Raw genomic sequence first — 288,358 nt, forward strand, 5'->3', positions numbered from 1 at the left:
TCAGGTCTTACTACTTTTGTAGTCACTGCAAAGAATTCCATGTACTGAAGAGAGTTTAGAAGTTAGGAAGGCTTAGCTAATGCTAAAAGGTGTGTTGTGTCTACTGTCTTGATTGTTTGTTTTTTTCTCTTAGACCATGAGAAGCAACATGACACATACATTTGAAGTGCATTCCAGGTCTTTGGTGTCTCCAGGCACCATTTTGATTATGGAAGATGGATAGAGGATCGTTAAACAGCTATTATGGTCGTGTACAGTCTTAGGACAGCCCGGTAATGAGGTGCAGCGCAAGGGATTGATGGGTGTTTGGCTCCACAGTGTTTCAAGAGACCAGTGCTGCCCTAGTTTCGACCACTGGGACACCGCAAAACAGACAAACAATGAATCGGCATTGAGAACGGATCATCAGTTAGCCTGTATTTGTGATAGCATTCATGCAGAACACAGGTAAGGGTATAAACAATATGACATAGCCTCACCTCTACTGTATGTAAATTTAAGTGAAAAAAATGTGTTTGTGTCAGCTGTCTTGCCCAAGAAAGTTGTTTCAGATCTGAAAAGATGGATTGCTTTCCACAATATAGTCTTGTTACTTTGATCTAACTATACATCTGTCATTCTCAACATCGCATCTTTTCAAATCAATTTCAATACTTTTATTTTCAACTGTTGCTCTGACACACAACCACACTAAGCCCATGTGATGATACCGTGAGATATCGATCAAGACAGACATGTCTAGAGTAACCCCTGTTCGGCTTCCTGTGAAAGATGAGGCTAGTGATCTGCGTTTGCATAGAAGAGCTGCTGGCACGCAACCGGACAGATACAGGAGCGTTTGCAGTGGATGGTTCTCAATTATTATATTCTTAAAGGGATAGTTCACCAAAAAAAAGAAAATTCCGTCATTAATTACTCACCCTCATGTTGTTCCTAACCCGTAAGACCTTCGTTCATCTTTGGAACTTAAATTAATTTTGGATTTTTGATGAAATCCGAGAGTGTTCTAACCCTGCATACACTGTTAAAAATAAAGGTGCTTCACAATGTTAAAGAACCTTCTTCAGATTATAAAAAGGTAAGAAAGAGATGGGTTTTCAAAGAACCTCTGACACTGAATGGATCTTTGTGAAACCAAAAATGGTTCTTCTACGGCTTCGCTGTGTAGAAACTTTTAAAGCACCTTTATTTCTAAGAGTGTAGACAGCAACACAGCTGACACGTTCAAGACCCAGTAAGGTAGAAAGCTCTCGGATTTCATTAAAAATATCTTATTTTGTGTTCCGAAGATAAACAAAGGTCCAATAGCACATATAAATTCACAGTATTAAAACAGTAGGCAAAAACTCCCTGAATGAGCTACTGTTTTCGACAAGATTCTGAAGTGCACATCCAGCGGACACTTTACTATTAGGCCATGGGGAAGGATTTGTGAAGGGCAGTAAAGTGATGCAACTGACGCTGGTAGGTCATATGACAATGACAACGTGACGAATTGAGTACATCCAGATTACATTCATACTACACGCTCATTTTATACAAAACAATGTTAACGGTCTCAAAGAAATTACTTAAAATAAGTACCTACTCAGAGAGTATGCGATTGTGGATGCAGTCCCTAGTAGCCCCTTTAAATAAGCCCCTAAACATATTTAAAGAAGATATCGGATGTCCATTTTCCAAAAGTTGGTATTATTCTTTAGGGTCTTCATGAAATTCTTGGTTGTGTAAAACAACACCATTTTACCTTGTCAAAAACAGCTCTGTTCACAGTGAGCCGTTTCGGTGCATGACTCTTTAAATGATAATGAGCTACTGTTCACTCCACCTCTCTCTTACGATTTTTATGTATTCCGTGGCGCATTTCCATCAAAAACAAAATTAATCCACTGTGTCCTTAGTGACTCTAATGTCTGGAGAAAATGAAGATTCTTATGTTCACTTTCACATCCAACTACAAAACAGCTGCATTGCTTACAAGACATTGTTGTTGCTAAAACCGCTTGAGCATGGAGAAAATGGCAGACAGGGTACAAGTGGCTGAGGGTGGAAATATGATACCACTGGACAGTCTGTTAGCAGCCGTGGGCGGGGCTTGAGTAATATGATGTCATACTGCTCAGAAAATCAAAACAGCTTGATAATTGAGACCGTATAGGTTTTTTAGGGATTAAAAAAAAAAGCAGTGAATGGATTTTTATCATTGTATAGTGGTTGTGTCCACATACTGCCAAGATACATTTATATGCAAATGCCATGTAAAAGTGGATTTTGCATTCAATGTCCCCTTTAATTTCCATTATTTGATTCCCATACTAATTTGTTTCCTCGTTTTAATTTAGTTAGAATTAAAGCGAGAGAGCAAATTATGATATACGCCCCACATGAGGGAAATAAATGATAAAATGATCAAATATGGCCACGAATTAACAAATCATGGGGTTAATAAGTATTTGTGTTAATTTTTTCCACAATATTTTTTATTTATAATAATTTATATAGATGCAAGCAACATAAAAACTTTAATTACATTACAGTTACATTTTTTTGTAGTGCTCTTAAATATATACAATATGCTTTGTTGATTTTTATATTCTGTTTTTTATATATATATATATATATATATATGTGTGTGTGTGTGTATATATATATATATATATATATATATATATATTTTTTTTTTAATATTTTTTTTTTTACTTAAAACAGTGGTAGACGCATGAAATGGTGGGAAGTCTATTGTGAATGATTTCAAATTATTATTTAAATCTCACCTTCATGTTGGTCCAAACCTGTAAGACCTTCATTCATCTTTGGAATACAATTTTTTTTTTTTTTTTTTTTATGAAATCCAAGAGCTTTCTGGTCCTGCATAGAATGCAACTGATACGTTCAAGGCCCAGAAAGGTAGTAAGGACATTTTTAAAATAGTCCATGTGACATCAGTGTTTCAACCATAATTCTATGAAGCTACAAGATTATTTTTGTGCACAAAGGAAACAAAAATAACAACTTTATTCAACAATTTCTTTGACTAGCATTCACAAAAGTATCATGCGTGTGATGCTACTGAGGCAGAACGTCCATCTCCCTTAGGGCCTGTCCACACAAAGAGCTTTCCCTATCCAATCTTTTCTTGCCTCGTCCTTTTGTAAACATGGCGTCGTCTCAAGAAATATCTGCGTACACACGAAACCACTGAAACCGACTTAAAGCAATGTAGTCTACATGCCAGGCCAGTATGTAGCATTGTAATTCTGCCACAGAGATACACTAAAACAGAGAAGACCTTGCACGCTGTCTACAAACTCAACACAACAACAAGAAGACGAACATGGAACAATGCATTTATTACGCTATTTATTAATCTGTGTTAATGTTAGTTAATAAAAATACAGTAATTCATTGTTTGTTGTTGTTGCTGTACACACGAAAATGCAAGTGTGTAATTTTCATATTTATCCACTTTGGGACCCGGTTTCAAAAAAATAGCGGTTTCAGGCTCCCAAAATGCTGGATCCGTCTGGACGAAAAGCCAAAACGATACAAAAATTTTACGTATACAGCTAAACACATCTCTGTGTGGATGGGGCTATAGTTTAACATCTGTATATTTTGGTTCAAATAATTAAGACTGGGCAAAAAAATGTCAGTTATCCTCTCTGTCAAAAACTTCAGACATATTTACGAAGGCTGTTTTATGTACAGCTACAAAACAAAGAACTTTTTTGTTTTCTATGTGCACAAAAATTATTCTCGTAGCTCCATAAAGTTAAGGTTGAATCACTGATGGCAGATGGACTATTTTAACGATGACCTTACTACCTTTCTGGCCTTAAACGTGGTAGTTGCATTGCTGTCTATGCAAGTTCAGAAAGCTCTTGGATTTCATTAAAAATATCTTAATTTGTCTTCTGAAGATGAATGAAAATCTTACGGGTTTGGAACGACATGACGATGAGTAATTAATGACGGAATTTTCATTTTTAGATGAACGATCCTTTTAAGGCACTATATAGAAATGAGAATACAGACAACAAAAGTTTTTTTTTTTTAGATACCATCCATACATTTTATTAAAAAAATATGAAATATAGAAATGAAGATGGCAATTTAAATATAGTGAATTTCTGCTTATGAATTGTCAAATAGATCCTGATTTTCATGATCGATATGATCAGCATAACACATTTCGCATTTGCAATAATGGAAGCAGTCCGAATTGCACAAACCCATGCGCACAAGTAAGTCAGCAGGGATAAGCAGCACACTGTACCCTACACCCACTCACAGCCTCTGCTGATGACTGCCGTCATAGCAACAGATAGACATAACTACCCACCCTTACACACAGTCCTGTATAGAGCACAGCCTTACACACATACACATAGCTCCAGTCCCATGTGAAGCTAGACACATACTGAACGAAGAAAAGCATAATAACAGACAGCTAACACAACATACATCCATATAATTCAGTTTCAGAAGGCATTTCAGTATGAACATACAGTATGAAGCATGTCACACCGACTGCTCAATACTAACAATCCAAGCGATGCCAGATGACAGAATAAGTGTCTAAAAGGCCTACTGGAACACGGTGCGGCCCAGACCAGCGGTTGTGATTTCGACAGACAGAGTGACAAACATTTCAGGGAAGAGACTTTAGTGGGCTAACCACAGATGACTGACCACTTTTCTCTGGAAGCAGATGCTCGCTTCTCTCTTGGGCCACAGCTGAAAAGGGGAAAAAGAGGCAGGGAGGGAGTCAGCAGGGTTTTGAAACCCACTTTCACTTCCCAAAGCAAAAGGCTATTTCAATACAGCTGGTTCTACCCAGTGCTTTGTTTCCATGTGCCAGTTGATCACTTTTGCTGAGAGAGAGTTTAGGCTCAGTGTGTGTACAAGAGACTGTATCAGTTAAAAAAAAAGTCAAAAATTAAAGTTACTTATCACTTGTTTTTTATAAACCAGAGGAGAAGCACAACTAGGTATTGTATCTACATGACTAAAAAAAAAAACATTTAAAACCAGACTGGAATGCATTCTTGATTTACGAGCACAATTTTTGTTCTGGTGATGACCAATTTCCTATTAAAACAGGAAGTTTTGGTAGGACATATCGGGTCATCCTTTTTTAGCCAAATAGTGTTTAATTATATTTCAGCTATGAAACATCCCTGCAACGTACTGTCCATTCTAAATAGTATGTGAGATTAGAATAAGTGTGTCCTAAAGCATACTATTGAAAAGAATATGCCAAAATTTCCCGGATTGGCTAATGTTTTCAAAGTATGAATCTGTAATGGATGTCTACAAAGTATGGAGTTTAATGGCTGATATTTCCAACAACCCATTGTGCTTTGGAGGAGGATTTGGTTCAGAAATATAAACACTAATTAAAAGAACTACAAACATGGCAGTTGTTTGTGAGATGGACTGTTAAAGAATTCTGTCTTTAATTCCTCACTCTCATGTTGTTCCAAACCTGTAAAACCTTTGTTTATCTTTGGAACACAAATTAATATATTTTTAATGAAATCCAAGAGCTTTCTGACCCTGCATAGACAGCAACGCAACTACCACATTCAAGGCCCAGAAACGTAGTAAGGACATTGTTAAAATAGTCCATGTAACATCAGAAGTTCTACTGATTTTATTAAGTGTATACTTTCAAGTAATACATGATTTGGTAGTTGCTAGTTGGCGAGGGGAGGGGCATCTTCATTCTAGGGGGAATTTGATTGGATGAAAATCTGTGTAGTGCAGGATGAGTCATCAAAATGTTTTGTTTGTTTTCCTTTGTTTTGTACATATTTTTGTACTTTTTAGAGTGCACTCTAATAGAAAAAGCTAATAGAAAAACGCCACAAAACTTGATTAGATGAGGTCGAGCTGTCCTGCAATTTAATTGAGCAGAACCTTAGATCTCACTTTTCATGGAACATCAATGAGATGTGGATTTTTGTAAAAGAATTTGAAAGCTCTTTTCAACTATGACACACAACGGTTTGTACCTTCAGCACACTCCATGTTTATCTGTATGTTGTGTCTGACTCAGACACACAGCACTTGGAGTTACACAAATGCTCTCAGCCCTGCACAGAGCGTCCATGCTCACTGTTCACTCAAGGTCTCCTTGATCGCCCACTTTATTTCATGATCTGCAGTAGTAATTCTCTCTCTATTCACTTGGTTGAATACTCTAGGAATGTGTTGTTGGAACTCCCCTGAGCTGAGGATTCAGATTTTAAGGTTAATATTCATCTATTTGAGTTATTCTTTATATTTTACTAAACTGTCGTGTGTATGTGTGTGTGCCAATGAAAAATCACTAAGGAGATTTCTCATTTGTTCCAAATGCAAATTGAGACTTTTGATCTTAGGAGACTTTTTTGAAGTCACCAGTAATTCAGATTAATGTATTTTTCAGAGGTTGTTTCATCAGCTTGAACATTTCTTATCAAATTCTACTAATACCATCTAAAATAAGCTCTTTACTCTTACAGCATGTCAGCAACTGTCTTATTTGTTGGACCACTTTTATTTCTGCTAAGGCATTTTAAACGAGACATCAATACAACTGTCCTTTGGTCACGTCTCTATATGAAATTTAATTACACAGTAGCTGCTTTACAAATTTTGACCATCAAGATAGCTGCCATTTTCTTCTATTTAATGATCAAACTTTATCAGAAGCAAGTTACATTGCTTTAAAAGTCAGCACATACATTCTCTAGCAACTGTACCTATGGCCTTAGTGTTGCTAGCAGCCCCATGCGGTACTATTTGAGCTACAGGAAAGCTAATAGAATGATAATATAAATTAACAAGGGGTTTTATGCTGCCTTCACATGCTAGTTGAATTATCATAAATAAAAGTTCCCCAGTCGGAAATTGGACACGGATGGCCTCTCAGATTGTATTTACGACTGGGAAACGCAGAGATAATTTTCAGAGATAACATTTTAGAGTTGGATGGTGCATATAAACGTAACACATGGTAGAAGACAGAACTATAGCTGTAGTAACTGTCAAGTTATATTCATTTTTCTCACAACATCTAAATTTCCAATAACGTGTGAAGGCAGCATTAAATACATTCAAGAAAAACACTGATCTCTTTCCAGTTTTTAGAAAAATGGAGCTGCCATCTAAAGGGTGACTTTAAGAAGTTGGGTCAGTTGGAATAGTTCTCCCAAAAATTAAAATTACCCCATGATTTACTCACCCTCAAGCCATTCTAGGTGTATATGACTTTCTTCTTTCAGATTAATACAATCAGAGTTATATTAAAAATAGTCCTGGCTCTTCCAAGCTTTATAATTCAAGTCCAACAAAGTGCATCCATCCATCCATCATAAAAAGTACTCCACATGGATCTGGGGGGTTAATAAAGGCCTTCTGAAGTGAATCGATGCAAAAATATAAATATTTTAAACTTTATACCGTAATATCTAGCTTCTGCTAACTGTTGTATGCGTTCCAGTGGATGACTTAGGAGTAACATAAGCTCTGATGAGAACATGCCAGTCATATACACCTGGCTTGAGGGTTAGTAAATCTTGGGGTCATTTTTATTTTTAGGTGATCTATCCCTTTAAGGCTGCTTTGAACAGGCTTTGAGTCTCCTTCCAAATTGTTTTCACGTTATCAATCGGTCATATTGGTGGCACTAAATGTAAACAATGCCACTGAATCAAATGAAACTCATATATTTTGCTGATTATTGCTGCTGAAAATGGTCAATTATTGTCATGTTTTGGGTTGTACTAATCGGTCAGACTGGGAAAAACATTTGGAATACTACAGACTGCCAAAAGTTAACCAATCAAGGAGAAGAGTGCAAAAAAACTGTCTGAGGAACAAAAGGGGTTTGAGGTTGGCCAAACTGAACCAGGATTTCCAAAAAACTTGACAACATTTGTCTTGGTTCTTATCATTTCCGGTCAGGTAGGTGAAATATTAGGCTGATATCTTAATTAATACTGCTTGTACATATCTTTTCCACCTATTAACTTTAGTTTGTCAAAATATTGCACCCTTACCTGCTTCCACGTTTTATCCATGGTTTAGACAGCATAAATCAGCAGAACAATGTATTCAGTAGTATATTAACCGTGAGTATCGCCAGTATGGTTGCGCATCTAGGTTATACTAACCAAATCGTGACGTAAGTGCAAACCCTCTATGGTGCATAAAATCCTAAAATGCACCTAGTATCACAGGCGGCTCTGATGCTGCTTTTGTTTATTTGCTTTTCACACTGACATCGATTAAACTGTTAAAGATGTCAGAGTTGTTGTCCTCATTTGCATGCTCAACGTTTTAGGTTTGCTAATGGTGTCCGTAGCTCACATTGCCTGAATTCAACTCTCATTGAAAATGATGTCTGTTCACCGCAGTGTGAACACCCTTAAATCAAACACAGCACCAGAATAGACTTAAACGGTATATATTTTTAATATGTAGCCCTAGACCACAAAACCAGTCATAAGCAGCATGGGTATATTTGTAGTAATAGCCAAGAATACATTGTATGGGTCAAAATGATTGATTCTTCATGTTCCATGAAGATATTTTGTAAAATTCCTACCATGAATATATCAAAACTTAATTTTTGACTAATAATATGCATTGCTAAGAAGTTAATTTGAACTGTTTAAAAGCGGTTTTCTCAATATCTTGATTTTTTTTGCACCTTCAGATTTGAGACGTTCAAATAGTTGTATCTCTGCCAAATATTGTCCTATCCTAACAAACCATACATCATATTTATTCAGCTTTCAGATGATGTTTAAATCTTAATTTTAAAAAAGACACTAATGACTGGTTTTGAGGTCAAGGGTCACATATATTTAAATGTTCATGATTTAAATTTAAATTCGATATTTTATCTATTCGATATTTTTTTCTATTCATTATTTCACATCTAAAAAACATTATTCAAAACAAATACTTTTAACAAATGTAAATGCACAATAAATTCTGTTTAGCCCGGATACACTTAATACATTAAGTGTGTGTGTGTGTGTGTATATATATATATATATATATATATAAATAAAATTAAAAAAAAATCCTTAATTAAAAATAAAATAAATAAATAGCATGTAAACAGTAACCTCCAGGTCGAAAACTGGTTTCTGTGGGACACTCGTCTGCTTTGTGTTGATTTGGGCTATCTGAATGCGTGCACTTCCTGGATCTGGACTGTCCCACCGCGCATGGGACGCCGCTCAAACCCATCCATCCTACAGCCTCGTGGGTCAGTTAGTATGCCCCACATCTCACGTTACACGCATAATCCTGTCCTCCGCGTGGACAGGCTCGCTGAGCGTCGAGGCTCGAGCTCATTCTAACAGGTGGCGAGCGATTTCAGGTGGAGCAGCAGTTCATTCACTGAGCCGACCGGCGCGCCAGCTTCAACGAACGCTGAGAGGATCACTCGCTCCTCATTACAAGCAATTCGTGGCGTATTAACACAGTCTAATCGTCGTATTTAGGGTATTTAGGCGAAGGACCGATTGGTTTAATTAGCCTTCATCTTACAGGTGGGCGAAAGCCGTTTGTAGGACGGCCCCTCTTTCAGTTCCTCAACAGGAGACGCGGGACTGTCATTTGTTTGCCATCCTGTGGGACAGAAGAAACGGCTCCGTTAACAGGTGCGAGGATAGACCAATACACCGGCGTTAAGTCGTGTGTTTGTGCGGCACGGGATTTGAAGAATATTCTCATTTGTGTTCGCAGTAAATTAGGAGCTTCATCTATATATCTCGCATATCTTCGAAGCCTCTTTCGTTCCGGAGGAGGACCGACAAAGCCATGTCAGCCAAAAAACGGGTGGATTTAACGAGAAGGAGCCGAAGCCCCGCGGTGTCCGAGGCGGAGATGTTTGGGGATTTTCAGGAGTGGTGCCTCCGCACTTACGGGGACTCCGGAAAAACAAAGACCGTCACCCGGAGAAAATACAACAAAATTCTGCAGACCCTCTTACAGAGCGAAGACTCCGAGGGCGTCTATATCGAGAGTAACCACATCAACGCCAAATTTAAGTTCTGGGTGAAATCCAAAGGTTTCCAGGTGGGCAGCACTGACGGAAAGCCGAACGAGAACGGGGCAGCGGACAGACCGGTCCTGTATGTCCCCATCAAGGCAACGGTTAGTATTGGTGCTCTTTTTCCCGTCTGCTAATCAAGCGCGTAATAGTGCCCGATATTTGCCTATGCAAATTCTGAGCCACGCTCACAATGGTGCACATGTTTAAGCGTCTCGCAGCCGGTGAATCTCGTTCAGGGCTGTATATCTGTAGTTGAGCTCATGTCCCTCTCGGGTCTCTGGTAACCACTTGTTCGTGTGCCACTCCGCCCGGTATCCACGGGAACCGTGGCAGCTCTGCCACCCGATTGTCCGGAAGCTCTTTCTGTTATCACTATCAGTCACTGACAATGAACACCAGTTTCAGGATATTAGTGAAATGTAGAGTCAACGAATCAAATGTGCGTTTAAGACGGCATGCTATTTAAAAATAGACTATACATTAAAATGAACTTGAATACGCATATTTATGATTGTTTACCGTTTTTTAAATGTTTTTCAGTTTCTGAAAGGTACATTTTCTTGTGGGGCTTAATGAAAAAATAATCTCCAGAATTTGTCAAAAAAAATAAATAAATGCTGCTGTAAATAGTTTAACTTAATATTTATTATACTGTGTCAAACTTTATATTATTGTTAGTAGCTAGTAGTATTATAAATCAGCAGTGAAAAAATTATGTTTTTAAAAAGTCAGTGTAATAACCAGCATGCAGGAAGACATTTTTGTTGTCATGTGACAAGAAAACCAGACAACCGTTTTGACCCACATGAGTGCTTTTAAAAAGTATAATGTTCTTACCATTTTATGTAAAGGCCCATTTTGTTTGGGTCAAATGGAGTAATCCTGAGAAAAAAAATATTGATTATTGATACTTTTACCTTGACCTTTGAACTTGAGTAAACTCAAGTGTATTTAGTATATTTCATTTGATGGTTAAAGCAGTTGACATTATTAAAATAAAAAAAACTAAAAAAAAACTATTTGTAGAAATTGGTATAAATGTTTTTGACAAATGTAGGAAACCAGCATGAATGCAATAAGAATGAATGCAATAATAACATTTGCATGAACTTGTCACATGTATTTTAAAATTGTACATTTTTGTTTAGTAATTTTTAAAATGCCTCCTTTTTATTATTTCGGACAGTCTTGTGGTTCAGTGATCGACGTGTGTTTGTTAAGGGTTAGTTAGACACTCTCCTGGCAGTTTTTAACTGTTTTAAGTTGGCAGATTGGCGGGAATTTGTAAGAATTTGTCCAATCTCGTTTGAATGTTTTCGTCCAATCTGAAAAAACATGGAGTCAAGCAAAATGATATTTGCTTCAAACTTTTATATTTGCTTTTTTGCAACATTTGTGACACAGGACCACAAAACAAGTCATTAGGGTCATTTTTTTAAAGTAAAATTTATATGAAAGCTAAATAAATAAGCTTTCCATTGATGTATGGTTTGTAATAGGATAGAGCATGGTCGAGATACAACTATTTGAAAATCAGAAATCTGAGGGCGCCAAAAAAATCTAAATATTGAAAAATTTCACCTTTAAAGTTGTCCATATGAAGTTCTTAGCAATGCATATTACTAATCAAAAATTAAGTTTTGATATATTTACAAAATATCTGCTTGGAACATGATCTTTACTTAAAATCCAAATGATTTTTCGCATAAACAAAAAAATGAAAAATGGATCATTTTGACCCATACAATATATTTTAAGCTATTGCTACAAATATACCCGTGCTACTTAGACTGGTTTTGTGGTCCAGGGTCACATTTATATATAGAGACCTGTTTTACAAAAAAGATCTTGTCTTTTATAAGAATGACTTGTAGAACCTGTGCTTGCGTTATCTTTTCAAAATGATTAATCTTCATAATGTCTTTTTCTGAGCTGAAGAGTTCAGGTTTCTGAGCCGTTGACTTTATTATAATAATTGACTAAACCCAAACACACCTGCCGATTTGGTTCACCTGTGAAGCTTAGAGAGACAATATGGCAGTGTGTGGCATTATTGGTAAAAAGGCAAGTTAGAAATGTGTGTTTGTATGAGAGCAATAGGGAGAGATAGAGAGGCAGAGACGAGGTGAGCAGGTTAGCTCTCAACGGAACAAATGGAATAATGAGGAGCCCAGATGAAGATTCATCTTATGACCGTTTCACTGATAAAGGAAAGGAAACTGGTATGATGGAAAAGTTAAGATGGATGCACCCTCCGCGCTCTGTGTACCCTCATAATGAAGAGGCTGCCCCAGATTTGTCCTATTCAAATACTATTTTCGCTCACTCTCGCTTGCTTTGGGTATGTGTGTGTTCTGCTTTCCTTGAGACATACCTCCCATTCAGTTCACTCAGGGGGGCTAATTGACGGGAATAGGAAAAACGGAGAGAAAGTGATTCCCTCACCATTCGATTAGCGATGTAGGGCCTGTGTTGCAATGTGCACCGGTAACACAAGATCCTGATTACGGAATCTTTTACTTGTAATACAAAAGTAAATCTTGTCAGAGGTCACGTAATGACTTAGAGATTCCCTTCACTGAATTTTAAAGGAATGATTTAACCCAGAATGAAAATGTGGTCATTGTTTACTTACATTCATGTTGTTCCATACCCATACGCTGTTGTTTCTTTACTTTCTGAAGCAATGTTATGCGGCTGTTTTCAATTTTCCATTTGTAGCTTGCAATGACCAAGACAAAAACACCCCTAAAGTAGGCTATTTAAAATATTCTCAAACCTAATGTAGGGTCCTGTAAAATCCATTTTATTTTTTCTAAATTCTATTTTTTTTAATCTATTTTAATATTTTTTGCATCCTGTTTTTTCCGTTTTAGTTATTCTAGACTTTTATTTGTTAGATTTTAAATATTAATCAAAAAGCATGTCTCTTCATGCTTAACTTACACAATTTAACAGCTATTTATTAAAAATGTGAGAAAAATGACATTTTAAGGCACTATGAAATACGATTTAGGTTTTTGTTTTTCAAATTCAGTTTAAAAAACATTCTGTGCTTTCCATGAAAATTTCCGGATTCCATTTTAATGGCCTCATCAAATTTAATAATCAAAAACATCTCTAATCAATTGGGTTTTATTAAATATCGTTATGTTATGTTATGTTATGTTATGTTATGTTATGTTATTATTAAATTTATTTATTTGATTTGATTAGATTTTTTTTCCAAAATGCTGTGTTGTGTATTTACATTTTCTGGTAAATATTCCTTTAAAATAATGTTTACTTCAAGCTACTAGTCAATAACTTTAGATTTAATCGTCCCAAATTTGGCAAAGTCCACGACATTCTGTGTTATACAGTAAAATCCATTTTTATGACTAGATTCCATGATTCGGTTTGTGTTTTCGGCATTGTGGAAATCAAAGGACCTTACTTATGGTTTCCATATTAATTTTGAACATAAATGCAGATTATTAGTGAAAGTTAAAAAATCTTTAATTTTAAGTGTTTTTCACAGAAAACTACATTAAGGCATGTGACAGCATTCATGGACCAATATTGTTATTGTTAACTAAAACTATTAATAATTTTTAGTAAAAAAAAATAAATCTTTAAAGAAATATAAATACTAGATGAGAAACTTCTCCTTTAAAAGCTTAATTTAAAAATGTTGCTTTGGCAATAAACTGAAATAAGTAAGTTGAAATATTAAAATGGCTAAAACTAAAATAAGTAAGAAAATAAGTAAATGAATCTAAACAAAAATTTAAAAAATAAATAAAACTAACTAACTTAAACTTAAAATTAAACTAAAATTAAAATATATAAAAAATATATAAAATAAAATATATAAAATATAAAAAATGTAAAATATATAAAAAACTTAAACTAAACTTAAATTAAAATATAAAAATAAAACCAAATTTAGAATATGAATAAATACTGTAATAGTATGTCAATAATAACACTGACACAAACTACTTTCACAATGCTTTTATGGTGCTTTTTGGTGGTTTTTATGGTGCTTTTTTTTGTCCTTCTTGAAATTTCACAGCCCAAGCGGCTGTAAATTGTTGAGATAAAGAAGAGTTGCTTCAGAAATTCCTACAAAAGTTCTACTTTTGTGTTCCTTAGAAAAAAAAAGCAACAGCACAGGGGTTTGAAACAATGTGAGGGTGAGTAAATAATGATAAATGTTACATTTTGGGTGTAAACTATCACTTTAACATTTTTTTGTTCACCTTACTGTATGTAAAATACCTTATTTTATGTAAAAAACGAAATACAGTCCTGGATTGTAATGTTTACCTCTCATTTGTGTGCTTGTGTGTAGTAGTAGTTTTGACGCTAGAGTGGATTGATCCACAGCTCAGTCTGAAGATAATGATCAGTCTGTCGTTATGACTGACAAACTGTTTTCTCTCAGACACTTACTGCATTACTCATCAAAACATGCTGCTTAAAATAGTGTGAATACAGCAGACATCATTCACACATGTAAAGGGGTCATCTGACTCGCCTTAAATGACCTGTAGCATTACTTTGTAATGTATGAAAAGTGAAGGAGAGTTACTTGAGGATGGCGCTCATGGGGTTGAATGCGTAAGACGAGAAGAATAAAAGATGGAGGGAATTTTTTTCACACCAGCTCAAGACAGAAACATGACAATGAGATGGAGCAAGGGAAAGCATGGGGGATTTCAGGAGAGGGAGAAAGAAGAAATGATGTCGAGAGAGGGAGAAAGAGGTGGCTGGAGGAAACAGTCACACAGCCATCACATGCAGTTGACACCAGCGTCTGTGGACACTATTAATAGCCCCTAACGTTCCTCTCTTTCCTCCCCTTTCTCTCTCTCTCTTTCTCTCTTTCTCAGAGCACACTGAGCAACTGTTGCAGAAGAACGCTGTTCTCTCTTTGGCTTATTTTGTCCTAAAGCTTCTTTTATTTTGTGGGGTGGGGTAGGAGAAGGAGGTGAGAATCTCAAGAGAAGATACTATAAAACCGTCAAATACTTTGACTCTAAATGTATTTTGGACAATTCAAACTGATTCAAACTTCATTTCATTTTGGTAATCAGAATTCGCTTGTTACATTGTATTAGGGTGACCATAATTGAGTTTTCAAAAAAGAGGATGAAGGACGGGGGTGTTGGAGTATTAGTTTTGGTATCAAAATATGTCATTTCCATACCAAGGCTACATATTTTACAGTCAGCGTTATGCAGATTGATCATAAACCCAGCTAAAAAGCTTCCTACCACACCATGAAAAGGCTAAAAAAGCAGCAATGACGGGCCCAAGCCCACGGTGCCACAAATGTGTTAAATGTATCCCGTTTCCCAAAGATATATTGTGCATTCATATTCATCAGACAACAATTAGCGACTTTAGCATTTCAGTCAAATGAAATTTATGCAATATTTCTAACTTCTATCCCACCGGAGAAAATCAACTCGCCACAACAGTTTAAAATCAGCCCAATTTCGTGGAAAAAACCTACATCTAACATGAGCTGCATCCAAATCAATGTTAATACTTTGTGTATTAATAGTGACTCTGTGATGCGTTAAAATTATATTCAATGTTAGAGCGTTGAGGGGGATGGGATTAAGAAAACAGTCCCGCCAAGGCTTTAATACAAAAACGCATTCAATGAATGGCGACTCTAGAAAGCAAAAGCCGAATCCCAGACATTTTGGTTGATTTAGGAATCCCAGTCAAACACGAAGAGGACATGTCCGGGGAAAAGAGGACGTATGGTCAGCCCAATTGTATGCTTTTGATTCATCAAAAAAGGGCCTGTTCACTTTAAATTTTGTCATCTGCCACCTTAAATGTTCAACTTTTTAAACTTGGGTGGATTCTGATTGGCTGTCAGTGTTTTTATTGTTCTTCAGCTGGAAAAGTTCTGAAAGTGATTCCTGTGTCATTGTGTTAGCTGTGTTGTGGACTTAGAAAATTGGGCTTCACTTGTTATTTTGTATGATTTTGATTCACTAAAAAGAACCAGTTCATAGGAGTCATTTGTGCACAATTCATATATATTAGAAGCGTTGAATATAGCCTGTGATGACTTGATAGAAAAATGTTCTTGCATTAAAAACTTTTTGTTGAAAAATCATAATAGTCAATATCTTTGGGAATTGGAATACACTTGATACTTTGTGTATTTTTGATTCACTAAAAACAACTGTCTCATAAGATTAATTAGTTCATGAATCGAGCTATACTGTACCTGTCATGCTGAATGTTTTTGATTCAGTAATTTAGGAAATTGTAGGCATTTTTTTTTTGATTCAATAAAAAACAAGCTTGTAGAATGAATCAGACTGCTAAAGTTTGTGCATGTTGCCTGTGAGTATTCGATAGAAAGATTATTCTTGCTATTTTTGCGGTACACTGCAGTTTGTTGCATCGTATTCAGAAATGACTGCAATACTTTAGAGTTATCATTATAGTTATCATTCTTGGTGTGAACAGCACTTAAAAGTAATTCACTTAGGGACTTGGGCTACACTTGTCATGCTGTATGATTTGAGTCATTTGAGCACAAATCATAGACTGCTGTAGACTATGATGACTCAATAATAAAATGTTCTTGTATGAATTTTTTTTAAATATATTTTGTTGAAGAATCATAAGGGTCAGTATCTTTGGGAATCCGGATATTCTTGATACATTGTATATTTTTGATTCACTTAAAACAACTCTGATATGAGTAATTTGTTTATGAATTGGGCTACATTTGTCATCCTGAATGTGTTTGATTCATTAGTTTAGGAAATCTTAGGCTCTTTTTTATTCACCAAAATAATGAGCCCATAGAACGAATCAGACTACTAAAGTTTGTGAATGTAGATGGAAAGATGATTCTTGCTATTATCGCTGTTATATATATATTTCATGCAGTTTTTTAATGAAGTTTTTTATTATGAAGGGAAAACAAAATCCAAACCCACATGGCCCTGTGTGAAAAAGTGTTTGCCCCCTAAACTTAATAACTGGTTGGGCCACCCTTAGCAGCAACAACTGCAATCAAGCGTTTGCGATAACTTGCAATGAGTCTGTTACAGCACTGTGCAGGAATTTTGGCCCATTCATCTTGGCAGAATTGTTGTAATTCAGCCACATTGGAGAGTTTTCGAGCATGAACCACCTTTTTAAGGTCATGCCACAGCATCTCAATAGGATTCAGATCAGGACTTTGACTAGGCCACTCCAAAGTCTTCATTTTGTTTTTCTTCAGCCATTCAGAGGTGGATTTGCTGGTGTGTTTTGGATCGTTGTCCTGCTGCAGAAATCAAGTTCGCTTCAGCTTGAGGTCACAAACAGATGGCCAGACATTGTCCTTCAGGATTTTTTGGTAGACAGCAGAATTCATGATTCCATTATCACAGCAAGTCTTCCAGGTCCAGAAGCAGCAACAAGGCCCAGACCATCACACTACCACCACCAGATTTTACTGTTGGTATGATGTTCTTTTTCTGAAATACTGTGTTACTTTTACGCCAGATGTAATTGGACACACACCTTCTAAAAATTTCAACTTTTGTCTTGTCAGTCCACAGAGTATTTCCCAAAAGTCTTGGGGATCATCAAGATGTGTTCTGGCAAAACTGAGGCAAGCCTTTATGTTCTTTTTGCTCAGCAGCGGATTTCATCTTGGAACTCTGCCATTCAGGCCATTTTTGCCCAGTTTGATTTACTAAAAAGAACCAACTCATATGAGTCATTTGTGCACAAATCGTACTATATTAGATGCATTGTATGTTTGTTTTTGCTTAGCCTGTGATGACTATTTATTCATTAATTATCTAGGAATTTACAGGAAATCATTATGGGCTAATTTTGGGCTAAACGCTATATGGTTTTGATTCACTAAAAAGAACAAGCTCATAGAACAAATCTCTCTACTAGAGTTTGTGCATGTAGCCTGTGAGGACTCGATAGAAAGAAGATTCTTTTTTTACGATACACTGCAGTTTATTGCATCATATTCAATAAAAACTGCAAACACACTTTCACTAACTCAAATATGTGTAAAATATAGCTCACTCTGTCCTCAGATGTATGTGTATGCATGTAGTCTAGCTCTTACTCTGCCTAAGTGAGCATCTCAACTGGGACAGCCTGTTTTATCAGTCCATTCATCTCAGTGCCCTAGAGGAGCCCCAAACGCTGAGCTAAATTATTCTGTATTACTGAAAGCCCCTCCCTCGGCACACACTGGGTGGGAGTGTTTGATGGCTGTTTGTGTTTGTGGTCAGCCATGTGCAGGTGTAGAGAAGAGAATGTGCTTGCAATCGTTGACATTATCATGGGCTATACCCCAACAGTTGGAGTAGAAGCTGTTTTTGCAGTGTTTGTCTGGACAGTCACTGAGCTGTGACGTGTTTGTTATTTCCAATTAGGGACGGGCATTTTTAGTCCTTTTTTTGTGCCATGAGCATCTCAAGAACCTTCTGTTCTTTTCCATTCAGTTGCGCTCTGTCTACCTGTTTTGAAAATAAAATCTGTGTCCTATTTTTTTAAAAAAAAAGTTCATATTAACAGTACAATAACACTAATGTTAACAGATACAAATTTAAATTTTAATAATTTTTTTTTAGCAAATTTTGATCTTATTATTAACTAAGGTTAATAAATGCTACAGTCAAGCCCGAAATTATTCATACCCCCGGCAAATTCTGACTTTAAGTTACTTTTATTCAACCAGCAAGTTTTTTTTTTTTTGATTAGAAATGACACAGACGTCACCCAGAAGATAATAAGACAATGTACAAGAGGCATCATTGTGGAAAAAAGTATTACTCATCTTTTATTTACATTTGAACAAAAAGTGGCATGTCCAAAATTATTCATACTCTTCTCAATAATCAATAGAAAAGTCTTTATTAGCTATTACAGCAATCAAACGCTTCCTATAATTGCTGACCAGCTTTTTGCATGTCTCCACTGGTATTTTTGCCCATTCATCTTTAGCGATGAGCTCCAACTCTTTCAGGTTGGAGGGTCTCCTTGCCATCACCCTGATCTTTAGCTCCCTCCACAGATTCTCAGTTGGATTTAAGTCAGGACTCTGGCTGGGCCACTGCAAAACATTAATGTTTTTGTCTGCTAACCATTTCTTCACCACTTTTGCTGTGTGTTTTGGGTTGTTGTCGTGCTGAAACGTCCACTGGTGCCCAAGGCCAAGTTTCTCTGACAGTGGGGATGGTGTTCTTAGGGTTGAAGGCTTTTCCTTTTTTACGCCAAATGAATGCTACATCATTGTGGCCAAACAATTCAGTTTTTGTTTCATCTGACCATAAAACAGAAGACCAGACGTCCTCTTCTTTGACCAGATGAGCATTTTGTGTGCCTTATCTGGAGAAGTGATGTCCTCCTTGGTCTGCGTCCGTGGAACCCAGCGGTGTGCAGCGTCCTTTGGACTGTCTTCCTTGAGATGTTGCCACCAGCAGAGCCCAGATTCAGCAGAATGGCCTTGGTGGTGATTCTTTTTTAACTCTCTCACTATCCTCCTGGCCAGCACAGGTGTCACCTTTGGCTTCCTACCATGTCCTCTGGGATTTTTCACAGTGCGGAACGTCTTGTATTTTTTAATAATAATTTGCACTGTAGCCACTGGAACTTCAAAACATTTAGATATGGTCTTATAGCCCTTTCCTGACTTGTGAGCAGCCACAATGTGCAGCCGCAGGTCCTCAGTAAGCTCCTTTGTCTTAACCATAACTGTCCACAAACCAACAGTAGAGAGCTTCTGTTTTTCACCTGTTGAGTTGATTAAAACAGCTGTTCCCAATAAAAAAGGGTAATTAGGATGCTTTAGAACAGCTTGGACTATTTGGAATGGTATAGAACTTTGAATTTTCCCATAGACTGTGACAGTTTGCAAAGGGTATGAATAATTTTGGACATGCCACTTTTTGTTCAAATGTAAATGTAAATTTTTTTTTCACAATGATGCCTCTTGTACATCGTCTTACTATCTTTTGGGAGAAGCCTGTGTCATTTCCGGTCAAAAAGACCTCAGAATTTGCCTGGGGTATCAATAATTTCGGGCTTGACTGTATATAAAAATGGTTTATGTTAACTAATATTGTTAATGTTAATAAATTAGACATTATTGTAAAGTGCCACGAAAGTTTTATATATTGTTCCCTTTGTGTGTGTATGTGTTTAATACTGTTGATATAGTGTATCACTTTCATTGCTGTAAATGCATGTGCCCTCTGTGCACTATTTTCTTGATGCCACCGGGGTGGCGGTGGCACCAGGCGCTTGGGCCCGTCATTGCTGCTTGCAGCTATATGCTTATTTTTATTTTTTATTTTTTTACTTTTTATTGCAGTTCTTTATTGAAACAGAGTTTTAAAAGTCACAAATTGTTGTCTGATCGGGATACATTTGTGGCACCGGTGGGCTTGTGCCCGTCATTGCTGCTTTTTTAGACTTTTTATGGCAGTTCTCTGTTTAAACAGTTTTGAAAGTCACAATTTATGTATTAGTATTATTTATTGTAATTTTTAGTAATTTACTTATGTGCTTTTGTCACATTTCTGCTTGGCTTTAGTACTTTTTTGTTGGTCATTAAGTTTTTTTAAAATCCAAAATTAAAAAAAAATTAACTTAATATCAGTTAACAAAAATAGTTTTAGTTAACAATAACAACCCTGATCACTATTAAATGTATTCTTTAACACATTCATTCTATTAATTCATACTATATATGATACTTTTGTGATGCCTAAATTCACTTGTAATATCTACAATTATTAATTTTAGTTTTGTTTTAAATTTATTTAGAGAAAATAGTGTATAAATGTTATTATGGCATTTATCACTTATGAGCCATATTGTGAAAAAAATTATCTGCTTTTCTCATTGGCCCAAAAAATCTAGGAAATTGACTTCAAGGCACTTTTATGTAAATATGACCACGTCATGTGAGAAAGAGCACTTGAATTGATCTGCTAATTTGACAAACTTTAGTGTCTTTGTCAAAAATAAAGCAAACTTCATCTTTCTTTTTCAATGCACCTCTTTCTCTTTCATGTGGCCACCAAAGATGAGCTACCTCACAACACCCCCTGCCCCCCAGTCGCTGTTACCTGGGGCTCAAATATCTCTTACACACACTCTCAAACATACACACAAAAAGCAGGTGTAGGGGAGCAGCTGGTAAGATTAGTGCCTGCGTGTGTGTGTTGGTTGGTTTAGGTGTTGTATAAGGACAATGATCTGAGTGGTTAATCATTCAGAGCAAGTAAAGAGCAAGAGTTTGTCACATCCTCTGATGGCTCATCAAGGGCTCTCGGCTTATTCGGCTTCGCAACAATGAGAGAACCAGAGAAAACATCTCTCTCTCTCGCCGTCCTCTCCTCTTTCCCTCAGATTACCACTGGCGCACACACGCGGCGGTCCTGACCCCCCTCTGCTAGTTGAGCAGCTGTAGATGTAGCTCCAGCGGTAATTGTGGTAGTGAGTGTTCAGGCTAACAGGAGCAGAGGAAGCGGGAGGGAAGGAGGGGGATGAGAGGAGAGGAGAGGGCAGAAGCTGATAAAAAGACAAATGCATTGGAACAGAGAGTGTTGTTCTGCTGCAGAAGGGGCCATATGCATGTTTGCAGGGCAGCTAGTGGTCAGTGTGTTCTCTAGCGTACACACACAATGTCCTCTTCTCTGCGGGACTTCATTAAGAGCTCCTACAGGTAACAGAATGTTGCACAATACAGCAAACTATATGAAGAAAATCTCATTGGTGTTTGCTTACATAAAGCAAGCCGCTGAGATGTTAGGGCATTGGTAGAGCTTGCTGTGCTGTTTCTAAAATGTTTGGGGTGGCTGCTAGGGGGTTTTGGGTAGTAATGTGCAAAAGCTGTCATCGGGGCAGTACATTTTAAAAAGTGTACCTTTGTACCTTATGTACCTCTCAAGGGCGCATATTTGTACCTTAAAGCAGGGGTCCCCAAACTAAGGCCCGGGGGCCGAATGCGGCCCGCCCCCACATTTGGACCGGCCCTCTGGACAATGCCAGAGACATATTTTGAAAATGTAATTTTAAATATGTTTTACTTATATCATGTCGGTATTTGATAATAAAGGTTGGCTTTCAAACTAAAATTTCCCTTAGTTATTAAAATAGCCTAATTATTTGTTAAATTCACCAACAGAATGGTACATTCAACGTAATGTGTCATCGCGATCGAACAGGTGATGCGCGAGCCAGCTAGAAAAATCAGAGCGATGACAAAATGACTCAATAGCATTTGAGGTGAAACTAGCACTGCTTGTGGGACAAGTGCAAAAGCAAGACTTCACTCATCTCCCAGTTACCTAAAGTTTTTCAGCTGAGAACCATTTGAAAAGCCTGTGGAAGCTCAGGCGGAATTTGACGTGTGATTCAAAAAACACAATGGACCAACAGCAGCAGATGACATTGCACCCCGAATCATCACAGACTGTGGAAACTTAACACTGGACTTCAAGCGACTTGAGCTATGAGCTTCTCCACCCTTCTTCCAGACTCTAGGACCTTGATTTCCAAATGAAATACAAAACTTGCTCTCATCTGAAAAGAAGACTTTGGACCACTGGGCAACAGTCCGTTTATTCTTCTCCTTAGCCCAGATGCCTCTGATGTTGTCTGTGGTTCAGGAGTGGCTTAACAAGAGGAATACGACAACTGTAGCCAAATTCTTTGATGTGTCTGTGTGTGGTGGCTCTTGATGCCTTGACCCCAGCCTCAGTCCATTCCTTGTGAAGTTCACCCAAATTCTTGAATCAGTTTTGCTTGACAAGCCTGTCAAGGCTGCGGTTCTCTCGGTTGGTTGTGCATCTTTTTCTTCCACACTCAACTTTCTGTTAACATGCTTGGATGCAGCACTCTGTGAACAGCCAGCTTCTTTGGCAATCAATGTTTGTGGCTTACTCTCCTTGTGAAGGGTGTCAATGATTGCCTTCTAGACAACTGTCAGATCAGTAGTCTTCCCCATGATTGTGTAGAATAGTGAACCAAACTGAGAGACCATTTTGAAGGCTCAGGAAACCTTTGCAGGTGTTTTGAGTTGATTAGCTGATTGGCATGTCACCATATTCTAATTTGTTGAGATAGCGAATTGGTGGGTTTTTGTTAAATGTGAGCCAAACCATCACAATTAAAAGAACCAAAGACTTAAACTACTTCACTCTGCGTGCATTAAATTTATTTAATACACAAGTTTCACAATTTGAGTTGAATTACTGAAATAAATGAACTTTTCTAACTGAAATAAATGAACTTTTCTGACATTCTAATTTACTGAGAAGCACCTGTATATCTTTTGAAAAGAAATGATAATTTGTCTGTCTGGTGCATAAAAAATAATAAACTATTCTAGCATTAAAAGGTATAATAAATACAGGTAAAATCATAATAATAATAATAATAATAATATAATAATAATAGTAGTCAGTCCAGCTGCCAACCAACTCGGCCCCCCACTAAACAAAAGAAAATTATGTGGCCCGCTCAGAAAAAAGTTTGGGGACCCCTGCCTTAAAGGTACATATTTGTATGCTTTAAGAGGGCATCACCCCAGTGACACATTTGTACTGGTTTAGCTTGGTCTTGAACTGGTTATAAGCTGGTCCTGAGCAGGAGCTAGTTAGGTAGGTAGGTAGCTAGCTAGGATCAGCTTAAACCAGCTCATGACATCTAAGGACCAGCTTAAACCAGCTCAACTCAGCTACCATTCATCAAAACACACCTAACCAGCAGATGCTGTTTTTTTTCAACAGGGTGTGCTTACTGGCACAATCAAAAGTCTTTGTGACCACGTTTACATTTCATTCAAAAAGGGAAAAAATGGTGGTAGAGTTTTGCTGTGGTGTTTTGGGTGTTTGCTTGGGGGTTGCTAGGATGTTTTTGGCAGTTGTAGTTTCTTGCTTCTTAAATGGATAGTTTACCCAAAAATGAAAATTGATTATTTTTCATTTTCTTTTGTCTGCTGAACACAAAAGAAGATACTCTGAAAAATGTTGAGAGCATAACAATGCTCTACCAATGCTCTTGCATCAAGCAAAGCGACTATTTGCATCGTGTTACTCTTTCTAGATTACTTGCAGAATTTCTTAGCTTATTGACTTGCGTGTCATGTGAGTTCATCCAAAAATTAAAATTCATTTCAAATTAATTTTTGAAAATCATTTACTGATCCTCCAGTTCTTCTAAAACTGTGCGAGTTTCTTTCTTCTGTTGAACACAAAATGGTATTTTGAAGAAATTGGTAATCAGAGAGTTATAAGCAGCCATTGACTTTCTATGGATTACCAATATCATTTAATATCATCTTTAAAATATCATTTTATTTAATCTCATCTTCCACGCAGGTTGAAAAACTGAACTTTTAATGGGAAATTCACATGACGTGTTGTCGCTCAATAAGCGAAGAAATCTTGTGAGTAATCTAGAGCGAGTCACACAATGCAAATATTCACTTCGATTGATGCTAGGGCATTGGTAGACCATTGTTATGCCTTTTCCGAGGTGTTTTGGGTGGTTGCTAAGGTGCTTTGAGTAAATGCTTACTTACACAGTCAAAAAAGCCCACCACTAATGGTGTGTCCACATCAGAATTTAATTATTTGCGCCAGTAGATTACATGCAAAGTTAATGCAATGATGCAAATAGACGTGAATTTGTAGCAGATGATGCGATTTTTCGTGAAATTGCGATATACGCCTCAAACGCATCTTACGTGCATGTTGAAAAATCACTTCGGCTTGAGCAGAAAATTAACATGACGCATTTTCGCACAAGCCAGTCAGCGAAGAGCTTATTGACACATCCAGTTGTATCAAACATTTTTTTTTATTGTTTTCATGTTTTTGTTTGCGGTATGACGTGAAAAACAGTAATCTAGAGCGAGTAACGTAATGCAAATATTTAGATTACATTACAAAGTCAATGCAACAATGCGAATAGATGCAAATCCAAAATTTTCGACATGCGTGGAAGATGCGATTAAGGAGCATTTGCAAGTGCAAATGCGCCAATTGCATCTTCTGCGCATGTTTAAAAATTTCAGCTCAAGACAGAAAATTTGCATTGCACGTTTTTGCCGGTTTGTCCGGTTTTATCAGAAAATGTTTTTTATATAGTTTTTATTTGCACGAATGACGTGGAAAACATCCTGTAAGTAATCTAGAGCGAGTTACGCGTTGCAAATGTGGAAACAATGGTGTGTTCACACCAGAATTTAATTGTGCGAGTAGATTACATACAAAGTCAATGCAGCGACGTGATAGACGCAAATTCAAAATGTTCAACGTTTGGAAGATGTGCTTGAGGCACATATTGCGCGCTCAGTGCAAACGCGGCAATCGTGAATGTTGAAAAAATTTAACTTGAGCCAGAAAAGTCAATCAGTGAAGAGTTTATTGACATGTCCAATTGTATCATAAAATGTTTTTTATTGTTTTTTTGTTTTTATTTGCATGAATGACGTGAACAACATCCTGCGAGTAATCTAGCGTGAGTAACACAATGCAAATATTCGCTTTAGTGTGGAAACAATGGTATGCGCAGACCAGAATTAAATTATTTGTGGGAGTAGTTTACATGCAAAGTAAATGCAGGGACGTGATAGACACAAATTATTATTTTTTTTAACGTGTGGAAGATGCAATTGAGGCGTTTATTGCGCGCTCACTGCAAGCACGGCAATCTTGTCTTCCACGCATGTTAGAAAAATTACAACTTGAGCCAGAAATTCGCATGACGTGTTTTCGCACAAGCCAATCAGCAAAGAGCTTATTGACACATCCAGTTGTATCAGAAAATGTTTTTCATTGTTTTTCTGGTTTTTATTTACGGGTATGACACAAAAAACATCCTACGTGTAATCTAGAACAAGTAACACAATGCAAATATTCGCTTTTTACCATGCGGAAACCGCAATTGAGATGCATATCACGCTTTCGCTGCAAATGCGGCAATCGCGTCTTCTGCGCATGTTGAAAAATTTCAGCTTAAGCCGTGAATTTTCATGGTGCATTGTCATGCAAGCCAATCAGCAAAGAGTTTATTGTCCAGTTGTATCAAAAAATTGAGGAGAGCATGTGCAATGTTTTTATTCACGTGATGCAAAAAAAAAAACATCCCATGAGTAATCTAGAGTGAGTAACACAATGTTAATATTTGTTTCTCCTTTAATTTGCACACACCTTATTACTACGTTTACTGAGTACATTTACATGCCTTAAAACTATTCACTTAATGCTAGGGTGTTGTTGGTGGGTGGCTATGTAGTTGCTAGGGTGTTTTATAGCAGTGTGTTTTTATGTAGTTGTTTATACACAGTGTCCTATCAGTCGATAAGATGCTATAGCTTGGAATAGCATTGCTATGCAGTTAATAAAGTGTGTATTGTGTGTTGCCAGGCTGTTTCTAAGTTGCTTTGGTTGGTTATGAGGGCGTTCCCCAAAAAAACAGCTAAACCCATAAGCTGGTTGGCTGGTCTTAGCTGTTTAAGTTAGGAGTCTCAAAGCTATGACCAACCTGACCAGCTAAAGAAGTAGTCAAAACAAGTCAAAAACAAAAACAAGTCTGCAAACCAGCTATGACCAGCATTAGCTTTAGCATGCACCTCTAATAAACTGATCTCACGACATTGGCACTGAGGATGTGTGTGAAATGAGAGATTAGAAGAGAGCACTGCGTCACACTCTATCATAGTGGAACTAATTGATTTTAATAAAGTCGGTGCGAAACTACTTTTGATACCTGCAAATAGAGTGACTGGTCCTGAATATTCATGGGCTATTCACAAGGTTCATCTCTAAGGCGCCTTCAGACAAAACCACACCTTTCATTCGGAGGACGGCCTATAATTTGGCCTCCCCAGGAGGCCAGCCGTATCTGTGGCCGTAGATTCACTTGTGCAGCCGTGAGGACAGATACGAGACCGAGAGAATGATTATTTATGAATTAGAGAAAAGAGGAAGTGTCGTTCCACCACCCTGAAAGTCTAACAGAAACACACACACAGCTGCAGGGAGCTAATGACAGGCCAAAATGATTAGTTTCATTTATCACCCGTGAACAGAGAAATGAAATAAGTCTAATTTTCCTGTTAACTAGAAGGAGATTAATATTATGCGACTGAAACTACTGGAGGTACCGAGTTCAGAAATAACTGATGCAGTGATAATGTAGAGAACAGAGAACAATGTGTACGCTCCTAGTGACCAATCTTCAGTGGACAAGCATTGTGAGTTTTTCAATGCTGATGTTGCAGATATGTACAAAGCGGAGGACAATAAAATTGAAGTTGACTAAGCTGAAGGGTGTACTTTTGGTTTAGACATTAAATAACCAATTTCCACCTCAGAAAAAAAGGTAATTGTGAGATAAAGTTTAAAATAAAAAAATAACACCACACTGTGAGATCACAGCATCACACTGTAGGAAATAAATTAGCAATTTTATATCTCAGAGTGTGACATTTTGTCCCATAAAATAGCTTTATTTATTATATAGGAAGATATAAAGTCACATCTCTGTCTCACTAAGAGCAGGCAGGAAGAGTTATTTTTATGGTTCTGATTGGTGACATAATTAAAGATGACATAATTACTATTTAAAAAGATAGTTCACCTAAAAATGAAAATTCTGTCATTAATTACTCACCCTCATGTCGTTCCAAACCCGTAAGACCTTTGTTCCTATTCAGGACACACAAAGATATTTTTGAAGAAATCAACGCAACTGACACGTTCAAGGCCCAGAAAGGTAGCAAGGACATTGTTAAATAGTCCTTGCGACATCAGTGGTTCAACGTTAATGTTATAAAGCTACTTTTCTATGCTTATTACCTATTTGTGCCTTGAATTTGATGGTCTTATGGGTTTGTAATGACATAAGGCTGAGCAACTAGTGACAGTTTTCATTTTTGGGTGAACTATCCCTTTAATCAACAGTCATTTAGCCAATGCTAGTACTCTACCACAGCTTAAATGCTGGCTGCTTATCTGGCCTGGTTTCTTATTCACAGCTGCATCACTGCTGAGAACGCAAGAGCTAACAGAATCCAAGCAGTCACTCATCTTCATTTCCACCGTCAGCATCTCACTGCGTCTGCACACTGTAGTGACTGCAGGACAGCCTGTGAGGTGAGTGGCTGCGTATTCTGGTCTCCCTGCATTCTTGCGGTTGCCATGGTGAAGAGTCTCGGTGCTCTAGAGCAGGATAAATTAACAATGTTTTAATTGGCTCCGGGCTCTGAGTTACAGTGCGCCTTATCGCTACACTGTCATTTGCAGTGCATTATCATTCGCTCTGCATATGCATTCACTCAGGTGTGCATCTTTGAGGCCCCTATAAATCCTAATGGAGCAGTGTAACCCCAAATGTGTGTCCAGTCTTATTTCCAACACACACACATGCAGCTCGTGCTCTGAGAATTAATACGGCTAAAAGATACAATGTCAGTGCATTGAACAAACTAATCACACACTTTACCTGGAAAAATAGGGCATAAGGAGAGAAAAGAAAGTTGAGGGTGTATAGGTGAAAAGTCTAACTTGATCTAATGACGAAAATGTACCTGTGGGAACTTTTACGCAAGACCATAAATACGTACTGCCATGTACATGCGTTTTGTCACATATTCAATGTGAATTGTCAAGTGGCGCTAAAAGAGTGTTAATTTTTTTTTCCCCCGAAACAGATGAACGTACATATTGTACGTTTTATGTGACGTTGGTTTTGTTTGTGTCACCGCAGTTCTAACTTGAAATGTTCATTGAGTGGCGCTTTAAAATAACATACCATCTGCACTACACCTAAACCTACTAGACACTATGAACAAAAGCAAAGTGACGTAAAAACGCAATCGTAAACATGCCATTTTAACTTGTTTTTTGATCTCTCATCTTTCAGCTCTTTTATCGTGAGTCATGTTTTTCACAGGATTCGTACCCAATGATTCCGCATCCTAAGTCCAATTCCATGCAGGCTGAGCTACTGACCAAGCTTGTTACGTCTGGAAAGCGAAACATATGGAGCTGTAATCATAACTGTGTATGAAAACGATTACTAGTGCTTGCTGTTTTACTGCTTCTAGTGTTCATTTCTGTTGGAAACCGCAGTGATATATACTTAATGGTACGTATTTCGTGTCTTGTGAAAATGTTCCCACAGGTACGTTTTCATCATGAGGTCAGGTAGAGTTTGAAAGCAACTTCTGTGTTCGCTTTAATTTATATTGGACTTCAAACTTGAAAAAGCAAAGAGCATTCTTCTTTGCTTGCTCCTTTACGAAATGTGATGTTGCCAATTCATTCTGCATCGGGAAGCTTCAAAGCACCAACACTTAAATGCTCATCAGAGGTCAAAAGGTCCTTTGTCCTCATTTTGTTGCACTAGTTGGCCAATATCATGTCAAAACATGGCAACAGACAGCGCTCCATCTCTGTATAATATTGCACTATTGACAATGGACTTGTCTTGCTAATGTGAACAAGGCAGCATCCTGAATGATATTTGAGTGACACAAATATCAACACAAATAGCAAAAACACAGAAATATAAAAAACATTTTTTTTTTATCTATTAACAAATACTAATCCTAAAATCTGTTGACTTATATTTAATTTAATTATTTCTATTTTTTTTTTTTAAATAAAACTGACAGAACTCATACACTACTGTTCAAAACTTTGGGGTTGGTATCAAATAATAGAGTAAAAACTAAAATTGTGAAATATTATTACAATTTAAAGTAACTGTTTTCTATTTAAATATATTTTAAAATGTAATTTATTCCTGTGATGACAGCTGTATTTTCAGTATCATCACTCCAGTCTCTAGTGTCACATGATCCTTCAGAAATCATTCTAAGGGTGACGTCACATGTGCCTTTGTATGGTGAAATACTGCAGGCAAAATGCTGTTATCTCAATAGAAATCCACCAGTTTGTAACTTCTCATGAGGAACATGTGAGGCAAACTATTTCCCAAAGCAGATTCAAGTTTGTTGCACTTTGCACTCTCCTTAGGATGAATCACTTGTTGTATTCCCCAATTGTAAGTCGCTTTGGATAAAAGCGTCTGCTAAATGAATAAATGTAAATGTAAATGTAAAAGTTTTATTTCTTTGAAAGAAAAATCTTACTGACCTTACACTTTTCAATGGTAGGTTTGACGTTAGTCTGCTAGGCTACTGCTGTGATGCTCTAATAAGTATATCAAAGCAGAACACAAACATTGTGTAAAATAGTACACTTTTAAGACTTACGTTTTATTTTTATTGATTCTTTTCAACAAAATATAGTAAATTTACAAAATTAAATTTGCTACAATGCATTCTCGGATTACTTTCTCACTAAAGGATGCTGCCTTAAAATTTCCCTAAAAGAAAGTATCTTAGGCTACATAATTAAAAGGATAGCTCACCCAGAAATTAAAATTCAGTCATTAATTACTCATCCTCATGTCGTTCCAAACCTGTAAGACTTTTGTTTATCTTTTAAACACAAATTAAGATATTTTTGATGAAATCCGAAAGCTTTCTGACCCTCTGTAGACAGTAATGCAACTGACATGTTCAATGCCCAGAAAATACGATAAAATACGTCATGTGTCAATGCATCATGGTATTTTGGTGAACGCACGTTGAAGACTGACAAGGAACAGAAGGACTTGTTGAATTGTTGAAAGTCGATATTTTTGTTTTCTTTTCATAAAATCAAGGTTGAATCACTGTGTTGGATCAGAAAGCTCTCGAATTTAATAAAAAAAATCTTATTAAAGAGTAGTTCACTTTCAGAGCAAACATTTACAAACAAAGAACTCACCCCCTGAGTGATGTTCATGTCTTTCTTTCTTCAGTTGTAAAGAAATTATGTTTTCTGAGGAAAGCATTTCAGGATTTCTCTTCATAAAATGGATATGTATGGTACCGCTAGTTTGAACTTCCAAAATGCATCTCAAATGCGGCTTCAAATGGCTTTCAAAGGGTTTTATCTAGCGAAACAATCGATTATTTTCTAAAAAAAGATTACAATTTATATCATTTTTAATGTTCAAGCTCTGCATGAACTCTGTGTATTCCTGTTGATGACAGTTAGGGTATGTTGAAAAACTCCCATCTCATTTTCTCCTCCAACTCCTCCAATGAAATCATCCTACATCACTGTTTTACCTTTTTTTGAGAAGGGCGTTTGATCGTCTTTGCATGTTCGCTTTGTAAACACTGAGTCGGTACTTCTGCAGCTATTTAGGACGATTTTTAAGTAGGAGGAGAAAATGAGATGGGAGTTTTTTGACATACTCTAACTGTCATAAACAGGAATACACACAGTTCACGCAGAGCTAGACCAAGAAGAGTATTTGCGGTTAAAAAGTATATCAACTGTATTTTTTTTTTAGAAAATAACCAGTCGTTTTGCTAGATAAAACTCTTCTTCCTTGGCTGGGATCATTTAGAGCTCTTTGAAGCTGCATTTAAACTGCATTTTGGAAGTTCAAACTTAAGGGCATTATATATATGGAGAGAAATCCTGAAAAGTTTTCCTCAAAAAAAACAAAAAACAAAATCTTCACGACTGAAGAAAGAAAGATATATACATCTTACATGACAAGGGAGTGAGTACATTATCTGTAAAAAATTTAGTTCTGAAAGTTAGCTACTCCTTTAATTTCTAATATTTGTGTTTCGAAGATGAACAAAGGTCTTACAGGTTTGGAACGACATGAGGGTGAGTAATTAATGACAGAATTTTCTTTTTTTTTTTCAAGTTGGCTACTTTTTGGAACAGTTTTCATGTCAGGAGCTTGCCAACGATGCCTTAAAAAGCACTGCCTCTTTGGGACGCTCAAGGTTTTGGAACAAGTAAATGTGTGCGATATTTCCCTCTTGCTCTCTTGTTAGTCTTGTGAACACACACAGACTCCATCATTTAGCCATCAGTTTGTTTATCTACGCAGACGTTTGCCAAGATTAGCCCATAAACTGTGACCGCCTGTCACAATTAGCACTAACCCAGTCAAATTCATTTCACTCCCACTCGATCTGTCCATCTCTCAGCGACAGATAAAACCCACTTCACGCCCCCTGTGTCGCACATTCCCTCTCATTTCCATTTTTTTTTGTTCTGTTTTGTAGTAAAAACATTGAAACGTCCTTAAAACCTATAGATTTACTTGAGAAGCAGTTCTGTCCTCTGGATATGCGCCAATACATAAAGCACTCGTCCTGGAGAGGGTACAAACCCGTTGTTGAAAATTAGGACAGACAGATCGAGCCAGGCCCCCCGTCTGCTGTCTTTCAGTACCGTAAATGTTTGTGTCACCATCAGCAAGTTTTCCGCCCTGGATTCGCCATGCCGAGCTCGGCATGTTGCGCAGGTGTGTGGGTTCTTTGCGAATTTCTGCAGTTTTGTCATTATTGTTTGTTTGGACGTCTGTATGTCGGTGGGGGGTCGGTGTCTGTCTCTTCCTTTTGGCTGAGCACACATGTCTGAAGGGCTTCTCCCCTCCACTGAACTCTTCCAGCATCCCTCCATCCCTTGTTTCCAGAGAGGCGGAGACGTGGGGGAGCTGCCGTCGCCGCCGTTGTTGCCGCTCCTGCTCCGACCCAGCTTGTCTCCTAGCAACAGGGCTGTTTGGTCCGGGACCTGGGAGTGGAAGCAAGAGAGAAACAGAGTAGCAGAAAGGAGAGAGTGTTGAGGGAGAGATTAAAAGCGAAAGAGGGAAAGCTGTAATTATCCGGTGCTGCTGGAAGGAACAAGGGCCTGGAAGAGCAAAGGAGAGAGGGAGAAAGACAGTGAGGTTCTGGGTTAGAGGTGCTGGTGTTCGTGGAGGGGGGTATGTTAGAAATTAAGGGAATGGGGGAGGTAGAAAAGTATGAGGATTTAAAAACAGCACAAGCATCCGCTTATAGAGGTGGAGGTGGAGTGAAGGAATAATTCCCCTAGCTCATTTTTGTTCATCTGCTCATTTCGGGCAGTTTTTCACTGTGTTGGAAATGGTGCCCTCCTGCCCGATCTGTTAATGAAAACTGAGTAATGTTCTAGCTAAAAAAAAGTGCACCAAAACAGCACTCAAATCATTCAAATGTTAAACCTGCCTAACAATATGAAAGTGGGCCTTTTTAATGCATTATGGGGTAATATTTTTTATAAATATACATATTTTAAAGTTTGCATGAACTGAAAATGCACCCTAAATTCACCCTATCTATATTTTTAAATGCATGACATTGATCCCAGCATGAATTATTTATTTATGCATATCTTTTTATTTGTTTATTAATTTATTTTTAATCGATTTATTAATTTATCTATTTATTTCTATTTATTTAATGCATGACATTGATCTCAGCATGAATAATTCATTCATGCATATTTTTTTATTTATTTTTTGGCCTTGTAATTATTAATTAGAATATCATAACTCAATCTTCCAGTGAAACAATAAACTTCTCTCTGGTGACGTATGACAGAGTTCTCCAATCATTTAGTCCGCTAAACCTCTGCCCCGTCTTTACAATCGTCCATGAACTCCCATTCAGATCCGCCTCCATCTAATCAACAAGCAAAGGATTGAATCAAGTTCCTACCCTACCTTTTTTAATATTCTGTTTCACTTGGATGTACCTCACAACATGGAAGAAATTATCTGTAGCTACTATCATTTCGACAGTGTGCTCACATTAGCGAAATTTAAGCAAAACAGGTCATTGTCTATGGAAGCCATCACTGAAAAAACAAAAGAAGGTAATTGAGACTTCTTATCTTGCAATTCCGCCTTTTTTTCTCAGAATTGCATGATATAAACTTGTAATTGCGAGTTCTAAAGTCAGAATTGCAGGATTTAAACTCATGATTCTGACTTTTAACTTAGAAATGTGTGATATAAACTTGAATTGTGAGTCAGAATTGTGAGATATAAATTCATGATTACGACTTTTTCTCAGAATTACATGATATAAACTTGCAATTGCGAGTTCTAAAGTCAGAATTGCAAGATATAAACTCATGATTCTGACTTTTATCTTAGAAATGTGTGATATAAACTTGAATTGTGAGTTATAAAGTCAGAATTGCAAGATATAAACTCATGATTATGACTTTTTTTCAGAATTGCGTGATATAAACTTGCAATTGTGAGTTCTAAAGTCCGAATTCCAGGATATAAACTTACGATTATGACTTTTTTTCAGAATTGCGAGATATAAACTCACAATTATGACTTTTTCTTAGAATTGGAACGATTCGAGCGCGGTTTTCTGTTCCTCTTTTATATGAAAAGCCAAGTCTAACTCGTACATTGTAGCGGCCAAAGCCGTTTAAAACAACTGGTGTTCATCTGTAGCCATCTTTCAATGTTTACTAAATGATTCCGGACGTCGCAGCGCTATCGTCATCAGCTTAGCTCGCCTCTGGCCCGCCTACATCAGATACACCGATTTGATTGGTTCCCAGAACTGCTTACGTAAAGCAGTAACGTGCATCATTGCTCGATGCCAGAGTGTCTTGCAGAGAAAATTCAAATTGTGCTCTCGCGAGACCTCTGGATTTCCAGGGTGCCTCATTCATGTAGTTTTGGTGAAATAAGAAATTGTCACAAATCCCATTCCAAGTTAACATCTGGCAAATTTGGCTTGCATCTACAAAAAAACAAAAGAATTTACACCTAAAATACTGTTTGAAATACTGAGTTTGACTGCACACACTCCCTTTTAATGTCAGAAACAAAATGCATTTTCTTGTTTTTGGACTCTGTCAGAAGCAAATCTTTGATAACAACAGTGTATTTATTGGTGAAGAAAAAAAAACGAATTTACTACCATATCACTCCATACAGATACCATTTTTGTTCTTCCAACCAAACGCTGCACAGAATTGTAAAGGATCCATTCATGCTGCCTTAGAAAAACCACCAGATTAAGGCATCTCAGTAGACATTACACAAACCTAAATTTGCAGTACTCATGATTCACTAGGTTTTAAACACAGCCCTTATGCCTTAATTTTTGTTCCAATACAACTGCATTTGATTTATATCCGTGAATGTGATGCCATGTTGCAGTGGCACAGAGAAAATGCTAATATTGGGCTGTGAGCGTGTGTGCAGGACAGCCTGCTTTTACCCTCTCAGGGTTCGGTGACTTTGACCCCGTGCAGGCATTGGGGGAAGGGGGATCCTTCTCTGTCCTGTCCTCAATGCCTTGAGGTGCGCCCTGTGTATAAGTACGGGCATGTGCGAGTATGTGCGCGAGTGTCCTGTCTGCTGCGCCTGAAGGTGCTGCACTGACCCCCTCCCTCCCGTGTCCCACATCGGCGCGTGTGGTTGGGCTGCTGCTGTCACACGCACTATCGTCCCAGGCCGCTGATGTGCCCCACAACGCTGGGAAAAGGGGGGTTGGGGGGTTGAAGGCCGGGCGGCATCATGCTACAGCAGCATGAATCTCTAACACACACACACTTTGGCAGAGCCTGGCACACGTGTCCTATCTCCTGAAGTTAATGTAGTGGAGTGGAATCCAGCAGTAAACATGTGTGAGCGCATGTCACATTACTGCAGCGGCTCGTGTTCGTGTCAGAACGCACTCTTAGTTTCGTGTTTAGCGTAGAACTATTCTTATACCGTAACAAGATGATTTGCAAGTTATCATTAATGCAAAAATGATGGGAGTCAGTGAGACGCCGCTTTGGTGATATACACCCTTGCTGCCATGGTAACCCTGTGGCCCTGTACCGGGTGGTGAAGGGGTCTGAGTGGGGGATGTGGTGGAGGCGAAGAGCATCACTGCATGTGACGCGGCCGATGAAAGGAATAGAAAATGTGGATGGTGATTTGAGTTAACTGGTCCAACTTTGACTTGGAGGTTCTGTGGGTGTCACATGACCCTGCTGCCCCACACACCTACCCAAGAGGCCAACAGCGGTTACCGTGGTAACGAGGCTGGCCCTCCAATGGGAGCTGGATCCCCAAAGTAACATTTACTGCTTTTAACCTGATGCAGGACGGAACAAATAGAATGTGTGAAATATGTTTCTCATTCATTTCAAAGGGATAGTTCACCCAAAAATGAAAATTCACCTTTAATAAAGACCTTTAATAATCTTTGGAAGACAATTTAAGACATTTTTGATGAAATCTAAGACACTACATATATAGCATAGACAGTGTTGTGGTTTTTGTTCTCTTTGCGCACAAAAAATATTCTCGTAGCTTCATAACATTACGGTTATCACATGGACTATACTACCTTTTTGGGCCTTACATGTGGTAGTTGTGTTGGTGTCTATGCAGGGTCAAAAAGCTCTCAGATTTCATCAAAAATGTTCATCTTTGTGTTCCAAAGATGAAGGTTTTTGCAAGTCTCTGCAGCTCACCAAGCCTGCATTTATTTGATTTTGAAGTACAGCCAATTTTTGAGACATTTTTACTATTTAAAATAACTGTTTTCTATTTGAATATATTTTAAAATGTTATTTATTCCTGTGATTCAAATGCTGAAGTTTGAGCATCATTACTCCAGTCACATGATCCTTCAGAAATCATTCTAATATTCTGATTTGCTGCTCAATTTTTTTTATATTATGTTGAAAACAGCCGAGTAGAATTTTTTCAGGATTCTTTGATGATTAGAAAGTTCAGAAGAACAGCATTTATCTGAAATAAAATAATTTGTAACATTATAAATGTCTTTGTTATACAGTGCCTTGCAAAAGTATTTATACCCCTTCATCTTTTTCACATTTTGTTTTGTTGCAGCATTGTTAAACTGCTTTAATTTACTATTTTTCCATATCCACCTACATCTCATACACTATAATGACAAAGCACAAAACAGGTTTGTAACAACTTTGCAAATTTATTAGAAATAAAAAACTGAAAAGATCCCATTGCATAAGTATTCATACCCTTTTCTGGGACACTCGAAATTTAGCTCAGGAGCATTCATATTGCTTCTAGATGTTACTACACTTCAAGTGGAGTTAAATTGTGGCAAATTCATTTGAATGAGTATGATTTAGAAAGGCACACACCTCTCAGAAAAGGTCTAACAGCTGAAAATGCTTATCAGAGCCAAAACCAAGTCCTGAGGTCAAGATAACTGCCTGTAGAGCTCAGTGACAGACTTGCGTTAAGGCAATGATTTAGGGGAAAAAAAAGAGTTCAGAAAAAAATCTGCTGCACTGAAGGTTCACAGAAGCATGTAGCATCCATTATCCATTATGGAAGACGACTGGAACAACTAGGACTCTAGAAAATGTCTGCCAGCCCCCATCCAAGCTGACAGAGCTTGAGAGGTGAAAAGGTGAGGCAAAGAATGGCAGATAATTGCCAAATGCAGATGTACAAAGCTTGTCACATCATACCCAAAAAGGCTGTAAAGGTGCTTCAACTATGTACTGAGTTAAGGGTATGAATACTTACGCAGTGTACTTATTTCAGTGTTTTATTTTTAATAAATTTGTAAAATTTGCAGATCTGGTTTTTGCTTTGTCATTATTACGGTGTATGGAGTGTAAATTGATGTGGGGAAAAACTAATTTAAAGCAGTTTAACATAATGCTGCAACAAAACAAAATGTGAAAAAATGAAGGGGTATGAATACTTTTGCAAGGCACTGTAACCTCTGATCAATTTAAAGCATCCTTGCTAAATGAAATTATAATTAATTATTATTAATTTCTATAATTTATTTCTCAAAAAAAAAAAAAAAAAAAAAAAAAAAAAACGATAATACCTTAGAATTCTTTGAGGTACCTTTTAAGTACCAAAGCATATTAATAGGATAATCAAACAGTATCATAATAGTATCAGTATCAGATGATACCATTAAACCATGGTCCTGCCATAGTACTTTATTTTAAGTAATGTTTCAAATCAAAAATCAATGAAAAAATGCAATAATACAGAAAATATGTTTCTAGATGTTTGTGTTGTGGTTATTTTGAGAGTATTATGTCCGCCATCTCCCATTATCAGACTCTGTACCCTTGAAGGAAAACATTTAGTCTCTCCAGCGCTGCTCCTCTTATGGGAGACATGAGATTCACCCCAGAATTCCTCTTTCACCTCTTAAAAGTTCCTCCGAGAATCGGAGACTTGTAGTTTCTTTGTACTGCAGAGTTGTTTTAGCTAGCCTTATTATAAACCCATTTTGTTGTTGCCTTATGAGTTATTTGTATTTACCCTTATTTAATTTATTGTGTTTATTTTTGTTATTTATTTCTATTTTTTTTTTTTCAGTTTCTGTTCAAGACGGAAGTATTCCTTTGCCAGGCTGTCATTGAAAATAAAAATAATAATAAAAATGTTCTTATTTTCATGATGAAGTAGAGACAGATTTTTTTCTCCCATATTGTGATGCACAGCCAGATTAGCTTGGTTTATTACTTGGTTCTAGGGAAAATCTCACGATACGATAATATCTCGATATGAGGTCCACAATAGGATATTTATTGCAATACAAAAACTAGACTTAGAAAAAAATGAAAATTTTGTACACTTTAAAGTTCAATTAACCTATCTAATGCACTTTTAGAGTTCAAAATTAAAATCTCCAACCCATGTTCTTAACTAAGAAAAAAGTCAGTGAATTGACTTGTACCTGAACTTTAAAGGGGTCATTGGATGCAAAACTCACTTTTACATGTTGTTTGAACATTAAATTGTGTTGGCAGTTTGTGTACACAACCACCCTACAATGATGAAAATCCAAGAAGTGAGTATAAGGATTTTTTATGCATCTTTGCAAATGGCCTTTCTTAATAATGTGCTTGTTGGCAAGTTTCACCGCTAAACGCGGCTAAATGCGGCTAAATGCGGCTAAAGCAAACATTGCGGCTCGCCATCCCACGGCAGAGAATAGCTTGCTCTAAAAAGGGCTGATTTTGACAAGGTAAAAAAGTGTTTTTTACATTACTATTAAGAAATTTTAACCAAAGTATGTTACAGACTTCTTATTAAAGGAGTAGTTCACTTTCAGAACAAAAATGTACAGATAATGTACTCACTCCCTTGTCATCCAAGATGTTCATGTCTTTCTTTCTTTAGTCATAAATAAATTGTTTTTTGAGGAAAATATTTCAGGATTTCTCTCCATATAATTGACTTCTATGGTGCCCCCGAGATCGAACTTCCAAAATGCAGTTTAAATGCAGCTTCAAAAGGCTCTAAGCGATCCCAGCCGAGGAAGAATGGTCTTATCTAGCGAAATGATTGGTTATTTTCTAAAAATATTTACAATTTATATACTTTTTAATCTCTACACAGAGTACACACAGAGCTAGACAAGATGAGCATTTGAGGTTAAAAAGTATATCAATTGTAATTTTTTTTTTAGAAAACAACCAATTGTTTCGCTAGATAAGACCCTTCTTTCCTCGGCTGTGATCGTTTAGAGCCCTTTGAAGCTGCATTTTGGAAGTTCAAATTCGGGGGCACCATAGAAGTCCATTATATGGAGAGAAATCCTGAAATTTTTCCTCAAAAAACATAATTTCCTTACGACTGAAGAAAGAAAGACATGAACATCTTGGATGACAAGGGGGTGAGAACATTATCTGTAAATTCTTGGTTCTGGAAGTGAACTTCTCCTTTAAGACCCTAAAGAACCATATCAACTTGGCCATCCGATGACCCCTTTAAAGGGGAATCATCCCTCTTTTTATGTGTGCTACACTGTCACAGTCTAAATTACAATTACACTGGTTTTTCAGAAGCCAAACATTTCAGAATATAATAATGATAATAATGATGATGATAACAAAATTTTTCTATTATTATTATTATTCCTATGACAGTAATGGCCATATATTGCACTGTAAAATAAATGAAAATAAATATTTCATATATTATTTTTGCTTTACACTACAGTAGTGAAATTACAAAACTTTTTTCGTAATTTCTACACTTAAAAGAGTGGACTGCAGTAATGTTACCGATTTAAACCGCTAACTGTCAGCAATTCATGCTGAAAATAAAGCATAACTGGTGGCTGTTGTGTTCCCAAATGTGCGCTAAACTCACAGCACATGCAATAAACGAGTTCACTGCATTCACTGTGAACTGAGACGTTCCGAGGTGCAGAAAACACCAGATCACGAGCTGATCGCCTGAATGAAGTGTATGCTTTGCTTTGAAATGTGCAGCAAAAACAGACTTGATGAAGGGATTAAGTTATATTGTGCTTTCGGTTTTAGTTTGTATGACCGATACTGTGCCAATGCATAATTGCCCAAAACACATCTTTAAAGACCTTTAATATTAGAATAAGAAGTTTAAATATATTTTAAAAACTACACATTTTGCCCAGAAGATCTATCGTTTCATATTGTCATGTGACCATGATGATATCGAGACAGTTTAGCTATCACGATACCACGATATTGATAATACCGTTACATCCCTACCTGGTTCTGTACATTAAATGTTGATTGGATCTTTAAGTTTAAGCGGATTAGTCCAGAGAAGTCCGGCATACGTTACAAGAGATCATCCAAAACTTTATAAAAACACTTGTTTAAATATTCAAAAAAATATATATTTTTTTAACTACATAAAAAAAAAAAAATGTCAGTGTTATTTTTCCAAATCCGTAAGACCTTCGTTCATCTTTGGAAACTGAATTAAGGCGTTTTTGATGAAATCCAAAAGCTTTCTGACCCTGCATAGACAGCCATGCAACTACCACGTTCAAGACCCAGAAAGTTATTAAGGACATTGATAAAGTTGATCTGTTTTTCAGTGTGTGGATGGAGGCTCTGGGCTGGAGAGCTCCTCTCTTAAGCGGGTCGCTGTGGTGGAGGACTTCTATGACATCATCTATGCCATGCACGTGGAGATCAGCTCCGACCCGGCCAAAGCACCCAAACACGCCGGACAGAAGAAAACGTATAAAGCGGTGAGTAAAGCAAGGAGCTTCTTTCTGATAGTCTCATGTTTATGGACTCATATAGTTTCGATTTAATACCCCGTGTGGCCCTTTTTGACCGCCTTTATCTGCCTGTCACCTAAAGTGTCCCTTCCTCTGTCAGCTTGATTTATTTGCTCTGTGATTCTTATGAACAGAAGCGAGCGGCTCCTGCTGTGTGTTGTCCTGGTGTGATTTGTAGCAGAGATTCGCTGGCCTCTATGAATTTTGGGTGAATCAGACAGAATACACAATATTACCTAATAAATGAAAGCTGGAGGCTATGTAGCACTCTTTGGTTCTTTCTTTTTTCTTTTATTTCTGCAATCTCATTCTGTGTGTTTTTTTTGTGTGTACCTTTTTATCTTTCTGCATTTATTTTCTTTCCTTTTTTTCTTTCTTTTTGCATTTATGTGTATTTTCTTTCTTTCTTTCTTTCTTTCTTTCTTTCTTGATACATTTCTTTCTTAATGCATTTCTGCATTTTCTTTTTCTTTCTTTCTTTGAATTTTTCTTTATGCATTTCTGCATTTTTTTATTCTTTCTTTTTTCTTTCTTTCTGCTTTCTTTCTTTCTTTCTTTCTTTCTTTCTTTCTTTCTTTCTTTCTTTCTTTCTTTCTTTCTTTCTTTCTTTCTTTCTTTCTTTCTTTCATTCCTTCTTTCATTCTTTCTTTTCTTTTTTCTTTCTTTCTTTCTGCTTTTTTCGTTCTCTTTCTTTCTTTCTTTCTTTCTTTCTTTCTTTCTTTCTTGCTTTCTTCTTTTTTCCTTTTTTGCATTTTTTCTTTATTTATTTCTTTGCATTTTTTCTTTATGCTTTTACCTTCTGCATTTCTGCTTTTCTTTCTTTTCTTTTGCATTTTTTCTTTATGCATTTTTTCTTTCTTTCTACATTTTTTTTCTTTCTGTCTTTGTGCATTTCTGAATATGTTTGTTTCTTTCTTTTTGCATTTTTTCTTTTTTCTTTCTTTCTTTTTTCTTTCTGTATTTCTTTATTTCTTTCTGTCTTTCTTTCTTTTTTCTTTTTTCTTTTTTTCTTTTTTCTTTCTGTCTTTCTTTTTTTCTTTTTTCTTTTTTATGCATTTCTATCTTTCTGCTTTTCTTTTTTGTTCTTTTTTTCTTTCTTTCTTTTTTGCATTTTTCTTTATGCATTTCTGCATATTTTCTTTCTTTCTTTCTTTCTTTCTTTCTTTCTTTCTTTATTTCTTTCCTTATGCTTTTCTTTACCTTCTGCATTTCTGCTTTTCTTTTTTTCTTTCTTTCTAATTTTTTTCTTTCTATCTTCGTGCATTTTTTGAATATGTTTGTTTCTTTCTTTCTGCATTTTTTTCTTTCTTTCTTTCTTTCTTTCTTTCTTTCTTTCTTTCTTTCTTTCTTTCTTTATGCATTTCTGTCCTACTGCATTTCTGCTTTCCTTTTTCTTTCTTTCTTTCTTTCTTTCTTTCTTTCTTTCTTTCTTTCTTTCTTTCTTTCTTTCTTTCTTTCTTTCTTTCTTTCTTTCTTTCTTCCTTTCTTTCTTTCCTTCTGCATTCTGCTTTTCTTTCTTTATGCATTTCTGAATTTTTGTTTCTTTCTTTCTTTCTTAAGCTTTACTGTATTACTACTTTTTCATTTTTGTTTTTCTTATGTTTTTTTTTGCATTTTATTTCTGTTTCTTTCTCAAATTTTTGGCCTTATTTATCCATTTTCTTTAATGTTTACACTTTCTTTCTGTCTTTCCTTCTACGTTTCTTGTGTTCTCTGCATTGTTGTAGGCAGAGATGAGGATCAGTTCATATTTATAAGATATATTTAGGTCTGCGGTGAACATCTTTAGAACTCTGTATCACACATGTGCTGTCATGGAAACATAGGAAGTGAGAGTGACATGGGCTGCTCTCACCTGGTCTGGTGGCTATGCTGAGGTCCACAGGTCCAGTGCTGCTGCCCTCTTTTGGACAGCTACAAAAGTACATGTTTGCTCTCACGTGCATTTACAGTTGGTATCTTTTATACACAAGGTATTGCCAATAAATGCGTAAATGATTTTGTTTTTGGTTTTGTTAAATTAATAGCGTCAGTTATACACACACATATTGTGTCCTCTACACTGTTTCTTGTTCTTCTCATGCTTGACAGCTGTGGGTCTATGAGGGCAGGGCAGAGCAGAGCTTTTCCCTGGGCATCAGGATTTGTGTGCCTACTCCTCTTAGGATCTCCTGGCAGAATCAGGGTGCTGGAAAGGCGAAAGCTCAGGTTTTCTGGCTCTTGTATCACTGCTGCGGTGGGGTTTGTGTGTTTAGTTCAGCTTCTGCCTTCGTAATGCACACGCGTACATGCTATACCCTCCAGCTGTGGTTCCATGGCCGCCCATGCTTGTTTGTTAGAGCCTCATGGGAGATTAGAGAGACACGAGGGACTTTCAATGTGGGGGTGTACTTTCTCTATTTCTTTGTCCGGTTTCATGGCAGAAAGGTGGAGGAGGGAGAAACTAAACCCATGAGAAAAAAAGAGCTTAAATGCAAAAAATAAAAAATACAAAATGTATAAGGGAAAACTTTACATTTTTAAAGAGAGCTGATAATGAAAGAAATCTACTGTGATTAAAAATAGTTAATGGTGTTTCACTTTCAAATGATGCACTGTTCTCCAACTTGATTTGAATCTCAATGTGTATGTGTGTGACAAATGTTTTGACAAGGACAATTATGAGTTCTCTCACACAATAAATTATTCTATCCTTCATATAGACATACAGTAGAAAGTGAGAGGGAGGTGTGTGTTTGTGTGTTTGTGTTTAAGAGAGAAGGTCAGCTCTTTGAATGTAAAGATATCAGTATGATAGTCCCACAGGGATTATTAATCCTGGACTTGATGACAGTATTCTAATAAAACATCTAAGAGTTCACAACCTGTCTGCAAAGTGCAAACTAATCATCTCTTCTGTTTGCTGTTACTGCCTCACTACAGCTCTCTGCTAAGAATGGAAATAAATCAACATAGGCTCTTTGGAAATACGAGCCTCTATATACATTTCTCCAAACCTGAAAAAAATGTACCTATATGTACAAATCACTGCAGTTTTCAGTTGAAATTAACAATAGAGACAGTAAAACTCTGACAACTTGTGTTCCTATTCACACAAAGTATGATTTACACACAAGTTTTGATTAATACATTTTCACACAATTACGACTGCAGTATATAATATTAGTTACATACAGCTTCATGTGCATGAGATTCAGTAGGTTTGCTCGGTACCTCATGCGATACAGTGTTGCACATTTGAGTGATGAAGAGCTCCGGTATGAACCCAGAGAAACTATGGTTCAACAAAACAGCTCAAATCCACATAAGCAAGTTAATATAGCAAGGCTGCAACAACAAATGCGTTTTTATATCACTATTGCAATTGTTAACACTATTGGGTAGGTTTAGGGTTGAGTTTGGTTTAGGGGATATTTCCAACACAATAGAGCATTAACCTTTAGCGACACTCCCCGGGATACTTGAATTCTGATTAGCTGCAATAGGTATCTCAAGCAGCGTAATAAAAACGCAGCAATACAGGCCTGTTTCAACGTGATAAAAAAAACGTGCCACGGTCATGTATTGAACATGTGTTTTAGCACCACAAAGTGGACATTTCACATTGAAACTATTGCACAACATGCAGTAAGTTGCGTAATTACAATGTTGCAGAAATTTGTAGACACACGTATTTCCAATGAGCCTGGGTTGTAAATTCACATAAATCAGTAATTAATTATAAAGTTAAAATAACCAGTATGACACTTACGTGTTTTATTCACCAAAATTACATCACCAGTCATTGTTTCACAAATTATCTAAACTTTACAGCCAATCCTGTTGGAATGAATAAATGAATGAATGAATGAATGAATGAAGACTATGCATAAGTAAGAAAAAATGACTAATGGTGATTATTTGAGCACTTCCTTTGTAAAAGTAAATAGGGTAAATTCCGTGTCAAATCAACCAAATTTCAAAAAGGGGAAAAGATAGACATGTATAGTGATGAAAGCCCAAATATTATATGTCATGGATAAATATTCACTGAGTAATCCACTGTTTTGTAGAGGGAGGTCAAAATGGCAATTTTCACCTTAGATTCAGATACAAGTTTCAGGCGAATAAAAATGACTTCAGAAAGATAGCAGCATCATTATCTTATTTTTACACTGAGATTGGTAGTTCTATTAGTAAAATCTATTGACGTTAGCAATCCTTGTTGCATTCAATTTTTTTTTTTTTTTTACTTTTTAAGGGGAAGTCATTTTTACCCCCCTGTAACTTGACTCTGAATCTAAGGTGAACATTTTCATTTTGACCTCCCTATACAAAATAGTGGATTAATCAGTAAATGTTCATCAGTGACATGTAATATTTTGGCTTCCGTCACTATACATGTCTGTCTATCTTCAGAATAAATATTAGCAAACTCAAAAATTTGAGCCAGGGACCTCTGGTTGAGTTGACATGGAATGACCCTATAAAGTCTCAAAAATAAAATAAAATAAATAAATGCATAATAATTTGTAATATTATTTTACATTTTAACATTTTACGTAATAACAGCTAAATGATTACTTGTGTGTGTCCCCAGCAGAACTAATTGAAATGAATAAATACATAAATGAATAAACATTTTTCATAAATTAAAAAGAAAAGAATTACGTTTTTAATGTTTTCGGTAATAGCAGCTAAATAAGTACTTGTCCAATTCAAATACCCCAAAATGGAAAGAATAAATAATGAATATAAAAATGATTAATTAGGAGTAAATGAATCAATAAATCAATTAATATTTAACCATAAACTTTAAAAATTTAAGATTTTTGAAGGGATAGTTCACCCCAAAATGAAAATTACCCCATGATTTACTCACCCTCAAGCCATCCTAGGTGTATATGACTTTCTTTTTTCAGAAGAATGCAACTGGAGTTATAATAAAAAATGTTTGGGCTCTGGTTCTTCCAAGCTTTATAATGGCAGTGAATGGGTGTTGGGATTTTGAAGTCCAATAAAGTGCATCCATCCATCATAAAAAGTACTCCACACAGCTCCGGGGGTTAGTAAAAGCCTTCTGAAGTGAATTGATGCATTTGTGTAAGAAAAATATCCTTATTTAAAACTTTATAAAGCTTCCGCTAACTGTCATACGTGCGTTCATGAGAGAGTGGCATTCCAGTAAATGACGTAGTACGTAGACATAGCATAAGCTCCAGGGAGAAGTGACAAACGCGGAAGCACAGTGGAGAGAGCAAAACAAAACACCGGTCATAAATTAGAAGTACAAAATGTCGGAGGATTTCAATATAAGCCTAAAGGAGACTGGTTTTCCTTTGCAGTAAACAAAACTTGGTTCTCACGAGACTAGTACATTCTCACCAAAGCTTATACACCTTATACTTACGACAGTTAGTGGAAGCTAGAGATTACGGTTTATAAAGTTTTAAATATGGACATTTTTCTTACACAAATGCATCAGTTCGCTTCAGAAGACCTTTTTATGATGGATGGATGCACTTTATTGAACTTTAAAATATCAACACCCATTCACTGCCATTATAAAGTTTGGAAGAGCCAGGACATTTTTCATATAACTCTGACTGTATTTGTCTGAAAGAAGAAAGTCATATACACCTAGGATAGCTTGTGGATGAATTCTACCTTTAACATATCAAGTATTAGCAGCTGCACAAGATTACTTGTGCACACCCCATGTTCAAAGAAAAGATAGATAAATAGTCCAATGGATTTATCCTCTTTCTGTCTTTTTAATTCTTGATATCATTTCTTATCTGAAAACATCTGACCATATATTAAAAGAGTAGTTTACTACTTGAACAAAAATTTACAGATAATGTACTCACCCACTTGTTATCCAAGATGTTCATGTCTTTCTTTCATCAGTCGTTAAGAAATTGTTTTTTGAGGAAAACTTTTCAGGATTTCTCTCCATATAATGGACTTCTATGGTGCCCCCAAGTTTGAACCTCCAAAATGGAGTTAAAAAGCAGCTTCAAAGGGCTCTAAACAATCCCAGCCGAGGAAGAAGGGTCTTATCTAGCTAAACGATGAGTTATTTAAAAAAAAAGACAATTTCTAAACTTTTTAACCTCAAATGCTCGTCTAGTCTAGCTCTGCGTCAACTCTATGTATTCTGGTTCATGACAGTGAGGGTATGTCATCTCATTTTCTCCTCCAACTTCAAAATCGTCCTACATCGCTGTTTTACCTTTTTTTGTAAAGATTTTTTGACCTTCTTTGCATGTTCACTTTGTAAACACTGGGTCAGTACTTCTGCAGCAATGTAAGAAAATGAGATGACATACCCTAACTGTCATGAACCGGAATACACAGCGTTCACACAGAGCTAGACAAGACAAGTGTTTGAAGTTAAAAAGTATATAAATTGTTTTTTTGTTTCTTTTTAAATAACCAATCGTTTTGTTAGATAAGACTCCTGAGATCATTTAGAGCCCTTTGAAGCTGCATTTAAACAGCATTTTGGAAGTTCAAACTCGGGGACACCATAGAAGTCCATTATATGGAGAGACATCCTAAAATGTTTTCCACAAAAAACTAAATTTCTTTACGACTAAAGAAAGAAAGATATGAACATCTTGGATGACAAGGGGGTGAGTACATTATCTGTAAATGTTTGTTCTGGAAGTGAACTACTCCTTTAAGCACAAAAGCTCTAACACTCAGAGTTTGGGTTTAAAGCATCAATGAGTCTAATAGATCCCAAAGTGTTGTTTAATACGATGTGTGTTTGTATTTCAGATCGCGGAGACGTATGCATTCCTGCCCAGAGAGGCGGTGACCCGTTTCCTGATGAGCTGTGGAGAATGTCAGAAGAGGATGCACATCAGCCCCAGCGGTGCAGAGTTCAAAGGTATGACAAAACCACACACCAGGATTACTTTTAAGGCTTTAGGTATTAACTCCAAAAGCAGTTTGCGAACATCTCATTGACTCTGCTTCCAGAGTCAACAAACTAAAAACTATTCTCATTCTCATTCTCATTCTCATATATTTATACAGTACGTATTCAAACCCATAATGCTTCATTGGATAACTCATTGTCTCATTGTTAAGAAAACCCCCTCTCGTCCCTTTTGTCCCCTGCCCACCCTGTAACGAGCTCCCCCCGTTGCGCCAGCCTGAAGCTAATGAAACCCCCTCGGGCCACACCTCCTCCCACACACACACACACACACACACGCACACACACACACTCGTCCCGACACCCTCTGATTAGGCTGCAGTCACGAGTGTCCTGCTAGCCTCCCTACACACTGCAATTAGCCCAATTACAGGCCTTTTAACAAAGAAAATGCTTCTGAAACCAGATTATTTCTACAGAGAGAGAGAGAGGAATTGTGGGTGGAATCCATTGGGGAGGGGAATTGATTGGGAAAATTTTACTAGGACGTTTTTTTGTTGTTTTGGTGAAACGGCAATCCCTGTTAGTCCGACCCCAGCAGTGCAGAAGCACTGCCCTCAAACATCCCGCTCGCTGAGATAAACAGATAAACACCTCCCAGGCCTGAACTGTCAAAGCGTTGTGTCAACGTTGGGCTTAGGTTGGGTGTTGCTCATAAAGAGAGCAGCTAATTGGCTTCTTGCCCATGGGGGTGCGCAGACCTCCCCCCCTCCAGCCGTCCGAATGAAAGTTCAGTGCTGAATTATTCAGAGTAATTAATTACTGTACACTCGCTCTGTCTTTAATTGACAGTCAGGCTGTGGTTGATATCGGCTCTTTTATCCACATATCTGCTGTTGCTGCCGTGCGGCTTAATGCGCAATTTATATATAGATGCAGAAGAAGTGATATTAGTAGCACATGTTGAGGATGTGGTAAAATCATGTCAACATAGCTTTTTTTCCTAACTCTCTCTTCAGCTGACAGATGCACAGCGTAATGGCTAAATATAAGCTAATTATTGTTTTTCATTTACCTCAACGTCCTCCTGCTAGTTCTTTGATTAAAATAATGTTTTAAAGGAGAATATTTCAATTTCAGTATCATTTTAGATGTATTATTGAGTTTTATCAGTTTGAGTGTGGATGCTGTGTGTCTGTAAGGCGATGACTCTGGGAAGCGTGTAAGATCCAAACGCAAGCTTTATTGCAGATCGTAGTCAAGACAAGCAGGGTCGAACACCAGCAAACAGTAATATCCAGGGCAAGACAAAAGCGTAATCCAGTAATACAGGCGTGGGTCAGAATCCAGGTGAGCAGTCCAAAGTAGCAAAACAAACAAAACAATGAAGCTAGGCAAAACTATGGCTAAGAAACAAAACTATGGCAATGAAAACAAAACTATGACCGTGAAAATAACAAGACAAGGCAATGAAACAAGATAAACGCTTGGTAGAGTCCGCAATAGCAAAACAATACTTCGCCATGTGAGTGTGTGTGAAGCTGGCTTTTATGGAGGACAAACAGGAAGATACCAACGAGGCAGCAGAGGGAGCAGCAACAGTCAGAGAGTAAGGGCTCCCTCTGCTGGCCTGGCGTTACAGATCCCCCCCTCTAGGAGCGACTCCTGGCGCTCCAAAACGACAGTCCATAAGTCCAGGAGGGTGGTAGAGCAGGGGGTGGGACGGTGGGCCAGGTCCATGAAGGGGAACAGTATCAGAGACAGGGCTAGGCGCGTAGAGCAGGGACAGACAGTGAAGCACTGGAGGACCTGGGCCGTGGAGCAGTGACAGACAGTGAGGTAATGGAGGACCTGGGCCGTGGAACAGTGACAGATAGTGAGGTAATGGAGGATCTGGGGCATGTAGCAATGGCAGACCTGGATCATGGAGCGGAGGTGGGCCTGGACCGTGAAACAGTGGCAGACAGTGGAAACTTGGAGGTCCTAGGCAATGGAGCAATGGCAGGCCTAGATCGTGGAGCAGAGGTGGGCCTGGATCAAGGAGCAATGGCAGACAGAGAAGTTTTGACGGAGCTGGCACAGCAGGAGGCCTAGGCGGCGCAGGCAGAACAGGAAGCCATGGAGGAGCAGGTAGAGCAGGAAGCTTTGGCGTTGCAGGCAGAGCAGGAAGCCATAGCGGTGCAGGCAGAGCAGGAAGCCATGGCGGAGCCGGCAGAGCGGGAAGCCTTGGCGGAGCCGGTAGAGCGTGAGACCTTGGCGGAGCCGGCAGAGCGTGAGACCTTGGCGGAGCCGGCAGAGCGTGAAGCCTTGGCGGAGCAGGCAGAGCGTGAAGCCTTGGCGGTGCAGGCAGAGCGTGAAACCCTGGCGGAGCAGGCAGAGCGTGAAGTCCTGGCGGAGCAGGCAGAGCGTGAAGCCTTGGCGGAGCAGGCAGAGCGTGAAGGCTTGGCGGAGCAGGCAGAGCAGGAGGCCTTGGCGGTGCAGGCAGAGCGTGAAGTCCTGGCGGAGCAGGCAGAGCGTGAAGCCTTGGCGGAGCAGGCAGAGCAGGAGGCCTTGGCGGAGCAGGCAGAGCGTGAAGCCCTGGCGTAGCAGGCAGAGCGTGAAGCCTTGGCGGAGCAGGCAGAGCGTGAAGCCTTGGCGGAGCAGGCAGAGCAGGGAATTCCGCTATGGACGCCGCCTCCATAAGAGGCATTGGCGCAGCGGACACGTGGATAGACTCGTGGGCAGACGAGGCCTCTGGAGCAGACTTGTGGACAGACTCATGGACAGATGAGGCCTCTGTGGTGCAGTGTGCAGCCCACACACTTAAAATAGCAATGGCCATCACAGGCAGTGCGGTGGTTAATGGGATGCCCACTGGGCTGGAAGGTGTGAGACTTGGAAGCGTCAGTTCTGCGTGGCTTGGGATGCCTGTAGCCCGCACTGACATTAGAGGAGGGTCCTTGAATCAAGACATGGCGAGGCTCTGGCAGATCAGACGTGACATGGCGAGGCTCTGGCAGATCAGACGAGACATGGCGAGGCTCTGGCAGGTCGGACGAGACATGGTGTGGCTCTGGCTGGTCAGACGAGACATGGTGTGGCTCTGACAGATCAGACGAGACATGGCGTGGCTCTGGCAGGTCGGGCGAGACGTGACTTGACTCTGGACGCTCGGGCGAGACGTGACTTGGCTCTGGACGCTCGGGAGAGACGTGACTTGGCTCTGGACGCTCGGGAGAGACGTGACTTGGCTCTGGACGCTCGGGCAAGACGTGACTTGGCTCTGGACGCTCGGGCGAGACGTGACTTGGCTCTGGACGCTCGGGCGAGACGTGACTTGGCTCTGGAATAACAGCAGTAATTAGGCTTGGTTCAAGAAGATCTGCTGTAACTTGGCTTGGTTCATGAAAATCAACTGTGGCTTGGCTTGGCTCATGGACAACAGCAGCAACTTGACTTGGCTCATGGAGATCTGCTGTAACTTGGCTTGGTTCATGAAAATCAACTGTGGCTTGGCTTGGCTCATGGACAACAGCAGCAACTTGACTTGGCTCATGGAGATCTGCTGTAACTTGGCTTGACTCATGGAGGACAGCTGTATCTTGGCTTGACTCGTGGGGCACAGCTGTGACTTGGCTTGACACATGGGGAACAACAGCTGTATCTTGGCTTGACTCGTGGAGAACAACAGCTGTATCTTGGCTTGACTCGTGAAGAACAACAGCTGTATCTTGACTTGACTCGTGGAGAACAACAGCTGTATCTTGGCTTGACTCGTGGAGAACAACAGCTGTATCTTGGCTTGACTCGTGGAGAACAACAGCTGTATCTTGGCTTGACTCGTGGAGAACAACAGCTGTATCTTGACTTGACTTTGGAGGAACAGTAGCTGTGACGGGACTTAACATGACAGGAACAGCAGCTGTAACGTGACTTGACTTGACAGGAACAGCAGCTGTGGCGTGACTTGTCGTTGGCAGGTCAGGAGAGACGTGACTTGACTGAGGAACCTCATCTGGAAGGGCAGCCATGATAGATGCAGACTCTGGAGCAGGAGACATGATGTGAACAGGCTGTAGCTTGACTGAAGTGGCATAAGCTGGTGCTGGCTTGGCTGATGTGAGTTTAGGGAGACCAGTTGCACGTGCAGACATCAGCGGCGTATCTCTCACGCTGGATATCAGACTGTGATGATTAGATGTGATGTTAGCGAAAGCTGACTTGGTGGCTGGGGGGTAAGCAGACGCTGGCTTGGCTGATGCTGTGACATAAAGTGGCCGTGGCTTGACAGACTTGGCGTGATCTGATTCTGGAGCAGCAGACTTGATGTGGGCTGGTTCTGACATCAGGATCGTGGCTTGGCGTGGGACTGGCATGGTGGCCATCTTGGGTGCAGGCTGTGGCGTGGCGGCCATCTTGGGTGCAGGCTGTGGCGTGGCGGCCATCTTGGGTGCAGGCTGTGGCGTGGCGGCCATCTTGGCGACAGGCTCTGGCGTGGCGGCCATCTTGTGAACAGACTCTGGAATGACGGCCATCTTGTGAAGTGGCTCTGGAAGGGCGGCCATCTTGCAAACAGGCTGTGGGATGGCAGGCATGGCGTGAGCAGGCCCTGGAACGGCAGGCATTGCGTGAGCAGGCCCTGGAACGGCAGGCATGGCGTGAGCAGGCCCTGGAACGGCAGGCTTGGCGTGAGCAGGCCCTGGAACGGCAGGCATGGCGTGAGCAGGCCCTGGAACGGCAGGCTTGGCGTGAGCAGGCCCTGGAACGGCAGGCTTGGCGTGAGCAGGCCCTGGAACGGCAGGCTTGGCGTGAGCAGGCCCTGGAGCGGCAGGCTTGGCGTGAGCAGGCCCTGGAGCGGCAGGCTTGGCGTGAGCAGGCCCTGGAGCGGCAGGCTTGGCGTGAGCAGGCCCTGGAGCGGCAGGCTTGGCGTGAGCAGGCCCTGGAGCGGCAGGCTTGGCGTGAGCAGGCCCTGGAGCGGCAGGCTTGGCGTGAGCAGGCCCTGGAGCGGCAGGCTTGGCGTGAGCAGGCCCTGGAGCGGCAGGCTTGGCGTGAGCAGGCCCTGGAGCGGCAGGCTTGGCGTGAGCAGGCCCTGGAGCGGCAGGCTTGGCGTGAGCAGGCCCTGGAGCGGCAGACATGACGTGAGCAGGCTTTGAAGCGGCAGACATGACGTGAGCAGGCTTTGAAGCAGCAGACATGACGTGAGCAGGCTTTGAAGCAGCAGACATGACGTGAGCAGGCCTTGAAGCAGCAGACATGACGTGAGCAGGCCTTGAAGCAGCAGACATGACGTGAGCAGGCCCTGAAGCAGCAGACATGACGTGAGCAGGCCCTGAAGCAGCAGACGTGATACGAGCAGGCTTTGAAACAGTAGGCATGACATGAGCAGGCTTTGGTGTGACTTGAGCAGACTTTGAAGCAGCAGACATGACGTGAGCAGGCCTTGAAGCAGCAGACATGACAGAAAAATTGGGAGATACTGGGGGATAGCAGGGTTCCTCATTAACAATCCCCACAGTAAATGGTGAACCAGCTAGCAGCAAAGCATAGTCAATATACTGCTCTAAAGTCCAGTGAATTTTCCCCCCAGGTAACTGGGAGCGAATGGGTTCGTTTAACCCTTGACGAAAAATGTCCTTAAGTGCAACGTCATTAAATGCCAACAAATAACACAGTCCGCAAAAGTCCTGAACGTAATCTTCAATAGAGCGGTTACCTTGGCGGAGGCGGAAGAGGCGTGATGCTGCATCCATGGTGATCTGTGTTCAAAAGCCGCTGGATCTTTGGGTGGGCGAAGTATTTCTGTAAGGCGATGACTCTGGGAAGCGTGTAAGATCCAAACGCAAGCTTTATTGCAGATCGTAGTCAAGACAAGCAGGGTCGAACACCAGCAAACAGTAATATCCAGGGCAAGACAAAAGCGTAATCCAGTAATACAGGCGTGGGTCAGAATCCAGGTGAGCAGTCCAAAGTAGCAAAACAAACAAAACAATGAAGCTAGGCAAAACTATGGCTAAGAAACAAAACTATGGCAATGAAAACAAAACTATGACCGTGAAAATAACAAGACAAGGCAATGAAACAAGATAAACGCTTGGTAGAGTCCGCAATAGCAAAACAATACTTCGCCATGTGAGTGTGTGTGAAGCTGGCTTTTATGGAGGACAAACAGGAAGATACCAACGAGGCAGCAGAGGGAGCAGCAACAGTCAGAGAGTAAGGGCTCCCTCTGCTGGCCTGGCGTTACAGTGTCTAGCAGTCCCTTAAGAATAAGAAGTGCACTTCTTTGTATTGAATTTACTTTTACTTAAAAAATTATTAAAAATGTACTGCAGGTAATATAATGTTATTTTAGGTCATACTTCCTTCGTTCATCTTCAGAACACAAATTAAGATATTTTTGATGAAATCTGCGCTTTCTGACCCTGCATTGACATCAATGCAACTACGAAGTTCTTCTCTTATGTATCATTCTTCTATGCGTGTTCTTCACACCATGGTACTGTTAATTAATGTTGAAATAAACCTTTTTTTTCATCAAAGTATATATTAAATCATTGTTTTTTTTATAATCTTTTGTCATTCTTTAATGAAGTATGCTTATTTTGATATGTTGACTAACATACTAAAGCACATTCAAAGTGCTTAATTATAATTATTAACTGTAGTGTTAATTTATATTCAATTTTAAAGATTATTTATTGTACAAATTGTAATTTTATTTACAAATGATTACAAATATATTTAAAATGTGTGACGTACAAGTTTCAATTGAAATTACATTAAAGTTACTATGTTTTACCATGCTTCAAAGACAGCAGAAGCCTGCATTTATATAATTCAAAGTACAGAAAAAAACTATACAGTTTTGAAATATTTTAACTATTTAAAATAACTGTTTTCTGTTTGAATATATTTTAAAATGTAATTTATTCCTGTGATTTCAAAGCTGATTTTTTTGGCATCATTCCAGTCATATAAATCCTTCTATAATTTTATATTATTAGGGGCCAAGCACCGAAGGTGCGAAGGCACCTATTGTATCCGTTAGAATTCTTATTATTATTATTATTCCGCCGCAAGTCTATGGCAGCCCATAGAACCGCTTGCGGGAAAGTTGTATAATTTGGCACACTGATAGAGGACCGTCCCAACATTAACCATAGCAAGTTTGGAGTCTCTAACTCAAACTCTCTAGCGCCACCACTTGTCCAAACTTTCACTTTCTTTTTGCTAATAACTTTTGAACCGTAAGCCACAAAATCAAAATTCCAATTTTCCCTGAATCCTTGGGTCTTGCCGAGTCGAATGAACACCACATTTCAAAAATCCTAAGGTTTAGTTTTTTTTCTATAATTTTTTGATTATAAAACATACTTTTTCGAACTCGTCCTAGACGGTTTGTCTGATTTTCACCAAAATTGGCTCAGATCATCTTCAGACGATGCAGGCAAAAAGTTATGGAATTCAAGTTGATTGGACAAACCGTTCTCGAATAACGCGCTAATTAATTCTATGAAAAACGCGCAAAAATGGATGTGAGGCCATATCTTGGCAATGCTTTGGAGTATTGAGTCCAAACTTGGTGTGTGTTATAACAAGCATGACCTGAGGCTACCTGCTGTGTTTCGTCACAGTGCCACCTAGTGGTCAGAAGATATGAAAAATGGCTATTTTTGATTATAACTTCTCAGTGGTTTGACCAAAAATCTCGAAACTCGTCCCGTTAGATTAGGAGGAGCATGCCGAGTCGAACCATATCCAATTTTCCCATGTCAGCCATTTTGTGTGTCGGCCATTTTGAATTTAGATTTAAAATGCTGTATCTTGAGAACGGATTAACGTATCGTTTCGACAATAATTACAAAAATGTTCGGCACCATGCCCTGAATGTACATACCAATTTTGGGGCCAGCGCCACCTTGTGGTCAAAAGTTATAACGAAATTTCGAAAAATGCTAATAACTTCTGAAAAAAATGGCTTATTGTAATAAAAGTGATCTCAAAATATTCCTTGGGTCAGACCGAGAACATTGATACCCATTATGCCAAAATTGGCCTAACTTCCTGTTCGCCATTTTGATGAATGTAGAAAACCTACTTTTTCGAACTCCTCCTAGACCGTTAGTCGGATTTTCACCAAATTTGACTCGGATCATCTTCAGACCATGCTGACAAAAAGTTATGGATTTCGTGTCGATATTCGAAACCGTTTTCATTTAACGCATCAACGAATTTGCAGGTAAGATGCCAAAGCGAATCAGAAGCTGTATCTCTGCAAAGCTTTGAGATATTTGCACCAAATTTGGTATGTGGCATTAACACCTCACACTGATGACACCACATCAATTTGGTAGCAGCGCCACCTATTGGTCAAGAGTAATGAAGCATTCATTAACTATAAGTTTTAAAATGAACAAAAATGCTAATAACTGTAGATAGCATGAGCCTATTGTAATAAAACTGGTCTCAAAATATTCCTTGGGTCATGCCGACAACATAGATACCAATTATGAAACAGTTGGCCAAACTCCCTGTCCGCCATTTTGATTTATGTTGAAAACCTACTTTTTCGAACTAGTCCTAGACCGTTCGTCCGATTTTCACCAAAATCGAGTCAGATCATCTTCAGACTGTCCTGACAAAAAGTTATGGATTTCATGATGATAGATGAAACCGTTTTCGTATAGCGCCTCTATAAATTTAAGGCTTGATGTGAAAATGACTCTAAGGCTATATCTTTGGAAAATTTTGACATAATGGCACCAAACTTTGTGTGCACGTTTGTCACCTCACACTAAACACACCACATGGATTTGAGAACAGCGCCACCTGTTGGTCAAACGTAATAAGCATTAAATCATATCAGTAGGCGTTCTACACCATTTTTCTGTAATTTTCACTAAAATCCTCTTAAAATTGCTTCCTTTTCGTTATTGTTGCAGTTGGTCTGCTGTTCCTGCCATCCTTAGCGCCTCATTTTCCGCTTTAAGTGCTTGGCCCCGTAATTGCTGCTTTCAGCTATATTTATTAGGGGCCAAGCACCGAAGGTGCGGAGGCACCTATTGTTTTCGTTAGAATTAGGGGCCAAGCACCGAAAGGTGCGATGGCACCTATTGTATCCGTTAGTGTTATTAGGGGCCAAGCACCGAAGGTGCGAAGGCACCTATTGTATCCGTTAGAATTCTTATTATTATTAGGGGCCAAGCACCGAAGGTGCGAAGGCACCTATTGTATCCGTTAGAATTCTTATTATTATTATTAGGGGCCAAGCACCGAAGGTGCGAAGGCACCTATTGTATCCGTTAGGATTCTTATTATTATTATTCTTCCGCCGCAAGTCTATGGCAGCCCATAGAACCGCTTGCGGGAAAGTTGTATAATTTGGCACACTGATAGTGGACCGTCCCAACATTAACCATAGCAAGTTTGGAGTCTCTATCTCAAACTCTCTAGCGCCACCACTTGTCCAAACTTTCACTTTCTTTTTGCTAATAACTTTTGAACCGTAAGCCATAAAATCAAAATTCTAATTTTCCCTGAATCCTTGGGTCATGCCGAGTCGAATGAACACCAAATTTCAAAAATCGTAAGGATTAGTTTTTTTTCTATAATTTTTTGTTTATAAAACCTACTTTTTCGAACTCGTCCTAGACGGTTTGTCTGATTTTCACCAAACTTGGCTCAGATCATCTTCAGACCATGCAGGCAAAAAGTTATGGAATTCAAGTTGATTGGACAAACCGCTCTCAAATAACGTGCTAATTAATTCTACAAAAAGCGTTCAAAAATGGAATTGAGGCCATATCTCCGCAACGCTTTGGAGTATTGAGACCAATCTTGGTGTGTGTTATAACAAGCATGACCTGAGGCTACCTGCAGTGTTTCGTCACAGTGCCACCTAGTGGTCAGGAGATATGAAAAATGGCTATTTTTGCTTATAACTTCTCAGTGGTTTGACCAAACATCTCAAAACTAGTCTTGTTAGATTCGGAGGAGCATGCCGAGTCGAACCATATCCAATTTTCCCAAGTCAGCCATTTTGGGTTTCGGCCATTTTGAATTTAGCTTTAAAATGCTGTATCTTGAGAACGGATTAATGTATCGTTTCGACAATAATTACAAAAATGTTCGGCACCATGCCCTGAATGTACATACAAATTTTGGGGCCAGCGCCACCTTGTGGTCAAAAGTTATAACGAAATTTCGAAAAATGCTAATAACTTCTGAGAAAAATGGCTTATTGTAATAAAAGTGATCTCAAAATATTCCTTGGGTCAGGCCGAGAACATTGATACCAATTATGCCAAAATTGGCCTAACTTCCTGTTCGCCATTTTGATGAATGTAGAAAACCTACTTTTTCGAACTCGTCCTAGACCGTTAGTCGGATTTACACCAAATTTGACTCGGATCATCTTCAGACCATGCTGACAAAAAGTTATGGATTTCGTGTCGATATTCGAAACCGTTTTCATTTAACACATCAACGAATTTGCAGGTAAGATGCCAAAGCGCATCGGAAGCTGTATCTCTGCAAAGCTTTGAGATATTTGCACCAAATTTGGTATGTGGCATTACCACCTCACACTGATGACACCACATCAATTTGGTAGCAGCGCCACCTATTGGTCAAGAGTAATGAAGCATTCATTAACCATTAGTTTTAAAATGAACAAAAATGCTAATAACTGTAGATAGCATTAGCCTATTGTAATGAAACTGGTCTCAAAATATTCCTTGGGTCATGCCGACAACATAGATACCAATTATGCCACAGTTGGCCAAACTCCCTGTCCGCCATTTTGATTTATGTTGAAAACCTACTTTTTCGAACTAGTCCTAGACCGTTCTTCCGATTTTCACCAAAATCGAGTCATATCATCTTCAGACTGTGCTGACAAAATGTTATTGATTTCATGTTGATAGTTGAAACCGTTTTCGTACAGCACCTCTATTAATTGTAGGCTTGTTGTGAAAATGACTCTAAGGCTATATCTTTGGAAAATTTTGACATAATGACACCAAACTTTGTGTGAACGTTTGTCATCTCACACTAAACACACCACATCGATTTGATAACAGCGCCACCTGTTGGTCAAACCTAATAAGCCATCGAATCATATCAGTAGGCGTTCTACATCATTTTTCTGTCGTTTTGACTAAAATCATCCTAAAATGGCTTCTTTTTACTTCTTGTTGCAGTTGGTCTGCTGTTCCTGCCATCCTTCGCTCCTCATTTTCCGCTTTGAGTGCTTGGCCCCGTAATTGCTGCTTGCAGCTATATTTATTGTTGTTATTATTATTATTATTATTATTATTATTACTACGTTGAAAACAGCTGGGTACAATCTTTTCAGAAGAACTGAAAGAATAGAAAGTTCAGAAGAGCAGCATTTATCTGAAATGGAAATCTTTTTTAACATTACAAATGTCTTTATCATCACGTTTAATCAATTTATTATCAATTTTATCCAGCTTTTGAATGATATAGTGTCCCAGGTGAAAAAGAATTATATTAAAAATATACTTTATTAATGTGTACTAAAGTATATTTTCTACATTGTGTACTATTTTCGTCAAATCCAAGTATAGTTAAGTGTATTCAATTATGTATTAACTTCAACTTAACATCTACTTGACTACACTTCTAGTGTAAATAGTATACTAAAATGGAACAACTTTTTTTAGACTTCAAGCGCACTAAAATACACTAATGAAAATCAAGATTCATGAGCAATTAAGCACATTTACAGTACAATTGCATTGTATCGCCATTCTAATGGAAATACACTTAAAAAGGCATTGCAGTGCAAATATAGTTGTGTTTAAGTACATTTTGTGCATACTGCTATCATACTTATAATTACTATAAACATCAAGATTCATGAGCAATTAAGCACACTTACAGTACAATTGCATTGTATCGCCATTCTAATGGAAATACACTTAAAAAGGCATTGCAGTGCAAATATAGTTGTGTTTAAGTACAGTTTGTGCATACTGCTATCATACTTCTAATTACTATAAACTGTTAATTTAGTATGCCTCTGTAATATTTCAAGTAATCTACAAATGCACTTCCTAACTATATTTAGTGCTTTATACACTTATTTAAGAGTGTACTGTAAGTGTACAGAAGTCACACTTCTAATGAAGTGAGATCATAGTACAGTTTAAAAAAGTATACTAACAATTAATTTCCAAAAAATATACTTTCCATAAGTACAGTAAATTGCCACTCTATGTCAAATTTTAATACACTTTAAAAAAATAAACTTCTAGACAATTTAAAATACATTAACAACAAAGTACACTTTCAAAAAGTAGATTAAAAAATAATTTGATTACTGGTAAATTAGTATACTTACTTTTTGGACTCTTAAGTTGAACTTAATTACATATTTTTTGAAGTATACTTTTAAAAAGTACATATTAAATACTCTTTAAATAAAGCCCAATAAGTAGAAGCATACTTGTTTTATACTTCATGTACTTCGTTCATATTTATAATACACTAAAGTATACTACTTTTTTACCTGGGGTATAATGTTACAAAAGGTTTTTATTTGAGATAAATGCTGATTTTGGATCTTTCTATTCATCAAAGAATCCTGAAAAAATGCACTCAACTGTTTAAATATTGATATTGATAATAATAATAATAATAATAATAATAATAATAATAATAATAATAATAATAATAATAATAATAATAATAATACTGTTCCTTGAGCAGCAAATCAGAATATTACAATGATTTCTGAAGGAATATGTGACACTAAGGCCTGATGCTGAAAATTTAGCTTTGATCACAGGAATACATTTTATTAAAAAATACATTAAAATAGAAAACAGTTATTTTAAATAGTACAACTATTTCAAAATATTACTGATTTTGCTGTATTTTGATTCAAATAAATGCAGGCTTGGTAAGCAGAAGATACTTTTTTAAAAATCTTACTGTTCAAAAACTTTTGACAGGTAGTGTAAAGATGTTTGAAGTCTTACTTAAAGGGATAGTTCACACAAAAATGAAAATTCTGTCATTAATTACTCACCCTCATGTTGATCCAAACTTGTAAGACCTTCATTCATCTTCATAACACAAATTAAGATATTTTTGATGAAATTTTGAGAGCTTTCTGACCCTGCATAGACAGCAATGCAACTGACACAACTTCATTTTTAGGTGAGCTATCCCTTTAAGAAGGTCAAAATTCACTCTAAAGTTGAACTAACTGCATTGAACAAACTTTAACTATAATACATTTTCATTTAACTATATTATATTCTTTTAGTAAGCAGTAATTTTAAAAGTATGCTCCATATCTTTTTCATAAAGGGTGGCGCTAACTGTTAGCTTCAGTAATAGATTGTTTGTGTGTGTTTTTTCAATCTCAGGTGAAAAACTCCTTCATCAGTGTAATAAACCTGTCTTTTTAGCAGCCTGACAAAACCGGAAAACATCTGAAATCGTTTTGGTCTTTAACCATTATTATGTTGGTTTTAGCGGTGTTTATCTAGTTTATGAAGACCCCCCCCCCCCTTTTTTTTTAGTTTGTTGTGGTAGATCCATGTGAAATGAGAAAATGAAGGTGATCAATACACAGCACACAGCTCATCCATTACTCTGTGTGTATGTGTGCGTGAGATTATCAGCAGGTAATGGCCTGCTTCATGGCTCTTTTAACTCAAAACTGATAAAATCCATAAATGCGAAGGCCGTTATATGACTAAAAAAGGTTTCACATTTACAAAGCCTGAAGAAAACTGTTAGGAATTCCTTATGTCTTAGACCTTCTTCAGGAACCACATCAGTACACTTAAAGGGATAGTTCAACCAAAAATTTAAATTCTGTCATTAATTACTCACCCTCATGTCGTTCCAAACCCGTAAGACCATTCACCTTGGTATTTTTGATGAAATCCAAGAGCTTTCTGACCCTCCAGTGATGCAACTGAAACTTTCAAGTCTTAGAAAGGTAGTACGGACATTGTTAATATAGTCCATGTCACATCAGTGGTTCAACCTTAATGTTATCAAGCTACAAGCATTTTTTGTTCACAAAGAAAACCAAAATAGCAACAATTTCTTCTCTATTTTAATAATGTCCTTATTACCTTTCTGAGACTTGAACGTGCTGTCTATGCAGGGCCAGAAAGCTCTCGGATTTCATGAAAAATATCTTAATTTGTGTTCACACGCTGAATTAAGGTCTTACGGGTTTAAAACAACAAGAGGGTGAGTAATTAATGATGTTCTGGGTGCACCATCTCTTTAAAATTGTGTGTATATGTGTGCATAAACACAACACAGCTATGCACACAGACGCTAAACAAATCAGGCATAATTACTGTCAACGTCAGAAACATTACCATCATGATCTTCACACAAATATTCACTGTGGTTTTTCACACAAATCACAGGACATCATTACAGTGGCTTTGGATGCAAATATAACAGCTGTGGGCAGAGAATGGATTTAAATTTCTACACATTCCCCTATGCATATTAATGTAATTTGCATATGGGTTTTTTTTATAATTAGGCCTTTGTTTGCCATTGTTAATCTGAGGCAGAAGTGTGCCTGATGAAAACACTGGGGCAGATACTGCCCTCTAGTGACAGTGTAGAGAAATAACATTTACTGTACTTGGACACTCTTTATACTGTATGAATCTCGGGTAGAACAACGGAACTGTTCACTTTCCCTGTCGTGATGATTATATGTGACCCTGGACCACAAAATCAGACTTAAGTAGCACAGGTATATTTGTAGCAATAGCCAAAAATATATTGTATGGGTCAAAATTATCATAAAGATAATGTTCCATGAAGATATTTTGTAAATTTCCTACCATAAATATATATAAAAATGTATTTTTATTAGAAATATCCATTGCTAAGAACTTCATTTGGACAACTTTAAAGACGATTTTCTCAGTATTTTTATTTTTTTGCACCCTCAGATTCCAGATTTTCAAATAGTAGTATCTCGGCCAAATATTATCCTATCCTAACAAACCATACATCAATGGAAAGCCTATTTACTCAGTATGTATAAATCTTAATGTAAAAAAAATTGACACTTATGACTGGTTTTGTGGTCTAGGGTGAGGGTCACAATTTTGTATGGCCTAACTGTTAAATCTCTCATGCTTTTTCAGAGAATAACCAACCAACTTCTCTGGCTCCCGAGCTCATAGACTACAACATGCCCCTCACGACAACCTACTTGAAACAGAAGAAACTACAGTGCATGAACAACAACGAACAGGTACTGCAGTCTAATATCTCTACATGTTTACTGACCGACATACATTCAGCGTGTAAACAGCCGAGTTGCATTTCAGTCCATCCAGATGGCACAGAAACCATTGTGGGTGTTACTGACAGGAGGTGTTTTACTTCAGTTTGCATTTATTTATTTTTATTAGAAGGTAAAGAAATGTCACTTTTCACTATTTTCTAGCCCTGAGCTATGTATTTCTGGCTCTGTCAGAATGTTCTTATGATATACAATAACATGAACTCTGGCACATAGGCCACCTGTGGGTGGATGTGAGTTTGTGTTGTGTAGTATTTAGCAGGAATGGCGGTTAGTTCTGTTCTAATTAACAAGTGTTCAGAGCAGCTGGCTAATTAGCTGAGGTGTGAGAAAACTGGTGAAGTGCCAATCTGAAGAAGAAAGGTGAAGCGTTCTTACGGTCACGTACACTGCAGTTTGTACACACACTGAAATGTATTCAACTCAGCGTTTGCTCTGTATACACTTGCCTGCAGTCATCATTGTTCGTCTAAAGGCTTGTTCAAGGACAATAAGTCTAACTAGGTAAAGCTTTAAAAATCACTCTAATACAGAAGTCATGCTGGATTTCTAGATTGCAGTATTGCAAATTTTGATTCTATTTTTCTGTTTTTGTGATTCCGAATGCAAGACATGAAATGCTGCAGTGCGATTTCATTATTATAGAATCTACCTCTGCACTGGGGTTGTTTGCATTCTATACTGTGAAATTCTTCCAGGAGCCTTTTATATAAAATGTCCTCATATGAATGCTCATGATGCTCAGGAATCTATGTTTTGAATCCTGTATACATTCTGTGTGATGGGGTTCGATTAGAGAAAATTGTAGGGAGCAGACAGGAAGTGGGTGTTAAATGTCCTACCGCAGTTTTGGTCTCTTTGGGTGGGGCTTGATAGGAGAAGCAGGCTGATGATGAGCTGAAAGTGCAAGAGGCACTGGCAATAAAAATATGGTGCAGTTCTGTATCCGTTTTTTAAGCATATGGCTTGTTTTTGGTTGTGATAACTATTAGATTTTAGATTATATAACATAACATTAACATACTGTAGACAGCAATGAAGCTTGCTTTAAATGGTATCTTGTCATTTAAATTGGGGATTTGGGCCTGTTCTACTTCAAAGGTTGACCTTCTCAACCATGTCCAACAATTAAAATGGTAAAACCTTTATTATTTTGACTTGGTTTGGTTTTATAAATAATTAAATCATGCGAAATTATGCAAAATATATACTACCAGTCAAAAGTTTTTGAACAGTAAGATTTTTAATGTTTTTATCACCAAGCCTGCATTTATTTGATCTAAAATACAGCAAAAGCAGTAATTTTGTAAAATGTTTTTTTCTTTTTAAAATACCTGCTTTCAATATGAATATATTTTAACATGTAATTTATTTATGCTGTTTATACAATATGCTGTTTAAGAAACATTTTTTATTATTATTAAAAAATATTTAAAAAAGTATTTTTTTTTTAATTCAACTCAGCAAATCAGTATATTAGAATGGTTTCTGAAGGATCATATGATTGGAGTAATGATGCTAAAAATCCAGCTGTGAAATCACAGGAATAAATTACATTTCAAAATTTATTCAAAGAGAAAACAGTTATTTTAAATAGTAAAAATGTTTACATTTTTAATTTGGATTAAATAAATGCAGGCTTGGTGAGTACTCACCAATATATATATATATATATATATATATATATATATATATTGGTAGTATAAGTTTATAAATAACTTCAAGTGACAATTACAATAACTACAACACATTTAGTCCCAAACTTAACTAGCCTATACCAAGTTCCAGCTTATATAGGCTAAATTTGCATTTAATTTTTTATTTTATTTTAATGTTTCAAAAATCATCAAAGATCAGGGTTTTAAATAACAACATTTAAGCATTTTTAGAATAAAAATATATAAATCACAATATTAACTGTAAAAGTTAAAAATGTCATTCAAAAATGTGGTTGGTAAGATTTTTTTTAACGTTTCTAGAGGAAAGTCTTTTTTATGCTCACCAATGCTTCATTTATTTGATCAAAACTACAGTAAATACAATCAAATTGTGAAATATTTCTACAATTTAAAAAAATATGTTTTCTATTTTAGTATATTTTAAAATGCAATTTATTCCTGTGATGGCAAAGCTGAATTTTCAGCATCATTACTCCAGTCTTCAGTGTCACATGATCCTTCAGAAATCATTTTAATATTCTGATTTGCTGCTCAGTAAACATTTCTTATTATTATCAATGTTGAAAACAGTTGTGCTGCTTAATATTTCTGTGGAAACCATGATTCATGTTTTTGATAAATAGAATGTTTAAGAGAAAAGCAATTATTTAACATTTTAAATCAAATTTTGATCAATTTAAATAAAGGTATTCATCTCTTTAAAATAAATAATTCCAAAAAATGAGTAGTGTAAAATTAAACATTTCATATAACAAAAATTGAAGGTTTAAGCTGGGAATGTTCCTTTGAAGGTTAAGATCCACCTTTCATTGTTAAAAGTCCCATTTTGTTTTACCCTATTTGCAGAAGGCAGATGAAAAAAGGCCAAGTCAGAAATGGAGACTAAGTGCTGAGATACAGGCAAGGCAAAAGAAAAGAGAGAGAATTGCGCAAATAGGCAGAATAATTAACAAAGAGGCCCACGGATGAGCATCGGAGTGAGAGCAGAGGAGCAGAGGATGTGGCGAGGAGGCTGGTCGGCCCTGCAGGACGCGTGTGTCCAGCTCAATTCAATAAAGAAGGAAATTAGCAGCATCCTTCCTGCAGGCTGCAGACTCCCGGCTCTCAGAGGGGGGATGGAGGAGATTAAGGAGAGGGGGAATGTTCATTATCGTTTATGGCCCTTTTTTTCCCATTTGCTGTATCTCCTCTTCAGGAAACTCATTTCATTCTCTCTCCTCCTTTAGCTCTCTCTCTCTCTCCCTCTCTCTCTCTGAGGAAAGGTGTGAGATTCTCAAATATTGTAACAAATTAGGCCTACTGTAGTCACATAGAAAACAGGTGATAGATTTAATCTATCTACTGCGCATTCTTACAGGCATTAAATGCACAATCAGTGTTTTCTAAAGAAATAGCTGTAAGTGTTAAATGTATTTTGTCCATTGTCACAATGAAAAATGAACAGTGTCACAACTAAATTTAATATGGCAGAGGTGCCAAGTCTACCAGTGTGAGTGATTGTGAATGTGTCATTTGTTCTTATAAAAGCTGTATTGTGCCGTTTTGTCTGTAGGTGGCAGATTTACCAAACAATTCATTCTGCTAAGTAACAACCCAACCAGCTGAACAAAGTTGCTTTGTAATCTTTTATTCCAGATCCAAAAGCCTCAAGGATATTTATGCTACACATTATGTGACAGATTATGTTATTCTATTTTGTGCTGCTTTTGATTTCATACAATTACCACTTAATGGAAATGATCATTAAACATGCATTTGTGTTTTATAAAAGACATACTGTACAATCACCATTTGTAAAAGTTTGTCTTAAAAGACAATGACTCACATTGTCGTCTTGCATTGATGTTGTTAATTTATTTCCTAAAGTCAATCTAAATATAACATGGACTTTTGCTTCTAAACACAAGTATGTGCAGCTTGCATTATGAACCAGAATTGTATTTTCCGATTCCTTTGAATGTATGTGCTTCTCCTGAGGGCTCCATTAGTGACTCATAAATCAAAGTGTGTGTATGTGTATGTTCATGCACTTAGATGTTCACTGGGTAATTGAGACAATATCAGGATGGAGAGTTTAGTGTATTGATGTATTGGAACAGAAAAAAACTAGGCTGATTCCTTACAATAAGTCTTTAAGACGGTTGAATCTAATATTATTTTGCATTGTTTTGCAAATTAAAAAGTGATTTGGTCTTGCTTTAGCAAACGGATTAGGCCTACACCAATATGGATTTCTAGAACAAATGTTGCATTTACAGTAGGGGAAGATGGAGGCAGAAAGGGGGGGGGATGTGAACTGCTCTAAAGTGGTTTTGGTGATTCTGTACCTCACTGTACACAATACTTATAGCAGGGGCGTGACGTCAGCGCGCGCGGCCCCGCCTCCATCTTCAGGGCTGGTTGCTGGAGAGAGTCGCGACCGCTGCAATATTGTTGCAATATTAAACGGATAGAGAGTGGAGAGGACAGGGGCTCTGCTACGAGGGGGGATCTTAGAAGAATATTAAAAACAAATTGCGTCCACCAGTGAAGGTAAGGATTCAATTAGGCTGGCATGAATTCATTATCTCAAACAGCAGGTTATTATAGATTTCCCCTCAGCAGAAAACGGCGTGTTTTGAGTAACGTTAGTGCTGCAAAGAGCGTCTGCGAAGGTCGTTATGTTTATTTGTTTTTCTAGTTAGGAGTTATAACTAAATGTGTAGGATATTTAAAGTTAAACAGTTAAAACGACGTTGTCGTTGTTTACTGTGGCGTTTAACCTGTACAAACGCGGCGCGTTTGCCAGTCAAGTTGAACAGTGTATTGGTGACAAAACGAAGTCGTGTTATTTAAACGTAGGCTAACGCGAAACCTTGGCAACATGATAGCGTCCATTTAGATTGTTATCATCAGTCAGCATTTCTTCCTGAAGTATTCAAGCCGTGGCTGTCATACGTTGATAAATATGCGCTTTACACGCTTGATGTATTATTGATAACGCGTGCATGCTGACAGCAGCGTGTTATTACTTTTTTCGTTCAGTTAGTTTGTTTGTTCGTTTATTTAGCAGCGTGAGAGTAAACACATCGCTGAAATATGTGCAGAACTGTCAATTGGGTTTATTTAAGGTCCTCTGCTTGTTAATAACGTGTGTTATGATGCATATAAGATCTGTATACAGAAAAAAACAAATCAATTTAGATGCAAATAACATTTGAAATAAGCAACAGAAATGTGTAGGTGTGGAAATGTATATGAGACCTAGGAGGTGAGGTTTGGAGTGGTTTGATTAATCAGTGTGGCCCTCAAACTGTGTTTGAACATGTTTTAAGATCATGACATTATTTGGGGTATATGAAAATATGAATTATAGAGTTATGAATTGATGATATGGTATGACAAGAGTCATGTGTTCCTGGACCACATAACCAGTCATAAATAGCACGGGAATGTTTGTAGTTATAGCCACCAATACATTGTATGGGTCAAAATGATATATATATATTTATTTTTTTTTTAATGTCAAAATCATTAGGATAATAAGATCATGTTCCATGAAGATATTTTGTAGATTTTTATTAAAACTTTATTTTTGATTTGTAATATGGACAACTTTAATGGTGACTTACGTTAATGTTTAGATTTTTTTGCACCCTCAGATTTCAGATTTTCAAATAGTTGTATCTCAGGCAAATTTTGTCCTATCCTAACAAACCATACATCAATGGAAAGCTTATTTATTCATTTATTATGACAGTTTTTTTAGTCCAGGGTCACATATTTGGCCAGCATATGTGAAGACATGCATGATTGAAGTATATCAAGTATATAGTCAAGCTAAAAAAAAAAAAATATTTAAAATGCATTTATTTTATACTAAGTAAAGCTCAAGTCTGTTAACATATTTACTGACATATCGCTCAAACTTACTGATATAAAAATTGTAATTATTTGGAGTACTACTTGTGCACAATGCACATTTCTTAATATTAAGCCTAAAATATGTTTTAATGTCACTATTGATGAGGATAGTATGATTTTTAAATAATATCAGTCTTTAAATGCAAAATATTTAAGGTATAACCACAGTCAAATATACTTAAGTATATCTTTAGTTGAACTTCATCTGTACTTTCGCATAATTAAAGTGCGTTAAGTACAAAATTAGTTGTTCCAATTTAGCAGACTGTAAATATGCCAGTTTAGTGTACTTAAAGAACACCTGCATGGTGTTTTTATTAAGTGCATAATATGTAAATGTATTTGTAGTATACTTAGCATGAAATTAATGTATTTTAAATAAGAATTTATGGTAACACTTTATTTCATGGTTTCTTAACTAGTTGCTTATTAGCATGCATATTAATAGAATATTAGCTATTTATTAGTACTAATGAAGCACATATTAATGCATCATTCCACATGACCTTATTCTACATCCCTAATCCTACCCAATACCTAAACTTAACAACTACCTAACTAAATATTAATAAGCAGCAAATTAGGAATTTATTAAGGAAAAAGTCATAGTTAATAGTGAAGGAGTGTTCCCTATTCTAAAGTGTTACCGAATTTATTTTCTCTAGTGTATTAAATCTAGAGTATAAAATTGGGATAAATTAATCAATATTTTAAACATGACTTTTGCTGAGTGATGATAAATGTAAATTTATTTATGTAACATTTTTTTTCCCCTAGAATGATTTTGTATCATTTTTATTATTATTTTTTTTTATATTATGTGCTTACAATATGTGCTGTTGTGGCAGGATATTATTAAATAATTATTTTATAACTATTTTTATTTCATAGCTATATATATTTTTAAAAGTGTCTAGTACGTGCCTTGAAACATTTTGTTGTGGGTTTTATTCAGATCTGGCAAAGCTGGTTCTGCAGGCTATCGATACTGTCCGTTGCATGTAGGCCTGAAATCAGAGAACAGCATACATACAAATCTCACAAAGTGCTTTTTGTATCATTAAGATAAATACGTTTCAGAGATTGCTGCATTTGCTTTCGTAGCTCTAGTGTTTCGATGTCCCTTTTGGGTTTGTATTGCCACTTGTTATTGGCTCTCCACTTAGATGACACTTAGCTCTAGTCAGCATTAAAGTCAAAGTAAAAGGTATTTATTTCTTTAATAAACATTCACCCCCTATTGTGCAAAATTATGAAAAAAAAAAATGTTATTGCAAAGGAAAAAAGTGTGTATGAATTATTTTTGTGCAATTAATAGACAACTCAGCAGTTATTCCAGAGTTGTTTCTGTCTTTATTGCTCTTCTGTGCCTCCGGCAGGTGGTTTTGTAGACTGATGTGGGCGTCTAAGAAGCGAAAAAATGTGACACTGAGTCAAATGCCAAAATTCACATTTATTCCTCCATCTTTTTAACATTTTCTAATCCTCGTCTTGTGACTCTCTGCTTCTTGTTCCACATCACATTTTTAGCAATGACACACTACCCCATTTTTTCCTATATAAACCGAGTCGCACGTTTCATGTGGCTTATCACGCCTCTTTCTGTTTTTTAAGTTTAATGGCTATGCAAATTAAAAGCAGAGAGAGTTGACGAAGGGTTAAAGGCTTTAAAACTGCCTTTATCATCCTCTGCCTTCTGCCAGAGCTTCACGAGGATAAACCCTACCAAAATAAAATCACTTTTTCTGACCCCCACGTCAGTCTGTCCAGCAGAAGGGAAGCTCCATGAGCCATAATCCCTCCCTAAGGCCAAGCTGTTCGGGCCGTGAGGATCTCCCTCGCTCCTTCACTCCCTCCCCCTCGTGCACTAGCCATTTAAACAGTCGAACTCATCCTCTCCCGTCCCTTTTTTTTTTCGCTCCCTTCCGCTGTTTCTCTCCCCCTCTGTCCTTTCTCAGCCCTGGTTCTCTGAATCTATTGTTCTTTGTATTGTCCCTGTGGTATTCCTACAGTACGACTCTCTCTTTGCTCCTTCATTCTCTGAGAGGGCCTGTACCATCCTCTGCTCTTCTCCAGCCATTACAAGATGCATCAAAATTCCCATCTGGAGCCTTGAGATGCGTCTCTTTCTCAGCGCCTCTGTTTCAGTGTCCCATGGGTCTGTACGGCCACTTGTTCTAGCTTCGCCGCAGATGGGACGTGCCGTATCATAAAGTCAACATGAAATTAAATTTGACACTATTTACTTATCTAATAAGCATTCTTAATAAGCAAATGCTTGTCTTTGGAATTGTAAAATCACCATTTAATTTTTTTTCTTTTTGCGAAGAAAATAATACTTTTATTCAGACTTTTATAATGTTACAGAAGATTTTATTGTATTTTTTTCAAATAAATGCTTTTCCTTTAAACTTTCTGTAAAAATTAAGCAGCAAAAACTGTTTTCAACATTAATAATAAGAAGAAATGTTTTTTGGGCTCTAGACCAGCATATTAGAATGATTTCTTAGGGATCATGTGTATAATATTTTTAACTGTAATGTTATTTACTATAATATATTGTGACTCAAAAACATAAAAAAAACATACTTACCCCAAGTTTTTTTTTAACATAGTATACGTAGTGACAGTTTTTCACTTTTTTTCGAATCAATACCTGATGGACAAATCATATTCTATCCTAATTATTTGTTCTTTTGGAATATCCTGTTTCAAAAATGTGTCATATAGGAATAAAATCCGTTAAAAATAATATGTTTTGTAGCTATTTGAGGTTTGTGAGACTTTTTTAAATGATTGCAATATTATTTTAGTATTGTACACTACCAGTCAGAAGTTTTTGAACAGTAAGATGTTTAATGTTTTTTAAAGAAGTACTATTGTAAGTATTTTTAATATTTCAATATTAGTAATATTGTAAATATTTTTACTGTTTAATATTGTAATATTAGTAACATTGTAAAAATGTGTACTATTTAAAATAATTCTATTTTAATATTTTTTCAAATGTCATTCATTCCTGTGATCAAAGCTACATTTTCAGCATCATTACTCCAGTTTGCATTGTCACATGATCCTCCAGAAAGCATTTTAATATGCTGATTTGCTGTTCAAGAAACATTTTTATTATTATCAATATTTAATTTTTTTCCCCAGGATTTTTTGATGAATAGAAAGATCCAAAGATCAGCATTCATCTGAAATAAAAAGCTTTTGTAACATTATACACTATAGCATTCAATAGCTTAGAGTCAGTGTTTTAAGAAATTATAGAAATTAATACTTTTATTTAGCAAGGATGCTTTAAATTAGTGATGATAAGTGATGATAACGACATTTATAATGTTACAAAAGATTTCTATTTCAGATAAATGTGGTTCTTCTGAACTTTCTATTGATCAAAGAAACCTGAAAAAAATTCTATGCAGCTGTTTTTAACATAATAATAACAATAAATGTTTTTTGAGCAGCAAATCAGAATATTAGAATGATTTCTGAAGCATATTGGAACTGGAGTATGATGCTAAAAATTCAGCTTTCAAACCACAGGAATAAATTACATTTTAAAATAAAATTTCCACTTTTTTTGGAAATAGGCTCATTCTCCAGCTCCCCCCGAGTTAATAAGTTGAGTTTTACCGTTTTGAAATCCATTCAGCCGTTCTCCTGTTCTGGCGATATCACTTTTAGCATAGCTTACCATAGATCATTGAATCCTATTAGACCAATAGCATCACGTTCAAAAATGACCAACGAGTTTCGATATTTGTCCTATTTAAAACTTGACTCTTCTTTAGTTATATTGTGTACTAAGACCGGTGGAAATGCAAAGCTTCAATTTTCTAGGCTGATAAGATTAGGAACTACTCTCCCATTCCGGCGTAATAGTCAAGGAAGTTTGCTGCCGTAATATGGCCGAAGCGGGAGCAGTAATACCACGCAGCACATGTGCAAATGCTAAACTAGCTGGGAACTCATTTCTGATAATACTCCGCCTGCTTCGGCCATATTACGGCAGCAAACTTCCTTGACTATTACGCCAGAATGGAAGTGTAGTTCCTAATCTTATCAGCCTAGAAACTCGCAGCTTTGCATTTCCACCGGTCTTAGTACACGATATAACTACAGAAGAGTCAACAACAAATATGGAAACTCGTTGGTCATTTTTGAACGCGATGCTACTGGTCTAATAGGATTCAATGATCTATGCTAAGCTATGCTAAAAGTGATATCGCCAGAACAGGAGAACGGCTGAATGGATTTCAAAACGGTAAAACTCAACTTATTAACTCTGGGGGAGTTGGAGAATGAGCCTATTTCTAAAAAAAGTGGAGTGTTCCTTTGAAATAGAAAGCTGTTATTTTAAATAAAGTATTTCAAAATTGTACTGTTTTTGCTGTACTTTGGATTAAATAAATGTAGGCTTGGTGTGCAGAAGAGCCTTCTTTAAAAACATTAAACATCTTACTGTTCAAAAACTTCTGATTGGTAGTGTATATACTATTATAGCATTTAGATATTGAATTAGTTTTCAAAAAACATTTTTATTTAGATTTAATGTACTTAATTTTAGTATTTTAATTGCTAAAACAGCACTTTGAATATTTGTTTACATTTTTGTGTTTTTCAGTTTACATTTTTCATCTAATTCCTGATGGACAAATCATGTCCTGTCCTAATTTTTTGTTCTTTTGGAATATCTTATCTCAGAAGTATTCTTTATTACAGGAATAGAATGTGTTGCAAATGACGTTTCGTATCAAATTAAAAGCATCTTCATATTTTCTCAAGGCTGTTTTTGATTCGTCTCATCATTACGATAGCCCAAGTAGCCGCAGCTGGTTTGAGCTTAATTATTTCTGAGCGTCTCTGTGCATCTGTGCCACTGAGCAATCTATTGTCATTACATCCAAGTGCCCAAACGCAGTATGTTTTTGTTTGCAATGTTATTGTTGTTCTTTTAGAGCCCATGTGAGCATCGTGCTAACCAGTGAGATGCCCTTCTGATGATGGGTCCCCCACCGTGTAATTTCCTGTCTTTTCACGGCTCGTTTCCTCTTGGGCAACGTGTGCTTAGACTTGAGGGGGGAATCTAGGATGTGACATCCAGGCTCCCCAGTGCCCTCTCCGCCGTTCTGCACTTTTCTGGTGCTTCACTGTATGTAAGACTCATTCAGCAGAACGTCAGGCCTCCCTGCAGAGCTGTCTGTGCTTTACCGTTACTTACCTAAAGTATAAAAGTGGACCTTAGGGTGACTTCCCTGCTGAAAAGAACACTTTCAGAATTGACAGATTGACATCTACATTCTAGCACTGATGTAGATGTATCAGGGCTTGGCAAAATTTCACATTCGAAATCCAGCCATTTTGATAGGAATCTGCAGTTTTACTTGAAGGTAAAACATTTCACAATGGATTCGAGTTGGTCACACAAATTTGCGCTGACCAACAGAAAGCTGATTGGTTTAAAAGTGACTTAAGTGTGAGCTGTGCTTTATGCATCGCTACACTATTGACAATAGACAGTGGACTTTTTTGTCAGCAAAATTTCATTGAGATTTCACCAATGTGGCTGCACCTTTACTCTGACTGAGTTTCCTGCACTTCTGCATCTACAGCACCAAAGCTCTCGAAATGATGCTTTAGATGATTTTTAAGCTTGCAGTCTGAATTGAATTTGATGAGAATGCAATTTCTCTATACTGAAAAATGCTACAGTAAAAAAATTGCAGTGTTTGCGCAGCATATATGTGGCAAAAAACATATGTGACCAGCGTAGTCCAGTTTGAAGACGAATGATTCGTGAGCTGGTCCTTTTAATGAATTGGTCAAAGTGATTCAGAGATGAATCACTGTCAAACTCATCAGTCTAAAGCCACTTAATCACTCGGTGAATCAGTCTGAACAGTTACCAAATTAACATCTGATGCACTCACTGAACCGGTCACTATTCTCGATCATATCTAACTTAAAATCATGTAATGTTGTAGCTGTTTGAGGTTTACATGAATGCAGTGTTATTGTAGTATACTATTATAGCATTTATATTTTGAATGAGTTTTTATTTTAGTTTTGATTTAATCATTTTAAAATTATAGATCTTGCCTTTTTTAACATTTCTATTTAGCTTGAATTTATTTTTAGTACTTTAGCTTTTAATATTTCAATTGCCAAGGCAACATTTAAAATACATTTTTCATCTGACAATTATATTTTATTTTATTTCAACTCAAATAACCAAAATAATTTAATACTGCTAGTTTTAGTTAGTATAAAGTAACAACACTGAATTAATGACTCTTATAATAATGTGTAGTTAAAGATACACTTAGGAAAAATGTAGTAAAAGTGTGTGGTTATGATCAATGGTACTGTACTTTAAAATTTAAAGTTTACTTAAAGTTTACTAAAAAAAGTTTTTTTTAGCATTTTTGTTTAAAATATATATTTATATTAGGGCTGTTAAATCGATTAATCGTGACTAATCACATCCAATATACTCTATATTCTGTACTCTGTATTTTATATGTATACATGACCATAACTATTTTATAGACAACTATATTACATATTACATATAACATAACTGCATTAACTATATTATAAACAACACTACCATTCAGTTTTTTATATGTAAGTTAGAGCGTCAAATTAATTATTTGCGATTAATCGCATCCAAAATAAAAATTTGTGTTTACATAATATATGTGTGTACTGTCTATATATAAGTGCACACACTTGTATATAAAAATAAGGAACGGCACAGTTGTGTATAATATGGTTAATATACTTTTGTCGTTAATACTTTATAGTTGTCTATAACATAATTATGGTCATGTATTATACATATGTGACCATGGACTATAAAACCAGTCATAAGGGTCACATAATTTTAACATTTTAATTTATACATAATCTGAAAGCTGAATAAATAAGCTTTCCATTGATTTATGCTGTTTGGATATTGGCAATATTTGGATACAGCGATTTGAAATCTGGAATCTGAGGGTGCAAACAAATCCAAATATTGAAAAAATCACCTTTAAAGTTCTAAATGAAGTTCTTAGCAATACATATTACTATTTAAAAATTAAGTTTAAGTATTTGTGGTAGGAATTTACTAAATATCTTCATGAAACATAATATTGACCTTAATATCCTAATGATAATTTTGACCCTACAATGCACAATGTATTTTTGACTATTCCTACAAATATACCCGTGCTACTTAAGACTGGTTTTGTGGTCCAGGGTCACATAAAAATATACATAGTACACACATATTTTATGTGGACACAAACTTTTATTTTGGATGCGATTAATCGCGATTAATCGATTTGACAGCCCCACCATTTAAAAACAAAGTATGGTACAGTTGTCTATAATATAGTAAGGGTCATATTTTACATACATATAAATATAGAACACATGTATTTTATGTGGACACAAACTTTTATTTCCGATGCGATTAATCATGACTAATCGATCTGACAACCCTTACTTACAAACAAAGTTTGGTAAAGTTGTCTATAATATAGTTATTATCATGTATTTGATAATTCATCAGAAGCACTAATAAATATAAATTGAATCGTAATTAAAATTTTAAAATTCCTTACAGTTCCTTTTTTTTTACCAGCAATGCTGGTCTTTTCAGCAAAGTTTCTGGATTTTTAATCTGTGCTTTATTTGTGGGTTCGTATGTGGAGCAGGGAGAGGGGTTAATCGTGGAGATAGATTTGTGACTGACTGGATTAGAGGAGAATAGCAGTAGTGGGACCTACAGTAATCCATGTGTCTGTTGAACACTGGGTTTGACCTCATGAGGCTTTGTGTGTCATCTGCTTCTGAATTCTGTTGGGTTGCTGCTTGCTCCCTACAAATCAGCCTGTAGAATGGGAAATCTTGATCATCGTCCTTTTTTCTTCCCTATCACTAATGTTTAATCTAAACGAGTTGGTCTTCCTGTTGCAGTCTTCATTCTCGTGCCGAGCCTTGTGTACCTGACAGACTACATTGATCATGCCCCTTTTGTTCGTGCGTCCAGAAAGGCTAGGACACTGCAGACAGAGATGACAGGATCAGTAGCAGAGGTCGTTTAGAGACAATAGCGTTCGGCTGCAGAAGCCGCATTGGAAGACATCAATTGGTCACTGCATACTGAGATCACTTGCAGAGGTCACAAACTGCACGGCTATGCCAGCCGTCTCTGCTGACCTGGATAAAGCCATTGCTCCATGGTGTATCTTACAGGAAGTGAGGTCATCTCGGATATCAGCGTTGTTCGAGTGACATTTTTTTGCAGCGTAATCTGGTTTATATATATGCTCCATTTCTATACAGTCCTGATGGTCAGTTTATCAGAGCGAGAGGACATCAGGACATCTGTGTGAGCGCATTCTTATTTCACTTCACAGACCTGAGATTCTATGTGCTGGTTCTTGACAGATATTTTCCACTCATAAAAGACGATAAAACGAGCCTTTAATGTCAACATTTGTCAAGAAATGACTCCCTTTAAAATTCCAGCAGGGCTGCCTGTCACACAGAGAAAAACACTACTATGTCAAAGGAAAAAAAAAGAAAAGAGTATGTTTTGTTTTATCTCAGCAGGAGCAAGTATCAAAGTCTTACGTGCTTCACAGGAATATAAAAAAAGCCAGAATGTTTATTTAATGGCTCTACTGGCGTTCCGCTCTAAAAAAAAAAAAAAAAAAACACACTCTATCTGACTGTAATCTCAGAGAAGAGCTCGAACCTGTTTAGGAATTGCACTAGTAGAATATCAGTTAAGCAAGTATCTATCAGCACAACAGCTGAGATGTTTTTTTTCTAAAAAATGATTTGACAATGTGACAAAAATGTCCCATGTGTTTCATTTAGCAATGCTGCAGGGAGCAATCATGCCTCCTGCAGAGAGGGGGAAGAGATCACGTGTTTGATTCAGGAAGCAGAGCAGGTACAGTAACCCCCATAAACTATTGATTTAAAGCTGCGGTTTTATCATAGATGCAGTGGACCACTCTGGGCATTCGGTTTTCGAGGTTTTCGCCGCCAGCGCAGAAGTGAAGTAGTGAACTATGGCTAATTTATCCTGCCAATGAGGCACATGGATGTCATGGCTTTCCAAAAAAGATATATTTTAATGGCTTTAATTAGCATGCTGTCTCAATAATATTGAGACAGAAATCAGAAAACTTTAGAGATGCGTGCATTTTGTTACATTCTTTTGAGCTCTATCTGTTTGGAATACGTGAGCATGTCTAATTTAAAGTTAAATGGGTGATTTTACTGTGGTTCAAATTCAAAATATCTCTTTCAAGTGTAGAAATTCGGAAAGAAGTATTGTAATTTCCCTACTGTAGTGTAGCAAAAATACTAATATATATAATATATAATAATATTGACTTTTATTTATTTTACAGTGCAATTGCTTTACAATATATGTATGTATGTATAATTATCAAATTACTGTCATAGGAATAACAAAAATATATATCGTTTTTATGATTATATTCTAATTTGTTTGGCTTCTAAAACACCAGTGTGAATATAAATTAGACCATAACTAAAAATAGGGTTGAGTTTCTTTTAAAGTTCAGGTACAAGTCAATTCACTGACTTTTTTTCTGACTTAAGTTTTCTTAAAAACATGGATTGGAGCTCTTAATTTTGAACTCTTGAAAGTGCAATAGACAAAAGAATTTTATTTGTTTTCGAAGTCTTTATTTGTCTTTTTTTAAAACATTGCAATAAATCGTACTGTGGACTTCATATCGCGATATTATTGGTTTGTGAGATTTTGATATTGTTACATCACCACCTAAGACATATAATCGAGGTCAGATGAACCTAATATTAGTCTAATTTTACAACCACTATCTTTTTTAATTTAAAGTATTTAACTTAACTTTTATTTGGTGAAGATGCATTAAATTGATTGAAAGTGACAGTATAGACATTTATAATGTTACAAAAGTTTTCTATTTCAAATAAGTACTATTTTAAAACAGACCCTAAACTTTTGAACAGAAGTGTGCGTGTCTATCATAAAAAATATAAGAATGAGCTCTCAGTTAGTTTTTATTTCAGCAAATTTCATGCATAGTGTGTTGTTGAAGGAATAGTTCACACAAAAATGAAAGTTCTGTCATTAATTAAAACTCGTAAGACCTTCGTTCATCTTCTAAACACAAATGAAGATATATTAGGCCCAAGTTAGTAAGGACATCGCTAAAATAGTCCATATGACATCAGTGGTTCAACCTTAATTTTATGAAGCTTTGAGAATACTTTTTTTGCAGAAAGAAAACAAAAATAACTATTTTATTATAGTAATTTAGTCTTTGACGCGCAAACAAAAATCGCTCTTAACTTGTGTTCTGAAGATGAACGAAGGTCTTACAGGTTTGGAACGACATAAGGGTGAGTAATTAATGTCATAATTTTCATTTTTGGGTGAACTATCCCTTTAAACATTGAGCACACTCTAACTCTTTATAAATGACTGGCTACAAATCTGCTTATTCTGACAAAGTCCACTTTCAGAGCAGCTAAAGTCGTAATCTGAACATTTCTAAGAGAGAAAATAGATTTGTGTGTAGCTGTATGATGATTTAAAGGCTTACAGTTGACTGAGCAACCACAAACTACAGGATTTGATAAGCAGCTTCAAGTAGTCATTGAGAATGCAGGTGCCATTATATTCATGCTGGTCAGGAACAACAATACTGTATTTCTAAGGTTACAAACAGAAAAGCGTGTGTGGTGTCCTCAAAAAAGTGGCCTTGATCTAGAAACTAGGTTCACTTTTTCTACACATCATCTTGCAGGCTGGTACTTACTGTGAAAAACGTTATATAGCTTTCATGGTGCTCATTATACCATGCAGTTCTTCAAGATTCATGTTTTGCCCGTTACATTGGTTTGTTAAGAAACGTGATTTTTAATAGAAGCCCTTGCGGTTGAAAGGCTCATAAAGTGGAGCTTTAGATGAAAGGTCTTTTTATGTTGTGGTGTAACATTAAAGATGACCTTTTTTCCTGGAATTTTTTGTTGTTATCCTTTCTAAGAAACTTTTGATACCGTCCATTTCAGGTTGACTTGATGTCGGTTGTCATGTTTGTAAGTGAATGGGTGTGATCAGCAGGGAACAGCTGGAAATGCACAGCTATAGATGGAAGATGCATGAAATTTAATTTTCTATAAAGTTTTTCATCCTCCTAATGACTTTGTACTAGAGATCGACCGATATGGGTTTTTCTATAACCGATGCCGATGTTTAGAGGTGAGGGTCAGCCGATGGCCGATACGTACTGCCGATTTTTTGGGTGATTTTTATGGCCGATATCTTGAAGTTCTCCCCTTTATTTGCATGCTAAAATGTCCCACTAATAATAAGTGGATGCACATCATTTCTAAACTTAACATCATGAACAATGAACACAATGAACCATCTTTCGGATCTTGATTTTGTGCACTGCACAGTATTATTATAAAAGATTTAACCAAATTTAACCAAACAAATCAAACTGACCAAGTATTAAATATATAAAACAGATAATATAAAAACTGTCAATCATTTACATTAAAGTTTAAAATTAATCTCAGCTCTTAAACTTTTATGTTTTAAATATAAAACTTTGAATACAGAAAATTTAAATGATTTATATAACTGAGAGGACCTGCCAGCAGTGGCGGCAAGACACTGATTTAATTACTGAATCATATCATTCATTTGATTCGTTCGAACAGTTGATTCATTCCTGAATAAAGCAAGTGACTCTCTTTAAGAATGGAAAATTGAATCATTTCACTAGATTCGTTTAAATACGCACGTTCATTCATAAACGAAACACCGCTGTTTAAATGGAGATGCACAGCGGCTCAGTTGTGACTTGTTTCAGAATACTTTTGGCGACAAAAGAGAGCAAAATCTTACTTTTGACGATGAAATAAATCAAAAACAGGCAATAGTGTAATCTGCCTGCCACCCACCCGCACCTATATTATTTCTCTGATTTAGCAAACCGCACGCGATCTTCCTATTACAATTATTCTAATTCTTAGTTTTGCATGATAATATGATGAATGGGTGGTTCATTTTAACAGCTGATCTTTACATCGCTGCACACTTATTTAGGCTTAATCACTCGTGCTTTTAAGCCAAATCCATGCTGAAAAAATAACGTTTACTGACATCTGGACGTGACCATAGTTATAAACTCGCAGTATCTGAGGTGACAGAGAGGACGGTCGCATCAGGTGCAACGGTCGTGACCACATAACTCAGGTTCAGATGTTAGAAAATGTAGTTAATGTTTACATCATTATTGATTTATCTCATCCACGCGCGACCCACCCACAAGTAATTAGAATGCATTTTTTTATTACCAGACCCGCGGATATAACCACCATCCATGCATCACTGTCGGAGTATCACAACGCTGCATTGTTTGTGAGAGCCGCCGCCTTCTCCACCCCATGCACAGAGTTCTCCGACTCGGATACAGGAAAAATAAAACAGAACTTATAACACTGGGGCTAATATGTTAGCAAACAAGCTGCTGATCGTTTTCGACTACAGTCCTTAAACTTAACTGCAAGTAAGCAAACCTTTAACCAGTCGTAGCATTATACCAGTTCCTGACGGTCCTATGATTTTCTTTCACTAAGTGAAAGCAACACTTCATAGTTTACTAGTAATATATAGTACATATATGGCCATGGGACTTTGAAATATCAACTCAACTCAACTCAAAGTTTATTTATAAAGCACTTTCAAAACCATAGAAATGGACCAAAGTGCTGCACAAAAATAATTATAAACTATAAAACAACATACAACAAACAAACCAGCGCAATCATTACAAAAGTATAAATCGTACAGCAAGCTCACTCACATTAACAGACCCATTCAGACACCAAAAGCCTGATGAAAAAAAATAAGTCTTTAAGTTCTTTTTAAAAGTGTCCATAGATGATGAAGCCTTTATAAATAGCGGCAAGGCATTCCAAAGTTTGGGAGCAGCGACTGAAAAAGCACGGTCACCACTCCGCCTTAAGCGAGACCGTGGTACAGATATCAGAATTTAAGCCTTACCTTTATCTCTCAGAAATGTTTTTGAATCTTACAAAAGTTTTGGCTTGGGGTCCTTCACAGTAGCGTTCCACCGCACCAATAACACGGGGCTGCCGGCAGACGTGCCTGACTTTAAATCGGCACTACTAAACACGGATATCGGCCGATGCCGATATATTAAATAATGGCAAATATCGGCCCGATATATCGGCCGGATGATATATCGGCCGACCTCTACTTTGTACTGATGTCTGTGCTTGTGCTCATGGTTAATTAATCTGGAACGCCTACTGATAAATGTTCACATCATTTAGTCATATATTGTTTGTTTGTTTGTTGTGATGTACTGTGAGTGGGTAGTTGACAATTTTTAAATGACCTTTTTTAATATTAATAATATTTTTTAATCTTTAAAAAGTTAAAATGGTTAAAATGTATAGAAGTGTATGGTTAAAATGTCATATTTGAGATATTATTATACTTTTTTTAGCATTTTCAGAGGAAAATATTTTCTATGTACTACATAAAGAAATAATAAAATATTATATATATAATTCAATTCAATTAAAGTTTATTTGTATAGCGCTTTTCACAATACAAATCGTTGCAAAGCAGCTGTACAAAAAATGTAGGCTACTACAATATATTTAGTAGCTTATTAGTGGTGACTACTGTATGTTAAGTCGATGTACATATGGTATAAATATTAAAAAAAAAGTAATGGTGTAATCAAAAACAGATGATGAACACTAATAGTAATGATTATGTATATATACAATATAATTATATTATAATTTATAAGTTCTGCTCACCAAGTCTGCATTTATTTGATCCAAAGTACAGCAAAAACAGTAACATTTTTAAATATATTTATTATTTAAAATAACTAATTTATTTCTGTGATCAAAGCTAATTTTTCATCATCATTACTTTAGTCTTCAGTGTCACATGGTCCTACAGAAATCATTCTAATATGCTGATTCGCTGTTCAAGAAACAATTTTTATTATTATCATTATTATCAATATTTAAAAAAAAGTATAGTAACTTTCTATTCATCAAAGAATAGAAAACATTCTGCTCAGCTGTTTGCAACATAATCTGAAAGATCATGTGACTGGAGTAATGATGCTAAAATTCAGCTTTGAAATCACAGCAATAAATTATATTTTAAAATATATTCAAATAGAAAGCAGTTATTTTAAATAGTAAATATATTTCAAAATTTTGCTGTTTTTGCTGTACTTCGGATCAAATAAATGCAGGCTTGGTGAGCAGAAGAGACTTCTTTTAAAAATGTATGTAAATGTATATAACACACTGCATTAAATTAAGCTAAATGTTGCAAAAAAAGGTAATAATGGGTTTAAGTTAAGATTTATGTTGTTTTAAGTTCAATTAAAAGTTATAGTATTATACAAATTTTACTGTAAGTTTAGGGCTGGGCGATTAATCGAAAAGTAATCGAAATCGACATTCAGAACCTATAATCGATCAAATTTTTCCGGGTCAATTATTTCAATTACTTTCCCTTTAAAAACACTACTGCGTGTGGAGTCACGTGACCCCGCTCCGTTACGTTGCGTTATTCCGCTGACATGCCGATGGAGAGCTTAAACGGTATTTATACAGTAAAAAGTATTTACAGGATATACAACAGTAATTTTATTTAGAAGAGATACTGCTTATTTTCTACTTTTAATATTTATTATTATTTTATAAATTTATTTTGTTTCCAAAAGTGCAAGTTATTTATTTTCACTAATTTAAGAAAAATGTGACTTTTCATTTTAAGCAATGTGTGCTTTAATTTCAGTTGTTCAACACTGATGTTCAATAAATAATCATACATAGTAGATAGTGTGTGCACCCTTCATTCAAAAATGTCTCACTTGTAATATGTGTGCATATTTACTGTACAAAACTTGTCAGTGAACTATGAGGGCAAAAAATAAATATTATTTAAATATAATTTTATTAATAAATAAAATAATCGTTCATTAATCGTAATCGGGTTAAAATGTTCAATTAATCGAGATTTTGATTTTAGGCCAAATCGCCAAGCCCTATGTAAGTTTGAATATGTTGAATATAAATATCCTTTTAACAGAGGCATCAGTGTTAGTATTGGTATCAATGATGCTTGCGTTTATTCATAGTACTTAGTAAAATATTTAAAATATACCATCTTTATGTTGTTTATACATACATTTGGAGATTAAATGTGAAAATATATTGATGATAACAAATTTTAATTCTATAAAAATTAGTGATTTAGTATTTTTTCTAATTATGTCAAATTTTAAAGGAAATCTAAATATAAGTAAAAATTAAATATAATTTAATTAAAGAAATAAAACAGTGCACAAGTCATATGCAATAGTTTCATGATATTTGTGTGTCTTTTTCTAAAGCTTGACGGCGCTCATTCCCTTTCATTATATTAAAAGGAGTGTGCAGATATTCTTTTTGCGCTCCACAGAACAAAGGAAGTGATTTAGCCAAACAACATGATATAACATTAAAGAAATGACACACTTCACCTTTAAATCTCATGCAGACTGATAGATGAGTGATGCTTCAGAGAGAGACGGGGTCTTGTGTCTTTCCTCTTTTTGGCTTTTGTTCAGGGCCGTGTGTAGAATAATGGGCAGGGGTGGTAACCGAGCGTCCAGATTTGGTTTCGCTGCTCTTCAGAGAGGAAAAGGGGGCAACGGCAGGCAGAAATAGCTCCCCTCCCCTCGCCTCTGGATCAATGAAGGTCCAGTCAGAATCATTGATCATAGCCCGTCTTCATGTAACAGAATGCTTTATGTTTTTTAGCCTGTGGCTGACACTGGGGTGTAATATCACAAACAGACACTGATATCAAACTGTCTGTTTGTCCTTCCAGCCATTCGATCACATCCGCACACACACTTCTTTTTTCAAAATCTAGCCTTTCCTTAATGGCATGCTTTGGATGAGCGCTCACCGAGTGCGTTACGCCATGATTATGTATGGATACCTTGTGTGTCAGTGCTGCTATTTTCCCTTTTCATGGCCGGTTTTCCTACTCGATCAATATTCTGCAGTGTAAGCTCACGGTCTGCAAGATGTTAATCCTCATTGGACCTCACAATGTGTGTTTTTGTGTGTGTTTGAGGGCAAATGGATCTCTGTATGTAAGTGTACAGTCTTGCATGCCATAGTAGAGTAACAGCACTCTTATCAATACACTCACCTTTCTGTGTTGAAATGATACAGTGTGCTTCCTTAGAAAGCTATTGATCTCGGCGGACGGAGGGAAGACGGTCAAAGACAGAAAGCTCATGTAACATGCTCAGACATCTGTTAGACGTGAGAAATAAAGGCTGTGATGTGACGGACAGCTGTCAGTGTTTCCTCCGAGGGCCCAGATAGATCCTCTGACCTTGTGTGTGGTGGATGTGTGAGAATTTGGCTCCTGAGCTCTGAATGTGCTGTTATGATTTGAGTTGCTTTTTGTGATTAACACTTCCTTTTGCTACCTTAATGTGAAGTAGCATTTGAAAAACATTTTGCACTGGTAATATTAGGACTAGGCGATAAAACGATTATGATAATTATCGCGATTTAATTTTTTTCTATAAACGGAACACAGCTAGCTTACTAGAGCAGATACGTTTACTCGCTGATCATTTTCAGTCACATGACTACATTGAGGACGAAGGAAAAATGGTGCATTAAGAGCTGGGGATGAAGACTTTTTGAATTTGAAGATCAAGGTAAATTTACCGTATTTTGTCTTCTGGGAAACATCAGTATCTTCTGTAGCTTCTAAAGGGCAGTACTAAATGAAAAATACATGATATCATATGATATTATATTTAAAAAATATGATATTTAGGCAAAATAAGAAAAATGTGCACATCTTCATTCTGTTCAAAAATTTTCACCCCCTGGCTCCTAATGCATAGTTTTTCCTTCTGAAGCAACAGTGAGCGTTTGAACCTTCTGTAATATTGCAAATGAGTCCCTCAGTTGTCCTCAGTGTTAAAAGATGGATCTCAAAATCATACAGTGATTGTTGGAAAGGGTTCACATACATAAAAATGCTGAAAAACCAAAGAATTTGTGGGGATTTTTCTGAAAAACAGTGGACAGTGTTCAGGACAAACAAGGGACTCATGAACAACTATCACTAAACAAACAATAAACAAACAGCTGTGGATCATTCAGGTAACAACACAGTATTAAGAATCAAGTGTATGTAAACTTTTGGAACAGGGTTATTTTTTATAATTTCAACTAGTATTTTCTCTTGTGGATTCTATGTAAATGTCTTTTATGTCAAATATTTTATTCAGGTCAGCACTAAATCCAAAATAACATGCATTTTGTATGATCCCTCTTATTTTAGTAAAATAATTAACATTTTGCAGATTTTGCAAGGTGTATGTAAACTTTTGACCTCAACTGTAATTACAGTATTTTTTGTGATTAAGCTATAGTGTTTGTGCTAAATGTATTTATTGTTTTCATACAAATACCTAGAAACCATACAGTTACATTTTTACCATGGTATTTTGACGTGCTTTATGTGTGGTTTTAACTGTGGCTGTCGTGATCTAAATGTATACTACTATGGAAGACCAATGGTTAATTTTAATGAATTTCAAACAGACAGGATAATTAAATTTCACCATATAAAAAATAAAATTAATTTTACAGATGTTACTGTTTTTAATAATGAACATAAATGTACACAAACCTGTTTCATTATTTGAAATAATATTACTTGATAAAACATGCAGAAATGAATTCATTTTTCTGTTGAGATATGTATTTTGTTAAGTGTAAGAATTCAAAAATGTGAAGTGTTTGTCTTGTTTGTACCATAATGAGTAGTTTAAAACCACAATTACCACCTGGTTCCTATAACTTTCATTTAGGAGCAAAAAATCTGCCTTTAAACTGGAAAGAAATCAAAAATTGATATGAACATTTTATTTTTATTTATTTATTATTTTTTGAATATCCCTAGCTCCGCCTTTGTGCTAACTGTGCTAAATATTTTTAATGCTGTTAAACTGAAAAAATATAATCAACTTCATTTACATACTAATCTTGACAGCAATTAAAAATGTAAAAGTTAAAAAGTGAAAGTGATAAAAGTGAATAATAATAATAATAATAATAATAATAATTATTATTATTATTATTATTGTAAGACAACACAGAAGATTTTGTCTAATAGTGCATGTGTTTTTAGATAAGTTCTTCTTAAAGTGTTTCTTTCTTTTTAAAGTGCATACATTTCTCTCCAGACTAAAAATCTTTTTTTCTCTGTCTCTAAATCAGTTTTAGTATTGCAGGTCTTGATCAGTTTCCATGGCAGCGCATATATATATATGTATATATATATATATATATATATATATATATATATATAGATAGATAGATGTTTTGCATTCCTTCCTTTATTTATTTATTTATTTTTAAGTCTTTAAATTTATGTCTTTTTGCATTTGAAGTCATGTTGCTGCCCTTGCCTTGCTAAACATGGGTAGAAAGAGAGACGGAAGATGGAAAAACTAATTGCAGATTGAATAAGACGAGACACACAACTATCAGTCGTTCCAGCCGTACTTGCAAAACAATCACACAGTCACAAAATCAATCATTCATGCTCAGGAAATACCTAGACAGTCTCACTCTTCGGTTGAAGCTACGTTCGCTTTTTCCCCTTTGCTGAAAGATTCAATATAGAAAAGGTACTATGAAAGTCCAAACTCAGTTATATTGATATTTAAAGAGAAGTTCACTTGCAGGACAAAGATTTAGAGATAATTTATTCACCTCGTTGTTATCCAAAATGTTAATGTCTGTCTTTCTTCAGTCGTAAAGAAATTGTTTTTTTAGGAAAACATTTAAGAATTTGTCTCCATATAGTGGACTTCTATGGAGCTTGCTAGTTTGAACTTCCAAAATACAGTTTAAATGCAGTTTCAAAGCCCTCTAAATGATCTCAGCTGAGGAAGAAGCGTCTTATCTAGCAAAACAATCAGTTATTTTCAAAAAAAAAATTGACAATTTATATACTTTTTAACCTCAAATGCTCATCTTTTCTAGCTCTGCGTGTACTCTTTGTATTCTGGTTCAATGCAGTTTCCTTCAATCTCATTTTCTCCTCCAACTTCAAAATCATCCTACATCGTTGTTTTACCTTTTTTTTTGTAAAGGGCTTTTGATCTTCTTTGCACGTTTACTTTGTAAACACTTACGATCTTGGGATGGAGGACGATTTTGAAGTTGAAGGAGAAAATGAGATTTTTTTAACCTACCCTACCTGTATTGAACCGGAATAAACAGTATGCGCAGAGCTAGACAAAACGTATATAAATTGTCAATTTTTTTTGGAAAATAACAGATTGTTTTGCTAGATTAGACCCTTCTTCCTCGACTGGGATCATTTAGAGCCTTTTGAAGCTGCAAATAAACTGCATTTTGGAATATTTGGAGTTTAAAATCCTGAAATGTTTTCCTCGAAAAAACACAATTTCTTCACGACTATTTTTTGTTGTTTATAGCCTACTGTAGATTGTTTAAAAATGCAGTGGTTGCCTCTAATTTAAATGGCTATACCTATAATAGAGAAAACAAACATCTTGTTCATGTACTCATATTTTCATTCATTCTTGTCCCTTGCTTAAGGTGTAAAATAAATATACAAAAAAGGCTTTCAGAATTAGCCCATTTGCTTGTAAAACATCTGCAATCAGAATCGACCATGAAGAATCAAGATCGGCGCATTACTAAAAAGAAATTAGGTGCTACTAAAATTTTTTTGGTGCTCCTAACTTTTTGAAGTTGGGAGCACCGGTGCTACCAAGTAAAAAAAGTTAATTTCGAGCCCTGAGTTTCATTGATTTTTACACTATCTATGATGCAAAAGCCATTTATCAAGTTAATTGTTTTGGGCTTGCCAACATAAACCCAAGAGTTACATTTCCACAGCATTGAGCTTCGCACAAGGACACGGCCAGCTAATACAAAAAGGAAAGGTTGAGAGTACAGGAAGGGTTGGCTATCTAACTGGATTAGCTTTAAATGGCCCTAGTACCAAAAAGCCCAGACTAGAAGCTCCTCAGTCCAGGCAGAAGGGGCCAATCCCTTTACAAAAGCTTTTTTTTTTTACAAGCTCAGGAGAGCAAATGTTGCCCTAGTGTTCTCATGCATGCTTGAAACTCTCTCCGAGAAAGACATTCATTTGTATTCATATTTTAGTGCCTCGGTGCTTGACAAAACAGCACGCCGTGCCTCTGAAGGTAGGCATCAATCATTGAAGGTACGTTAGGCCTGTGCGCATGTGTATTTACGTGACGTGAGGAAACCATACATTAATATGCCATCTGTTTTTTTGTTCCCCCCCAAGACCATTCAGCGAACTTCAGACCTGAAGGCAGAAGAACGCCCAGGTAGTCCTACTCCCCTCGGCATTTGCTCCTGAAGTTAATGATTTTTTAAAGACTTTACCCCCTTCACGTCTTAATTTAGACAATTTACAGCTCGGTATACAGCGAGGCGGCTAACCTCACTAATAAAGTCACTCTACAAATGTCCGCACTCCTGGCTCGGAGGTTCAAGTCGTGCGAACATAAATCAGTTAAAGCGATAAAAGGCTCCTTTCATTCTCACCCAAAAGCGTATTATTATGAAAGCAAAGTTAATCAACTAAATGAAAACGCGAGACAGGACAAAGGTAACGCCCAGCCCTGACTGAGAAGAGACCGTCTCACAAGGACGTCTGCTCTTTGTGTTTTGCGAACGCACACACTGCTCTCAGACAAAAGAAGCCCTGAAACACACGCTTAGCCCACAGAGCCACTCAGACCCTCCGCAAATGAAAGAACCCAGGTGATTGGACTCGTTTCTATCTGTTATTCTCATTAAAGACACGGATGAGCCGGGATGTTTCGTGAAGGGGGAAAATGCCAGGCTGTCCCTGCTCTCTTTATCTGCATAGGCAGCAATTTGTCAGAGAGAGAGAGAGAGAGCAGAATGTCACCTGCATGCAGATGAGCGTAGACCATAAGCATGATCATTAATAAACAATAAAAACTAATAAAAGACCATCAGAATTGAGCCGTAGGGGTGCAGCGAGATGGAGTCAGAGAGGTTCGGCCGCTGATGACCTGCATTGTTCTAAATTGGATTAGCTGTGCGGCGCTGATCGCGGGCTTGAAGCGGTTAAATGCGATTTTATACGATTATAATTGAAAAGGAGTTAAATGTCAGATTAATAGAGGCCGCTGTTTGATGTCCTATTGGAGGATGATTAAGGAGGTGGTGGATTGTCAGTTCTGTGAGTTGAGCATTGGAATGAAAATGCGGCAGAATACATTACACAGGGTTTGGGGGGTGGGACCTCCTACAGTAAGTGTGATCCTCTTTGTTGTCTACCTGATGGTTTTAGCTACAGCGCGTGTACTTGTGACCTTTAAAGGGTGTCTTTGACCCATTCCTCTGCTGTCTGGTCCTGTCAGCTGACCCTGCTGACTTATGCTGACCCCTGGGCATCGTTCGTGATCTCTGGGGGCTTATTTATACACAAACATGTATCCGATTGCTGGTTTTGTATGATGTATTATTTATACGTTGATTGTTGAAGTCAGTGTAGGGCTTAACTGTAAGAATGACCTGTTGGCTGGGGTCAGTGTGAAAGAGATTCTGGCAAGTCAACAACGCTAACAACCACTTGAAAAAGAACAATCACTTGCCATTTCGGGACATGGAAATCTGAAAAATGGCTTAAAATTTTAAAATGTGCTTTTCTGTGATGCAAATTGTACTGATTTGTCACTAACATACTGTTATATGACTGGACAACATAGATGATGAACAAAATTAAAAGATGATTTGTGTAAGTCTTGAAAGCAACCATAAAAATGCATTGAAAATTACCAATCTGTAATATTTTGCTTCTTATGTTATCATTTTCCAAAATAGTTTATTACGGTATGGCTATAACCTGTTGTAAATAGATAATTTTGTAAAAATAAGAAAATAATTCAAATAAATAAATCGAAAAATACATTAATACAATTTTTTGGTTATAAATATGTTATCTTTTTTTTATCGTTTTATGAAGCTATGGCTATGTAACTTGTTGCATAGGTTTATTTTGTAAAAAATATTTTAATAATTATAAATTAAAGGTAAAATTGTATAAAACAGGGTAAATGATAATAATAATAGTTAAATTATTTCTAGCAAATGAAATTTACATTGATACAATGTTTTTTTTGTAGAAAAAAAAGTTATGTAAAGTTTTTTTTGGAGGAATCAATAATATTTTGCATCTCATGTTATAATTTCTCAAATGAATTTATCTATATCTTGTTGCAAATATTTATTTTTTTAATAAAAGTAATTTTAATTAATTATAAATTAAGCACAATAAATACATTATTTCTAGCAATTGAAAAATACATTGATACATTTTTTGAGGAAAATCGTAATTAATTTTTAAAAATAATAATTATAAATAAATTAATAATAATAATAATAAATAGCAGTTGTTGTTGTTGTTGTTGTTGTTGTTATTATTATTATTATTTCTAGCAAATTAATAATGCATTGATACAATTTTTGGTGGATTTTTTTTTTTTGAAGAATTAGTAATATTTTGCATCTCATGTTATCATTTTCCAAATAAATGTGTCTGTAACTTGTTGCAAATATTTCTTTTGTAAAAATAAATAAATAATTTTAAATAAATAAATACATTGTCTAGCTATTGAAAAATACGTTGACACCTTTTTTTGAAGAAGAAGAATCAGTAATATGTTTGTATGTTATCATTTTCCAAATGAATTTACGAAGATATGGCTATAAATTGTTGCAAATGTTTATTTTGTAAACATAATCCTAATTAATAATAAATTAATAATTATAAATTAAAGATAATTTAGTAAAAAAGTAAATAAATTAATTAAATTATTTTTATTAAAAATATATTGATAATATTTTGGTGGAAAAATGTAATTTTTTTCTCTTTTTTTTTAAGAATCAGTAATATTTTGCATCTCATTTTATCATTTTCCAAACGAACTTATGAAGCTATGGCTATAACTAGTTGCAAATGAAATTCATTAATTTAGTAAAAAATTAAGCAAACAAATGAATTAATAATAATAATAATAATAATAATAATAATAATAATTGTAGCAAATTAAAAATACATTGATACAATTTATTTGTAAAAAAAAAAATGTTTTGTAAAAAATTTTTTTGGAAGAATCAGTAATATTTCCATCTCATGTTATCATTTTCCAAATGAATATTTATGAAGCTATGGATATAATTTATTGCAAACGTTTATTTTGTAAAGATAATTTTAATTCACTATAAATTAAAAATTGTAAATTAAAGATAATTTTGTAATAAAAAATACATAAATACATTGAAATTGCATTGCATTGAAATAATTGTAAAAAGAGTTGGTTGTGCCCACTAAGCCTGCATTTATTTGATCAAAAATACAGTAAATATTAATATTATAATATATATTATTATATATTATACTTATTATAGTATATATTAGCCTTTTTTGGAAACAGTGATTTTTTTTTAAAGTTAAAAAAGCATTTATTTGAAATACAAATATTTTTTGTATACAAGTTTTCACTGTCACATTTAAACAATTAAATGTGTCCTTGCTGAATAAGTGTACTAAATATAATAACTTGATTAAAAAAAATCCTATTGACCCCAAACTTTTGAATAAATTGATTATGTCCAAACAGGTTACCCTAAAATTTTAATCCCAAACAGGTAGTCTTGTCCTGAATTTACCAATGCACATTAAACTGGATTAGAAAAACATATAAAACTCCTTTTAGGGAGCGGCGGGAGCGGCAGGAAAAAAGTGGGTGGAAGACTTTCTCCCATCAATAACGCACTGTCAAATTTGCATGTAAAGCGGCTTAACCAATCCGAGCTGGCGCTGGGCTGGTGGTGGGAGGTATTGTGTGATTGGCAGCTCTGGGGGGGAATGCGTCTGTTTAAACAGAGGTCGTGCCGTGCGCCGGGGTGGCAGGGTTTCGCTTCAACAACAGGCATGAGCAGATGGGTCCTTACCCGCTGTCCCTGGGGCAGCTTTTACTTTCGCCTGCCTAATAAATCATCCTCTTCCATCCAGCACATTATGCACAGGTATTTCATTGCTTTACAAAAGCAGCACAGCATGTACAGCCGATCGAGCCCGTTTGAGATGATCATGTTGATAATGAACACATGTTCCAGACTGTAACTACCGAACAGAACCACTTGAGCGCTTGAGATTATTTCGAGACATTCATTTGAGGATATAAGTTGTTATGTGATTAAAACGGGATGATGGCTGTCCTCCAGAGGTGGAAGGGCTCGGCATGATTCTATCAAACTGAACGGGTTTCTGAAATTGAGGAGCAATTTAATAAGTCAAGGGAACGAATTAAGTTTAATAGCTGTCATTATATAGTCATTATGTTTACAATAATACATTTGGGTCATTTGAGATGATAATTTTTTTTTCTTTTTGGAAAAAAAGAATTTCTGAATAGGAGAAGTTTAGCCTTGGTTCTCTCTGAAAGACTGTTTTGAATGCTTTTCTATGAATTTTCCATTCCATTAACATTACGAATGTACTTGAAGTGTCATCCAAACTTGAGGAAATGATGTTGTCAAATGTGGCGAAAAACAGAATGCTGTGATTTATTTGATTCACATATTTATACAGGCATCCTCGCCACTGACTCAATGCTGTTGCGAGTTTAATATATTGAATGGAGAAAATGGATTTATTCAGGAAAACAATCATTCATTTGAAGAGACTTGTTATGAAACAGGACAAATTGCACATGTAGACGGAACAAATTAATAATTTTCAGAAACGGAACATTCGAATGGGGAGAAAATAAATTATTTATTTGAGATGTTGAGCTGTTTTTGACTGTTCACCAGGGATGTGTTTATTTGATTAATATTTTATTCATTTGAAAATACTGTAAAACAGTAATCATGTGAAATATTATTGCAATTTAAAAATAAGTTTTCTCTATTTAAATAAATTGGAATTTTTTCCTCTGATGCAAAGCTGAATTTTAAGCATCATTACTCCAATCTTTAGTGTCACATGATCCTTCAGAAATCATTCTAATATGCTAATTTGCTGCTGAAGAAACATTTCCTATTATTATAAATGTTGAAAACAGTTGCTGATTAATATTTTTGGTGGAAACACCATGTTAAACTGCTTTTAATGACTCTTTCCCACTTCAATCTACACTCCATACACCATAATGGCAAAGCAAAAACAAGTTTTTAACATCTTTGCAAATTTAATTATTAATAATAAAAAATGTAAATGATACCACTGCAAAAGTATTCATACCCTTATCTGGGACAGTTAACATTTAAAATCAGGCGCATTCATATCGCTTATAATGTTACTACACTTTGAGTGAAGTTAACCTGTGAAAAAAAAAAAATCAATTGAATGGGTATGATTTGGAAAGGCACGCATGTCTTAATAAAATGTCTATCAGCTGAAAATGCATATCAGAGCAAAAACCAAGCCCTGAGGTAAAAACAAAAAAACTTCCTGTAGAGCTCAGAAACAGGATTGCATCAAGCCACACATCTGGGAAATAGTTTAGAAAAAATTCTGCTGCATTGAAGATTCACAGAAGCATGTAGTCTTTGTTACCCTTAATGGAAGAAGTTTGAAACAACCAGGACTCTTTCTAGAGCTGGCCTCCTGGCCAAACTGAGCGATTGATGGAGAAGGGCTTTGGTTAGAGTGGTGACCAAGATCCTGATGGTCACTCTAGCTCCATGATCATATGTGCAGATGGGAGAAACTTACAGAAGGACAAACATACCTGCAACACTCCACCAATCTGGGCTTTATGGCAGTATGGCCAAACTCAATTCTCTCCTCAGTGAAGACACATGAATTTGCAAAAAAGCATCTAAAGGAACCTCAGACTGTGAGAAACAAGATTCTTTGGTCTGATGAACCTCAATTCCAAGCATCATGTTTGGAGGAAACCACACTCTGCTCATCACCTGTAGAGTAGCATCACAAAAGTAAAGTGTGCTGGTAGCAGCCTCATGCTGTGGGTCTGTTTTTCGGCGGCAGGGACTGAAGGACTTGTCAGAGTAGAAGAACAGCTCAGTGCACCAAAATATTGAGATAGCCTTATTGAAAACACAGTCCAGAGCATTCAGAACCTCAGACTGGGCAGAGGGTTCAGGTTCCAAGAGGACAATGACCCTAAGCACACAGCAAGAGTGGCTTATAGACAACTCTGTGAATGGCCCAGCCACAGCCCAGGCTTGAACCCAATCAAATATTTTTGGAGAAACCTGAAAATGTGCATCTGTGCCCAAATCTGCCCATCCAACCTGACAGAGCTTGAGAGGTGAAGAGGTGAGGAGTAGAATGGCAGATAATTGCCAGATGCTGATATGCAAAGCTTGTCGCACTATACGAAATCTGAGGCTGTAAAGGTGCTTCAGCTAAGCACTGAGTTAAGGGTATGAATACTTATGCAATGTACTTATTTTAGTTTTTTTTTTTTTTTTTAACTAACGTATGAAGTTGTGACAGTTATGTTTTTGCTTTGTCATTATGGTGTATGGAATGTAGATCGTGGAAAGAAAGTAATTTAAAACAGTTTAACATAAGGCAGCAACATGAAAGGAACTGTATATTTTTTCTAACAATGTAAATGTCTTTAATGGTAGAAACGGTCCATACTTTTGAACAGTATTATGTGTTTATTTGCTAAACTAGGGTTTAGACAGTCTGGTCCACTGAAAGAATGTTTCACTGCTGGTTGATTATTTTCTTAATTTAAACAACCTTTCATAACCTTGTTTTTTACTTTTAATTCATGTCCATGATAGGAATAGTATGAATGCTGTTCATCACAGTAGTTCAATGTCTGCTTTATGAATATCGTTTCATTTGAGATGCATACCTTTGAAAATGTTTCACAGACGTTATTTGTGTTTAGACATTTCAAAGCATGTTTATCAGCAGGTGAATCATGTATTTATGTATCTTTATATACAACAGTGCAAGCTATTATTCACACATGTGAATCAAATATTAGCTGATAAATATTTCTTTAATTAAAAAATTATTCATGTTCATTGACTTTCAAAGCAGTCACAAAGGCAAAAATCCTTAGTGCCTTGATTGAATCAGATTTTAGAGCAGTCAGAATGAGAATTATTCAGTTTTTGACCATTTTTAGTAGAATAGATATACTTAAGTTGTATGCTGTACTCTCTTTTTTAGCACTTCTGCACTGTGCTTTGGGGCCCAGTTGTAATCTTGGTGGTCCCGCCAGGCTGCGCGCGTGTGTGTGTGTGTGTGTGTGTGTGTGTGTGTGTGTGTGTGTGTGTGTGTGTGTGTATGAGTGATGCTGTCACTCAGCAGGGGGTGACTGCTCTCTCTGACAGCCCTCCTCATGGGCCTGTTTGCCTGCCAACATCATGGCCCAATCTGACTTTCACATCTATTCTAGTTTTGCGCACACGCACAGACGTGGCGCCGATATGAGCGATCCTGCCTCAGCTGTCGGACTGACATCTCTCTGGCTCTCTCTCCGCAGGATGACTGTTCAGTGAGTAGTGAGGAGTTTGATATGAGTGACCCCACATGGATATCAGCTGAACGTCACGCCGCACTGTCTGACCTGAACCACCCCTCCAGCGCAGATAGGATGCACAGCCCGCAAAACACACACAAGGAAGAGGACGGTAAGAGACACTGTATGCTCATCTGCGCCTTAATAGGGGGTTTGAACCTGCTGATTACTCTAGAGCCTCAAATGAAATGCATGTGCGCATGCCTTCAGCACCAAAAGTCGTTTCCTTAATCAGTGTTTTTCTCTTGTTTTCCGGTAATCAAATCTAAACATCCAAACACGATTTTTCTTTGCCACTAAAGGCAGGATGTTCAGACTTGATTTCAAAGAATAGAGCTTGAATTAAAGGAGTAGGTTAACTAAAATGAATAGGGTTCAAGGAAAAATCATAAATAAAAGGAAAATTCTTTATTTATAAAAGCATAAATCTAGTTATATAAAAAGTTGCAATAAGAAAAATACTGTGATAATACAATGAAAAAGCTATACTTATATCCCTGTCTATATAGCTTTATACACTACTGTTCGTAGGTTTGAGGTCAGTACAATTTTTCTTTTTTTTTGAAAGATGTCTCTTGCATTTGGAAACAAAAAAGGTAATTGCTACTTTTTATCTCACAATTCTGACTTTTTTTCTCGCAATTGCAAGTTTACAGCTTAATATTTTTTTTTTTCAGAAATGCGTGATACAAACTAAAATAGCTCGCAGTTCTGAGAAATGAAGTCAGATTTGTGAAATAAAAACTTGCGATTCTGAGATATAAACTCACAATTCTGACTTTTTCTGAGAATTATAAGTTTATATCACACAATTCTGACTTTATCAAGCAATTCTGAGGAAAAAAGTGAGAATTGCGATTTTATATCTCACAATTCTGAGATACAAACTCGCAATTCTGAGAAATTAAGTCGCAATTCTGAGAATTTAGGTCAGAATTATGAGATAAAAACCTGCAATTCTGAGAAATAAAGTCATAATTGCAAGATATAAACTCACAATTCTGACTTTTTTTCAGAATTTCGAGTTTGTCACGCAATTCTCAGTTTCAATGTAACGTGATCCTTCCGAAATCATTCTAATATGCTGATTTGGAGCATTAAAACGTTGTATTACCAATGTTAAAAACAGTTGTGCTGCTTAATATTTTTGTGGAAAGCGTGATGCTTTTTAATGAACCTTTTATGAATAGAAAGTTTAAAAGAACTAAAATAGAAATCTTTTTTTAACAATATAAAAGTCTTCACTGTCACTTTTGATCAAATTTAATGCATCCCTTCTGAGTTCATTTCTTTCATACTGATCAAAAAAATCATACTGATCCCAAGTTGTTGAAAGAAAATTCAAAATGAAAAATAATAACATGTATATTTCATATACACAAAATATTTTCATAGAGATAAGGATGAAAATAAGGCAAAATACTGATGGCAGTGGTGTTGAGTGTGTGTGAGTAGATGAAGCATGTTCTTTTACACACACGTTGTTTGAGAGCAGTGGAATGGGCAGAATGAAGCGAGAAGAGATGTAGCTATCGATTGTGATCGAGTGGCCTCCTCCCTGCTGCTTTCAAGGAAAGAGAAGGATCTGGACAAAGAGAAAAATTTATAGACAGATGAAGATGAGATAAGGAGGAAAAGAGCGATGGAAAGAGAGCTCTAAAGATGTAGAGTGGTGTGGATCTGTTTTTGGATGGTTAAAGGAAAGCATTAATTCTAAATAAATAGTTACAGCTAAATAAATAATAAAATTGTTTAATAATCATCATTTACTCACATTCATATAATTTCAAACCTGTATTCTCTTCCATGGAAAACACAATAGGTATTCTGGAGACTGTGCTGGTCTTTGTTAAAAGGGGACAGGACCTTTATTATTGACTGAAAATAACACATTCATGAGAGAAGTAGCGATCTCTGTTAGATTTATGAAGATTTTTTCTTTTAAATCAGATCTTTTCAACATATCAGTTAATTTGCTTCACAAAACCATTCTGGATGATTAATGTATAAATCAGACTGATCACAGAGTCAATTCGACTCAATTTGGTCTGTTTCTCACCTAGAGTTATCGTATGACTTCAGAAAAGTTGTGTGAGACATGAATTTCTATAAGAGGCATTTGCTTCGTTTGAAGCACAAAAGCTTCAGTTGCAATTGAGCCTGAATAAATTAAGACTTTACATTTCTGAATGAGCTGCTGGGAGGTCAGAGGAAGCTTCTCCAGGACTTTAAAGTCCGTAGTTCCTCGCTGCTTTCTCTAGCAGCTTCTCTGTCTGTGGGTGACATTAGCGACCCAGAGAGCTCTGCATTTAGATAATGATGAGAAAGCGGAGAGTGTTCTTTCCCTTCCTCCCTCTCTCTTCATCTATGCTAGAAGTGTAGCTGTAATCTTTCTGCATTGAAGGCAATCTGAAATCTTCAATGCTGAAAGCTGCTTTTGAAAAACATATATACATACAGGTTTCTTTTCAGATGCTTCTAATATATAGGCTGCATACAGATATGGAGACACACACCCACAGATGCAAACACTCGGTAAAAATAATAAGCTACTGAATCACAAACTCGTGTCCCATAGTGACTATTATCCCAGCACCCACCTTTTCTAGCTCTTTCAGCCATGACAAGTGAAGTCTGTGGATCAATGAAAGCTTATCAGAAATACATTGGTTTGAAACAGGATTTGACACACCCTGTTTTTGTAGTAGAATTATACTGTTGTTCTTAAAGGGATAGTTCACCCAAAAATGAAAATTGTCATCAGTTACTCATACATAGGGCTGTCATGATTCCTCGATTCAGTTCAAATACTCTATTTTTAAAAATATTTTTTGTTGAGTGACCGGCAAAATACCAGAAGTAGCGCATTCCTCGGACAAGAAACCATGAAACGCATTATTAGATGGCTTTCCAAGGCTGCATGATATATTAAACCCATTTAAAAATCATAAATAAGCATAATGCTGTTGTGAATTTACAAATGCTCCAATTCAATTAAAGTAAATGCTGGTGCGCATTAACTTTTATCATTTACATGTGTGGAGCATTTGGGTTTATTATAACATTCATCTGGGAATGCAACGTGCGCCATTTTATCAGATTTGTAAGGTAAATCATTTTGTTCACATTTTCATTTAAGTTTTTCATACTGCTACCTTATGTTAAACTGCTTAAATTACTTTTCTCCACATCAATCTACAGTCCATACACCATAATGGCAAAGCAAAAAACAGGTTTTTAACATCTTTGCAAATTTATTAAAAAAAAAAAAACTGAAATGATTCCATTGCATAAGTATTCACACTCTTATCTGGGACAGTTGAAATTTAGCTCAGGAGCATTCATATTGCTTGTAGATGTTACTACACTTCGAGTAAAGCCAATTTTAATCAAATTTGTAAAGGTAAATAATTTATAACTATACCCAGAAACAGGAGAATACATCAGTATTTTTCTTAATATACTAACTGTTCTTCACGATTTTAAAATAAAAGTTTAAACCCTCTCTTTGAGTTCACACGTTTCAAGAAACGTCAGTGGCTGTAACATTTCTGTCCTAAAGAATAGCCAAACATTGTAAAAACAATCATCAGGGTGTTAATACCCTCTGCAGGCATTTGTTATAATGTGTAATGTACGTTAACTTTGTTGTTTATAGTATGTCATGTATTTTCACAGTTTTGTTTAGTAAAACCATATCATTACTTGCTTCTGATACTTTATTTGAACATATTATTATTGCTTCATTGCTATTATATGTGTATTTTAAGTCATTTTAAAGACTATTGTTTACTTATGTCTATTTTTATTACTACAAAAGATTAATTAAAATAATATGATTACTCAATTAATCGTCAAAAATAATTGTTAGTAACAGACCTACTCATTATTTACCCTCATGTCGTTCCAAACCTGTATGACTTCATTTTTTTCTTTGGAACACAAAAAAAAAAAAAATATATATATTGAAGAATATTTTTGTCCAGTTGACTTTTATTGTATGGTTATTTTTCACAATATCTTCTTTTGTGATCTGCAGAAGAATGAAGGTCATCAGGTTTGGAACAACATGATGGAATTTCACTTTTTGGATGAAATATAATAGATAAAATTATTCAATAACTTTTTACAATAGCCAAGGTTTATTTGTATAGCACTTTTCCAACACATTGTTCAGTTTCATTTTAAATAAATTAGTTTAGGCTTGGTGTTTGTAATAAATGTTGTTTATAACAAATGCCACTATAATTGTTTTTTTAATTCCTGTTCTGTTCTGAATGCCATTCAATTAAATGAATTGTTGTGGAGTGAGGAGAACGAAAATACATGATGATAGAATTTATAATGTTTTAAAATAATTCAATTAAATGCCAAGTTCTGTCATGAAAGTCTGGATGGCGCAACTCTGGTCATTAATGCAAACTGGTGCTGTTGATTGATGTTGCATATCTGGCAATGAGCTTGCTTCTTTACTCTTAAGTGGCTGGTTAGCATTCACTAGAGCATTTCGCAGAGTGCTTTTTAGAACTCCTCTGAAACCCTCCACCTCCCCAGCTCCACCTGTATAGATCTCCTATGGGTTATTATATATGCTGCTTGTGCAGCAGCAGTATTTCCTAAATACTTACAGCAGCGTATCACCATATGTATTGGCAGTAGCAAGTTCCTGTTCTTGCTTTGCAGCAGCAATCATTTATAAAAACAGCAATTTAGAAGGAGCATTTTATAAGTAGATTGTATAAGACTGTAGAATACTGTATAGCTTCTTGCAACAGCCTTGGCACAAACTTTTAAGGATCTCCATAATTTCAAACTGTAGCTAATTTAGTTCTAAAAAGTATAATTTGAATGCAATGTAAGCTGCTTTGGATAAATGAGTTCACAAACTGCATAAATGTAAAAGTTTAGGCCATGCGTGGGCACAGCACTCTCTGAGGGCCATCAGCTGAGAAAGACCCCCTGAACCCCTCTATCAGCAGGACTCTGACAAGAATGTATAGAGACGATGATGATGATGATGATGATGATGATGGACGAAGGGAGATGGAAAAAGAGATAAAGGAAAAAAAAAAAAGGGAGGTCAGGTAATCAAGACAGCTCACTCTGACTGATTAGAGTTGCTCTTGAAAGTGAAATGTTCGGCCACAAAGAACAACCTTCGTCACTTCAAAGTGATTTCAGATTGCCTGAACATGAGGAGACACGGTCAAATGTGATCTTATGTATTTGCAGGAAGTTTCTTCTAGGTGTAGTCGTCTCTATTTTTTCCTTGTACCCATTTGACCTCTTGTAAAAGTTAATCAGTGCCTAAATGCACAACTACTCTTGCTGTTAAACTCAACCCAACTTGGTGGTAAAGTGAAATTTTTCCATTTTACATTCAGATGTTAGTCTAGTGGCTGAAAGAAGACTTTCCTCAGGATGTTCATACAGAAAATGCCATAATCTGCTGGTATAACTTGTGTGAGTGTGTGTATAGGTGTTTCACGTTTGGGTTGTGTGTGATATGAAGTGTCAGTCTTGACACTGTGACCGTGGCCTTGACACCGTGACCTCACAGTGCAAGAGCCCGAGACCAGAGAGGAAAAAGAGAGAAAGAGAAGATAGTTGCGGGGAGGGGGGGGGGGTGGTTGAGGTGTACATTAGGAACTGCAGGATAGAGAGAATTTACTTAACACCTCAGTATGAGGGACAAACACACATGTAGTGCTAAACATGCTGCTTGAGATAATGGAGCACAGAGCAGTGGAGCCATGTTTTCCGAACAGATGCTGTCAAGGTCACAGTCTGCCCCAAAGCAACACACTACCCCTGTACATCACTGCACCCTGTGATTGGCCTGGGAAGGTTCATCAGATCCCTGCTGTGGTGCATAATAAAGCCGAGCCACTGCATTATACCTGCACTTTACTACTGCGTTAGAGCCCTGCAGCAGTGAATTGTATGCCTTTACTAGTATTTAATAAATGTGAACAAGTGATTCATATCCTTACCTAGCTAGTGTGCATTAAAAAGGCATTATTAGTCAGAGCTAAAGCCTCTTGGTTAGTGCAAATGCACCTGTGGGAAATGCAATTGCAGTTCAATTTAACTTGTATTTTAAATTTATTTAAATTGTATCCATCCATCCATCCATCCATCCATCCATCCATCCATCCATCCATCCATCCATCCATCCATCCATCCATCCATCCATCCATCCATCCATCCATCCATCCATCCATCCATCCATCCATCCATCCATCCATCCATCCATCCATCCATCCATCCATCCATCCATCCATTACATTTTTCTACATCAGTCTACACTCCAAACACAATAATGACAAAGCAAAAAAAAACTTGTTTTTAACATCTTTGCAAATTTACTAAAAAATTAAAAACTTGATTACATTGCATAAGTATTCATACCCTTATCTCGTTCCCTTATATCCTAAAAGACTTGAGGCTATAAAGGTGCTTCAACTAAGTACTGAGTATGAATACTTATGCAGTGTACTTGTTTTAGTTTTTTTTTTTTATATTTTAAATAAATTAATGAAGTTGTGACAGTTCTGTTTTTTCTTTGTCATTATGGTGTATGAATTGTAGATTGATGTGGGGGAAACAAAAGCAATTTAAAACTGTTCAACATAAGGCTGCAACATAATAAAGACCTTATAATAAGACCTTCGTTCATCTTCAAAACACAAAGTAAGGTATTTTTAATGAAATCTGAGAGCTTTCTGACCCTGCATAGACAGCAACACAACTAAAATGTTAAAGGCCCAGAAAGGTAGTAAGAACATCGATAAAATAGTCCATGTGACATCAGTGGTTTAACTTTAATTTTATGAATCTATGAGAATAATTTTTGTGTGCAAAGAAAGCAAAAATACCACTGTCATACTCTCGTGAACGCGTGCTGAAGACTGAAACGGAAGAGAAGAAATTGTTGAATAAAGTCGTTATTTTGTTTTCTTTGCACACAAGAAGTATTCTTGTAGCTACGTGAATTTAAGGTTGAACCACTGATGTCACATGGAACAATTTTTTGAAGTCCTTACTACCTTTCTGGGCCTTGAATGTGTCAGTTGCGTTGATGTCTATGCAGGGCCAGAAATCTTTCGGTTTTATTAAAAAGTATCTTAATTTGTGTTTTGAAGATGAACGGTCTTATGGGTTTGGATCAACAAGAGGGTAAATAATTAATGAGAGAATGGTTGAACTATCCCTTTAATATACTCACTCATTTACTAAAAAGTGTCAAAAATGAAAAATACACATTCGTAATTTGTACATCAATTAATTTTTTTTGTGTGTTTTAATGCATAATCAGGTCATAGTGCATCTTTGCCTGTAGTGACAGGTTTCTTGGATGTCATCAGAGGATCTGGTCATAAGCTGAAGCTCAGGAGAGCTAAAGCTTGAGTGATTCAGACCTGCTATTAGAGCTCCGATGGATTTAAATGACCTTTGTCATTACATGGGTGGATTTGTTTCAGCCCCGGTGGCAAAGTAACCCAAAGGACAAACGCAACCGCAGCCCCAGAGCCTGTGCCGAGTGTGTGAGGCAGGGAAAGTAGGCCATGTGAAAATGACAGTGTGACTTTGACGGCTTTCCCTCTGGAGGCTAGTGATAGAGGTCAAGTGTAAAAATAAATAATTAGATAAGCGTGTAAAGCTCCTACTTTTATTTAATGCTCAGCAAAAGGTGTGATTATCCTGGGGGCTTTTAGACATGGATATCACAATATTGCACTTGTAGCCAACACTTAACCAGCACTCAGTGGGCCATGTTGACGCTATCAGCTTTGAACACAACTATTTCCATCATTTGACCAATTTGTCTATGTGTATATTTGTTGGATCAAAAATAGTTTGTGGAAATAAAGATTTGTGAAGAAAACATTCCAGAATTTTTCTCCATATAGTGCACGTCAATGGTGATCAATGGGTTGAAGGTGCAAATTGCAGTTTCAATACAGCTTCAACACGAGCCCAGCTGATCTGTCATTTTCTAAATAAAAATTTCTATACTTTTTAATCACAAATGCTCATCTCGCACTAGCTCGACTTCACACATTACTTAATTAAATTGGAAAGGTCACGCGTGACGTAGGCGGAAGTACCAAACCAGTGTTTACAAAGTGAATGTGCAAAGAAAATCAAATGCCCTTTTCAAAAAAAAGGTAAAACAACAATGTCAGACTATTTTGAAGTTGGAGAAGAAAATGAGATTTAGTTTTTTTTCGCCCTACCCTACCTTTTTGAACCAGAGTACACAGACGAAGAACTAACTGTACCTGACCTTTCCTCCGTGATTACGTAAGTCGTAGACGTGCTTCGCAGAGCTAGTGCAAGACAAGCTTTTTTAGTTAAAAAGTATATACATTTAGATTTTTTTAGAAAATGACCTATCGTTTCGTTAGATAAGACCTATATTCCTCAGCTGGGTTCGTGTAGAGCCCTTTAAAGCTGCACTGAAGTCCACAATATTGGGGAAAATCCTGGAAGGTTTTCCACAAAACCTTCATTTCTTTTCGACTTAAAGAAGTAGTTCACTTTCAGAACAAAAATTTACAGATAATGTACTCACCCCCTTGTCATCCAAGATGTTCATGTCTTACTTTCTTCAGTCGTATAGAAATGGTGTTTTTTGAAGAAAACATTTCAGGATTTCTCTCCATATAATGGACTTCTATGGTGCCTCCGAGTTTGAACTTTCAAAATGCAGCTTTAAATTGCTCTAAATGATCCCAGCCGAGGAAGAAGGGTCATATCTAGCGAAACAATCGGTTACTTTCTATTTACAACTTATATACTTTTTAATCTTAAACGCTTGTCTTGCCGAGCTAGACAAGATGAGCATTTGAGGTTAAAAAGTATATAAATTGTCTTCAAACTCGGGGGCACCATAGAAGTCCATTATATGGAGACAAATCCTGAAATGTTTTACTCAAAAAACGTAATTTCCATATGAATGAAGAAAGAAAGCATGAACCTCTTGGATGGCATGGGGTGAGTAAATGATCAGGAAATTTTTTTACCAAAAAGTTGCCATGTTGGTTGCGGAGTAAATGTTTGTGTGTTTGTGGCTGCACTGGAATGCGTGTCAACAGAAGATGTAGAACATCAGACACGCGCTCTCACACATACAATACACACACATCGGCAGATCTGTCAGAGTTAAATGCTGTATCGCCCCTCTCTTTACCTCTTCTCTTTTAGACTAACCTCCCTTCATCATCACAGCTCCTGTCACCTCCTCTCCTCTCCTCGTCTCTTCTTTTCACACCAGTGCTCTCTGTGTTCATAGTATCTCTCTTCCCGTCCTTCAGACAGCAGACGTCTGTGATCTGCTCTGAACTGTCTTAGTGTTTACAGACAGACAGTTCAAAGATGCCCAACAACAACCTCAGCAGCAGCAGGTACGGTCATCAAAAGCAGAACAAGTAGTTGATCCATGTTTTCCAGCAGGAAACTCTGGAAATCTGAAGCCCTCCATCAGAGTTGCCACTCCCTCACTCAGAGTCCTTTGTGTTCGGTCGGTTCTGCGGTTCAGACCCAAAAGGACAATCTGAAAAGAGACTAGCTGGGTGAGGGGGTGGAATTGCTCTTAGGTTTGGACCAAGCAGTCCAATCGAGTGTGAAAACAGCCTTACAGCGCACTGTGTGTGACTCAGACAAGCAGCAGGCTGAAACATGACAGTGGAAGCTTCACAGAAATAAGTGTTATGGACGTCTAGTTGCTTTGTGAGAGGCGACGGTGATTATGTGCATGTGGGACTAAATTTCCAAAGAGCTCTTTTCTATAGAGCGCAACAGAGACTGCCCATTTTCAGCAGCCTTGGGTCTGGAAGGATTTTTGCCATTCATTCCCTCAGTGGGAGTTTTAAAAAGTACCTTTATAAAAGTTCTTTAATAAAAAGCTTTAGATTTGAAACCAACAAAACCAGCTTTAACATGAACAACTTTTTTCTTTTATTTAGAGAAAGTTTTAATTTATTTTTTACAAACTTATGTATGGGTCAAAGACAAAAAAGGGTTTAAGCATTAAAACAATAAGTGTAATACTGCTTTAAATTGTTGCTGTTTTTCCCAAAAATATTTACAATTTTTCAGTTTAATTTAATTGCATTTTTGCTTTTCTGAGCAAAAAATAAATATCATACATTTTTCCCTAAATGTCATTCAGTGTAACAAGCATATTTAATCAATTCAAAAATCAATTCATGACACATTAGAATATAAATTACTTTCACTCCAAATACGAATTAGTTATAATTCTACATTTTTTTATTTGCTACTATCCTAGGTTTTGCCCACTTGTTAGTAAGAATTTTTACTCATTTAAAACGCCTTAAAATTGAATATGCTTCATTATTATTTTATATATTTTTTTTAATATGTTCAAGTCAGAATAAGCACGTTGTTTACATTTCTTACGTAAATATTGTGTTACGCTGAATGACGACATTATTTCAACCAAATTTTGACATTTTATTTTCCAAAAACTTATTTGAAACCTTACATTTAATGTGCTTTCTATGGACATAAAATCACTTTTGTATGTAATTTCTTTTGACGTGGACATGTCCTAACATCTTTGACCTGTATACATTTTTAAAAATGTAAAAAAATCTGTAAGAAAAAAATATTTTAACAAAAATTGTTGCTTGATAGTCACTAGTTTAAAACTGTTATTTTAGTATTATTTATGTACTACTACTATATTTTGAACAATCATTTCTTTTATATTTTCAGCTTTTATTCTGTTTAGTTTTAAGTCTTTTTAGTACTTTTTTGTTGTGCTTAAACCTAAACTTCTAATATTTATATTTTAAGTTACTGTAATTGTTTAATAGTTTTAGTCTTAGTTAACTATAACAACAATTCTGAAAATATTAAAGGGTTAATTCACCCAAAAATGAAAATTACCCCATGATTTACTTGCCCTCAAATTATCCTAGCTGTATATGACTTTCTTTATTCAGACAGAGACAATCTGAGTTATATTAAAAAATGTCCTGACTTTACCAAGCTTTATAATGGCAGTGAACGGGTGTTGAGATTTAGAAGTTCAAAAAAGTGCATCCATCCATCATAAAAAGTGTTCCACACAGCTCCAGGGAGTTAATAAATGCCTTCCGAAGCAAATCGATGTGTTTGCGTAAGAAAAATATCCTTATTTCAAACTTTTTTTAGGTTTCAAAATCTCAACAGCCATTCACTGCCATTATAAAGCTGGGAGGAGACATTTTTTAATATAACTCCGATTGTATTCGTCTGAAAGAAGAAATTCATTTTTACAGTCAACATGGCTATCACAAGGTAACATTCACACAATCATAGCATGACCTCCTGAAACTATAATAAAGCTGCGTTGTGTCTGTCAGCCAGGTTGACGGCAGTATGCGGCTGCGTTTGAATGACAGGCAGGAGAGGAGAGGTTCATTAATGCTGTCAGGTCATTCTCTGGTTTCAGCAGGTCGCCGATTCCTATCTGATTCAAGCGTCCAATCCGGGCGGCTATGGACAGATATCCCACCCATACTGAAGAGTGCAGCTATTTCCATTAAACCAGCCTGTCAGTCTTTCGACATACCATGTATATAGATAGGCAGACGAGAAGTCATTTGAAACAGACGGTCGTCCTCGTCGACTTCTGAGGATTGAAAAGATGACTGTGTCCCCCCAACATGAGCCTCCAAGGCAATAAAGAGACTGTGTGGGAGAGACCAAGGGCGATAATCACATGATCACCTAATGGAAATGTTATTAAAAATGCAAGGCCATTAACATATGACATTTCCCAGTGTGTGTTCTATTTGATTATGAGTATGTTTGCAGAGTTAATCTGGAGGACCCGGAGCAAGATAGCAAGGCACGAAGGGGAGAAATAGGGCTGATAAAATCTGAAGGCCTCTTCAGATGAAACATATGAAAGAAAGGGAGCACGAAGAACGGACCAGTGTTCTCCTCCCCCCCTTTTACGCACATGATCAGGCATCCCCCTCTCCTATAATGACTGCACATGGGGGTAGTGGCTGATAAAGATGCATTTGAAGATAAAAAGATGAAGGGAATCTGAAAATGTCCAGAAGATCCCTCCCTTTTCTGTCAAGGTAAATATATACTCTTAAAAGAGTATAAATGTCCCCCCGGGACTTGTGTCAAGACTGTGTTGGAATTGCACACTACCAGTACTTACTCATACCAGTAGTATGTATACTGTATGGAGTATGGGAATTTATAATGTAGAATTACTAACTGACCTACTATTGTACATTTTACTAAAGGACATAGCGCTGAAACCCTATTGTAATTGTTAGAATGGCCAAGGATCAGCATTTTCAACTTAAAACTGATTGTGCAGACCAAACGGTAAGTCATAGAGACATGAAACTTGGAGGGATGGTAGTAGGGCTGCACAATTAATCGCACGATGTTGTGAGGTGCGTTTAGTCAATGAAGCCGGTAATTTGATTAGTAGTAAATCTCCATCACGTGCGTTCAGCTGGAGCGGCAAGTAATACACAGAGACGTAAATCACTGACAAGCAATGCCAAATCGCGCTCAAAATCGCATTCGATTTTGTGCGCGATTTGGCATTGCTTGTCAGTGATTTACGGCGGGGTGTTTGAATTGCCGCTCCACATGAACGCACGTGATGGAGATTTACTACTAATCAAAGTACTGGCTTCATTGACTAAACGCACCTCACAACATCGTGCGATTAATCGTGCAGCCCTAAATGGTAGTACTCACACTGCCAACAAAGTCACCAAGGCTTGCCCCAATCGGCTTGATGGGGGCGCTACAGCAATCAAAAGTTCGAAATCATGCATAATTCCTACACTGTCAGTTGCAGACTCAAGTGTCTTATGTCATTTTCATGTGAAATTTTAGATTTTTCGAAAAACGTACTTTTGCAACCTAGTCCTGGGTTTTTCACCCGATTGGAACCAAACCAGTGCAGGAAGATTCTCAAGAGAGTGAATATCAGTAATTATCAAAAAAAACAAAAAAACCTTTCGACTCACTGTCACAAATGGATGCCAAAACCTTCGAAAGGGGCAGGGCCACTTTTAGTAAAATGCCTATAACTCCTGAACGAAATGTTCAGTATCTTCGCCGTCCTTCGCCGAACTTTGCCGTCCTATCAACGTGAAAATCGCTGTGTACAGTCTTGGTCCAAAGTGCCACAAGTCTCTATAAGGACATTTGCTTATCTCAAAAAAGAAAAACATGGCCACAATTGGCCAATGAAGTTTGAGCAGTTAGTTAAACTATTTAATAATCAAATTTTCTATAAATTTGTACCTGTTTTGTATTACGCTGAATTACACCGTAGACGAGCATGTTGTAAAATGAATGGATGGATGATTCAGCTGCGGTCGCCATCTTCTGGTGAGACACAGGAATCTTGCACTCTTACAGTGCATTATGGGTTATCTCTAGCCATTGAGTGTACCTTGGTTGTATACTTGTTTTGCGGTGCATTGTGGGATTGAATGAGTGCACTTGAGAACGTCCAATATAGTTTAAAAAACCACTAAAAATGGCTGTCCCCTATAGGGGGCGATTTTGGATAAACGGAGGCTGATCGGAACGAAACTCAGTGGACCTGTTTGACTCACAGCCCCAAAGGTCTGTGAGGATTTGAAAGAAATCTGGGGGCCCACTGGGGGGCAATATCACATTTTTCAAAAGGCATAAACAATTCTACATTGCATAGTTTTTGTACATACATGAAATATTTGTATCATATGAAAAAACTCATTCTGTGTTCATTCATTCTGGACAACTTTGCCTCTAGAACCGCTGTTATCAATCAAATCATTAAAATTGTTAAATGATTGAGAAGATGTAAAAAAAACTACTTTTGCAAACTAGTCCTATTTTTTTTTTTTTTTTTGCACAATCTGAAAAAATAAAATAAAAAATTGCAGTACAATTCTCTGGACTCTCTAGGTCAATAATTATCAAAAATGTTGAAATGTACCCTTTGGGAAGCTATAATGGGGTTGTTTATTAAAGGGGCCTGTCCAAATTTACCTAAAATCCTATAAAGCCTAAAGGAAAACTTCACAAAACCTGGTGAATCCATGCGACAGGTGATTCTAAACAAGCACGCAAGTACAGGAACTTGCTACTGACAGTACATACACTGATATGCTGCTGTGAGTATTTAAGACATAGTGCTGCTGCACAAATAGGATATCTAATAACCCATAGTAGATCTATACAGGTGGAGCTGGGGAGGTGGAGGGTTTCAGAGGAACTCTGAAAGCGTGCTGCAAAATGCGCTATTAAATGCTAACCAGCCATAAATGTAAAGGAGCAAGCTTATTGGCTGCGTTTGCAAACATGAACCAATAAGCTTGTGCAAAGTAGTTTAACACTGTGAATATTATCAATTTGCATTAACGACCCATCAGTCTGCGCCATCTAGAGTTTCGTGACCTTGGTATTTATTTTACCTGTACACTTTATGTTGGAAACTGGTATTTGTTTTTATATTATTTTAATTTATTATCATAATCATAAACACACATTGCTTTGTAAATAGTTGTTACACTTGGTTATTCTTCTAGTTATTTACCTACAGCGGCTAATGAATCTAACGAAGAAAACCGCTTACTTACTACGTTGCATAGATTATACTGAGGTGTTTGCAGTAGACAGTGTGCTAGTATTTCAGTCTTGGCCTGTGTGTGCCATCTGTGTGTGTGTTGGGGTGCTTTACTGAAGGCCTCATTTGCTGAGAGAGAGGACGCTTTCCACTGAGCCAAGGCCAGAGGTTGCTTAATTATTAACTGCCACCCCTCAACGCCACCCTCAAATAACAAGGGTTTGAATTAATTATTACACTTATAGGTTTGTGCCCATGACCGACGGCTAACAATGTGTTTTGTTTGCAGGAACGACAGCCTGCTGTGATTTTAGCACATGTGCATGTTCGTTATCTCTGGGCAATTAAATCGTAGACTCCTGATCATAAGGTTACTTTACTTTTAATGAGTTGTCTCTGTGTGCGCTGTGGACTCTTGGAAACAATCAGAGAGGCGCACTTCACCACGCACAAAACGCAAGCCGCCTGTTCCAGCACGTTTCAAGCCTTATTGTGAGGGCTATGTGAAAGAAAGAGTGTTTGTGTAATACCCTCTCGCAGGGGCTGTGCACCTCTCCCTGATTGTTTTATGGGGAGAGGGTAGGGTGCATTTCAGAGAAGACGTGTAAAGGTTGCTCCATAAATCTCCAAAACGCCCCTGAAATTTGGACCCGGTGCTATCAGCGCCTTCTGCTTTTACTGGAGGGTGAATAAAACACCCTATTGGAGGAAGGAGATAAGATAAACTATTGTAAAAGGGGCACTCTGCCGTGCCTGTTTGCTCTTCTAAATTTAAAGCAGGTGTGTTCATGGCACCTAGTGACCTTGGTTCGATTGGCACTCTGCAGAGAATGGGTGACAAACATGGGTGTGACCTCAAGAGAGAATGAGTAATGTAACCCTTGCCTTAAAGAAACAGTTCACCCAAAAATGAACATTCTGGTATTATTTACTCACCCACATGTAGCTCCAAACATGTTTGACTTTCTTTCTTCCATAGAACACTAAAGAATAAATATTGCAGAATGTCCACAGCGCTGTTTTTCGTTGTGGGTGGTGTAACTTTCGAGGACCGAAAAGGACAAAACAGCACTTTTTAAACAAAAAAGGGACACAACTCATGCATATTCCAAATGTATTTCAAATCCTAATTTCTTTATTTTATTTTTTTATTTTATTTAATAAATGAAGAAAGGGTTGTAAGACCAGTGACAACTTTTTTTTTTCACAGAGCTATAATTAATTTTCTGAGCTATCATCTGTGGGTTTCAGTAGTATAGTATAGTTGTATATAGATGAGAACCAGCTTAGTAGTTTCTCTCACCTTTTTTATTTTAGATATTTGTTTAAATTGATAAATCAAGGGTCAAGCATTGTATAGAATTAAGTTGGCTTGAGAAAATCGTTCTATAAACATGCTATAGGCTAATAATGCTAGAAACAAGGTAGCATCATGATGACAACATGCTTATCACGTTAGCAACATGCTAATCATGCTAGCAACATGGTAACAATATGTTAGTCAACCTAAAAACATGTTGATCATGCTAAAACATGCTAGCAACATGTTAAATCATTTTAGCAATGTGCTAAATCATGCTAACAATAACTAAGCGACACTACCAGTCAAAAGTTTTTGAACAGCAAGATTTTTTTATTTTTTTTAAAGAAGTCTCTTCTGTTCACCAAGCCTGCATTTATTTGATTAAAGTACAGCAAAAACAGTACAATTTTGAAATATTTTTACTATTCAGAATTTTCTATCTGAATGTATTTTAAAATGTAATGTATTCCTGTGATTTCAAAGCTAATATTCTGATTTGCTGCTCAAAAAACATTTATGATTATTATTATTATGATGAAAACAGCTACGTAGAATTTTTTCAGGTTTCTTTGATGAATAGAAAGTTCTGAAGAATAGCATTTATCTGAAATAGAAATGTTTTGTAACATTATAAATGTCTTAATCATCACTTTTAATCATTTTTAAAGCATTCTCGCTAAAATAAGTGTTCATTCTATAATTTTTCAAAATAATAATATTTTAAAAATTATACTGACTTCAAGCTTTTGAATGGTAGTGTATAACGTTACAAAAGCTGAACTTTGAATTATATTCATCAAAGAATCATGAAAAGAATCCAGATTTTTTACAAGTATATTCAAATAGAAAACTGTTATTTTAAATTGTAAAAACATTTACATTTTTTATTGTACTTTGGATCAAATAAATGCAGGCTTGGTGAGCAAACATTAAAAATCTTTTACTGGTAGTGTATCTATCTAAAATTTCAAACTTCAAGCTTTTACAATTGCTTCAAACTTTCAGACTTGGCTTTCTCAAGCCAACTTCAAAGTTTGTTCTCAAACTTTAATCATCTAGTTTATAAAATTACTTCTTTTCTTTTGCCTATTTTGCATGTTCGTTATAGGTTAAGCTAATGGTTAACTCAAGAAAATGCTCAAAAATGACCAAGGGCTCATGAGTCTTAATAATAGTCAAAACAGAATACATGTGAATGCCACAATAATACAAAATTGGGAAAAAATTGAAATTGGTCTTTTTTTTTTTACCTCAGAAAAGAACAAGAGGACAAGAGGAAGAGAACAAAGGGTTTATCAAATTCAAACAACTAACAATATTTACACAATGTAGAGTAAGAAAAATCCATATTATTTAAAAACTGTTTTATATGCTAATTCCTGATTTGTGAAGACCTGTCATCTGAAAGGTCAAGGGACATGTTTGCCACAATATTTTGAGAATGATACAGCCCCAGTCACCTTTATAAAAAAAAAAAGAGCACCATTGGAATTCTTCAATAAATCATATTTTGTGTTCCATGGGAGACAGTATTATCATTTTTGGCTGAACTTTTCCTTTAATATGTGGGCTTTTGGAAAAATAGCTGGCCGTATTAAGAGGCAAATAAGCTTAAAAATAAAACAGTGTTGACCTTTGGCACATTTTCTGTTAATATCAGTGTGATGTAGCTCTAGAGAAGGACCCATTAGAAAGAGTCGTGAAAGGCACAGATGTGAGATTGAGGGATAGAGGAAAGGCGGGATAACATGGGATCACCCGGTGACCCAGCTGTTGGTCACAAACAGATGTGAGTTTAGCACAGATGTTGAAAGGGTTGTTAGAAGTAAGTCCCACCACTCCCATCCCAACCGGTCTGGAGGATCAGCCGTATGGGTCTGTACATTATTACTCGGCCTCTCTGTATCTCTTCTTCACTGCTACTGAAAACCCTCTTATTAATGTTAATGAGGCCTGCGCCAAGGCTTTTACACTTTTAACCCTCATCCGGTTCAATCAGTAATCTCATGGACTCTTAGCAAGGGTGACTGATCTCATATTGTACAGAATGCATAAAACCACAAAAAGTATTCTCGTAGCTTCAAAAATACTAATGTCACATTGACTGTTTTAATGATGTCCTTACTACCTTTCTGGGCCTCAAACTTGGTAGTTACGTTGATGTCTATGCAGGGTCAGAAAGCTGTCGGATTTCATCAAAAATATCTTAATTTGTCTTCCGAAGATGAAGGTCTTACAGGTTTGGAATGACATGAGGCTGCAACATACAACGACTAATGTCGGGTGAAATCCTTTTTTAGATAACCATCCGATGTAATACCTCGTCATATATCTGTTGTAACAGCAAACCTATTAGTCATACAGGATTAAACTGTAGTCTGTAGGTAAACTTACACCACATACGCTGTGCGCTGATACGCTTCAGTCAATAGCAATCATCAGGATCCTTTCCTCTTTGCCAGAGAACTTCCTGTTTTTTCCGTAAGAAGTGCTGCATAAGTACTGATATCTTAGACCCTCTTTCTCAGCACTGGGAGACTCGCGCATTAGCGCAAGTGGGTTTGTGTGTAATTCTGCCCCCTACCCGCTGAGATGATTGGACGTTGTGTGGTGCTGAAGGGAAATTAGATCAGATAATGCTTTCCTACAATTTTGTGTCTGACCCACAACCGAGCCACACACACACACACACACACACACACACACACACGTGCAGCGACACCTGTAGATTTCATCCAATCAATGACATGAGCCATTTATATTCAACATGAGCTACCAATTAAAATTCCTTTCATTAAATAAGTTCATGTTTCCACTTTAACAGCTCCCTAGTTTATCTTTCAATGAAGACTTGCATCAGCGGATGCACCTGATAAACCGTCAGCCATGCGGTTTCCGCAATGTTTCATTTGTAACGATTTGTGACATCTCCTGCCCCGAGCAAAGAAGAAAAAACACTTGACTATCTTGAACGTCTCCACTGATCTTGGATGATCAAAGCTAATGTTGAGATAGATGTACTTACCTGAATTAAAGCTGCTGTACTAGCATAATTAACTACATTAAAGCTAGTCATCAATGATATGGCAGTTACAATAGCAAGTCTTTGTTAGTCTCCTCTAGCGGTAGACGCACAGGGATTGTCCTCTTAAACCAACAGTGGGGGCTTAGCCTCAGAAACTAAATTGCCTAATGGTATTAGCACTAATTATAAAACTGCTACTAAATTTACCACGGCTGAATGGAACAGCGTTAGTCTTCTAAACTGAATTTTCATTATCATCGCTTCAGCTTCAAGAAATTATTCCTATATGCTGATTTGCTCCTCGAAAAACATTGAGAACGCGTAACTCAGCATAGCCTGTATCCAATTGTCCTGTTTTTGAGGTTAACAGTAGATGCACTTTGCAGCGTTGTCTGAAGACACAAAGCCGTCCAGTAAAAGCACAAGGTCTCTGTAAACAGCAGCTCTCTGTTTATTGCTCTGTAGACTTTTCTGTCCCTGACAATGTGAGGCCATTTTCATTTTCACCTTCACTGTTCCCCTCCCTTTCTCCCCTCTGTCCTGATTCCTCCACAGTTTATCTCCCAAGCAGCCTTGAAGACGAGGTCGGTTGGAACGTGTGTGTCTGTGTCTGTGTTTTAGGGTTATGACTTGGTTTAATCCCCATCACACACAGATATCATTCTTAAAGGCGGCATCGGATGCGAAATTCACTTTTACGTAGTGTGTGCATATAAAAGTCTTAGCACCCTATAATGAAAAAAATCCATTGACATTTTTTTATCATCCCCAAAAAACCTAAACGGTCTCAATTATCAAGCCATTTTGATTTCCCCCCACCCACAACTGCTGATAGACTGTCCCGTATTACCATTTTCCACTACCTTAGCCAGTTGTATGCTGTCTGCTGTTTTCTCCATTCTTGAGCAGCTGTAGTGACAAAAATGTCTTGTAAGCAATGCAGGTGTTTTGGAGTTGGATGTAAAAATGAACATAACAGCCTTCATTTTTTCCTGACATCAGAATCACTGAGGACACAGTGGATTAGTTTTATTTTTGATTGTAATGCGTCACTGAATACACAAATAAACAAATAAGAGCGAACAGTAGCTCATTATCATTTAAAGAGACGTGCACTGAAACGGCTCACTGTAAACAGAGCTGTTTCTGACATAGTAAAAAGGGTGTTCTTTCACACGGCCATTGAGGATTTATACCAAAGTATTTTGCAGACATTTCATGATAACCCTAAAGAAACCAACTTGTGAGAAATGGGTACCCTTTAAAGGGGTCATCGGATGCCCATTTTCCACAAGTTCATATGATTCTTTAGGGTCTTAATGAAAAGTCTCTAACATACTTTGGTTAAAAATTCTCAAAAGAAGTGTAAAATAAACACCCTTTTACCTTGTCAAAATCAGCTCTGCAAAAAATCAACTCATTTTATCGCATGGGCCCTTTAAATGCAAATGAGCTCTGCTCACCCCGCCCCTCTCTGCTGAAGGATTACGAGCTGTAATGTTTACTTTAGCCACATTTAGCCACGTTTAGCCACGTTTATCGGTGAACTTGCAAACAAGCACATTATAAAGAAAGGCCATTTGCAAAGATGCATAAAAACCCCTTATACTCACTTCTGCTGTGTGTGAAGCTGCATCACGAATGATTCACACAAACATAGATGCATATGTAGATCGGGATCTACGCTTTTTCTTTTAAAAAAGCAAAAGTAACGTTGTCCTCTGTGTCTTCAGCGGCTCAGATGTCAGTAGTAAATGACTACTGCTTTGTTCATTATTACATCCAACAACAGAACACCTCAATCGCTCAATTAGAGTCTTCCTCTGCGCCTGAGTCGAAACAATGGCGATTAGAGTCTTACTGTTTTAGTTCGGTGAGGGCGGGTCTAAGGTAAAGCGCTCATGTCAATCAACTGTGTTTCGTCACAACGACAAGAAGCTGAGAATGACCTGATTTTAAAAAGGGGATATTACATTTAAAGATTAAAAAAATACCACTGGGTGGATTTTTATCATTGTAGGTTGGTTGTGTACACAAACTGCCAACACACATTAATGTTCAAACAACATAAAAGTTAGTTTTGCATCTGATGACCCATTTATTATACGTCTGTGTCAGCTTTATACCATTACATACTGTCATACCTGTAACTCGAAGCTAATTTAGTTTATTCCTACTGTATATAGAGGGCTGTAATCAGAGATTGAGGGGGTCTCCTGACAGATGATCAATATGGTGTTTTCATTGGGTGATTCATAAACATTCTATTAGCCAATAAAGTGAAAATTGTAGTTTTGTACAAATTCACATAAAGCAGTAAGTACTTAATTAAACATTACTAGAAAATAAGCTGATTTATTGCTCTCCTGCATTGTAAGAGTTTAGACAATGTTGTGTGTGCAAAACATATAACAACTCTTTCAATGTCAAGTAGACACAGGAGATGAATAAAGACGTGCAAAACTAAAATGTTTTTAAAAATGACTAGATGGTTTTATACACACATATCCTTTCGTATTTTGCCTGCTATTCTCTACAGACATTTCTTTTCTTCACTCTTAAAGATGAGTTCACTCCAGAATTAAAGTTTTCTGATTGTTTACTCACCCCCATGTCATCCAAGATGTTCATGTCTTCCTTCCTTCAGTCGAAAAGAAATTAAGGTTTTTGAGGGAAAACATTCCAGGATTTTTCTCAATGATACAATGATAAAATACCAGTGGTATTTTTTTTATCTTTAAAAGTAATATCCCCTTTTTAAAATCAGGTCATTCTCAGCTTCTTGTCGGTGTGACGAAACACGGTTGATTGACATGAGCGCCTTACCTTAGACCCGCCCTCACCGAGCTGAAACGATCGCCATTGTTTCGACTCAGGTACAGAGGAAGACTCTAATTGAGCGATTGAGGTGTTCTGTTGTTGGATGTAATAATGAACATAGCAGTAGTCATTAGAGGTCGACCGATATTGGTTTTTACCGATACCGATAGCTAGATTGGACCACACTGGCCGATACCGATTAATTAACCGATAGTTTTTGAAAATAGATACTGAACAGCAACTAAAATACTGCTCTGCTAGTTTTAAAAAAGTAATAAACCATACTTTGTAAATTAATAAAAATATTAATTTTAATTATATATTGATCATTAAAGTTATTTCATAGTTCATTAATGTTAACAAAATAACACCCTAACAAGGAATAACACTTCTATTCTACAGCTTTCATCAATCTTAGTTGATGTTACAAATGGGCTCATTGTAAAGTGTTATTTCATATTAACAGTAGGGGTGGAAATCTTTACGTTTCAACAATATATAAAATTGCAGTTTCTATGCTTTTTGTTTGTTTATATTTGGAATCTCTGTATGTTAGTACTGCCTTATTAAAATTAAGATTCAATTTAATTACGATTTTCAATAACAACTAAATATAACCATGCATCACATTCTCAGTTTTCAATATTACTGCGCATGGCTACATTTTTATATACATTTTATATAATTTATTTTTGAGCAAAATTTACTTTATTTTTTATTATATAAGCAGGCTACTTTTAAACCAATTACTTATTTAAAATAAGTGTTCAAGTATCCAAAAGTTAACAGACAATAGTTATTTTTTCCTTTCGTTTGATTATTACTGATGAGATCATTGACAGTGGCCGCTTTAACAGGCTGCATTCAAACGAATGCACAGATCTATTTCGATATATCAGATGCCCTGCTCTGAAAACATAACTGACTGTTTGTACATCAGTTTCGTATAAAAGTATTCGAAATGGCAAGTGCATTTAACCGCATCTGCAATCGAGCTTTTTAGGACGAACACAAATTGCAAGTGAAAGTCTGTCAGTGCGCGAGTTTTGTGCATCTAATATACTGCATTACAAACGGCAGAAATGAAGGCACATGTAAAGTAAAAAACTGCGGGTGGAAGCACGCACTGTCAAGCAATGCACACGAGTCTCACAGTGCAAATTCTGTGCAATGAAGCCAGCCGCGTTTCAGGCGCTCACGCGTGCCATATGCGGGGAAAAACACAAGCTCCTTGAAGAGAGGGTTGCGATGCATTGGATGCAGCGCTGCGTTGCGCGGACAACTCGCAGGTAGGCTAACACACACAGGATGCGTCGTGTAGTTCAAGCAGAAATCTAAAACAGTTTATTTAATCACCAAATGGGCAAATGTTTACTTCAAGAATGATTAAAAAAGCGGCAAAGATTAGTTTAAACAACAGATCAAACTGAAAGAGAAAGTACGATCTATATTGTTGTAGCCATTTAAGAAAATGTGTTATCTGTTTTACATTTATGTTTAAATATTATTTGTTTGTGTTTTGTTTCAGTTTAATCTGTTAATTACGAAAGAAGTGTGTGTAATTTGTAAATGTCATAAAGGACGTGGTATGAATTGGACGGCAATACGCCGGGAGAATTGGAGAGGGTCAGACACAATTGTTGACCACTTCCACTTCCACTTCCATTTGTGGAAAATCCCTTTTTAAACGAATTTCGTTTTGTATAATTTTTATCTTAATTTTGAATACATATTTTTGTTGATCAGTTATTAAAATCAAGTAAGAACAAAGAAAATTGCATTGTGAAATAAAGTGCGTAACAAGATGCAAACCTACCATGCTTCCGCGGCCTGAAGAAAAGGCTAAAACATAAATTATAGCTCTATATGAAGCATACAGACTTTATTAGAGCTACAGAAATACGAATTTATCACTTAAATGCACAATCTTCCAGCAGGGTCAAGCCTTTATAAACATTACATATCTGTCCCAAATTGTTGTTAATGTAAAACTGTGAACGGCGCGCTGTGGCGCAGCAGGCTTCTGTAGGCTGAATGAACACGGTTTGCTTTCTCACATCAAGTCTTTAAATCTGCAATTTTGCTGGCTACAAATATGACCAACTGGATATAAATCAATGCAAATATATGGTAACAATCCTGAAATTTAACATTGGTGTCTGACTTAACCTCTCATACTCTATGACAGCGGAGCGGAGCGTGAGCCACTTCAGCAAAGAACGCAATCCGGAAAAACTATCGGCATGGATTTTTGCCGATAACCGATAGTTCAGCCAATCAACTATCGGTGCCGATTAATCGGCAAAACCGATACATCGGTCGACCTCTAGTAGTCATTTACTCCCGACATCTGAGCCGCTTAAGAGGCAGAGGACGTTACCTTCATTTTTACATATGCATCTATGTTTGTGTGAATCATTCGTAATGCAGCTTCACCCACAGCAGAAGTATAAGGGGTTTTATGCATCTTTGCAAGTGGCCTTTCTTAAAGGAACACTCCACTTTTTTTGGAAATAGGCTCATTCTCAGTCGTTCTCCTGTTCTGGCGATATCACTTTTAGCATAGCTTAGCATAGATCATTGAATCCTATTACACCAATAGCATCACGTTCAAAAATGACCAACAAGTTTCCATATTTGTCCTATTTAAAACTTGACTCTTCTGTAGTTATATCGTGTACTAAGACCGGCGGAAAATGTAAAGCTGCGATTTTCTAGGCCGATAAGATTAGGAACTACGCTTCCATTCCGGCGTAATAGTCAAGGAAGTTTGCTGCCGTAACATGGCCGAAGCAGGCGCAGTAATATCACACAGCACATGTGCAAATGCTAACCTAGCTGGAAACTAATTTCAGGCGCTGTGTGATATTACTCCGCCTGCTGCGTCCATGTTACGGCAGCAAACTTCCTTGACTATTACGCCGGAATGCGAGTGTAGTTCCATCTTATCGGCCTAGAAAATCGCAGCTTTACATTTTCCGCCGGCATTAGTAGACAATATAACTACAGAAGAGTCAAGTTTTAAATAGGACAACTATCGAAACTCGTTGGTCATTTTTGAACTTGATGCTATTGGTCTAATAATAGGATTCAATGATCTATGCTAAGCTATGCTAAAAGTGATATCGCCAGAACAGGAAAACGGCTGAATGGATTTCAAAACGGTAAAACTCAACTTATTAACTCGGGGGGAGTTGGAGAATGAGCCTATTTCCAAAAAAAGTGGAGTGTTCCTTTAATAATGTGCTTGTTGGCAAGTTTCACCGATAAACGCAGATAAATGCAGCTAAACGTGGCTGAAGTAAACATTACAGCTAGTAATCTCTCAGCAGAGAGGGGTGGGGCATGCGGAGCTCATTTGCATTTAAATGGCCTTGCAATAAAATGAGCTGATATTTTGCAGAGCTGATTTTGACAAGGTAAAAGGGTGTTTTTTACACGACTATTGAGAATTTTTAACCAAAGTATATTAGAGACTTTTCATTAAGAACCTAAAGAATCATATGAACTTGTGGAAAATGGGCATCCGATGACCCCTTTAAATTGTTGTTTTTTAATAAATTTTTTTTGAAAAACAAGACAAAACTGTAAAAAGCACATGTTGGCTATTTCATTTATGCAATGGTAAAAAAAAAATCGGCAAAATACATGGGGAAAAACATGAAAAACTGTCTTTTGGCCCAGTGTTCAATTTTGTTCAGCTTAGGCCAAGAATTTTTATTTCGGTGCATCCCTAGGTAAAAGGTCAGAGATGTGAGACAAAAAGTCACAATTCTTTATATATATATGTATGTATGTATGTATGTATGTATGTAAATTATGTGGTGGAAATAAGCTACCAAACAGTAAAGAACCTCTGTTTTTAAATGTCAGTCATTTTTAATGTAACCAGAAATGTAGCAAAACTGACATAGGGAATAATCATGGTGGCACCCAATAGTTGTTCAGGAAACTTGTGAATAGTTTAGATAGATGGTTTACATCCTAGTTGCGCAGTCAAGTCCAAATAAAGGGCTCCTATTTGTGTTCTCTTCTGTCCACCCAGCAGCACACCTCCTCCTCCTTGTCCTCTTCTCCTGATTTCGTCTCCTCCCCCATCAGCATCCCAGTGATGCGGCATTGCCCCATCAGCACGCCCACCCGACGATGGTGCCAATACCACTCACACACAAAGCATCCCGGCACTCTGACCAGCCTGCCTCATTTCTTTTGTCTATCCATCAAAGATATGTGGCTCAAATTTTTGGTGTCTATAAAACACAGTTCTGTTCTCATTGTATCCACTTTTGCACCTGTATTCAATTTTGGTTTATTCCCATAATGCACCTGTTCCGCACGCAATCGGCCCACTATGTAAATCGGCAGCATGGTAATTTCCTGCAGTCTGAATCAGCCGTGTCTGGACTCAAATTAAAGATGCATATGGAATGTCCTTTAGAAATGCATCTGGAGACGCAACCGTCTGCATCATTCTGCCCACTCACCGCGGCGAGTCAGACTGGGGCGTTCTCAGCCGACAGGCAGCGGTCTGGAGGGAGGGAGGCGCAGCATATGGAGGTATGGAGGAGTGTTTGTACGCCAAACAAAGAAAATGAAAAACTGTTTTCCACATTGGTGCACAGGCTCCAACCTGAGCAAAAGACAAAGACTGAAAGGAGGTGTGTGTGCGTGTGTGTGTCTTAAGACTCTAAAGGCGAGTCCTTGGTTTGGGCGACGTTGTCTAGCACTGCCTCGGGCTGGAGCAGGATAGTGTTACAGATAGAAAACAAAGGTCGCATACTCAAACTTTTCTTCGGTTCAGCCTTTACTGGCTGTTTTGTGTAGATAGGTTGTCGATAAGCCGCAGCACCTGTGTGAATGTAAATGAGACTGTTGTCTAATAGAATCCAGAGGCCTTGACTGGCTGTCACAGGTCATAAAGACTTCATAATGACTGCTGGATTGCGGCGGGCTGCAGTAAAGGTGCTATCAGTGTGTTGTTGCTAATGGGCCGCGTGGACCCAAAATAACCACGCTGCGCTGTTCCCACATCACTTCTGTTCTGACTCTCAATCACACGCTGAATAACAAAACGTCTCTTTATGCAGACCACCCCCCCCCACACACACTGAGAATATTCAGTCTACAGAACTGCTGTGTTTACTCACTCTGTCTTTATGCATTTCTGATTTCTTCTTTCTGAATTTCTTTAGTTCAGCATTTCTTTCTATATTTCTTTCTTTTTTCTGCAATTTTTTCTACATTTCTTTTTCTTTTATCACTTTATTTCTACCTTTTTTTCTGCATTTCTTTCTGCTTCCTTATTTTCAAAATTTCTTTAGTTCTGCATTTCTTTTTGCTTTCTTTCTAAATTTCTTTATTTCTCTCTGCATTTTTCTTTATTGCTTTCATTCTGAATTTCTTTCTGCATATTTCTGAATTTCATTATTTTTCCCTGCATTTCTTTTTACATTTATTAATTTCTTTATCACTTTCTTTCTGCATTTTGTTCAGCTTTTTTCATTTTCCTTTCTGAATTTCTTTCTTATGAATTTCATTATTTTCATTTTTTAGCACTGCATTTCTTTCTGCTTCATTCTTTTTGAATTGTTTTAGTTTTGTTATTTTTTCTGTATTTCTTTGTAAATGTCTTTATTTCTCTAATGCATCACTTTCCTATTGCATTTCATTCCAGGTTTTTCTTTGTTTCAGAATTTCTGCATTTCTAATTTTCTTTCTCAAATTCTTCCTTAATTTTTTTCTGCCTTTCTTTTTTATGCATTTCTTAATTTCTTTAGATCGGCACTTCTTCGTTCTGTAGTTCTTTTTTCTGAATTGTTTAGTTCTGTATTTCTTTCTACATTTATGATTTTTTTTTCTGCAGAAAGAATTTTAGAAAAAAACAATTCAGAAAGAAATTTAGGAAGAAATGCAGAAAATAAGATACAGAAAGAAACGTGAAAAAGAAATGTCTGAATTTCTCTTTTTATGAAATTCTTTCTTTTTGAATTTCTTAAGTTCTGCATTTCTTTCTTTCTGCATTTTTGTATTTTTTTGTAATTTCAAAATTTCAAATTTCTTTCTTTCTGCATCCTTTTTTTTTGCATTTCTTCCTAAATTTCTTTTGACTTTTTTCTTGTATCTTTCATCCTGCATTTCTTCCTAATTTCTTTCAGAATTTCTTACTTTCTGCACGTCTATCTGCATTTCAATCTATATTTATTTCTGCATTTTTCTTGCCTTCTGGGTTTCTTTTTACAGCTCTTTCTGTTTGCATTTTTTCAGCCTGAATGATATAAATGATATTTATATTTTGGAGGTTAGGCTATCACTTTTTGTACCAATTAGCTGAAAAGCTGAAACATTTCCCTAGCCTTAAGGACCAGATGATCAGAGAAACTTAGGGTTGCACTGTATTGACCTGGGGGAGCAAGTTAAGCATCTTAACCTTTTTTCTGTCTACAAAAATATACTTTTGCTTTAAGACAGTCATGATTGTTATCAAAATAGAAGCACAGTGGTGGCTTTTTTATAGTGGGGATTTAAGGCATAATCTTTTTCACCTCCATGTGTCTGCAGACAGTGTTTCTGCACACACACACACCCTACCCATCCTCCTCCATTGCAATCCATTAAAATGAAAGAGGCTGTTAGTCATTAAGAAAAAGGGAGAGGAGAAGAGGCTTTGTGTCATATGGGTCCAAATAAAAGGCTGCTACCTCTGTCTGACTGTGCCTCCTCCTCCTCCGCTCTCTATATCCTCTCCTCCCCCCATCACCATCTCTGGGATGCGTACTGACCCATCAGCATCCAACACAGACTCTAAACAGGAACTCAGGACAGCGTGGCTTGCTCTGGACTCTGCTTCAGCGGTATGCAGTCATTCTGCCACTTCAAAAGATGTTGTGCATGTCTGTGCATGTAACCTTAGTTGTGAAAACCCGAGAATTTGAAATAATTTGTCAAGTACATGATTGCGGTAATTAGGATTCCACTGGAAGCTTGTCGATGTCACGGCCGGGTCTTCGTCAGGCACGCACTGTTTGTTCCTCGCGCCGCAGGCTATAATAAAAGCGAGTGTGAGTGCGCGTGCTCGCGGGGCGGATGGAGTGGGTGACACGGGGTGAGAGAAAAGGTGGAACTTGCCACTCCCACTCCTACGTATTCGCCGGTTTAATCGCTTCTTAGACTCGCAAAGACGAGAGGAGCCACAGGCTGTGTCTGCACTCTCATGTGACCTCCGAGTTATGTGGGCTGCTCTGACTGCAACTCATCCACAGCTACTGGCAAACACACACAGTTGTGTGAATTTTAACAGGTTAAGCCGGTGAGTGTGCGCACGGGGACGTCTTTCTGACGTGACATTTAACGAGCGTGCAAAGTAGTCGCTGAGGTAGCTAAAGTGCTTCTCCCAAGTGTGCATTTTCCTCCATTTCTGGCAGCACTGCTTTGGTCTCATTAGGGCTGTCGTGATTATGAAATTTTGTCTAATGATTAATTGTCATAAAGATAATTGCACTTAATAATATGTTTTGTTAATGTCACTTAAAGTATAAACTTAAAGGAGAAGTTCACTTCCAGAACCAAGAATTTACAGATAATTAACTCACCACTTTGTCATCCAAGATGTTCATGTCTTTCTTTCTTCAGTTGTAAAAAAAATAAAATAGTTTTTTGAAGAAAACATTTCAGGATTTCTCTCAATATAGTGGACTTCTATGGTGCCCCCGAGTTTGAACTTCCTAAAGGTAGTTTAAATGGAAGAAAGGTCTTATCTAGTGAAACGATCGGTTATTATCTAAAAAAAATGACAATTTCTATACTTTTTAACCTCAAATGCTTGTCTTGTCTAGCTCTGCGTTTCAAGACAGTTAGGGTATGTCGAAAAAACTCCTATCTCATTTTCTCCTCTAACTGCAAAATCAAAAAGTGAATGTGCAACGAAGATAAAACACCCTTTACAAAAAAAAAAAAGGTAAAACAGCGATGTAGGATGATTTTGAAGTTGAAGGAGAAATTGAGATGGGAGTTTTTCTGTCTTGAACCAGAATACACAGAGTTTACGCAAAGCTAGACAAGACGAGCATTTACATTTAAAAGGCATATAAATTGTCATATTTTTTTAAAATAACCAATTGTTTCGCTAGATAAGACCTGTCTTTCTCGGCTGGGAACGTTTAGAGCCTTTTGAAGCTGCATTTAAACTGCATTTTGAAAGTTCAAACTCACAGGCACCATAGAAGTCCACTTTATGGACAGAAATCCTGAAATGTTTTCCTCAAGAAACATAATTTCTTTATGACTGAAGAAAGAAAGACATAAACATCTTGGATGACAAGGGGGTGATGACAAGGTGTACATTATCTACATTTTTGTTCTAAAAGTGAACTTCTATGAAGTTTCAATATTCATTTATTTGTGTTGTGATGTTATATTGTTATATTTTGCAGTATTTTTAAAGAAAGAAATACTTTAAATATTTAACGAGGATGCATTAAATTGACTTCTGAAGGATCATGTGACATTGAAGACTGGAGCAATGGCTTCTAAAAATTCAGAATTGTCACTGTAGGAATAAATTACATTTTAAATATATATTCAAATAGAAAACAGTTTTAAATTGTAATAATATTTCACAATTGTACTGTTTAACTGTATTTTAGATAAAATAAATGCAGCCTTGGTGAGCATAAAGACTTTTAGAAACATCAAACAATTTTACACACACATTTGATAGTATAGTAGATAGTATATTGTACTATATACAAATATTTAATATTTCATATAATATTTTATATATTCTATATTATTTTATAATGAATTATAATAATATAATTATACACTGCAGTTAAAAAGTTTGGGATGTTTTTTTTTAAAGAAGTCTCTTGTACTCACCAAGGCTGTGTTTATTTGATCAAAAATACTGAAAAATCTGTAAAATTGTGAAATATTATTACAATTTAAAACAACTATTTTTTTTATTTTAATGTACCTTAAAATGTAATTTATTCCTGTGATGCAAAGCAGAATTTTCAGCATCATTACTCCAGTCTTTAGTGTCACATGATTCATAATATAAATGTTGGGAACACGTGTGCTACTCAATATTTTTTTGGAAGCAATGATACGTTTTTAAGATTCTTTGATAATTAAAGTTAAAAAGAACTGAATTTATTCAAAAAAACAATAACAATAACAATGTAACAACGTATGTCTTTACTATCACTATCACTTGTCAACTTAACAGATCATTACTAAATAAAAAAAAATAATTTCTTTCAAAAAAAGAAAAGAAAATCTTGAACAGTAATATATATTGTTACAAAACATTTCTGTTTTTTTTGTTTTTTGTTTTTTACTTTTTAATGCTGATTTAATGTTACTTTTTTAATGCTGTTACTTTTTATCCATCAAAGAATCCTGAAAAAAGTATCACAGGTTGCAAAAATTTTTTAACTGTTTCCAACATTGATAACATTGAAGACTGAAGTAATAATGCTGAAAATGCAGCTTTGTATCACAGGAATCAATTCTTTTTTTAAATATATTAAAATAGAAAACTGTTTTATGCAATAATATTTCACAATATTACAAATTTTTTCTGTATTTTTGATCAAATAAATGCCTTGATGAGCATGAAAAACATTAAAAATCATACTGATCCCAAACTTTTAAACATTAGTGTATATGAAAACGACAGTATAATTATTAGTGTTAAAATAAAGTAAGACCAAAGCACTTGTGTATACTTGCATGAATGTGACGTGAAGGTTGCTGAGTCCACTTCACAATGTGTATTTCATGGCATTTCTATATCAACTTGAGACTAAAAGCTATATGTAGTAGGAGTTGAAAATGCACAGCATGTGTGGTTATTTCAGATGATCACAATCGGATCAAACAATCGTCGTAAGCATCTTATAAGAGCTCAGGAAGGGGGGAACAGAGGTGCAGAGACAAGAGAGGTTTCTTTATGGCTCTCTGTTGGCATGTGGGAGGCTGTGCTGGGGGGAGCAGCTCTCACCCTTTCAAGGCCACAGAGAGAGACAGATAGAGATGGAGGGAGGGGAGTTAGAGTACTATAATACACTACAGCAGCTCAACATGCCTACATTACCCAAGGAGAGGATGTGGAAAGGACAGTCGGGGATGGAGCAGGAGAAAAAGAGGGTTGTAGGTCATGTGGCTTGATTTGGAAGGAGGGAAGAGGGGAATAGAGGAGAGAGATAATGAGAGATGATTCAGTAGATGGGCGATCAGAGTAACTAGAAAGGAGAGGACAGCATTTAGCTCTGAGGGATTGCGTGTGTCTGTGTGTGCACTTAAAATCCTGGATCTCAATTGAAGACGTTTAAAAAACTCTAATACATGTTTATTAAGCATCAAAATCAGATTATCAAATTAGATAATTTCTGAAAGATCATGTGACACTAAAGACTGGAGTAATGATTTAGCTTTTTTAAATTTTAAAAATATTAAAATAGAAAACTTTTAAATTGTAATACTATTTTACAAAATTACTATTTTACTCTATTTTTGATCAAATAAATGCAGCCTTGGTGAGCGTAAGAGACTTCTTTCAACTTCTTTCATATTTTCATTTCGTCAATATAGTATTAGCTGATGTGCCTAAGAGAGAGAGTGATCCTGCAGTGCGTAATGAGACGGAGAGGTTGAATATTAAACATGATGAGAATTCTAATGGGGAACAGCCGCAGAATGCCAGTGACCCAGATTAAGATCACCTTTCTGCTAAATCTTTTATGAGGAACAAAAATGGGAGCAAATTTAATTTACAATAGAGACAGAGGAGGGATGACCAGAGATGCCAGTGCTGCTGTGGAGGACATTGTAGGATGCTTATCAGTGAATTGGATGTTTTGTGAGCCCATGTTTGTTTGTGAAGTATGCTTAATTTGTCATTTAATTTGTGGATTATGAGGTCCCACAACTATGTTAGTAAGACATCTGACCGCTTTTGTAGGGTCACGGACGACAAGTGTAGAAGAATATGCTTGACGAATAAAACAGCTCAATACAGAATCAATACAGTATTGCTGTCCACACTGTAAGTTTGTTGGACACTTACGGATGAAGCAATTTGGTTGTGTTGCTACCAAATTGTGTAGATTGGGAAATATGTAGGCAAAGCATCAGAGTGGTGTTATCTTTCTTAATAATGCAAAATGCTTAATTAGTGCTAAATTAATATACCAGTCAAAAGTTTTTGAACAGTAAGATTTTTTATGTTTTTTTTAAAGAAGTCTGTTTTGCTTACCAAGCCTGCGTTTATTTAAATTACAGCAAAAACAGTAAAATTTTGAATCATTTTTACTATTTAATTTTACTATTTAACTGTTTTTTATTTGAATATAATGTCACATGATCCTTCAGAAATCATTCTAATATGCTGATTTGCTGTTCAAGAAACATTTATTATTATTATCAATATTTGAGTAAATTTGAGTAAATCGACAGTTGATAAATAGAAAGATCCTCAAAGAAACCTGAAAAAATCTACTTAACTGTATTCAACATAATAATAATAATTTTTGAGCAGCAAATCAGAATATTAGAATGATTTCTGAATCACAGGAATAAATTACATTTTAAAATATATTCAAATAGAAAACAGTAATTTTTAAATAGTAAAAAAATTGTGAAAATATTTTTCAAAATTCTACTGTTTTTGCTGTACTTTGAATCAAATAAATGCAGACTTGGTAAACAGAAGAGACTTCTGTTTAAAAATCTTACTGTTCAAAAACTGTTCTTTTGACTGGTAGTGTAAATATTAATATATGCACAAAAAATATTTGATTAAATAGTACATTTTTGTTTTTGCAGTGAAATTGAGCTATTACATTTTTATAAAAAAATTTACAAATATTTTAATAAAATGTATTACAAATTTCTTTTATCTGATTTTCTGCACTGAAAATCAAATCCACAGACAACAATCCACAGTTTTTGTTTGTTTTTGTTTTTGTTTTTTTTCTATTTTGATGATGATGATGATGATGATGATAAAATTGTTGATTTCCTGAAATCATGCAAACCCTATGGATTATGCACCATTCAAAATTGAAATAAGAATGTTTTTGAAATTTCAAATTCAGGAATTGAATTGTTTCGAATTTGAGTTTGTATATGATGCAAAATCAAAGAAAACAGAATTAAAATGAATTGTAAGTAAAAAAATTTATAAATGCAATAAATGGAAGCGTTATCCAGACATATTTTGATAGATGGCATGAAAAAGCTAAATCATTTTGGAATCAGACTTCATGTTTGCAAAAATGCTCGAATTTGTTTACGATTACTATAAAAAATGATTGTGATTTTAATGGTAAAAGACTGTAAAAATGCTATGGTAAAAACCTATTAATTGGTTAACAGTAAATTCCCCTTTATACAGTGAGAAACTGTAAAGAACATTTTATGTAATTTTATAGTAAAGTACAATTTATATATATACATTTGGTGATTTTGGTGGTTTTGGTGATTATCAGTGTATTATAATCTGTATTAAACAGACTTCAGTACTTCAGTAGGTTGGTATATTAACATTGTATCATTTAATAAAATACTGTTTTTATATGTAAATTTGGTAACACTTTACAATAAGGTTCATTAGTTAAACATTAGTTAATGTATTAACTAACATGAACTAACCATGAGCAATACATTAGTTACTGTATTTACTAATCTTCATTAACATTAGTTAACGGAAATACAGTTGTTCATTGTTTGTTCATGTTAGTTCACGCTGCATTAACTAATGTTAACAAGATTTTAATAATGTATTAGTAAATGTTGAAATTAACATTAACAAAGATTAATAAATGCTGTATAAGTGCAGTTCATTATTAGTTCATGTTAACTAATGTGGTTAACTAATGTTAACTAATGAACCTTATTGTAAAATGTTACCGTAAATTTAATTTAAATCTGTAAAAACTAAACTGTTGCTTCCATATTTTTTACTGTAAAATTCTGGCAACTACAGCTGCCATTTTACCCTTTTTTATACAGTTTTATTTACTTGAAGAGTTGATGCAGCTTTTCATTGCAGTATCAAAAAAGAATATGGAGACATTTTGATGTGATACCAATGAAAGGCTAGAAACCTCCCTGTTCAAATTATTGATTTAATGATGCTTCATTTTCTGATAAAATGGCTGCCAGATCAATTGCAGCCCTGTTTATAATCTGTGGGATATGTTTCGGGTTGGCAGGATTGATGGCGTGGTGTGAGGATTGAGTCACATTATCTTCATGTTGCTGGATTAACACGGTCTGTAGTAATCCTGGGATTACATAGTAAAGTGAGATATCATAGTAAGACCACTCATGTCTTTAACTCGCTGATGGAACAGAACAGAATCGTGTCTCACTGCAGGAACCACTTGTTCTCAAGCGAACATCTCAGCACAGCTGGATCTGTCTCACTGATGCAGTCAGATCATTAACAACAGCCATACAGATTTCTTCACATCTGTTTCAGACCTGGTGGTAATTGCAAGCCTCACTAACCAACCGTCTCCTTTGAAGTTCTGGATGAACATGGCATGGACTTGCTCCTCTAAAGCAGAGATTTCCAAACTTTCTTGTCAGTTAAACACCTTAGACTTAAATATAGTTGATTTAATGAATAGCTTTTCATCAAACCCCTACAGTTCCTTCACAAACCCCCATTCGGGAAACCCTGCTGTAGATTGGTGGTCTAGTAGGTTGTCTCCTATATTTGTCCAGGCTATGTGGTCCACTAAGAAGGTCAGTTCTCCAGAACCTTGCTAGGAAAGCACAGGCATGACCGCAGATAGAAATGTTTTAACAGAGAGCATCAAACAGCTTATGAGCTTTGACTGTGTTATTTTACTTCAGATAGATTAAATTCCAGTCAGTCTTTCACCTACGCTTTGTGTCAAGGTCTACGTCTGGCACCTGTTTTGATTAAGTTGGACTTGTTCGAGACTCCCCAACTTCTCAAACATGTGGGCCGGTGTCAGTGTGTGTGTGTGTGTGTGTGTGTGTGTGTGTGTGTGTGTGTGTGTGTGTGTGTGTGTGTGTGTGTGTGTGAACTTAAGATGGGTTTAGTCAAGATTACGCAGCTCTCAGACGGAGGAATGATTGGCAAATGTAGCACGCATTAACAGAAAAAGCAAGAATACTCTCCAGGTGCTGACAGATCAAGGCCATTATTACAGCTCAGAAAATGCCAGACTACTGCTCACACCAAGCTGCTTGTTTTTTTTTTTATTTAGTGCTGCCATACTAACAGCCTTACATGAACTGCTGAAGGAACGCCTCATGTATTACACACAATAAAAGGGGAAAAGCTGGTGAAAATTGACATTTGGGATGTGTTTTACAGCATTTAAACTAGGAGACAAGGCTTGTTTACAAGTGATCAACAAACAAAGATTCCAAAAAAAAGATAACTGTTACAGTTAATAGTGTTGTCTGTTACTGACAGTTTGCTAATCTGATTTTTAGATCATTTTAGGTACTTTACCTGCCCCTTAATCAGAACATAAAAAACAGATAAAACAAGTTACAAAAATACAGTAGTATTGTGAAACATTGTTACCATTTGAAATATATTGACCTGACCTGAATAAGATATTTTATATAAAAGGCATTTATATACAAGAGAAATAATAATTACATTTATAAAAATGACTCCATTCGAAAGTTTACATACACTTGATTCTTAATACTGTGTTGTTACCTGAATGATCCACAGCTGTTTTTTTTTTTTTTTTTTTTTGATAGTTGTTATAGTCCATTGTTTGTCCTGAACAGCTGTCCTTCAGAAAAGTCCTTCAGGTCCCACAAATTCTTTAGTTTTCCAGCATGTTTGTGTATTTGAACCCTTTCCAATAATGACTGTATGATTTTGAGATCCATCTTTTCACACTGAGGGACTCAGCCGGGGGGTGGAAACTTTTGAATTTGAAGATGAGGGTAAATTTAACTTATTTTGTCTTATGGGAAACATGTAAGTATCTTCTGTAGCTTCTGAAGGCCAGTACTAAATAAAAAAAAGAAGAAGATATTTAAGCAAAATAAGAAAAAATGTACACATCTTTGTTTGGTTCAAAAGTTTTCACCCCCTAGCTTTTAAAGCATTATTTTTCCTTCTGAAGCATCAGTGAGCATTTGAACCTTCTGTAATGGTTGTACATGAGTCCCTCAGTTGTCCTGAATGTGAAAAGATGGATCTCAAAATCATATAGTCATCGTTGGAAAGGGTTCAAATACACAAAAATACTGAAAAGCCAAAGAATTTGTGGAACCTGAAGGACTTTTCTGAAGAACAGCTGGCAGTTTAACTGTTCAAGACAAACGAGGGACTTATGAACAACTATAACAAAACAAAAAAAAAACACAGCTGTGGATCATTCAGGTAAAACACACAGTATTAAGAATCAAGTGTATGTAAACCTTTGAACGGAGTCATTTTTTTAATGAATTTAACTATTATTTTCTCTTGTGGACTATATGTAAATGTATTTAATGTGAAATATCTTATTCAGGTCAGTACTAAATAAAAATAACACGTATTTTGTATGATCCCTCTTAGTTTGGTAAAATAATTAATATTTTCCTGATTCTGCAAGATGTATGTAAACTTTTGACTTTTCAGCACCAGTCACATGATTCTTCAGAAATCATTGTAATATGGTGGTTTGCTGCTCAAGAAATATTTCTGTTGCAATTTTTTTTTGTGGAAACTTGATTTTTGGATGAAAAAGAATGTTTAAAAGAACATTTATTTGAAATAGAAATCTGTAACAAATATCACTTACTGTGTAATCAATTTAATAACCCCTGACTTTTGACATATGTTTGACGTTTGTTAAAGTTTAACACTGTTACAATGAAGATTTAGTTTGTCTCTGTCATATGGTTTGATTCTAGCTTGGTCAGTTTCTCATCTGCTGTCTTGTTACATGTAAATCGGATGATGTTTAGGTGCTCATAAATGACGATTGAGTGGACAACACGGTAACATGAATGTGTTACAGCCATCTTAAAGGGATAGTTCACCCAAAAATGAAAATTTGATGTTTATCTGCTTACCCCCAGGGCATCCAAGATGTAGGTGACTTTGTTTCCTCAGAAAAACACAAACAAAGATTTTTAACGAAAACTGGTGCAGTCTGTCAGCCATATAGTGGATGTGGATGGGCACCAAACCTTTAAAAGTAAACAAAAACATGCACAGACAAATCCAAATTACACTCTGCGGCTCGTGACGATACATTGATGTCTTAAGACACGAAACAATCATATTTTGCGAGAAACTGAACAATATTTAAATCATTTTTACCTTTGATACACAGCCACGTCCATCTGTCCTGAGCACGAGCAGGAGATGGACGTGGCTGTGTATCAAAGGTAAAAAATTATATAAATACTGTTCAGTTTCTCACAAAAACGGATCGTTTCGTGTCTTAGGACATCAATGTATCGTTACGAGTCACATGGTGTAATTTGGATTTGTCTGTGCATGTTTTTGTTTACTTTTTACCATTATTTGGCTGGCAGACTGCACCGGGTTTCGTTAAAAATCTTTGTTTGTGGTCTGCTGAAGAAACAAAGTCACCTACATCTTGGATGCCCTGGGGGTAAGCAGATAAACATCAAATTTTCATTTTTGGGTGAACTATCCCTTTAAGATGCTAATGGACCCTTACGGTCCTCCAGTGTATGTAGAGAGAAAGAGAACAAGAAGAACAGGAGAATATGAAAGAGGACAGATAAAGGGGGAGATCTTGAATAGACTGCTGAGTCACACACTTAAGAAGCATAAACCGCATGAAACCTGACCCTCACACACTCGCAATCAACCTTCATCACTAATATGCCAGTGTGTGTGTCTTCGGATCCACGATTCGCAGTTGATTCAGCATTGTTCGTTAAAGAGAAGATGACTGAATTTATGATTATCAGTGGCTGATCTATAGTAGAATTGTCTGTCAGTGGGCTTTCTGCCTTTGCTCTTTCTCTCTGTAATCCTCTGTGCTGGAACGTGGTGGAGAGTAGAGGGGAGGGGTTAATATGTTTTGACATAGGCATGTGACTGCCCACCGTAAATGAGGACTTGCTGCCCGCGGCCACACTCCCACTCCATCCCACTGTGTAATTAAATTTTAAATTTTTGTAAGCTACAAAACAGTGTATAGTCAGAGATCACACTGTATTGCACATTTAAAGAGACATACTCTTGCAGGAGCGTCTGTTCAGAGAGACGGTCAGGGTCAGTGTAGGATTCCAGTAAACTGCTGTTTAGCATTTTAAACAGATACATTTCCACACGCATGACAGAACGGAGCAGAACTGAATTACAAGAGAAACTGAGCACAGTGAAGACATTTACATTCTTCCTGTCTATTATTAGCACATATTAGCAGTTTTGTTAGTTGATATTATTTATACGTACAGTAAACACACGCGTTTATATATCTTTGTGTGTGTGTGTGTGTGTGTGTGTGTGTGTGTATATGTGCATATGCTGTATAAAATCATTTAAAGGTCCCATATCGTACACATTTCTGGAGGTTTATTTTATTTGTTGATGTCCTTAAGAATATATATTTGCGGTATAAGTGCCAAAATCCATCTCAATATATTTTTACAGCTCCTTTTTTAGGAGCTCTGTCAAAAACAGGTCGATTTTGGCCCATCTAATTAATATTCATGAGCATCTCTTCTGATTGGCCTGTTGTTTTCTGAGTGACGCACAACCAGGCTAATCACAGGTAACTACGGTCATGTATATGCTGTAAGCGTAAGCGAGCTCAGAGCAATAGAGAGAGCTGATACTCAACAGGATATTTTAGAATGATCATTAATGTTTTTTCTTTTACAAACACCGAATGCAGTAGGCTACATAACTGTTGCTTTAGTAAAGCCCCTTTCACAATGCGCGCTGATTCTGGAAAATTACGGGAACTGTGTGAACCAAAGCCAGAACCTAAAGGCAGTGTTGTAGTAATGATGCACGTTATCAAGCGACTCTTCACAACGAAAAATAACATTACGTGCAAAGTGGAATGAAGCGGCGATCAGGCAGAGCCAGCTCCTCACTATCAGCGCTGAAGCACAGTTTGTTCAGGTTAGTTTCAGTTTAGTGAAACGTACGCGTCGCATTACATCTCACATCCAAACGTCACATGTCATTATGGTTTGTGTATAAAGCAAGCACAGATTCCGGAAAACAACTGTGAATGAACCAAATTAAACAATTCCGGAACAAATCGTGGGACACATTATCCGTGTATTTACCGGAATCGCTGTGTGAAAGAGGCTAAAGTTGACGTGCCGCTGGTCTCTTATATTAACGTTGTTCTGAAGCCTGTGTAATGATCGTAGCTTGACATCTATCGACTGAACAGGGTTTTCTCAACTTGTTTTCCTGTTGTTGTTGCTCAATGGAATGGATGCGTTGTTGTCTGGGGGTTTGACAAAAGGAGGGTGGGACGTTGGTTTGTGACTGAAGGCGGTGACTTGAGTCGATCGGACGTCACATCGTTACGGAAGTCACAGCTGCTCGTGAAAATGAACAGCTACTTTAAGCAGGCTGTGTGCAGTTTACTGTGGATTGACTGTTTTGAAACTCATATGGTAGTTAGATAGCCCCTAGACCTTAGTTATCATGAAAAAAGCCAGGAAATTTTGATTTTGACGATATGGGACCTTTAATGTATTTAGATTTCAATAATTTAGGGCTGCAAACAATCGCAATGAATCACATTCAACGTATACGTTTGTTTACATACTATATGTGTGCACTGTGTATATTTATTATGTATATATAAATACACACACATATGTGTATATTTGAAAACATATTTGTATGTAAAAATATGTGACCCTGGACCACAAAACCAGTCATAAGTAGTACAATTTGCAGCAATAGCCTACAATACATTGTATTGGTCAATATGATCTATTTTTCTTTTATGCCAAAAATCATTAGGATATTAAGTAAAGATTATATTCCATGAAAATATTTTGTAAATTTCTTACTGTAAATATATCGAAACTTAATTATTGATTTAGTCATTTTTGATTAATAATATTGGACAACTTTATAGGTGATTTTCTAAATTTTTAAAGCACCCTCAGATTCTAGATTTTCGTACAGTTCTCAGTCAAATATTTATTCAGGTTTCAGATGGTGTATACATCTCAATTAAAAAAAATCGACCCTTCTGTCTTGTTTTGTGGTCCAGGGTCACTTATTTACTCTTTTATATAATTTATATTATATATAAATCTAAATATTTTATGTATGTGTGTTTCATATGTACATAATATGCACAGTACCCACACATATAATATGTAAACATAAACTTTTATTATGAATGTGATTAATCGGTTTGCAGCTTTAAAATAATTCTATAAATAAATCTATAAACAGATATAATTTAAATAGAATTCTACAGTATATAATGTAAATATTAATGCTGTCAATCGATTAAAATAACTCACATTTTTTCTGAAATTAATTGCAATTAATCAAGATTAATCCCACTTAACATTAATGTTTTAAATATACTTAATTATATTGCAATAATTTCAGATTCAATCTTCTAATTAATGTAGAAACAACATAAAGACAGTATATTTTTAATATCCGTTAAATATTTTTTATGACTGAAGGCGACACTAAATACTAAATAAAATATGGATTAATAAAGCTACAAAAGTTATTGATTTCCTCTTTTTTTCTTTTGTTCTTTGATTGACAGACATCACATCAGGTGGATTATTATCTTATTTGGCTGCTATTACTTTAAAGGAACACTCCACTTTTTTTGGAAATAGGCTCATTCTCCAACTCCCCCTGAGTTAATAAGTTGAGTTTTACCGTTTTGAAATCCATTCAGCTGTTCTCCTGTTCTGGCGATATCACTTTTAGCATAGCTTAGCATAGATCATTGAATCCTAATTAGACCAATAGCATCGTATTTAAAAATGACCAATGAGTGACCTATTTAAAACTTGACTCTTCTGCAGTTATATCGTGTACTAAGACCAGCGAAAAATGCAAAGCTGCGATTTCCTAGGCCAATAAGATTAGGAACTACACTTCTATTCCGGTGTAATAGTCAAGGAAGTTTGCTGCCATAACATGGCCGAAGCAGGCGCAGTAATACCACGCAGCACAACGTGACCAACTGCATCCACAGGGAGCGTTCCTCGTTGGAAGTTACCTAGCTGGGAACTAATTTCAGGTGCTGCGTGATATTACTCCGCCTGCTTCGGCCATGTTATGGCAGCAAACTTCTTTGACTATTACACCGGAATGGGAGTGTAGTTCCTAATCTTATCGGCCTAGAAAATCTTTACATTTTCTGCCAGTCTTGGTACACGATATAACTGCAGAAGAGTCAAGTTTTAAATAGGACAAATGCCGAAACTCAGTGGTTATTTTTGAACGCGATGCTATTGGTCTAATAGGATTCAATGATCTATGCTAAGCTATGCTAAAAGTGATATCGCCAGAACAAGAGAACAGCTGAATGGATTTCAAAACGGGGGGGGGGGGATGAGCCTATTTCCACAAAAAGTTGAGTGTTCCTTTAAGAGTTGCCGCTGCTTAACATGATGCCGATCTATATCTATATTGTGTAATATATGACTATTTAAGTATTACATTTATGCTCATTCAATTATTTGTTAAATAATATAATAAATTTGTTAACATTTTATTTTGGTATTTGGTGGAAATTTATGGGGACATAATGACACCAGTATTGAGAGGTGATGCAGAGTTGTTCACGGCATGTTAAACAACAACAACAGATTTGCTATCTGCTGACAGGAAAGGTATTTGTGCTTGTTCTTACACACCACCCCCCTCCATGCTCTGTCTCTGCATCACATCTTTTTGGTTTCGGCTTGTCTCTTTTTCTTGCACATTCTCCTGTCCTCCCCCAAGTTTCAGTATTGCATGTTACAGCTGTCTCTTTGTCCATGTCCACACATGTGCTAAGATGCAATAATTCAATCTCCCCCCTGCACTTCCAATATTCCTCTGTTCTCCCTTAAGACCACAGCAGGAGGAAGATGGTTCCTTTAACACTGCAAATGTTCCCTGTACCCTCCCCCCACCCCTCCGCCAGCACCCTCTCTTCCTCTCAGAGTGGTGCATTGCTAAATACCCCCATCTCTTGCCTTCTTTACTCTCCACTTTCCTCTTCTCTCTTATGCCCGCATGTCATCTGCTCTTTCTCTATCCATTTGTCTTCTTCATTCTGGCCCAGCGCCAGGACGTGCACCTGCATTCACAGACACAAACGCAAGGTGCGGATGGTCCGCAGGTTTCCTATTGTGTCAGCTCAACTTGAGTTGGTGAACGTGCTTGTGTATATTTGTAGGTTAAGCATGTCAGTGTGTTAATATGTATAGGGCTTCCCACCAAAAGCTATTTCAGAGCAAATTCGACCCACGTTTAGTATTGGAAATCATTGCTTGTTTTGAGTAGCACTACAGACTTGCAAATGAGGATGCGTGTGACGAGAGAAAGAGAGAGCAAGTAGAGGTTAGTAGCACCTTGTTTTCTTACTAAATTCCTCCTGTCTCTGGAATACAATATTCGTTTGCTGTGAAGTGTGACTTTGTGAAGTAAGCTGCTCAACCTGTTGTACATCTGCTCTCCCTTGTGTATGTCTAAAATAGATGAACACTTGCACAATGCAGAACTGCAAAGAACTGTGGGTAATGACCAGGGGTGTAGGAATGATATGAAAAGTCGGGGCACGTTATAAAACCTTATCAGCTTGGCTCATGAATATTAATTAGTTGATATAAGGTCCAGCAAGTAACAACATATTATCTGAAAAACAGATAAGTGGGCACTAGCCATTTCAGCCAGTTGTGTTTGCTAGTTTGATCCTTGCTGAATGCTGATGTAAATAGTGTGCTTTTGTTTGGTCTTAAAGGGATAGTTAACCCAATGAAAATTTTATCTTTAATTACTCACCCTCATGTTGCTCCAAATCCATAAGATCTTTGTTCATGTTTGGAACACAAATTAAGATATTTTTGATGAAATCCAAGAGCTTTCTGACCCTGCATAGACCACAACGCAACTACCACGTTCAAGGCCCAGAAAGGTAGTAACGGTAACATTAAAATAGTCCATGAGACATCTAGTGCTGTCAAACGATTAATTGCAATTAATCACATGCAGAATAAATATGCAATTATTTATACAGAAATATATGTAATGTATAAACATAACATTTTATTAAATATATACATGCATGTGTGTGTATTTATATATACATGATAGATATATATATACTGATATGATATATATATATATATATATATATATATATATATATATATACACACACAGTACGCGGATATGATTAATTGTGATTAATCGCTGGCTCAACCTTTAATTTTATGAAGCTACAAGAATACTTCTAGTGTGCCAATAAAGCAAAAATAATGACTCTGTAATGAATATCGTGAACACATGTCAAAAACTGACATGGAAGAGAAGAAATTGTTGAATTAAGTCGTTATTTTTGTTTGCGTGAAAACGTATTATGTCTATTCCATCTGTATCATCTCATCTCATCGAGGGTTTTACACATGTGCAGTAAGGCAAATTTAATGTTTTTCGATGTTTCAGTATGGATGAGAAACTTTTGGAAAATGCTTAAAAACGCTAATGTGGACAGAGTGCATTTAAAAAAAAAAAAAATTCTATTTCAAATGTATCCAGATTAATGTAGACATAGCCTTGGATTAAACCACTTAAATCACATGGATCTTTTTGGTCGCCTGAACAAAAATCTCTCAGGTTACTTAAAAGTATCTTAGTCTTTTGAAGGTTAACTAAAGTCTTATAGGTTTGAAATGACATGAGGCTGAGTCAGTTATGACAGAACTGACATTTCTGGATGAACTATCTCTTTAAGTCCTCCGTCAAATTTTCTAATTTCCAGTGTCAAGATTATAACAGCCGTTGTCACCATTGCATTTTTAGCTTCGCTTGCCAGTCCATGCGTGCCGCAAAGAACAGACTGAGATCCACATGTAGCTTTGGACAAATGACAGCAGAACAGACAAACAGTGGGTTGATTCTGGCACATTACACTGTCTGTTGTTCTGTTTTTATGTGTGTGCGCGCACACTTTATGACTACTATTAGCAAGGCTACAGAGGTACACTGTACTGAGCTGAACAAGGGAGGAATGGTTCTTCACGGCGTGTAATTTTGTCATTCCTTCAATCTCATGATAGACCCTCCTCTCCCCCCACCGTCCTTTCCTCCATCCCCCTCTCTCTCCATCTCTGCTGTCCTCCATACTCTGCTAAATGCTCTATTTGTTTCTGCCCTCAGCACAGTCATAACTATTCAGAGCAGAAAAATGGCTGCACACGCTAAAGAAACATACCCTGACACTTTTCAGTTAGCTGTCTCTCTCCTCCACACCTCCATATATCTCGCTCATCCCCTTTCTCTCGCTCTCATTGTACCAATATGGCACTCACGAAAGAAGGAAAGAGGGGAACAAACTGTGACAGAGAGAAAGTCACCGCCTTGGGCACTCTCTGTCTTTATTTCTCTTATTCCATCTCTCTTTCTATCTATCTCTGTCCCTTCCCCCTACCCTGATTTTTTTCCTGGGGAATTGGGTGAAAGGCCGATGGAAAGGCCGGGCAGTGCTTTCACAGGCCTGTCTACTCGCATCCTATTACCAGCTGAACTGCTGCCCAGATTCAGCATCTCAGCTGACCGCAGCTCTACTGTACCTCTAGCCTGACCTCCTCTCATTTATAATGCGGCTCATGCCAGCCGCTCAGACCGCAGTGTGATTTTTCTGTAGCACTTGTGACTTGAAAAGGCATGAAGGTATTAAAGTCAAAATGAAATGAAAGTAGCAGCAGATCCTTTTATCATATTGTGACGTACATCTGAGTGTAACGGATTATTCAAAAAGAATAAAATGTTGGGTGGGGACTTGGTTCTTGGTTACTGATTGGATTTTGAGATCAAACAATGTGCAAATCCAGTGTCGAACTGGGCCTTGTTAATAAAACGTTCATCAACAAACACACTTGCAATACTCCGTTTCTGCCCTGGAAAAAAAAAACTGCATCATCCACTGTTAACGTAATGCTGGGTTCTTCTGGAAGCGGAGTAAGGTTATCTTTGCCTTACAACCAAAACCACACTTCTTTAGAGACATTCTTCCCGAATAAGTCTTGTGGAGCCGAATGAAGAGCATTAATGGGCGAGCTCTTGCTCTGGTCGGCTTTCGGTAGAAATGCCCATACAAGGAGTTCCACCCTTCAGGACCTCATGAAGAGCCATGATCAAAAAACAAAAAACAAAACTATTAACCAAAAATGCATTGTATGGGTCTACTGTAAATGATTGATTTTACTTTTTGCCAAAATTCATTAGGATATTAAGTGAAGATCATGTTCCATGAAGGTATTATGTAAGTGTCCTACTAAAAATATAAATTTGGACAAATTTAAAGGTGATTTTCTCAGTATTTTGATTTTTTTCACCCTCAGATTCCAGATTTTCAAATAGTTGTATCTTGGTCAAATGTTGTCCTATCCTAACAAACCATACATCAATGGAAAGCTTATTTATTCAAATTTCAAGTGACCCTTATGACTGGTTTTGTGGTCCAGGGTCACATTTGAATTGAATTTGAAATTTAGGAATTTGACACAAAATATGATGAATACAAATTGACCCTATAAAGGTGAAAATGCCCTTAAAAAGGTAAAAAATCAATTGAAACTTATATTGGAAAAGTTAATTTCTGTTACTGCTGCAAACTAAACACTGCACAGAATTTGAAGAATATCAAAAGCTTTGGGAGTCAGCTGTCCACAGCAATAACCAGCGCAATAACATGCTCAGCAAAAATATTGTCTAATTATCGTTATTGACAAAATTCCAGAAAATATTAAGATATATTTCTTTGTCATTATTGCACACCCCTACGTTCAGTATATAGAGCTGTAATCATAAATGTGTACAAAAAAGATTACAAGTGCTCGCACTTTTACTGCCTCTAGAGTTCATTTTATCAAGCAAGCTTGTTACATTCGGAAAGCGAAATATATGTAAATGCTGTAATAACTGTGCGATAACAATTACAAGCGTTCACTCTTTTGCCTCCTCTAGTGTTAATTTCTTTTGGAAACTGCAGTGATATGTACTTATTGCATTTACATCATGAGATGAGGTAGCATAAAACTGTAAAAATGTAAGTGTAATAAAAGAAGTGTAAATGGTTCACAAAACTATAGTTTTGCTAATTTTTGCATGAAATAGCGTGCACACAGAAACACAGTAACTACAGCATAAGTATTGAAGGACTGTAGTGTCTGAGCTCTTGGGTCTGCTGTATTGAGGTTTTACAGACAAACAGAACAGCCCACTTATAACAACGCAGAAAACTCTCTGCTCAAAAGAAGCACCAGCAGTCCTAGGAGAGAGACGAGGAGGAGAGGAAGGGGGAGGGAAGCAGAGATTAATAAATGACTTTTCTTTATTAAATGTGAAAGGGGGTTTTGAGCCCCTCTCTAATTATCTCTGCTCAGTTCGGAGCCCAAACTGGGGAATTTCAGCCGGGCCCATTAAATCTACCTGATTACCGTCTCTCATCAGCTGTGCCATTAGGATTTACACACTGAGTGTGTTAGGGGCATAGTTAAAACTTCTTAAAATCAAATCCTGCATTCCTAGTGTAGCTGTGTGCATGCTTAACTATGAATGAAAACTCTCTCATCATTTTCTCACCCTCATGTTTTTCCAGACCTTTCTTCAGTGAAACACAAAAGGTGAATTTCTGGAGAATATTCTGGCCACTCATTTCAGTATATTTAAAGGAGAAGTTCACTTCTCTATAATGGACTTCAATGGTGCCCGCAAGTTGACGATTGGTTATTTTCTAAAAATACGATTGGTTATTTTCTAAAAAAATTACACTTTTTAACCACAAATGCTCGTCTTGTCTAGCGATGTGCATGCATAGTCTGTGTACTCCGGTTCATGACAGTTAGGCTATGTTGAAAAACTCCCATTTCGTTTTCTCTTCCAACTTCAAAATCGCCCTACATCGCTGTTTTACACATTCACTTTGTAGACACTGGATGATTTTCAACATGCACATTACAGAGCTGAGATAATGTGCATTTGAGGTTAAAAAGTAAATAAATTATAATTTAAAAAAAACCCTGATAGTTTCGCTAGGTAAGACCCTTCTTCCTCGGCTGGGATCATTTAGAGCCCTTTGAAGCTGCATTTAAACTGCATTTTGGAGGTTCAAACTCGTAGGAACCATAGAAGTCCACTATATGTAGAACATTCCTGAAATAGTTTCCTCAAGAAACATAATTTCTTTACGACTGAAGAAAGAAAGACATGAACACCTTGGATGACAAGGGAGTGGGTAAATTATCTGTAAAGTTTTGTTCTGGAAGTGAACTTCTCCTTTAAGGTGAATTGAGACTGTGATTATCAAGCTCCATACCCAAGAAAGCTACATTATACAGTGGATCTCAAAATTTTTTTGACTCAAAGGTCATTTTTTATCATACTTTCATGGTGCTTTTGCGTCCTTTTTGAGGCTCAAAATCTCCATTCATTCTTTGAAAATTGTTCAACGGAAAATAGCATCCAAATTTCTCTTTTAGGTTCCACATGAAAAAAGGAAGTCATACAGGTCTGTAATGAAATGAGGGATAGGAAATGATGACAATTTTAATTTTTCAGAGAAGGATCCCTTTAAATTTCTGTATCACAAAACCCAGAGGATTTGAGAAGTCCATCATGTGTGAACGTTTCTGAGCACATGCTGAGTCTTGCGCAGGGATGCTGCTCTTCCCAGGTGTCTGGAGTGAAGATTATCTGCTGTGTCAGGGGCACCAAGACAGTAAAGGACAAACCCAATAAGATAAACCTCTTTCTCTTTCTTTTTTCTTTCTTTCCTCCACCTTCTGTCATTCCAGCGCAGACTTGCTTTTACCTCCATCTGTCTGTCTCTCTCGCCTCTCTGCATCTTCATTCTGTGTCTTTGCACATTCCCACCCATTACAAATCCTCCCTTCTTCATCTCTCACTCTGCTGACCCATTCTTCGCTCTCTTTTGGGTAGGGGACAGCTGTCACTGCTACAATGCTGGGGGTTTCGGTGGGGGGGGGGGGGGGGGGTTGTTGCTATTGGCAATGCCAGGCCTTGTGCCGGCATGGGGAGCAGCTCGTGCCACGTCTTAGCAGGATAATCCATTGTAATCCCGCAGAGGGGAGTCCGACACACATACGCGTCCGCGCACACACTCCCTGCAGGGCGGCTGGGGAAGTAGAAGTGAAAGAATTAGCATCTGTTACTGCTTGTGCTCAGGTCAGCTCCGCTGAGGTTTGAAAAAAAAAAAAACCCAGGCTGACAGAAGCTACCGGGCCTGGCATTAAAAAAAACACCCACCTCATGCACGGTAAGTGAAACGGTGCAGTATGATCAGTCTGACTGTTCCTCTCAGGTTCTTGTACTGTCTTATGAGTCATGTACAGTATGTATGTACATGACTGTATATACAAGATGAACAGCAAACAATGTCGCCATTATGATTGGAACTCTGGATTTTTTTTAAAAAGATAAATAACTGCTGGCAAGACACGGTAATAAAAGTTATCTGTCTATGCAGTACAAAGGCAATTTTTTATTTTAAATCGATGCTACATGACAGAAACAGAATCATCAGATTCATTTACAAATACTGATATTGTAACTTATAAGCTGCACTTATAGCCTGAGTTTCCAAGTTGATTCACCATTTATTCACCATCATGTTTAGTTCCAATTGTGCAATTTAGTTTTGTGTACTGTTGATGAAGAGCACCCATAAAGCTTGGCAGAAAGTACCAAGTTAGCTGTTTTATGAGGTGACGGGCTCATAAAAACATTCCCATCATTCCCTGACTAGATAATAGATCAAATATAAAGATAATACACCAATTACACACCTACAGTGTGGGAAAAAATTATTTGATCCTCTGCTGATTTTGTACGTTTACCCACTGATAAAGAAATGATCAGTCTATAATTTCAATGGTAGGTTTATTTGAACAGTAAGAGACAGAGTGACAACAAAAAAAAAATCCAGAAAAAAACACTTTTTCAAAAAGTTATAAATTGATTTGCATTTTAATGAGTGAAATAAGTATTTGACCCCTTCGCAAAACATGACTTAGTACTTGGTGGCAAAACCCTTGTTGGCAATCACAGAGCTCAGACGTTTCTTGTAGTTGGCCACCAGGTTTGCACACATCTCAGGAGGGATTTTGTCCCACTCCTATTTGCAGATCCTCTCCAAGTCATAAAGGTTTCGAGGCTGATGTTTGGCAGCTCGAACCTTCAGCTCTCTTTTCAGTGGGATTAAGAGACTGGCTAGGCCACTCCAGGACCTTAATGTGCTTCTTCTTGAGCCACTCCTTTGTTGCCTTGGCCATGTGTTTTGGGTCATTGTCATGCTGGAATACCCATCCACAACCCATTTTCAATGGTTCTCACCCAAGATTTGATAGTATATGGCTCCGTCCATTGTCCCTTTGATGCAGTGCAGTTGTCCTGTCCCCTTAGCAGAAAAACACCCCCAAAGCATAATGTTTCCACCTCCATGTTTGACAGTGGGGATGGTGTTCTTGGGGTCATAGGCAGCATTCATTCTCCTCCAAATATGGCGAGTTGAGTTGATGCCAAAGAGCTCGATTTTGGTCTCATCTGACCACAACATTATTGGCAAACTTCAGACGGGCCTGTACATGTGCTTTCTTGAGCAGGGGAAAAAATGTGAAAATCTCGATAACAGACCTAAGAGAATAGTACAAAATAATAAAAAGGGCAGTTCGTGACCCCTTAAATGCACATCATAATTATGACTTCTGAACATCTAAGTATACATTTCCAGTAAAAACACCTGCTGTGTTTCTGCTAACTTAAATCCATCTCTTCAGAAAAGAACAAGTGCCTGAACAGTATGAACTCCAAAGTGTGGTTTTACCTGAGCAGAAAGTTGCATTCGTGAGTTTTAGCCTTTACATTGTGGTCATATCACTATAACATCCATAATATATACACTCTTAATTGCACTTGTTTCTTATATGCTGGTATGCTGGTATGCATATGCATGCACATTCAGTATATTATTTAGAAAAGCAGACATTCTTATGCCTGAATATATACATGCATAAGTGTGCGCGGGTGTAAAGGGCTCTGTTCTTTGTCTCTGTGTGTGTGTGTGTGTGTGTGTGTGTGTGTGTGTGTGTGTGTGTGTGTGTGTGTGTGTGTGTGTGTGTGTGAATGAAACAGTGTATTATTTGTTTGTGGGAAATGGAATCCAAGTCACGCCATGTGTAGTCTCATGGTCTCATAAATTGACCGTTGAGGGAGACATTTGTGTATTTGTTTGTGAATGCATTTTGATTTGTTAAAATACAGTGACACTAAAAAGGTCTTGGACGTTAAAAAAAAAAAAAACATGAGCCTGTGCATTTTACCATGTGTGTTGAACATGTGTAAGTGTTTGCATGGTGTGAGTTTTGGCATGCTCATGCATGCACACGTATATGTGCATGTGTGAAGGCCTATATGGTTAAGTAGTATTTTTATCTCTGTGATTCATGCTTTAGTTGTTTTGATGTTGTAGGATTGAGCTGATTGAATGATGAACTAGATTTTCGTGTGGAGCTACAGGCTATGCTGCGTACATGACATAGTTTAATTTAATTTATTGGCCCATTGCTACATTAAAGAAACAATTCCTTTAATTAATGCCATGCTTTATCAGTAGCGTTTATTTAAATCAATGTTCTCAGACCGGACTACAATGAAAACATTGATTTATACTGGCTCCTGTAAAATATGAAATCGCTGTTGTAGATTAAATCATATTGATTAAAATGTTTGTGCATAATCCAGAGAAGGATCAGTGTTTGGGCCAAGTAAAGTTTGATGTATGGTTCATTTTAATTAACAAGTTATTACAAACAGTGTAGAGAAGTGCGCATTTCTTGGATTTGATAAGAAGGAGACTTGAGCTCGCTGTTTTGAGTGGCCAATCAGCTTTTCTAATGCCCACGGAGAACTGAAAAATCAACATAATTGAATATACTGTACAAGCTCTGTTCCAAAACATGCATGCAGCTCAATTAGACAGCATCCTAACTGAATACAGTTGAGGTCAAAAGTTTACATACACCTTGGAGAATCTGCAAAATGTAAAATATTTTACCAAAATAAGAGGGATCATACAAAATGTATGTTATGTTTTATTTAGTACTGAATTGAATAAGATATTTCACATAAAAGATGTTCAAAAGTTTACATACGCTTGATTCTTAATACTGTGTTGTTACCTGAATGTTTTGTTCAGTGATAGTTGTTCATGAGTCCCTTGTTTGTCCTGAACAGTTAAACTGCCCGCTGTTCTTCAGAAAAATCAGTATTTGAACCCTTTCCAAAAATGACTGTATAATTGTGGGACCTGAAGGATTTTTCTGAAGAACAGCGGACAGTTTAACTGTTCAGGACAAATAAGGGACTCATGAACTACTATCGCTAAACAAAAAAAAAAAAAAAAAACACAGCTGTGGATCATTCAGGTAACAGCACAGTATTATGAATCAAGTGTATGTAAACTTTTGAACAGGGTCATTTTTATAAATTTGACTATTATTTTCTCTTGTGGACTATATGTAAACATCTTCTATGTGAAATATCTTATTCAGGTCAGTACTAAATAGAAAATAACATGCATTTTGTATGATCTCTCTTATTTTAGTAAAATAAGTAACATTTTGCAGATTCTGTAAGGTGTATGTATACTTTTGACCTTAACTGTATAGTGTTGTAAGGATTTAGTTTTAAACCATTTTCACTCAGACATTCCTAGTAAACTTTGCAAATATTTTCAAAGAAGTAGCAGGTACATGTAAAATTACACAAAAAATGTTGAAGTACAAAGACTACAATAGTATTTTTGTTATAGAGCATGATGTGAGCATTTTGGGATTGCTACCTTACAGTTTGGTGTAACATTGTTGCTTCTGCCTTGACCTGTGAAGCCTTAAAATACGTCTTGGTAGACACTTCTCATTTAATTTTGGAACACAGCCATAGTGCGTGCGTATAAATGAATCCCAGAGCGGGAGAGTATTGGTTATGTGCGTCTGTGGTTTTGTGTACATCCGTGTTAAGGAAGTATTTTATGATGAGTTTGTTGGCAGCTGGTGGCTGATGCAGCACTCTGCTCTTCCCGCCTGCCCTCTGCCCCCCACACCCCAGGGGAATCATGGGTAAAGCATTGATTGACTGTCTGTGGACCATCCTCACAACCTGACAGCAACTCAACGAGCCTGGTTTCAATCAGCATGTTTGTGCGAGTGCCCTTGTGCCTGTTAGACCCTTGCCCTCTTAAACACACACACACTCCAGTGTTGTCCTGTCCTCAGTGTGCTAAATGCCCCAATGAATCACTGTGACATTCAGAGCAGCTGGACCGCACTGTCTCTTTCACTTCCAGTATCCCAGCTCCTGTGTGTGTGTGTGTGTGTGTGTGTGTGTGTGTGTGTGTGTGTGTGTGTGTGTGTGTGTGTGTGTGTGTGTGTGTGTTTTTTTTTTGTTTTGTTTTTTTAAGAAGAGCCAAGAGGAGAGGAGGGGTGGTGCAAGCAGACAGGGTGGGTCTCTATTGTGCAGAAGTGAGAGAAAGAGGTCGGGATGGGGGTGGAAAAAGGAGTGAATTTTCCTCCTTTGCACTAGTTGTACCTTTAGATATAATATGTGACCTTGGACCACAAAACCAGTCTTAAGCATGGGTATATTTGTAGCAATAGACAAAAATACACTGTATGGGTCAAAATGATCAATTTTTCTTTTATGCCAAAAATCATTAGGATATTAAGTAAAGATCATGCTCCATGAAGATATTTTGTACATTTTCTACTGTAAATATATCAAAACTTAATTTTTGATTTGTAATATGCATTACTAAGAACTTCACTTGGACAACTTTAAAGGAGATTTTCTCAATATTTAGATCTTTTGCACCCTCAGATTCTAGATTTTCAACCATACATCAATGAAAAGCTTATTTATTCGTGTATAAATCTCAATTTCATAAACTTTACCCTAATGACTGGTTTTGTGGTCCAGGGTCACATATATAAAAATATGTATAAAGAAATGTGTTCGCAAATCAATCTGAATGAACAATATAATGGCGTTAACGGGAAGAGTAATAAAAAAGTGAATAAACAACTCTCACACTTTGATATAACAATTTTGTTACATCAAAATAAGACTTAAAATGGCATGAAAACATGATCTGTGGGAGTTTTTAACGAGTAATTAGCATGGTGAAATTCAAAGTAAATCTCTGCATCTGTGACCAATATTTACAAAAATATTGATTAAAATTTTTTCAAAAACTGTTGAAAGTGAACTATTAAAAAGAAAAGCTAAACATAAGTCCACAAATAAAATATATTTTTAAATTGTTACTGCATCGAGTTACTATTTTAGAATAAATGTAAAATGCTTAAAAACACTAACTTGATCAGATTAGTACTTGACTACAATAAATAGAATATTGATTACATTGTTAATGTAAAAATATAATATGTTACTTCAGCTGTTAGACAGTTTACACTGTGAAAATCTCAGAAAAGTTGCACAGGTGTGTGATTTGTCGATCAAGCACCCATCGACCAGTGCTGGTCTGAAAAAAATGCGGGACGAGGAGAGAAACTCTGTAAGAAATGTGTGTGTTAGGTTTGCAGTGAATAAGATTCTGTTAGTCTGCAGTGGGGGGAGTTGACTGACAGGCTCAGGCTTATCGGAGAAGCTCACTAATTGGAGGTCATCCGCATGAATTAAAAAAACAGTCAATTACTGCGCAAGAAAAGAGCCGAGCATCTCTCATTCCCTCCTGCTTGCTGCCACCCTATTTAGATGCCTTGTACATATATGTGGGGGGGTTCAAAAAGCAAACCATCTGTCTTCTCAGCCAATCAGCACACCGAGTGCACCCCTTGATGAAATGTTTGTGTTATGGTGACTCCTCACAGGCCCTGCTGTGTAGACTGGATCATTACGCCTGATTGGTCGTTACTGAGATTCTGAGACAGGAAGCACAGCGGTGCTATCGACTGTTGTGCCTGCACCCCTCTGCGTGTCTGTATGTGTCACATGCAAACACACACACCTGATAGAGTAATTGCGGGAATAAACATGGCGACAATGACTCGACCCACTGTCCCCCCCCCCTCATTTTTATACAGTATTAATGTAGTTACCAATGAATAGAAGTAGAATGATTCTAAAGTAGCCTCACCTTTAACAATTGCATTTGTAGGATGGATAGAATTTGAGTATAAAATCAAGATGGATGCATGTTCAGATGCAGTCAGCTTGTCTGCATGGCTTTTACTCTGGATGATTAAAAGGGGAACTCTCTCTGCAGGAGTGAACTGGACCTGGGCCAGTTGAGTGACATGAGCCAGGGCTAATCATATTTCATGCTTGTCATGCGGTTAAGAGGTTTTATTGGTTGTCATTATTCGCATCAAATGAGAAAGGAGAGCTTCAGGAAGCTGCCACCTGCTTTCGGGGATTCATGTTGCGTTAAAGAGGTTATCAAACTCCCTTCCACTGGCCTTGCTAAAGCACAAGGGTCTGTGTGTATGTTTGTCTGAGCTGGTCTGAATGCTACTCTACTATGATAAAGCAGCTCCTGTCAGTCCAGTTATCTCAGAGATTAATTCTGTGTGGACACGGCCCACAGCTAATGCTCTGTAGTGACACTGGGCAGTTGACTTCTTTTCATTTTGAGCAATATTTTTCCTATATTCGTCCTTTTGTACTTAATTATCAGGGGTTTTACATCTGGTCTACCAATGAATACATTGTTTGCATAAGTTACTAAACTCATACGTTTTGAACATTGATAACATGGAAATATGGTAGGCATGTGACCATTTAGACTTTACATAAATAGAATGACCTGATCTCATGACGAAAACACGTCCAAGTACATATCACTGCAGTTTTTAACAAAAATGAACACTAGAGGCGGTAAAACAGTGAGCACTTGTAATCGTTTTCGTACACGGTTATGATCACAGCTCCATATGTTTCACTTTCCAAACGCAACATACTTGCTCCATAGCTCAGCCGGCACGGAATTGGACTTAAAATGCGGAATCCTTGGGTACAAATCCCGTGAAAAACATAATTCACGGTGAAGGAGATGAAAGAGAGATCAATGAGAGATAGATGAGAGAACAAGCTAAAATGGCATGCTTGCAATTGCGTTTTTATGTCACATTCACTTTTGTTCATACTATTTGGGTAGGTTTAGGTGTAGTGCAGATGGTACTGACACAAGTCAGAACTGCGGTGACACGAACAAAACCAACATTACATAAAACATACCATATGTACATTCATCTGTTCCATGGGGGAAAAAACGAACACCCTTTTAACGCTACTCAGTGGACATTTCACATCAAATATGTCACTAAGTTTTTAATGAGATCAGGTTGTATTAATAACATTTTTAGTATTAATATTACTGGGTCAGCAAGGTATTTTTTTAAAAGAAATTAATACTTTTATTCAGCAAGGATGCATTACATTAATCTAAAAGTGACAGTAAAGACATAATGTTACAAAATATTTCTATTTCAAATAAATACTGTTCTTTTGAAATACTTACTCACCAGAGAATCCTGGAAAAAATCAGTTTCAGGGTTTGTACAACATGCCTAAAGTGCTTGAATTTGACTTTTTGAAATTTAAAGGAACTGTATGTAGGATTGTGGCCAAAACTGGTACTGCAATCACTTTCAAAATATTGTCCCCCTCCCCCCTGACTCGAGGTTGCCAGCTAAGCTGCAGGATCCGTTTTCAGCCGTCTCCATCTTTCAAAGGCATCTCCTATACAAATCCTTGATTTATTTCGGACTTTGTCATGACGTATTTCGGATTCATAACGAGGTCTTTTAGGTTTCGTAACGTTATACATGTTTTATCCGACACGTTCGTAGCTGCAGCTGTAACTAGAGCAGAGCTGGCAACCCGGATCACGAAACTCTACTGACTTCGTGATTGGTAGACAGCTGGAGGGTGGAGCCTCAGACCAAAACACAAAATGACAACAATAACATCAGTTGTGGGCTGCAACTCTCACTTTTAAATGACAATATCCTGGCCGGACCACTGTTGTCAGTGATATAAGTATTTGAAATGAACATGATTTCTTAATGTCTAGTGACATGTCAGGGCCATTTTATGATTAACTGAAATAAATTTCTTACATACAGTTCCTTTAAAGCCTGGAAACACCTTGAGAATAGCAATCCTGATTTGAGTCCTGATTTGAAATGAGGGCTCGCAAATCATTATTCAGATCGGGACATCAAAGCGTGGGTCACAAATCACTTGATTTAGATCAGAACTTCGGTGTGGGTTCACAAATCATTTGTTTCATATTAGGTTTTCGGAGCGATTTTGCAAATCTTTTTTTTTTTCAGATATTTTTTTTTTTCTTAACCCATACAAAACATCAAACCATTAAGGCAGTACAGTTCTAAAAACAAAACAAAGAAAAAAGAAAGAAAGTATACACAAATACAAGTCCCTTAAGAAAATTAACCGTGGTTTTACTTTAGTAGTAATACTTTGCGTGTGTTTCACTTTATTTTTACCATTTTTATTAGTATATTTTTAGAATTTGAAATAGAGGACATAAGTGAGCTCTGAAGTGAGATTGAAGTCCTTGAAATTCAAAAAAAGTAGTGCCTGATTCAAGTCCTTGGAAGTCCTGGAATTTCATTTTACAGTATCTGTACGAACCCTGCAGTTTTTACAGTTAAGCAGCATAACTGTTTTCAACATTGATCATGAAAAGAAATTATTCTTGAGCATCAAATCAGCATGATTTCTGAAGGATTATGTGACACTGAAGACTGGAGTAATGATGAAAATTCAGGTTTGCGCCACAGGAATAAATTACATTTGACAATATATTAAAATAGAAAACAGTTATTTTAAATTGTAATAGAATTTCACAGTTTTACTTATTTTTTTTATCAAATACAGATCATATGAGACGTATTATTTTATACGTCTCATATGATCTGTATTTGATAAAAAATAAGTATTTATTGTATCATTTAAAAATGATTAATTAAAATATCTCAATTTACTCACAATTGAAAAGCATGTCAAAAAGTGAATATTGGAGCCTGTGTGCACATATCATAGCTAACTGCCAAGGTAACTACCAACCATTTGCAAGCTGGTCGAAACGTAACCGAGAGAAACGCAGCACCACTTCGGCCCAGTATCTGCACTTCAAAAGCCTGACTGCTGCAGCCGTTTCCTGAGCAGAGGCAAGCAAATAGTGTATTCAGCACATCACGGCGCATAAGAGACACATCCACTGCAGCGCGCACGCTCACACATTTTATGGACGTTACACTGGGAGCTCTCTCATCTGTCATTCAAACACCTTTCCTGAAAGACCAGTGAAGGAGGGAATGGCAAGAAAAACTGTAAGAGTGTGTGTGCGAACGCTTTAGAGCTTTTTAGCAGAGCTGGCAGGCATTAGTCCGGCCTTCCTCTCCCTGCATGAATACTCTTTATACTCCAATAAATATGCGGCTGTCTCTGCCACGCTCCCGCATTCGATGTCTCTTTTTCTGCCTTTCTCTCACTCTCGGGCTTATTCTTCCATCCCTCTTTCTTTCTGCCCCTCTCCCTTTCCTTAACACCCAGCTTTCTTTTATCTTCCTCCCTCTCACATCCTCTCATCCAGTGTCCTCCTCTGGTAATTTCACCATCCCCCCATCCTTTTCTCCCTTCCTCCATCGATGTTCAGTGCCCCTGACTCTGACCTGCTTCCCACTGCCCTCGTCCCCTAACTCACTCCGCATCAACCCCTCCCTCTTATCATCCAATCTCCATCCCTTCTTCTCCAACCGGCCTGTGCCCTCTACTCTACATCCAATCCATTCTGTCCTCTCTCTTTTTTATCTTAATATGAAGTCCACGATATATTTATTGCAATATTTGAAAAAATAAGACAATTGAAGACTTGGACATTTTTTTTTTTTTACATTTTAAAGTAAATAATTCTATCTAATGCACTTTGAGAGTTCAAAATTAAGAGCTCTAACTTATGTTCTTAAGAAAACATAAGTCAGAAAAAAGTCAGTGAATTGACTTTTGAACTTGACATGAACATTAAAGGAGACTCAATCCTATTTTTATTTGTGGTATACCGTCTGAGTCTAAATTACATTCACACTGGTGTTTTAGGAAGCCAAACAATTTTAGAATATAATAATAATAATTTTTTGTTATTGTTATTCCATTTGATAGTAACAGCCATATATTGTAAAACAGTTGCACTGTAAAATAAATGAAAATGAATATTTCATAGGTATGATATTTTGCTTTACAGTAGGGAAATTACAGTACTTCTTTCCTAATTTCTACACTTGAAAGATATATTTTGATTTTGACATTTAATGAGCAGTTAATTTTTTGCACTTAAGATTTTATTTTGACGGAAAAGACAGTAGAGCTCTTATTATGATGGAAGACTCCAGCTTCATTGAAAACAGGCTTACAAAAATGACTAGTTAAATGCTGTAATCATCTGCCATGAAAATAAAGCATAACTGGTGGCCATTGCATTTCCAAATGTACAGTAAACTCACAGTTAGAGATCAACCGATATATCAATTTACCGATATTTTGTTCTGATATTTAAGCATTTTACAGTATGAAAGTAGCCCAATTCCGTGGGAAAACTGCGGACTTGGCAACACTGTCCAGCACGGCCACCTCAAGTGACTTTTAAAAAGATTCACTTGTTTAAAATATTTACTATATAACCATTATTTCGCTAATACATATCTAAATAAATACAACTCTATGGAAATTATTTAATATGTCCACGAAAGATCGCAGTTTAAGTATAGTTCTGTGTAAATGCATAGACAAACAGCGCTTTGTCAGAATCTATTACAACAAAAACATTAGTAATTCTGATATAATATACCAGTTGAAAATGCAATAAAATACAACATTTTGTTATATTCCAATATTGCAGAAAATAATATTCAGTGAATTAACATTATCCAGTGAATTTATCTTCACTCTTTATATTAAACAGCTTATAAACCTACTAAAACTGTAGTTTAAAATAAAGTTGGTATGACTTCTGTTCTTTATTTATTTTCTCCATTTGAAAACTTTGGACATTCTACATTTATTTGCAGCTGATGCTTTTTATAAATAAACCGTTATTGTTGTAAGATGAAAATTAAATTTAACATGAAAGATTACTAATTTTTAACACTTTTTTTAAGATGACTGAGAGGAGGAAAAATCAAAGTGAGGTATGGACTAACGTCACTCAGTCATTTATTTACTTTATAACAGTAAATAAATATCGGTTCTGCATATCGGTTATCGGGCACATAAACATGCAAATAATGGGTATTGGTTCTAGAAAATGAATATCAGTCGATCACTACTCACAGTACATGCAATAAACGAGTTGACTGCATTTACTGTGAACTGAGCCGTTCTGAGGTGTGGAAACCACCGGATCATGAGCTGATCGTCTGAACGAAGCGTGCACTTCGCTTTGAAACGTGCAGCGAAAACAGACTTGATAAAAGGATTAAGCCATACTGTGCTTTTGGTTTTAGTTAGGATACTGTGCCATAGCATCATGGTCCAAAACACAACTTTAAAGACCTTTTATGTTAGGAAATTTTTTTTTTAAATCTACACTTTTTGCCCATTTCATATCATCATGTGACCATGATAATATCAAGACAGTTTTGCTATCGCGATACCACGAAATTGATAATACCATTACATTCCTACTTACTAAAGATGCAGAAATTACATGCTGCGCCTTTAAGAATGATCAAACTGTATGCTGTTGGAACAGTATGGTGTGTTGCCTCTTGCAAAACTAATTTTTCGCTGTGTTTCTGTATGTTTTCAGATGATTCATCTTCTGAAAGTGGTAGTGGCAATGGGATTCGCACACTGACTCCTCCCTCGGTTGGTGCAGCCGGTGTGAGTGACAGTACGGGGACAGGACCTGCATCAGGCTCGTACGCTGAGGTCAACGGCAACGGAAACGGTACCGCGGCACCCCTCGACTTCAGCACAACTTCCTCGTCCTCATCCTCAGAGGACCAGCAACCAGTCAACCTCACAGAAAGACTGAGTCAGGCCCTGCCTAGTGCTGCCGCCATGCTGGCGACCTTTAACCCTGAGCATGCAGAGGAGCTGCGCAGAAAATACCCCAAATCCTCAGAGCTACGCCTTGACCGAGACATCCGGGACTATAATAACAAGGTATATATTTTAATTTAAGACCATAAAAATGTTGAACGCTAATTAGTTAGACAAGTACATGACTTTTTAACATTGTTAATTACTAATCTAACTTGCTACAGTTACTGTCTTTTCCTTCACCCGTGTGCACAAGAGATTCATTTGTTTTGAGCATACAGTGCGAGTTGAACCCACAGTCGCAAAGGCGCTCAATCAAACCTCATTCATTCAGTTCGCTAGGAGCGTTTTTCATTCAGACAGATGCAGAGAGGTTGTGAACAATATGCCGAGCAAGGCTCCTGTCTGAATAGAAACTTTCATTTCATTCCTCTTTTCCATGGTCAGCCTCTGTTGCTTCCCCTCTCCTTTTTAATTGTATTGTCTTTGTGAAAAGAAGAGCGCAAAACTATCTTTCAAACGAATGGATTCACGATCTCAAATACAGCCCAAGACTCTCTGTACCGAGAATGTCTGAATAACACCGTTAGACCTTGAAGACGTGGTTTTCATCAGCCGAAGCGCCATCGGTGGCCATGAATGGCCTTATTGGTAGACATCATCTTTTTGATACATCTTTCAGTCCGTGTCCTCCTTTGAAAGTCTTTTCTGATCGTCAATACGCTTTAGCTGACAGAAGACTTACCTTGGTTTCTTTGTGTGTGTTTTGCAGTCTCCTCAATACAGTTCAGGCAGCTATGATTCAATAAAGATTGAGATGTGTCCTGAAGATCTGACTGTTGGTCGGTCTCAGGCGGCTGACGATGACGACGATGACCATGATGACCACGACGATAGCGATAAGATCAATGATGTAGAAGGAGTGGATCCAGAGAGGTTGAAGGCTTTTAATGTGAGTATAAGAGCATTCAACTTGTGATTTTCTGCTCCATAAAAAGAGCTGAAAACCATGTGGTCATGCATGGCTTTTCATTTCTAAGTCAAACTAGAATTTCTCAATGCATGTTTTATTAGTTCATTTCACGCCAAATGCTTAGTCGATGTTATTCATTTCTTTTTCTAGATGTTTGTGCGTCTCTTTGTGGATGAGAATCTGGACCGTATGGTGCCAATCTCTAAACAGCCTAAAGAGAAGATCCAGGCCATTATTGAATCCTGCAGCCGTCAGTTCCCGGAGTTCCAGGAACGTGCTCGCAAACGCATCCGTACCTACCTCAAATCCTGCCGTCGCATGAAGAAAAACGGCATGGAGGTATGCGCTGTCACATTGAGCTGCCTCTTCAGTTTTTTTGTAGTGGTTAGATGACTTATATTGCCCCCTGGTGGTCAACACAGTACAGATACTGACAAATGCAGTTGTTTAGTGCAAAGGCAAGCAAAAATCCTTATTAAAATTTATATTCATGAGTTGCAGTTTTAATAAATTAACCACACCCAACATTAGAATGACTGTAAGTGTAAATAAAATTTTTAAAGTTGAAATTCAAAGAAAGGAACAGAATTTGTCTTAAACACTTTTGCTACAATCAGAAATAATTACATAATTAATTTAGACTTATTTTGTAAATGTATTCGTCGATATGCAGATTAATATTTTTCATATTAGACATTTCTGTACATTTCTGTAAATTAAGTTTAAAACTGTCAAAACTATTAGCACAGATTTGAATGTTTTTTGACAAGACAAAATGTCCACAGTTTTCACATAACTTAAAAAAAAATATATATATATATATATATCTACTTTGTTTAGCAAGGACAGAGTAAATTGACAGTAAAGACATATCTGTTTTCACGGCTTTTCTTTTGAACTTGAAAAAAATGATCACAGTTTCCACAAAAATATTAAGCACTACAACTGCTTTCTACATTGATAACAATTAAAAATGTTTCTTAAACATCAAATCAGCATATTAGAATGATTTCTGAAGGATCATGTGAAAGACTGGAGTAATGATGCTGAAAATTCAGCTTTGACATCACAGGAATTTATTACATTTTATAATACATTCAAATAGAAAGCAGTCATTTAAATAATATTTGACAATGTTACATTTTTGATTGAATAAATGGAGCCTGTGAGAGCATAAGAGAGCAGAAGAACTTTGTTCAAAAACAAAAAAAAATTGAATGGTAGTGCATAACATATTTTGCACATAAAATGAGATTCTGAGAAATGAATGAAGTGTTCTTTCACCATGACCCATAAAAGTAGTTCATAATAGTTAATATATTAAATGTACTGTGTGTGTATTAGCAGACTCGACCCACACCACCCCACCTGACCTCAGCCATGGCTGAGAACATTTTAGCAGCCGCCTGTGAGAGTGAATCACGCAAGGCTGCCAAAAGAATGCGCATGGATGTCTACCAGGCACACGTAAGTAGCATATGATGCTATACAAGTGTATATGATGCATGTGAAACTTAGAGATGTCTTGGTTTCAGTTTGGTATCAGTGATTTTAAAACCAAGGTAGCCAGATACATTTGTCTCTTTTTCTCTCAGGATGAGCCCATATCTCTGGATAAGGCAGTCTCTCGTGAGCCGGTCTCGCTGACCCACTCTGCGTACTCCCTTGCTGCCTCAGCCTACTCCCAGGACCAGCTATACATCAATGGAGGCCTCAACTACAGCTATCGTGGTTATGGCGGACTGTGTGCCAGCATGCAACACCCCGTGTCACTGACAACAGCTACCGCCCAGACCAACGGTGAGAGAGGAAGCTGGCAGCTTTAACTAGATGCTTACTCACACATATGTCTTACCTGTGAAATAATACAGGATATAAGCAAAGTTACCATTAAAATGTGACAGAAACTAAGTAGTTTAGAATATAGGGGCCACTAGGGGGCCATAGGTAAACTTTCAAGGGGGCTGCAGGATAACTTAAAATGAGTTACAGTATTATTATCAATGCAATTTATAATGTATTAAAGCATTCTAGGATTTTACATACAATCAAGCTATAAACTGAAATCATATTGCTTTCTTCCTCTCAGTAACTATTGTGTTTATTAAAGATGAAAGAATGTACTGTTCTTGACTATCACAAAATGAATTATAGTTGCTTAATTTACCTATATTGACATTCCCATTTTCTATTAATAATATATTATATTATAATTAATAAATTATATGTATATTTCTCTTAATGTCATATTATGTAGGGGGTTGTTAAATATTGTGTTGGACAGCCTTCGAGTCAAAACCACTGTCTTAAAGGGATTAATTACTCACCCTTGTTTTGTTCCAAACTTGAAAGGCCTTTGTTCATCTTCAGAACACAAATTATTTTTGATAAAAGATATTTTTGATTAAATCCAAGAGCTTTATGGCCCTGCATAGACAGACAGCAACACAACTGACACATTTAAGGCCAAGAAAGGTAGTAAAATAGTCCATGTAACATCTGTGGTTCAACTGTAAGTTTATGAAGCTATGAGAATACTTTTTGTGCACAAAGAAAACAAAATAATGACTTTATTAAACTATTTTCATTTTTGGGTGAATAATCCCTTTAAAATAATGTCTAAGTAGGCAGCTAACTAGGTTTTTTGACAGATCTATTTGGGCTGGGTAATGATGAATATTTTAAAATTCTGTTTTATTTAATTTTATTTAATTAATTTGGACATATTTCATATACAGGAAGCTTTTAAACTTGGTAAACAAATTAATTTTAAAATGTAACAACCAGGCCCAAATTATGCAGTACAGCTACTATAAAATTAATATATATTAATTAATGCAACCAAAACCTGCTGAAAAAAAATGCTTAAAGGATTAGTTCACTTCCAGAGCAAACATTTACAGATTATTTACTCACCTCACTGTCATCCCAGATGTTAATGTATTTTTTTCTTCAGTTGTAAAGAAATTCAGGAATTATCCCCATATAGTGAACTAGCAGAGCTAGACAAGATGAGCATTTGAGGTTAAACAGTACACTATATTGCCAAAAGTATTGAGACACCTCATTCTAATGAACATTCTAATGCCATTTCTTTATAATGGCAATGGACGGGTGTTTCTCTTCAACCATCCAAAACAAGTCCAATAAAGTGCATCCATCCATAATAAAAAAGTGTCTCACATAGCTCGGGGGAGTGAATAAAGGCCTCCTGTAGCGAATCAATGCGTTTTTGTAAGAAAAATAAACATATTTAAATCTTTTGTTCTGGAATTGAACTACTCCTTCATGTAAACTTAAAATAAATTTCTTATGTATAACTGTTTTAAAAAATTTTTTAAAATTATACAAAAACTATAAACCAACACTTTGGTTAAAAATTCCCTTGAATACATTTTCTGTAAATCGGTCGTAAAGCTGTTCTGATGTCAACTTTTGAATTATTGAAAATTTCTTATTTTAAAAATGTTAGCCTGGCTTTTCTTCAGCTGGCTAAAAACACTTTGGTGGACACACTAAATAATTGAAAATGTATTGTTAGTCAGAATTGTTGTTGTTTTGCATTTGTGCAATATACTGAAACCAAACCTGAAAAGGGCGTCAAGAATATTCCACTGCGTTCCTGGACACGTAATTTGCGTAGTTGTAATTCATAAACCGGGATTATGCTAATTGTGAATGAGTGTGCAGGCGTGCCCTATCAAATCTGATGTTTATGAAGCTTTGGGAATCCGAAGGAGAGTTTTTGGAAGGGTCTGTTTTATGTTCAAATAACTCTGACTTTACTCATATGTTTACGTAATATATAATATATAATATATAATTACGTAATATATATAAGTTTCATGAATGAGGCCCAGAGAGTTTGTAGAAAAATCTTTTTGAATGATTCATTAAAAAGGACTGACTCTTAAAGGGTTAGTCCACCTAAAAGGCAAAATCAGCCCATTATTTACTCACCCTCAAGGCATCCTAGGTGTATATGACTTTCAGACGAATGCAATCGGAGTTACATAAAAAATGTGTGACTCTTTCAAGCTTTATAATGGCAGTGGGCGGGTGTTTCTCTTCAACAGTCCAAACAAGTCTAATAAAGTGCATCCATCCATAATAAAAAAGTGCCTCACATGGCTCCGGGGGTTGAATAAAGGCCTCCTGTAGCGAATCGATGCATTTTTGTAAGAAAAATATCCATATTTAAATCTTTAAAAAAAATCAATTTCCTAACAGTTGTACACGGAAGCCACTCCGGACGAATGACATATGACGTTGGTGTTGCGCCGCTCAAAAATGATGAACACAGATACACAGTGGATAGTACAAGTACAAGTACAAGTACAAAACGAGAATTTGTCTAAGGAAAATGTCTGAGGATTTCGATAGAAGCCAATAGAAGGCTGGTTTTCTTTTGCTAAAGTAAGGAAACTTTAAACAAACCTGTAAATTACAAATGTTGGTTTTCGTGAGACTCACATGCGCATACGCAACTTCCTATGTCATCTGCCCAGAGCTGCTTCCGTGTACAACCATGTACAACCATTAGCGCAAACTAGATTAAAGTGACTATTACATTTAAATATGAATGTTTTTCTTACAAAAACACATCAATTCACTACAGGAGGCCTTTATTCACCTCCTGGAGCTGTGTGAGGCACTTTTTACATTATGGATGGATGCACTTTATTGGACTTGTTTTGGTCTATTAAAGAGAAACACCCATCCATTGCCATTATAATGCTTGAAAGAGACATTTTTTATGTAACTCCGATTGCGTTCGTCTGAAAGTCGTATACACCTAGGATGCCTTGAGGGTGAGTAAATAATGGGCTGAATTTGTTTTTGAATTTGAACTATCCCTTTAAGACTCGTTTGTCCACGAATCAAGCTGTACTGTGTTTCTGAGTAACTAAAAAGAACCAGTTTATGAGAGTAGATTTCTGAAGTATTGGACTACACTGGTCATGTTGTATGTGATTGCATGCAGCCCACAAGAGTGTTCCACCACGTTTTTTTTACCGTGTCTGTGTACTCAGTTGTGTTTATGTCTCTAATTATATATTTTTCCTTTCCATTCAGGTCCTACTGATCTCAGTATGAAGTCCCTGGCCTCAAATTCGTCCTCGTCAAGCTCCAGCAGTCTCGGCAGGAACGGAGGAGGAGGCGGGGCTTCGGCTCAGCTCAGCCATACAGAAGTGGCGGCAGTGCGTCAGCTGATCGCAGGATACCGCGAGTCTGCGGCCTTCCTGCTGCGATCGGCAGATGAGCTGGAGAACCTCATACTACAACAGAACTGAACCGATTTTCAACACTCCCTCCATCTAAAAACATACCCTCTCCCTCTGGACTGTGTCCCTCACATGATCATCAGTCACCACAGAAAACCATATGGCTCTCAAACATATTAAAAGAGAGAAAACTCAGCTTCATCAAGCTTTTGCTGTCATATCACTTTGCGAACGGCCGCGAGATGAAGAGGACAAATGTGGAGATGAGTCTCTGAAGGACACTGCAGCGCTGAAGCGGACGGTTCGATGCGTCCTCCTGCATTTCATGCCTTCTCCGCGGCCTCCCTCTGTTTAACCGCCATCGGTTTCCCCGCCGAGAGCCATCGATTTCTGATTTTCTTTGTTTTTAGCTACTTCAAAGGAGGAATTACGGCACGGCCAATCCTCCAGACGGCACTAACTAAATGAAGACACTTTTGATTTGGAGGCGTAATGGAAAGAGAGAAGATAAAAAGAGCAAGAAGAAAACTAAGAGACCTTTGTATTTGCTGTAAATAAGCACTCGCTGTGTCCTGAAGCACTTTTCCATTCGTTCTGACCTCTGAATCATTAATTTATGCATATAGATACGCAGGTGGAAGCTCACCTGGAAATACCTCAGCCTGTCTGTCCCGCTCTCTCTCTCTCTCCGTCTCGCAGCGTTCCCCTCTCTGTGTGTGGGAGAAGAAAATTATCACCTGTCCGTCCTCGACTTCACAGTCCACTGATTTGGGCATCGAAGGCAGTGAGTGGGAGGGAATTTGTTTCTGTAATTGAAGTGCGGATTTACTTTTCCACCTCCTCCAAATGTGTTGTATATATTGCGATCCATTTCAAGGTATTGATCCCAAAAAGACGCCGGACTTGTTTTGGGAATGGACCTTTCGCTTCGGCCTCGCAGATGCCAACTCTATTTGTTTCCTCTGTACGGGTCACCCTCTGTTCTCCTCTTCTCTATGTGTCCTTCCATTTCCCCTCTCCTCCTCCACCTTATTATTCTGCTTTAGATGGAGATGGAGAGGAAGGATCCGGAATGGAAGACTGTTAGTCTTTTATCTGTTGACTTTTCTTAATGGCCATTAATCCACTCTGCTGCTATGGACTCCAACGTAACGCCACAGACCTGAAACCTCAAGCCTCCCAAACACAACCAGAGCACCTCAAGGCGAAAACAAAAAACAAAAAAAGACCGAAATGGAAGCCAAATCCAAAAGAAACTGCCGTTTTGCATTCTGGTCGAGAGTGTTTGATTTAATACTGAGGACTGCTTGTGTTTGCTTTTGTTTGATTTGTTCTAAAAGCGCGGCGTGTGCTTAAATCTCGAGATCAACTGGGATCAAATGGTCTTTGGCACAAGAGCTTGGCGCGCACACATACACGAACACGACACGCTAAAGGGTCTTTAGTGAACTGAATATTTACCACGAGAGGTTTAAAAATGTGTAGTTAGCGAGGTAGATTTGTTTAGGGACTAACTGACAGTAATGTCACTGTAATTTGCTCCATTTGCACACACAGGCAGTGCTAATCTGTGATTGAGCAGCTCGGCGGCTCCGCGTTGCACTGCTAGTGGGGGATGGAGAAAGAATATCGCAATGCAGAAGATAATCAAACGCATTTCTGACCCTAAAGGAGACAGACAAATACAGAGAGAGGCGACCATAACCCCCCGCTGAGGAGCCTTCAGAATCATTACATACATAATCACATGACCGGGACCTACTTATGATTGAAAGCCATGATGATGAGTGAGTGTGACCAGAGACTACACTGCCCTCGTAAAACATATTTGTGTGCAATTTTGACAGCCCTGCTCTAAACACAACAGTGGACATGTAGAAGTAATGATTTGTTGATGTGTTATATTTATGGTAGGCCTTCACAGTCCAGCCTCCAATTTCAATGTTGAGTTGTTGATTAGAATGTTGCTATTGACGTGAAAACATATGCAAAATTTGTTTAACGTTGCTCTGATCGCAAAAAGGATCCTTGATCTCTCTCATCTCTGACTGTCTTTGCTATTTCTTTTACTTTTTTTTTTCCAGGAGAGAACTAATAAGGGGAGGTTTATGAGTCTTTAAATATTTAAAAATATTTAAATATTAATTTATAAAAATGAAATTCAAATATTTACATTTAATAAGTTTAGCCCTAAAATAAATAAAATAAGAAATTGTATTTTGCATGAAAAAAAAAAAAAAGAATTTTGCTTAGAACCATTAACATTTTTGCTTTGTGATATTCTTTTAATTAAGCACATTTGTCACAAAAAAATCTTTGGTAATTGAAACACATTACAAAAATCGTTTATTAGAAATTCTGTAATATAGAATTTCAGTTATAAACATTATTTTCATTAATTTAACCTTTTTTTTTGGTAATTGGAACATTCTAAAAAATCATTAAGCTCATTACAAATTCTGTCATTTTGGAACATTATAAAAAATCATTAAGTTCATTAGAAATTTTCAATTATAAACATTATTTTCATTAATTTAACTTTTGTATTTGGAACATTATAAAAAATCATTAAGTTCATTAGAAATTTTGTCATTTATAATTTCAATTATAAACATTATTTTCATTAATTGAACTTTTTTGTAATTGGAAAATTATAAAAAATCATTAAGTTCATTAGAAATTTTCAATTATAAACATTATTTTCATTAGTTTAACTTTCGTAATTGGAAAATTATAAAAAATCATTAAGCTCATTAGAAATTTTGTCATTTATAATTTCAATTATAAACATTATTTTCATTAATTTAACCTTTTTTTGGTAATTGGAAAATCATAAAAAATCTTTACGTTTATTAGAAATTTTGTCATTTATAAATTCATTAAGTTCATTAGAAATTTTGTCGTTTATAATTTTAATTATAAACATTATTTTCATTAATTTAACTTTTTTTGGTAATTGGAAAATTACAAAAAATCTTTACGTTTATTAGAAGTTTTGTCATTTATAAATTCAGTAAGTTCATTAGAAATTTTGAATAATTTAGAATAATTTCAGTTGTAAACATTATTTTCATTCATTTAACATTTTTGTAATTGGAACATTATGAAAAAAATCATTACGTTAATTAGATATTCTGTCATTTATAATTTCAGTTATAAACAGTATTTTCTATATTACAGTACAAAATTACAGTAAAATACTGTAGTGCATTTTTTATTAAATTGCAAAATTGCCAAGGAAGTGCAAAAACCACTGAATTTAATTTAAATCTTTATCATTTCAGTATAGCAGAATAAATGAGTTATATACTGAATAATATAATACTGAGAATGCTTTTTCTCTCATTTAGTTTCATTATGCTAATGAGAATAGAGATTAATATGCTTAATTAAAAAAAATAGTTTTCACTTTCGCAAAATACAATTTCTGATTTTATCCTTTTGCTTTTAGAAATACAGTTTAACCTAAACATGTTTCTAACATTAACATTAGCATATTCAAGGGGTTTGATTTTGCGCAAAACACCATCTCTCCTACTATTTCTATTCTTTCCATCTCACCTTCTATCCTTTTCCACGTGGTTGACACAGATGTTGAGAGGTCAGATAATCGAGGATTTTAGCTGCTGTCTCTGTCTTTCTCTCGTTGAGGTCTGTTATATGGGGTCCCACTGCCGTCAAACGCTGCTGATTATACTCCACCCTCACATGCTACTGAGCTCTTCTGTGGATTCTAAAAGCGTACGATGGAGATGGAACTGCTGACCACAAGCTTGTGGAAAGGAGCTGAAAAAAATGTGTTCATCTGTTCACAAGTTGTTTCTTCTGTCCAGTTCGCTCAAGGACTACTCAAGCTACTGAAAAACAAACTGTAAAACGAGGCAAACGACAATCTTGAAAAAGGCGTAACTAGTTGACAGTTTTGTTTCCATGCTCTGTGTTGCGTGTGCGCTCGTACAGCGTGCGCAGTGTGTTCCCGGGAGAGTGAGAGAAGTATTTTAGCCATAATCAGAGCATCTCTCACTCTCAGAATCCGAGTTCTCACGCTGAGGACTCTGTGGCCCGCTGTCGAAAAAACCTTTTTATCCGATTCCTATTTTTATTATAATTATCTCGATTACTATTATTTTGTAATTCTTTTTGTATCGCAAGTGGTCTTTTCAGAACCGTTTTGTACCGACATCACATGTGACGTTCGTCCTGTATGCCTATAACATTCCAAACTAGGATGTCAACATGCCAAGCAGCCAGCCAAACCACGGTCACATCGGATTGCACATAGACACGCACCGAGGGCAAAATCTATCCAATGCCGCACAGGCTTTAAAGTGTTAGTTACGTCGAGAGCCTGATGCCCGGTTCCCCTTGCGCCACAAACCCCAAAGAGCTGTTATCTCTGTACTGTACGACGGATTTCTTGATTAGTTACTGCGCCGTGCCTTTAAAGGGGCTGAACTGATTGTCATATTTATGTCCCTTTATTGTATTCGAATACCACTTCAGCTTTTCTGTATTTACTGGCGGTACCTCAGAGCCCCTTCAAGGTGTCTTTTCTTTGTTCAATCAGCACCGCAATCTACTGTGATCTTATACTAAATAGGCCACCTGTCAAACACTTTCACACAAAAAAACAGTCCTATACAGGTTCAGGCTTTGCTTTCAGGTGTGACGCTGGTTATGGTTGCTGCTAAACTACTACTAAGTAAAAAAAAAAGCTCTGGTTTGATCAGATGTATAGCTCTGAAACAAAACAAAAAAAATGAAAGAAGAAAAAAACAAGTTGACTTTTATTTTTCTACCACAGTGGTGTACAGCTGCATTCAAGTTCATGTGGTTCCCCGTTTTAGTCTGTTCTCTTTTATAATTTGTTGGTGCTTTGGATCTTTACCATGCCGTCTCGTCTCGGTTTCCTCTGATTTGTCCTGTTTAAGGAGCTGCTGACGCCGGCTCTGGTTTTGATATGTACCTAATACCAATGTGAAACTGTCTCTTTCCTTCTCATTTTGGACTCAGTGGAAGTGTGATGTTTACATGTACAGATTTTTGAGATTCGCTTTCTTTTCTTTCTTTTTTTTTTTGTTGTTGTTGTTGTTGTTCTCAAGCGCTTTCCCTTATTTTCAGGCACTGCTTAATTTAATTTCTTTATAGTGAAGGGAAATGGGACTTGCAGCAATTTTCCGTCCTTTTACAGCAAGACAAAACGTTTTTGTCTGTTAGACCCCCGTCACTGACCCCAAACACAAATGAACAAGGCTTGTTGTAAATGATAAAAATCTTTTCCTCGGACACCATTAGGGGCGACATGGCCGTCGCTCCCTAATGATTAAAAGCCATTATCACACCCTTCGTCGGGTGCACATCAAGTATTAGAGTACAAGAACAGCAGAGTGAAAACCTCAGGTAAATGTTTGCTGTTTTATAGTTGGAAAAAAAAAAACTAAAATCCTATCGGCAACCCATTTCCCACTTTAATACCATAATATATACGAAAGAAATCTTTTTTTATATTTATTGTGTTATATATATATATAACAGTGAATACTTTTTCAGTACATGTGGCTAAATATTTTAATTCTTTAGAAAAGTGTTGATACATACATATGTGAAGAAACGAAAGATTGAATGAAAACGAAAATTAAAAAAAAACAATTTTTGTTGTTTAATGCAAACAGCATGGGCGGCTCCTAACATATCACTTTCATTAATGAAAACCAATGATTTGACATGAAGCTTTCTCCAGTGGGATGTCACTGCTAAAATGTCACTGACATGACATTGTGACTTTTTTTTTTCCTCCCAAGCTGTACGTCACAAAGCTAAATATACTAATAAAACAGTGTGCTATATATCAAACCCGGCAGCTGTATTTCTTTTCTTTTTCTCCTGAGGAAAAATTATTTCAAATCAGCATCAATGTATATTTGCCTGTGCTTGTGTGGGTCAGGTTTTGCTAACTAAGTAAAACCTGAAACCGCTTACATTGGTCCTCGTAATGAAAACGGCTTTATAAAAGAACTTATTCAGTAGTTCTCAACCTCTTTGATCCCTCATATATCCCACAGTTTTAAGCCAATTATATACAGTTGAAGTCAAAAGTTTACATACACCTTGCAGAATCTGCTAAATGTTAATTATTTTACCAAAATAATAGGGGTATAATACAGAATGCATGTTGTTTTTTATTTAGTACTGACTTGAATAAGATATTTCACATAAAAGAGATTTACATATAGTCCACAAGAGAAAATTGTTAAATTTATAAAAATGACCCTGTTCAAAAGTTTACATACACTTGATTATTATTAATCTGTATTTTTTTTTTTTTTTTTTTAGTGATAGTTGTTCATGAGTTCCTGTTTGTCCTGAACAGATAAACTGTAGCTTCTGAAAGGCAGTACTAAATGAAAAATATATGATATTTAGGCAAAATAAGATGTACACATCTCCATTGTGTTCAAAAGTTTTCACCCCCTGGCTCTTAATGCATGGTTTATACCCATGTTGAGTCCCTCAGTTGTCCTCAGTGTGAAAAGATGGATCTCAAAATCATACAGTCATTGTTGGAAAGGGTTCAAATACACAAATGCTTAAAAGCCAAAGAATCTGTAGAACAGTGGGCAGTTTAACTAACAGGGCAAACAAGGGACTCACGAACAACTCGCCTATCACTAAACAAAAAACAAAAAACAACTTTGGATCATTCCACAAGTATTAAGAATCAAGTGTACTCTATTTAAACTTTTGAACAGGGTCATTTTTATAATTTTTAACTATTATTTTATCTTGTATAACTATATATGGACTATATGTAAATGTATTTTATGTGAAATATCTTTTTTGGGTCAGTACTAAAACACCTTATTTTATTTTAGTAAAATAATTATCATTTTGCAGTAAACTTTTGACTCAAACTGTAAATGAGTGATATAACTCTGCATAGAAGTCGCATCGAGGTGGCAATTTTACAGTGTGTTTACTTTACAAAGACGTTTTAATGACGCTCAGATAAGACTCTAATCTAATTATATTTACACAGAAATCACGGACGCGGGAAACAGTCACATGGACTCTAAAACATTGAATATTTGCATGAATACAGACATTTTGTGTCAGTCTAGCTGCTTTCCTGTCATGGTAAAGTTTTTAGAACAGAGGCCTATTTTAGAATCTCCTTCCTTTCATTTTAGGTGATGGCATAATATAGTTAGTCAGTGATTTAGCTATAGCCTAGCTAATATAAATCTCCTGTAACCTATGTAGTCTATACTATACTTTCTAATCTAAATAACAGAAACCTCCCTGCTTAAAAAAATAGAAACCATCACAGAATTATTAATGTTTCTACTGGTTATAATGGGAAATGTACTGGTTTTAATGGAAACTAATGACGTTATTGGTCTCTACTAGTAATTGATCTCCTTCTTTCTGTGGCTTGTTAAAACCAATAAATCTTAATGGAACATGTCCCAAAACAAGCTACAGAAAATCATTTTTAATGGTTAAAAGTTGATGGTTTGTTAGTGGAAACCATCTCTTAAGAAGATTAATTAAAATTAGTAACCAAGTTTTTTGTTGCACTGACTACCATTTGTATAACCACAGTTTCCATGGTTAAACTATGGTTAGTGTAGCAAAACCATGGCTAATTTGTAGTTTTATTTGTAGTTAAACCAAGGCTAATTTTCGTAAGGGATTAGCATTTCTGTGATGGTTTCTATTTTTTTTCAGCAGGGCTAGAAGTTAGAAAATCATTTAGTTCAGAATACGCAAAAAAATGAGAAGATCTTTAGAGAAAGAGCTAATCTGCTCAAATTGAATTAATATTAAACAGTTAACAAACGTTGATGTATGCCGTCACAGTTAATGGGCGGTACCTAATATTAGCGGTACACCACAGGTTTAGTGACTAATTACCACAATGATTAAAAATAATAGCGCTACTTGTAAACTGGAAGTCCCCATCGTATATAGCCTAATAATAAACGTGTGCATAGACCTGTGTGTGTGCGTGTGTTAATAAACTAATAGAATAGCCTACTAGTGTTATTTCCCAACTAGCTACTTATTCATACTTTATGCTTATGCACGCAAATTTTAACAAACGCAAACATTTGCGGAGATGTGAGATTTTTACGATTAGAGGCGAATCTAAAAATAAAGCGATAATGGTTTCCAGCTCCAAGTGTGCGTTTGCCTAGTGAACAGATGATCGCACTACAGGAGAAACGGCTCGGTCGCAGCCAAGTTTACATACTGCGAAGCGTTTTGCTCCGGAGCGGATAGAGGCACCAAATGCTGCGGCGCACTGCACCGGTCATTAGGAGAGAAGAGGGACGTCATGGACGAGTAGAGGCTAGATTTAGATGAAAAGAGGATGTTCTTGAAGGTACTTCAACCACAACACCCTCTCCTCGTCTTAATGTCTCATTGAACTATCCAACATGTCTTTTCCGCATACCTTTGAGATCCATCCCGAAACAGAACCGGTTTCACCTGATCCTCCGCTATGATCACAGCCAGCGCGTTAGCTCAACAAAGGGGATCCCGATATAGAATCGCTACGGACGGTCGGTCACCATCGGTGAGGGACCCACACGCCTCTTTTGTTTTTAATTTCAACCATTTCGCTTGGTGGACAGCTGCCAAATATTCTAGCTACCCTGGAGTCCGTAGAAAGCGACGACTGGGATGGAGAAGTGTTGTCGCAGCTGTATGCCCTGCCTGAAGAGGTTATGGGACTGCATATGGCCCGAATTTTTCTATCCGAACATCGCTCGTCCGGCCGAGATCCGCACGGTTTCAGGTGATATCCGGGTCCCGGCTCCGAAGAAGAAGCCGGCGCAGCTGTACGCGGCTCTCTTTGACTTTGAAGCCCGCAGTGAGGAAGAGCTGACGGTGAAAGAAGGGGACAAACTGTCTGTCATAGAAAAGAGGGGAGATTATGTACTTGCCAAGAAGCTCACGGGGTCCCTGGAGTCTGGACTGGTCCCTGCTAATTATGTGGCCCTAGTACAGGATGAATTCGCTAACTACAGGTAAGTCCTGAGTGTGACAGTCAGTACTTATTTTGATTATAATGTATTTTTGATGAAAATATCACTCTGTAATAGGCAACTACTAGTCTTTTCTACGTATTGCACTGCACACTATATGAATGAATAGCTTGACTTAAGCGTATTGTAGTCTACACGCTTTCACCTTTGTTTTTTTCACAATAGTTGAACTTTCCTTTGACATTTATTGTTTTCATACTGGACTAATATGTCCAAACATTGCATTTTAGATTTTCATTAACATTGTAATGAATAAATTTAATTATATTTTCATCTAAAGTCCAAAAAAAAGATTGGTGTGTCTTATACAAATATTTGACCCAGGACCACAATTTTGAAACTGAGATTTATACATCATCTAAAAGCTGAATAAATAAGCTTTGATGTATGATTTGTTAGGAAAGGACATTATTTGGCAGAGACACAACTTTTTGAAAATCTGGAACCTGAGGGTGCAAAAAATTCTAATTATTGAGAAAATCGCTTTTAAAATCGCCCTGCATAATACTAATCAAAAAAACATTTTGATATATTTACAGTAGGACATTTACAAAAAAAACTTCATGGAACATAATATTTACTTAATATCCTAATGATTTTTGGCATTTAAAAAAAAAAATCTAATTTTGACCCATATATTTTTTTAGCTATTGCTACAAATATACCCATGCTACTTAAGACTGGTTTTGTGATCCATGGTCACATATTTTTGGTGTAAGATCCCACAATTATAGGGTGTACATTTGGTGGGTTTTAGGGAGTCAGAACCACCTATAATGAACCTTAAAGGGACAGTTCACCCAAAAATGAAAATTCTGTCACTACTCACCCTCAGGCTCTTCCAAACCCGTAAGACCTTCATTCATTTTTAGAACACAAATTAAGATATTTTTGAAGAAATCCGAGAGCTGTCTGACGCTGCATAGGCAGTAAGGGTCCTACCACAGTTAAGGTCCAGAATGGTACCAACAACATCAACAAAATAGTCGGTGGTTCAATCACAATTTTTTGAAGCTATTAGAATACTTTTTGTGTCTATGGAGGGTTAGAGAGCTCTCACATTTAATCAACAATATCTTAATATGTGTTCTAAATATGGAAAAATGTCTTGGAATGACATGAGGGTGAGTAATTAATAACAGAATTTTCATTTTTGGGTGAACTAGCCCTTTAAGTCTAAATAAAAGATTTGTTTATCTTGTACAAATATAGCTACATCAATTTTGACAAGGGTTTCAATCTGCTATGTCCATAAACCCTACTGTCATTAAGTTTGACTTACTATATATTGAATTATCTTTAATATATCTCCAGTGACAGACTGTATCTTGAAAATTAGATTTAATAATTTTGCAGGAATTGAAAAAAACATTGTATAATTCACAATTTATCAATAAGGTCAATAGGTCAAAGCGTTATCTTACTGTTTTCAAATTACAGTAGACTAGTTTTGATTATCCATGAGATCAGCCAACGAAGGTTCATATACCTATACTGTCTCATTTAATTCACAACGGGATTTATCATTGTGCATGTGAACAATGGGCTGTGCATTTTTTCCTTTTATTTGTGCTATCGTTTACTTTTGTTTGGTTGCTGTAACGGGGTCAGTCAATTGTCCTTGTTATAAAGACCTCCTAGATAGTGTTGACAGGTAACGGGTTGTTATGTCAGAGTAGTGTGTGTTCGGCCTCTGCTGCACCTGTCACCTGCCGGAGTTTCACTGAAACTGAAGCACCATGGGATTGTGCTAAACAAGCATGTGCACCTGCCGCACCCATATTTAACATGGCAACACTTTGCATGACGCCACAGTGTTTACTGTGAGAAGCTGAACGTGGTTACTGTGGGCAAAATCGGAGGTGTATGTAATAAATACAAGCAAATAAAAGTATTCATTCAAATATTTAAGTGAACAGTAAGTTCTAAAAGCTCAGAGTATATTAGATAAATTGGTTTAATATTTTCTTGTATGTATGGCTAATTTGTGTTTGTACACGATTTTTGGAGTTTTTTTCATTATACCAAATTTCATCTGAAATATCTGTATTGGTACTGATATGAAATAAAAAAACAAAACAAAAAAAAACGGCAGATGTAGATTTTCATACAGGAATTTGAAGCATTTTACACTACAGTACTCATATTACTCACATTGTTAGCTGACATAATAGGACTAGCAATAAGAATGCGTCAGTAAATAGTTACAAGAAAATACATTCCTCACTACTTCGTAATGCAATCCAATTACTCTAATATAAAAAAGACTACAGTATTGAACATGCATTATTAATCGCTATATTATTAATATTTTAGCTGATAGCTCAAACCTATTAGTTTAAAATCGTACGTGCAGTAGACAGTAAATGTGCTGTGTTTGCTTTTACAATGCCTTGCGAAAGTATTCATACCCTTTCATTTTTTATGTTGCTGCCTTATGTTAAACTGCTTTAAATGACTTGTTTTCCACATCAATCTACACTCCATGCACCAAAATGCCAAAGTCAAAACTGAATTGTCACAACTTTGTCAATTTATTAAAAATAAACAACTGAAATAAGTACATTGCATTGCAGTATTCATACCCTTACATGAAGCACTCAAGTCTCAAGTCCTTTTGGGTATAATGCGACAAGCTTTGCACATCAACATTTTGCAACATCCTGCCATTCTTCTTCTCACTTCTTCACCTCTCAAGCTCTTTCGGCTTGGATGGGGACAGACGCATACAAGATCTAACAGATGCAAATGTGTGGCTTGATGCAATCCCTCAGGACGTTTTTTTGACCTCAGGGCTTGGTTTTTGCTCTGATCTGCATTATCAGCTGTTAGGCCTTTTATTAAGATGTGTTTGTCTTTCTAAATCATACCCATTCAATTCGATTTGCCTCAGGTTAACTTCACACAAGTGTATTAACATCTACAAGCAATATGAATGCTCCTGAGCTAAATTTAAAAAAAAAAAAAAGACAGCAACATAAAGCGTAAAAAAAATAAAGGGGTATGAATACTTTTGCAAGGCACTGTATCTATCAACATCAAAAAAAGTTTCTTCTGTGTATTTTATATTTTCACATTAACACTGTAGTCAATATTCTATTTATTAAAGCCAAGTATGAATCTCATCAGTTTAGTGTTTTTAAGCATTTTACATGTATTCCAAAATAATAACTGAAATCAGTAACAATTTAAACAACATGTGAACTTATATTCAGCTGTTCTTTTTAATAGTTAACTTTTGATGATTTTTTTGGATCATCAGTCATCAAAGTTTGGTAAATATTCGTCGCAGACAATTATCACAGAGATTTACTTTACATTTCACAAAGCCGATTACTCACTAAAAACTTTTTCAGTCCATTTCAAGTCTTATTTTGACAAAAAAGTAGGTATATCTAAGTGTGTGAGTTGTTTACTTACTTTTTAAAATGAGTCTTCCCATTAACGCCATTATATTGTTTGTTCAGACTGATTCGCGAATGCAGAATGCGCATGACCAAGAGATTTATCGCATGGACCAATCACAGCTGAACATAACCAGTCACATCCAATCATATCGCGATGGATGCATTGCTTGGTTTTATTTATATATGCAAAGGCAAAACAGTAATAAAATATTTTTTTCTAGAAATTTACTGGCAAAATATGACCTAGTCTTGACAGCAAGTATTCATTCATTCATTGATCTGTGTTATGTGCATCTGTTTTACAGATGGTACTATGGGAATATAAACAGACAAAAGGCAGAGAAGCTGCTTCTGAGTTCACAGAACAAAACTGGTTCCTTTCTGGTGAGGATCAGTGAGAGCCACAGTGATGAATATACTATCTCAGGTTCGTTGCCTTATTTCTTCTATATCAGACACAGTCTCCCTCTCTCTTACACTTACACTGTCTTTCATTTGAATGCCTGGAGACCTCCAGTGCTTCCTGACCATATTCCCTTGTCTTTCTTTCATACATCATCTCCATTTTCATCTTCTTTCTTTCTCATCTTCCGATTTCTCTCTGATCTGCATGACAACAGAGCCTCCACATCATCAATCTTATTATTTTCCGCCTAAGATATCCACTCTCGGCTTATCCTCCATCCTTTCAGGACAGCATATCTCTCTCTCTCTCTTTCTTACCCACAGCTTGTAACACCATATTGGTCTTCCATGTGCAACTGACTAAGCATTTTTTGTCTCCGCAGGAGAGTAGCGGGTATTTTTTTAACCGCAATATTCTGTTTAAGGTCTGGAAAACCCCAAAGCCACTCAACAATTTTTGCTAATCTTGTTGAAATTGATTATACACAGCATTATTGTAAGTCTGCCGGGCCCGTTAAGAATGTTATAGATTAAGGTTTTTGAACAGTAAGATTTTCTGCTCACCAAGCCTGCATTTATTTGATCCAAAGTACAGGAAACACTGTAAAATTCTTAAAAATGTGTTTACTATTTAAAATAACAGTTTTCTATTTGATTATATTTAAAAAAAAATTATATTTTATATTTTTTCTTTGGTGTCACATGATTCTTCATTATTATTTTTATTATTATTACTATTATACATTTGATTACTATTATTATCAATATTTAAATCAGTTGAGTACACGTTTTTTCAAGATTTTGATGAGTAGAAAGTTTCAAAGCATCAGCTTTTATCTGAAATAAAAAGCTTTTGTAACATTATATACTAAACTATTCAAAAGCTTGGAGTCAGTATGGGGAATGATAGAAATTAATAATTTTATTTTGCAAGGATGCTTTAAATTGATCAAAAGTGATGATAAAGACATTTATAATGTTACAAAAGATTCCTATTTCAGATAAATGCTGTTCTTCTGATCTTTCTATTTATCAAAGACACCTGGAAAAATTCTACTCAGCTGTTTTCAACATAATAATAATAATAATAATAACAACAAAAATAAATGTTTATTGAGCAACAAATCAGAATATTACAATGATTTCTGAAGGATCACGTGACTGGAGTAATTATGCTAAAAAATCAGCTTTGAAATCACAGACGATACCAGCTGAAGTATCGCGATACCAAGTAGTATCACGATACCATGCAGTATTCTGTTCATTTAAAATTCAATTCTACAAAATGAATCTAAATTTCATAAATAAAATAAAAATGTAAATGAAAACAGACAAGATTTTTCTCTGAATACTTCATTAATGTGAATGAATGACTGGCTATTGTTATCCATGAAATCATGTAAACGAAACTCATCTTAGCACCGCACCGAAGCTGCATGGAGTGACATTTAGATGTGGTGTCTATACATGTACACTGTACATATAATTGCATGAGTAATGTTATAAGATTAATGTTTAAATACAAAACTCTGAATATAGAAATGTTGGAAAATAATGTAATGTGATGGGAAACTTAAAACATCCAGCAGGTGGCAGCAGTGTTCATGATTGAATCACTGAGTCATTCAAACGATTCTATGGCTTAGTGAATCAGTGATTCGCCCAAACCAACGCTGATTCGGATTCGAAGACGGAAACGAAACTACAACATCTTTTTCGTGTCATATTGCTGAACTGCAGGAGCATTTTTGCTCGCATATCTTGAAATGTGTAAGTTAGCAGGGTCCGTGTACGTTTTATTCATTTCATTTTCAATTTGAAACGAAATGAGCAGAAATAAGAAAACGGCTCATTCATTCGTTTTTTCATTTGTTCACAAAACGAAAAAACGAGATTTTGGCTCGATTTTTCGTTTTTTTGATTCAAGGGTAGAAAACGGATAAACGACTTCAAAATTAATGTGGGCGGTCGCCAGACGCCCCTTTACGCCGATTGGTCAAATCGAATCTGGACCGGTGACGCCATCCATTGTTCGTTCAACAAAATAAAAGACTATTATTTATTTATTTTCATTCTTTTGTAGTCTTTAAAACAACAAACATACAAATGCAATAACATTAATTACATCAAAATATAATACAATATAACTAAAAACATTGTAATAATAATAATTGGAAAAGCAATTAGAAAATCACATGTAGCCTACACAAGAAATACAAATAGTGTAAATTATTGAAACAATAGATTTATGGCTTTAAAATAATTTACAGCTTGTATCGCGTTATTTCTTGATTCTTTTAAGGATTGCATACATGGCTGTTTCTATTAAAATGAGAGTCAACAAGATAGTCCTCTGACTGGGCTTTCTTGTGTTCAACCTAACTCGTTTCACAAATATTTATTTTACAAATATTAATCTGCATCCAGCATGTTTTATTTTGCTGAATGATTTTAAATCTGAGTATCTGCGGTATACAGACAGCGCAAAGAAGAACAGATCAGTGTTCAGTCAAGTGTGTAAATGCACAGCAGTCATAACTTTTCTTTTAGACATTATGCTCAGTTTGGACAAGCGATGATAAGTGCAAATACTGTAATGCAAATTTACATAAGGTACTGTAGTGCCTGGAGCCCATCAGACATGAAATAACTAGTTATATTCCTTAAATGACTTCTCCCCCATGATTAACACCTATGTGCTATGAGCCAGACCTCTGGTCACTATCCAACTCATCCCCCCACCATCAAGATAAGACTCTTACAGAAATGCAGATACACTTTCCTTATTCAGACATACAGTCCCACATACAGTTATATAGAAATGTACACATATCAATGTGTTACCTTTTCTTATATTGTGTTTCTGTTATGTATGTCGGCCTCAAACATTAATCCGCAATAGGTGAATTATTGTGCATGCTAAGACTCTCACATTTAGAATCACTCAGTCAAACGAGAAGATACATAGATCATGTTTGGTGTCTATGAGCAGCATTTATTATTCCCTAAATGTTAATGTTTGTGGCATCTTAATAACTCCTTGCTTTATAAGTATTATTGAACTTTTGAAAGTTTTGTGGCCAAACAACCAATCAGCTTCCACATGCGAAACCCCATTGTGAGAGACAAAGACTTTCAATCTTCCCTCCAAAACTCAGATCAACCGGATTGGACAAGGTCCAACTGTGGGCGTGAACGACCTACAGGTTTATAAACCTTCCCTCATCTCTCTCTTCTTCCTCTTGCCTTCTGGACTCAAAGACACGTCACCTGCACCGGCTCACCTAGCAGTGGAGATGATGAGGCCTGCAATACTCTCAAGGAACTGGAAAGGACTTTCTGAACTGAACACATACGGAACCAATGCACAACAACAACAAGCTTGCAAGTATCCGTCCTTTCTACAAACGTAGATAGCTGCGTTTAAGGCGTTTTATAAAAGAAACGATTTCAGGTTGTTCAGAACCGTTTCATTCCTGTCCCTTTGCAAACTCACTTTCTGTCTCTCTCTCTCTTACTCTCTCTCTCTCTCTCTCTCTCTCTTACTCTCTCTCTCTCAAGTGTTCTCTGTCTATTTGTGTTTTATGTACGTTTGTCTATGTGCGATCGTTTGTAAGTAGAATAGTTTAATAAACAACCATATATTCACATATAATGACTTCTGTGCTGAATGCTTACATTACAAAAGTCACTTAAACTGTTTCGATCTCATATTGCTACCTTAAGCCCTATTCTGTTCAATTGTTTTAACTCTGTTCTGATTAGTAAAATACGTTGTCGTGACGACGGGCCAACGTCAGAGTAATGGGTATCACTGAACAATTTGCTGGACAAAGAAACCAGTCAATATCATTATTACTGTTACTGATCAGAAACTGGAAATTGCGTATATTTAATGACGATTATTATACACGATTTCCTGTGAGTTAAACTACTTTCCCTGACTGAAATGTATGTTTTAAATAACTCATTTCATCCTATTCATTGGTCATAAGACCTGGTGGAGTTTTGCAGTGTATATGTGATGAGAGAAACAGTCTCATGCATATACACACATATATTGATCATCTTAAATTCTTTGAGCTAACCAAAATTCTCTACAGGTACCGAGGGTGGAGAACTTAATTTTTTACTGCACTGTATATCAGCCACATGAACGTTTCATTTCGCCAGGATTTAAGTTACTATAAGTGTGCGCAGCCTTGATGGTTAAGTTAAATGTTGATATCAGCTAGATAAAAAAAAAAACGGTTTAAAAAGTCGCTTTTCACGGTGTTCGGACATTTAACGATTAAATTACTGCCCCACAGTCATTTTTTTATTAAAATATTATATAGAAATAATTTTTATAGAAATAATATCAAGGTAGTTCAGCGGGACAACAGACAATCGTCTGCTTCAAATGCATCAGGAGCAACAGCGAGATGATTGACAGGACCATAGCGAAGGCAGGAGCACAAGAGCGCAAAGTGAACTTTTGTTAAATAAGAAAAAATATATAGGTGCATGTAGGTATATAGCCACAGGAACTTTTTATTTATCCCAGGGAAATAAAATATTAGAGTTTAAAAAAAACTGTCATTTTATACTGTATTATATTTACACTGGATTTGTACAAAATTAGTACATTTTTTAATCTACAATAAAAAAAAAATCTTACTTGACAACCAAATTTTTAACACTCTATCTATCTATCTATCTATCTATCTATCTATCTATCTATCTATCTATCTATCTATCTATCTATCTATCTATCTATCTATCTATCTATCTATCTATCTATCTATCTATATTAATCGTGTCAATCATCTCGCTGAATCACTCGTCTCTTGCGCTGTTGCTCGTGCTGTTGTATGAAGCGGATGATTGTATTGTATAACTACATTGATATTATTTCTATAAAAAAATATTTCTTTATAACATTTTTATAAAAAACGAAAGGTGGGGGGGTGGACAATTAATTTAATCGGTGGATGGCCGAACACCGTGAAACACCGACTTTGCAAGCCTAAGCTTCATTTTTTTTGTCTAGCTAATATCAACATTTTTTTTAAGCATCAAGGTTGTGCACTTATAATAACTTAAATCCTGGCGAAATGAAACGTTCCCGTGGCTATGATATACAATAAAAATTTAATTCTCCACCCTCTTTACGTAAATTTGCATTACAGTATTTGCACTTACCATCGGTAATTCTCAGATTCTCAGATTATAAACCATACAGCAAAATAAAACATGCAGGGTGCAGATTATATAGCTATAAAATAAATATTTCTGTGAAACGAGTTAGGTTGAACAGAAGAAAGCCGTAATTTTATTGAAAAAAAATCTTATTTTTACATCTTACAATAAACAACGTGACTCAAGCTTTAAATTATTTGAAAGCTTAAAATGTTTTGTTTGAATAATTTGTAACTATTTGTACACATATGCACATGTGATTTTCTTATTGCTTTTTCTATTTTATTATTTTTAAGTGTCTTGTTTTATTATATTTTGATGCAATTAATGTTATTGTCCTTGTATGTTCGTTGTTTTAAAGACTGCAATTAGAATGAAAATAAAGAATGAAAAAAAAAAAATAATAGTCTTTTATTTTGTTGAACAAACAATGGATGGCGTCACTGGTCCAGATTCGGTTGACCAATCGGCGTAAAGGGGCGTCTGGCGACCGCCCACATGTGAAAAACGAATTTTGAAGTCGTTTATCCGTTTTCTACCCGTGAATCAAAAAACGAAAAATCGAGCTGAAATCTTGTTTTTTCGTTTTGTGAACAAATGAAAAAACGAATTAATGAGCCGTTTTCTTATTTCTGCTTATTTCGTTTCAAATTGAAAATGAAATGAATAAAACGTACACGGACCTAGTAGCTTCTATATTAAAACGTATTCATTTATAATGTTATATGTTGTTATATATATATATATATATATATATATATATAATGATTGATAAGAACCAAGTGCAAAGCCACTATGTTAATGAATGGAACTGCATTCGTGATCGCAAAGATGCTTCCAGAAACGAATTATTACACTTGTTCTAAAAGTGGGCAAATGAATAAAAATACGAAAATACTTTCTTGTAAAACATTTTAATGTTTAATAAGTGATTCTTGAGCGGCTATTTTTTAAATAGCATTAGATGGTCTGAATATCAGACCCTCTCTTCTGATAAACTGCAGCGTGAACAACGACGTGCGTGTGCACCTTCTTATTTCAAACTGAACTGAAGTGTTGGGAAACACTGAATTACACAGCCTGTACTACACAAAGCACAACAGAAGGACATTTTGGCAATCAAGTTGTAATGTTTCTTTTGGCATGCATGTTCAAATGAACGTTTTCAACAGTGTTCCTGCTGTGCATACAACGTATCTTACGGTACTACCGTTTCAAAAATGCAATGGCACCGCGGGTATTTTTAAGCTTTATTATCGCGATACCACCGTAGTATCGGTATACCGTGCAACCCTAATATATTCAAATAGAAATAGTAAAAATATTTCAAACTTTTACTGTTTTTTTCTGTACTTTGGATCAAACAAATGCAGGCTTGGTGAGCAGAAGAGAATTCTTAAAAAAACATTAAAGAATATATAAAATATTAATATCTGTAATTATATTTTTTTGGGCACTGTTAAAAAAAATAATCATCAGTCATATTCCTGAAAAGTGCATGTTTACTTTGTCATAAAACAGAAGAATTCTGATGAAGTAATATCTGATTGTTTGGTTAGATTCAACATTTTAAAATAATTTGAAGAGAAATTAAGAGATTTGTTTATTATATCACATTTACAAATTATTATCTGTATACATACATCATTGGTGCTCCTTGGACCAAATAAGCAGTTGATCTCAACCAAGAATCAGGGTTATAAAATAAATTTCCAAAAATATTAATGTTGGAAAATTTTGTTCTCTCCTTCACAGCCAGAAGTGAAAATAGCGTCTTCCATTTCCGTATTCATCGCTCAGCGATTGGTGCTTACTTTGTATCTGACAAGATCTCTTTTGGCACTCTGGATGAGCTCATCAGGTACTACCAGCACAACTCCAGAAGTCTGGGATGCCCCTTAGACCAGCCATGTGTACAGCAAGTATGACACTCTTATTATTTAATACACGCATACCCCCATCTTAATTTTAGACATCCCTTTTTGTCTTCATGAAACTAACGCTCATAAATAGGCGTCCATTTCATGGGTATCAGTTCTGCATTAGAGGTTCAATTTGTGATATAGAGAAGCGGCCTGTTTCTGGAGAAGTAGCCCTGGGCGATGGTACCAGTCGGCCTGCAATGGTTACTTTGGTTTTCTAATCCCCTTCATCTTAATCAGCAGCTCTGCACAGAAATGCGTTACAAGAGTTGCTCTGATTTTTTTCTTGCGCTCTTTGGTGATCGTCTGCTCTTCCCTCCTCCTTTTTTAGGGACGACACTAAGGCTGAAAAACAGAGTGCGTGGACACTCAGCTCCACTGAGAGACACTAACACAAGCCCACAGCAACCTTTTGCACCTTTTACTTTATGCATTTCATATTATCATCTTTCAGATTTTTATTTTGTGACTTAGCACTTGATATGAATACTTGATTATGTTTTATTGTTATTTCAGTGAAACGCTCTTAAGGTCTTTGGGTCATTTCATGCTGGATTTGCCAAGAATACATATTCCTGGATCAACATGCTTTATTCTTTTTGTTGTATAATATTGGATATTTCTATTAAATAACAGAAGGCAAACACAGTGAAATAGTATACAGTGAGGAAAAAAATTGCTTGATCTCCTACTGATTTTGTATGTTTGCCCATTGACAAAGAAATGATCAGTCTATAATTTTAATAGTAGGTTTGTTCTAACAGTGAGAGACAGAATAACAACAAAAAATCCTGAAAAATGCATTTCAAAAAAGTTACCTTCAGATCCCTCCACAGATTTTCTATGGGATTAAGGTCTGGAGACTGGCTAGGCCACCCCAGGATCCTAATGTGCTTCTTCTTGAGCCACTCCTTTGTTGTCTTGGCCATGTGTTTTGGGTCATTGTCATGCTGGAATACCCTTCCACGACCCATTTTCAATGCCCTGGATGAGGGTGCAGTTGTCCTGTCTCCTTAGCAGAAAAACACCCCCAAAGCATAACGTTTCCACCTCCATTTTTGACAGTGGGGATGGTGTTCTTGGGGTCATAAGCAGCATTCCTTCTCCTTCAAACATGGTGAGTTAAGTTTATGCCAAAGAGCTCGATTTTATTCTCATCTTACCACAACACTTTCACCCAGTTCTCCTCTGAATCATTTAGATGTTCATTGGCAAACTTCAGACATTCAGACAGGCTTGTACATGTGCTTTCTTGAGCAGGGGGACCTTGCAGGCGCTGCAGGCGCTGCAGGATTTCAGTCCTTCACTGTGTAGTGTGTTACCAATTGTTTTCTTGGTGACTATTGAGACCATTGACAAGATCCTCCCGTGTAGTTCTGGGCTGATTCCTTACTGTTCTCATGATCATTGAAATCTTGAGATCTTGCATGGAGCCCCACACCGAGGGAGATTGACAGTTATTTTGTGTTTCTTCCATTTGCGAATAATCGCACTAACTGTTGTCACCTTCTCACCAAGCTGCTTGGCGATGGTCTTGTAGCCCATTCCAGCCTTGTGTAGGTCTACAATCTTGTCTCTGACATCCTTGGACAGTGTTTTGGTCTTGGCATGGGTGGAGAGTTTGTAATGTGATTGATTGATTGATTCTGTGGACAGGTGTCTTTTATACAGGTGACAAACTGAGATTAGGAGCACTACCTTTAAGAGAGTGCCCCTAATCTCAGCCTATTACCTTTATAAAAGACACATGGGAGCCAGAAATCTTGCTGACTGATAGGGGATCAAATACTTATTTCACTCATTAAATCATTTTATAACTTTATTAACTGTGTTTTTCTTAATTTTTTGCTGTTATTCTGTCTCTCACTGTTCAAATAAACCTACCATTAAAATTATAGACTGATCATTTCTTTGTCAGTGGGCAAAAGTACAAAATCAGCAGGGAATCAAATAATTTTTTTCCTCACTGTAGGTAGGGTAAGATGGGGTAAGATCTGCCACCAAATCACACTAGGTGCGTTTCCATTACAAATTTGCGCATAACTTTTGCGATGTTTTATAAATGTCGGTAAAAAAACTGTTGCAAAATGACAGCATTTCCATTAACCGATGTTATGCGACGAAAACACTATTTTTTTTCTTTCACGATATGCTATGCCAATGGATGTTGGTGGGTTTATGTATATTGCAGCCACTGCACTAGCCATTAATTTTAATCACAGGAGACATAGACATCTATCTTTACAGAAGCAGCGTGGAGAGCCATGGCGGGCCTAGTATAAACACTAGCATTGACTAAAGTGCCCACAATCAGCTCCACAGACTTGTGCAGTGTAAATAAGGGGTTATCCAAGCTTTAATGGCAAGGCAAACCCCTAATTTAAGCATTGTGTAGTCAACACTTATGTGAGCAGCCACATTTGAGGTGTTTTTTGAGGCTATAGTACAATAAAAAATGATCATGTGACTTTTATGTACGCAAGGTGACCTGTAAATGTGAAAAAGCCATTTCCATTGCAGTTCTGTGAAATATTCCTTTTTCGAATTGCCTAAGAAATCCACCTCATGCAAGCATAAAAACTTTGTTTCCATTAGGCGTATTTTCAATTCGCAATTCAATTTGCACAATTTGAAGGGTTATGGAAACTGAAAACTGAAAAGCTTTGATGACCAATGATCCGAAAAATTCTAAAATAGTTTTATTAAAACGAATACAGCTAAACATAAGTTTACAAATAAAATATATTCTATACATTGTTACTGCCATAAGTTATTATTTTGGAATAACTGTAAAATGCCTAAAAACACAACCTTGATGAGATCCATACTTGGCTTTAATAAACAGAATATTGATTATGATTATAAAATAAAATATATAAAACAGATTTTTTTTCTTTTACTGATAGTGTAAAGTACTGTTTATTTAACAACGAAAATTAAACTGGGACATGAATTTACATTTGATTAAATAAAAAAACCTTATGGACTAAGTATTTTTATTCTAGGCACAACTTTAAAAAATAAATAAATAGTAACTAAAAATTCTAATTTTTTAAAGTGGTATTACATGTTTTCTTGCACCATAGTAATTTTCATATATTTTTAATTTTGTGCTATAAGAACTTATCAAATGCTGCCTTTTTTCTTTATTTTAGTACATGCTAAACTGTTATCTAAATATGTTACAGTAAAGCAGTAAATGGACTTTGTTACACTTAAATGAGAATCTTGTAAAGTCTACAATAAGGATGTAGATCCAGGAACACGTCAAATTACGGTCACTATCACAGTCACTATCATCTCATAATGTTTCACTTTGTAAAAGATATGATATGAAGTCTTTGATTGTCAGTTACTGGTTATAAAGCTTATTTTTCTTATCTAAACACCAAAAACAAACCTGTTTTTACAGTAAACTTTTTTAGAAATGCAAATTGCCTCCAATCCTTTTCTCTTTTCTTCTCTTCTGCCTCATGTTTATGCTGTTAACATAATATAACCACTCTCCAGCCTCTCTGGTTTTATGGTCAAATCTGCATGCTGTGTTTAAAGCAGCACATGATATAAGTGAGAGATTCTTAGAAAAGATCTTGTGTAACCTGTTGCATGTGTGTCCACGTGCAGAGGGAGTTGTTCGACATGGAGCCATGGGAGCGGCCAAGGGAGGAGTTTCAGCTACTCAAGAAACTTGGGGAAGGCCATTTTGGAGAAGTCTGGGAAGCTGTCTGGATCACAAAGAAACAGAAAGTGGCCATCAAGATGCTCAAACAAGGTGCGACAACACACAAGATTTAATGTTTTGAAGTGAGACAACCCAACTAATACCAGAAAACATCACAGAATTCATTATATCGGTCTCTAACACTAATGTTTGTGCTGTTGTGTTTACTACCAAACATTATATCACTTCCTGGAGGTTGGTGTATTACTGAACTGGCCTTTGTGGAGGGATATTACAAAAGACTGAAAGTCAACCCTGTTATGTATTTTTGCAGGTCCTAATATTGTAGAGGGAGTCTCCTAGAATCCACCTTATTCTTGGGTGCGGCCATTTGTAAATTGTATGGGTCTGGCTTTCGGTCTCATCCGTGTTCAGCTATTTTTAGCTGTACAAAACAGCTAATTTTTCTGCTTGATATTGCACTTTGATGTGTCTTACCATATTATTTTTATGTATTATTTTAATTATAAGCACACTGGTTTGTAGTGCAAACAGTTTTGCCGTTTACTCATCCATAGGCTTACTTTCGCATTAAAGAATTCGGTGGATGACTTACATGCATGCAAAATCAAATGCTTTACAAATGTTTTTTGATAAAAATATCAATATATAAAGGTGATACTCTGTGTGTTTTTAACTTCAAACTGTTGTTTTTTTTTCTGCCCTGTAGAGGACACAAAACTGGATGAGTTTGTGAAGGAGGTCCACGCACTGAAAAATCTGCACCATCCTAAACTGATTGAGCTGTTGGCTCTCTGCACACGTGGGGAGCCGGTCTACATTGTCACCGAGCTCATGACTAAAGGAAGTCTTAAATCTTATCTTTCTTGTAAGTGTCATTGCACCCTGTGTCCTTTTTCACTAATTGCTTGTACACTACAAATGCATGTTAATAATGCATTATATTATAGCACAAGATCAATGTATAAACCACTTAGCATTTCACACGCTGCATCTTTCCTCTTATCAGACAATCACGTCCACACTGACAAATATTTATTGCTTTGTGACTGCAGTGTTTTACGGGAACAGTTCAAAAGTACATAAAGTCATCATACACAAAAGGGTTTATATCCTTATACACCAAGTTGTTTCCCACTCAAGCACATAAAAAGGGGTTTCATTTTCCTTTCAGTGAATTATTGCATCGCTTATTGAACTGAAATTATATTTGGAGCATAATGGTTTGACTGAAAAGTTGAATTGAAAATTGTTACCTTCCACTTCTGCTTTAACGACCGAAGCTGTGTGAAATCCACAATCACAGTATGATTTGAGATGATCCAAAGATCTTGAGCTTCATTGGAAGCAAGAACATCTGACCAACTGTACAAAGAATCACACGAACAGTCTCATTACTTTATTAGTAATAACTTATAACAAAAATACTCACAATACTTTTTCCAATTTATTTCCAGATTTCAATTCAGATTTGTTTATTTTCATATTTAAATTATACTTTAAAGGCCACATCTTTAGTTTAGCACTTTTAAAGGCTTGTATGGCTTAATATATTGTAAATAATGTATCTTACTGAAATATGTAGTAGAAAACCCTTGAAAGATTTATGTTATTTAAAAAATCCACATTGTTTTATACATATTTTGGACTATGGAGGGGCGCCATTATTTCGATGATGTCAAATGGTTGCATGCAATATCTACATGTTGCTATTTTTACCACAGCACAACTCGGAAAATAAAATACTGATACGATGACCACAGCTACTGAAAGAGCTTACAGGTGGTGATGGATATAAGCGTAGACTTAAACCAAATGCCGTACCACAGATTTGTCCCCAAAAGGAGTCAAACGTCCCCGGATATCGAGTGAAATCCACACTGAGAAACCCCTTCAGTGGCTGTGGCACCGTCGGCATGTTTATATCCTGCCAGGATGGCATCTAGCGTTTCTTGTCTGTGCCGTTTATAAGCTCTTTTAATAGTTGTGGTCTAAAAGTCTCAAAGGCATCAGGGCTAAAGTGGAGAAAACAAAGAGACAGATCTTTAGGAAGTTTTATTCTTAAAGGCATATCATTGCAGTATTTAGCGGTTCAAGCTCAGGCTCAAGTGTCTTATGTCATTAGATTCCTTGGCTTAGCCGGACAAAATGCATGCCTCAGATTCGATCATGAGCCTGGCGAAATTTTCGGGTATTTCGGATTTTTTGAAAACCTACTTTTGCGAACTAGTTTCGCTCAATCTTGATCAAACCACTGCTGCACAATTCTCTGGACTCTCTAGATTAATAATTATCAAAAAAATGTTGAATTTTGTCCTTTGGGTAGCTATAACGGGGTCATTTAGTTAAGGGGCATGGCCAAATATACTCAAAAGCCTATAAATCTTAAACGAAAACTCAAAACTTATCAAGGGTTGGTGAGACTATGTGTCAAATGATTCTTAACAAGCATGCAAAGTGTTATGGAGATCATATAGGTGCCACTGTAACAGTATAAAAAGTCTTCAAAAACACAATATTTCAATGGTGAATGACCTCAAATTGTTGATATATTCATACAAACACTATCATATGATGTCATATGACTATTTCATATCCTATGATAGATCTCCTCATTCTGAACAACTTTGCCTCTAGGACCACTGCTGTCAATCAAATTTTTAATTAAATATTCAGGATTATTTAAAAAGGCTACTTTTGCAAACTATAATCCTAGGTTTTTCATCCAATCTCAACAAAACGACTGCAGTTAAATTTTTTGGCCCCTTTAGATCCATAATTATCAAAAAATATTGAACTTTGCACTGTAGCTACAACGGAGTCACTTTATGACCAAATATACCCAAACGAAAACTCAAAACTTCATGAAACTAGGTAAGCATATGCAACAGATGATTCTAAGCAAGCGTGCAACATCTTATGTACACTCGACCAACGGTTGGCGCTATTACACATATAAATGTTAAAAATTATCATATTTCTATGGTAAATTACATGGTTTTGCCAAAAATGCTTTTTTAAATCAATGATTCAGGTGGTTATAGCTATGTTAACATAATGTTTTTTTTCGTTATGTGCTTAAATTCTATAAGTGGTTCAACCCCGGTAATCGTTGCTTGCAGCTATATTTTATTTTCAAAGTTGTGTTGAGGTAAAAATAGCAACAGGTAGTGCCAGTAGCTCACATAGTGCAACCATTTCACGTCATTGAAATATTGGCACCCCTCCATAGTCCAAAATATCTATAAAATGATGTGGATTTTTTTAAATAATGCAAATCTTTCATAGGTTTTCTACTACATATTTGTGACCCTGGACCACAAAACCAGTCTTAAGTTGCTGGGGTATATTTGTAGCAATAGCCAAAAATACATTGCATGGGTCAAAATTATCGTTTTTTATTTTATGCCAAAAATCATTAGGAAATTAAGTAATAATTTCTTCATGTTCCATGAAGATTTTTTGTAAAATTCCTACTGTAAATATATCAAAATGTAATTTTTGATTAGTAATATGCATTGTTAAGAACTTAATTTGGACAACTTTAAAGGTGATTTTCTCAGTATTTAGATTTTTTGCACCCTTAGATTCTAGATTTTCAAATAGATGTATCTCGGCCAAATATTGTCCTATCCTAACAAATCATACATCAATAGAAAGATTATTTATTGAGCTTTCATGTGATGTATACATCTCAGTTTTGTAAAATTTAACCTTATGACTGGTTTTGTGGTCCAGGGTCACATTTTAGTAAGATACATAATTTACGTCATATTAAGCCATACAAGTTTTAACACCCTGTAAGCAACTCTTTACCTTTTCATCTAACCTCTTTTTTCTCATCTCTTCTTGTAGCACCGGAGGGCCAGCTGTTGACCTCTGCTCACCTGATCTACATGGCTGGTCAAATTGCAGAAGGAATGGCGTATCTGGAAGATCGACACATTGTCCACAGAGACCTTGCGGCTCGAAATATTCTGGTTGGAGAAGACCTGGTGTGTAAAGTGGCTGACTTTGGTCTGGCTCGCATCATCAAGGTAATAATGGACGGATGTCAAAAATGTCCCAGGAAATATGCAAATAAAATTGATGCTGATTATGTGTGTTCGTGTGTAGGACAGTGTGTATACCGCTAGTAGAAACACCAAGATCCCTGTACGGTGGACGGCTCCGGAAGCTGCTCTCTACCAGCGTTTTTCAGTCAAATCTGACGTCTGGTCTTTCGGAGTGCTGCTGTATGAGATGATGTCACGTGGAAAGATGCCATATGATGGTATGTTTTCTATTTTAAGGTATTTTAAGGTAAAGTAATTTATTCTTGTAATGGTAAAACTGAGTTTTCTGCATCAGTACTCCAGTCTTAAGTGATACTTCAGAAATCATTCTAATATGCTGATTTGCTGCGCAAAAAATAAATAAATATATATATATATATATATATATATATATATATTATTTGTGTTGAAAACAGTTGCGCTACTATTATTTTGTTGTATAAAAAATGTTTTTACTGTCAGTGCTGATAGCCTAGCAGTTAGAGCACTGACATACTGCCACCTTTGGCCAGGGTTGCCAGGTTTTCACAACAAAACCCGCCCAATTGCTACTCAAAACTAGCAAAATCGTGTTTCTAGAGGGAACCCCCAGTAAAAATCGCATTCCAGGGGGTAAAATACACATTTTGTGATCCTCTGTTAAAATTAGCATTCCAGGGGCTAAATATTACACTATTGGAGTCGCTTCAACCCGCAGCAACAGTATGAAAGTAGCCCAATTCCACAGGAAAACCGCAGACCAATAAAATGCATCCTTGAGAATAAAAGCATTCATTTATTAAAAAAAGAAGAACCCAAACCTTTGAGCAGTAGAGTATATGTCTCATACACACGTGCCACACTCTATGTCCCACAGGGAAGAATAATAAGGAGGTGTTGGAGATCCTGTCGTCGGGGTACAGGTTACCGTGTCCAAATCGCTGCCCCCCAAACATCTACAGAATTATGTTGGAATGCTGGCACGCAGAGGCATCAAAACGGCCCTCGTTTCATGCCCTTCACAGTCAGCTGGAAAATATCTACTCCAGGATCTACTTCAAAACCATTGAGGTGTAAAAGTGGTGGACTGTAACAGAAGACTCTGTGGGACAGAAAAGTGAATGAAGAATTTGAATGAAGATTTGCATGGACAATAGTGCACATATGATAGACTCTTATTTGGATTGCTTATGTTAATTATGTGCAATATTAAATGCTTGTTAAAGGATATTAAAGAGGATACAGATTCACTGAGAGTGGAAGGGAGAAACATGATCTCCTTAATCTGACAGGGCCAGATTATCTGTAGCAAATCTTGATCATGAGTGAATCAAGATGTCAAGCACTGTTATATACTGTCATAACATACGTCTGCACTTAGTGTATTTTGCGCTAGAGTTGATCTGGCCCATTCAGTTTCTGTAGTAAGAGGAGCAGGAGATTTTTTGGTCTGATGTTTTTCAGGTCAGAGTTTATGTTTACAAAAGATTCACCTGCCAGAGTATGGACAGGTGTTGAGACGGTGAAAACTACGGCCATTTTAAGTTATAACTGTTGAGTGTCTTTAGCCTATGTGAAGGCAGGCTGCACAAATAACTCTTTTCTACCAGGTACGTGGTCTTGAAACTAACACTGTGGTTAACACAGGAGCCATATGACAAAACTACCTGGGTAGGTGTCCTCCTAATCGGTTTCGTAGAAATCACATCCATGTCAGAAGTCAATTGTCTTCCAATGAATTATACACGAAGATAACTCTTGTAAATAAAGTATTTTTCCAGTATATATGTTTCTGCAGTTTCTTTATCGTTTGTTTGCCGATGTAACCTGGTGCAAGTGTAACAGGGAAAAGTAACTATGTTACACAAGCATGCTGCTAGTCTGTAAACAATTAACCTCAAATAATAAAGTATGCCTGTTTAGCCCAATGAACTTGTGTCATTGTCGTCCACAGGCGTGGTTCGAATGCGGAAGGTTTTACTTTAGTATCAGTTCCCTAAACCAATAGTCTCATATGGGAATCCACTAGCAAGTGCCTCTCGGGGACAGTTTTACCTCATGGGGGAATGTTGGAGGAAAGCCTGCCCTTGTCTAAAGGCATTATGGGACAGAATATACGGACCCCCAACGACCGACGGAGAAAACTGCGTGAAAGCTGTAAATGACAGTAAAGGCGAGGGGCTCGATAATGCGGCTTCTGATCCTGACCGTTACACAGAGATGACGCCGAGATTGCCTGTGCCGCTGCCGCCGCCGCAAACTCCGAAGAAAGTCCTTTATAAGGCTATTTGGGACTTCGAGGCACGGGACGACACGGAGTTATCGTTCAAAGCTGAAGATATATTAGAGGTTCTCGACAGTTCCAAAGAATGGTGGACTGCGAGGAAAACCGACACTGACGGCCGTGTGAAAACCGGTTATGCACCATACAATTATCTGACACGTGCGGAGTCGAACTCCGTAGAGTCTCAACCGTGAGTGGCAAAGCTATTTCTGAAAAGTAGTCAGCTAGTTTGTAAACACTTTCCTAGTGTCTAGAGCAGGTAAAGCAAAACATCCAAACGTGTGCAAGATGCAGTCTCTAAATTAGCTTTCCATCAGTATATAAACAATAGTAATCTATATAGTTCATTTACGTTTCAGAGTCACTATTGTTGTAGGCTAATGAATTAAGCATTTCCACGATTTGTTTATAATCAATTTAGTTTACTCCAGACAGTTTTAATCCTGTTGGTATGGCAAGCCGTTTTATCTTAAAATGTTCTCAGCGTTAGGGGAGAGCGGGGCACAAAGTAACTTTCTCAGTTTGTGTAAATCCAAGGTTCAGAGTAAAAAAAATTTTATCCACATTAATTTCACATTTGTCTAGTACAAATATGTCACTTTGTTTCATAATTACAGTGTATATTGGTGATGTCCTTCATGAACGATTTGTTTAAATTTAACTAATCTTTAATATGACTCGGGAGCGACAAGTTGTCTCAGTGAGGGATTTGTTCATTTTGTGTTGGCCACGCAATATTACTTTTAATATACTATTAATAACTAGTGAATGCATTACTTTTTAATTGACAAGAAAATATCTGAGTTACTTTTTTAAATAAGTAACGCCATTTACTTTTTCAAAGTATTTATTGATTAAAAGCTCTCCTGTCCCCATGTTGAGAGAAATTGTGAGTAAGATGTTACTTTAGTGAGAATTCATCTCACTCACTAAAAAAACAAATGCAGTATTCCTCAAAATGAATAAAAACTGTGAAATTCAAAGCAAACCTGCAATAATGAAATACGTTACATAATACAAATATCCTTTATGTATTTAATCCCATTTTATTAACCGAAGTCTTTGCTGCCGACCTTCGATGATCCAATTCATCCATACTAATAAGCAAAAATGACTTAATAATAACCTAACATTTGTTTTCTTTCTTTTATTGCTGAAGAGTTGACATTTTTTCTTCTGCGGTCTACTGTAGAGACATGAATTTATTTTTCTGTAAGCCTGAGGCTTTTGGTGTAAAAAAGGCTTTTACATTTGACAAAAACAGAACTTTTTATATTAAAAAAACAAACAAACAAGCAAGCCCTGTAATGCATTACTTTCCATAACAAGTAACTAACATAATCAGTTACTTTTTTAGGGAGTAACTCAATATTGTAATGCATTACTTTTAAAAGTAACTTTACCCAAAACTGGTGACAGCCCCATACACTGTAAAAAGTGAACAGTTGGATCAACTTAAAAAAATTACTTCAATTGGTAACACCTAAAAAAGTTCTTTCAACTTAATTTATTGCATTTTATTAACTTAATTTTCCTAGGTCAATCACACTTACTTAATTTTTGTTGCTGTGCAGTCTGTGCTGGAAAGTGAAATGATTAGTTCACTTTTGAGTCTTTTGTCATGTGTCACAACAGCAGCATTGTATACAGAAATTAGTTAATTATTCCTAACCTTCCCTATAAACGCATTTACAGTTATGTGATGCGTTTCTGGTCTCAAATTGTACCTCTTATATTTCTTACAATTTAAACAGTTGTGAATTTCTGTCATGATGTGTAACATTGAATGTGGTAATAAAGAAGCTTTAAACTTTATCAGAGTGACATTTCCTCATTATACAAATAAAGCAAAGATAGCTATACATATAATAACAGCATACAGGTAATAATATGTAATGTTTGTATTTGTTGTAAGATACTGAGCCAGGAAGCAGGCATGTGACAAAAGAACAAACGACTCAAACCCAAAGACTCGAGAGATGAACTACTCAATTCTGTTTCTGGTACATAACTGCATAGCTTCAGTTTATAGGGATGTGATGTGACATGACAAAAGAATGAACAATACAGATCAGGAGGTGAGGGAAATTAACTGACTGCATAATCTGAAACAATGAATTAATCATTTCTGCTTCTCATAATTTGGCCTTGGTTGCGTTATAATTTTATTGCATTAACAGTCTTATTAGAAATGTTGTGTAAGTAGATGTGCCATCGAATTTAGCTATTAACATACATTTTAATTATATTCTGCTGAAATGAATGAAATCTTGAAAAAAGATTTGTTCATTTTGATGAGTGAGATTCATAGATCAGAGACTGTAAAATGATCCAATCTTTCCGTCACTAATGTTTCTTTGTTGACTTCAAAGGAATGGAACTGTGACAACATGCCCCATTTACTTTTGCTATAGTAAATTAAATATTCGGCAATATCTTGAAAAGAAAATTTTGTTTTGCAAGCATGTGTGGAAATATTTAAACAATGTGTGTTATTACTAACCCTGTGTAGGTTTGTGCATTTTTACTAGTAAGAATTACAATTAGAGAGCCCTCTAATTCAATTTTTACTAGTAACATTTACAATTAGAGAGCTGTCGAATTTAATTCTTACTAGTAAAAATACAATTACAGAGCTCTATAATTTTTAAAACACATTAAAGATATGTTTAATTGCAGAGCTCTGTAACTGAATTAGAGAACTTTCTAATTGAATTCTTACTAGTAAATATGCAATTACAGAGCTCTATAATTTTAAACACATTAAAGATATGTTTAATTAGCTCTTAATTAGCTAAATAAATAGCTCTATTTGGAATTCTTTCAAGTAGAGCAATCATAATTGTTACTAGTAAGAACTGAATTAGATAGCTCTCTAATTGTAACCAGTAAAAAATGATATAGAGAGCTCTCTTATTGGCATTGTTACTAGTAAGAATTTAATTATAGATCTCTCTAATTATATTGTTATTGAAAAAAAATGCAATTACAATGAGTAACGCTGGGAATATTTTAAGCTAAAATGCTTGCCATAGGTATGCACCTTGCACATAGTCTAAACACACCTTGATGTTTGACTTTTGTACCAGGTATCACGTGCAGATGATTTAAAGGGATTAAAGGAATATATATTTTTTGGCTCTGTGGAACATAAATAGAAATTTGTTTTAATATAGTATTCCTAAATAACCAAAGATTTCAAGATTCAAAATACATAAAACATTGGTTTATCCACACTATACCAAGTCTTACGAAGCTTTAGACAGGGAATAGACCAATATTTTTCTTATTGTCTTATAATTTACCCCTCCAGTGAGCTGCAACCATATTAAGGTCAGTTCACACTAGCACTGATGTGACAATAAGGCAGCCAGTTGTTATCAAAAACTTAACCCTTAAAGGGTAATCAGGACCCTGGCATGAATAGGAGGGATAATATACAGTCATATCACTAATTACACATTGTTTGCAGTCTTTCATTAGTATTGGGCCACAGGCCCGTATTTTGATATCTTTTTATTTCTCTTTTTGTTATAAATCATCGTTACCAGACATTTACCAGCTGTATGTGCAATAAAGAGCTGCTCTGTCATTGACAAACGATAGACAACATTTGCAAGCTAAATATCCACCTCATTCAGCGCATATTTTGTTTAGCAAACAATTTCTAAATGTTTTGCCTGTTCAAACAGTTAGATCAAAAGAGTGATTTTTTTTCACAAATCCGGCTTGGCTAGTTCTGATTTTACACTGCTGAGAAAAATCACTCATCACTCGATTGCTGAAATATTATCAGAGAAATAATTCTCAGGTCAAATTCTGGTATCTTGTGCCTGTTAGCATTATATCTGTGATGTAGACTTCCCTTTTCTGAGAGATTTAGAATGATTCATAGTTATCTTTAGTTATAATTACAGTTATTAGCCTTTGGTGTAAACAGCCATCTATAGTAAGTGAACTGACACAGAGTTGAACGAAAGAAACAGATTAGTTTGATTCATCAACAAATCATTCAATAAATGTGAATAGTGGAGGATCACCAATTGACCCAGATGTTTTTTTTTTCCTTTCTTTTAGATGGTTTTTTGGGCAGATGAGCCGTGTTGAGGCATTGAGTCACCTCATGTCAGAAGCAAATGGTGATGGATGCTTTCTGGTGCGAATCAGTGAGTCTGACAGCATGGGTTATGCACTCTCAGGTGTGTGTTTGTGTGTTATTTTCCATTTGATGACAGCCATTAGGGAGTTTGTTACAGCACACACTGAAATCCATAAAGGTACAATTTCGGACTAAACGTCTGAATCTTGTCTCTTAGTGAAATCACAGGGCAAAGCTAAGCACTTCAAGATCTTCCATACTAGTGGTCAGTACCATGTGGATCCATCTCCTCAGTTTAACACTGTACTACAGTTGATTGAATATTATCAGTCTCACCACCTCTCCACTTCTGACCTACTTAAGCGACCATGCGTTCGGGTAAGAGACTCTTTCTCTTTCCATTTTTGCTTATTTTTCCCTCCTCTGCTTTTTTTTACAGTATATCTCCCTAATTTTCCTGTACTCTTTCAGTTTTGTCAAATGAGGAAGTGCTTGAAAGAGTTTCTTCATTGTCATAAGAATGTCAATTTAAGAAGCCATTTGTTCACTGTACTTCGCAAACACATGCTGATATCTGATTGAAAAGCATGTAAACCAGTGAATATGTGAGGTAGTCCTCATAGAAGAAATGTGTTTGCAACGTTCCTTCGTGACACCACTGTCTCATGTTTTTGTAGAAAAGGCCTACTCTGGGGGATCTGTCACACTCCACAGTCGATGAATGGGAACTGCCTAAAGAACAGTTTACTCTTGACAAGCAGCTCGGCAGTGGCCACTTTGCTCAAGTTTTCAGCGGCATGTGGAAAAATCAAACTAAAGTGGCCATTAAAATCCTCAAGAACAATGGTGAGCTCACAGCTAGATGCACCAGAGAGTAGAGCTGAAAATCAAAATGCAAAAATTGCAAAGCCAAGTAGTACAATCTTAAAAATAAAGGTGCTTCACGATGCCATAGAAGAACCTTTTTGTTTAAATGGTTCCATAAAGAACCTTTTACGTCCAAAGAACCTTTCTGTTTCACAAAAAGTTCTTTGTGGCGAAAGAAGGTTCTTCAGATTACAAAAAGGTAAGAAAGAGATGGTTCTTTAAAGAACCTTTGACTGAAAACCGAATTGTGGAGCCACAAATGGCTCTTCTATGGCATCGCTGAAAAGAACCTTTTAAAGCACCTTTATTTTTAAGAGTGTATAAGATTTTGCAGTGTAAATCTGACAAATTTTGATTCAGCATTGACTGTTTAGGAAAATGTTGGATTTGACCTTTTTTAAGGACAAGGCTGTTGATGTTTTAGTTTAAAGTATTAGTTCACTTCCAGAATTTCCTGATAGTTTACTCGCGTCCATGTCGTCCAAGCTGTTCATGTATTTCTTTCTTTAGTCAAAAAGAAAGGTTTCCAGGATTGTTCTCCATTTAGTGGACTTCAATGGGGATCAGTGGGTTGAAGGTCCAAATTGCAGTTTCATGCAGCTTCTATAGTTTTGCTAGACAAGACCCTTATTCCTTGGCTGGGATTGTGTAGAGCCCCTTAAAGCTGCAGTTTGGATCTTTAACCATTGATCCCCACTGTCCACTTTATAGAGACAAATCTTGGAATGTTCATTTCATTTTGAATAAAGAATTAAAGACATATTTATTCTGGAAGTGAACTAATTCTTCAATGCAGTAGATCAGAAGTTAGTAAGATTACTAAAGACTAACTAATATAAATCTTTGTCAGGAAATAGAATAGATTCTCAGGGTCTGTTGGCTGTCTTACTTTTGCCAGTTACAGTGTTCAGGAATTTCCTTCAGGGAAGGAACTGAACAAGCATGACATGGATAGGCAATTTTTGGATGTAAATGAGTAATGTGACATTGGGCAAAAATATATACATAATTCAAGCTAAATAACTGTGTCCTTATGAAGGCAACCACCTGCTTTGCAGCCTCAGGACATGAATACTTCACAGTTTTTACAACCAACGATTCTGGATTGTACAGCGCACACATTAGATGGCTGCTGAAGTATTTGTGTGCTAAGGCTGAACACCATGTAGGTCATGCGGAATAGCAGTGATCCTAAACATTACACTGGTAAATCTGCAACTGAACACCTCAGGCAGAAAAAAAATACATTTAAAGAGATAGTTCACCCAAAAAATGAAAATTCTGTCATTAATTACTCACCCTCATGTCGTTCCAAACCCGTAAGACCTTCGTTCATCTTCAGAACACAAATCTTCCATAGTCAGCAAGGGTCCTAACCACATTCAAGGCTCATAAACGTAGTAAAGACATCGTTAAAATAGTCCATGTGACATCAGTGGTACTACTGTAATTTTATGAAGCTGCAAGAATACTTTTTGTGCACAAAGAAAACAAAAATAACTACTTAATTGAATAATTTTTCTCTATATCACCCTAGTGCCATTTATGGAAAGTATCACGAGTCCACGCAGGTCTAAAATTTCAATAAGACAAATTTACGTATTATAAAATGACTTCCAAAACACTCCATTTGTCGATTGTTTTTCTTGTTTTAAGCATAAATCTAGCAAAATTCAAAGAGGTTTTGAAATAGAAATGTATTTTTCCCTAATTAAGCTTTCTCTAATAAACACCAAATATATTTTTTAGAAATAACAACTGATCAATGCATATATTTCTAATAAATCCAAATAATAAATAAAATGTCTCTCTTTTTATCACACAGATGCTCTCGAGCAGAAGGAATTTCGGTTGGAGGTGCAGATCATGAAGCGTTTGCGTCACAAGCACCTGATCTCTCTCTTTGCAGTCTGCGCTTCCTCCCCTCCATTCTACATCGTCACTGAACTAATAGAGAAAGGAGACCTGCTGAATTTCCTCAAAAGTCAGTCTTACATTTTAGGGAATGTGTCACTCTAATATTAATATTTGTTATTTACTGATGAAGTTCTGCTGTCTTACTTTCTCTCTCTCTCACTTCTTAACATAATCTGCCTTTTATATATCACAATCAGAACCAGAGGGTAAGGCACTGGACATGGAGTCTCTGATCGACATGGGAACTCAAGTGGCAGATGGGATGGCATATTTAGAGGCAAATAACAGTATTCATAGAGACCTTGCAGCAAGAAATGTTCTAGTCGGAGAGGGATATGTCTGCAAAATTGCTGATTTTGGCCTAGCTCGAGTCATTAAGGTGAGCTAAAATAATATCCTGTGTATTTTTGTGCTACACATACTACATTAAAATACATGTAAATTCGAAATTTAAAGGGACAGTTCACCCAAAAATAATAATTCTGTCATTAATTACATTAATTACAATCATTCATCTTTAGAATACAAGTTAAAGGAATCGTATGTAGGATTGCGGCCAAAACTGGTACTGCAATCACTTTCAAAATACTGTAGAACGGTGTACCCCCTCCCGCTCCCCCCCTGACTCGAGGTTGCCAGCTAAGCTGCAGCAGTAGGCTGCTACAAAGAGCTTCCAATGGCAAGTGACGAGTCCTACACAGAAATTTGTTTTTCTTCTGTTAATTATGTTTATGCTTCACAAGAGATGTTTTGCGAAGTAATTATGTATCGCAAAAATTTACAGATGACGATTAGCCAAATATTTCGTAAAGATGTACTGTAATACCACATTTCAGTCGGAACATAGATTGTTTTCATACCCTGCTAGTGGTGCGATATAAAGCTTTTTATGAATGCATTTAGCACGGCCGACCGTGGGAAATCCACTGTGTACGGAAGCAAAGTTAGCCAAACATAGATGAATCTTACCTGTCCAGGAGAAATTTACCAACGATGGCGTCTATCTTCAAATTCTTCTCCGTTTTCAGCCGTCTCCCTCTTTCAAAGGCATATCCTATACAAATCCTTTTTTTATTTCGGACTTTGTCACGACGTATTTCGGATTCATAACGAGGTCTTTTACGTTTCGTAACGTTATACATGTTTTATCCGACACGTTCATATAGCTGCAGCTGTAACAGAGCTGGCAACCCGGATGACGAAACTCTACTGACTTCGTGATTGGTAGACAGCTGGAGGGTGGAGCCTCAGACCAAAACACAAAATGACAACAATAACATCAGTTGAGGGCTGCAACTCTCACTTTTAAATGACAATATCCTGGCCGGACCACTGTTGTCAGTGATATAAGTATTTGAAATGAACATGATTTCTTAATGTCTAGTGACATGTCAGGGCCATTTTATGATTAACTGACATAAATTTCTTACATACGGTTCCTTTAAGATATTTTTGATGAAATCTGAGAGCTTTCTGACCCTGCATAGACAGCAATGCAACTACTATGTTCAAGGCCCAGAAAAGTAGTAAGGACATTGTTCAAATAGTCCATGTGACATCAGTGGTTCAATCTTAATCTTCTATATCTAGGATCCTGTTTATATATCTGATGACAAGAAAATACCATATAAATGGACTGCGCCGGAGGCTATCAATCATGGCCTTTACTCAAGCAAATCTGATGTCTGGTCATTTGGGATTCTCCTTTACGAAATTGTCACATATGGAGCGACACCTTATCCAGGTCAGTTTCAAGATGCTAATTGTTGTATTGTTTTTCGTTTTGGACTGAATTTTTATCAGTTATATTCTATTTACAATTTTCTATTTTTAATTTAATTACTAAACTGTTTTATACTATATAAATGATTACAAATGTTTCGTTCACCATGTTACCTTTATATATATATATATATATATATATATATATATATATATATATATATATATATATATATATATAGATAGATAGATAGATAGATAGATAGATAGATAGATAGATAGATAGATAGATAGATAGATAGATAGATAGATAGATAGATAGGCATTATAATTTGAATCTGTCTCTGTAAGCCTTGTACCTTCTTTTATAGGTCTTAGCAATCATGAAGTGGTTCATCTTGTCTCAACTCAGAGCTATAGAATGCCTTCACCATCTAAATGTCCAAAGGTCATTTATAACATCATGCGATCTTGCTGGAGAGCAGAGCCAGAGGACCGTCCGACTTTTAAGATTCTGAGGCATGAGCTAGAGACTTATCAAAGCGACTAAGGGGACTTAGGTGAATTGGACAGTTAGATTCCACCCCTTGCAAACATCCTGTGGTCTTAATTTCTATATAGCAAAACAAGACTGACCTTGATCAATTCTTAAAGACAGATGCATCATACAATAATCTTTAATGGATTAGATGGACTGTTGATTAGTCCACCATATCAGTTTTGCAAATAATAAGGAAGACACATGCATGAAGCACTTTAAAAAAAAATTGTATTTAAAGTAATTATTGACTGAATTTAAAGAATTCATTTTTTTGTAATAAATGTTGTTTTAAGGTAGAATAGATTATACTGATAATACTGCACACCAAAAAAAATAAATTAATCTGTAATGACTATCAGTCAAGTACAGGGGCATTAAAATATAAGTTGAAATGTCTGTTTTATTGTCAATATGATTTTGAATTTTAAAAAATGTATTAGATATATGTGTACTTTTTTAATGTTTTAGATTTCTTAAATGCAAATGCAATGCAAATATGCAAGTGGAATTATAATTTTCAGTATGAAGCTACATGAATTTGTTAAAAGAACATTTGCAAAATGTTATAAATCTATTTAAAAACTTAATGCTTTATTGCTTTGTGTATTGACTGAACAATGTATATGTTAGGAAATAGTAATTACAGGGCAGGACTGCCGATATATCATAGAATATGTTAGCGCTTTATCTGCAAATTCAAGGGTCTTATTTAGATAACACAGTTTGTTTTGGCAAATGTAATATTCTAAATTGCATTGCTGGTAATGAGCTAATCTATAGAGTCATTGTTGAACCTAGTTATCTCTCAGAATAGGTGAACCAATGAATCCGGCCTGTACAATATGAAATGTCACCAGCAGATGGCGACACATTATTATTTTAGTGGTTAGCTTGCAACTAAGTGTGTATTTTTTTTTTTTTTTATTCAGTTTTATTTAGTGGCATGTCATTTACTCATAGCGTGGATATGATAAAGCATGAAACAGCATAAAAATGATTTCAGAAAATTTTCATCACGTTTATATGCATATGGGCCAAGAATGTACCTGGCCAAATCATAAACTGCCACCTTCACGCTTTTACTACAACAACAAACACAATATACCTGTATGAGGGCTTTTTATGATGCTGTGTTTCACATACAAATAAGCTGTTTTCTAACACTGAAGTTTCACCAATAATGACAAGACAAGAACTGCTGATGTATGGGATCATGTTCATCACTGTAATTATCGTATTCAGAGACAGGGTCATTCCTGTTATTCCTTTTACAAAGCACATTTTAGCATATATTTATAAAGACAGTAGAAAGATCTACTATATTTCTTTTTGACAATAAAAGAATGAAATGTACATGGGGTGATTTTTTAAAATAATTTTGCTACTTCTTGCCATTATGTTTTCATTTTTGGAATAACATTACAAACTACCAGTGTGTTAATATATATTACTATATATTATGGACTATTTTAATCCTGTTACCTTTTTGTCTCTAATCTTTTTATAGGTTTCACTTTGCAATATCAATTTAGAGGATTGAACCCAAAAATGAACATTCTGTCGTTCTCATGATGTTTGAAGATCTTGGTTGATCTTCGGAACACAAATTAAGATATTTTTGATGAAATCCTTGAGCTTTCTTTTCAGTGCATACACAGTCCATGTGACACCAGTAGCCCAAAGCGTATTTTTATGAAGCTACGAGAATACATTTTGTGCGCGTTCACGAGAGTACCATCATAGAAATTGCGTTTCTTCCCCCTCGGTAGAAATATTATTTAATGTTATTAACCCTTGTCCGACCTTATGGACTTTTTTTGTTATAAGTGTGCCTGTGTTAATGCCAACTGCATACATTTTGGCTCAGGTGTTTATTAGGGCCCGAGCCCAAAAGGGCGAAGGCCCTATTGTTCTTCTAAGGATTCTTATTTGTTTTTTTTTTTTGTTTTGTTTTTTTTTCAACCGTTGGGGCACTTTTGGGGGCCTTAACATACTCAAAAACTCTTGAAAATTTGCACACACGTTGGAATCTGCCGTCGTCCGGACGCCACAGAGGCTGGGACCCGGGCGTGGTTCAGGGCCTCTACAGCGCCCCCTGGAACACAGTTTGAAAACTTGATGTACTGCGCACACATACTTGCGCGTATTGATATGAAACTCGGTACACATATAGAACTCATCGAGCTGAACAACTTTTGTACTCTATGTCATAGGCTCCACGCAACAGGAAGTGAGATATTTAGGGCTGTTTAAAAAGCGCATGCTCTGGAATTTAACGTACTCCTCCCAGGATTTCTATAGGATTGTCACCAAACTTGGTCAGCATGATCTCAAGACATTGAGGACGCTAAATTGCGAGGGGATTTTTGATATCTCGAACGGTTTGGCCGTGGCAAGGACAAAATTTTGGCGAGAAATGAGAAACAGGAAGTGTCTAATAACTGTTGCACACATTGCCTGATTCTGATGAAACTTCACCAGTTTGTTCGTTGTATGATGCCGATTCCATAAATGTGACTATTATGAGTCAAAGTTATAGCGCCACCAACTGGCAGCAGGAAACGTGTCATTTTCAAAATGCTTTGAAATCAGCCTCTTAATTTTACTCGATTTTCTTTAAACTTCATCAAAATCATGTCAAAACACGGCCGATAAAGAATATGTAAAGGGGTCGATGATAAATCAAATGCTGTTGCCATGGCAACGTGTCAAACTTTAAAATTAGATTCCTGTCTTTTCAAGGCAGATAACATGCTTAGAACTTCATGAAACTCAACACACACATCAATATTAATGATAGTTAGACACTGGCAAAAGGTCATAAATGGGTGTGGAGCAGGCACTCTATAGCGCCATCTTTTGACAAAAGTTGGGGGGTTAGTTTTTCCTACAGTCACCAAACTCTGTACTTATATTGTTCTCATCAATCTGGACAACTTTCTAAATCAAACTCATTAGCTAAGACCAACAGAAAGCCGGCTATTTTGATTTGAATGTGGATTTTTTGAAAAATCAGGTTGAAAACAAATTCACACTCCTCCTAAGAACAACCAGCTGTTCACACCAAACTTTTTTAACATGAAGAGAAGATTCAGAAGATGTTAAATTGCGAGCGGATTTTGGATATCTCGAACGGTGTTGACGTGGTGATTTTTTAAAGATGTAGTAAAAAACATAACCCTAATTTTTTATATCTTTAAAGTGCAGCATCCAAACTCTTTAAAACTTTTTTCACACAGAGATCTAATCATTCTGAGCAAGTGCTGGAAATATAAATTTTATACAAGCTTCAATGAATTAAAGAAAATTAAAAAAATAACTCAGAAACCTGCTGTCACTCTGGGTGAATGTCTCTACTGTATGTGTGTGCGTTCAGTCAGGCACAGAGAAGCTCATTATTGCAGGGGGGAGGGGTGAGAGGCAGAGAGGGTGACAGAGTAGAGAGCCATCCTACAGACCATCTTTGAACAAAAAATGCACATACTGTATGTAGTGTAATTACATAAATATGTCTGATCTTTGAGAGTCTGATATTTTGAGAAAATATAAAGGGTCACTAAGTCTTTCATTGTTTGTATTTTGCAGTTGTTGTTTTTTATTTATTTTTTACTTAACTGTACCATGAACTTGTCCTATTCAGTCACATAGGAAAAGATTTTAAAAAATACAACTTTTTAGCATGATCAATTTATCTTCATTGATAGACAATATTTACATAGTGTTATTTATTGAATATAAAATTATAATAATTAAAAATTTCAAGACAAACTTTGACAACAAAACAAACATTGCTGTTATCTCTTCAAAACATCTGAAAACCATCATTTTAAGATCAGTTATATATATATCGCCCCATTAAAATACTCAACTTGATTTTTAAAGATATTTTGAAGGAATGAAGCATTTATAGAGCACTTTATTGTGTATTGCTGTACACCCACATGAACTGTGTTCATGTTCATGTTAATTCACAGTACGTAAACTATATACGAATACTTTTTTTTAGCTTAATATTAATTAACATTAATAAATGCTATTTATTTATTGGTCATGTTAACTAACATAGTTAATTTTAACAAATGAAACTGGATGGCAACATTTTATATTTTGTGTGTATGTGTCTGTGTGTTGATTTTAAAGTCTAACCCTTTCAATTCTGTAAACTTAAAATCCAAACTAGCAGATGGTTACTGTGAATGCATGTGCCAACTGGGCACCGTCTTCCTTATTGATTCTTAGTTATGTAGCGCTTAAGAGTGATGTCTTATAACAGGAGTCACCAGCAAAGCAATATCCACACAAAAATTGTACAGATAGGTAACAATGACATTTAAGCAGAAGTGGTGGACATAAAGGAAGCAATAATAACATTTTGTTATCATCATGAATCATGTTTTATCATCATCATCAGAAAATAGGGAAAATGTAGCATACTGGTTCACAGTTGGCATTATCTGAAGTCCTTGCATTGATTGCATTTAATTAAATCAACATTATATTTGGTCAGTCTGATCTTGAGGCCTTAGAGATGTTAAATTGTGAAGATCTTGAGTTTTCATTAAAGGGCATGTCCGTGGTGGCCTGACAAAGTTTGATGTTTCTGCATAGACATAGAAGTTGTTATAACTTAGCCTGAAAATGTCTGATCTGCCACAAAATTCACAGGTTTGGTAAGAGTCCTGGCCTGAAGACACCTAAAGACCAATATTCAGATATTATCATAGCGCCACCTGTTCGCAGCAGGATATCTCATATATTTCACTAACTCAAACATACCAAGGTCAATCTACACCAAACTTCATATGTTTGATAATAGTGCTGGCCTGAACACATCTACATGCCAATAATCAGTTATAGGCATAGCGCCACCAGCTGGCAGCGGCAAGTTTGGCACATTTAAATGACTTATGACATATTTTTTCTATATTTACTGTATTAAAAGCATACTGCCCACCGTTTGTTGTTTTCCTGAAGCCACCAGTCGGCGGTGAGCCCAGGTGCGAGGGCCCGTTCATCGCTGCTCGCAGCTTTAATTTTTATTGAAATTGTAATATTTCACCATCATTTCTTCAAAAATCTATTTTACCCTCCGTACAAAAAATGCTCACACTCAGGACCTTAAGGACAAAATGTCCACATTGAAACGTATTAAAACTGCAAATTTTTAACCCAGGGCCATTTGACTAAAATAATGCGATATTTGCTAATTGAATTAATTTTTTTCATTTAAAAAAAAAAAAAAACACCTGTGGCATTATGCAAACAAACCAGCATTTAAAGGGTCACAATTCTGAGAATTAATGAATGTTTGAAAAAATCGACATCAGTGAAAGTGGAAAAAATATTAATAAATCATATTTTTATGACAGATTTTGAACATGGACATTTTTGTCCATTTTGCACCTATGTGTAACTTTTTTTTGAATGCACAAGGGTTAATTTATTGTTATCGCATTGGAAGAAACCGCAATTGCGTGGCTGTGCCTAAACACCATACTGCGCATGCTTCATGGTACTATGGTGAACGCGCGTCTGACATAGAAGAGAAGAAATTGTTGAACGAAGTCGTTATTATTTATTAGCGCACAAAAAGTATTTTTGTAGTTTCATAAATTACGGTTAAACCACTGATGTCACATTGACTATTTTGACGATGTTCTTACTGCCTTTCTGGGCCTTAAACGTGGTAGCTGTGTTGCTGTCTATGCAGTATCAGAAAGCTTTCGGATTTCATCAGAAATATCTTCATTTGTGTTCTGAATATGAACGAAGGTCTTACTGGTTTAGAACAACATGAGGATGAGTAGGTAATTAATGACTGAGAATGTTCATTTTTTTGGTGAACTATTCCTCTAGCTAAAAATCAAGTTCCTTATGACATAGTCCTCCAGGAAGATTGGGAAAACAACAGCATAGACATCAGTAAGTATTACCGGTTAATTTAATGAATATTTATGCTTTTATGTTATAAAAATTGACTTTATGTTGACATGCATGTGTAACTGTCTGTCACTTAGTAATACATAACGTTTTCCATTATGTTCAGTTCTTTCCTGCTGGGCATCTTGCCATTGTCTAAATAATAAATAAATAATCTAAAGAAATTATATGTCTGCACAAGCATAAAATATCAAATAATAGCTTTGTCGTAAACCAAAACAAATTGTTAAACACTTAATGCAACAAGTATTCAGCATTGCATCAGGTCACTCAGATGAGGACTGTGATGGTGGTTTTACGGTGACATGATCTCTTCCAGGGAAAGCTCCTCTAGTTCCCAGTGTGTGAGTGATTTATGGTCAGCCATGCAGCAGGAGGAGGTTCACAGAGCTACTCATGCTGTCAGAGCGTGATCAGTGCTGAATCTAACCATCGATCTGCTGTTTTTCATTTCACTGTACAATCGATACATTTGACCTTAGCATGCAAAACCGTCTAGCTTATAGAATAAATATTTTCACATAATGTGATTGCACTAATCACAATAAAAGCTTAAGTCAACAGATTTGAGATTTTAGTGTACTGTATATCACTGTTTTTGAATATTTTGCATTTGCTTGGTCCTGTAATTGTTTTATGTTTTTATTGTTTACATCTATCATTTCCATTATCATTTGTGCAGTTTGGCAGTTCAATAACCTTTTGCGGTTTTGAATCTTCAAAAATAGGTCAGCCGCTCTACATGGCTTCCCTAGGCAGCAGCACCCAGTCTGATGTGTGCTAGTGTGCCATTGTTAACCACATGAGTGGTGATTGACACTTCTTAGGGCAACACTTCAATGGCAGCTAACCAGACAGACATATCATGTTGACGTCATTCAGTGGATGGAGACAATATTAATAGATTTGGAAATGTCTGTATTTATGAATATAGCAGCAGGTTTCATGTTGCTCTTTTACAAAATTGTACAGTCATTTGAGGTCAACCAAAAATAGATGTGCACCCACTAACCTCTGTAACTCTTGCACCAAGCCAGTTTTTGCAGTGTTGTGGGTGCAGTGTGGGTAATTGCAGCGGCTTTGTTTTCAATAGTTATAATATGGGTGTCATTTTTAGGCTTAGCCTAAACCTGTCTAATTTAAGGCTTAATGGCCTTAATTAACTTATATATTATTTTTTTCTCATTCATATTAATTCCATTGCCTGTAATTAATTATATTACACTCACTGATATTTCAAAAGGAAACACAATGCATTAAGTGCTGGGGGTGAAAACTTTTGGAGTTTAAAGATCAGGGTAAATTTAACTTATTTTGTCTTCTGGGAAACATGTAAGTATCTTCTGTAGCTTCTGAAGGGCAGTACTAAATAAATAAATACAAATTTAGGCAAAATAAAAAAAAAGTACACATCTTCATTCTGTTCAAAAGTTTACACCCCCTGGCTCTTAATGAATTGTTTTTTCCTTCTGGAGCATCAGTGAGTGTTTGAACCTTCTGTAACAGTTGCATATCCTCAGTCCCTCAGTTGTCCTTAGTGTGAAAAGATGCATCTCAAAATCATACAGTCATTGTTGGAAGGGGTTCAAATACACAACAATGCTGAAAAAACAAAGAATTTGTGGAACCTGAAGGATTTTTCTGAAGAACAGCTGGCAGTTTAACTGACAAACAAGGGACTCATGAACAACTATCACTAAACAAAAAACAAAACAAAAACACAGCTGTGAATCATTCAAGTAACAACACAGTATTAAGAATCAAGTGTATGTAAACTTTTGAACAGGGTCGTTTTTATGAACTATTATTTTCTCTTGTGGACTATAGTAAACATATTTCTGTGAAATATCTTATTCAGGTCAGTACTAAATAAAAAATAACATGCATTTTGTATGATCCCTCTTATTTTGGTAAAAGTTTGCAGATTCTCTGCAAGGTATGTAAACTTTTGACCTCAAAAAAAACAACAACAAGTAGATAGGAAAATAATAAAGAATGCTTGTGTTAGAGGGAAGTTTGTTTTTTATGAAATATAAAGAAAACAAGTTAACATAATAAAAATGCAACAGAGAGTGCTAGTGTTACCCTCCACCACACCCTGAACATCTTGAACATAAAATTGCACCATTTTAGCTTCTCCTGTTTCTCCTTTTCCCCATTTTATTCACTTCCCAGCATTCACCTTTATACAGAATAACCTTTAATGCAAGGCAAGCCTGTCAACAGAAGTGCATGCTTTACCCCAATGGCTCCTCCTATTCAAGTCTCTTTAGCAGGCATGTCACATGATTTGGATCTTTCTGAAGTACTCCTGTTTTTCTTACCAGGAGAATATAGGTCAAAGTGGAATGACGGCTTGCAGGGTTTTCTCAAACCTCAAAGGGTAGGACTTTGCAGAGACTGTTATTAAGGAAATAATTAGAATGCAAAAAGGGAACAATAAAACTGAACAGATTTACAGAGAGTGCATTTATTGTACAGTAAACTGTGACATCCATGTGAAAGCTTGTCTCCTATGCACTGGTATTTGTGAGGGCTGGAAAACATTGCAGCAGGACAGAAGCATCCCAACCTTTTCTTTCATCCCAGTGTCTTTCTCAAATGGTCAAGTAAGCATATGGGTGTTCTTCAGGGTGGGATCTTCATCTCCTTAGCGAATAGTTTGTCAGTCCTTGAGCCTGAAGCAAAGGAGGGGTTTGATATAAAGCTGCCTCATCTGTGTTTGGATATGCATAACGATTGCAGACTTTTCCTTCTTCACAAGTATTTTTCTGGAACATTTACACTGCCATTGGACTTTAAGGATTTTTACACATGACAGACAGCCTACGAAAAGGCAAGGTCTACTTAAAGATAACAAAAAGAACATAATGCATGGACTTTAAAGCAACCTTTCTAATCAAATATCTTTTTGTTAGGAATATGAATTGAAGGGTTACTGTTCTCACACGTGTGTGTGTATGTGTATATAAATAAACTGACCTAGATATGTTTAATATGTTGACATGATACTAACCAAATTGGTCTCTGAGAAAACACCATTTGTCCAGTACTTTTTGAGTTGAGATTAACTTTTGCAGCTTGTTACTGTGTTTTGTTTAACTGTAATGGCCAGCTTTCTGTCTCTTCTACTTTCATTCTGTCTCTCATTCTTTCTTTCTCTCTCATATACACCCACCCACCACACACATCAATTCACAAAGAAAAACATTGTCTTTTGGTTTTCTGTTGAATCAGTATTCACTTTCAGACACCTCCGTTCACATACTAACCTTTCACAATCAAAACTGCATCAAGATCAAACTGCATCAAGTTTTTTCTTTAATCTCTTACTGTTTCGCTCTTTAACACCATCAGAGTCTGCAGATGAAGCGTAGCTCTCACTGGTGTTATGCCACTGCAGATTAAACCTCCTTAACACAAAGGCTTTTGTGTTCAATACCAATTTCATGTTGCCTCAGTGAGGGATTAGTGTTCAAGACTAGTCTTTTGCTTAAGGGAGTCTTAACAAAAAAGGCTGAAAAAGAGACATGCATGAGACTGTAGAGCTGTTGAGAATCATTGTATTCTGTATCAAAACAAGAGCACCAATATAGACCAGATCAAACGATACTGTTCTAGTGGGCTATATAGAGCAAAGTTCATTTCCATAATTAGCAGCGTCCAGCTATCAGTCTCTCAGACTGTTAGTGTGGAGGAATTGGTTTTATTTTTAGAAGTGGAACAGTATTTTGGTAAGGATACTCCGACACACCCTAGATGAAGAATCAGACAAAGATCTGTGAGTGAAACAGGAAATATGGCAAGTAACACAACAATGACAGACATTATTAGCCCTAGTGAATTTCCACCAGGCACACATAACAAACTTGCATAACATATCAACCTTTTTTAACTCTGTCTGAAAGTTGAATCAATGTCCTTGTATGTGGCGACAAGTGATTGTCTATGGGCCTGTTTACACCTGGTCACTTCATACGTTTTCTCTGATCGGACAACTATCTGATCTTGAAAAGGCCAGGTGTAAATGCCTTGCAAAAATCCTTAATTCATAAAGCATTTTTGGCAAATTCAGCTAAGCTGCCATAGAAATATTATGTTTATTAACATTTATGACTGTTATAGCTGTGGTCCGATCTCCCTAAAACTTTGCATGCTTGTTTGCATGTTCTCATTAGGTTTTGTGAGGTTTTGAATTTTTTTTAGGCTTTATAGGCTTTTGGGTATATTTGGACAGGCCCCTTTTCTAAATGACCCCGTTATAGCTTAAAGGGTAAACTATAAGGGTAAATTTCACATTTTATTGATAATTATTGATAGAGAGTCCAGAGAATTGTACCGTAGTGTTTTTATTTTTCAGATTGAGTGAAAAACCTAGAACTAGTTTGCAAAAGTAGTACGTTTACAAATGGTTTGATTGACAGCAGTGGTTCTAGAGGCAAAGTTGTTCCAAACGAGGAGGTCTATCATATAATATGAATATTGTGCATATGTGTAAAAAAACTGCTCAATATAAAATTGTTTAGACTGTTGAAAAATGCAATATCACCCCTCGGTGGCCAAATTCTTTCAAATTTCTTACAGACCTTTAGGTCTGTGAGTCAAACAGGCCCACAGAGTTTCGTTCTGATCAGTCTCCATTAACCTATGGCGGGAATGTTTTTTGAGATACACAAATGTTCTTAGACGCTTGTGGCACTTTGGACCAAGACTGTGAGTACCAATTTTCAGGTTGATAGGACAAACAGTTGCTTCATTATGGCAGTTTTTATGTTTTTTCTCTCTTATCCCACCACCAAGCGGCCAAGCTCTGCGACTTTTTCATTTGACCTCAGATTCTGTTCTTATATACGTTTGCAGTTATATAAGTTTGGCACAGATATCTCATTCTGCTAAAAAGTAATAGCCGTTTTACTAAAGGTGGCCCTGCCCCTTTCAAACGTTTTGCCCTCCCTTTGTCGAAAGTTCAGGTTTTTTTATAATTATTGATATTCATTCTCCTGAGAATCTTTCTGCACTGGTTTGGTTCCACCAGGGTGACGTGTGATGAATCTGAGGAGCAAGCATTTTGTCCGGCATAACATTCCAAAGACATAAGACACTTGAGCCTGCCACAAACAGTTTAGGAGTTGTGAGTGATTTTGTACTTTTGATCGCTATAGCGCCCCCGCCAGGCCCATTGGGGTGAGCCTTGGTGACATTGTAAACGGTGGGAGTACTACCGTTTCAAGTCTCAACTAAGTTTCAATTCTCTGTGACTTACAGTTTGGTCTGCCTGATCAGTTTTACGTGGAGATTGCTGATCCTTGGAAATTGTAATTGGGTTTCAGCGCTATGCGCTTAAAACCCTATTAAATGTGAGAAAGCGTGTTATCAGCTATATAGTTATAATCAGATATGACAGGGCTAATGCAACCCACATCGATTTGCTGTGGATGAGTAGCTGGATGTCTCCTCAGTTAACCGAATGCTCAAACTGCCGCAAATGAAATTGAAAGTAAATCGCAGACACTCAACACACAATCATCTTCATTAAAAGTAGTAAGACTAACATATCTTTCAAATGCTGATGCCGCTCTCTCTCCTGTTGTGGTCTTTGGTCCTGAAAATAGCTGTTGATGGATAATGCCGCATATCTGGTGCTTTTGTTGATGTGAACTCTGTTAAATTTGCATATAACAGGAATTGAAGATTGTATATGGGCTATATATATTTTGCAGAAATACATTTATTTGGCCAGGTGTAAATAGAACAGTTAAAAAAAAAAACAGATTGATAACCATTTGTAAACAGGCCCTAAATGTGTGAGTCACTAAATTATTCATTCAGCCAATATGTTCAAAACGACTGATTCATTCAGGGACAAAACAAGTCGCTCCCTTTATAAGTGAGTCATTGAATTATTCACTCAACCTTTTTTAAACACTGATTTGTTCATAAAATTACTACCAAGGCTGAATCAGTCATATTCAGAATGCATTGATTTGCTCATGTAGATTTTTTATGCTTACGCTAGCTAATGTATGAAGCTGAACGCTTAGCCTTTTGTAGTGTACTACATTTGATAGTGTGTGCGAACTCCAGTACTTGACATATACACAAGTTATTAAAATGTCTTTATATTTAAAATTTTTATTCCATCTCTAGCATATGCACAAAAACGGAAGTCTACTTGGACTTAACATTGCTGCCGTCCGAGGACAAGCAGATTCTGTTTATAATTTGAGCAAAACTAGGCCAAAAGTCCTTTTTTTGACTTTTGACACTCTCGTGATTCATCGACAATCAACATGTTTGTTATATGTAGAGTCAACAAGTTTTGTCTTTTGTAAAGCATGATAAGATTTTTGAGTTTTCTTCATGTAGGACTTTGACCATTTGTACCAGATTTTTTGTTGTTGTTATTGATCATATTTATGTGGCTCTGATGAGGATATTTGTTCACTGGCTGGTCATAAAATAAAGCCCACAATCAGCAATGACCTTAACTCCTCTTTCTTTGCTGTATGTTTCCAGGTTCCAAAGAACACCACACTTTCCAAGCATTTGGTTCTGTCATATTTACACATAAAAGCTGACCATGACCACCGTCAATGCCCCCGTGTGTCTCCTTGCTCGGAATGAGTTTTATCGGAGTAAGTGCAGCACTATTTTTAGCTCTCTGCTATTTAACCAGCCACAGTACACGTGTTATTCTGACTATCTGCAGTTTCCCAAAGCTCTGTTTGTTTCTCATGAATGAACTTTTACCTGAATGTAAAGCACACACTGTTCCAATTTTAGCCTTATCTACCAATTTAGTCATTGCTTAATGTGTTTACCAAAAAAGAGAGAATTGCCCGAAATAGACCTAATTTAATTGCTTAAACTACTAAGTACTAAGGAAATTTTTTTTTTTTTTAAAGTAATGAACTATAAAAAAAATTTAAATGACATTTAAAGGATCTCTCCATCCAGAAATAAATACAGTTTCAGAAGGGTTTATGCCAGTTTAATAAAACACAAGTCTAAGAGGATTTACTCAGTGGGACTGTGGTCAGTTAAAGTAGTTTTCTTCAGATTCTGCATATGTGTTATTGTATGTGTTTGTTTTTGTTTGCAGGCATCTGCCCAACAGTCAAAATGAAGGCAGTCAAAAGTCTTTCTGAAAACTTAATGGAACCAAAGCAAAGACAAGTGACTGTCTGGGTGACCAAATCCATGCACCAAGGTATAGTATGATTTCAGCTGAGATCTGATCCAAATCGATGTACATTTAGCACTTCTATAAACCATGACCATGTCTTTCTGTCTAAATACAGATTTCTCAGGATCTATGAGTGATGGCTGGACAATAAATGTGGTTTTAAGAAGCCCGATATCCAGCGGAACCTCTTCCAAACAGCAAAGTCCTGCTGATCGCGCAGTAAAGTAGACACCTGCACAAGAATAGTGTCATAAGGCATTTTTCTAGAAAAGGAGAAATTGTGTTTAGTTTATATACTACCATTCAGAAGTCTGCCGTTAGTAAGTCTTATATGCTAACCAAGACTGCATTTATTTGATCAAAAATACTGTAAAAACAATAATATTGTGAAATATTAGTACAATTTAAAAGAAATATTTTTTGTTAGAATATATTTTCAAAAGTGATTTATTCCTGTGTTCGCAAAGCTGAATTTTCAGCCTTCAGTGTCACATGATCCTTCAGAAATCATTCTAATATGCTGATTTGCATATTACATATCCACACCAGTGTTGCTAAGTCTGCAGTTTTCCCCTGGAATTGGGCTACTTTAATACTACTGCCGTGGGTTGTATTTCATGTTCACAGGTTAAAGAGACATGTTTAGCCCCTGGAATGTGAATTTTACCAGGGAACCCACCAAAAAAGCCTCCAGAACGCAATTTTTAACAGGACCACATTGGGCTAGATTTGCATAGCAATTGGGTGGGTTTTGCTGTGAAATCCTGGCAACTCTGATCCACACCAACAGTATGAGGAGACAAACTACTCAAAAAATAATAATTTTTTTTTTTTAAATTGCAGCTAACAATAATGCTGGCCAGCCTTTCAGTTAAAATATCCAAATTGTTAAGAAAGGCAACATTTTTTCAGATTTTTCTCAGAATATTCAGCACGTTGGCTGGACCAACTTAAAATGTGTCATGTGTGATTTGACATAATATTATTAGATTTAAATGTCAAGATTAATTTGACATGGCATTAAACTTTTGGAGAGCTTTCATTTTTTAAATACTTAGTAACTGATTACTCATTTACAGATTTTTATATCTCTCAATTCTGCCCAAAAAAGTACATTAAATTTCTTTTCATCTTCAAATAAACTACCACAGCACCTGTCACAGTCCTTTAGTTAGGACTTGTTGCTGCGAACAAAGGAGAAGTGATGTCTGAAAAAGAACAGAGTCAGCATGTCACAGAGGCTTTTCCATGTATCTAGCCAACCATCAGAAATTAGTGACCTGGAAAATCCATGTACACATGGGAACAAAGCTGGACAACGTCATCTCTACCCAGCAATTTTCCATATGGACTGTTTCCCATATTCACAGTGTCTGTGTGTTTGGTCTACCACCCACACTGCTTATTTTGAAATCCACAGACTGTTCTATCCTTTTTTTTGTTTACGCAAACCGTGTCAAGTATGAAATAATGTTGTCCACTCAGAACGCAATGCACTAGTTTAGCACAATGTCTTTAAAATGCTTTATTTCTCTTTAATACCCATTTTATTCCTGGACCTGCTGTTCACGTTGTTTAAAGGGATCTTTATTTGATTAAAAACTCTTTTCCTAAAAATTTTAATTGTTGCCTTTTTTGGAGGATCATTTCTGTTTGAGGAGAACTGACATTTCACTCAAGAGCAGTTGCCTCATCTGTCTCAGCTCTTCTCCAAGAGTCCCATTTGTCTCATCGCCAAGTCCATTATGAAAGCTGAGGCACTGAATTTAGCATGCTAGTTATATAATCAAATCATTCTTTTCATGAAATGAATATAATGCAGAAGGGAGTGCCTTTCCTTCACTGCACACTTGGAACACAGACAAATAAGTACATGACAATAAGTACACAATTCTCCTTAACCCTGCTATACATCAAAATAATGTACAGATAAACTAAAAAAAACATCTCTTCCCAAGACCACATTATAGCAGCAGAATTTGTCAGATTTTAGCATTTGATTACTGCTGCACTTTTAATATGCAGCTTCTAGTAAACTACGCTGAATAAAAAAAATCATGAAGACAATACATGCACGATTGCTACAATATATGGTTTATGTATTTTTACTTGTGAATAATGTAGTGCTAACTGAAAACTTGGGCGTGAAAACTTTTTGAATTTTAAGATCAGGATAAATTTAACTTTGTCTTCTGGGAAACATGTATCTTCTGCACATCTTCCTTCTGGTCAAAAGTTTTACCCCTTGCATCTTAATGCATCGTTTTTCCCTCTGAAGCATCAGTAAGTGTTTGAAACTTCTGTAATAATTGCATGTTAGACTCTTAGTTGTCCTCAGTCTTAAAATCATAGAGTCATTGTTGGAAAGGGTTAAAATACACAAATGCTGGGAACAGCAGACAGTTTAACTGTTCGGGACGACTTATGAACAACTTTCACTAACTTACTGTAGGTAACACTACAGTATTAAGGGATCAAGTGTACATAAACTTTTTAACAGGGTCATTTTTATAAATGAAACTATTTTCTCTTGTGGACTATATGTAAACGTGTTTTTACAGGTTTTATTCAGGTCAGTACTTTAAAAAAAAAAAAAAAAAAACCTTGTATGCTCCCTCCTATTTTGGTAAAATAATTAATGCAGATGGTGGTGTAATGGGTGTATGGTTTCTTTATAATAACAGGAAACAGTCCATTTTTTCAAATAAAATGAATGAACAAATTGTCCAGTAGCAGTAGTGGGCTGTTTAAGACCATTTATTGTGCTGAAAAATCACAGGATAAGACAACAAATAACAAAAAACATTTCCTTCAGTGTTACAGATGTGTAAAAATGTACAAAATTCTTTTTGAAAGTTTCAGCTTTTACATTTATTACGTGAAATATATAAAACGATGAATACAAAAAAAATGAAAAAGTACGAAAACAGCCCATTATATGGATGGGAAATAAAAAGAAAAACTAAAGGGGAGCCTATTCCGTCCCCTAGCGTTGGTATCCTGATCTGGTGTCCGATTCAGGAATGAGGAGAACTCCCCGCCTCCGACTTGCCTCCATCGCTACTTTCGCTCGCTTGCCTCATCAACATCTCCCGGGCAATACATGTCACCTGACCATTGGTCACACTCACCACTCCTGACCTGCGGAGAGCCAATCAGATGAAGGGAGTCAGAATTTAAAAATTGAGATGACACACTTACACCCCATGTTATAAAATCTGCAATCAAAAGTGCATCAGCACTTGGCAAGGCCTTCATGTTACATGCTTGGGTGAAACTCAATCCAGCCACTCACTTCTGCTGAGCCTCCTCAGCAAGAGTTCCCATACCAGGCTGGTTCTGCTTCCCAAAGAAGAAACTGGACCACCAATGACCAGAATCCTGTTTGGGCAGACCTAAAGCACATATAAAAAAAAACAGGTCAGAACAAGCAAACCACCACCAGTCTAATCTTCTAATGGATTTAGTACACAATGATGTAGGCACTAACGCAATCACTGGTAAAGAGTCTCTAAACAAAAGACGTGTATTGCTGACGCATGCAGTCAGGAAAAGGTAACGGATGACTAAACAGTTGATTACTCAGAAGCAATCAGACAAGTCTCCATTGAGATATGGGTGCAAACTGTGTCTTCATGTCATGTCACAACTGTTCCAGTGAAGTATTGATTGAGGTTGGGGGGGTGAAAAGAGATTGAAATGAAACGTAACTCACCTGGGTGATGTGGAATAACCTCCCCACTATACTCTGAACTGCCACACGAGCTGCTACTGGATGTAGAGCCGATGCGCCCTGAAGAGGAACAGTCTTATAAGGCAAATTCTCTTTATAACGTCAACTATTAATAGTTACATAACTGCAACAGTAAATCACTTGCAAAGGCAACTTACTTCTGTAGTAGTCGTGAGTAGCAACAAGGGAACCGCTAGCTGGGATGGCTGCCATTTTACAGACTTGTGTAAATAGTGACTTAGATGGAAACCCTGTAAGGAGATTGAGAATTCATTTGGTTAGATATGATTGCTTCCTTTGCAAATAACACATACTTGATAATAACTCATAATAGCCATGAGAATAGATTTTAATGAATACAGACAGACTGGGGGAAGCCATTTAAAAGATTTTTATCTCTCACGTGTGGTTTGAAACCTTGTTGTGGTGACATTTTGATATTGTAAATGTTGCTTATTATACAGTTTATTGATAAATCACAAGACTAACCAAACTGACATTATGCCACATGAGACATTTAGGTCAAAAAAGCTACCAGCAGCATTTTTCAGAAGGCTACATGAGGAAGTTACAGTAATCCCATAGGGAATGCAAATCACAAAGGAAACATTTTTTGTCCTAAACGTGAGAAAACATGAACTATTGCAGCAAAATACACGACACAAATAGTCTTACACTAACGTTAGATGTAACGTTACTCTGCTCAGATTATTTGACCCAAACAATGACCAACCTGAAGTGTAAGACCACAATCTTACCTTCTTTTGCCGATCGTGCTGATGTTCCTAGAGCACCCTGCTCAATTCAGTCGGAGGCTTTGGGGAGAAAACGCTAGGCGACGGGGCCCATTTGAAAAGGTTTGGATGGATAAGACCTTCCACGTCCGAAAATATCTACCGCAGTGCTGTCTAACAAAAACAACTCGTTTGCCTAAATTTATACAGAGAGGTGACGTCGACGACAAGCTGTGCTGGATGGAGGCGTGGCCTATCTCTTCTCTATATATATACACCCTCGGCGTGAAACCGGATCAAACCAGCGGAAGCAAGGATGAGACATGTGGTGCTATGTTTTCTGAAACTATTCAGAAAGGGTTAACAAAATTTTGGATTTGTAACGACTTGCGCGCACAGTATCTCATAACATCATCAATATATGTACATAACCAATAAATACAAGTTAAATTACGCAGTAGTTTATGGATTTATCTCTATAATGTTGCGCAACGCTGAACAATCTACATCCCTGGTGGTCTAGTGGTTAGGATTCGGCGCTCTCACCGCCGCGGCCCGGGTTCGATTCCCGGTCAGGGAATGTATGTTTTTTTTTTTTTTTTTTTCCAAATTCACACATATCATTTACAGTACAACAAATATTGTCTACAGCTACTCAGTATTCAGAGTAAGAGTAAACGTATAAGTGTAATACTGCGAATTAGTCGGTAATCAGAATGCTCTGCATCTGATGAAAAAAACAAGTTTACCTAATCATATTGCAAAAGACTGATATGGATGTTTGCATTTTAGCCGTAAAGGACAATTTGGAGAAAATAGATTATTAAAGGTCCACTGAAGTGCTTTAAAACATGCAGCGTTATTCCATGTGCTGACGTAATTTCAAATAGGGTTGTCACAACAAAACCTGCCCAATTGCTACTCAACTCTAGCCCAATCACGTTGCGACGGGGCTTTCTAGTAAAAAACTGTATTCCAGGGCCTTAAATACAGTTTTTTCTGGGGTTCTCCTGGTACCTGGTAATTCACATTCAAGGGGCTAAATATAACATTATTGGGGTCGCTTTTACCCGTAGACATGAAAAACAACCCGTAGCAACAGTGTTAAAGTAGCCCAATTTCACAGGAAACTTGGCAACACTGATTTCAACTGAAACAGGAAGACGTATCTGACTTAGTCAGACGACTTTTGATAACTGCAACGACGCACAGCTAGTATCTCAATAAAGAGAAACTTCTGCTTCAAGATATCCAAAACGTCTCCTGGTCTCGAAGAAAAAGTTCACAACACAGGGCAGAACATATCAAGCTTAATATGTCCTGCTCTCTTTTTTTAAATAGCCAAGAGCGTTTAGTTTATTTCACAGCCTGGACCAGAGCCACTGAGCTTGGTAAAGCCATATTTGACAGTGTATGACAGCCACAATTTCATCCATATTGCTATAAAATACAGCATTCTGTGTAGAATTCAAATTTGCCCGATACGTTTTGTAGTCTGCACCAATTGTCTGTTGCAGCGGGATATAGGCTACCATATAGTGCATTATGTGCCATTCACCGTACAGAAAAGACTAATTCTGTGAACAGGTGACCGATTTCAGCCGCAGCTTCAGCGTCTATTTATAGTGTAGGAGGCGGGAAGCTTCAGATCTTAGAAATCATTTGATTGGACAGAACGTTTGATGAGAAGCTGAAGTGCAGCGTGATATCATCAAAATCGTTGATCCATATAGGTGGAAGTTAGAAACTGTAACGGTTAATGTACTACTGAATATGTTGTTCTGCTAATTTATGCTGTCTAAACCAGAAAATAAAAATGTGTGGAAGCTGCTAAATCATATAAAGAAGGACTTAGTAAGCAGGAAAGGGCACAATATTTTGACAAGCTAAATTTAATAGGTGATAAAGATATGTGCGAGCAGTATTAATTAAGATAGTAGCCTAATATTTAACGTACCTGACCAGAAATGATAAGAACAAACACAAATGTTGTCAAGATTCTTGCCCTGGAAATCCTGGTTCAAATTTTATGGCCAACCACAGATGCCTTGTTCCAACAATTGACAATTTTAAGCAGCAATAATCAGCAAAATATGCGAGTTCAGTTCAGTTCAGTGGCATTGTTTACGTTCAGTGCCGCTAATATGGCCAATTAATGACGTGTTGTGAAAACATTCTAAAGGGAAATAACAAGAAAACATGCAGTAAATGGTAAAACTGTTGGCACTACTAACCAGTGTGTTCTTAATTGAGATAATAGATTAAACTATATGGTAATACACACTAGTTTTGCAATATCAAGCAGCAGGGGCGGACTGGCCATCAGGAGAATTCCCAGTGGCCTGGCAGCCAATTTGGCCCCCTGCCAAAATATTGTTGCCACAATATTTTTAAATATTGTTGTTGTTACCTGCCGAATGTACTTAAGTGATCATGTCTGAATGTGCCATTCAATAATAAAACTGTAATAAATCATGAATCGATTAGTCTTGACTGGCAGCAAGATTCGCTTCTTGCACGCTCTGCCCATCCACCAAAATGATGTGTTTACTTAGTTAAGCATTATACTGCTAGCACTCTTACAGAAGCTAATTATCTGCCACTGCTTATATTTGCTTGAAATGCATTATTAAAAGTAATTACTATTGTAAAAAATAGGAATTTAGCAGACAAATATTTACAACGTTTATTTTATAACAGGTTTAGAAAGAGCTAAGGCAGACAACAACCATGGTTTTACTATAAATAAAACCAAAAACCATGGTTACTAAGCTATCATTAAACCGGTAGCCTAACCACAAATTATAAAACTTATATAGTTTCACCATGGCATTTGTAGTAAAACTCTGGTTATACAAATGGTTATCAATCTGCCAAAAAACAAGGTTACTATACTTTTAGCCTAAGCCCTAATAAAACCATGGTTATTTTTACTTAAGACAAAACATGACCAATGGTAATGCAAAAACATGTTTAGTCTAAGATTTTTCTATAAAGGGGCCACTCTACAGAAACGTCCACTTTTCTGTCCCTAGATTTTACAGAAATATTACAATTGAAATAAGCATTAGGGTTAAAAATTTGTTATATTTTAAGATGAAACAATATGTTATTTGAAAAATTTACACCTTCACCACCATAACATTTTTTTTTTATTATTATTATTAATTATATAGAATTCCAAGTACCACAAAACTGCTTGTCCCCACAGCCATGTACAGAGAGAAAGTGCTTTATTCTGAGGTCAAAAAGAAGATTTTCATTTTCATTTAAAATATATTCATAACTATCAAATATATCATGTAAATGGCATAAAAAAACAATACCAATACCAAATAAATATTATAAAATATATCATGAAAACAGTGGTCCCCTGAAGCTGTGTCACTGGTGTTACTGTTTAACAAAAGTCTTATATTTTGGAATAAAAAATCACACTGATGACACCACTTCACTTTTTCCTTCCTATTTCCTAAAGATCAATAAAGGCAGGCCCATGTTAAGTCCACTGTCTCTTTTCAATTATCAGGAAAGTTCTCATTTATCTCCTGATTTCATATGAAGCTTTTAGTTGACGTCACTGGTGTGACCTACTTTATCGTTAGGGAATTGTAAAAAAAACTAGAGTACAAACGGATAAAACGATACTTAATTTAGTAAGTATACCATGATTGACAACATGTGGTTTGATAACTAGCAGCAGCCATTTTGTAAAATGCATTTTTCATGAAAACTGTCACTGGTGTTACCTTCCTTATGGATAAATAAATGTACAAATAAAAAAAAGCATTAAGCTGTCATTTATGTGTATTCATAAAGTCATAATGTAATCTAATAATGTGGTCCAAGTTTAAAAGTAAAAATGCGAGACCTCTGGATTTCCAGGGTCTCTTGCCATACCAATAGTGGACAATTCTGCAGAATGACCAAAAGATATATTTAAGAGCTATTATTGTACTCATTTTGACATTTAGGCAAGATAAAACAACAACACATGGTCCTAATGTAATACTTCTTTACATTTTTTCTAATATAAATGTAAACTATGTGCAAACAAATTACAATGAGGGGGTTGTTTTGCAGCAAGGTGGAGATGTTAATGAAAAGTGAGATGATAATAAAAAGTGACAGGTACAAGAAAATTAGTGAATACAGTAAACACACATGAGAGACAGAGAGATGTCAGGGAAAATGAATGAGACTAAAAAGGTAAATTGAAGTTAACCTTTAATTATTTTGTGAATTTAAGGATTTAAACTTTTTTATGTGATGATGATGATGGCCATAGAAAAAATGTTGTTGTCTGTGGTTTTAAAATTTGTATGGATGTATGGGATGGCCTGGAGGAGTGTGACATTTCCCGGCCTGAAATTTTGTCCCAGTCCGCCCATCAAGCAGCAAAACAAGCTGGATGTGGATGAGACCGGAAGCCAGACTCATAAAATTGACAAATAGCCACGCCCACTCTTATGGGAAGAAAAAACCCTGCTGAAAAAAACAACTAAAACCAGCCTAGGCTGGTTGGCTGGTTTTAGCTGGTCAGCAGGCTGGTTTAGCTGTTAAGTCCATGAACCAAAATTACATATTGAAAATGTGATGTTTATCTGCTTATCCCCAGGGCATCCAAGATGTAGGTGACTTTGTTTCCTCAGTAGAACACAAACTTAGATTTTAACTCAAAGCGTTGCAGTCTGTTAGGCATATAATAGCAGTGGATGGGCACCAAACTTTTAAAAGTAAAAAAAACATGCACAGACAAATCCCTGCTGTTCGTGACGATACACTGATGTCCTAAGACATGAAACGATCGGTTTTTGCAAAACACCGAACAGTATTTATATTTGTAATCAGTATTTTACCTTTGATACACAGCAATGTCCATCTGTCCTGAGCACGAGCTCAGCATCCGGCTCCTTACATGTGTGCGCGCTCTGGTGTAGTATACGCAAACACCATAAGGGGAAACCGGTGAACAGTCAACAGTCCTGGATGAGTTCACGAAAGCAAACGTAATCTTTTAGCTTTAAATCAGTTTGAACAAATTAGGATATGCGCAAGTAATTACCATTTCGAATAGCCGCTATACCCATAATCTCTGTGCACCGTGTAAACAGTGAGTGTTGTATACACGCGACAGATTGCTTCCGTCGTTTGCGTATACTACGCCAGAGCGCGTGCACATGTAACGTGCCTGATGCTGAGCTCACGCTCAGGACAGATGGACATTGCTGTGTATCAGAGGTAAATAATGATATAAAACGGTTCAGTTTCTCACAAAAAAACAATCGTTTCGTGTCTTAGGACATCAATGTATCGTCACGAGCAATAGGGTGTAATTTGGATTTGTTTGTTTTCTACTGAAGAAACAAAGTCACCTACATCTTGGATGCCCTGGGGGTAAGCAGATAAACATCACATTTTTATTTTTGGGTGAACTATCCCTTTAATGTTTACATTTCTTAACCAAAAGTATGTTCTCTACATACAATGCAAAAATACTAAGACACACGGATAAATTTAAAAAGTAAGATATGCTTCAATTGCATGTTTGCGTAAAAAGCACAAAAGGCCTGTAGAAGCAAAAGGCCTCTCCAATCCTGATCAAGTCAGTTGTATTGCTGTACTGCCACCTGCTGGCAGATTTATGTCACTAACATTATGAACGGAAGAGAAAAGAACAAACCAAAGGCCATTTGAACGAATGCTTTATTGATATACAAACAACTGACAAAAATAAATGAAGCATTACACCAGTGTTGTTCTAAAAGAAAACAATCTGAGCCTTTAAATCTAGACTGAGATCTCTAATTTAAAGCTATATGGTGTCTGTTCCCTAAACAACCTCCCCAGAATAACTACTCAAAATAATAATAAAAAAAGTTCTTTCCCTCTAAAAGTTCATGATCTTTTCTCATCTTTTCACCCTTTCTTTTCACATTAGTTCTATGGCATTACACATGGATTCCAATAGAAAGTCGCGTGAAGTTGGCATCTCATCATCCGCACCAGACAGTCAAATGTACGCAATCCCTTACATCTCACCCAATGAGGGACTTAATCATCATTGTGTAGTATACTGAAACAAGGCCACCCAATGACACCCATTTAAGTGAATGAAATATCAAGATAGAACGGAAAGCAAAATAAGAGATTACATTTGCTAATAATGAAATATATTCCAATATCCTTCAGGTAAAAAGTGACTGTGCTACCATACAGACTACACTAGTGTTCACGTCTGTTGGGGAGAAGAAAAAAAACAAAAACAAATGCCACTAAAATCAAAATGACTTAGCAGGACATACTCGCCATTGGACATTTTGGGTTAGTGCACAAGTAACTGCATTTTTATTTCTTTAAATTGAACAGTGATATTTGTGATGTGAAAGTTCAGTTTTAGTTTGTATGTGTGAAACATTCTAACAGCAAAAAAGTCTATGGCATCACAGAGCATGGCACAAAGCAAAGGCAAGCGATTTCCGACGTAAACACAGCATAAATAAAACATTCCCATCAACAGAACAAGAGCAAGAAAGAGCAAAGGTAAAAGAAGATAAAACAAAAAACAACTTTGTGTAACATGTTTTTACCAGCAACAGACCAATAAAGCAATAGGGTGTGAGTGTAAGGCCGACTGAGAAGGTCAGACATTCACCAAGTGTACAGCAAAGCATCGCTTCACATTGTACTGAGAGTAAAAAATAACTCAACTGAATGCTCAGCAGCATAGAAACCTGCAGCAAGTTTCTTTATTGGTCTAAAATCCTCCCCCCTTCAGATTTAAATGTTTGTTCTTTGTGTATTTTGTACCCCTCTGCCATCTGATGGACGCTGCTTGGCAGTACTGTTTAAATATAGTTATTTGATTTTATTTATAGTCATATATAGATAAAAGTTATGTAAAAACATTATGCAAAGCAGTGTAAAATAGTTTCTAATACAAAATGATTCATCATTTGTCTTCTTTTGTACAACCTGTGATGATTTCATGGCACAGAATCTGTACTATGTGTGTGTTTTTAGTGAGATGAGCAAGCACATGCTAGCAGTAGGTGGAGGGGTATTCAAAGGAGACAGAGGAAGGAGGGATGAAAGTATTCAGAGAGAACGGGAGAAAGAGAGAGAACGGGAGAATTGGGAGAACTGAAGTGTGGGTGTAGTCAGGATTCACAAAGAATGAGATGAGTGTTTAAATCAAGAGGTCGGGCTCTCAGAACGGAGGGTTGTCCTGCGGCGGGTTTGACTCGGTCGGAGAGTGGGCACTTTCACCGTTGGCTTTCCCTCCAACCACCTTATACTGACACACAAATGGAAAAACCATTAAGAAACACGCAGGACACAGAGTGTCCAAGATAAAAGGAAAAATCTTTTTAAAATCAAGTTTTAAAAAAACAAACATTTACATTTAATGATTTAAAAAATTATCTGTTGTAATTTTTTGTTTTGAGGAAAATTTGGCCTATACAACATTGATAATATTTAGAAATGTTTTCTGAACACCAAATTAGCATATTTAAAATATTTCTGAAGGATCATGAGACCCTGAAGACTCGAGTAATGATGCTAACAATTTTGCTTTGCCATCAGAGGAATAAAATACATTTTAAAATATATTAAAATTGAAAACAACATTGTTTTAAATTGTAATAATTCTTCATAATATTACAATTTACTGTGTTTTTATCAAATAAATGCAGCCTTGGAGAGATCCATTTCAAAAATCTCGATGTATGTAATATCATTTCTTGTATTATGTTTTCTGTTTCTGGATGATGGTTGTACCACATGGCTTAGATTCGACTGACACAAGTTTATGTCTTTGTCAATATTTTAAATATATTAAATGTATGTTTGAATAAATGAACAGATCTGCCAAACATGAGCATCATATACACTACTAGTCGAAAGTTATTAAACAGTAAGATTTTTAATGTTTTTTAAAGAAGTCACTTCTGCTCACCAAGCCTGCATTTATTTTATCCAAAGTACAGCAAAAACAGTACAATTTTAAGTTTTAATTAGTTTAAAATAACTTTTTTTTTAAAGGTAATTCATGCAGGTTTCTTTGATGAATAGAAAGTTAAGAAGAACAGCATTTATCTGAAATATAAATCTTATCTTTTGTAACATTATAAATGTCTTTATCATCACTTTTGATCAATTTAAAGCATCCTTTAAAATACAAGTGTTAATTTCTATCGTTTCTTTCAAAAGCAAAATTATACGGACTTTTGAACGGTATACTGTATAATGTTACAAAAGCTTTTTATTTCAGATAAATGCTTATCTTTGGATCTTTCTATTCATCAAAAAATCCTATTATATTAATATAATAATTCTTGAACAGCAAATCAGCATATTAGAATGATTTCCGAAGGATCATGTGACATTTAAAAATATATATTCAAATAGAAAGCAGCTATTTTAAATAGCAAGCACTATTTTGGATCAAATAAATAAAGGCTTGGTAAGCAAAAGAGATTTCATAAAAAAAAAAAAAAAAAAAAAAAAATCTGTTCTAAAACTTTTGACTGGTAGTGTTGTTTTACCCAATTTCAAAAGTAAAGCCTTACCTTGATGTTTCCAACTTTGTCCTCAAATGATTTGAAGGTTGGAGAGTTCCTATTTAACAAAACACACATTAATCTCAGAGTTCATAGCAGAAGAAACATTACAATTAATTAGACATGAGCAAGTGGGCTTAGTAAAGTAACTGACTGATAAAAAGTTAAAAACCACAAGCATGCAAAAAAACCCAAAAACATTTATTGAGCTTTATGAGGTTATTCCATCCAGCAGTTTAAAAAAAAAAAAAAAAAAAAAAAAATTGTATATCGTTCACACGAATGACTAGTATTTGAAAATATACTATTTCTATGTACAATTAATCAGAAACGGGTTTAAGCTGAGGGGCAGTGGTTTACCCTAGTACTTTACCTCATAGCTGGCATACTTATTGAATGGCGAATGGAGTAGTTGCTACTTCGAAAGCATTAAAAGGAGAAAAAGTTGTGTGTGTTAGCAAGCAAGCAGGACAGCACGTAAAGCAGAGAGATCAAGTAGTATGTCGGAGACATTTACAGCTCAAACGTCTGATTTTAAAAATCACATTTTAGTATAGCACTGTAATCATGCATAAGCAGGTAGGAATCAAAATTAGCAGGGTTTCGGAGCTAAAACAACTTTTAAATCAATATTACATTTAAATTATAATTAAAAACAGTTATTAAAAAAAGAAATGGGCTTGGTATTACAAACAGAGCTCTTTGCATTAATTATTTGATGGCATTAATCAGTCTTACCCAAAGGAGTTAGAGAAAGGAAGAGCTCTGTAGACCAAGCAAAGGCAGCGTTTAAAAAGAAAATGGGGAAACAAAACCAATCAGGTTGGGTGTTAAGCATGATCAAAGCAACCAGGAAGAACAAATTATTAGAATTACTGTTCTAAAATAGAGGGAAGAGCGAAATGAACCACAAAAAAAAAAAAAAAAAAAAAAAAGAACAATCAAACTATTAAATAGGGTGAATATGATAGATAGATGTTAATGACATAACCAATGACTAAAAGTGGCTAATAAAATTGAGGGATGTACTTATTTGTCTGATGAATGAAGGAAGACGTTTGGATTGACAGAGCAGCAGAACTTTAACTGATAACATTGCTGAAGTTTTCGATCTGTTAAACGAAGACATTAGCTTCTCTCTGTCACACACTAGAGACTGATTTATCGAGCAGTCAGTGATTTTGATACTTATAATTGAATGTAACTACTACCAACAGGTCACGTTTAACAGAGGGAAATTCATCCCTTTATAAAACTCTTTTTTTCTGCCTTCTGTTTGTGTTAGGAGTGGTGAAGGAAGTTAAATAAATGTGTGTAAATACTGGTACAAACAGAGACAGTATATGCAGTAAAGTGAATCAAGAGCCAGGAAAACAGGTTGGGTAGAGCTTCTGTTCATCATATGGGAAGTAAAACAGCAAGTTACAGTTTAAGTGGCTCTGCTGACTGTGGCCGCACTGCATTTACACTCATTATGGCGAATAATGGCTTCATAGTGATGATGAATGACAGCAGGATATGACACAAATGTGAAGGAGTGGATCAATAACCAATAAGAGAGCAGGGAAAGAGGGAACACAGGCATGAAGGCTTTGTTCAAATTGTATACAAATCCAATTTAGCTTTCAATCCATTGTTTTGTCTGCACTCTGACTTCATCAGATTTCGATCCACATACGGATGTTGTTGGATTGGATTTTTCTTTTTTTTGGTATTCAGAATCAAAGAATTGGATTGGTTGTATTTTTTGCTGCCTGTCTAAACAAAGCCAAAGACAGAATGGATAAAATCAGAGACGTGTGATGGAGGTCCATGAAATGCCACATAAACACACACACAGACGCAGTTTAAAACAAATCAAGAGCAGTTTTAACAACAGAATTGAATCGCCAAGTTAGACAAAACACTTGGACATTAACAAGGAACCATGTGTTAGTCTTAAAGGGGTCATAGATGTGGTTTCTTGTTTTCCTTTGTCTTTGGAGGGTCCCACTTTACATTAGGTGGCATTGACTACTATGTATATACATTTGAATTAATCATTTGGTACAATGTACTTAATGTGTACATACATGTTTTTTTACATTGTACTTATATTTAAAAAAAAAACTGTAATTACATTTGCAATTAATTTCTCTAATTACCACTGTTGACCCATCCCTTACACCCTAACCCATCCTTAAACCTACCCACACCATTACACCTGTCCCTAACCTTACCCATATCCCACCTTAATAGAAGCAAAAGTGTTTTGCAATGCAATATGACCACATTAAGTACATTGTGCTTATTTTTTAATCTAAGTACATAATAGTTAAGCCACCTAATATAAAGTGGGACCCTTTGGAGTGTTACAAGCTGTTTGTGCATGGAAAAGATCTGAAAAGTTGCAAAGCTTAAAGTCTCAAAACCAAAGAGATATTTATTATAAAAGTTAAGACTCAGCCACACCTCCCTAAAACGCCTCGTTCAAACATGCCCCCACTGGAACACGTCACGGAGTAGATTAGCATTATACCGCCCATACATATAATGAAAGAAAGAAGGTGTAGCTTTTAAGTTAAGTTAAGTCCCCACTGGATGCAACAATTGGCTTGTTTATAATGGGTTTTATTGTTTCTGTCTCGTCGCTCTGAGAAACGGCATGGTAAGGGGGCATACACTTCCATCACACGCTTGAGGTATTCGGCCTATCACAATGCATCGGATAGCTGGCCAACCAGAGAACACCTTGGTTTCCATCAACGATGAGTTTCGTAAAAATCTAAAGCATTTTAGGCGGGGCAGAGAGGAGCAACAATACAATATGTGGACAATTGTTTTTTGAACCTCAAACTGTATAAACACATTGCATTACAACAAATACACAAAATAATGCTCTTTTTAGCAACATCATATGACCCCTTTAATTCATAATTACCCAAGACAAATGTTCAATTAATTAAATAAAAAACATATGCAAGTTAAAATAAAGGATGAAAATCTAAGTCACACTGTAATTTGTGACTGGAATAAGAGTACTAGAGAAACACAGGAAGAACAAGGGTGGAAATTTGACTTGTGCGTTACCTCATGTCACCCAGTTTCCTGCTGATGGCCGTGCCAACGGTGGAGAGGGCGGCGGTGGTCTTCTGTCCAGCCTGAGACAGCGTTTCCTGAGTCTTTTTATACCTGTAAGAGGAAGAGCGCAGAGAGAAGAGGATGTGGAAGAGAGAAAAATACAAAAATCATGTGAAACTCTTTAATGTCCATTAACTTCTCCACTTTGTAGTTAGTCAACATGACCACAGCCTCTATGATGACAAAAACCAGTCTGAAACCCCTGAAGTCATCAGAAATGTTAGTTGGTCATACACTACCATTAAAAAGTTTGGGGTAAGATTGTGGTTTTAAAAGAAACTGATATATTTATTCAGATATGACTAGTGCTGGGCAACGATGAATCGTGATTATTAGCATGCAATATAAACGTTTTTGGTTAAAATAATGTGTGTGTGTGTACTGTGTATATGTATTATGTAGTTATCAACACACAAACATACAGTACATATTTTGACGATATTTACATATATTTATATTATATATAAATATATTTAATATATGTAAAAAAAAATTTTTTCTTAAATATATACATGCATGTGTGTGTATTTATATATACACATAATAAATATACATTATATTATGTACACAAAAACTTTTATTTTGGATGCACTTAATCACGATTAATCATTGCTCAGCACTATATAGGACACATTGCATAAATCAAAAGTGGCAAAAAAATGTTCTGGCAAAAATATTACAAAATATTTCTCTTTTAAATAAATGCTGCTCTGTTGAACTTGTTTTAATTCATCAAGAGAATCCTGAAAGACAAAATGTACTAGGTTTGGTATAAATATGTTAAGAAGCAAAACTGTTTATACTGATTATATTTAGATATGTTTCTTGAGCAGCAAATCAGCATATTAGACTGATTTCTGAGGGATCATGTAACAATGAAGACTAGAGTAATGATGCTGAAAATTCACATTTGCCACCGGAATAAATTACCTTTTAAAATAAATTAAAATACAATTTATTACAGTTTTAAATCATAATAATATTTCATAATATTACTGTTTTTCCTGTTTTGTTTTTTTTTTTTTTTTGTTCAAATAAATGCAGCATCGGTAAGCATAAAAGACTCCAAACTTACATGGTAATGCACATCTACAGAGTAAGCACATTTGCAATTGCAATTCACACTACTTATAAATGCAATAAAGATTTTATTATCTAATAACCCAGCAACAAAATATCCACAAAGCAAAGCAAGCCGCCCTTCATGACCTTTAGAGTCCAGAAAACATCCTTGAAAACACACAAAATGAATGTAAAGAATGAAGTAACTCACACTTCAGAGCTGGCAATGTCATCCAGAGTGGCAGAAGCTGAAAGATATCTACAGTACAAACGAACAGGGTAATACATTCAAATCTCCACTCTCACAATCACACATACATTTCATTTTTAAAATGATGATTATAAAGTTATGCTTCCTCACAAACAACACAAGCGCTGCTAAACTGCACAGCCTGAAAAAAACAACCGGTTATTATTCTAAAACACACACAAACTCCTGGTGTTTAACTTGAGAAACTTGTGTGCTCAGTTAAGATGTGTGAGTATATACTGGAGCTTTCAAGCACAAAAAGTCACAGACAGCAAATCTTGAAAGTCAAAACGACATTACAAACCACCTTAGCTATTGGGAAACATGTAGCATGTTAGCGCAGAGGATATTGCAAAGTGGATTCTGATGTAATATTCATGACTACAGCAAGTGCACAAAACTGCAGAATGGTTTCAGGAAGCATTGATTGGTCTGTAAAGCTGCAGACGTGGCATTCGTTTATCTGAACTTGACAAGACTTTCCTTACACAAACATATGATCTCTCTGTGGACGTCTCTGTCTGAATGTGATTCAAACGGTGTGTAAAGAGGGAAGTGGGAGATCTCTCACACACTCGTGATAAAGCAGCCTGTCTGACAGGTTCAGCTAAACCTGCAACTACATCAGGACTGCCGCTAAAAGTCATGAGACCTGTGGAAAACCAGAGAGGACCTTAGTGGCCTAGTCTCATTACAGGGCCCGATTCATGAATAACCCTCTCACGACAGCACTGTCTAAACAGCTAAACCTGTCAGAATTACTGTAAGACAATTCAACTTAGAAAAACTAGAGTTGGTTTCTCTCACTTGACTTTTCTGATATGTTAAATCAAGCAAAATTGCAGCGGCTTCGAACAGTTTAGTATTAGCTGCTTGAGATGCTATTTTATTATAGCGATTATAAACTGTTCGAGTAATCTGGTGCACCATTAATATTTTGTAAAGGTAAATACACTACCATTCAGAAGTTTGGGGTCAGTATGATTTTTCTTCTTTTATTAAGAAAGGACATTAAATTAGGGCTGTCACTAATTATTATTTTCGTAATCGAGTAATTGGTTGATTATTCTGGTGATTAATCAAGTAATCGGATCATTTTATTTGATTTTTTTGTGATAATAAGTGAAACAATAGCCTTTAAAATTACTTAAAATACATATGTAATAGCAATGATGCAATAATAATTAGTTCAAATAAAGTATCAAAAGCAAGTAATCACGTGGTTTTAAACAAAACTGTTAAAATACATAATGTATTATAAACAATAAAGGTAAAGTACATTATGAATTTTATCAAACCAACGGCCTGACGATTGTTTTTACATTTTACAGCGCAATCTAATCTCTGTTTAAACAACTTTTAATTCAAATGTCCACCTACATTTGTCCACCTTTAATATTTGGCCATTTCTTTACGACAGAAATGCTACTTACATATTTCATTTTTTTCCATATTTTCATATTTCACATTTACATATTTCTTAAATATGTGGACATCAAAACATGTAAACTCAGAGCTAGGGTTTATACTTTTATTTTGAAATCGCAATAAACAATTAGCATATTAAGAAAGATACTGATGATTTACCTTTCAAGTCTGATGAAATGGCGTGCATTGCCTTCCCAGATGAAACCCAAACTCACAGCAATATGCAGAGATGGAGTTTGAGGCGCTCCACACTTGTAAAAGATAACAGTTGGTGTGGAGCAGCATTTACTGTGAATGGAATTATTACGTTTAATGTAAATTATGCTTTATTATGATTTTTAAATGGGTTTATTATATCATGCAGGATTCTCATCCATGGAATGCGCCACTTCCGGTATTTTGCCGGTTACTCGACACGGGCGAAGTGCAAAAAAAATATTTTTTTAAAAATTGAGCACTCAAACTGAATCAAGGAATCATGATAGCCCGACATAGAGCAATGACTTCTATTCAAAGAATCTTGAAAATATGAAAATACAGAAATATTAAGCAGCATAGCTGTTTTTAATATTAATAATATTAAGAAATGTTTTTGAGCATCAAATCAGCATATTAGAATGATTTTTGATGGTGTGACACTGAAGACTGGAGTAATGATGCTGAAAATTCAGCTTTACCATCACAGGAATAAAACAAATTTTAAAACCTACTAGAATAGAAATAAGATATTTTAAATTGTAATAACATTTTACAATATTAATCTTTTTAAAGTACATTTGATCAAATAAATGCATCTATGGTGAGCCTGGATGACGTCTTTAACATTTTTTTTTTTTAAATCTTATCGACCCCAAACTTCTAGCGAACTTTTGAATAGTAGTAATGCAGTGTATAAAGAGGTGAATTAATGTAGCGTAAAGTATTTGCAGACATAAAGCATTGCTATACAAAAGAATAATTTCAACAGGCAAGGCTGTGACCAGCTGATTATTCAAGTCATGGCATATGAACGCAGCAACTTTTAAAGAAGCATGTTCCTGATTGTTTCAGAAATTAAGGAAAACTACTTGCATGGGTGGACAAAGAGACTGTGAAGGGGAAAAAACAGAAGAGTCAAAAATATGTGAGACATGAGTCAGTGTTTTAAACACCCACTTCGACTAAAAAGCTAAAAACAAATACTTCTGGCTTTCGTCTCGTTGCAATTAAGATTCTATTTTCTTCTACATTCTTCTTTGTCCTTTAATACAATGTAAAGTTTCAGTTAGTCGAGTAGAGAATTACTGGGGCTGATAAATACATACTTTGTAGAGCATGTTAGAGTCAATGCTACAAGAGACCAGATCATAACATTTTAAAACATTTTAGTTATTTGTGTTAGGCTTTATTTGATATGGATGGTTCATTTAACACATCAAGGGGTGGAGCATTTGAACACCTGAGTCTATATTTGTGACCCTGGACCACAAAGCCAGTCTTAGGTAGTTTGGGTATATTTGTAGCAATGTATGGGTCAAAATGATCGATTTTTCTTTTATGCCAAAAATCATTAGGATATTAAGTAAAGATCATGTTCCATCAAGATAATTTGTTAATTTCCTACCATAAATATCAAAACTTAATTTTTGATTAGTAATATGAATTTCATATGGACAATTTTAAAGGCGATTTTCTCAATATTTTGATTTTTTTGCACTCTCAGATCCCAGATTTTCAAATAGTTGTATCTCGGCCAAATGTTGTCCTGTCCTAACAAAACATACACCAATAGAAAGCTTATTTATTCAGCTTGTTGATGTATAAATCTCAATTTTGGATTTCAAAAATGACCCTTATGGACTGGTTTTCTGGTCCAGAGTCACATTTAATATGCTGCATCCATTGATTTGTGATCACCAGAGTATAAAAACCCCAAGGCAGCATTAATGTCTCCTTCTGAAACAAACTGGATTCAGGTGTTCAAATTCTCCATTCTCACTGACAGGTCGAGCATAGGTGAAAGGAGGTCATGCATTCACTGCAAATACGTGCCGATGCGGTCAAACACTCACATATCACACCCTGTAACCTTCTCATTCCAATGGCCCAGCTTCTCTGACATCGCCACATAGCTAAAAAAACACAGACATGCTTATGCGCTGCAGGACGCCACATCACTAAAGCAAAATATGAAATTACTGATATCTCTGACTGACTACAAACCAATAACACCATGGTTTAAAGTACAGACACACTGAAATATTGGCTAGGCAAATTATTCTGCTGATATTTGTGACCCTGGACCACAAAACCAGTCATAAGGTAAAATTTTACAAAACTGAGATGTATACATCATATGAAAGCTCAATAAATAAGCTTTCTATTGATGTATGGTTTGTTAGGATAGGACAATATTTGTTCAAGATACATCTATTTGAAAATCTGGAATCTGAGGGTGCAAAAAAATCTAAATACTGAGAAAATCACCTTTAAAGTTCTCCAAATTAAGTTCTTAACAATGCATATTACTAATCAAAAATTACATTTTGATATATTCATAGGAGGAATTTTACAAAAAATCTTCATGCAACATGATCTTTACTTAATTTCCTAATGATTTTTGGCATAAAAGAAAAATCAATAATTTTGACCCATACCATGTATTTTTGGCTATTGCTACAAATATACCCCAGCAACTTAAGACTGGTTTTGTGCTCCAGGGTCACATTTGACCACTTTAAATCGCCAGTGGCTAATTTGAATATATTTGAGTAGATAATGTGCAAAATAAGTGCTCACATTTGTGTATAAATTTTATGGACATCTTGTTTACTTTACTGAGAGATTATAATACAACAGCTACAGTAGTAAATTTGATATCTTTCTCTCTTTAGACTGCCATAATCATATGAACACTATATTTTTTCCTCTTTTGCAAATAGACTTGTGGGATTTTCTATGGAGCAAATACTATATTTACTCTAGACTCCTATTTACCTTTAAGTTTACCCATCTATGACTTCTGTAAACCACACAAATGAGAAAAGGGTCCATTATTGGCCACTATTAAAATATTGTTATTGTCATTTGTTAAAAAAAAAAAAAAACTCCAGTTTAAGTTAGCAGGCAGATTTAATCTTTGGTTTAACATACATTTTTATATCGTTTTAAGGCAATTTAAAAAAAAAAAAAAAGAGAACATTATGCTATTATATGTTAAATATTATTGAAATTGAGATTTATACATCATCTGAAAGCTGAATAGGCTTTCCATTGATGCATGGTTTGTTAGGATATCATAGGACAATATTTGGCCGAGATACAACTATTTGAAAATCTGAATTCAAAATCAAAACATTGAGAAAATCGCCTTTAAAGTTGTCCAAATTAAGTTTTTAGCAATGCATTACTAATCAAAAATTAAGTTTTCATATATTTACTTTTTGAATGTAACAGATCAGGGTAAATGTAACTTATTTTGTCTTTTAGGAAGCATGTAACTATCTTCTGTAGCCTCTAAAGGGCAGTACTAAATACGAAAATATGATATTTAGGCAAAATAAGAAAAATCATTCTGTTCAAATGTTTTCACCACTAGTTCTTAATGCATGTTTTTTCATTCTGGAGCATCAGTAAGCATTGGAACCTTTTGTAATAGTTGCATATGAGTCCCTCAGTTGTCCTCAGTGTGAAAAGATGGATCTCTAAATCATATAGTCATTGTTGGAAAGAGTTAAAATACACAAAAATGCTGGAAAATTAAAGAATTTGTGGGACCTGAAGGATTTTTTTTTTTTTTGAAGAGCAGCAGGTAGTTTAACTGTTCAGGACAAACAAGGGACTCATGAACAACTATCACTAAACAACAAAAACAGCCACAGCTGTGGATCATTCAGATAAAAACACAGTATTAAGAATCAAGGGGATGTAAACTTTTGACTGGGGTAATTCTTATTAATTCAATATTATTTTCACTTGTGGACTATATGTTGACGTCTTTTAAAATATCTTATTCGGGTCAATACTAAATTAACAATAACATGCATTTTGTATGATCTTATTTTGGTTAAATATTTAACATTTTGCAGATTCTGAAAGGGGGTGTAAACTTTTGACCTCAACTGTAACAGGCACTTTATCCTAAACTACTGACAGGGTGATTACGCCATAACAAAAAACAAAAACACATGTTTCAGTAGGTTAACAATAGACTACCAAAATAGTAGTTAACTTCGCATCAAAGTAGTCTTGCCCTATGCAATCTCAGGCTTTTAAGGACCCAAGGTACTGACCAGGACTTGTACTGAAAGTCCTGTAAAATACAACACATACTCATAAAACCACCCAAGTTCTTCCACCTACAGAATCAAAAACAGTAAACATCTGTTGTTTGTCTAAAATCTTGAAAGTCACACTCAAACCAATGGCCATGAGCTCCAGCTTGGAACAAAATAATTGGTGGTGATTCATGCCTGAGTCGACTACAGTCCTCCCACAGAGCCCTTTGCAACCGGACGACCATTTTTCAACTGATAAAACAATCACACTGAAGGACTTTCAGCTGACGGCATTGATTCCCGTCTATATTATTACACAAAAAACAATGGTCATCTCCACTGCCTGAACAGGCACTCAAGAGCTTTTTCTAATGCTTTCATTTGGTAATGTACAATCCAGCAGAAAATGCAACCGGACACCTGCGACTCTTTATTTTTAGGCTGATTTCCAGCAGTATAAAGCGAGAGGAATGTGTGTGAGCTGGAAGAAAGCACATTGAAGGTGGATTAGTTAGAAAGGCTTCAGTTCTCCCGTGAATTCCTCCACTGATGGAACCAGCTACCAGCTTGCATCTGCCATCATGCAGAGTCGTCACCCATTTGCCACTTCAACAAACCCTTTAGTTCTAAATTTTGTCAGAATTACGTCAAATCACTGAGGGTCTGTGAAGGAGGTTTAGGGTTCGACTTTGCATATGGCAACCCAGAAGACTAACTGTTACCTCCTGGGTTTGAGTAAGTGGAACATGGAGAAGGAAGGCATGCTTACGCATTAGAAGTCTGGACGTCCTGCCAGCTTTTGGTGATGTTCTGTTTGAACTCGCTCAGGGGGCTCAGGCCCAATTTACGCTTCAGCTCCGCTGCATGGCGCTCTTTAGCCGACAGCACCTGCCTCAAGGTGTGGATCTCCTCTTCAACCTAATTGGATGTCATGGTTTGTTTAGAGATGTAAACAATAACTCAATAACATGAATATATGAGTATAATGAATCATTCTGAAGTAACATGTTAAAGGGGCTATATGTAACTTTCTGAAATTTAAACTCGCGACTGACACCTGTGGCCAAAAAACGGAACTGCTCTTCCTTTCTGCTCGCTCTCGTACGTACACACTTGACAAGTCATCCGCTGCAAAGAAGTCAACATTATGTTTACAGAGGTAAGAACAGTCAAATACATATATTGTTTGAGAAACTAAGTTTGTTTGCAATATATATGACTAGCGGTGGTAGCAGAGTGATCTGAAACGTTTAACATGAACGCGCTTGACGTCACATCCGCAGACAGCCTGCGAAAAATCCGACCCGACAGAAAATAGGAAAAATAGGATACAGGCTTATAGGTGCACCCACTGTGAGCTGACAAGGTGTCAGTATGCTCATCAGGAGATGTTTGAGTCATAAATGGTCAAATAAAAAGGCTATTGTTACGTTTATTTTGGGGAAAAAGTTACATATAGCCCCTTTAAATTAACAGCCCTAATCTGAAGACATGTTGGAGAAGATAAGCACATCATCGAACCCCTGGTCATGCAGTAACTGCTGGTGTTTACCTTGGTGAGCTCCAGTCTCAGTTCCTCTGCCTCCTCTTCTGTCAGACCAGGAGGGAGAGTCCCAGGACTCACAGCAGCCGCCCCTCTCTCTTCAGGCACCTCTGAGATAGAGTCAGAACCCAGGCCTTTGTGTGGAGAGTTCAGATTGATGTCTGTAAGATTGAAAGAAAATGACATTTGTTAAAAATGAACTCCATAATTTCAATGACACTAAACAGAATTGTAAAAAAATGTGATAAAATAAAATGTATTTATGCCGTTTAAATTGTTGCAGAAATTGCATTGTAACTAACAACTGTGTTAGATTTGAGGGCATGTTATGACAAAATTTACTTACATTACTTTTTTTAATACCACCTGCAACAGACTAGCAAGTAGTAATTCATGATTTATCAGTATGAATGATAACTAAAGCTTATTGGCTTTAAACTTTAAACTTTCACATGGTTTCACCCAAACACCACCAGTCAAAAGTTTTTAAACAGTACGAATTTTTATGTTTTTTTTTTAAAGAAGTCTCTTCTGCTCACCAAGCCTGCATTTGTTTGATCAAAAATAGAGCAAAAGCCAGTAATATTGTGAAATATTTTCACTATTTAAAATAACTGCTTTCCATTTGAATATATTGTAAAATGTAATTTATTCCTGTGATCAAATCTAAATTTTCAGCATCATTCTTCAGCCTTATATATATATATATATATATATATATATATATATATATATATATATATATGTGTGTGTGTGTGTGTGTGTGTGTGTGTGTGTGTGTATGTACAGTACAGACCAAAAGTTTGGGCACACCTTTGAACCAAAGTTTTCTTTATTTTCATGACTATGAAAATTGTAGATTCAGACTGAAGGCATCAGAACTATGAATTAACACATGTGGAATTATATACATAACAGAAAAGTGTGAAACAACTGAAAATATGTCATATTCTAGGTTCTTCAAAGTAGCCACCTTTTGCTTTGATTACTGCTTTGCAAACTTTTTGGCATTCTCTTGATGAGCTTCAAGAGGTAGTCACCTGAAATGGTCTTCATATCACAGGTTTGCCCTGTCAGGTTTAATAAGTGGGATTTCTTGCCTTATAAATGGGGTTGGGACCATCAGTTGTGTTGTGCAGAAGTATACATAGAATTAAATATTTATAGAATTAAATATAATTCCACATGTGTTAATTCATAGTTTTGATGCCTTCAGTGTGAATCTACAATTTTCATAGTCATGAAAATAAAGAAAACTCTTTGAATGAGAAGGTGTGTCCAAACTTTTGGTCTGTACTGTATGTATATACAGATTTTTTTTTTTTTTTTGAGAAAGTATTTATAGAAATTAATCCTTTTATTTAGCAAGGATGATTCAAATTGATCAAAAGTGATGATAAAGACAATATTACAAAAGATTTCTATTTCAGATAAATGCTGTTCTTCTGAACTTTTCATTCATTAAAGAAACCTGAAAAAAATTATACTCCGCTGTTTTCAACATAATAATAATACATTTATGGAGCATTTCAGTTTTGAAATCACAGGAATAAACTCCATTTTAAAATATATTAAAATAGAAAACAGTTATTTTAAATAATAAAAATATTTCAATATTTTACTGTTTTTGCTGTACTTTGGATCAAATAAATGCAGGCTTGGTGAGCAGAAGAGACTTCTTTAAAAAAAAAAAAGAAAAAAACATTAAAAATCTTACTGCTTAAACACTTTTGACTGTAGTGTACATATTCCAAAATAAATACATCACAAAAAGAAAAAGCCATTGTTTCATTATTTTTATGTTATTTATTATTTATCCTATCACCATGAATCACTGTTCACACAAGTGTTTTATCTAACTAAAAGCATAAATAGCATAAAGAGAAGCAGGCATTCCAATACAATGGAAATGACTGAAAATGCATTTATATCACAATAAATAACATACAGTGTACTTTTCATATATTTAAGTTTATATTTTTTCAAAGATTCATTTTACATATGTGCACAGTTCAAAGGTTTGATCAAACAGTGCTCAATTTAGGTCAGTCTGTGAAAGAGGAGTCACGTGCGTCTGAGCTATAATAATGGGACATGTCATCAGCCCCTCACTGACCCTAAACTGCCTATTTAAATAGCATCACATTATATGGCACAACAGATAAAGGACTAGTGCTGTCTTCACTAGTGTGTTTATAATAATATCCAAAATACAAGTTGAAAATCGCCACGCCATAAGCGCCCACGCCACACACCCAAAAAAGAACCATATTTCCCTATATCATCTGTGATTTCAATGTAACGTAAAATGTAATTATTGTACCGCAAACACCTGCACTCAGCCTCGATGTGTTTTTGTTATGCATTAGTAACCTGATCGCCTGCCCTGCCCTGATCTCCCCTTCACCACTACATATAGACTACGCTGGGATCCACAGATAAGGCTACAGCTAGTCTACATTACGACATAAAAGTATAAGCGGTTGTATCAATTCTCTTTATCTTGTTTGATGGCTTTGTTTTTGTTTAACGTTACCTTGATTGGCGGAATCCATGTCGTCGGTTTAGATCTTCAAAATGTTGTCTTGACAGTTGCGTAATTCAGAGGAGAAATATTTCTCTGCGAGGCGTAAATGCGTGTCTTCACTCTACTATCAAAACATCCAAAAGCGCCTGACAAGCCAACACAAGATCCCGAGCGATCAGCCAGCTCAGCTTGAAGAGCTGCCCAAGTGCGCGTTCTTTCCGGCGCCCTGAGATGACGTCTGCTGCGTCCTGAGATCAACAAAATAGCCGAGAAAAACTCTCTCATATTACAGTTAAAATTAAAGAACTGCTTACGGACTATAGAGACTCTCATATAATCTTAGGTGGTGACTTCAATGAGTGCATGGATGATGTTTTAGATCGATTTCCCCCTAGACCCTGTAATGTTGCTTTAAGAAATGACGTAATTTTATCATTGTGTTCTGATCTCTCTTTGGTTGATGCCTGGCGGTTTTACAACCAAGATTCACAAGAATATACTTGGTCTAATAAAAACCTATCCTTTAGATCGAGAATAGATTTTTTTTCTCATATCGTCTTCAATTCTTCATCTTGTTAAGGACATTTCACATTCTTTTGCTCCATTTTCAGACCATAAACAAATTTTAATAAATCTTGGGGGTTTGCAACCTATTTCTAAGATGCGGGGCTACTGGAAATTTAATAACGCCTTATTGAAGGATACTAAATTTAATGAGAGCATAATTAATCTTGCGAAAGAACTATTTTCTAATGTGCATAATGGCTATAAAGAAAGATGGGAATACTTCAAATATAAATCCAGATTTATTGCTATAAAAAGATGTAAAGAATTGAAAGCCTCGAGACTTCAAGCTGAATCTAATTTGCTTTGTCGGTTAAATGAACTGACATCGAAAGAGAATGTTTCAGAAGAAGAAAAATTAGAGTTGGATAAGATAAATTTTCAAATTAATGAACTGTATTTGGAGTTAGCCAAAGGGGCATTCATAAGATCCAGAGCCAAATGGTTAGAAGAAGGCGAAAGGAACTCTAGCTATTTCTTTGCGCTTGAAAAAAGAAATGGAAAGAGAAAATCCATTTCAGCTCTTAATATTAATGGAGCCATTTGTAAAGATCTAGATCAGATTTCTGATTACATTACAAATTTTTATAGCAACCTTTACTCTTCTAAGTTTGATGTTAATAGTTGTGATGGCTTTCTTGATAAAATACAGTGTTGTATTCCTGCTACTGATGAGGATTACAAATCATATTGTGAGTCTGAGTTAAAGTGTGAAGAAGTATGGAAGGCACTTCAGTCAATGAAAAAAGGGAAATCTCCGGGCATCGACGGCCTTTCTGTTGAATTTTACACTCAATTTTGGGATACTATAAAAAGCCCTTTAATAAAAATGTATAAAGAATGCATCATTCAAAGAGAGATGACCGCGACCATGAAACAAGGGATAATTTCTCTTATCCCTAAGGCGAATAAAGATATTCTTTCCATTGATAATTGGCGCCCCATAACACTCTTAACTGTAGATTATAAAATCCTGGCTTTGGTGTATGCCAATAGACTAAAAACAAATCTTGACTCTATAATTTCTGAAACTCAATCTGGGTTTTTAAAGGGCCGTCATATATCTAATAATATCAGATTAGTCTTGGATTTGCTTGATTATGCTGACTCTGTGCACTCAAACAGTCTTATTCTTTTCCTCGATTTTTATAAGGCCTTTGACACTATTGAACATCAGTTTCTTTTAAAATCACTAAAGTTGTTTGGATTTGGGGATGCCTTTGTTGACACCATTGCAATGTTTTATAATGGAATTAATAGTTCTGTTGTTATTAACTTTAATACCTCTAAAAGATTTGATATACTCTGTGGAGTTAGGCAGGGCTGCCCAATTTCTCCTTTTTTATTTTTATTAGTTACAGAGCTGTTATCCCTAAGTATTGTTCAAAGTCAAGAATTAAAAGGGATTTCTGTTTTAGGGAGGGAAATTAAGATTTCGCAATTGGCAGATGACACCACGTTGTTCTTAAAGGATGAATCACAAGTGTCAAAGGCTCTAGACTTGATTTATAATTTTTCTTGTGCTTCTGGTCTAAAATTGAATATTTCGAAATGTGAAATATTGCCTGTTCATGATTTGATTTATGATTCTATTAGAAGTATTCCAATTAAATCCACAGTTAAATATTTAGGCATTTATATTACCAAAAATCTTCAGGCAAGACAGCACTTGAATTTTTCATCAAGGATTGTCAAGTCAAAAAACATTCTTAATTCCTGGTTACAATGGGACCTATCATTGTATGGAAGAGTTCTATTATCCAAGGCTGAGGGTCTTTCTCATTTTGTATATCCATCCCTATCTTTATTTGTTGAGAATAAAGTGGCCAAAGAAATCAATAATATTTTCTTAAAATTTATCTGGAAAAATAAACCCCATAAATTAAAAAAGGAAGTGCTTTCCAATAGTAGAGCAGAAGGGGGTGTTGATTTTTTAGATTTTTCTGACACAATAAACATTTTTAAAATTAATTGGCTTAAAAGATGTCTAGCTAATCCTAAATCCATTTGGTATTTTATCCCCAACCATATTTTTGATAAAATTGGTAGCCTTTCCTTCATTTTAAAATGTAACTATTTACCGTCTAAGCTACCTATAGCTTTATCCAAATTTCATCAACAATGTCTCCTTGCTTGGAAGCTTTGCTATGTTCATAGTTTTTCACCCCATAGAACATTTTTATGGAATAACAGGGATATTACTTGTAGAAATAAATCATTATTTTTCCCCAGGTGGTTTCAAAATGATATTAATTGTATCCTTTGTTTGTTTGATGACTCAGGAAATATCCTCTCTTATGAGCAATTTATGACTTTACATAGTTTCCCAATTCCTCCAAAAGAATATAATAAAGTGATTAAAGCAATCTCACCTGGATTAATGCACCTTGTTAAAGGTCATTCTTTATTTAATCCTAGGAGTTCAGTTGCTACTCAGTCTACTTTGCTATTGGAGGGCATTGATCTGTTAGACAAGAAATGTAATAATAGGCATGTGCGTCAAATTTTTCAATTCAAAAGGAAAATGTCTTCTAGAGGAAAGTTCTACTGGAGGTCCTTGGTTGATGATATAGACTGGAAAAAAGCCTGGCTTTTACCTGGGAAATATTGTATTTCCAATAAGGCAAAGGAAACACATTTTAAAATTTTACATAAAATATACCTTGTTAATTCTAATGTTTCTAAATATTTAGACATTGACAGTTCATGTTCTTTTTGCAAACAAGAAGAGGAGACCTTAGTACATCTTTTTTTTGATTGTCCCTTATCCAAGCAATTTTGGTCTGATCTAGGTTCTCATATATTTGACTCTGCCAACGTTGTACACTCCTTTAGTTTAAAAGATATTATTTTTCATTATAATAATTCTAAAAATAAACCCCTGGAACATATTATAAACTTTTTTATTTTATATGGTAAATTTTTCATTCATAAACAAAAATTTTCAAATTGTTCCCCTTCTTATCCCCTTTTTAAAATTGAAATAAAATCACTTCTAAAATCTCTTCACCTGATAAAAAATAAAAAAAATACAAGATTCCTGAATTATTATAATGAGTTATTTAAAGAAAACCTGAATATGTAGAAGCTTTCCTTATATGTGTTTGTTTCAATTGCTTTGTAACATCATTGTAATTTCATGTAAATTCGTTTTTTTTTTTTTTTTTTTTTTTTTTTTTGTATCAATGTTTATTTACCTTTAATGTGTATATGTTTGTGTTTGTCATCATTTTAATTCAAATTATTGGTCATTATTTTATGGATTTGTATGTGATCCCTTGGCTTTGTTCTTTTTGTATTATCTGTTCAAGCATTAATAAAAAAAAAAAAAAAAAAAAAAAATAGCCGAGAAAAACATCATTGGCCCAGACTGTTATTTCATTTTAGGAAAAGCTAGCTGATCAGGGCTTATGAAAATCAATCATTTACAATTAACAAACTGTATACCAATGTATTAAACTGTTGTAATAAGAAAACACCCCTTTACGAAAATTAACCATGTTTTTTGGCGTAGTGATTACCTGTATAACCATAGTTTTACTATGGTGAAGCTATGGTTAGAGTTGTGAAACCAAGGTTAATTTGTGGTTACCTAACCTATAGAGTGTTTTCATGAGTTACTTAGAAAATCAAAGGTTAATACTAGGAAATCAAATCAAGTCAACAGGTAGCCTAATTATTATTAATAATTATTCATTAGTAAAGTTTTCAAGATATTATAAAAATTTGTAAAGGTCACAAATCACTCATTCTTGAGAAGTGGGACAAAACAGGGTGGAAAATTGAAAAAATAAAACTTTGTACTCAAAGGAAACTACATTTATGCATTATGTACTAAGCTACTGAGCTATGCTTTGATACAACCTCCTAACTTTTCTCTCTCTTTTTTTTTTTTTTTTTAAAAATGTGCTTTTTAACTTGGACGGTGTAATTGAAAAATTAACTTTTTCTTTAACAGCATTCTAGATGTTTTAAACATTTTAAAACACATTCTCATGTTAGTAGACAGATTACACTTTCACATGACCAACCATTCCAAATATAAAATACCATAATGAAATATCATCAAAATATTCTTCTGACGGAGGTGACCAAAACCTGAATTGTAGTCATTTTAACTTTCAAATACATAGAATCAATGAATTACTGTATTAAAACAACCACAACAAACAGTGAGTGTGTTATTGTTTATAAAGCTTTTATTCAACAGTCACATTTAAAAGGGTCATCGAATGCCCATTTTCCACAAGATCATATGATTCTTTAGGGTCTTAATGAAAAGTCTCTAATTTACTTTGGTTAAAAATTCTCAATAGTAGTGTAAAAAACACCCTTTTACCTTGTCAAAAGCAGCTCTGCAAAATATCATTTTATTGCATGGACCCTTTAAATGCAAATGAGCTCTGCCCACCCCGCCCCTCTCTGCTGAGGGATTATGAGCTGTAATGTTTACTTTAGCCGCATTTAGCCGCGTTAAACTGCATTTAGCCGCGTTTATTGGCAAAACTTGCCAACAAGCACATTATTAAGAAAGGCCATTTGCAAAGATGCATAAAAAACCCTTATACTCACTTTTGCTGTGGGTGAAGCTGCATCACGAATGACTCACACGAACATAGATGCATATGTAGTTGGGGATCGGCGCTTTCCTTTTAAAAACGAAAGTAACGTTGTCCTCTGCCTCTTAAACGGCTCAGATGTCGGGAGTAAATGACTACTGCTATGTTCATTATTACATCCAACAACAGAACACATCAATCGCTCAGTTAGAGTCTTCCTCTGTGCCTGAGTCACACAATGGCATTGTATTCGGACTGTTTTAGTTCGGTAAGAGCGGGGCTAAGGTAAGATGCTCATGTCAATCAACTGTGTTTCGTCACAATGACAAGAAGCTGAGAATGATTTATTCCCTGATTTTATTACATTTTAATTAATGTCTGACGGTGTTGACAAAAAGTGAGGACTCAACTTCGAAACCTTATTAAACTCACATGTGTCACTGAAAAACAACCTTGCTTTGATATGAGACATTAAGTGTTGCTTTTGATAAAACAAGGTATTTTTCATCATTAAAAACTTTTCTATCCATTGTATAGCATATGAATGAATAAACCCTTCTCTGTGGACACACTGTTAGATGTAGTGAGAAGACAATAAGTGTCATTGATTTTACATAATAATGATAAAATTAAACTGAAGGGAATAGTTGTGTTAAATACATTCTATTATTAATCCCCATAACATTTACAATTGAAAAAAAAAAAAAAAAAAAAAAATATATATATATATATATATATATATATATATATATATATATTTTTTTTTTTTTTTTTTTAAGACTAATAGCAGTTATAATTGCTGGACAGGTTTTGTCCCATGTCTCAAGAATGACCTAAATTTAATTAAAAGAATTTAGTTTTTTTTCTTATTATTTATTTCTTATATTACGCTCCTCAATGATGCTTCAGACTCCATAGATTATTTTTAAATTTTCCTGGAGTGAGGAAATTAATAAATAAACTGAACTAATTCTTGGCCACAATGTTGTTTTTACTTTGCATGCCTTGCCACTCTGTAACAAAAATACACTTGGGACTGGTTTCACAGACAGGCTTTAGACAAAGCCAAGATTAGGCCATAGTTCAATAAAGACAATAAAGTATTTTTTATATACGTGCCTTTGAAAAAAATGAGTAAGTGCAAGTTTCTGTCAGTTTAAACAGCTCAGACTTAAATTTTAGTATAGGACTAGGCTTAAGCCCTGTCTGTGAAACCGGGGGTCAGTTGTGTTTGTCTGACACAATCGGAAAAACAATTTATGACAATGATTTACAGTTTCGCAAAATTTTACATAATGCATTGCTCAAAGCAGTTAGACAGTTAATGCTGTCACAATGACAAAAAAGAGAAGAGATATTAAAAGAAAATAAAAGCAAATGGTTTTAATTCAAGCGATTTTTAGGATTACAAACAATTTCATCAGTTAAAAAAAAACTATTCATCTCATTCATCTCTAAAGTCAATCCAAATTGGTAGATGGGTGTTACAAATCATAGTCTTGGAGCACTCATCTAACAAATGGTGAGAACTGCCAATCACTTTAACAGCAAAAATAGTCAATGTTTTTGGGAAAGAAAAAGCAAAACCAAAGATAAGTGATGTTTAATTATTTGCACAAACACAAAGAAGACAAAAGGGAAGAGAACCCATTTCAGGCAGGAGAATTAGAAACAAATCATCTCACTGGTGACCACTGGAGGGCTTAGTCCTTCTAGTGCTCACAGCTGTGGCAGTCTGCACTCTGCAGAAAACTTAGTGGCTTTATTTCTACTGACAGGCAGGGGCGCCGCTCGCAATTTTGGGCCCTATGACAAAATATGAGGTTGGGGCCCCCCTACCACACAAAAGCAGATCTCTGGGGGCCCCTAAAAGGCGTGGGCCCTTAGAATTGTCCTAACTTACCCCCCCTTAGCGGCACCCCTGCAGACAGGATACCAATCCAGTTTATCTTAAACAGTTCCACCATTAAAACAACAACAACAAAAAACTTTTGGCTTTTTATTTGAAATAACATCTGATAATTTTTGGTACCTGGAGACTATGTCTCTTCACCTCTGCTATATAAAAATAAGGCACTGAATGTTTCCCCATATTCGCTGTAGGATGACCAGAAATCCCAGGATATAAAAGACTATAGTCACAATCTAAAAGAAAGACACAAAAGAAGCAATTACTGACATAATTTCAATAAACCTCAAATACCACAGACAATTGTATTAATATGTTTTAAGTTAGGTGTTCTTCATGCAGTGTCCTGAAAATGTTCTTGAGAACTTTGACTGAGATTGTAGATTAGGGCTGTCACTAATGAGTAATATACTAATATATAGTAATGCTATTGATAAAATCATTTCTTTACAACAGAAATGCCACAGCCACTGTAATTTATTGAATATGTGGACATCAAAACATATAAACTTAGAGTAAAGTTGTAAGCTTTTATTTTGAAATTGCGATGAACAGTTGGCATGTTTAGAAAGATATTGATGTATTCTCCTGTGTTATAAATGATTTACCTTACAAATCATAAAATGGCGCAAGTTGCGTTCCCAGATGAACGTTATGATAAACCCAAACTGACAGCTATATGCAGAGATGGAGTTTGAGATGCTCCGCACATGTAAATGATTACTGTTTGTGTGGAGCAGCATTTACTGTGAATGGAGCCGCTCTAACATGCACATGTAACCTACAAGCATGTAAATAATTAAAGTGCATATTAAATCTACATCGCATATATTTTTTTAATTGAATCGCGTTGAAAGCGTTTGTGCATTCACAATAGCATTAAGCTTTATTATGATTTTTAAATGAGTTTAATATATCATGCAGCCTTGGAAAATGGTCTAATAATGTGTTTCATGGATTCTCATCCATGGAATGCGCCACTCCTGGTATTTTGCCGGTTACTCAACAATCAAGTTTTTTTAATCAGGTTCTCGAATTGAATCTAGGAATCGTGACAGCCCTACCGTAGATGTACACGTTAGTAGATAAATGTACCTGTGTAGTGCTTAAGCCACTCTTCTCGCACACAGCCATTTTTCTGATGTCTCTATAACTGTCTGCTTGTCCACAAATGTCCTCCGTTGTGGGATTCATCATCTCAAAACCCTCTGATTTCAGATCCTGATCTGGTTCAGAGTCAGGTTCTGGGGTCAGCACTGGTTCAGGTTCAGACTCAGGTTCAGACTCAGGTTCTGACTCTGGTTCATCAGGTGCTTCCTCTACTACTTCTTCGACTGTAAAGATAGCAGCATTAATCGAAGGTGTTGTAAAAATAAATGAGAAGTTAAGCTTTTGGGTCTCTGATGCTCACTCTCCATGAAATCCAGCTGATGCAGAACTTTCTCCTCTGCATCAAAATCAAGCCTGTAGTGATCCATCCTCTGATAGTCAGGATCCAGAGTCTCCTGAGTGAAGCACTTAGATGCTTTACCAACCCTTTGGAGAAAATAAAAAATACTGTTTCTGTAATAGTTTTTAAGGGATATTTCACCCAAAAATGAAAATTCTGTCATTTATTACTTACTATGTCGTTCCAAACTAGTCTATGTGACATCAGTGGTTCAAGCTTAATATATCACAATGTAAAAAATATCCTAATGCATGAACAAAGTTCTTACGGGTTTGGAACAACATGAGGGTGACAGAATTTTCATTTTTGGATGAACTATCCCTTTATATCCCATTATTTTGATTATTTTTTTGCAAAAAGATGAGGCTTACTTTTCAATAAGATCTTGTGAGGTCTACAGAGGAGAGATAAAAATATAAATCAAAAATTGTATGACTTTGACATTCAAAATGTAAGATTACAAAAGTTAGAGTACCTGCACAAAAGAAGCCATCTCTGGGTCCTCAATGGCATTCTGGGCTGCCTGGATCAATTTTGAGTTTGTGTCTACATGCTCACTGTATGTCTGCAGTAAAGATTGGGTCCAGCCAGTCTTTTCTTCCTGCTCAGAAGTGATTTGTTCGGTCATGATCTTACGACGTTCCTCCAGAATGGCAGTTAAGCGATCAAACTTCTCAGACAAAATCTGTTTCTGGATCCTGCTGTTTTCCTGTCAAAGTGGGATTATAAGCATTATGCATGTTTTATTGCATGCATTTGTAAATGTAATTTCTTCAGAAAGATCCATACAAACCTCTATGTTCCTGTGGAGTGCTTCTAGTTCATTAACAAAGGATTGAACGCGGTCATTTGTGGAAACCAAAGAAGCAAGTCTATCACTGAGTTCAGCCTATAAGAAGTAATAATATATTTTGGTGTAAAGTGTGAAGATGTAACACAGAGGCACAAAAATTTTGAAGATCATACCTTCTGCTGCTGGTAAACATCTGGCAGAGGAACTACTTGGCAGTTTTTGTGGGCCCCAAACACCTTACAGAGAGAGCAGGAGGTCACCTGACACGTGAGGCAATAAATATTAAGCTTCTCATCTTCATGCTCTTTACAGTTGAACTCTGAAGGAGGCTTTGGTGGAGGCCTAGAGCTGGGGAAATTCAATATACAATAAATTAAAGATCAAGTGTTCAATCCTCCAATTTCCGTCTTAGTAAAAAAATGTGAATATGGGCTCAATATTCTCCTTAAAGAGATAATTCATTAATTACTCACCCTAATGTTGTTCCAAACCTTTTTAATGACAGAAAATTCTGTCATTAAATACTCATGTCGTTCCTACATTTCTGGGCCTTGAACGTGGAAGTTGTGTTGCTGTCTATGCAGGCTCTCAGATTTCATCAAAAATATCTTAAATTGTATTCTGAAGACGAACGAAGGTCTTACGCTTTTGGAATGACACGACCTTGAGTAATTAATGACAGAATTTTCATTTTTGGTTGAACTATCGCTTTAAGTATCAAATATATTTACTGTATCATTTTTTTTATTCAACATACCCCTGATCTGACTTTTCAGATTCCTGTTTGTAAACATCAATAATGTTCTCCACCAGTAAATTGCGCTGCAGTCCATAAACTCCATGACGGTCCAAGACAACCTCACGCCGACAGGAAGGGCAGCGGAAACGTCCTCCGATTCCAACCTGAAAGAGAGATGGCTGCGCATCTTACTCAGCATGCTGTTCTTCAGCTCTCAGCAGTAGTTGTGATTACAAGTAAAACCACCTGTCATAATTCAATACAGATGTCTTTTCAAGGAAGAAAAAAACGTTAATGCCTGCCATGGTTAACTAGACTGAATAACATCATCACTTAGTTAGGCTAATTGGACTTTCATGTACCTCTCTAGAGATGCACTCTTTGTACTTCTAGGGTAAGGTGATCTTACTGTGCAGTCTGATTCTGTCCATATATGTGTCTGTTTTGCTCTTTGTGTCCTGTCTTAATCAATAGAGATAGGGGCATGAAATAAATCTTGCAAACAGAGGAGCTTGAGACTGATCTCACCAGGTATCCTAAAATAGTCACACTCTAATAGCTCTCAGCTGCTGAGGCTTATGGGTCCAGTGTGAATCAGAGCACCATCATTGCCTCAATTATAATGATGTCCTAAGGCATGGCAGGAATTATTTATTTACTGAATTATTTGCTGTTTGTTTAGCAGAGATGCACAACTGGATATTCCTCAGGAATCAATTTAATATATTTATGCCACTGCTTCGTTCTTGGTCTCAGTTTGAGAGTGACCCTGCTCTCACTCTCAAACAGGTCAGAGGCCAAGTGTGTCAAGCGCGGTTAGCAGGGCTCTGCACCATTTAGAACTGAATTGAGAATTTAAGAATTTAAAGAGTTAGTTCACAACAAAATTTAAATTCTGTTATTAATTACTCATCCTCATGTCATTTCAAACCCATAAGACCTTCGTTCATCTTCAGAACACAAATTAGGATATTTCTGATGAAATCCGAGAGCTGTCTGACCCTGCATAGACACATTGCAACTGACACGGTTAAGGTCTGAAAGGTATTATGGACAATGTTGAAATAGTCCATGTGACAAAAGTAGTTCAACCATAATTTTGTAATGCTACGAGAATACTTTTTGTGTGCAAGGAAAACAAAAATAATGACTCAATTCAACAATTAAGTCCTTACCTTTCTGGACCTTAAACGTGTCAGTTGCGTTGCTGTTTATGCAGAGTCATAAAGCTCTGTTTTCAACAAAATATTTTAATTCTGAAGATGAACAAAGGTCTTACGGGTTTGAACATGACGGTGAGTGATTATTAACAGAATTTCCATTTTAGGTGAAATTCTAAGAAATTCATATGACTCTGTGAATTATGAATATAAGCTCGGCAGCCTTTTTTGAAAGTTTTATAAAAAAAAAATAAAAAAAAAGCTTTATATACTTTACAGATTTATGGACCAGAATGTTAGACTGGATTTTCTTGAATGACATTATTTGCTGAATTTCCCATCAATCCAATTCAAATGTTACAGAGATTTCCAAAAATGAAAATTCTGTCATTAATTACTCACCCTCATGTCTCCCCAAACCATTCCAAAGACTTTTGTTCACCTTCAGAACACAAATTAACATATTTTTAATGAAATCCAAAAGCTTTCTGACCCTCCATGGCCTCCCAACTGTTGAGGAAAAGACTCTTGCTGTCCAAATGCAGCCATTTGCAATATATATAGGGCCAAAGAGATTTCATCAAATATATCTTAGTTTGTGTTCTGAAGATGAACAAAGCTCTTACAGGTTTGGAATGACATGAGGGTGAGTAATAAATGACCATTTTTGGGTGAACTATACCTTTAAACCATTATACCTTTTCAACTTCCTGTAGTGCATAATTAAATTCTTAAACATTAATTACATGTAGGCCTATTCCTAAATTCAGAATTTTACCCAACCCTGGTACTTAAAGGAGCAAGGATACTCGCATTTTTTGCGTCCTTATGGATCACCTTCCCAACTTGCATATCAGCATAATGTGATTGCTGCTATATATAGCTATCCGATAATTGTGATGTGATAGCAACTGGAAACGATAAGACAAGCATGCCGATAAGAAGGTGCAGCCAGAGATGGTACATTTTTCTCCCATGTAAACTGGCCGCATGACAGATGCACAGCTTGGCTTTTAACCTTTGCCTGAGGAGGTGTAAGGGAAAACTGGTGAGGGATCAAAGTTAATTTAGGTGCAGAGGAGCAGACAAGACATAAGAGACTGTCTGTTATAAGGGACTATCCTTCATATCAATATGTCCATTGTGTGTTGTATGAGTGCTAAGCCACTGACGGCTCAAATGCATCAAATGTAGGCCATCACCTATTTTTATACCTCAGATTTCAGACTGGGGATTGAGTTTAGACATTTGCAATCTCCACCTGTTGGGTTTCCACATATTAGCATGACAGGTCACTAGAAAACGGTCTGTGTTTGTGGTAACTGTCACTGTTGCAGTTATGGCTTTAGAAATAGAAGTTAAAGGAGAACTTCACTTCCAGAACAAAAATGTACAGATAATGTACTCACCCCATTGGCATCCAAAATGTCTTTCTTTCTTCAGTTTCTTTCCTAAAGAAATTATGTTTTTTTTAAAGAAAATATTTCAGATTTTTCCATATATAGTGGACTTCTATGGTGCCCCGAGTTTGAACTTCCAAAATGCAGTTTAAATGTGGTCTTATCTACTGAATTGATCTTTTTTTTTTTCATTATTATTACAATTTATATACTTATTAACCTCAAATGCTCGTCTTGTCTTGCTCTGCCTGAACAATGTTTTTCTGGTTAGGCAGAGCAAGATAAGACAAGCATTTGAGGTTAAAAAGCATATAAATTGTAATTGGGGAAAAAAAAAATAGCCGATTGTTTTGTTAGATAAGATCCTTCTTTCTTGGCTGAGATTGTTTACAACCGCATTTGAGATCATTTGAAGCTGCGTTTAAACTGCATTTTGGAAGTTCAAACTCGGGGCACTATAGAAGTTCACTATATGGAGAAAAATCCTGAAATGTTTTCCTTAAAAAAAATAATAATAATTTCTTTACAACTGAAGAAAGAAAGACATGAACATCTTGGATGACAAGGGGTGAGTACATTATCTGTAAATTTTTGTACTGGAAGTGAACTTCTCCTTTAAGGCCCATTAAAGCCAAAAACGAAAACTGTAATGATAACTATAAACTTTAATCATTTTAATTGTATGCTAATAGGGAAATCTACACCACAACAATAATAATGACACATAGGAACGATATCAGAATGTTATTGTCCATTGGTGTGGACAGCAATATAGTTAATATTATTGAAGTGAACAGGCCTTTACTCTATGAGGAATTGTGTTTTATACATACAAGAACCTTTACATTGTTCACCATCCAACTTACCAAAAAATACAAATAACACCTCAGCACATAACACTTTGGTTTATGGAGGAAGCTGGCAGCTCATGTCATGTACAGATGAACTGTAAGTGTATCAAATGCACAGATGCTATTTTGAGAATTTATCATCTTACCGAAGACTTGAAAAAGTACTTGCAAACATGTTTCTAACATTATGTTTCTACATCCACACATAAACCATCATCATCAGTGACTTGGTACACACCTGGTATAGTTCATTGGCACATTTGCGGCAGAGGTTGTGCAGACAGGGCAGAATGACCACTGGTTTCGTGAAGACCTCCACACAGATGGGACAGATGAGTTGTTGCTCCAGCGAGCCCAAAGAGGGGTCTTTGTGGTAAGAGCGTATATCCAGTGGAAGAGACATGGTCGTGTGCCCCCGCTGACCCCACACTCACTGGAAACTATGATAGGAAAGCGAAACCACAGCTAAGGAGATGAGACGCCACTGTCTTCATGTTTTCCAGTCTCTCAAGGCAGCGCAATGGGGCCTGTATTGGTTTGAAGCTGGAAATATGTGTCTGTGTGCATGTGCGAGAGGGGGAAGGTGTCCAGTTTCTTGCTGGCTCACTGGGACACCCCCTACATTTGATCAGTCGTGCCCATATCAGGCAGCCAGTGGAATGCTGGGAAACAGAGATGATGCCTCATCTCCTGTTACTCCAATCATTCATGTCTTCAGTCTCGAAACAGCCAACAAGTCAATAATACCAGGACAGCTACAGTATTAGAGGAAAGTAAGATGTTGTTTATGAAGTAGACTTTTAACACACAAACTGTGTGCACACATGTATTTGAGTTGGCAAAATTGTAATATTTCACAGTTAGGGCTGGGTTTTGACAGAAATTTCCTGATTCGATTCGAATCAATAATTTTCTATATATGTTGGGTGAAGTACATGCCAGATTTTCTCAAGGAACAAAAAAAAAATCTCTCAACTAATGTTGTAAATATACATGAGAGTCAGTTACATTACTATAATATCTGATTTGTATACAAACGCTTAAATTACACTCACTGAAGTTTTTATAATGATGAAGTTACAATTACATAATTATATTTCTGCTCTGATTTGTTTTTTGAAAAACTTGACAGATTTATACAAACATAAATTAAACATAGTTGAGGTCAAAAGTTTACACCCCCTTTCAGAATCTGCAAAATGTTATTTTACCAAAATAAGAGGGATCATAGGGCTGGGCGATTTGGCCTAAAATCAAAATCTCGATTAATTGAACATTTTAACCCGATTACGATTATTGAACGATTATTTTATTCATTAATAAAATTATATTTAATTATATTTATATAATATTTTTTTTTTTTGCCCTCATAGTTCACTGACAAGTTTTGTACAGTAAATATGCTCACATATTACAAGTGAGAGATTTTTGAATGAAGGGTGCACACACTATCTACTATCTATGATTATTTATTGAACATCAGTGTTGAACAACTGAAATTAAAGCACACATTGCTTAAAACGAAAAGTCACATTTTTCTTAAATTAGTGAAAATAAATAACTTGCACTTTTGGAAACAAAATAAATTTATAAAATAATAATAAATATTAAAAGTAGAAAATAAGCAGTATCTCTTCTAAATAAAATTACTCTTGTATATCCTGTAAATACTTTTTACTGTATAAATACTGCTTAAGCTCTCCATCGACATGTCGGCGGAATAATGTGACGTAACGGAGCGGGGTCACGTGACTCCACATGCAGTAGTGTTTTTAAAGGGAAATTAATTGAAATAATTGACCTGGAAAAATTTGATCGATTATAGGTTCTGAATGTCGATTTCGATTACTTTTCGATTAATCGCCCAGCCCTAAGGGATCATACAAAATGCGTTATTGTTTATTTGGTACTGACCTGAATAAGATATACTTTACATAAAATATGTTTACATATAGTCTACAAGAGAAAGTAATAGTTTTTAAAAGAATTTATTTAAAATGACCCCGTTCAAAAGTTTACATCCCCTTGATTCTTAATACTGTGTTCTCACCTCATATGCAACTATTACAGAAGGTTCAAACACTCACTGATGCTCCAGAAGGAAAAAAAACATGCATTAAGGGGGTGAACACTTTTTGAATTTGAAGGTCAGGGTAAATTTAACTTATTTTGTCTTAATACATGGTTTTTCCTTCTGGAGCATCAGTGAGCATTTGAACCTTCTGTAATAGTTGCATATGAGTCCCTCAGTTGTCCTCAGTGTAAAAAGATGGATCTCAAAATCATACAGTCATTGTTGGAAAGGGTTCAAATACACAAACATGCTGGAAAACCAAAGAATTTGTGGGACCTGAAGGATTTTTCTTAAGAACATGAGGCATTTCAACTGTTCAGGACAAACAAGGGACTGATGAACAACTATCGCTAAACAAAAAAACACAGCTGTGGATCAATCAGGCAACAACACAGTATTAAGAATCAAGTGTATGTAAACTTTTGAATGGGGTAATTTTTATATATTCAACAATTATTTTCTCTTGTGGACTATATGTAAACATATTTCATGTGAAATATCCTATTCAGGTCAGTACAAAATAACATGCATTTTGTATGATCCCTTTTATTTAGGTAAAATAACATTTTGCAGTTTCTGAAAGGAGGATGTAAACTTTTGACCTCAACTGTAGAAAAACAATAACAATTATAATGAATATGTTATATGATGCATATATTTAGCCAAATTCTCCTCTAGAGTTAATTTTCTAGCTGACTAATGAGTTTATGGTCACCAAATGTGTTTTTCTGAGGTAAATGTGACGTTATGTGACATTGTTTACAAGCTGTTATATTGATGTCTTCCCGTGGTTGAAACAGATTGACAGATTACATGAGAAAGGATAAAGACTTCGGTAAGATGTACTCTTTCTTTTAACATACCTTTGAATATTTATTCATGTTTATTCATGTTGAAACTCGTATTAAAGCAGAGGAGATGAGTAGTTCATGTCTCTTGAACTGAGGCGCTACACAGCAATCTGTCACAGCATTAAAACAGTATTTATTGTTCAAACATTGCAATAAAATGGGTAGAATTTAAAAATCTGAGACTTTAATATCATAACAAACCACAAAGCTTACTGCATTCTTTAACTGAAAACAGGCTAGACTAATCAATTAAAAAAAAAAAAAAAATCTTTGCTTTGTAAAAATGAGAACAGATTAAAATCGAGAAATTTATTCACATGATCACTTTTTAGAGTATAAAAAATGAAGTGTAGCTTACATATTTATTAGAAGCTAGGCTATTTAAAAGAATAGTTGACAACAATTCAGTCATATTTACTCACCCTTATGTTGTTCCAAACTTCTTAAAATATCCCTAAGTGTGTGAAAAGCAACATTACCATTTTATTTTGCAGATCATTTCCTTTGCACAAATACACACAAACACTCACTCTTTTTTAGCTTCCTTTACATTTATTTTACAGCTGTAATTCAGACCAATTATCCATGTTACATCTCTCTGACACATTATATTCATGCTACAACAATTTCAGCTGATTTATCCAGAACGCGCAAAAGAATTCAGCTATTCTGTACAATAGTCATATTCGTTTACACATATTGAACTATGTAATTTATTAAAAACATAGGAAAATAATAAATAAAATATTGTTTCTCATCACCACCTTTACACTATTTCCTTCATTTTTAACATGATTCAGTTTAGGTGTTGCATTCACACACAACGCTCCATTAGTTTCTCTTATTTTTAGATAGGAAGCAACAGGAAGCCGGATCAGTTTTTGTTGTTGTTGTTTATGATCATGAATTAATGAATACAACAAATAAGTGGAAAGAAAAACAGATTAGTATCCATCTTACAGTGGAGCTTGTGTTGAGAAATAATATTTTGCAAATAAAAAGCGTTACACATTGTGAACAGTTCAGTCTTAGAAATGCTTAGAAACATGATCACTAATAATCTGTGTAATGATTTAGACATAAATAAAATACAAAAACTATGAGATAAACCTACAGACCTATGAAATATTCACAATGTGATTCTAAACAACTAAAACATACACATTTGGGGTAAATTACACAAGTTTACCATACATCCTGTTTCACGTGCATGTAAATGAATGTATGCACAAACAAGGACAGCTAATCCATCTTAAAGAAATGACAGATATTTAAACACAGAACATACAGTAGATGATGGGACATTGATCAAATTAAGATCTCAGTTTCAAACAGCACACACACATACACACACAGAAAAATTAAGATTTCCTACACTTAAATCTGTGTGTTTATGTTCACCCCTATCAAAAAATTTTAATAAAATAAAAATATGCATGTATTCTAAGAGATAAAAGAAAAGAGAAGATCTAAAAAGGAGGTTGCAAGTGTCAGGGTTCCCAAATTGTTTGACAAATGACTTTTCCATTCACTCATGATTAATAGACAGGATTTGTACAATAATTTTTAGGATTGTAGCTCATGAAGAACAATTTCCAGCCACTAAATATTTTAAAATGTATACAGAACAGACATTTTCAATACTTTTTCTTAATTTCCATAAATCCTAAAGGCTGGAAAGTCACAATTTTAAACTTCTGTGATATTCCCAGTTTTACAAGACTGGGAACCATGAATTGTGGATATGAGAAGATGAAATCAAGTAAGCATGAACTATTTTAGTCTGAAGAATACAGATCACAGAGTTACGCATATTTTCTGGCATAAATAACAGTATTAATACTGTTAAAGGAAACCCCAGGTATTAGGACTTGTATGGTTTAATATAACGTAAATAATGTCTCTTACTAAATGTAGTAGAAAACCCATGAAAAACTGACGTTATTTTAAAAATCCATATCGTTTTATACATATTTTAGACAATGGTGACGCACTCAAACTACAGCCGCTACCTGTTGCTATTTTTATTGCAACACTCAGAAAATAAAATACAGATATGATGCCACATTGTGCAGCTTTTGGTTGTAATTTTCAGTCGAAGGGCAACAAGAAAAGCGATTTAAGTCTTCACTGCTTTCTTACCGATAAGAAGAGGAGAAAACAATGGGAAGATGTCTGTGGACGAATACAATTTTCTAAAGACCAGCATCTTTGTTCTCTCCACTTTAGTCCTAATGTCTTTGAGGCTTTAAGTAGACCACAGCTACTGAAAGAGCTTACAAATGGCTGAGACAAACGCTAGATGCCATCCTGGCAGGATGTGAATACGCAACGCTTGTCATGACGAGTTTCTCAGCGTGAATTTCACTCGTGTTTAAACTCTTTGTGGGGGAAAATCAATGGTGCGGCTTTTGGTTTAAGCCTATGCTTGTATCCATCGCCACCTGTAAGCTCTTTCAGTAGCTGTGGTCATGGTATCAGTATTTTTTTCCCAAGATAAAAATAGTAACAGGTAGCGAGCCACCGAGTGCAACCATCTGATGTAATCGAAAAAAACAAACAAAAAAAAACACAGTCCAAAATATGTATAAAACAATGTGGGTTTTCTAAATAACTACATCTTTCATGGGTTTTCTACTACATACACTCCTAAAAATAAAGGTGCTTTAAAAGGTTCTTCACAGCGATGCCATAGAAGAACCATTTTTGGTTCCACAAAGAACCGTTCAGTCAAAGGCTCTATAAAGAACCATCTTTTTCGTACCTTTTTATAATCTGAAGAACCTTCTCCTGCCACAAAGAACCTTTTGTAAAACAGAAAGGTTCTTCAGATATTAAAGGTTCTTTATTCAACCATTTAGACAATAAAGGTTCTTCTACGGCACCTTTATTTTTAAGAGTGTATTTTAGTAAGAGACATCATTTTCGTTTTATTAAGCCAAACAAGTCTTAATACCCTTTAATGTGTATGAACTAATATTATGTTGACCTGATGATATTAAACCATGGCACTAGGAAACAAGATTAAATTATGGGTACAATGAGTTGTTTAAATACGTTTTTAAAAATGTATCACACTAAAAAGTATGCATCAATTAACAATTTTGGGTCAGTGTGAAACTAAACTAGAAACTAGTTAATGAAAATCACTAATGATGTTACTGAACTATATAGGAAGTATACTGTATGTTTTGTGCAGATAAACCCTTTCACACACAATCCTCTTGTGCTTGTTTTGAACCCAGCTGTCTGAGGATGGGCTTATGCTTTCTAAAACCACAATCCTGAGGAACGCAAACACTAACTCTTTACCTCAGCAAAGCCTTGAGAATACAGATGGAAATACAAAACGCCTGTTCAAGATTAAATATCCTGTCACAAAGGTATGTGTTTGTATGTATCTGGCAAACCCCAAACTTTTTTCCAGTGATTGATTACACACACAAACATAGACACACACACCACAACCACAGTAAGACATGTGGCTGAAATTGAGCACAGCTAAGCACTGCATGATTATATTCGACAGTAGGTGCCCACCAGATGCCATTAACATCAGAGACGGCTCACATAAACATACACAACATGACACAGCAATGTGTCCTCAACCACGTCCTCAGTGACCACATTACACTGCCTTACTGTTTAGTAAAATATATACCTATCAAACTACTGCAAACCATTTCCTATTGATGTAAAGAAACACTTTGCACCTGAAGGATTATAACTTATATAGTGTGATTTCTGCTAAATGAAAATGGCACAGAACTGTTTGTTAAAAACCAACCCAGGACAATATTTATGATGTGATGGTGAAGTTTGTGCTAGTCGGAGTCGATCAAAATGCATGGAAAGGTCAATAATAAGTTGGATAAGTTTGGGTTGTGTCTTATGCTCACTCATTTATTTGATCAAAAATACAGTAAAAACATTAATTGTGAAATATTGTTACAATTACTGTTTTCTATCCTTAATATGTTTTATAATATAATTTATTCCTGTGATGCCAAAGCCGAATTTTCAGCATAGTCTTCTGTGTCACATGATCCTTCAGAAATCATCTAATATGCTGATTTGCTGATCAAGAAACACTTTTATTATTATAAACAGGGATGCACACATGGTACTCATACGAGTACCTGGAGATTTGGTTTGGTCCTCACATTACACATCGCTTGACCCATAAAATATAACTCTTAAAAAAAAAATAATAATAATAATAGTGATAATAATATCATTGGACTTTATTTTTTTCTTAAATAAACAAAATAATAAGATGTAGTAGTAGTAGTATTATGTTTTAAAATAAAATGGGAGAACTACATAAAAAACAATTTTTTTTATAGTAAACTTAAAAATAAAATCATAATATTTACTTTATGTGAATTTTCACCATTTTCAAACCTAAATTAGCAAGCTTTTATTTTGGCGGGTTGCCGGCAAGTACGTAATGCAAGCGGTGGGCGGACGCGGATGACCTTCAGTATACACGCTCCCAATTAAAGGTGCCATAGAATGCATTGATACAATATTTTAAATTGTTCTCTGATATCTACACAAAAATTATATGGCATAGGAAAGGGCAAAAAATTCTCCAGAAATGGTTTTACAGGTCCATTTACAACCCTAGGATTTATCCCTAGAAAGAAATGGTTTGTTATTACCTTATTTGGAAGGCTCATGAATAATAATGATGAGCTCTACTCTGATTGGCTGTTTCACAGAGCGGCTCATTCAGTAGCTGCCACATGGATGAAAATATACATTTAATCTCGGAGCTCGAGACACTATTATGTGGGTCATTGAAACTGATGTTTTGAATGCACGATCATTTACTTTTATTTTTGTGATGCCTGCACTTAACATCTCCTGCCAGCCTGGGACATAACATTTATTTCCGTGATCTGCCATTTTCGCTATTGTCCTCGCTTTGTTTTTTTTCCCACAATAGCTTAGCTGCAGAACTTCTGATAATTGGCTAGGCAAATGTTGGGGGCGTGACTATTAACGATCGCGACTCTTACGTAATAGTTGGCCTATTTTTCAGTGGTCTTTTGCAAACACCAGATTTATATAAGGAGGAGGAAACGATGGTGTTTGACAACTGTTATTATTCAAATATGCCGAGGTAAATACAGTTTTCCATTCTATGGCACCTTTAAAGAGCGTTCAGTGAAATGTCACGTTTTTGCATTGTGCTTTGAAAACGGCAGCGAATAGTCTATAATTATGCTTTCAGTTCGAATAGAAACCAATATTACAGTTTGTCGATCTAAAATGGTAAATGTACATTAACAGCTGCAACCATGTCGGTACGCAAATGGGTACAATGGGTACGTGTTCACCCCTGATTATAAATGTTTGTGTTTTTAAGGACTTCTGACAAACATAAAGCTCAAAAGAACAACACTAATTTGAAATAGAAATCTTTTGTAACATTATAAATGTCTTTACTGCCACCTTTGATCAATTTAACGCATCCTTTCTAAAAAAAAAAAGAAAAAAAAGACTGACCCTAAACTTTTGAATAGTAGTGTATGTTTGACAACCTCTAGAATTATCAAATTTTTCTAAACTATAATGATAGCTGAATTCACTAAAGCATACAACAATAATTACTTGTTTCCTTTAGTTGTGGAAACTAATTCATACTTCCAATAAGATAAACAAAATTATTTTAAGTGATTATGTGTAGACAAATGCAGTGTGAACTAGTGCAAATTGCACAACAAGAGCCACCAAGATGATTGGATCATAGCAGGAAGACTGTATGGAGACTGTAAGAAAGTCCTTGTGAGTGTGTGTGTGTGTGTGTGTGTGTGTGTGTGTTTGTGTGTTGAATATAACACAGCAGTAAGTTTGAGAACAGAGGTTAAAGACAAATAAAAAACTTGCTTCTTGCCCTGTACAGTGGAGCGTTTCAGGTTTTCCAATGATACTTTAACTAACTAACCACTTATCCTCTTTCCTCCAGATCAGCCATTGCCCACCGTGACCTCTTCTGGCATGGTGGTCCCGTGTGTGTGTGTTTGTGTGTGTGTGCGAGAGAGGGAGAAAGGGAGGTTTAATAGCTGGCGTCTGTCCGGTAGCTGGTGTGGTGAGAGTCTGAGGTCAGCTGAGTGGTCTCTGTGGCAGAGGACGGCTGCATCACAATGGGGCTGCTGCCATCTGTGGAAACACACACAAGTGTCATGCTGCTTTATAATATGACCGGCTAACAGCTCAAATTGAACCCTGTTGCTAAGCATTATAGGGATGATACGTGACTGCCAGGAAGCCACTTTAAAAACTGAACAGATTTTCACCGAGTAAATAAACAATCTGAGGGCATTTCAACTGTAAGTGAAACTGGCAAACATATTAGGCAGGACTTTTATTTTATTTAATGGGATTTGATTGAAACCAATTATATTATTGACCCACCTGCACGGCCTTAGTTATGTCAGCAGAAAAGAAAGGTTTTCAGAAGCAGATAAAATGATGACATTGTGATGAAAGGTTATGAGACAGTCATTATTCCTTTACAATAACATGCACTGAACTGCGCTATGAACATTTATTTATGACCCAATGAAATAATTTGCTTAACAGTTTTATTTCCAAATGCATTTCCTATTTAAAAATAAGGTAATAGGGAAAGTAGGATATTTTGAAGGTCTTAATACAAACAAACAAAAACGTCTTAACAGCATTTAGTTAATACACCCCTCCAAACTAAAAATAAACTAATATTAAAATTCTGTCTGATACAAATAACTGATAATTATTTTCAAGTTATAATAAAAATGATTATGTCTTGTTTAAAAAAAATCATGAAGACTAGAAAGAAAAAATTAAATAAAAATAAATAAATGCATATCAAACACTAGAAACTAAACTCAGCTTTAAATGCTATGGTTTTAGGCATCACAACATTTAAATATTCATTAATTTTGATTACATTTAACACTGTTCTTGTAAGTTTTTAAAGCAACTGTGTAGTTGTAATTCGTCTAAATGTTGTTTTAATAGTTAACATTTAAAAGAAATGTACATACAGTTCAATTTTTTAACATTTAAAATGAACATTTAAAAGAAATGTACATGGGTCAAAGACGTTAAGATGTCCACATTTTACAAAATGTACAAAAGTCCATAGAAAGCACATTAAATGTAAGGAAAGTGTCTACTTTTAAGGTTTCAAATGTTTTTGCAGAATGTTTTTACATTGTCATTCAGTGTAACAATATTTATGTAAAAATTCAAACAATATGCTTATTCTGACTTGTGCACATTAAAATATATAAATTAATTAGGAAGCACATTACATTTTATTGTGTTTTAATTGAGAAAAAAGAATTACTGACAAATGGGAAAAACCTAGGATAGTGGCAAATTTTAAAAATGCAGAATTACAACTAATTAGTATTTGGGGTGAAAGTAATTCGTCATATAACACGTAATAAATTGATTTTTCTTGTAAATATGCCTGACAAGATTGTTACACTAAATTACATTTTAGTGGGTGTCTTCTGTAAATTAGGGGAAAATGTATGATATTTATTTTTTCCTCAGAAAAACTAAAATCTTTTTTATATTTTTTTGGAAAACCAACAACAATTTAAAGCAGTATTACACTTGTTGCTTTTATGCTTAATCCCTTTTATGTCTTTGACCCACTTACATTTTAAATTATTTATACTGTAATTTTACATTAATAAAGTAAAATTTATAATGTGGATTTAGTTTATATATTTTCCCTGCAGAACTGCATTCTTTTTTATTTTGGCTATTTATATGGCTAAACACTACAATAACAACAAAATACAAAACAAAATAATAATAAAATTAATTAATTAAATTAAATAAAGGGACAGTTTACTCAATAATAAGAATTCTGTCATCATTAATTCACCATCAAGTTGTTCCAAATCTGTTTGATTTTCTTTACTCTGTTGAACACACAAGAAAATAATGTGAAGAATTTAGGTAACCAAACAGTTGCTGGTCCCCACTTACTTTCATAGTATACAAAAATATCTTATTTTGTACAGAAGAAATAAAGTCATACAGGTTTGGAACAACTTGACGGTGAATAAATAATGACAGAATTTTCATTTCTGAGTGAACTATTACTTTATATCAAACATGCTATTGGTTATCATTGACAGGTAGTAGTAAGTAATTGGGACAGGTTCAATCTAGAAACCATTTTACTTGACTTCTAGGAGTTTATTACACTACATTTGGTAAGTAAACTAGCTTTTTTGTAAGTAAAAAGCTTACAGACATAGACTAATAGCCACAAAACTTCCATGTCAACATTACCATGTTTATTTGACTGTTGTGAATGAATGTGTGTCAGAGTGTCTCACCTCTCTCATCAGACTGCATCTGAGCTTCCAAGTCTTCAGGAGACACATAGAATTCTGGGTCATCTGGTCGAGGAGGATGAGGTTTACACTTCCCACAGCAGCAGTTACAACAGCAGCACAGACAACAGCAGAAATAGCAGCCTGTGGCCACACCGCAGAATATAAACAATGCCTGTCCAAAAAAAGAGGAATTCAACATTATAACCGAATGACCTAATTGGCATATTTGTGTTTGCACTCAGGGGAGCTTTGAATGTTTCTATGTTTTTGCAACGTTGAGTAATGTATCACGGACATATCTCACGAATCATTTCATAAACAAAGTGTAGAGAGAGTGTTAATAAGAGATTGATTGTGCAGTTTAGAGAGCGTTGTTGATTATAACAGCTTTGTGATATCGCAAACTAAGATGAGTGAAGCTTTTAATCATTTTAAGGAAGTTTGTAAATGAGATATTGATTTAATACAGCAGTTAAATAAACAAGAAGTTATTATTAAGTGACATACATTGTCTGACTAAAACTCTTTTCCTCGTCAAAAGTAGTCTGAAACAAATCACAACTGAGCCGCTGCGCATCTCCATTCAAACAGCGGTGTTTCGTTTATGAAGGAATCTAGTGAAATTATTCAATATCCATTCATAAAGAGAGTCACTTGTTTTATTCCTAAATGAACCAGTCGTTCAAAAGAATCAAATGAATGATGATTCAGTAATTAAATCAGTGCTTTTCCGCCACCTGCTGGCAGATCGTTTCAGTTATTTAAATCTTTAATATTTCTGTATTCAACATTTTATATTTAAAACATTAATTTCAACATGACTTAATGAATTTGACTGTAGTCATTAAACATATGAAAAAGTAAAAACAAAATTCCCCTGTAAATCACTTTAAGGAGTCAAATTTCACCTTGTAATGGGAAGGCTAATTTTTTTTTTCAGATTTTTTGATTATTGTTTAGAATGTGCTCCTGAAATTTTGACAAGTGCTCCTAACAAGTAAAGTAAGCATAGCTCAAAGTTTTTCCTCTTATAATACATTTTAAAGTGTCATTTATTCCCGTGATGTTAAAGATGAATTTCCAGCATCATTATGCCAGTCTTCAATGTCACATGATCGTTCAGAAATCATTCTGACGTCCTGATTTGCTGCTCAAGAAACGCTTCTTATTATCTAAACAGTTGTGCTGCTTAATATTTTTGTCGAAACTGTTAAAATATAAATGTTATTACTGTCACTTTGGATTAATACATCCTTTCTGAATAAAAGTATTAAAAATAAAATTAATGAATAAATAAAAATCTGTCTCCAAACTTTTGAATGGTTGTGCAGAACTATTTTATCTACTATCTTTTGTGTGTGTTTGTGTGTATGACTAACCTTGGCCCACCAGCTGGACAATACAAAGTATGTGTTAACATTCTCCTCTCCAAACTGTTCTGCCACATAGAGTCCCAGAGATCCATATTTGTCATAGATGTTGCGTTTGGTGGGGTCTGACAGAATGGCATGAGCATTGTTGATTTCTTTGAATTTCTCAGACGCTTCTGGATTGTCAGGATTTTTGTCCGGGTGGAACTTCAGAGCTAATTTTCTGCAAATCAGAAGAACAGAAATAACTGAACTTGATGTCCTGAAAATGAATACAAGCATGACCTTCGCCTGGCATCCTTGCCAATTTATTTTTAGATGTGTTAATGTTAAACAATGGCTATGATAGAAATAGACTACAAACAATGACTATGTACGTGTTGACGTGATGTTTACATTAACATCAAGGAAAAAAGATTAAAAAAAAGGGTTTAAGGGATTGTTTCCCCCCCCAAAAATTGAAATGTTTTCTGTTTAATTTAGTTGCATTTTTGTTTTTCTAAGCAAAAAATAAATACATTGTCATACATTTTTCACTAATTTACAGAAGACACCCACTAAAATGTTATTCAGTGGAACAATCTTGTCAGGCACATTTACAACAAAAATCAACTATTTGACATAATAAAAGATAAATTACTTTCACCCCAAATACTAATTAGTTCTAATTCCACATTTTTCTAAATGTGCCACTATCGCAGGTTTTGCCCATTTGTCAGTCAGATTTTTTTACTCATTTAAAACACAATAAAATTTAAGATACTCCTATATTCTTTTATATATTTTAATGTGTACAAGTCAGAATAAGCAAGTCATTTGAATTTTTACTTTGTTATTTTGTGTCACTGAATGACAATGTAACATTATTTCAACCAAATTTTGACATTCTCCAAAAACTAAAAGTAGACACTTTTACTTACATTTAATGCTTTCTATGGACATAGAATCACTTTTGTAAATTTCTTTTGACGTGGACATCAACATCATTGACCCACACTTATAACACTATACTTAATGTTTTAATACCTTGAAAAAGTGCTGAACTGCCCTCTGACCAACATAATCTCTCAATATTTGTTTCCTTTTTTGTTAAGACATAGAAACGCTAGAACGGATTTTTTTTTTCTTTTGCTATTGGAGAAAATGAGAACGCAAAAATTATGTTTGCTGCAGTTGCTATTTATCACTATAGTTCACCCGACTATGGTCGTCATTCCACTTCTGATAACTCCACGGTATGCCAACTTCCTACTATTATTTAAAAATAGCATATAAAATACTTTTTTACAAAAATATCACACCACAATAAATGTTAGCAAATTCAATCAGTCGTTTCAGTATTCATACATACAAAAATGTACATGCTGTTTACAATATGCATACTATATAGCAGCAGTTGTAAGAACAGTATGGTATAAGTTTTCAAAAGAGGAAGAAAGGAAAAAGTTCTGTCGCCCTCTAGTGGATTTAATTAGAAACGCAAATGCATAGTTCACCCAAAAAATGTAATCATTTACTCACCCTCACTTTCCAAATCTGTATGATTTACTTTCTTCTGAGAAAATTCATACAGGTTTGAAATGACATGAGGCTGAGTAAATGACAAAATTTTCATTTTTGGATAACCTTTCTCTTTAAGATATTGAAATAAAATTACAAAAAGAAATAAATAATAAATGGAAAGAACCCCCACACCTGTGCATTTTTTTCGACCGTTTTCAATGGCAATGTTGGAACAATCTTCCTACCAGTGGCGTAGCAAGTCAGCCCTGGGCCCATATGCAAAAAAAAAAAATTGTAGGGGCCCCCCAATAATGGGCTCCAACTCGGTTAACTTGTTGATTTTTCTGAAGTACATAACGTTACGTGAGTATTCACAAGCTGTTTTAGTTATGTATAAATGCTTGGAAATAATATTTAACATTTTCAAGTCCATTCATTATTTGTAGCATGTAAGTCTCGATCAGCCTATAAAATTGGTCAATTTTATCATAGAATACAAGCAATAAATGTTTTCTCTTTAATTTCTCTTTAACTATATTTACTCTTTAATATTTGCAGTACGAAATAAACATGAAAAAATATTTAAATGCATGTTGAAAAAATTAATAAAAACGGTGTCTCATAAAATCGTTTTAAAGTAGTAATTTAAAGCATTCTATAGATATATTTATCCTGTCTGTGAGGCAAATATTTGCTGAGTTTCGGATCATTTTTATGAAGCGCTCCTACTCAAGACAGAGACGGCAGAAAGCGCACGTTTGTTTTCTTTAGCTATTTTACGAAAGCATAACGTTTTGTTGATATTATGAGTGCACACAAAAGTAGACCTTTTGCAGTTCTAAATGATGTATTACTCTTACCTTTATGAGCACAAATGATGGCGTATTTTAGGTTTCCGCTATTAATAAGAAAAAAAATGCAAGTGAACGCACTGGCGCTTCCATGTACTGCAAAGCGCGCTTTAGCTTCCACTCTTCGCACAAACTATTGGATATGCGTCTAACAGTCACATTTATGTAGGTTAAATGTTTAAATTATTATTGTGAAATGCATTAAGTGTTTTATGTCTACAGATTTTATTTTAGGCAAGTCGTGTTGATTTGAGAAAGCTAAATTGTTCAAACATGCTCAACTCATTGCCGCTGGTCGCTTCACTTTAGAAAAAAAAAAAAAAAAAAAAGCTTGAATTTAACAAACAGAAAATGTTCTAAATATATATCTAAATTAATTTAATAAAGAAACAAAACAAAATCTAGCCACTTTGCCATTTAAATTTTAAAACGGAACTATATTAATAACTGCAACACGGGCTCTGTTCTGATAAGCTGTCAGACAAGGGCAGGGCTTGGGCCTGAGCGTCTTGAGCCAGGGCTGGGCCCATGCAGAATTCTATTCGTTCCCTTGTTTCAATTAAAAGCTCAATCTCGGCTTGGCGGGCCCCAAATCTGCCCGGGCCCATATGCACCTGCATACCCAGACGCTACACCCCAGCTTCCTACGTCCCTCAAAAGTGTCTTACCTGTAGGATTTCTTTATGTCTTCTGGTCCTGTGTTCTTTTCAACTCCCAAGACCACATATAGTGATTCTCCCGCCGTGGAGAGTGAACGCTGTCTCTGCTGCTCCGCCATTACTCGCACACACGTGCACACACACTCCCCTCACACCACAACCACCACCTCTGTCTGAAAGAAAAAGCAGAGAAACATATGTTTATATGTGATATATATACTCCTGCATCTGCTTTTATTCCTACACTGCTCTTTGTCTTTTTCACATAGCAGCATAATGTACAAAGAATGAAAGGATGCACATGCAAAATAAGACTTGAAATGATTTTATTATCATTATATACTATTCCTGAGACTCTAAAACCCATTACCTATACCCTTTAGTACAGAAAAAACACTGAGTACCACCATTATCACATCAGCGAGAGTCATAGGAGTCATCATTTTCCCAAATATCCCTGTTCTGAGTCAGTGCATTAACAGTGTGTACACTCATACTGAGGTCTGCAAAGAATCCACACAGCTGAAAGAAGTCACATGACTCTAGCATTCAGGGAAGAGCTGGAATAGAAGGGAGAGTTGCTGGATCCTTTTTGGGATTGGCATTCTTTTCTAATACTTGTATTAACCCTTTATGTTTTTTCACTGACAAGCCCTTAACTTAGAAACTCAAGGCTTGTCGAGAACATTTCCCACTCGTAATTATGGTTTTGTGGTGGCATCCATGTGCATTTAACTCATAAATACGATATTTCCGGCATGACTCGAATGCACCACTGTATCTGATTCAAGTAGCAAAAAGAACAATGTTGAGCTTTTCAAAATTGCAAGCTTAAATTTGATTGTCCGAGATTTTTATTGGATGAAGACAATTAAGTCTACATACAGTGCCTTGCGAAATTATTCATACCCCTTCATAATTTTTTTTTTTTTTTAATCTATTAAAATATTATATAACAAATATAAAAACTATGTACTGAGTTAAGGGTATGAATACTTATGCAATGTACTTATTTCAGTGTTTTATTTTTAATAAATTTGTCAAATTTGCAAATCTGGTTTTTGCTTTGTCATTATTATGGTGTATGGAAGGTAAATTTTACAAATTTATTAAAAATAAAACACTGAAACAAGTACATTGCATAAGTATTCATACCCTTAACTCAGTACATAGTTGAAGCACCTTCACAGCCTCAAGTCTTTTTGGGTATGATGTGACAAGCTTTGCACATCTGCATTTGGCAATTATCTGCCATTCTTTGCCTCACCTTTGCACCTCTCAAGCTCTGTCAGCTTGGATGGGGGCTGGCAGACATTTTCTAGAGTCCTAGTTGTTCCAATTGTCTTCCATTATGGATAATGCTTCTGTAAACCTTCAATGCAGCACATTTTTTTCTGAACTCTTCCCTAGATCATTGCCTTAACGCAAGTCTGTCACTGAGCTCTACAGGCAGTTATCTTGACCTCAGGACTTGTTTTTTGCTCTGATATGCATTTTCAGCTGTTAGACCTTTTCTGAGAGGTGTGTGCCTTTCTAAATCATACTCATTCAAATGAATTTGCCACAATTTAACTCCACTCGAAGTGTAGTAACATCTAGAAGCAATATGAATGCTCCTGAGCTAAATTTCAGGCGTCCCAGAAAAGGGTATGAATACTTATGCAAAGGGATCTTTTCAGTTTTTTATTTTTAATAAATTTGCACATATGTTAAAAACCTATTTTTTGCTTTGCCATTATAGAGTAGGGAGTGTAGATTGATGTGGGAAAAAAAGTAATTTAAAGTAGTTTAACATAAGGCAGCAACATAACAAAATGTGAAAAAAAATAAAGTGGTATGAATAATTTCACAAGGCACTGTAATTGCAGTGTGGCATTATTGTCAGGACAATTAAGCACATTTTTCCTTCATTAAAAGTTTATTAAGCTTACTTCATGCAGACAGATAAACTGGCTCAGCCAGAGTATTAGAGTAGCTATGTGATATGTTATCAGGTATGTGTTCAAGTGAAAACACGCAGGGAGACAATGACTTTCAAACAGGGAGGATAAGAAGTTACATCCTCAGTATGAATCAAAGACAATTAACCCATTAACCCAGAGTAATTCAGGTTAAGACAACGCCAAACAAAATGGCTGCCAGGAGAGGACACATTCCACTGTCACAACACAAAGCCAATAAATCACTAATTTGCAAAAAGCACTTGTGACGACTGTTTAAATGAATACAAACACCACTTTTCCTCATCTGAGGAGCTTTCTGCGCTGTGCTCTGAGACAGTTTCGCCTTCTTTCCAGGCTAATCGTGCAGCTTGTTAGCGAGTATTAGCAGATTAGTATTAGCGGAGCATCTGAATAAGTGAAGGGTTATTTCTGTCCCTTCTCAAACCTGGTGTGCTTCTTCAACTGGGACACTCCCATAATTCCTCCAGGTGTGATTCACTAATAGTGTGTTTGAGTGATTTTGCTGGGCCTCTGACGTTACCTCAGAATCGTCTTTGATGATTTGTGTCAAAACTAATTCAACATGCTTAGATGCTTGTGGTGCTTTCTAATAGTATTTACTTTTGCTCATGCCTAGGATTTTCAAATCTTTAATTATTCTTAATAATAAAGATAATTATCTCATATCTAAAAGTAATTAAATGCATGATACCTCAAATCCTGTGGCTTAATGAGAGCTATTATTTTGTTAGGCAACTGAAAATTAAGGAGTTAGTTCATTCAAAAATAAAAATTCTGTCATTAATTACTCACTCTCATGTCATTCCAAACCAGTAAGAGCTTTGTTCATCTTCAGAACACAAATTACAATATTTTTGATGAAATCCAAGAGATTTCTGACTCTTCAAAGACAGTAAGGGTCCTACCATGTTCAAGGCCCAGAAAGGTAGTGAGGACATCGATAAAGTAGTCCATGTGACATCAGTGGTTCAATCGTCATTTTATGACGCTACAAGAAAACTTTTTGTGCTAAAAAATAAAAATCAAAATAACTAGTATCACGATGTATGTGCTCGCTTTTCTCGCATGGTTTACATTTAGAGTAAAGTGCGCGCATGCATCGTGATACTCTCCAAAATAGCGCTAGACTGACGCACAGGAGAAGAATTGCTGAATACATTTATTTTTGGCTTTTTTTGCCACAACAAGTTTCTTGTAGCTTCATAAAATTAGGATTAACCCACTGATGTCTTATGGACTATTTAGTTGTTGTTCTTGGTATCTTTCTGTCCCTTCAATATGGTAGGACCTTTGCTGTCTATGGAGGGTCAGAGAGCTGTCAGATTTATCAAAAATGTCTTAATTTGTGTTCCGAAGACGAGTCTTATGGGTTTGGAACAACATTAGGGTAACTATTGACATTATACATTTTTATTTTTGGGTGAACTAACCCATTAAGCTTTTTGTTTTGGCAATAGATTTTTGGTAAAATATAAGCAAAAAATAATAATAATAATAAAGACATAAACTACCAAATAAAATAAATAAATAAATAAATAAATAAATAAAATACACACCCTAAAAGAAATGACCAGAGTCTAGGGACCACAATATCATAATATGCGTCTTAAATCGCATACTGTCAGAGTATGTACTGGATTTGATGAATTTCTTGTGAATGTCTCTTATGTTCACCAACAATACAGTAAAAAAAGGTATGAAAATAGTTTAATAACAATATTTAAATTTTAAATCTATTCCTGTGACGAAAAGCTGAATGTTCTGCATCATTACTCCATTCTTCAGTGTCACATGATCCTTCAGAAATCATTCTAATATGCTGATTTGCTGTTCAAGAAACATTTATTAATATTATCAATGCAGAAACAGTTTTGCTGCTTAATATTTTTGCTGAAACCCTGATATATTTTAGTCAGGATTAGTTGATAAATACAAAAGCATTCATTTTAAACAGAAATCTTATAGAACATTTGATAATGTCTTTACTGTCACTTTTGATCAATTTAATGCATCCTTGTTGAATAAAACTATTACTTTTTTTAAACTAATACAATTCCAGCAACATCCGAGTACTTTATAGTCTCTTTTGACTTTGAACATAGCAACCCTCAGAAACCACATCACAACGTGCTAAAAACTACTCTTAGCAACCGCATATCAACGCCCCGGCAAACTCCCACTACACTTCACTAGCACCATGACAGTACTTTTTACACAGAGAAACACCACCTACATTTACTGCAGCAAACGAAAAATCTATGTTCTAATTTTAATTTTTACTACAAAGTTGTTTTTTTAAGTAATGTGTCAGCAATAATTGTGTGTTCCTAGGCTGCTAGCAGATGGACTTCCTGCTTCAGATTTTCATTAAATGTGATTACTTATAGAATTTTCATCAGGAGCTGGGCTCTGCAATGCAGCCTTATACCAAAACACAACATCCATCTCTCTTCCTCTCTCTCACACACTCCCTCCCCTCTCCTGTCTCTGCACCACCATATGGTCTGACTAAATCTTTAGTGGCCATCTCAGCCTGACGGCTGCCAAAGTCTCCACAGCTTAATGAACATCGCTGTCCGGGTCTTTCCTGTATAGGTTGATCCATCATATCAAGTTCTCTCTGTCTGGTCCTTCTGTTTGTTCTCTAACATCCTCCCACGTCACTCTGTTTGCATCCTCTTTTCACTGTCTATCTGAGCAGGTGAAGTGATGTGTTCTTGTATTATGTGCTGCTGGTTTTAAAAGGTCTGTTTGTAGAGGGATGCAATAGCAGGAGCAAGCGGGGCATGTTTGATGAGAGTCTGTTCACAATGAACAAATACACACACACACACACACACACACACACACACACACACACACACACACACACACACACACACGCAGTAATGTGTCGACATGCCTAAAACCACAGTTATTATTGTCACCCAAAACTAAAGCTAAAATTAAAACCATGCATTACTTGAAATAATAAAAAAAAAAATTTAAATAGAGGTCGACTGTTGGTGCCGATATTAAACATTTTTATGGTACTGGTCATTTTCTAAACCGATTCGCCGATAAAATAATTTAAAAGCATTTAATGAAAGTTTTTATCAGAGCCCTGGTTATTTTTAATTTTGATATGAATTTAAATTTTTACACCAGACAAATATATTGGTTCAAAATATCAGTTATCTTGATCTATTATAATTGGTATCGGTTGACCCCTAAAAACATAAACTCCTTTTTTTCAGCTGGTTGCAACATTTCTCATTTTCATTTAGTTTAAATGAAAAGTTTAAGTTGAAATACCTAAATAACTAAAACTAAATTTACTAAAACTTAATAAAAACTAAATATATAACACACATCAAAATTTTAATGAAAACAGAAGATATATAAAATAAAAAAAGTTCATAATGTAAAAAAAAAAAAACTATAATAATATCAATGACATTAAAGCAACACCTAAAACTTTTAATTAATTATTGACCCCAAAAATGAGGAGCTTCAATAAGTTACATTAAAAAATTAAGCCTTTTTTGATTTAGGCAATTTAATTAATATTTAAATTCCATAAAATTGAACTAAATAACTGTATTTTAATGAAAATGAATGGAGAAAAAAAAGATCTGAAACATCTATCAAAACAACATAAGGAGCAAACAGGTGGTGTTCAAAATCCAGAGGGACAGGCGTAAAAGATCTCAAAAAACAAGAATAGATAGAGACCAAACAGTTGAGGAGTAGATGTGATGAACGAACAGCTGAGTACACTAAGGTGACATTTTGTTGATAACAAAAACGTTCTTGACAGTTGTCTAATATCACATATGAAGGAACCAAGATCCACAACTTTTACAGTCCAGGATCACACTCACTAGTGTTCATAATTTTATGTCATTGTTGACTTGTCATTGTTCTTCTTTCTGTCAGTCCACTAAACCCCAAAGACACTAATATGTTATGCATTGTATTAGACGAACGCACAGAGTAGCATTATAACAGAACTTTCAACACACTCAAATGTATCTAGTATGATAAAACAGCGCTACCTTTTTACATACGCATGACCGGAAAAAGTGGAAGCAGTCAACTGTGGCAATAATAAAAGTTTTGCCGTGTATCGCAATCATTCCAGGGTCCTTGTTTCGCTTCCATTACTTTCAGACCCACCCTGCTTCATACTACAGTGACCTTAATAAGTCTTTAATACATTTGCTCATCCATGAACATGATTTCTGCCCAAGTCCCGATGGATTGCATCGGCTTTGGGGATGAAGACAACAACTCCCAATCACGGTGTCATCAAACTACACCTTTGTTTGTTTTGAATATGAACCCTCTAGCGGCGAAAACATACCCTGGTGAAAAAAAACAGCTAAAACCAGCCTAGGCTGGTTGGCTGGTTTTAGCTGGTCAACCAGCCTGGTTTTAGCTGGTCATAGCTGGAAGGCAGGCAGGTTTTAGAGGGGTTTTGTCCACTTTTCCAGCCTGGCCAGGCTGGTCTTAGCTGGTCAGGCTGGGAAACCACCAGCTAAAACCAGCCTGGGAGACAAGCTAAAACCAGCCACTTCCAGCTTAAACCAGCTAAGACCAGCCAACCAGCCTAGGCTGGTATTAGCTGTTTTTTTCAGCAGGGTACATATTGTGCCTTTAACATCTGCCGACTAATTCTGTTATTAATGGTTGCCAGTCAAGTTACTTTGATTCCTACAAAAATATCTCATTTGCTTAAATCAAATTTAGTTATGATGGCAATGCCATTAAAATATATCTGAAGGAGGAGATACTGGAGACTTAAGACAACTGGTACATCATGACCACTAAAAAAAAAAAAAAAAAAACACAACACTGAAATTTGTTAATGGGCTAATAATGTCAAAAAGAGAAGTGCCAGTCAGTGACAAAGAGTGGGAATATGAGTGTAAATCCTGAGAAACTGTGGAGACAAATATTTTCAGAGACCTAAATTTTAGGCTCTGCTGTACTTATTTTTCAGATGACTTGAAATATAGTGCATAAACTGTATGGACCCTTTTTGATAGTTCATGGTGTTTTTTGCCCTCTTTTAGAACTTGACAGCTATGTACAGAAAAATCAAAGTGAAGATTCTTTGTGTCATTTAATTTTCTTCAAAATGCACAGCATATAGGTTTTTAAAGACACAAGGTGATGTGACATACATCTTTGATTTGTTTAAGACAGGGTTTACCAAAATTGCGTTTGTAAGTTGATAAAAAGCTAATAATTCATGTTGGTACCGCTAACCTAGTGGGCATTGCACCATCATATAACGTTGTTGCATTATGGCCGTCCCGAGTTCAAATCCCAGCTTGTGGACCTTTCCAGATTTGGGTCCCCTCTCTGTCTCCCACTTTAAAAAGGGGAAAAATAAATCCACTTACTAAAAAATATTAAATCTTTTATTTGTTTACCTGCATGTCATGTGATCATTAACTGTCATCAGATAACCACAAACATGCAAACATGTTGTTTAATTATTGAATTACTAATTTAAAATCTCTGAGGGTTTTTAGTTAAATAATTTAGGTAAACAGAGTTAGAAAAGAAAAGGTGATTGAGTGTGTTTTTTACTGTGACAGCTTACAGTGACCTACATTAAATATGTGTGCCATGTGAGGTGTGAATTTTCAGGGCAGGAACATCACTCCAATGTAATCTTTATCTAAACTGAATTATTTCAGAGTGACACACATTACTGAATGCACATTTAAATCAAGTGTGATATATTGAAAAATTGTTAATGTATTATATTCTACCACAGTTAGATAAACACAACCCATTTGCCAGGATTAAAACAATCTCTTGAACATGCAGTAAGAATGACTTCTTAAAGGGGTCATGAACTGAGAAATCAAAATCCTCTTCATCTTTTGACATACAAGAGGTCATTGTACTATAAAAACACTGAGTTTCACAACTCAGAACTTTCCCATAAGTCTAAAACCAGCTTATATTCAAACCAATCGGCCAATACGACAGGTTGTGAAATGTGCTACTTTATGACATAAAACTGTGGATAAACAGAAGATCAACACCTGCTTCTACATAACCACCTGTTTAGCTCCGCCCATCAATTCACACATATAGTGTAAATACCAAAGGATGAATGCAGGAACATAAACAACAAAGATGCCTCCGAAGGAAGACAACAAGACTCTGTATAGTGGCAAGTTGTGGAAAACACAGTTTTTCCACTTAATTTTACCACAGATTTGTTTACAAACAAGGCACAATTCGACAGAGATTTTCAGAAAGATTGAAATGTGTGCCGACTATATTGTATCCATCAGTAATGTCGCAACACACAAGTGTGAGTAACTGTTTTTATTACATGGTCAGTATTGGTTTGTCTGTTATTACAGAACGCTTGATAAATACAGAGTATTTATGTGTTTTTAGCCTAGCAGTATTCATCCATGAAGGATGTAGGCTGTCAAACATGTACAACTGTTATCCAATCATAGCAGTGGGCATTTACTTCCGAGTTTACAAACCGCCATTCAAACAAAGCGTTTGATGAAGGTGGTCAAAACAGGACAGAAAATAGGCAATTACTTCTAAATTACGATGTTTTTTGTTGTACAAAGTGGGCCTCAGAGAACAGTACAAACTAATACAAAAGGCAGTTCATGACCCCTTTAACATTTGTTAGCCAATAGATCATTACATTTATATGTAATCTTTATTATGGTCATTTAAAGAGCAGTTACAGTGTTAGTAGTATCCAGTGTGACCATGCCATGTGTCATTCAAGTCAAAGAGTGTCTAATAAACTAGTGAAGTCTCATTCTGGCAGTTAAACACATGGAACTGTCAGTGCGTTTGTGTTAAATATAGTGTCACACTGCACTGCCCCATATATCAGGTTGAGTAGGAATTGGATGAGGTTGTTGTGTGGTGGTTTTCCCATCAAAGATCTCCCTAGTCCTGGCAACCAACGCAGGGCCATATCTCACAAAATAGTAAAATGTCACAAAGAGAGCCAAACTGGCAATATCAAAAAGCCTTTAACTAGCATCTATCTCATTTATCAAAATATTTATTGAGGGAACAAGTATGGTCCTTATCAATCATTAAAGGGATAGTTCACCTAAAAATGAAAATTCTGTCATTAATTACTCATCCTCTTGTTGTTCCAAATCTGTATAATCTTCAAAACACAAATTGATATATTTAATGATGAAACCCAAGAGCTTTCTGACCCTTGTCATGGTACTGTGGTGAACATGTGTTGAAGACAGACACGGAAGATATTATTTTTGTTTTCTTTGGGCAAAAAATGTATCATCAATCATAGCTTCATACGATTACGGTTGAACTACTGATGTCACATGGACTATTTTATCAATGTCCTTACTACCTTTCTAGGCCTTGAATGTGTCGGTTGCATTGCTGTCTACGCAGGGTCAGAACGCTCTCGGATTTTATCAAAAATATCCTAATTTGTGTTCTGAAGATGAACAAGGTCTTACGGCTTTGAAACGACATGAGGCTGAGTAATTAATGACAGAATTTCCATTTTTGGTGAACTATCTCTTTAACTTTTGATTCTTGCTTTCTGTTTTACCCAGGTACTGTTGTGTATCAAGTATGGGCGGCCCAAATAAAGCCACAAAAATGCCTTGACTGACTACAAGTCAGGACCATCATTTGTAAGGAGGGTAAACTGTATCCTTCATGTTACTATGACTTGATTCTTGTGACCATTCCATAGGTTTCCGATGAATGGGTGTAACTGAAACTGTCAACTCATCAGATGAGTTAACAACTAACCTTTTAAACATCACTGTTATGTCACATCCAAATCATTGATGCACTTCTGTGCCTGTGACCTTCATTAGAATAGCACAGTGTTTACCAAAGATTTTAAAACTAATGTTCCAGAGGAACAGTGACTATTAAAATAATAACTAAATAACAGATGTAATATCAAAATATACACTACTTTTACACTAAATTGTAAAAGTAAATAATAATGCTTTTATTCAGCAAAGATGCATTAAGATGCATTAAATTTATCAAAAGTGACATTAAAGACATTCATAATGTTACAAAAGACTTAATAAATGTCTTTTGAACATTCAATTAATCAACATTTATAAAAATCTTGATAAATGTTTCTTGAACACGAAAATAGCATATTAGAATGATTTGGAAAAGTTAAAGATCTTTTACTTACATTTCACATATTAATCTAACCCTTATTCTTTTGAATAATAGTCTACATTTTTTGACAGTACTATATTACCCCTGACAACACAGAGCTAGCCTGTGTTTACTGGAATACAGACTAATCAAAAACCTTAACGAATCCTTGCACAACTTCCAAAGAAAGTGCAGTTAATTAGCTAATGGAGTGCAAAGGTGCTTTCAGCTGGTTTTCTGAATGAGATGGACCACTCAGAGTTATGCAGCAATTTAGAAACATGTGTAGGAAAAACGGATAACCAACCCACAGTGGTATTCAAAGCAAAGATTTGGCAGATAAAATACATGCTAATGACAACAGAAGAATTGCAGAAGAACTGCACAAAGGTGAAAAAAGAAGGAAAACTGGACTGATGGAAGCAGATACTCAAACAACTAGAAGAAAACACAGCAAGCAAGATATTTCATTAAACGCTGTAGTGTTAATTCACCAAAAAATTTAAATTCTGTCATCATTTACTCATTATCTTGTTCCAAACCCATATGACTTTCTTCTGTGGTACTTGAAGAGGGTAAATTGTTTACATTTTATAACAAAGCCGTAAATCACTGACAAGCCACGCCAAATCGCGCTGAAAATCGAATTCGATTTTGAGCGCGATTTGGCTGTGGCTAGTCAGTGATTTACGGCGGGGTGTTTGAATTGCCGCTCCAGCTGAACGCATGTGATGGGGATTTACTACTAATCAAAGTACCGGCTTCATTGACTAAATGCGCCTCACAACATCGTTCGATTAATCGTTGCAGCCCTAGTATTTTGTGTAAGGTTTGTTTTTGAAAGTCTTAAATGAACCTCTTAATTTTCATTGATGACTGCAGTTATTAGGAGGTTATGAAAGTCATAATTATGATTTCAGGTGGTCTTAAATGTGGGGACTGAAAGACAAGAATTGCGATGAAACTTCAAAAAGCTATCCATTGAATAAATATGAGCCATAGACTGTAAAAAAGATGGACAATGCGTTTCCGCTTCTTTCCACTATAGAAAAGTGAAGCCAAAACAGCTCAATATGGCCGCTACCATCTTGGGGGAAGTTACGTCATTTGGAGCCAGAGCATGCGCAGTAGAGGTTCGTTTGGAGCCAGAGCATGCGCAGTAGTGTCGTGAGGCGGAGCCGCGGTGTCAAAGTCCCGCCCAAACTCTCGCAGACCCAATCGCACGATCACAATCATGACACCACACCCCATTTTTATAGCATCAAATAACTACTTAAAAGCAAACTTTTTAGAAAAACGAACACCTGAGCATGAATCAGCATTATAAGAACTACCTCACACGATGGAAATCACCTTTGTAAAAAAAATTATTTGCCGTGTAATTCGATTATTTAGTTTGGCTCACGTCCCATTAGATTACATGGGGAGGGCGGGGTTTATGACCTATACTGCAGCCAGCCACCGGGGGGCGATCGAAAACTTTTGGCTTCACTTTTCAGGACACCTACGGCACGCTTGATATGAGCGCTGCACGTTTCAAAACCATTTGTTGCGCTGCTTTGTGTACTACCATTCTGACAGCGCCTCCTGCTGGAAGAGAAACGCATAGAGTTGTAAATGTGAACTCATGGATCCACAAGATAATGTGTTATAAAATGTAAACAATTTAAACAAAGGCAGTAAAATATATGTATATGTTATTTAAGTAATATAATAATTGATTGATAATAATTGTTTAAATTGATATAATTGATTTATTCTTTGAAACTTTAATATTAATTTATGCAATTGCAATGCCTTGATCATGTAAGATTTAGTACACAGTCATAGCCATAAATGCAATGGTACTAATAATTGGCATAATTCTTTCGGTTTTCGGTTTCGGCCAAGAATTTTCATTTCGGTGCATCACTACATCATATGTAAATGTGGTCAGGCTAAAGTAGTAGCCGCAGGAGGCAACACAAGCAATTTGCTTCACCACCTCCGCCACAAACATGTCCTGGAATATGAAGAATGCACAATAAAGTGTTGTGTATTTTGACTGCAAGTCATGAATTCTGATTTCTTCACCTCATTACAATTATGAGTGCCTCTGTCACTTCTTTGTGAACAGCAGCATTTTGTGAGACCAATCAAACCTGGGTTAATACTAGTCCGGTCAATGTAAGCCAATATACTGCAGTAATTATTCTCTAATTTATTAGGAAATGTGGTTAACACCTAGTCATGCATGGAAAAAAAAAACAAACACCGTCATATACCGTGATACCGTATAATTTTGAAAAAATACTGTGATATAAATTTTTGGTCATACCGTCCAGCTCTAAGTGAAATCCTACTTCGAACTACTTCGAACGAATCGTTTCGAAATCATTGCAAAATGATTCTAATATTAAATGTATATTCAAAAAATTACAATGTTTTCTGACTTTAGACGCATTTAAACTTGTTTTAGGGGACTCCAACACAATATTAGGAACTTTAAAACACCATATGACCTGCTCTTTAAAATAAAATGCTTTGAAGATTGACAGTTACAAAGCAGTTTTGGTCACCATTGACCTCCATTGTAAAAAACAAAACAAAAAAGAAAACCTCACTAGCACATTGAGTAAATGATGGCAGAATTATCATTCTTGGGTGAACTATCCCTTTAAATCTCTCAATACAATTCTATATTGCAAAATCGCTTCTTTATCAAATTTACAATCAAGAAAACGTATAGCAGTTGATGCACATTATGTTGAGCTCCAGAAGAAAGAGAAAGTAGTTAGGGGTTATAGGTTATGAGTCACAATGCAGAACTCATGTGACCACACACAGATATATAAAATTAGCAATGACAAAAAAGCATGTAGTATATAACATAGCAGTATTTTCAAGCTATGATTACTTACTGCTTTCCCTGTTAAACCTACTAGAATATGTTTATATGAGTAGATAATAACAACTCAAAGACTTGATGGCAATACCTTTCACTTCTCTATCTGTTACAATACTCTCAATGAGAATTAGCAAGCAGGCCATTGTTTGAGATTGAGCAGCAACGCAAATCTAACGAATAACCGCAAATACTGATGACATCCTGGTGGGAAGAGTTTCAATACTGATGGAGGCCAAACGGTACCGTGTTGACTGACGGGTTGGAGATTTAGAGGCTTTAATCTCCCTGTTGTGCCCTCAGCATCCATATTGGTTTGCTTGTTAAAGGAATAGTTCACTAAAACACATAGATATCATATCATAGTTTACTTGTTTTAAATCCGTACCACTTCCGAAACAAAAACGGAGATTCAGGATGACGGCCGCAGTCACCGTTCACTTTAAATTAAAGGAAAAATAAAATGCAGCGACAGTGAACGGTGACTGAATTTGTCAGTCTTTAACATTTCGTTTTGTGCGCCAGGAAGAAAGTCAGTCGTGCGGTTATCAAACCACATGAGTGTGAGAAATGACACTTTTTTGCTAATGGTGAACTATCCCTTTAACGCTGCTTCACCGGTCAGCACCGGGCTGCGTTAAGCTTTCTCGCTCAAAAACCTACTATAACACAGTACTAATCCATGAGCAAGGGCAGCATGCATGTGTAGCAGGATTGAGGCGCACAGATAGGATTTTCCTCTGGCTGCGTTTTCATTTCTTACCGTCTGGGAAAGAAACGTAGGTAGAAGTGCAGTTCGTCAGTTCTTCGAAATTGTTTCCTATATCTATAAACGGCCTTCAAACGGGTAAATCAACCTGCGGGACTCAGATACGGCGTCTAGCCTTATGATCGTTAGCAGCGTCTCTGCTCAATGGGAGTCGTGCGGTGACGTCACGGTCAAGCTAGAAAGGAAAATGGGCGGAAACAAAAGAGGGAAGCCGTTTGCATGAGGAAATGACCAAATAAAACGGACACATTTCAGAACATAAAGCTGACTTATTATAAAGTTGACAATAAAGATTGTGATTTCCTTATAAATGGTAAAAATGCATTTGATAAAAAAATGTACTAACAATGACATAAAACAAGTCTTTAATGATAAAAAGTAATTCCAAGAATAAAATTTTATTGGAATGCTAAGAATCCTAGGGATGTTAGTTGGAGAAAAGCTTGGCTTTTGTGTTTTAAACAAGGTAAGAGAAATTCACCTGAAGATTTTACACAAAGTGCACTACCGTTCAAAAGTTTGGGGTCAGTACATTTTTATTGTTTCTTTTTTTTTTTAAAGAAATTAATACTTGTATTCACCAAGGATGTATTAAATTAATAATTAAAAGTTTATTAAAAGTTAATAATAAATAATTTACATTCTTATACAATATTTATATTTTGAATAAACACTGTACTTTTTAAACTTGTTATTCATGAAAGAATCCTGAAAAAAAAAAAATCACAGGTTCCAAAAAAAAAATTTGGCAGCACAACTGTTGACATTATCCAACATTGATCATTCTAATAATAAATCAGCATATTAGAATAATTTCTGAAGGATCATGTGACACTTAAGACTGGAGTAACAGCTAATAAAAATTCAGCTTTTCATCACAGGAATAAATTCTATTTTAAAGTATGTTAAAAACAAACAAACATTATTTTATATTGTAAAAACATTTTGCAATATTACAGTTTTTTTTCTGTATTTTTAATCAAATAAATGCAGCCTTGATGAGCATAAGAGACTTCTTTAAAGACTATTACAAGTCTTACTGACCCCAAACTTTTGAACGGTAGTGTATATCCAACTAATATGTTGCTCTCTAACTTTATAGATATTGGAAAAGAATGTTCCTTATGTAACAGTTGTGAGGAGTCTTTATGTCATCTGTTTGTTGATTGCCAAAGTGTAAAATCATTTTTGGAAAGGTTGTTTTTCTGATTTTTCGCTTAAATTTAATCTAATGATAACACTGCATATGAAGGAAATTATTTGTTACTTTTTTACATATCTTATTATGTTTAAAACATTAAGGTTGTGTTGTCATTTCAAAGATAACAATGTGTATCAAACAAATTGTCACCTGCAAACAAATGATGCTAACTGTTGTTATGTTCCACTAATATCTGAAAACAAATGTGTGTAGATACTTTGTATTCCATTTTAAAACGCAGATCTGTTGCTTTATAATTTAAAACCTAACAAACTAACCAAAATGTTTTTTTAAATCTAATTTAACAACATTACATGTGGCTTAAGAGTCCAAATACCTCTTTGCCCCACCTTTAAGTTGTGCACTGTTGGACTTTTATTTTGTAAACTGGTTGTTAACCGTAATATTAAATATATAAGTTTACACACACCTTGCAGAATCTGCAAAATGTTAGCTATTTTACCAAAATAAGAGGGATCATACAAAATGCATGCTATTTTTTAGTACTGACCTGAATAATATATATTTTACATAAAACACATTTACAAGAGTCTACAAGAGAAAATAATAGTTGAATTTATAAAAAAGACCCTTGATTCTTAATACTGTGATTTTTTTTTTTTTGATGGTTGTTTATGAGTCCCTTGTTTGTTCTGAACCATAAAACTGCCCAGTGTTCTTAAAAAAAATCCTTAAGGTCCCACAAATTCTTTGTTTTTTCAAAAGAAAAATTCACCTGAAGATTTTACACAAAGTATAACCAACTAATATGTTGCTCTCTAACTTTATGGATATCGGAAATGAATGTTATTTATGTAACAGTTGTGAGGAGTCTTTATGTCATCTGTTTGTTGATTGCCAAAGTGTACAATCATTTCGGAAAGATTGTTTTTCTGCTTTTTTAGTTAAAATTAATCTAATGATAACACTGAATATGAAAGAAATTATTTGTTATTTTGAGAATGATGATAAAAACGTTCACAGATTTATCAATTTTATCATCCTGAATGGCAAACCTTTCATTCAAGTGTAGATTGTCAAAAATCTCCTCCTTTATACAAGGTTT

General features: G+C 36.0%; 7 protein-coding genes and 1 non-coding gene across 16 annotated transcripts; 4 read left to right on the forward strand and 4 right to left on the reverse strand.

Moving 5' to 3' along the window:
* The first annotated feature begins 9,825 nt into the window (after nucleotides 1-9,825).
* On the forward strand, nucleotides 9,826-165,953 carry nol4lb (nucleolar protein 4-like b). Its single transcript, XM_073823357.1, has 11 exons — nucleotides 9,826-10,161; nucleotides 40,815-40,970; nucleotides 47,769-47,880; nucleotides 63,018-63,127; nucleotides 96,471-96,618; nucleotides 157,343-157,701; nucleotides 158,351-158,530; nucleotides 158,702-158,890; nucleotides 159,899-160,018; nucleotides 160,147-160,351; nucleotides 163,628-165,953. The coding sequence occupies exons 1-11, from the start codon at nucleotides 9,826-9,828 to the stop codon at nucleotides 163,843-163,845; spliced, it is 2,133 nt and encodes a 710-aa protein (XP_073679458.1). The 3' UTR covers nucleotides 163,846-165,953.
* A 5,898-nt stretch (nucleotides 165,954-171,851) lies between these two features.
* Nucleotides 171,852-193,243, forward strand: srms (src-related kinase lacking C-terminal regulatory tyrosine and N-terminal myristylation sites). Its single transcript, XM_073823359.1, has 8 exons — nucleotides 171,852-172,811; nucleotides 176,542-176,663; nucleotides 183,578-183,744; nucleotides 187,369-187,516; nucleotides 188,136-188,294; nucleotides 191,282-191,463; nucleotides 191,543-191,699; nucleotides 192,338-193,243. Exons 1-8 carry the CDS (start codon nucleotides 172,465-172,467, stop codon nucleotides 192,535-192,537), a joined length of 1,482 nt encoding a protein of 493 aa, XP_073679460.1. The 5' UTR covers nucleotides 171,852-172,464; the 3' UTR covers nucleotides 192,538-193,243.
* Nucleotides 193,244-193,466: 223 nt separating this feature from the next.
* On the forward strand, nucleotides 193,467-204,243 carry ptk6b (PTK6 protein tyrosine kinase 6b). Its single transcript, XM_073823358.1, has 8 exons — nucleotides 193,467-193,934; nucleotides 197,822-197,943; nucleotides 198,061-198,221; nucleotides 198,521-198,689; nucleotides 200,536-200,694; nucleotides 200,825-201,006; nucleotides 202,218-202,371; nucleotides 202,721-204,243. Exons 1-8 carry the CDS (start codon nucleotides 193,519-193,521, stop codon nucleotides 202,897-202,899), a joined length of 1,542 nt encoding a protein of 513 aa, XP_073679459.1. The 5' UTR covers nucleotides 193,467-193,518; the 3' UTR covers nucleotides 202,900-204,243.
* Nucleotides 204,244-218,755: 14,512 nt separating this feature from the next.
* ppdpfb (pancreatic progenitor cell differentiation and proliferation factor b) lies at nucleotides 218,756-220,665 on the reverse strand. The gene is made up of 5 exons (XM_073823546.1): nucleotides 220,508-220,665; nucleotides 219,908-220,000; nucleotides 219,732-219,809; nucleotides 219,312-219,411; nucleotides 218,756-219,157 (listed from the first exon to the last, which is right to left on the reverse strand). Exons 2-5 carry the CDS (start codon nucleotides 219,960-219,962, stop codon nucleotides 219,034-219,036), a joined length of 357 nt encoding a protein of 118 aa, XP_073679647.1. The 5' UTR covers nucleotides 219,963-220,000; nucleotides 220,508-220,665; the 3' UTR covers nucleotides 218,756-219,033.
* A 326-nt stretch (nucleotides 220,666-220,991) lies between these two features.
* Nucleotides 220,992-221,063, forward strand: trnae-cuc (transfer RNA glutamic acid (anticodon CUC)). The gene has a single exon. It is a non-coding gene; the product is annotated as a tRNA-Glu (tRNA).
* A 5,108-nt stretch (nucleotides 221,064-226,171) lies between these two features.
* Nucleotides 226,172-243,472, reverse strand: tpd52l2b (tpd52 like 2b). Of its 9 annotated transcripts, none has more exons than XM_073822861.1 (10): nucleotides 243,243-243,472; nucleotides 240,716-240,867; nucleotides 239,933-240,081; nucleotides 236,959-237,018; nucleotides 233,441-233,488; nucleotides 232,117-232,218; nucleotides 229,786-229,812; nucleotides 229,421-229,465; nucleotides 229,057-229,105; nucleotides 226,172-227,780 (listed from the first exon to the last, which is right to left on the reverse strand). In XM_073822861.1, the coding sequence occupies exons 1-10, from the start codon at nucleotides 243,259-243,261 to the stop codon at nucleotides 227,694-227,696; spliced, it is 738 nt and encodes a 245-aa protein (XP_073678962.1). In that variant the 5' UTR covers nucleotides 243,262-243,472; the 3' UTR covers nucleotides 226,172-227,693. The 9 variants fall into 9 exon arrangements, with proteins under 9 accessions (XP_073678962.1, XP_073678963.1, XP_073678965.1 ...); XM_073822862.1 differs by having other exon boundaries at nucleotides 229,421-229,462; nucleotides 243,243-243,471; XM_073822864.1 differs by lacking the exon at nucleotides 236,959-237,018 and having other exon boundaries at nucleotides 229,421-229,462; nucleotides 243,243-243,467.
* Nucleotides 243,473-250,342: 6,870 nt separating this feature from the next.
* On the reverse strand, nucleotides 250,343-257,223 carry trim101 (tripartite motif containing 101). The gene is made up of 9 exons (XM_073823136.1): nucleotides 256,897-257,223; nucleotides 253,266-253,426; nucleotides 252,682-252,856; nucleotides 252,509-252,604; nucleotides 252,191-252,424; nucleotides 252,087-252,109; nucleotides 251,677-251,801; nucleotides 251,361-251,599; nucleotides 250,343-250,501 (listed from the first exon to the last, which is right to left on the reverse strand). Exons 1-9 carry the CDS (start codon nucleotides 257,059-257,061, stop codon nucleotides 250,415-250,417), a joined length of 1,305 nt encoding a protein of 434 aa, XP_073679237.1. The 5' UTR covers nucleotides 257,062-257,223; the 3' UTR covers nucleotides 250,343-250,414.
* Nucleotides 257,224-261,964: 4,741 nt separating this feature from the next.
* Nucleotides 261,965-286,225, reverse strand: dnajc5ab (DnaJ (Hsp40) homolog, subfamily C, member 5ab). The gene is made up of 5 exons (XM_073822958.1): nucleotides 286,086-286,225; nucleotides 272,330-272,493; nucleotides 269,317-269,530; nucleotides 267,938-268,109; nucleotides 261,965-265,751 (listed from the first exon to the last, which is right to left on the reverse strand). Exons 2-5 carry the CDS (start codon nucleotides 272,437-272,439, stop codon nucleotides 265,648-265,650), a joined length of 600 nt encoding a protein of 199 aa, XP_073679059.1. The 5' UTR covers nucleotides 272,440-272,493; nucleotides 286,086-286,225; the 3' UTR covers nucleotides 261,965-265,647.
* Nucleotides 286,226-288,358: the final 2,133 nt, after the last annotated feature.

The sequence above is a fragment of the Garra rufa genome, chromosome 18 (genome assembly GCF_049309525.1).
Source record: "Garra rufa chromosome 18, GarRuf1.0, whole genome shotgun sequence".
Taxonomy (NCBI): Eukaryota; Metazoa; Chordata; class Actinopteri; order Cypriniformes; family Cyprinidae; genus Garra; species Garra rufa.

Coding starts and splice junctions, on each gene's coding strand:
- srms (XM_073823359.1), top strand. CDS start 172,465: ATGGAGAAGTGTTGTCGCAGCTGTATGCCCTGCCTGAAGAGGTTATGG. Junction 172,812..176,541: donor GATGAATTCGCTAACTACAG/GTAAGTCCTGAG, acceptor TCTGTTTTACAG/ATGGTACTATGGGAATATAA. Junction 176,664..183,577: donor TGATGAATATACTATCTCAG/GTTCGTTGCCTT, acceptor TCTCCTTCACAG/CCAGAAGTGAAAATAGCGTC.
- trim101 (XM_073823136.1), bottom strand. CDS start 257,061: ATGTCTCTTCCACTGGATATACGCTCTTACCACAAAGACCCCTCTTTG. Junction 251,802..252,086: donor TCACAAGATCTTATTGAAAA/GTAAGCCTCATC, acceptor TTTTCTCCAAAG/GGTTGGTAAAGCATCTAAGT. Junction 251,600..251,676: donor TCAGCTGGATTTCATGGAGA/GTGAGCATCAGA, acceptor CTATCTTTACAG/TCGAAGAAGTAGTAGAGGAA.
- dnajc5ab (XM_073822958.1), bottom strand. CDS start 272,439: ATGGCGGAGCAGCAGAGACAGCGTTCACTCTCCACGGCGGGAGAATCA. Junction 269,531..272,329: donor GACATAAAGAAATCCTACAG/GTAAGACACTTT, acceptor TCTGATTTGCAG/AAAATTAGCTCTGAAGTTCC. Junction 265,752..267,937: donor GATGCAGTCTGATGAGAGAG/GTGAGACACTCT, acceptor GTGTTTCCACAG/ATGGCAGCAGCCCCATTGTG.
- tpd52l2b (XM_073822861.1), bottom strand. Junction 237,019..239,932: donor GACGTCCAGACTTCTAATGC/GTAAGCATGCCT, acceptor GTGTTTTTTTAG/CTATGTGGCGATGTCAGAGA. Junction 229,106..229,420: donor ATAAGTATGCCAGCTATGAG/GTAAAGTACTAG, acceptor TTTGTTAAATAG/GAACTCTCCAACCTTCAAAT.
- ppdpfb (XM_073823546.1), bottom strand. CDS start 219,962: ATGGCAGCCATCCCAGCTAGCGGTTCCCTTGTTGCTACTCACGACTAC. Junction 219,810..219,907: donor TACTCACGACTACTACAGAA/GTAAGTTGCCTT, acceptor GTTCCTCTTCAG/GGCGCATCGGCTCTACATCC. Junction 219,158..219,311: donor GCTGAGGAGGCTCAGCAGAA/GTGAGTGGCTGG, acceptor GGCTCTCCGCAG/GTCAGGAGTGGTGAGTGTGA.
- ptk6b (XM_073823358.1), top strand. CDS start 193,519: ATGGGGGAATGTTGGAGGAAAGCCTGCCCTTGTCTAAAGGCATTATGG. Junction 193,935..197,821: donor AACTCCGTAGAGTCTCAACC/GTGAGTGGCAAA, acceptor CCTTTCTTTTAG/ATGGTTTTTTGGGCAGATGA. Junction 198,222..198,520: donor TTAAGCGACCATGCGTTCGG/GTAAGAGACTCT, acceptor ATGTTTTTGTAG/AAAAGGCCTACTCTGGGGGA.
- nol4lb (XM_073823357.1), top strand. CDS start 9,826: ATGTCAGCCAAAAAACGGGTGGATTTAACGAGAAGGAGCCGAAGCCCC. Junction 63,128..96,470: donor GCATGAACAACAACGAACAG/GTACTGCAGTCT, acceptor CTCTCTCCGCAG/GATGACTGTTCAGTGAGTAG. Junction 160,019..160,146: donor TGGATGTCTACCAGGCACAC/GTAAGTAGCATA, acceptor TTTTTCTCTCAG/GATGAGCCCATATCTCTGGA.